Source organism: Typopeltis vanoorti, chromosome 12 (genome assembly GCF_054136105.1).
Source record: "Typopeltis vanoorti isolate ZY-2024b chromosome 12, IOZ_Tvanoo_1.0, whole genome shotgun sequence".
In the NCBI taxonomy this organism is placed as follows: Eukaryota; Metazoa; Arthropoda; class Arachnida; order Uropygi; family Thelyphonidae; genus Typopeltis; species Typopeltis vanoorti.
This window is the reverse complement of record NC_143560.1, coordinates 36,562,139-36,805,931: the sequence shown is the minus strand read 5'-3', so window position 1 is coordinate 36,805,931 and position 243,793 is coordinate 36,562,139. Positions and strand designations below refer to the sequence as shown.

The following is a 243,793-nucleotide window of genomic DNA, read 5'->3' as shown; positions in this document are numbered from 1 at the left end:
CGCTATTTCAGATAACAATATATGGTAGTAGGGTTAAGAACAATGAGATGGAACCACTTGTCTACCTCTCTTCACCGGATGCCGTTTATAATTAGGAATAGCTTTGAGCCAGGTATGTCTGACTGGCTACCAGTGGAGATTTAGACTTCCCCCTCAGTCTCCAAATGCTAGAGCTAATACGACCTCTCCTAGTCCCTATAGGGAAGAAAAGGCGTTAGTGGATACATATTATTTTATTTATCATAATAATAAACACATTTCACAGAAATTAAACAAATAATAATTTTTAAAAAATTAACGAACAACATGAGATGGTTCACGTTTCTCTTGCTCAGGAATCTATTCTCACTATGATTTCTTTTGCTATTATGCCACTTAGATCACACTGCAGCATTTGTTTAAACAGCTATCAATAAGCCAAAAGTGGCTCTTCCTGCTCAATCAGGTCATACCTTCTGATCCCGCTTCAAGTTTATTAGAAACAGTCTTTCTTCCCTTCTATGCTTTCACTTCTCTCTCTCTCTCTCCCTCCTCCTCCAGGCTTGGAGAGACTTGTAACTGGCCTAGTATCAATTAAATAACGGTTTTACCTCCTACATGTGCACAATATTTTGTTCCAAAATTAATACCTATCATATTTTATAACAACCTTTCTATTCATCTGCCATCTACTCAATATCCGCAACTTTATTAGAAGCTTATTAGAAACAGTCTATTAGAAACAGTTTATTAGAAACAGTCTTTCTTCCCTTCTATGCTTTCACTTCTCTCTCTCTCTCTCTCTCTCTCTCTCTCTCTCTCTCTCTCTCTCTCTCTCTCTCTCTCTCTCTCTCTCTCTCTCTCTCCTCCTCCAGACTTGGAGAGACTTGTAACTGGCCTAGTATCAATTAAATAACGGTTTTACCTCCTACATGTGCACAATATTTTGTTCCAAAATTAATACCTATCATATTTTATAACAACCTTTCTATTCATCTGCCATCTACTCAATATCCACAACTTAAATACAAATCAACTCTGTATTCAGCTTGTCTCATAAAAATGAGATAACGTTTACCCATTGGTCTATTGCTGTATTATCCTCACCACAGTTCTGTCGAGAACAGTGGTTAGTTGTTATCTTTGGAACTACAACCAGTGCAACTAAGGCTATGACGCCAGTGTATTAATCTGTAAAAACTGCATGTGTTGTATTGGCTGGTTTGCTGCTTGTTTTGGAGGAATAACATACTTTTTTTCAGGAAGAAAAGCTGTACCATCTGAGTATGTGACTGTCAAACTTACTTAAGAATCCTTAGAATAGTTCTTCCGGTCCTATATGGGATTCAAACCTCTTTTCAATTAAAGGGCATGACAGAAGTATTTTTTTAAAGCGATTTTTATTTTAACCGCTTGGCGGTCCACCAGTTCGTTAATGATCAGATATATGAATTTTAATATTCTTGCTCCATAGTAAATATTCTAACTAATATAAACTTCAAACTTTTCAAACCAACTTCTTATACTTTTCTTTAATTCAAAAATATTTTTTTATAACTTAAGTCTATTCCTGCCGAAAAGCAGCAGTCTTGAGATTTCGTTTATTTAAATAAGTGAAGCGCTCTATCGAATACACAACGGAAGCGGAAAGTTTCATTCCATCCTGGCATTTCATCGATTGAATATAGCAAAACCAATCAATAGGCATGGCGGTGTTTTGACATTTTCGTATGCAATACACCCATTGAATATTTTCAGTTAGTTATATGTAGTGTGTGTGTATATATACTTCGGCGATATTCTCATACCTGTTAATTAACAAAGTGTCATTATTTGCTTGTGTACATTTTAACTCATTCACAATTTGACACTTCAAAAAGAAAAAAAAAAAAAAAAACTTTTTTTTAAATCAGAAGGGTTGAAAGCCAAGGTTAAGTTTGATGCTGTGGGCAGTCCAGTCCTGTGCATATCCGAAGTGGTAACGGTAAATGCTTATTTGCACTTAAATGTGCATATATAAAATTAGAATTGAAATATCTTTCAGTTTTGATTAGCCGTTAATCATAAAAGTTATGAATATAAGGAACCATCAATCAATGGTTGTTAAAAAAAAATAATGACAGGCGAAATATTCTGACGAAATTTTTTTTTAGGAGCTGGTTGAAGTTTATTTTATTTTTAAATTTAGCTACGCAGCCTGTTTAGTTACGATTATTGATGACTACACTGTAGTCATCAATTATTAGTATTAGGATTATTGATGACTACACTGTAGTCATCAATAAACCTAACTAAACAATGTAGTCATCAATACTATTATATTGTGTAGTCTGATATACTGCACATCTATATGTGAAGGAAAGTGGAAAAGATTAACAGAACTGGGCACATTTAGCTTAATTTGAGGGATGGGGAGAAAAAAGGAAGCAATTATAAATGTAAGAAAATCTCATAACCAATTTTTAATTTCAACTTGTATTTTTAAAGATATAAAGTTTACCAATCTGTACAAAATAAATAAACTGTTTGTGTTTGTAAATTGCATGTGTCCTACTGGTCAGTTTGCCTGTTTGGAGGATGAAAAACCTCCATATGGGATCAGCTAACTCACCTTCATTTGAAGAAATCCATATAAAGATTCCACTTTATATGGATCATATGCATATCACTCTGTACTGTTGTATTAGATAATCTCATATGGAAGTGCAATGAGTTTTTCTTCTGGAGACATAAGTTTCATGCAATGAATACAAGCCAGTTGTTGAGCATATATTAAACTTGACAAGAATTTTTATTCTGATTTTAATCCTTAACCCAAATCATAAGCAAACAAAATATATTCACGACTAGTCTGCTTGTATATAGAGGCTGTTGACTTCACATCAATTACTTCAGTATTGCAAAATACCAAGCACACTTTCTTTTGGACTGTGAAAATACTTGATATGCTTTGTTTGTTTTTGCTTGGGTAAAAGATTAAAACAAGAATGTAATTTTCTGTCTAGCTTATTAAACTTTATCACAAAGTGAAAAAATCTTCTACATCCACCTCTTATCCAGAGTATTTAATAATATGGTAATAAACCATTTTGCTAATTGTATATGGAAAATGCTTTTCATATACGAGTGTAGGTGAGTAAGAGATGTATGGGGAGTTGAGTAAACTAGATGTTAATAAGGCTGTGGGACTTGATAACATATCACTGCGTATTCTGAAATAATGTTCCAGGGAGTTGACACCTGCCTTGATATATTTTTTTAATATGAGTCTTGCACTCAGTTCCTAAGGAGTGGAAGGAGGGCAAGATTGTGCCACTTCATAAAGGAGGTGATTGAACTCAAGCATCAAACTATAGGCCTATCTGTGTGTCAGGTGTTGTGGTTAAGTTGTTGGAAAAGCTTGTGAGAACTAGGATTCTGAGTTGGGTTGATAACAATGGTATTATCTTTGATGGACAGCATGGATTTGCTAAAGGGAGGTCATGTTTTAGTAATCTACTTACTTATTACAATAAAGTGACTGCTTTCTTGGATAGAGGAAAAGGATACACAGTAATATACTTGGATTTCACAAAGGCTTTTGATAGAATACCTCATAATAAGTTGACAGTCAAACTAGAGCAGATGGGGTTGGATATTAGATTGGTGCATTGGATTGGAGACTGGCTATTTGATAGGTATCAACAAGTTGTGTATGGGGGAGCGATATCCAGGAAAAGGCAAGTCACTAGTGGAGTACCTCAGGGGTCTGTTTTAGGTCCATTACTGTTTAACTTGTATATTAATGATATAGGTGAAGATTTGGATGGAGATATTCAGTTGTTTGCAGATGATGCAAAGTTGGGACGAACCACGAAGTGTAATGAAGATGTTGTGGCCTTACAGGAAGACTTGAATAGATTGAGTGATTGGGCACGGAAATGGGGATGCGAGTTCAATGTTACAAAATGTAAGGTTTTTAAAATTTGGAAAACAAAGATGGGATGCAGATTTATGCTTGGTGAGAATATATTGTTGGAGGTAGAGGAAATAAGAGATCTGGGGGTGATAGTGGATAAGGATCTAAAATTTAGGGGACACATCGCCAAAATTGTGAAGCCAACACAAAGGCTTCGGGAATGATGCGGAGGACACTGACGTGTAGAAGTAGGGAAATTCTTGTTCCATTGTATAAGGCTTTGATTAGGCCACACATGGACTCTTGTGCCCAGATTTGGTCACCAGGTTTTCAGAAGGATGAAGAGATGTTGGAAAGGGTCCAAAGGAGACTGACTAAGGTAGTTTCTGACCTCTGGAATGTCGAGTATGAGGAAAGATTGAGATGTAATTTGCAGAGTGTGGTGGACAGGAGGAAGAGGGGAGATATGATAGAAACCTACAAGTTGGTAAGTGGTTATTATAGGATCGATGCTGGAGAAGTTTTACAGAGAATAGTGGGAGATCAGGGGAGAACCAGAGGTCATCCCTGGAAACTGTATAAAGAGGATGTGAGTAGGGGGAGTGAGAGGCAGTTTTTTTCGTGCAGATTTGTGAATTATTGGAATGCCTTGCCTGAGAATGTGATGTCTGCAAAGAGTTTAAATGTATTTAAAACATGGTATGATGAGCTGTGTGTGTGATAAAAGGACCTCCCAGATGAGTCTTTGACTCCATGAGGTCTTGGGGTGGTAATAATAATAATAATATACAAGTATGGATATCATACTTTATCCAAGTGGCTAAAGTATGGATATCATACTTTATCCAAGTGTAAGCAAACTTTGTTTCTTACACTTGGATCATGAGGATCATCTTCGATGCTCTCTCTCTCTCTCTTGGTGAAACTGTTTAGCCTGTTCTTTCACGGTGGAATAAGAAGGAGAAACTTCCTCATAAACATCATCCAATTGCTGTTTGATAGCACTTGGAGAAAGCCCTTCTTTGGTGAAATAGTGCAGTAGTCAATTTTTAACATTAGAGCCATTTAATGTGCCACATGTTAGTCAAACGAGTGCCTCCAAATGAATGACACACATAGAGAGTTGAAACTGGTACACCAACCTTCCCCATAGATGGTGCTATCTGTCACGCATGATATTTTAAAATTGGTTCCAAAATTGTATGTCAGGCTGGAAACTTTTGGAACCTATCTTGTAGAACAAAGAAATGTTATTCATTTTTATAGTTCTGGACCATGTTTTGGAGTGCCACCATACAGCTGGTTATAAACTAAGATGAGATTACAAATAAGAGTAAAAGTAAGATAAGGTAACTTGAAATACAATAATATAATAAAATAGATAATTAAATAAATTAAATCGAAGAACATGACAAAATTAAAGAAATAAATATAAAAGGGAACGGCCTATTTCCTGCCATTTATGAGGCTCCCCAAAATCTTGGAAGTGACCTAATGAAAAACTACCACCATGCTTATTGGAGAGATCTGATGCCATGTTTGATCTCAAAAGTAGTGGAGATTTTAGCTTCTGTTTTCCACTCTTCTTTTTTCTCTACTCTGCCAGATTTTGTCTGGATGAAATATGAGTAGCATGGTATGTTGAGGGTATTGTCGAGACACATTATAAGAATAGACTTCAGTCTATCTTACACTTGGATAAAGGATTAAACCAAATATATAATTGGTAGCATAGCCAAGTAAAAAAACTTCCATCAACTTATCTCTAATCCAGAGAAAATTAATAATAAGGTGTGACACCTTTTGGCAACTGGTATATGGAAATATAACTTCTCCATTATTTTCACCTTAGTATCACCACCTCTGGGTTTGGCTCCCACTGATGAGACTTCAATAAAGGTCGAAACTGGTCTGGGTAGTGACCCTTCCCTTAATACATAGCATTATACATGTCCACAAGGAGATGTGCTTTGCATTATGGGATACTAAGGCAAGTGATGAAAAGTTATACCACCTTTGCCACAAGTTACCCCAGTCCTGAAAATACTTCAGACGCAAACTTTGTTTGCTTACACTTGGATAAAGGATTAAACCAAATATATAATTGGTAGCTAGATTTTCATTAATCAGCTAGGTCAATGGAACTGTTCAGTTCCTTAGCACATTCTCTTAAAACAGTGAAATCCCACATAGTCACACTACCTTATTGACATTCAGAGTACTCAGTATTCAAAATACATTCTCCATATTCACTTCTAAATCTTCAGCTTTCCCCACTGCTCAAATAAAATATGCTTTTTGGGGGGATGAAATACCCTAATAAAGCAATCATTAGATGGCTTCACTATGTCATCTCATTTGTCACTTGACCCTCCTCCCTTTCATCCACAATCATTTCTCCTCCTACTGACCACAGAAAAAAATATTTAGGGTTTTCCTTGGCCTGTAGGGCTAGTCTCTTTTCATATTTCATTTTTCCTGGCTTGATTCTTATATTCCTAGTACAACTGCTCTCACTCCTCTCATTATACTTTTTCATAACCTGTTTTTCATCTTCAGTTCCTATTTGATTTCATTAGTCATCCACTTTATGCCAAATCATGCTATCTTTTTTACTTGAGATACGCAATTTGCCATTGCTGCTGACAAATATTTCTTAATCGGCTTTCAGGCATTGCAAATATATCTTCCTTTTATGGAACTACCGATTTACAAGATTATTATAGTCGTATGTTTATAATTTCATGTAAATTCCTTTCTCCTTGATACTTCTGCATGTCTCCTCAGCCTCTAAGAACATGGTCACTCTCACTAACCGGTGCAAAAATGACATCTCGGTTACAATCAGATCCTGATGCTAGGACCAAATCCAAAATACTTGATCCTGGTGTTCTCTCTACTGCATAGTAGCTTTTTATTTTGTATTTTGAATGTTGACTTTATTTAATATACAGTTAAATGTTGTTATTAATATCTGATCTCCATGGAGTCAAAGAACTCATCGTGGGAGATTATACTCTCTCATGCCAAAAGGTCATCGAACCGTACCTTGAACCCTTTCACAGTTTCCGTATTCACTATGCTTTCAGACAGTGCATTCTACTCGCCCACTCTCCATGTAAAGAACCTGCTTCTCAATCCCCTGCTCATACCCTCCTTATACAGCTTCGATAGATGACCTGTGGTTCTACTCTTGCCTCCCTCTACTCTATGAAATAACTTCTCCACATTAATCTGATAAAAACCTCTCACCAACTGATATGTCTGAATCAAATCCTCTCCTCTTCTATTCATGAGGCTCTGTGAGTTGCATTCCCTCAATCACTCCTCATACCTGATATTCCATAGACCTGACACTAACTTCATAAACCTTCTCTGGATCTTCTGGAATACATCCTCATTCCCCTTTGAAAACCAGGCATCCAAATCTGTGCACAAATCTGAGCAGGGGATAGTCAATATGTGGTCTGATCAAAGCCTTATACAGGGGAACCATAACCTCTTTGCTTTTGCATGGCAATATCCTCTTCATTATTCCCATAATCAATTGGGATGTTCTTACAGTTTTAGTAATGTGACCCCTAAAATTCAAGTCTCTGCCCACAATCACTCCCAGATTTCTCATCTCCTTCACCTCCTTCAAATTTTCTCATTAATTGTATACTCTTCATCCCAGCCTTGCCTACCAAATTTCAAGACTTTGCAACATTAAACTGATAGTCCAATCATTTGCTCACACAGCCTATTCAGATCCTCTCACAAGGCCACAGTGTCTTCTCTACTTCTCATAGCCCATACCAACTTTGCATCATCGGTTGCACATCTCCATTATGTGAGTGAGGATCACTGTTGATGAGAGATCAGTAATGGATCTGAGTTAAAGAGCTGACAATCTAAAGCAACAAATAACCACAAACTTGACAGTGGTGTAGTCAATATTTGCATTATTATTATTATATGGGCACCTCTATGGAGTCTTCCGACTCCATGGAGGTGCCTGTATAATAATAATAACCGTATAATAATAATAACCTTAACTGTTACTCTGCCTAATTTCGCATCATCAGCAAACAACTGAATATTTCTTTTCCTTTAGTTTTACACAGTGATCAGCATTCATTTTAGACAGATTATGGTCTCTACAGCCGTGTTATAAATAACTATTTTAATTGATAATGTGGGAGACCTAATCTATCATACCTCTTCTTAAACCCATTAATAGACAAAGCACTCACAACTGACTCTGGCAGCCATTCCACTCATTCACAACTCTCCAAGCAAAAAATCTAATCTTCACATCTGTACTAATCACATCTTTATTCATCTTCCAGGGATGACCTCTTGTTCTGGTCCCTCTAGCCAAGTGCTGAAACATTTCCCCTGCATCTATTCTATAAAACCCTTTAAGCATCTTAAATGTTTCTGTCATATCCCCTCTTTTTCTCTTATCAACTAACTTCTGCAATCTATCCACATACGGAACATTTCGCAGGCCATTCACCATCTTTCTCACTTGCCTCTGAATCCTCTCCACTGCGTCCTCATCCCCAAGAAACCAGGGTGACCAGACTTGAGCAGAGTAATCCTGATGTGGGTGTATCAAGGCCTTGATACACCCACATCTGGATCTTTAATCTATGAGGCCTTATAAAGAAGAATAACAACTTCCTCATCTCTTCCTCATAGATTGAAGATGTGTGTTTTTCTACTTGTCAGTGTGTTCTTCAAAAGACAAGTAATCTTATGGGCTACCTTAGCAATATGTCCTATATATGTCCTATTAATTCTCTATCTACCACCATCACCACCCATAAATCTCTAGCTTCATCTTTTCCTAGAATACAGTGCCATCAATGATACATGGCTTGTAATCTATTTATCCCAAAATGCATAATTTTATATTTCTTGATATTAAACTGACATCCATTAACTATTTGCCAGTACTGACAGACTATTTAAATTATCCTGGAAGCTCTCCACATCACCTTAACTGTTACTCTGCCTAATTTCGCATCATCAGCAAACAACTGAATATTTCTTTTCCTGTGTTATAAATAACTATTTTAATTTCCCGATGTTTCGACCTTCATGTTAAGGTATATACATATATACAGAGACAAGCTGAATTACATTTCACACAGTATGCTAAAGAGACAATGATTTGATCAACAGTTATTCTACTGGCATGACCTATAGTGCAAATAGAACATAGAAAAAAATAAAAATAAATAAAAAATACAAAAATAAATTAATTACTTATATTAAAAAACTACATCAAAGCTATATTCTATTTAAGATAACATCAGAGAAACATTCTTTCATATAGATAGTTTTCTTACAGTAACAATGATGTCCTAATTTAACATGACAATCGTTATATTAGATTTAAGATTCTGGATTACCTATGGTCCTATTCACAGTTAACTCTTAGGGAGAAAGGTTGAGTGGGTAGAATACGTGCCTTCCATTTGCTTGGGATTTTTAGACCATCATTATTGTTAAGATTAGGGTGGTTGAATCTCACGGGCGTCCTTAAATTTACGTTCATACCATGTTTTGGTATGATGTAAACAACTGATGCTTTTCCAGTCAATTCTATGTAAAGTGTTCAGGGCATGATCAGAAAGGCCAGCTTCACCATAGTTATTATATTTAATGTGTTGTTTATGTTCCTTTTGTCTGATAGGAATTGTGCATCTCCTGTTTCCTTATATAGGGTAGATTACAGGTGCAGTAAATACGGTATACTCCAGGGTGGGCCAGCAGAAGGAGTGAATCTTTAGATAAGTTGAGTAAGCTCTTTAATTTTTGCAGGAGGTTTAAAGGTGGCTTTAAGGTTATATTTTTGTAGAATTCTGTTTATTTCATCTGATATCCCTTTAATGTATGGAATGGTTATAGTTTTATTGTAGTCTAGTTTATCTTTGTTTTTTAGTGAGGTCTTGTAGAGAATTTTGTTGATAGTATTTTGGCTGTAACCATATTTTAGGAAAGTATTGCTGATAACTTTAAATTCGTCTTTAAGCGCTTGTTCATTGGAGCAAATCTTCAAAACCCTGTTTTTCAGAGTATTAATGACACCTAGTTTTTGTGTTGGGTGGTGGTAGGAGTTTATGTGTATATATTGGCCATTATGTGTCGGTTTCCACTAAACAGTGAAGAAAAGGCTGCCAGAAGAAAGACACGTGACAAGTGTATCTAGAAACGGAAGTGTGTTCTGCTTTTCAATCTCAATTGTGAACTGTATAAATAAATAAATTCCGTGTGATGATACAGCGTTCCCCCTTTATATGGGAGTTCACGGTACCATCTAGTCCCCCCCCCCCCCAATTTTATCCGGGCTCTGGAACCATCATAGGCTGACGTATCAGGCTTATGGCTGGGTCAGTATTCCTGACTGTAATCCGTGTGTGTCCTCGGACCAGTTTGCCTGCTTGCAGGATGAAAAACACCAGATAAACTGGCGGAAAAAACCCTGCTGTCCATGCCCAAGACCGGCTAACTTGGCTATGGCTGAAGAAGAAGATCCTTGAGCTCCTCACATCATTGACGGGAATCGAACCTAGGACACTCCTTCCCCAGGCAATGGTTGTGAAGCACAAAGCCACTAGGCTAACCGTGTGGACGTGAACTGTATGCATTTGTGTATTTTGTTTAGCTGGCTGAGGAAAGTGTCTAATGTCTAAGGAATTTGAATATTCTATATAAAAGTTGGCAATAGGGGTGGGGGATAATGGCGAGCCTATGGCTGTGCCTTCTTTTTGTAGGTGGAAAGCAGTTTAGGGAAGTTTTAGGTGCACTACCCTCAACATGTGAGCAGTATTCTAAAGATTGATGGATTTCGGATTTGTACTTGGGTGGTCTGAAAAAGTTCTCAGCCTAACAATGAAAAATGAATTTATAATTTCAAAATTATTTTTATTGTTCAACATAATCTCCCTTAAGACTAATACATTTATTCCAGTGATTATCCCGTCCCTGTAGTGGTTCTCAGTAAGATCTGCAAAATACCCCTCTACAGCTGCAATCACCTCTTGATTCAAAGAAAAACACTGACCAGCAAGGAAGAGTTTTAGTTTTGGGAAGAGATAGAAGTCAGAGGAAGCCAAATCTAGGGAATAGGATGGATTTCCAACAATTCATAGTGCAGATCTCTTAATTTTCCCATTGCCAAAACACCTTTGTAGGAAGGTGCATTGTCCTGATGAAAGATGATTTTTTTATTCTGCAAAATGGGTCTTTTCTCACGACGTTTTTTTGTTTAGTCTGGTTAAAAGATCAGAATAATATTCCCTGGTTATTGTTTTACCCTTTTCAAGATAATTAATAAACAGAATGCCTTTAGCATCCCAAAACACCGATGCCCTGACCTTTCCTGCTGATGGAACCGACTTTATCTTCTTTGGTGCCAAACAGCCAGCTTCAGTCCACTGATTTGACTGCTGTTTGGATTCTGGTGTGTAATGGTGAATCCAAGTCTCATCCATAGTAATAAATCGATGCACAAAATCAGTTTTATTCTTGTTAAAACACTCAAAGCACTGTTCAGAGAGTTTCATGCGAGTGCGCTTTTGATCTGCTGTAAGCAAGCACAGCACCCATCTTGCGCAAAGCTTTTTCATTTGCAATTCTTCACGCAAAATATATCCCACACATTCTTTTGAAATGCCTATAGTCTCAACAATTTCACGCACTTTGACTCGTCGGTCATCCAATACCATATCGTGCATTTGATCAATGATTTCTGGTGTTGTTACACTTTTTGGACGTCCTTCACATGGATCATCTTCAAAGCTGGTACAGCCACGTTTAAACTCGGCAGCCCATTTCTTAATTATCGAAAACGAAGGAGAAGAGTTCCCATAAACATTTATGAACTTTGAATGAATTTCTTTTGGGACACCCTGGAGGGGTCGCATAATAAAAATAATAAGTTAATACGGTCTTTAAGCACTTGCACATAGTTTTGTTTTTCTTGAGATTAAATGTAACTGTTTCCTAAGTCTATAAACATATCTATTTGTGGAAAGAATGTGTTTCTGAATCTCAACACTGATGACATTTTTATAATTAGCTTCTGATCCCAGTGTTACGTCGTTTTTTTTATTATAATTCACCTCCAATGTTCTCTTTGTGCCTACTGAGATCTGGCTACTCAACTGACTTTCTGGGGCCGTTTCTCTCTTCGAGCTCTGACGAAATTTATTTGTTTATGCTGCGCCAGTCAGAACTCTAGGATAGAAATTCTTATTCGAAGAAACATTCCCAGAATTCAAGTAATACTTATGTAGATTAAGTGGTTAAATAGATTGAGTTCTCAGTATACAGTCATGGCCTTTACAATCTTAAATCCCCCCTTTTCCCTCTAAACATAGGTTCGATATTTTCGTGAGTGGTAAAATTCAATCTCTTATTCAAACAAACTCAGGTATACATGAGAAAGCATATTTATTAATTATCTAAGAACACTACAATTTAAACAGCACATATAATCAATCAAATCAAGGTCAATACTAAAATACAAATAAAGCAGGGTAATAATAATCAAACAGACAAGCTATTCAAACACACACATATGAATCTTATGTTCATCCATATCTCAAACATGAGTCTCGGTACTAAGCTAGATTACTGCTACTAACGACCCATACACATTAAACTTGGTCTAGACAACTTATGAATGTAGACTACCAGTCCAATTCGATTAACATAACACAGGAAATTTGTTTCTAAAATCTCTCTCTCTTCTTTTCTAAACTGTCCATTTTACACCTTCGTCACTAATAGATAACACATAAAAGGGAAAATTTGTACATTACCACCTTTTAGATGACCTTTCGATCCTTCCGTCTGTTCTTTGTTATAGGTTGTCCCTCTGTACGATGGATTGCCACCACATGGGAGTCACATGCTCGTCCCAAATTAGCTACTTGTTTCTTCTGGGCTTACAAACTTTTCATGTCGCCGCTTCTAACACGATTTACCTTCAAAGGAATCCTTTGCTGCTTTCTCATCAGTTGGATCCACACCGATGATCTAAAACTCGAACACTGCCGTCATCTCGTGCTATATTTTCTTTGATTTGAGTCACTCAGAAATGGGAAAAACGCTGCCGCTTTGCCGTCTTCACACATCTTGTCGCGTGTCAGGCATGCTGATCCGCTTGGGAACTGCGAGCAGGAGACCCACGGGGAGGGTACACATGACCGGGGAACACCACAGGAACCAGGAGAAAAAAATGTAATAAGAAGAGCCTCTCTCAACGACATGAATCCATTTTAAACCACTCTATCGCGCCCTCTTTCCGCACTCCAAACTTGCTACTATGATCTCTCATTTGCTGCCACCGAGTGACGTCGCCTCCTTGCTGTACGTGCATCGCTCTTTTTGGGGAACGCGAATTTCGTGCGCCTTCCACGAATGCCTACTCATCGCACGTTACATCATCTTTGGTGGTCAAACTGCAACCTTTGAACTTTCGTTCGCACGATGATACACGACTTTATACATGACATAGTTTAATGTTGATGTTTTTGACAAATTAAGATTCCATCCATTTTAGACAATAACTTTAAACATAGTACAATTTAATATTTATTTCCTCCTTCTATTTCATTTTAATTCAAGATTCAACTTCTTTTATATTTTAATTCCCTTTTAAACAAAGTTATTATATGCATCTTCACATATTATGTCTGCTTTGCCAAGAGTACAAGTGTGCTTTTGCTTGATATTGTTCTCTTGTTAAATCCTGAATGAAGCGGTTCTATTCTTGATAGAGCCATCATTCAAGATCTAACACCAGGTAAAGACAATGAGTAGAAATAAGGAAGTTATTGTTCATTTATATAAGTGATATGTTGGTCCAACTGTATCTGGACTACTGTACACAGATATAGTCTCTTGGTTTCAGGATGATGTACAAACATTGGAGAGTGCAGAGGTGAATGACTATGAAGACATCAAGGTTCTTCTTTCTCATCAGATGATGGGTTGAGTCCCTTGTGTACAAATCTTTGCTATCTGGTTCTATTTTTGGCCATTTCTGTCATCTCTCTGAGGCTTGATAATTGTGACCTTTCCTTCAAAAACTAGCAAGTTCTGTTTTGTTCTACCTCTTGATCATCTTTCTTCAATGATTCCATTCAAGATAATTGAATGGACATTCTCTGGAGGTGTCTAAACATCTTAATTGCTGTTTAAGAATTATAGTTAAGATATTTTCTCTATAGTTTAATTTGTCTTTGACTTGCACGTTTATTTTGTATTCTGACCAGTGAGTGTTATTTATTTTATTAAGCATTTCATTTCACGGTTATGGAATAGAACTTTCTTAGCGAAGGTCATATAGACGAAGCTCTTTGGTTGGAAAGGCCTGGGTTCGATTCCCATCCAAGACATAGGAATTTTTATCTGGTCTCTTTTGACTAAATGCAAGTTAGCCAGTCTCATATAGAGGTAGGGAGTTTTTTTCACCCAGAAACTAAGGTTTTTCGTCCTCCAGAACAGGCAAACTGGCCCCTTGAACATGCACGCATCTACAATTATAAAAATTGTCCCCCCCCCCCCCAATGCCAGCCACACTCGGTGACAAGCCAGTTGGGGTTTCCCAAAGTTGCATAATCATAGTGGACCCTGCACCAGCAGAATAAAAATGCTACAAAGAGGAAGATTTCAAGGTTATGGAATATTAAATATAAGAATGTGTTGAGTGTAGAATTTTGACCATTAGAAAAGTAAGGATTGATAGAGAAATAAGTTATTGAAAGAATTTTACAGGTGAGATTTTTCAATCTATGATAGGAGGTAAAAGGACAGTGAGCTGTACTTGATAGATGAGCAAATGTGGTTAGCATGGAGTGAAGAGTAGATTTTTCTCATGCAAGTGTAATTTGTTGCATCTTACTTTATGTAAAAGGCTCATTAGGTTTTTTTACTGCTAAGTAATGTGGTTTCTTTAGAACAATTCCATCTCATCTCATCTTTCTTTCTTTATGTTTGATCCAGTGACTTTTAATCAAGTGACTTGGCTATATTTATTATTATATTTTATTTATTTCCATTACCAAAATCTGAACCCTAACTGTCCAAGATATCCTTAGATTTCATAACTATGATTCCAGGATAAGGTGATTAGCCCCTATGCCTATAAGTATATAATTGCATGTAATCTCCTGGCTGATTTGCTTGGTTGCAGGATGAAAAACCCAAGTTTCCAGGAGAGAAAAGCCAGCCAACTTACCTTCACTTGAAAAGCCCTGATAAAGGTTCTTCACATCCTAGATGGGATTTGAACCCAGGTCTTTTCAATTGAAAAGACCTGGGTTCAAATTTGTGTTTTTCATTGTGTGCATATGATGTCCATCCAGTTTTGCCTGTTTTGTAGGAATAAAAAAGACTAGTTAACTCACTTCCTCATGAATATTGTTTGTAAATCTTGGACACGATTTCAATCAGGGAGCATTATCATTAAATTTATGCTGTGGAGACACCAACCATACTGTATACTTCTTAATTTTTTCAAGATTGGTTTCCTTATTTAAAAAAAAAAATTAATTTCCTTCTCTATTTTCTTAGGTAAAACTCTTGTTATTTGTTGCTTAGCTGCTTTAGACATGGCATTGAATGTGACAAATATCTCTAGACTCCAGGAAGAACTGAATAATATACCTCTTGCAGATGAGGATGTACCAGGTGATTTATTTATGATTCTTGCATTCTGTTAATAAGCAAACTTTATGATTTATTTTGGTGATATTAAAGGTTTTTATAGATTATGATATGTTCATGACATATATCATGACATTTCAACAGCAGCCTAATGTTCATGACATATGTCATGACATTAGGCTGCTGTTGAAAATTACCGGTCAATCAGCATAACAGGAATCATTATCAAGGTCTTAGAGAAAATAGTCAAGAGGAAAATACAAGATTGGATAGAAGAAAATGGGATACTGTATCGGGGACAGCATGGTTTTGTGAAGGGTAGGTCATGCCTCAGTAACTTGCTCACGTATTATAACACAGTGACGGCTGAACTGGATAAGGGTAATGGGTTTAGAGTGATTCTACTGGACCTTGCTAAGGCCTTTGACAGGATACCACATGGAATTCTAATCAGTAAATTGCAGCATATGGGAATGGACATAGGGTTGGTGAGATGGATAGGAGGGTGGTTGACGGAGAGATATCAGAGAGTGGTTTACTCAGGAGTAGAGTCCACAAGACGGCCTGTGACTAGTGGTGTGCCACAAGGATCTGTTCTTGGACCACTGCTGTTTAATTTGTTCATAAATGATATAGGAAAGGATCTGAGAGGAACAGTTCATTTGTTTGCGGATGATGTGAAGTTGGGTAGGGCAATAGTGAATGCAGATGACGTCAAAATTTTGCAGGATGATTTGGATAGATTGGAGGTCTGGGCTAAGGAGAATGGATGTCAATTTAATGTGGCAAAATGTAAGGTTATGCATTTTGGGGTGAAAAGATTGGCGGCAGTTTACTGCATTGGTGGAACCGTGCTCCAGGAAATTGATGAGGCACGAGATTTAGGAGTGTTGATGGATAAGGAATTGAAATTTAGGGGACACATTGCAAAAGTGGCCAAATCAGCTCATCAAATCACTTGGTTGCTGAAGAATACGTTGACAAGCAGGTTATTGTTCCTCTGTATCGAGCCTTGATAAGACCCCATCTCGACTACTGTGCTCAGATTTGGTCACCTAGGTTTCTTCTTGATGGGGAGGAGGTGGAGAGGATCCAGAGGCGAGTGACCAAGATGATAGCAGGTCTGTGGAATGAACCATATGAGAACAGGTTGAGGATTTGTGGGTTGCAAAAATTGGTTGATAGGCAGAGGAGGGGAGATATGATTGAGACATTCAAATTACTGAAGGGTTTCTATAAAATTAATTCAGAAGATATTTTTGAGAACAGGGCTGGTTGTGGGAGGACTAGGGGACATCCATGGAAATTGGGCAAAAGTGTGGTTAGTAAAGGTGTTAGAGCTGGGTTCTTTACTTTTAGAGTAGTGAATGAGTGGAATGCGCTCCCTGAGTCTGTTGGTGGATGCTGTGACAGTGAATGAGTTTAAGGCGAGGTATGATAGATACTGTATGAATGTCAAATAGTTGTGATGAATATGATTTGGGGCCTCCCTCGATGAGTCTAATGACTCTCTGGAGTTGCCCGTAATAATAGTAATAGTAATATAAATGTTATTGCAGCATTTTTTTTTTTTTTTTACTGCACATTTAATATTTGCCAAGATTGAGAATTTTTCAAGTTGAAAATAATGTTGGTTATGAAACATGGCAGTTTTAAATTGAAAATTGCTCAATCTTAAATGGAAAATATAAATCTGCAGGAAATATTTAAAATTCTTTTATAATTAAAAAAAATGAGTCTTTAGAAAACTAATTTAAAAATATGAGAGAAATCAGTCAAAACACTAAACTGGCTGTGTACAAGACAGTGTTAAAACAATTTTAACTTATGAATCTGAAAGTGGGCTTAGAAATAAACTAGTTGATCAAAAACTGGAGATCACAGATATGAGAGTTCTGAGAAAAATTAGGTTAGTGAACAGATGGTTCAGTGGCATCATCATATTAAAAATGAGAATATTAGGAAGGAACTTGATATTGTTAGCATTCAGGATTATGTGATCAGTGCTAACCTCAGGTGGTATGGTCATTTAAACATAATGAGAAAGAAAAAGTTAGCAAAACAAGTTTTTTTTTTTTAATTTGAAAAAATGGTAGGAAAAAGACCTAGAGGAAGATCAACATTTAGGTGGAAGATTGATACAGTAAGGAGTGCCTCAAAAGATCAAAACAAGAACTGATGATAATATTGTATTGGAGTCCATACAGATAACAGAATAATTTGGAGGAAAATGATCAATAAGAAGTTAGTAATAATATAAACTCTATATAGTACTATCATGTTGTCATATTAGTATCCTGTATACCCTTGTAGATATATATATATATCAGAAATTTGATGATGATTTTGCTGGCATTTCACAGTTAACAACAGTAGTAAGTTATTATTACTGGTATTATAGTAATTGATAGCCTTGTGTAAGCATTCTAGATCAACCATGTTCTTCCATTTCTAGTGTTTTGAAGTGGTTTTATTCTTACTATTTAATCAGAAAATGTTATTACAGTGTCATTCCACTCAACAAGCTGAAGACATTGACAAACAATATCACATTATTAATGGCCAACAGCAGGTCAAGGTTATGCATGAAGAGTAATAATTGCCTAAATTATCGACCCTGAAGGAAATTACATAATGTAGAAAATGTCTTAGAAATCTGCACTTCACATGTTTTGGCATTTATTAATTCACCTGGCAACATAAATCGAATGCAAAACTTGATGAATAGAAGTGTCTCAATAGAGACACTTTCATTCATTGTTTCACATTGGAAACAATGAAATGCATCAAGTGATAAATGAACAACACAGCCCATTTTTCAAGTAAAACTTGAGGTAAAACTAGACATAGCTAAAAATAACAAGAAATACAGGTTATCCTTCTACTTTAAAAATTCTTTACCTTATCACTCAGAACAGACTAGACATATAAAAGACTGCCTAATTACGCTTGTATCTTAATTTAATTTTCAGCATGCAGAATGAAATCACAGAAAGATAAACTGGCGGAAAAAACCCTACTGCCTGCGTCCAAGACCAGCTAACTTGGCTATGCCTGAGGAAGATCCTCAAGTTCCTCACGTCTTCGCGGTTCGATTCCTGTTGAAGACATGAGGAACTTGAGGATTTTCCTTGGGCATAGCCAAGTTAGCCAGTCTTGGGTGCAGGCAGTAGGGTTTTTTCTGCCAGTTTATCTGGTGTTTTTCATCCTGCAAGCAGGCAAACTGGCCCCGTGAACATACGCTCCTACAGCCAAGAATATATCCCCCCCCAGCGGCAGACTAGCGACAGGTTGGTTGGGAGTGGTACTAACAAGAAGTCTCATCTAAGTAACACGCGGACCCTGCATAGGAAGAGGGAATAATGCGTAGTGAAAGAAGAGAATGAAATCACAGAAAAGTTGTTCTATATAATAATTTAACAATGGAAGAAGTCTTAACAAATGTAAGAGATATTAAAAATATCTCTTACATTTGTTAAGAGATATTTTTATGAAAGTACAAATTGCACTAAAAATTACTTAAAATTTCAGTATGAACTTTTAAATCAATAACAATATAAGATCTTATCATGCCCCTTCTCCAAGCTACACCAGCAGAAAATCTAAAGGAAGCAGTTCTAAAGTTAGGTCTTGCTAAGCCTATGCAACTCAGTGACATCCTTCCACATATAGCCACTTAAAACACCTATAAAAGAAACTGCAGATAATAGCAAGCAAGTTTTAGGTGGGAGATGAATATCATCGCCCAGTGTGAGACCACTGTCCCACTTATTGGAAGCCTGAAAGCTTTGAAAAAGTTCAAGACACAATAGTGCTGATGTTGAAAGTTTTTTCACTTGGTTATAGTATAGATTAAAGATGCCAAGAAATTATATTCTTGGGTTTCATCTTTCATCCAAGTGTAAGCAAACAAACTTTGCACATGAATTAACTTCACGACTGTGCTACTTGTATATAGAAGAGGCTAATGACTTCGCATCAATTGCTTTAGTATCCCATAATGCAAAACTCACTCCTTTCAGACATGTATAATTCTAAGCATTGTGGGAAGGGCCACTACCCAGACTGATTTCGACCTTTATTGAGGTCTGTTAAAGTGCAGGGATACCTCTCCAAAAATTCTGAGTGATCTACAAGATCACTCTAAATCTCACTGAGTGACCTTAAGGGATCACTACTAAACTTATCACTCCAGGACAAGAAACTCATCAGTGGCTCGACTCATTGACAGGCAAACACTAGCCATCTAGCAGAGTCTCTCTTCTCCTCAGACAAACATTATATTTTTGGTTTGATCCTTTATTCAAGTGTAAGCAAACAAAGTTTGCAAGTAACTAACCTCACGACTGGGCTACTTGTATATAGAGGCCAATGACTTCACATCACTTGCCCACTTGTTAAATTAATTCATGCACAGACTTTTTTTGCTTACACTAAAATAAACGATTAACCAATATATTATTTCTTGGCATGTTTAATTTATAATATAACTTTCAACATCTATCTTTGATCCAGAATAATTTAATAATAAGTTGATACACCTTTTCACTACTTGTATATGGGAAATATATGACTTCTGCATTACTTCAAACCTGGTATGCGAAAAGATGGCGGCTCGCATAGTAGTCTCGCATGATGGTTGTTGTTGCGAAGAATGTTTTTTGATTTCAGTGGTGATTAGTGAGTTTTAGATATTGTGAATCTGCTTTGTTTGCGGAATAGAAGGTAAGAATTTAACTTTTGATACAATTTTCTGGCCCTAGCCCATTCTATTCGCCATCATACCTATCCGAAATATATCTTAATATTTCGTACACAAGAATGGAGAATGTAAACGGTATCAAGGACGCCATTCAACAGCTAAACAAAGATATGTCACTTGACATTCTCAAATTCATCCTTAAGAAATTTGATACAGACTATCCTGGTTGCTTGAATCTCTTCACTCAAGTAAATGACACTGAAGATGATGATTTGGACATAGAAGAGGACATTACACCTGTTCTACCTACAAAGATTCCCCGACAGTTCGATTGTTCTCATGAGGAACAATCTAATAAAAGACGCAGAACATCGGGAGGTGAATTGGAAGATAATGTAACAACTCAACAAAATCAGATCTCCCAAGTCAGAAAAGAAAAGGTCCCTCCAGTTATCCTTCGAGATAAAGACAAATGGACCTCAGTCTCAAGATCCCTAGGAGAACAAAATATCAATTTTTCCTGGGCAAGAAATACTGAAGAGGGTGTAAAGATCCACCTACCACTGTCACTGATTATCGCTTGATGACGAAAATGTTTGACAACTCCAAATTGCCCTTCCACACCTTTGCGCTAGCAAGCGAGAAGAACTTAAAGGTAGTTCTAAGAGGAGTGGCTGAAGGCATCACAACTGATGAGATCACAGCTGACCTCATCAATCAAGGACTGACTCCAACCAAAGTCAGTAGAATGTTGAGGTCAGATAAAACACCAATGCCACTGGTGTTGGTCGAAATCTCCAACACACAAAAAAGCATCTATGAAGTAACGGACATCTGTAAGCTTAAAATCACAACCGAACCTCTAAGGAAGAAGGCATCGGCAGGGCAGTGCCACAGATGCCAGAGGTTCGGGCATGCCCAAAAACTGTGCAGAGCTGCATATAGATGCCTAAAATGTGGTGAGGATCATCAAACCAACTCCTGCACCAAACCCAGATCGACACCTGCCTGTTGTGCCAACTGTAGAGGACCACACCCCTCTAATTACAAGGGTTGCCTTTTCCATCCAAAAAACCGTGGATCATTACGAAGTAACCACGCTCCTCCAAGAAATGACACAATGCACATCCAAGCAGTTCACCCTCCAGATCATATTATCTCACATTCGACAACACAGGAAGGCACTTGACCCTCAACCATGTCCAAATCATATGCGGAAGCGGTAAGAACCCAGACTTCTTCATCGCAAGAGCGAACAAGCTCTAATCTTACATCAGCTTTAATCTCGTCACTTGCAACAATGCTGCATGAATTCAGCAAAGCAAGCACCTCACCATCCTCCAGAAAAAGATTCTACCTAGAAACCCAATCCATATTAACAGCTCTCTATAATGTTTAAAAAATTTAAACCAAATTCTCTCATGATAACAGCATGGAATGCCAATGGCTTAACAAACAAAATTCTCGAGCTGCAAGAATTTGCAAAAAGATACAATCCAGACATAATCTTGATCAGTGAATCCCACCTCAGACCATCAAACAATCCAAAACTAAGAGGTTATATTTTATACAGGACAGACAGACTTAACTCTAGTGGAGGCGGAACAGCTATTTTTATCAAAAATTATTTAAGCCACAACTCGCTGACCAACCCCCAAACTCTAAACCTCGAGGTGACGGGTGTGGAGGTGCACACTAATAACGCTGGCAAACTCAAAATCTACGCAGCGTACAATCCTCCCAGTATTCCACTATTGACAGCAGACTTAGACTCCATCCTCGGCTCCACGGATTCCATAATTATAGCTGGAGACCTTAACTCCAAACATACGGCCTGGTTCAGTTCGTCAATCAACACCAAAGGCCGTACCTTATACAACTACACATTACTCAACTCATCAATAGTAGCTGGACCCACTGAGCCCACCCACTACAGCCCATCAGGAAGTTCTGATGTATTAGACATAGTTATCCTCAGAAACATCAAATATCAATACAGCTGGAGACAGTAGAAGAGCTTAACTCAGATCATAATCCCATCCTACTCAGGTTAGGACTTCAAGACCAGCTCTCTCCCCATCATTCTTCCATACCATGGGACAAGCTCTCTAAGGTTCTTCCAATCCACATCGGTCCTCCCCCTGTCATTCGTAAAAAAGAAGAAATAGATCAAGCTGTAAACAATTTAACTAGGCAAATCAACACAGCAATAGCATCAGTCACTCAAACCACTGTCTTCCACGCTCATAACTGGATCCCAGAAGAGATAATGGACCTGATTAGGGCCAAAAACAAGGCTAGAAAGCGATATCACAACACCAGAGCCCCGCAGGACAAAGCAACCTTAAACACTTTGAACAGACAGGTTTGAGAAGCCCTCCAGGTCCACAGGAACTCCAAATGGGAAACCAAACTGAAGGAAATCAACCCAGAAGATAACTCCATGTGGAAGTTTGTAACATCTCTTCGTACCAAAAGACAACCACTTCCCCCTTTAAAGACCAATCTTGGAGTTGCACACACAGATGAAGAAAAAGTAGAAGCCCTAATTGACAATCTGGAAAATCAATGCAGCCCATCTTATGCAAACATAAATATCAATCTTATTTACAAAGTTCATCGTAAAGTTAGAAATGCACTAAGTCGGCCTAAGGATGATTCAGAAACCATCACCCCCACATCTCCAATAGAAATAATAAATATCATTTCCCATCTGAAGAATAAAAAGGCCCCCAGCCCTGATGGCATTACCAATAGAATAATAAAGCTACTCCCACGGAAAGCCATAATTCATCTAGTTAATATTACCAATTCCATTTTAAGATTCCAATACTTTCCCTCTGAATTGGAAAATCGCAGACATTATACCTCTGAAAAAACCTGGTAATAACCCACAACTTCCCCAAAGCTACAGGCCCATCAGTCTTCTTTCCTGTCTTGGCAAAGTAATAGAAAAGGTCATCCTATCAAGACTACAATCAGCAGTGGACCAACAGAAAATAATCCCAAATGAACAATTTGGGTTTCGCAAAGCTCACAACACGGTGCAACAAATTCACCGACTAACAGAACATATCACTCATGGCTTTAACTGGAACCATACTGCTGCTGTATTTTTGGATGTTGCCAAGGCCTTTGATAAGGTCTGGCATCAAGGCCTTATCTTCAAACTAATTGAAAACAATATCCCAATTAAACTAGTGAAACTCATATATTCATATATCAATGAAAGATACATGCAAGTAAAACTCAACGGAATTGTTTCTTCAAGGCGCAAAATCCTGGCGGGAGTGCCTCAAGGTTCTCTTCTGGCCCCAATACTTTTCACAACTTACATGGCAGATATTCCTCTCAACCCAAAAACAACTACTACGGCTCTTTATGCCGACGACACCGCTATTCTAGCTAGATCGCTCAGCCCTCACCTAGCAATCACTAGACTCCAAGGAAGTATCAATGAGCTAGCAAACTGGTTCACCAACTGGAGAATTCAAGTAAACCCCCTCAAAAGCTCAGCCATGATGTTTTCAAGAAGAAAGATCTGCAACAAAGAAGACATCCTGCTCTCTGGTCAAAAGATCCCATGGCAATCAGAGACCAAATATCTTGGGGTATTGATGGATAAGAAACTCCTTTTCAACAAACACATCAATCTCATTTGCTCCAAATCTTCCAAAGTCATAGCTCAGCTCTACCCATTGATCAACCGCAACAGCAAATTGAACCTACATAATAAATTGCTTCTTTACCGGATGGTAATACGTCCAGTCATTACCTACGCCTCACCAGCATGGAGTCACACTTCAAGATCAAACATTTCAAAATTACAGAGAATCCAAAACAAATGCCTTAGGATGATCCTGGATGCACCGTGGTTCATCAGAAATTCACAAATTCACCGAGAAACCGGCACTCCATACATCTCCTCCCTTCTTCGTGAAGTCAAGTTCACATTCAAACCCACTAATCGTGCAAGCTGTCAATTACAATGAGACTGATTACTACAAACACAAAAGACCGAAGGCTATTCTTCTCTCAACCGATCATAGCTAACACTACTGCCCTCAGAGGGCGAGCTTAATTGCTCACAAATCTCCCATTCCCAAATAACTCTCATTACAGATAAAGGGGAATATGAAAAGCACTTGTGCTTCACCCATCCTGTCAGTAATGTCAATGGTCAAACCCTGGTATGCCTTCTGGGTCTGGCTTCTGTTGATGACATTTAATATATGTTTGTAATTGTATTTGCTTACTTCCTGGGGAGCAGAGTGGCTCTAACTTGGCAGAGGTTTTTAACTATCACTGGGTGGAACCACTGCTGAGTTTCCTGTCCTGGAGTGAATTCATGTTAGGAGTAATGAGTTTAGTACTGATCCTTTAGGGTCACTCAGTGAGATTTAGAGTGATCTTGTAGATCACTCAGAGTTTTTGGAGAAGTATTCCTGCACTTAAACATACCTCAGTAAAGATCGAAATTGGTCTGGGTATGACCCTTCCTGTAATGTTTAACATTATACATGTCCAAAGGGGGCTGAAATGTTTTGCATTATGGGATGCTAAGGCAATCGATATGACGTCATTAGCCTCTATATACAAGTCGCCCAGTTGTGGTTACTTCACGTGCAAACTTTGTTTGCTTATGCTTGGATAAAGGATAAAACCAAGAATATAATTTCTTGCCATCTTTAATTTATAGTATAACCAAGAGAAAAAAAATTTTGACATTAATCTAAATGTTCAGAATTGTATATTCATTTCTTTAGGTATGTACCATTTTTTTTCCATTTGTAAGTTGGTATTTTTAAGTTGATATTTGTAATTTCACCAGGAAAATTTAAATTTCTAGGTTAAATTTTTTGGCACTACCTAAGAGGGAATGAGAAAGAAACAGGTGCTTTGGCCATAATGTCTCAGGATGTGAGAATAAATGAAGTATCTATGTTGCATTATTGAAGTATCCATCATGAGGAACTAGGCAGGAAGGAGACTAACAATTTCTGGGAGCTAATTCAACTTTTATTGAGGTCTCATCAGTGGGAGCTAAACCAAGAAGAGATATCAGGGATGAAGTAATGCATAAGTCATATATTTCCCATATACAAGTAGTCAAAAGGTGTCACATATCATTGCTAAAATACTCTGGATTAGAGCCAGGGCAATTGATCTGAAGTCATTAGCTTGTACATAGAGTACAAGCATCTCATTAGCCAACATTGCTAGACTCACCTAAAAAGAGTTTGTAAGAAATTGATAAGTAATGAAGTTAGGCAGGAACCTGAAGAGGAAGATGTGTAGAGGACTATATATAGTAGTGTAAAATCTCTTGTGGTGAAATATAGAAATATTTTTCACCTATATCGATTTTACATAGGCATTATGATAACTATAATTAAAAGTGTATATAACCTACAGTAATGTAATAAATTTTGTAATATAATGTTACAATAACTGAATGTAGACCAACAACAGTCTCAAAGGTGACGGCAATATATGAGTTTGCTGCCAAAACCTAACTTAAGTGTGGGTGACGTAAGGGCACTTTCAGTAAATCAGGGAAGTTTTGGAAGGGCCAAGAGATGGCCAATGATATAAAAGGCAGAGATTGAGGAGTGAAAGCTCTCTCTTATTTCTGATCCACGTGCGTGCTGATTTATCACAGCCGAACCAGTTCCTGACATTGTCGAAGAAATACTTTACTGTTACAAGAAAGGAATTTGCAAGAAGACAACTGTCGGATAGTGCTCGATCACAGCCGTTTGAGAAAGGAACCTGTGGAATTCACCCTTAATCCTTTTGGATCCAGGACTGTACATGATATTGTGAACTTGTAAGTAAATTGCTTTATGTTAATAGCCTAGATTGTGTGTTGAGACAATAGATGTTGATTCTGTTTAATAAATGGCATAATGTGTTGAAGAGGTCAGAAAGCCGAACATGAGTTTGAATGTGCTTAAAAGAATACTAAACTTGAAATACTGTAAAGCTTGTGTTACATAATGCTTAAAACGCGTATAATATAATTTTGTCTAATATTAATAAGATAGAGAGCAGGGATATGTTTGTTAAAAATCCATCCACGTGTCCACTAAGTTAAGTGTAAAAAAGTTTCTTTGTTTAGTACCTTAAGTGAATTGTCTTAATGAATGTGTGGAGAATCAGGCATATGATATGTCCCATTACTTTTGTACATTAATTGTCTTAGTTAAAATTAACATGTTTGGTTTTGTTAATAGCTTGCCTGATCTTTGTTAGCCAGTGCACTGTCTCATAAAAACTAATTGAACCTGTGACCTAAGTAACAGCCACAACTGAGTAATTCTGAGTTGCTTGAGATAAAATTGATTTGAGGATTATTATATGTGCTTAGCTAAATTATTCTCTTGTATGTAAAGAAAAGATAGAAAATTCTTTTACACAATCCTTAATGGTGCAGTCATTAACAAAAATAAATTTTTAAGGATTAATACACTAGAATTACAGCAACCTAGATTAAGGATTTTGCCTCAGCCAGAGGGTTTTTCCTCAGTCTACGTTACTAGCACGTGTAAGAGTATACTTTACGAAATTGAAAGGTGGGGGGAAGCAAGCTTAAGTAGATTACAAACGGACTAAATTAGGATAATAGTATTATAAGTGAGTTTGAGATAAGAGCATAGAGGCATTTTTATATTAGTTCAAGCAGACAAGAAAATAACGAAATAAGAGGGGAAATACATTGGAAGTAAAAAGTAATGTCATAAACAATATTATATAAAATAAAATCATAATTATAATATATAATAAACTATAAATTGCAAACTTTTACAGTAGAATATTCAATAGCTGTAAAAGGAGTATAAAGCAAGTTGTCGAACGTTTTTTCACTTGGTTATACTATAAGTTAACGATGCAAAGAAATTATATTGGTTTCATCCTTTATCCAAGTGGAATCAAAGAAAGTTTGAGCGAGAAATAGCTTCACGACTGGGCTACTTGTATATAGAGGCTAATGACATCACATCAATTGCCTTAGCATCCCATAATACAAGTCACATATCCTTACAGACATGAATAATGCTATACATTATGGGAAGGACCACTACTTAGACCGGTTTCAACCTTTATTGAGGTCTCATCAGTGGGAGCCAGATCAAGAAGAGATACCAAGGTTAAAGTAATGCAGAAGTCATATATTTCCCAATATACCAGTAGTCAAAAGGTGCCGCATCTCATTACTAAAATACTCTGGATTAGAACTAGGGTAATTGATCTAAAATCATTAGCCTCTGTATACAAGTAGCTCAGTCGTGAAGATACTTCACATCAAACTTTGTTTGCTTACACTTGGATAAAAGATGAAACCAAAAATATAATTTCTTGCCATCTTTAACTTATAGTACAAACAAGTGAAAAATCTTTCAACAGCTATCTGAGGGGGGAGGGGGGGATAACAGCAGAAAATTCTGATGCGATGTTACTTCAGAAGGATTGATTAGACTAGTTCAGTGGGTAGACAAGTGGAGATATCAGTGTAATGGTGGCCAAGTTAAAGCTTTGTACTTAGGCCAGAAGAAATGGAGTGTAGCATATAAAGTTTCAAGTTTTGTAATGCAGTGTACTATAAAGTGTAAAGTTTTGGTTAGAGGAAATAGAGTGCAGCACACTGTATTGGTGCACTGTATCCCAGAGGTGGAGGTGAGGGAATCTAGCGATAATAGTAGATAAGGAGCTAAAGTGTAGGCAACACATTGCAACAGCTATGCAAATCATCAAGAAGACTGCTTCTATATTGAGAAATATGGACTAAAATAAATCACATTTAACTTTTATACTTTGTACATACACTTAAATACAGTTTATGTTGAACTATTTAATCCACTTCCCTATTGTAATCTTAGAATACCTATTTTGAGAAGTTTTATGAAAAATAGTTGTAGATGTTTAGAGTGAATTTGCAAATTGATGTTAGTTACAAACATTTATTTATAGATGAAAGTGAATCTGAATCTGTAATACCTTCTGAGAGTAGTCATGGGTTAGGAGGAAACCAAAGTATTGAATCTATTCCATCATCATATTCTAATGGCACTAGCAGTCCTGCACCACCATGTAAGTGATGTATATTTCTTTCTTTTAGGAATGTAATGAAAAAATTCAAGCAATAGGAATTTACTTAAAGACCATGAAATTTCTGTGATATCTTCTCTTATATTGTTTTCTGCATTTGTAGTAACATAATTTATAATGTCTATATTCTTCCCATCTATATGTAATAAATCATTTGGACTTCAGCTTTCTTTTTCTGTTTGGAAGTCAGGAGAGTATAGCTTTAAAATATAGCTAGATTTTATGTAGACTAGTTATACAGTATGGTAGATTTATGCATATTTGAATTAGTGTGATATCAAAAACATTAATAAAGTCTCATTTTAGGCACAAAATAATTCCATTCCCAAAATTCAAAAATTTCTGAAATTTGGCATGTATTTCCAGATGTGAGAAGATCGTGTCACTTTAATATGATCACGTGGTGACCTGCTAAAGTGGCACCACCACTTTAGCAGGTAAACAGAAAGAGCCATCATTCTTTTTCAGTACTGTGTGTAATACATTGTTTACATGCAATGGAAATTCTGCAAGTGATTTTGCTGACTGTGGGGCTATTATTTTAACATTCACTGTTATGATAATTAAAATTTTTTTTATATCCCATAATAATGTTATCAAACTACTCACTAATGGTGTAGTAATGAAAAATGCACATATAAGTAACTTTAGAACACAAATTAGATGTGAAAAAAAACTCTATGAAAAAGGCCAAATAATACATAGGTGTTGTTAATTTAGGAAAGAGCACTTTATGAAATCTTAGAGATAATGTTCAGAAAATAAAAAAGCAACCTTAAAGCAGGTACATCTTTAAGATTGCAAATATCATCTTATAACCAGACATTGATGTTAGAAAAAATGCTGCATGATATGGCTGCAAGATGAACATTGCCGTAATGTGCTAAACGAGTGCCAAAAAAGAAAACTTTGTGAAGGGTACTTAATAAGAAAGGTGAGCAGCAAGCTCATGAGCAGTACAAAGTACAGGCAACCAGTGGCAAGGAAGGCAAAAGCAGATTATGAGATGGAGATAGCAGAGTATGCCGAAGAAAATCCCAGTGAGTTTTTACACTGTGTGCCAAGTCAAAGGAAGAATGACTATAGAAGAATAACTTTAATGAATGCTGATGGTAAGGAGGTGACAGAAGTAGATGAAATAGTTAATGAGGATCACTTTGCAAGGGTGTACCCTTCCAAGTTGAGATACTGCAGTGACAAATGTAATGTTGACTGAGATGAAAAATAGTGGTAGATGAATTGAAGATGCTTAGGATTAGTTTGGATATTAATCCACGTATCAGAAGAATGTTCAAGGGAATCAGCAGCTCCTTATCCAAGTTCTTTGAGTCTCAACTCCAGAAAGGTACCAAGGGAGTGGAAGGAGGGCAAAATAGCTCCATTGCTTAAAAGAAGTTCCAAGACAGAGGTAGCAAATTACAGGCCGGTCAGTATCTTAGGAATGGTAGTTTAGATATCGGAGTTGATATAAGACACAATTTAGGAACATGATATTGTGTGGGCAGCATGACGTTGCAAAGAGTGGATCTTGCCTTAGTAATTTGCTTGCTTTTTTTCTAGTAATGAGAGTTGAGTTGGATAAAGGAAATTGTAACACAGTGATACTGATGGACTTTGTGAAATATTCAACACGATACACGTGGAACTTTATTATATAAATTGGAGCAAATGGTGATCGATGTGAAGCTAGTGATATGGATAAAAGGGCGGCTGATAGACAGATATCAGAGAATATATGAGGGCAGGGAATCCAGAAGACAAGTAGCAGTATACCTTGGGACATCATAGTTGGGCTACTGCTTTTTAATTTATATATCAGTGATATAGCAGGAACTCAAGAACCGAGCCCTTTATCTCATTGCTGATGATGCAAAACTCAAGTAGGGCAATAATTAATGAAAATGATAGATTCTGCCGAATGATTTAAATAGACTGGCAGTAAGGTTTTTCACTTTGAGATGAAGAGATCACAAACTGTATACTACATTGATGGAATTGTACTGCAGGAAATTGATGAGGCCAGGGATTTTGGGGATGATTGTGGACAAGAAGTTGAAGATTTAGACACACATGCGCATGTGCGTAGAGATTGGGAGTTATTGTTTCTATTAATAAGCCTTTAATAAAGCCACTTATAGACCACTGCACACAGATTTGGTTGCTTGGATTCCTTGGTAATAAGGATGTAGTGGAAAGGATCCAGAAGGAAGTGACCAAGATAAGTCTATAGAGTACTTCTTATGAGGATAGATTGAAAGTACGTGAGTTACAAAGGCTTATTGATAAACAGAATAGAAAGGAGAGTATGATAGAGACATTAAAGGAATTTTATAGGATTTGACACAGAATTGATCTAGTGATTTCATGCTTTGTGCATTTGGTAGTAAATGTAAAGTATGAATGTGTTCTTTCTTGAGAAGTATTTGGTAATAGCCATGGTTTAAATCTAGTTTTGAATAGACTCTGGAACATTGTAAAGAGATTATACCAGTTCTTCTATAATATCAAGAAGGAAATCTATACATAAAGTTTTTTTCACTTGGTTATAAATAAAATTAAAAATGCCAAGAAATTATATTCTTGTTTGCTCTTTGTTTTAAGATTACATGGTGATCAGCATTCATATTTACGAATTTAGGGACACAAAACACACGTGTTAAAATTATTATTTTATTTATTATTAATAAAATAACACTTGATGTTTCGACCCCTGTATTGAGGTCGTCATCATCAGAAAAATACATGTGTATATGACAACAAGCTCAACAAAGGTAAATTGAATAAAAAAAAAACTTCAAGTCTTCTTGTATTGATATTTTTCTTTGGCTTGTTCTGGTTGCTATAATGGTTGTAAATGGGTCCTCCACATTCTTGGAATGGTTAGACCATCATTTTTTGTTCAGATTAGGATTGTGTTTGAGCATTTCACATGCTTCTTTAAATTTCCTCTCAAACCAGGTTTTGGTGGTGTGGGGACTTGGTACCTTTCCAATCAATTCTGTGGTATGTCTGGAATGCATGGTTTGAAAAGCCGGTTTTTCTAAAATGGAGGTGTTTGATGTGTCGTTTGTGTTCGTCCTTCCTAATTGGGATGGTTCGCCCTGTTTCTCCTATGTATGGTAAGATACATGTGCGTTGTATTTTGTAAACTCCTGGGTGGGCTAGGTGTAGAAGAGGATCTTTGGAAGAACTGAGTATGTGTCTTAATTTTGTCAGGGGTTTAAAGGTGGTTTTCATGTTGTATTTGTGCAGTGTTCTGTCTATTTTTTCTGAAATGCCTCTGACATAAGGAATGGCAATGGCATTCTTGAAATCTTTTTTGTTTTTAGTGGTGTCTCTGTGGAGGATCTTGTGAATAGTTTTTTTACTGTATTCATTTTTTATAAATGTATGGCTGATGATCTCGTATTCCTGGTTTAGAGCTTGCTCATTTGAACAAATAATTCATTCAAATTTTTTCTATTTCAATGGTGAATTGGATAAAAAAACAACTCTCTTCCTTTCCTAGACACACTTGTCACACTTCTTCCCTCAGACTGTCTCTCCTTCTCAGTCTACCACAAACCCACACACACAGGCCAGTACATACACAAAAACCACCCAATACAAAAAACTAGGTGTCATAAGCACCCTTAAACACAGAGCTCAAACTATTTGTTCAAATGAGCAAGCTCTAAACCAGGAATATGAGATCATCAACCATACATTTATAAAAAATGGATATAGTAAAAAAACTATTCATAAGATCCTCCACAGAGACACTACTAAAAACAAAAATGATTTCAAGAATGCCATTGCCATTCCTAATGTTAGAGGCATTTCAGAAAAAATAGACAGAACTCTACACAAATACAACATGAAAACCACCTTTAAACCCCCGACAAAATTAAGACACCTACTCAGTTCTTCCAAAGATCATCTTCCACACCTAGCTCACCCAGGGGTTAACAAAATACAATGCACATGTATCTTACCATACATAGGGGAAACAGGGTGAACCATCCCAATTAGGAAGGACGAACACAAACGACACATTAAATACCTCCATTTTGGAAAACCCGGCCTTTCAGACCACGCACTCCAGACATACCACAGAATTGATTGGAAAGGTACCAAGTCCCTACACCACACTAAAATCTGCTTCGAGAGGAAATTTAAAGAAGTGCTCAAACGTAATCCTAATCTGAACAAAAATGACGGTCTAACCATTCTTGGCTTTGTGAAGGGTAGATCATGCCTCAGTAACTTGCTCAAGTTTTATAACAAGGTGATGGCTGAACTGGATAAGGGTAATGGGTTTACAGTGATACTGTTGGACCTGGCAAAGGCGTTTGACAGGATACCACATGAAATTCTAATCCGTAAACTACAACATATGGGAATGGATATAGGGTTGGTGAGATGGGTAGGTGGGTGGTTGATGGAGAGATATCAAAGAGTAGTTTATTCAGGAGTAGAGTACAAAAGACGGCCTGTGACTAGTGGTGTGCCGCAGTGTTCTGTTCTTGAATCACTGCTGTTTAATTTGTTCATTAACAATATAGGGAAGGATCTAAGAGGAACAGTTCATTTGTTCGCTGATGATGCAAAGTTGGGTAGGATGATAGTGAATGCAGAAGATGTCAAAATCTTGCAGGACGACGTGGATAGATTGGAGTTCTGGACTAAGGAGAATGGATGTCAATTTAATGTGACAAAATGTAAGGTTATGCATTTTGGGGTGAAAAGATTAGCAGCAGTATACCACATTGGCGGAACTGTACTCCAGTGATTGATGAGGCCAGGGACTTGGGAGTGTTGGTGGATAGGGAGATGAAGTTAAGTGGGCACATTGCAAAAGTAGCTAAATCAGCTCATCAACTCACTTGGTTGTTGAAAAATACTTTGACGAGCAGAGACAAACAAGTTATTGTACCTCTTTACCGAGCCTTGATAAGACCTCATCTCGACTACTGTGCCCAGATTTGGTCACCTAGGTTCCTTCTTGATGGGGAGGGGGTGGAGAGGATTCAGAGGCGAGTGACTAAGATGATAGCAGGTCTATGGAATGAACCATATGAGAACAGGTTGAAGATTTGTGGGTTGCAGAAATTAGTTGATAGGCAGAAAATTGGAGATATGATTGAGACATTCAAATTGCTAAAGGGTTTCTATAGGATTAATTCAGAGGATATTTTTGAGATCAGGACTGGTGGTGGGAGAACTAAGGGACACCTATAGAAGGGGGGTGTTAGAGCTGGGTTCTTTACTTTTAGAGTGGTAAATGAGTGGAATAAGCTGCCAGAGTCTGTTGTGGGTGGTATGACGGTGAGTGAGTTCAAGGCAAGGTATGATAGATACTGTGAGAATGTCGTATAGTTGTGTGGACATGATGTTTAGGGCCTCCCTCGATGAGTCTAAGGACTCCCTGGAGTCGCCCGTAATAATAATAATAATTCCAAGAATGTGGAGGATCCATTTACAACCATTATAGCACCCAGAACAAGCCAAAGAAAAATCTCAATACAAGAAGACTTGGTGAAGTTTTTTTTTAACATTCAGTAGCAACCTGAACGGTACAAGTCCAGAAGAAAATCTTAGTATAGCAACATGAACTGTACATGTCCTGAAGAAAAGCTTAGTACGGGAGGACTTTAGCAGGGTTTACTGTTTCATTTTTTGCTTTTTTTTTACCACTAGGGGTCAGGCTAAGTAAAAGATCAATTAACAGCGTAGATTCAATTTACCTTTGTAGAGTGCAAGAGCATGTAGCTTGTCTTCATATACACGTTTTTTTTTTTGATGATGACCTCAATACAGGGGTCGAAACGTCAAGTGTTATTTTATTAATAATAAGTAAAATAATAATTTCAACATGTGTGTGTGTTTTGTATCCCTAAATTTGTAGATATGAATATATTCTTGTTTAATACTTTATCCAAGTATAAATAAACACAATTTGCACATGAAGTATCTTCATGACTAGGCTACTTTTGTATAAAATTTTTCATTTTATTTTTTATTGAAATCTATAGGATTTGTATATTCATCAGAGACATCATTGCTGAACTCTAATACAAACCTCAGATCACAATTAGATTTCTCTGATAGGAATAATGGAGAATTCCATCTGGATTGGGAATGTTGGATAATCCCAGCATCCAAATACTGTTCTAATGTATTTAGGTGCTGCAGTTATTTGTATACTGTTATAGTGTTCTACAACAGCTTCAGGTTCATCAAATAATTCTTAACTACAACCAGTGGTGCACCCGTGGGGGGGGGGAATCCATGCCCCCCAGAAAAAGGAACAAAAAAAAATACTAGAAATTTAATTAGGAAAAGATTTTCAAAAATCTTTTCCTAATTAAAATTCATTTTTTAATTTATGCTTTATCATGTCTTCCATTCATAAGTAGTATATAAATGGAAGACATGATAATTTAAATTTAAATTTTCATGTTCATCACAACCTTTCACTGCAAAAGCAAACACTCATGTAAACAAGAATATCTGTGAAAGTATAAGAAATCCCCTCTAAGAATCAAATGGAAGTTCTTATAGATCTAGATTGAGATATCAAAAGTTATGAAACACTGCATTGCCCAAATCAGGAATTCGTTTATAATGTTATACTGTCTATAGTAAAATGCTTTTTTATTAAAATCTCTTTCCAGTTTTCTAATATTCATCATGTAAAACACTTCTGGAAGTTGTAAAAAAAAAGACCAGGTGGTCACTGAGATGAAAACTCCAGTGTCAAATAAAACTTTACATGAAATCCTAGTTGTTCTGGTAGATAGGCTTATATGTCAGTTACTCATAACTATTATTTTTCCAGAAATAACATCTACTAAAATATTGATTATAAAAACTTGAATTGATAATTTCCTATATTTTGGCAATGTTACATTTGCCATCATCAGGAATCACAAAAACAATATATGCACACACACACACACCAACATTGGGCAAATGAGGCTGAAGAAAGGTAACCAAAGTCGGGCCTAGAGTCCTAAACAGCACCCCCCCCCCCTACAAAAAAAAATATGCATGCAGGCACATATCTTTTTTTTTTTGTGATCCCTGATGATGGCAAATGTAACATTGCCAAAATATAGGAAACTATTAATTAAAGTTTTTATAATTAATATTTTAGTATACATTGTTATTTCCAAAAAAAAATAAAAATAAAAAATCCTCTAACACCTTTTTATTCCCATATAGGGAATAGGCAAAGCCGTTTGGAGACTGAGTGGGCAGTTCAATCTCCACTGATACCCAATCAGAAATAGCTGGCCCAATGCTATCACTAATTAAGCAGCACATAATGAAGAGAATGGCTCAGCAAGTGCCGCCATCTAATGGTCCCTAACACAATATATTTAATGTCTGAAATAGTGTGGGTTCTACGGTCTATTTTCTTGAGTTTACGGGACGAAAAACCCGAGTTTCTGGGAGAAAAATCCCATTCGCCTGTGCCAGAGATCGACTAACTCGGGAACCGGTTGAAAAAAGGCTTGGAAAAATTTCCTCTAGTCGCCGACTAGACTCAAAACCAAGTCTTCCTTCATGTGGCCAAGGATCGTGGTGTGCAAACACCACATCCACTGAGCTACACAGGCTCTTTAAAATTCCAGAAAAATAATAGTTATGAAATCCTAGCAACTGAAATGGAAGCTAAATTTAAAGATTATGATTTAGTTATATTAAGATGGTTGTGAATTTTGATATAGAGTTGTATCTCTTTACATTGGTATTTGTAAAAATTGAATTATTTTTAACATGTAGAGAAACATGTAGAAAAATTGAATTATTTTTAACATGAAATTTATCTGATGAATGTAATGACTCTTTCTCAAACACTTCTTTGTGTTAGAAAGATTTTTTGTGCACGTGTCAGATTTAGTATAACCTTATTTTTTTATTGAATCTTATTATCAATCAGAATAGTTCTTCTTTTGAAATTATTCAAAAATTAATTTTCCTATTTGAAAACTTGGCATTTTTTTTTTCTAATCTGAGGTCTATAATTATAGACATGAGTTGTTCTTCTAATTTTGCTTAAAAATTAGTAATCGTAATGCATTTTCATTCCTTAAAGAAGTGAAAAAGCTGGCACTTTTTTTAGCTCTGTCTTTTTTTGGAAATCAGTAGGAATGTCTTCAACTTCTTACAAAGTTAATTGCATTCCCATAATTCTAGATAAGAGATGTTTCTGAATCCTGACTAGTATTCATTTATATGCAGTACTTATGGTTGCTGTATGTGAGTTTTGCAGTTGCAGGATTAAAAACTTGAATGGTCTTTCTGGAGAATGAAATCAATCTTACCTGTTCAAAAGATGAACTAACTCTGAATATATATATAAAAAGTTCTTGTCACTGACTAGAATCGAACCCCACAGGTTCGATTCTAGTCAGAAAATCAGAGATGATAAAGGTGACATGAAAACTGAAGAAAAAGACATCCTTGATGTGTGGAGTAATTACTTAGAGAAATTGCTACATGAAACAAGCAGTAACAGGACAGTGTTAAAAAACACTCAACAGGCTTGCAATCAGGAATATATATTCATACTTGAAATAGAAAATGCCTGAAATGTGGGAAGGCAGTGGGAGTAGATGATATTCGACAAGAAATGCTCAAGTATGGAGGTATTAAAGTCTTGCAGTGACTGCACTGCATAGTTCAGAAGGCCTGGCCAGAGGGACAAATTCCAGATGATTGGAATAGAGCTCTCATAGTACTCATATGTAAAAAGGGAAATAAAACTGAATGTGAGAATAACAGAAGTATTTCCCTACTGAGTGTTCCGGTAAGATTTATGCAAGTGTACTTGAGAAACGGTTGAGAAGGATTGTTGAAGGGAAGCTTGGTTATGAACAAGGTTGGTCATAACAATTTGGTTATTACCAACCTTGTTCATAACCAAATAGAGGCTGTCAGGATCAGATTTTCACTTTACGACAAATAGTTAAGAAATCATGGGAATATAACAAATATCTGTATTTAATTTTTTGGACCTGCAAAAGGCATATGACAAGGTGCCAAGAGAAAAGCTATTCAAAACACTACAGTTATATGGTGTCAATGGGGCATTATACAAGCAATACTTAAAACTGAAATAAAGACTAAGTATTGCTTGTCAGACAAGGATGTGCATTATCCCCTCTGTTATTCATTATCTATAAATATCACATTATGAAGGAAAGTGGTATTAAACCTTATATCAAAATTGGAGATGTTAATGTCAGCACTTTATGCGGACGATGTTATATTTCTAAAGAAACTGCTACAAGTCTGCAAGATGATTTCCTGATTAAATTGAATAACTGTTGTAATAGATATGGTATGAAGGTCAGCAATAACGAGACAAAGACAATGAAAATAAGCAGAAACATTGAAAATATCAACTGCATCATGAATGGAGAACCTATAGAACAAGTAAAACGTTTCAGTTACTTAGGCACAATTTTTAGTGAAGATGGTAAATTAAATATGGAAATAGATAACATGATCAACAAAGCCAGTATGGTAGGAAGTCAACTGAATAAATTTATATGGAATAAGAGAAAAATTAGTCAAAACAATAAATTAGCTGCATACAAGGCAGTGTTCAAACCATTTTTAACTTATGGATCTGAGGAGTAGCCATAGTATCCAACACAAAATACGAGGCTCATCTTCTTGAATGGCAGGCAGTGTCAAGTAGAGTGATTTGGGCAAATATCAGAATGGAGAACTGAACAATGAGACTTATTTGTGCCTATGGTCCCACAGAAGGCTCTACTAAGGTAGAAGTGGAGGAATTTTTTGAGGCTCTAGAGAAAACTACTGACACAATGAAAAAGGAAAAGTTGGTCCTTGTTGGGGATCTAAATAGCAGAGTAGGAAGTGATTGTCAGATATACAAAAATGTTTTGGGAAAATTTGTAAAAAAGAGCAAAGCTAATAATGGCAAATACCTGTTGGATTTCTGCTCAGGACATGGACTGGTTATTACTAACGGCATGTTCCAACATAAAAATGTGCACAAATTCACATGGAGAGAAGAGGCAAGGAATAAGAAAAGTCTCATTGACTATGTTATTGTTGATAGTAATGTTTTCTCCCTGGTGCAGGACACCAGAGTGTACAGAGGATTTAAAATTGGAAGTGATCACTATTTAGTCTTGAGCAGGATAAAATTGAATTTCATATTGAAAAGAATGACATGTAAGAAAGTTTTAAAGTGAATAAAAGTTGAGCAGCTCTCAGATGTGAACTGTAGACTAAAATACACAAAGATTATTCAAGGAAAAATGAAAGAGTTTGAGAACAGGAACCAAACCTTGGAGATTCAGTGGCAAGCCTTGAAGAAAACCCTGATTGATTCAGCTAGAGAGGCATGTGGTGAAGTTGTCTGCAAAGATAGAAAAATTAGAACTCCATGGTGGACACAGGAAGTTAAAGAGGCAGTGAAGGAAAGGAAGAAAGCATATCAAAAGTACCTGGCAAATAATTCAGCTTGTGCTCTTAGAGAATACAGAGACAAATGTAAGAAAGCTAAACAGTGTGTAAAACTAGCTAAACAAAATTCATGGGTGGAATTTGGCAAGAACATAGAAAATAAATATCAAGAAGGTGGCAAAATATTCTGGAGGTTGTTGAAGAAGCTTAGTAATGGAGGAAAGAGTGCTGTAAAAGGAGTTAGAGATGATAAAGGTGAAATGAAAATGGGAGAAAAAGATATCCTTGAAGTATAGAGTAATTACTTTGAAAAACTGCTAAATGAAACAAGCAGTGATGACAGTACAGTGATAAAAAAAACACTGACCAGGCATGCAGTCAGGAATACATATCCATACGTGAGGTAGAAAAAGCCATCAAAGGCTTGAAATGTGGAAAGGCAGCAGGAGTAGATGATATTCGACCAGAAATGCTGAAGTATGGTGGTATAAAAGTCTTACAGTGGCTGCACTGCATAGTTCAGAATGCCTGGACAGAGGGACAAATTCCCAGTGATTGGAGTAGAGCTCTCATAGTACCTATATATAAAAAGGGAAATAAAACTGAGTGTGAGAATTACAGAGGTATATCCCTATTGAGTGTTCCTGGTAAGATATATGCAAATATACTTGAGAAATGGTTCAGAAGAATTGTAGAAGAAAAGCTTGGCGAAGAACAAGCTGGATTCAGGTCAAATAGAGGCTGTCAGGATCAGATCTTCACTTTACAACAAATAGTTGAGAAAGCATGGGAATATAACAAAGATCTGTATTCAAGTTTTGTCGATCTGGAAAAGGCATATGACAAGGTGCCAAGAGAGAAATTATTCAATACGCTACAGTTATATAGTGGCAATGGGGCATTATATCAAGCAATACTTAGTCTGTATTTGAGTTGTAAGTCAGCAGTTAGAATTGAAGGAAGTACAGGAAGATGGTTTAATGTTAAATCTGGTATGAGACAAGGATGTACGTTATCCCCTCTGTTATTCATTATCTATATCGATCACATTATGAAGGAAAGTGGTATTAAACATATCAGAATTGGAGATGTTAATGTCAGCACTTTGCTTTATGCAGATGATGTTATACTTCTAAATAAATCTGCTACAAGTCTGCAAGATTCTCTGACTAAATTGAATAACTGTTGTAATAGATATGGTATGAAGGTCAGCAATAAAAAGACAAAGACAATGAAAATAGGCAGAATCATTGAAAATGTCAACTATGTTGTGAATGGAGAACCTGTGGAACAAGTAAAACATTTCAGCTACTTAAGCACGATTTTTAGTGAAGATGATAAATTAAATATCGAAATAGACAACAGAATCAACAAAGCTGGTATGGTAGGAAGTCAATTGAATAAATTCATATGGAATAAGAGAGAAATTAGTCGGAACTCTAAATTAGCTGTATAGAAGACAGTGTTCAAACCAGTTTTAACTTATGGATCTGAGAGCTGGGTTAGAAGTAAAACGCTTGACCAAAGACTAGAGACCGCAGATATGAGAGTCCTGAGAAAGATTAGTGGCGTGAACAGATGTCATCAATGGCAATATCATATTAAAAACGAAAATATTAGGAAAGAACTTGACATTGTCAGCATCCAGGAATGCATTAGCAGAGCTAATCTCAGGTAGTATGGTCACTTAAACAGAATTGGCGATCAAAGATTAGCAAAACAAGTGTTCTCTGCCAAGTTTGCAGGAAAACGACCCAGAGGGAGACCAAGATATAGGTGGATTGATATGGTACAAAGTGCCTTAGACAATAGGAATATAAGATCTGGTAATGTGGGAGTCTTGACAAGTAACAGACTGATTTGGAGGAAAATTGTAGATAGGAAGTTAGTAATGATGCAAATTTTTCATGTAGTACTATCATATCCTGCACCCCTTGAAGGTACATAGCAGGAATTTGATGATGATGGATCTGAGAGCTGGGTTAGAAATAAAACACTTGACTAAAGACTAGAGACCACAGATATTAGAGTCCTAAGAAAGATTAAGGGTGTGAACAGATCGCATCAATGGCATTATCATACGAAAAATGAGGATATTAGGAAAGAACTTGCCATCATTAGCATTCAGGAATGTGCATAAGGCTAATCTCAGGTGGTATAGTCACTTAAACACAATGGGAGAGGAAAGATTAGCAAAACAAGTGTTCTCTCTGCCACATTGGTAGGAAAAAGACCCAGATGAAGACCAAGATATAGGTGGATTGATACAGTAAAATGTGCCTTAGAAGACAGAAATATAAGATCTGATAATGTGGGAGTCTTGACAGATATTAGATTGATTTGGAGGAAAATTGTTGATAGGAAGTTAGTAATGATATAAATTTTCCATGTAGTACTATCATACTATCCTGTACACCCCTTGAGGATACATGCCAGGAATCTGATGATGATGATGAGTGCATAACCTTACATTAATTTGAAAATCATTATCCTTTGCCTACAATGCTAATTTATTTAAATCATTCCGCAGGATAACTGCATCACCTTTATCAACTATTTCTGTCCCCAGTTTTGTATCATCAGCAAACAACTTTTCTTAAATCTTTCCCTATGTCATAGATATATACATTAAAGAGTAGTGGCCCTAGTACAGAACTCTGAGGTACTTCACTAGTCATCCCCATTCTTCTAGATTCCACCTCACCATATATTACTCTCTGGTGTATGTCAACCCCCCCCCCCCCCACCCCATCCATGCTATCAACTGCTTCATTTCCATTCCATTTGCTCCAACTTTTGTAATAGTTTTTCATGTGGTTATTCTGTCAGATGCCTTTGCAAAGTCCAGCAATATCATGGTGTAGCCATTTCCTTTAACTAATTCCACTGTCACTTTATTATAAAATGTGAATAAATTACTAAGACAGGATCTACCCTTTACAAAACCATGCTGCTTACTATAGAGTATTGCATCCCTGTTCACCCATTTTTGGATTTTAGCTTTAACCCACTTTTCCAATACTTGTGGAATATCATCTCCTTAAAGGCAGTTCTCCTAAACCTACAGTGTGGTACAGATTTGTAAACAATAATTTTGCAATATTAAAGGTTCATCATCAGATTCAAAACTCTTTATTTCAAAAATGAATATGATTCATCCAAGAAATCAGTTTACCTTAGAAGAGGAGAAAAATAATCAATTAGCATTTTAAAATATTTTTGGGTGGGGGGGGGTTGGCAGACACCACAGAGTAATATATGATGGGGTGAAATCTAGGAGAATGAGGAAGACTAGTGAAGTACCTCAGAGTTCTGTACTAGAGCCATTACTCTTTAATTTGTATATCAATGATATAGGGAAGAATTTAAGAGCAGTTGTTTGTTGATGATACAAAACTGGGAAGAGCAATAAAGAGGAAGAAACAATCAACTAGCCTTTGTAAATATTTTAATTCTTTGTCAACCAGATGGTGATATACAATTTTCCGTTTTTAGAAAAAAACGCATACTGATAGTTATATCCATTCTATTTCTCATCATCATCATCCTGGTCAAAAGGTTAAAATCATTAAAACTTATCAAATTGTGCTCAAAATATTTGTTCCACTGAAGATCTTTTACAGGAAGAATTGAATTATATCAAATCTGCTTTTATGAAAAATGGCTTTAATGAATCCTTTATGAAGAAAGCCTTTGACAGCTTTAGGCAATCAAGAGAGTGGGGAATTGATTATTGTATTTTTTATTTTATTTATTATTATTATTTTTTCTTTAGGAGGTAATAATTTTTTAGAATTTTCTTGAAAAATTTTAGAATGAGCTTCAGTATGGTACCTTTATTTTTTTTTATTATCGATTGTATATTATTTTTAAATGTTATATTAAAAACCTGATGTCATTTATCACTTATAAAGATCACTACCATAGTTGCAAAAATGCATGATTTTTTAAGATTTTTTACTCTGATTCATGAATGTGAAAGAGAAAAAATTGCAGAAGATAAACTTTTAACTTTTTATTATACATATAAGCAGTGCTTTTTTTCTGGAAAAAAGGTGCTGATACTCACCATGAAGATATTATTACAGCAACTTCCACGCTTTTAACATACCCTCCGATGTATCCTCATCGTCTCTAGATCGCTTCTTGCTTTTGGTATCAACTCCAGAATGACGACCTCAGAGCAGCCGTCCACATATTTGCTAGGATTAAACTGAGTGAGAGGAGTTCCAACTAGCCTGATGAACATCAGTGCAGAAGTTGTCCGTACAAGCAGAGATGACCTAGATGAAGTTACTATAAGATTCATCTGAGAGAAACCCCTTTCACATTCACTGGAAGATATTGCAATTGTGCCCAAAGTGTGCTTTAGAGGAAGTAGTATGTCTGGGACTTTATTTTCTTGAAGATATTCATGGAAACCATGAACTGCTTCTCTTTCATTTAAGCGAAATTTGCTTGCTAACTTTTTAATTTCAGCTTCACCAAATGTAAGATGCTCTCCAGGATTTTCTGGCCAATAGTTGGAATATAAATTCTTAGCACATTCAGGCAAGTCAGCATCATTTCCTCCAAGCAGATGAACTTATTGCTAGTTCTCTGTTTTAGAGGATCACAAGTAGATTCAACAATTTCTGCTTCTTCAGCCTTCCTTTTTTTACCCATTGGCATAAAGTAACTAGTTATTTTATTCATTTTGAACAATGATTGCACTGATTTAACTTAGATTAATTCAAAAGTCACGTGAACACCTGCATGTTGCAGAGTGAATATAGAACTGATAAACTGATATTGGAAGTAATCGGAAGTGAACACAACTTCCTGTTTCTGTTTGCGTACCAACCTATGAAACAGGAAAGAAGGGTACCAACTTATGAGTAATCAAAACTGAAAATTCAATTCGTGAACATAGTACCATCTACCAGAATATTTATAATACATTTTACTGTCAATAAATCACAAATTTTTAAAAACTTAAGAAAAAAGGTGCCAGTACTGCGTACCGTTGCATACCGTCAGGAAAAAAGCACTGCATATAAGGTATTGTTTTGTATGAAAATTATACATTAATATCAGATATTTTACTAAATTTCTAAATGCATTCAGTTTTGGATCCTGATGTTAGGCCTGATGAAGTTGAAGAAAAAGCACGTCTTATAACTCAAGTATTGGAACTTCAGAATACATTAGATGGTAAGTGGGACTATTAAGAGATATTTACTTTATATTTTCAGTTTATAAAAAAAGAAAATGAAGTACTTTACATAAACATTTTAACTTTCTCATTTAATTATTATTATTACAAGGAAATTTTCATAGTAATCCAAAGACTTATAGCAGGAAGCCCACATTAGCCATTATGGCTAATGTGGGCTTCCTGCAAAAACATTTTGACAGGATATTGCATAGAGTTCTATTATGTAAATTGGAGCAAATAGAATTGGACATGAAGTTGATGACATGGATAAGAAGGTTGCTGATGGATAGACATGATGATGATGATGCCAGAATGAAATTAAAATTGTTCAATATACAGTAGAAGATGATAATTTTATACATCTTTGGAGCTAATATTGATACTAAAGATGGAACTGACAAGGATATAACATAAAGATTGCTAAGAGCTAACACACTGCTTTTAGAAGATTGAATATTCTATGGAACTCATTAAGATATCGTAATAATACCAAAATCAAGTTCTTCAATTGCAATATGAAGGCCATAGTATTATATAGAACAGAGACATGGAAATTAACAAAGAAACAGATAGTTATATTAAACAGTTTTCAAACATACTTGTATTAAACTTCTATTTTCATTTCATTAAATATTCAACATAAGTTCTAACCAGTACATAAGTCTAAACAGAGGATTAACACATATCCATATAATCTTTCATGTGGATGCATCGTCATGAAGTAACTGTGTAAGTAGGTTACCTGAGATCTCTCTATTCTTCTCTATTCTTTCTCTCTCTCTCTCTCTTTTATTCTCTCTATTCTTAATATGAAATGCATATGTGTATCTGAAGGGAGATGATTATAATAAACCAAGAAGGCAGATTGACCTTCCTAAAACAAATTTCTTTGTTTTAGGAAGTTTTTATATTAACAGAGGATTCTGAAAAGGGAATCTTAGCAAGGTGAATCCTTAGACTTGAAAAGTGAGACTGTCAACAAGTGTACAATAAATAAAAGGAGAAGGCAAATAGACATTCCATTTCAACTTTCAAAAAATGCAAACTGTAAAGTTTTGTCTACTGTCTCAAGGACGGCAGTGATGTTATTTTATCAGAACAAGTGGCAAAATTAGTAAAATCTGGAACTGTAAAGTGGCTTTAATGAAGAAGATCTACTTTGATAGTGTTTATAAAATAGTAAAACACTTTCTTTTTTTCCTCTCTGGTAATGAATTTGTGATTAATGTGTCCAGTAATTATATTGCCTGAGGTAAGAATATTTATATTGCAATGAAACAGTGAGAATGAATAGAACAATATGTGCTAAAGAAGAAAACATTGCACAGTTTAATGGATGTGTGGAAGTTAAGAAATTTTTAGATTTTAAGGAAGGCCTAATAAAGCACTGACATTGAACATTTATTGTTTGTAGGAAATTGTTGTAAAAAATGTTCAGTCTGGTAGACTGATTAAATAATGTGAAGCAAACCATTAATAGAATGAGTCAGAGAGTGAATGATTTTATCCTCTAAGGCATCGTTTCCCAACTGGTGGCATGCGTACCCATGGGGTACATGCTGGGCCATTCAGGAGTACACAAAAAAGAATTAGTAATGGCAGAAAAACCTCATTTCCACTATTTTGCATTAAGATAGGCACCGAACAAAAGTGTCAGTATTAGCAAGGGGTACAATTTATAGAAATGGTTTAAAAGGGAGTACACAAGTGGAAAAAGGTTGGGAACCACTGCTCTAAGGATAAAGAGATCTCAAAAGTATAGTTTTACATTAGAAGGCAAATAGTTTTATAGTTATTAATTTAATTTTATTTACAATGTACATAGTTTTTAGTTTCATTTAAATATATATATTTTTTTATTTTGTCTTGAGTCAACCATTCCTTGGATTCTAAAAATAATAGTTAAAGTTATTGCTTTGAAAAACATACAGAGATATAACATATGGGTAACCTCCCTACTGTTCAAAATGGATCAGATATACCAAGGACCTTTCAGTAAAAACATAAGCAGTTTCTATCTTTTGTCATGTAATTACCCTACTCTTCCATTAATTCCAAAATGTGATTGTAAAGCCAATAATGGGTGAACTTTAATTGAGCGATAAATTTTGAGTCCACTTGACTTAGAAAATTGTGTAAATTTCACTTTTAACATTTTGTGTGTAGGATTCACATTAAAAAAATAAATAAACTCTATTAGTAAAGTGAGTGGGCTAAGAATTACATAATCTGCAAATCCTGCTCTAGAAACTTAACATGGAACTTTCAAGCTACTTCAGATTTCCATTAAGTAGAATGGTAGTCTAACACCATGCAATGAAATTCATTTGTTACTTAAAAATTGACTTCTTTATTTATCACTTAAAAATAGAAAGAAACATCCAAGGCTGTGGTAGGATTCAAACCCACAGTTAATTGGCTAGAAAGAGGGAATGTGCTAGGTAAAATCAGGCTGAGTGGATGCTGTACTTGTGGATAACATTTCGAAACTCAGACTAAGAATGTTCTAACTCAGATTTGAATGTATAATTGGTTATAAAGTTATGATTATAATGTTAAAAGGTGATACTCATCATATGAATTCATATTTACTATTATAGTAGACCAGAAATTGAAATATCTTGGAAAAATTGAGCAGATAAATTAAATACATGTATATTTTTTGTTTAGATTTGTCCCAGAGAGTTGACAGTGTAAAGGAAGAAAACTTGAAACTAAAATCAGAAAATCAAGTTCTGGGCCAGTATATTGAAAATTTGATGTCTGCATCAAGTGTGTTTCAATCAACTTCTCCAAAAACCAAAGCAAAGTATATTTATTATTTAGTCTCTGTATATCAGTGATTTTCAATTTCAGCTTAATATTTTTATGAATGCTATTAAATTGTTTTTTTCCATTTTATGCCTGTTTGGCAATGGTTTTCAAGTGCCACAGTGATAAACAGCAACCAGAGTTCACCTCGTACCGGACAGGAATATTTTAGCCTTCTTTGAATGAGGCTAAGTCAGCCATTCTTGAATGGAGGTAGCATGGTTATATTTCTTCTTTGAAATCAGCAAAGCAGCTAGGGAAATTAGAAGATTATTGCAGTCTGTTAGGTTTTCCTCACATGTTTGTGCCATTTAGTGTCTCTGTCTTTTTTTTTTTTTCCCTTTAGAGTAGTGTACTAAAAATGTGTATAAGAAGAATAAACAAAATCTCCTCCACAACAACAAATGCCCTGGCCACAACTAGACTACCTGATCCTATTAAATTAGGTTAAGAAAAGCTGTTACTTTGATATTATTTTCCTGTATTAGGCCTTGTACCCTAGGCCTAATATAAGGAAAGTTTTATATGAGAAATATTGTATTATTATTTGAAATACTACCACATAAAAGAGAGTTTGACTTATAAACATGCATCTCATCTGACATTGTCTGAAAGTTATTTTGTAACTGTATTAAAAATGTAATTAGTTAAAGTTATTCTAAACTGATCACTTTACTGCTTTTAAAAAATAACGTTATATTTTAGAGGTCTCACAAGTTAATCATTTGATATTTTTGTCGATTTTATGGCCTTGCTTTCACAATCAAGTAAGAACGTTCTGCAAATAAACCTGCAAGCATTGCTTATATTAGTATTGTCATGTAATCAGTTTCTCTATGCTCTTCCAATCCGATAACTGTCGACAGTCCCTATCAGCTTAAACTTCATAGCATATTACAAAGCAAACATAACATAAAATAAAATAAATGAAAATTCTATATTATATTACTGTTATGAGGATGTGCAAATATTTTGCCATGCTTTTAAAATGTAAGCAATAAGTATAATTTTTTCATCATGCTGTTCTCTGTCAGAGGTTTATTTAATTTTGTAGCATGCACTATCAGCCCAGAATGCACAGCCGATTGTAATACAAGTTATCACATTTAACATTTAAATTTAACTACTGTCTCTGATATACTGATGTTGTGGTTAGACATTTGCTGTGCAACATTACACAAGAGATTCTTAAGAAAAAAGATAATGTGGAAGGAATACTATGGTCATAAGGATGATGTCAGTTATGCAGATTATAAGGTGCAGGCACTGGTGGACTGGCAAACAAAATAGGCCTGGGGAAATTACTAGAGAACAGCCCACAAATCCATTATTTTATATTTATAATTTTTTTAAAAATATGCCTTTTGATTCCACATCCTTATTACTTATTTTATTAATTTTTTTTTTTTTTTTTTGCATTACATTAACATGCCTAACATTATTATTTTATTATTATTATTATTATCTGAGACCTCCAGGGAATCAAGGATTCATCGAGGGAGGCAATAAATCACCCAAACCAGCTATCATACCTTCCCTTAAATTCATTTACACCAGATGCACTCACTACCCCTAAGGGCAAATTATTCCACTCACTCACTACTCTCTGTGAGAAAAGCCTAGTTCTTACCTCCCTTTCTTGACTGGGAACAAACTTAACTTCCATGGATGCCCCCATGTTCTCTCCCCGCTTTCCATATATCGAAAAATTTCATCAGTTGATATCCTGTAACACCCATCCAAAAGTTTATAGACCTACCATATCACCCCTCTTTCTCCTGTTAACCAGAGTCTGCAATCCACATGTTCACAGTCTGTCCTCATAATCTAAATCCCATAATCCAGATATAATCTTTGTAACTCTTCTTTGCGCCATTTCCACAGCTTCCTTATCCCCTTGGAACCTGGGAGACCAAATCTGCACACAATAATCCAGGTGTGGTGTTATCAAAGCCTTATAAAGAGGCAAAATGATTTCCTTATCTTTACATATCAAGGTTCACTTCAACATAGCAATTATCCTCTGAGTTGTGTTTACAACTTTTGCTATGTGACCTTTGAACTTTAAATTTTTATCCACCAATACATTAAGATCCCTTGCCTCTTCAGTTTCTTGTAGCATAACCCCGTTAATATAATATGCTGCTGGAACTCTAATCACACCAAAGTGCATAACTTTACACTTACTAACATTAAACTGATAACCATTTTCGTTTGCCCATATTTCCAGTCTATTCAAATCATTTTGTAATTGCTGAATATCAGTAGCATCCCTGATTGACCTGCCTATTTTCGCATCATCAACAAACAATTGCACATCTGATGATAGCCCCTGCTTGATGTCGTTAATGTATAGATTGAACAATAATGGCCCAAGGACTGAACCCTGAAGCTCTGAACCCCTTCCTTATACAGCTTTCAGGAATGGCATCTTGTTTCTACCCTTGTATTTCTCTACTGTACCTAAAACTCCTCCACATTAATCTGGTAACAATCCCACACCAACTTACATTTCTCAGTCACATCCCCTCTCTTTCTATCAACAAGCCTCTAAGTTGCATTCCTTCAATCTCTCCTCATAGTCCACATTCTATAGAACTAACACCAACTTACTGGACCTTCTCTTAACATTGATCTACATACTGTTCTCCAATGGGGTGAGGACATACTTGTTATGTTCAGTGCCACCAAAACAGTCTTGCCTTTTCTTATGCAAAAGAGATCCCAATTCACCTATCCTTATCCTCAGTAATACAAAAATTACCAGAAAGATTACTCTTTGCATGGACTAATGCTTACCTCCGATCTTTCTTGGTGTAAACACATCACATCAGTAGCCTCCTCAGCAACCAAGAAACTTTGCATTCTCTTTCAAGAGCCTAATTTACACCCAACTAACTCTTCACTATATACGAGGGTGGTCTGAAAAATTCTCTGCCTCGACCATAGATGGCAACACTATCAGCAAGATTTTTTTTTCTAAGTTGGTATATCTATCAAAAGCATCCATGTGAAATTGCAAGTCATTCTATCAAGTAGTTTTTTTTTATACAGCTGTGTGTATCCCTTGAAATGGATAAAATTGAGTAACGTGCAGTTATAAAATTCTTTGTAAAAGAGGGTTTAATGGCAAAAGAAATTCATTCAAAGTTCTTAAAAAGTTTATGGGCACTCTTCTTCTTTTTCGTTTTCGACAATTAAGAAATGGACTGCCGAGTTTAAGCGTGGCCTTACCATCCCTGAAGATGATCCATGTAAAGGATGTCCAAAAAGTGTAACAACACCAGAAATCATTGATCAAATGCACGATATGGTATTGGATGACCGACGAGTCAAAGTGCGTGAAATTGTTGAGACTATAGGCATTTCAAAAGAACATGTAGGATATATTTTGCGTAAAAAATTGCAAATGAAAAAGCTTTGCGCAAGAATGGGTGGCGCGCTTGCTCACAGTAGATCAAAAACGCACTCGCATAAAAATCTCTGAACAGTGGGAGCATTTTAACAAGAATAAAACTGATTTTGTGCATCGATTTATTACTATAGATGAGACTTGGATTCACCATTACACATCAGAATCCAAACAGTAGTCAAAACAGTGGACAGAAGCCGGTTGTTCAGCGACAAAGAAGACTGGCATGGGTGTTTCGGGATTCTCAAGTCATTTTGTTTATTAATTATCTTGAAAAGGGTAAAACAATTACCTGAGAATAACCAGACTAGACAAAAAAAAATTGTGACAAAAGACCCGGTTTGCAGAAGAAAAAATCATCTTTCATCAGGACAATGCACCTTCCCACAAAGGTGTTTTGGCAATGGGAAAATTAAGAGATCTGCACTATGAATTGTTGGAACATCCACCCTATTCCTCATATTTGGCTCCCTCTGACTTCTATCTCTTCCCAAAACTAAAATTCTTATTCGCTGATCAGCATTTTTCTTCAAATCAAGAGGTGATTGCAGCTGTAGAGGGGTATTTTGCAGATCTTACTGAGAACAACTACAGGGACGGGATAATGGTGCTGGAGCATCACTGGAATAAATGTATTAGTCTTAAGGGAGATTATGTTGTACAATAAAAATAATTTTGAAATTATAAATTCATTTTTTATTGTTAGGCTGAGAACTTTTCAGACCACCCTCGTACAAATCCCAAATCCATCCATCTTTATAGAATACTGCTCACATGTTTAGGGTGTGCACCTAAAACTTCCCAATTAGAAGTACCTCATTGATGATCCTTCTCTCACAGATTCGTTTCAGCCTTTATCTCACAGGCACTTCCATGGTCACTGCTTGTGTATCTTCCTTATTCAGTGAATTCGTCACCTTGTGTAAGCATATTACCAAAACATGACCTCTCCATATTAATCATCACAGGGAATACTATGATTATCAACCCAATTCTGAATCCTAATCCTCCTAACCTCTCTAACACCATACCCTAGACAACCCCCTTGTGAAGTGGAACAATTTTTCTCACTTTCCATTTGTTTGCTAATTGTGCTGTTGAAAAACCTCATGTTAAACAATTATGTTAAGGGTAATATTAATTTCTTGGATCATTCCTTCAAGATATGCAGTGATATATTGTCAAGTCCTACTGCCTTATTAAATCAAGTTTACTTCACATACCTCCTACTCACTTGCTATCAGTCCCTCCACATCATACTCCCAACACTCAACTGTATCGTCTGCATCAATTACCAATCTACCATTGTTATCAACTAAATCATATTCTGATAGTCATTTTTTCTACTTGTCACATATTAAAAGAACTCACTAGGATTTTTTTTTCTTGATTGGCTAATTTTTGCTCATACTGCACTTTTGCTGTCTTTACCGACTGGCCACCTTCCTGACTTGACCTTCATACCCCTTATGTAACTAATTATTATCAGTATTCATCTTATGTTGCCTCCATAGTGCTTTCTTCTTCTTCCAGATTTCATACTCAATCCTTTCCTTCATCCATTTTACTCCTGCCTTTTTTTACTCTTGAAATGCACTTGATATTGCTGCTTGAATAGTTCTTGATCAGTGCTCAAGCAGCATCTGTTGCCTTTCCACTCAGCTCTTGTTGAGTGGAAAGGCAACAGAACATGCTATAGCTCCCATTTGTCTCCTAAGCTTTTCATAATCACTGGCCCAGTAGTTCCATATATATCCCTTCTCCACAGAGTTTTCATATGACTATAATCAAGCATCAGCTTGATTATAGTCATATGGTCACTCTTGCGAACTGGAGGAAGATTACATGCCCATTCACAATCACATCCTCTAATGATATGATGTGATCAGATCTAAGACTCTCGTGTGCCTCCTGTTACGTATTGCCTCAAAGAGTTGTCAATTAAGAACTCAAATTCGTTCTCATTATTCCTGATGATGCTGTCTCTTCATTTCAATCAGTATTGCCAAAATTACCCTTCTCTTTCTCATTAAACCAATTTGTCTATACATTTTTGTCTCCATCCTCCACATTCACTAGACTATAGCAACACCCAACTAAATATCTCATCCTATCAACTTCTTCCTCACAAAGCCACTGAAACTATGTTCCCCTTATATAGACATAAGCCCCCACCCACTATCATCAGCACTTCCCCTACCTGCTTGCCCTTTCTATCCTCATTATCATGTACTTCCATTTCTATTCCTGTCAGTTTATCATTCTCATCCAACTATTGTTTTGTTAATAAACTCAATCAACACAATTTCATCTCCCTTATTTCTGATACTCCTGGCATTTGTAAATAAACATCCATAACTAGTCCTACCCATGCTATTCCTTCATCTCTAACTTCTCCACACCTGCTCACCTTTACCCTTTGTTCCATATATCTTAGCTATATGGGACAAGTTTCTCAGATATAAGTTTGAAAAGCCTTTAGTGGTAATGAAAGTCATTCAAGAGCTTTAACTTTAAAATTATAAATTCTTATTTCTCCTGCTTTTTACCTAAAATTCCTAATTTATTTCAAAAATAGAGTACTATCTCTGTGATAGGTACAACTAGTCTTACAAGTTTCCTATTTGTGTTGAAGATTATCCATCCCAAATCTTCATTATTCAGTCTCCAGTTTGCCTCTTATTGTGCACATCATCAGTTTGCAAATAATGATACTTTAGCGACAAAGTGTCGAAACAGCAGAATATTACCTTTTTAAAAAAAAAAAAAAAGACCAGCATTTAGTCTACATACAAGTCAAATGGAAAAATGAACCTCTGTTCTTTATTCAAGACTCAAGTTCTGCCAGTGCAGTTGCCACAGTAGATTTTATGATTTCCTTTAGCAGGGTTTGTCAATAATTTGCTTCCAATGTTTATTCTACTTTATAATCTCCCCCTTACTTTATTATTTTTTCTCTTACAAACTCTTAAAATATATATATATATCTTATTTTTTTTTTTCTAATATCAATCCCATACACAAAAGCCTGTGAAACTTATTACGCTACAGTGCCATTTGTGGATGAGTAATTAAAGTAAAAGAAGAAATTTGTTAATGTGATGCTTGAACAGCTGGAAATAGTAGTCCTTGGAGAAAAGAGTATAAGGAAAACTGCTTCAAAAAATAGGAAGTAAATGGAGGATGAAAAGTTGGTTCAGTTCAAAGCTGAACTATGTCAAAGTGTAGAATAGCTTGCATTTTCTGATGCCAAATAGTAAAAAAGAAGGTGAGAGTCCAATTTATCTGTGAGTAAGCTAATCTAAAGTAAATGTATGATTATAAGAGATATTTTTAGATGGATCATAAGAAGTATAGATAAATTCTAGGATGATGTAACTGCTATCAAGATTGTTTAAAGAGTTGGTGAATTCATCAGGGACATATATGTATAACAAAAAAAAACATTAGTTGCAAGTTAAAAATGGAGCTATGATCTATTGCCCAGCTTGTTAATCTGGCATTTTTTGGGTGTAAACTATGAAGTGATGCTTCTGAACTGTCCTTAAAACAAACAAACAAAAAAAAAAACTTGTACATTACATCAAGAACTACTTCTGTTGCAGTTTAGTGTTATTCCAAAAATTCTGTGGCTAGTAGTAACTGTCTTAAATTTTATGGCTTGGTGTGTTCAGAGCAGAATCTGAAATGTTCATTTGTCCACTTTGTACTATGGATAGGATATATAAATGCTCCTGCTATACATCACTATGGGATAGAGGAGCAGACTCTTAGACAAGAAATTCGGAAGGTTAATTAGTTTGAATCAAAATAATGAAAAAACTCCTAGCAGCTTGTTCTTACAAGCCTTATGATGTGAAAGAGGATACCCTCTGCTCCTCAGATAGACTAAACTAGCAATGATTTTCTTTATATACTGTGAGGGCTATACCTATCAAGTTTTCCATATATTGTTGATAAAATAGTAAGTTTTTTATGTAGGATGGTGAGCTGTGTATTGCTGAATACATAGCAAAGTAAGTTTGCAGAACACCAAAGAATCAGAGAGAGTGCCATAAAGTAATTCTCAACATCTGTTGGCTTTCCTAATTTAAATTTGATTCTAGAATGAAGATTAATTTGCAGCAGTCAGAAGTCAGGTTCATTATCTGTTTGGGATTAAATATGTCACATGAATGACAGAAATGTCATCCATGTGTTGGCCGTAGATGGACAGAAAGAAACATTCTTCACTATATTCCAGGTGATGATTTCCTACATTTTCTTTATAATTTTGCTTTCCCTGAATAGATGACAAATTCAAATAATCTATATATTTTCTTTTGGAGTCTCGAGATAATGTAGTTTATTGGCTAGGCAAATATCTTAACAGAAAGATACTATTAAAATTACCCCCCCCCCTTGAAGGATTTAAATATTTTTCACTGACCTACATTTTTGATATACACTCCCTCACTGGCCTTCTGAGATAATGTGAAAAATGTTTAGCCATTTGATTGAATGGGGTATCCAATATCATTTTCAGTTGAGTGCAATGGATAGTAAAGGTAATTTTATTATTATTATTACATCACCATGGAGTTGACAGACTCATCATGGGAAGTTCATTCAAATGACGACATATTTATCGTATAGAATCTTAAAATCCTTAACACTCCTTGCATTAACAACACATTCTGGTAATGAATTCCATCCTTATATTCTAGGAGTTATGATCTATTTCTCAGCTTGTTAATCTGGCGTTTTTTTGGTTATGAAGTTACATTCTTTACTATCCATAATGACCTTGTCTGTTTTTGTGAGATAATGATGTTCCTGAGAAAGTGAAGAGTCTTTAATTCAGGGATAGAGATGTTGCAAAAAAAAAAAAAGTATCTGTGTTTCTTTTCAGTATGTCCATTCACGTCCTTTTGCAAGTAGTACCATCATTTCAAGTTAGATCTTGTGACGAGTTATTATTTATTTATCACTAAGGAAAACTGCATTTGAACATCTACTCTCTGGCCAAAAATTTGCAATTTAGCTTTTGCTTGGATTTTTCAAATGTCCCTGACGTCATTATTCTTTAGTAATACAGACCACAATTTCAGAACATTGGTATGTTTATATATATATATATATATATATATATATCAGCCCTACATGAGAGGTCTTAAAACATATAACATGACAGTGCCATATGTAGACAAGTGATTAAAGAAAAGAAAGAATCTGTTAATGTGTTTCTTGAAGAGTTGATGGTTGTATTCATTGGAGAAAATAGCATGAGAAAGACTGTAGTAAAGACAGAGATACATGGAATAAAGTAAGAGGATGAGAAGTTTATTCATTGAGTTTGGAGTTGAACCATATGTGGATGTTAACCAGCACCTTCCTTTGTTCATACACAACTGGAGGAATGGTGGTAGCCTTTTCAGTGGAACAGCATCTATAGAAATACCCACAAAAAAAAAATAAATAAAAATAAAACAATGCAGAAACAGAGCATCTGTAGCAAAGTACTTGGAGGGAGAGAGGGGTCATCTATTAAGTGAATAGCTCTCTTCTGGACACCAAATGTCAGAATCTGCATTGTGTAAGTGATTTGTAAAAAATATTAATAACATAAACATAGATTTTATATTTTCCTGAAGTCAGAAAATTTAGGAATTGTAAATTTTTCAGTAAAATAATCCAAGCCATACATATTGGTACTAAATTAGAAACTCTTTTATTTAATACCATGTTGGACATCCTTTAGCCTGAATTACAGCACATATGCAGTTTGCCAGATTCCACAAAGTGTTGGATTGCATCTATGTCTATGACATACCAGGCATTCACCAGACAGTCCTTGAACTGAAATACGGTTACAGAAGAAAAGCAGAAAGAAGAAATACAATACTTAACACAGATCCTACAACTGAATGGTTTCAAAACTAAGACAATTAAGAAAATTCTCAATACAGCACCTACAAGAAACTTAAATAAACAAGACTTCAAGAACGCAGTCACCCTTCCTCATATCAGAAATGTAACAGATAAATTAGCCAAACTTCTCTACAACATAAAAGTGACTTTCCTGCCGCTTGAAAAAATATCAGAATCTCTTCATCCTCTGAAACCTCCCCATCACCCAATGAAAAAATCAGGAGTTTATAATATTCACTGTTCCTGTGGCATCTGCTACATAGGCCAGACGGGGAGATCGGGAGAAATCCACATGAGCGAACATCAAAAGGACGTACAAAAAAAAAAAAAGAGAGAGAAAATAAGTCTGGCTTGGCATTTCACACAGCTTCTACTGGCCATGATGTACTATGGGACAGAACAAACATGTCCTACATTGATAAAAACTGTTTCACAAGAAAATTCAAAGAGGCAGCAAATATGATTAAAATTCCTACGCAATACAACAAAAATTCAGGCTTGATTTTAAAATAAGTTTGGTCAGCGTTTATTAAACATTTACCCAGTTCAGACCTTGGACTGAGTGAAAGTGAACCATAGAACGTGACATAAAATAGCATTGTTTCCAGCCAACACGTAATAACGGTTGTATAGATTCGTTAAAAAACCAAAGTATTCGGTTTTTAATGAACTTTTTTGATGTTCATAATACCAATAAATGAACTTGTTTTTTCGTAATTTCTTATAGTTTTTGCTTTAAATTGTTAGTTATCTTTACCCCTGAAGATGTTAGTCTGACGACTAACGAAATTTGTTGGGTTTGTTTTTTAGTACTTGTTTAGTTTTAAAAAACAGTCTTTTTTAATAAAAATGTGGTCACAAAACCGAAATGATTCGATTGAAGTCCTTTAACTGATTCAGATTTGATGGAAGAGGACTTTGTTTCTGGGTCTGTTTTTCTAACATGTCCTCTCAAACATTCTCAATAGGGTTCAGATCTGGGTTTTGTGGTGGCCATGGAAGATTGTGGAAGTCATGCTCACTGCTGAACAGTTCTTGTGCGATTGACAGTTGTATTGTCATCCACAAAACAACTGTCATCTGCTGGATAAAAAGTCAACATTGCAGGATAAGCTTGATCAGCAATAATGTTCAGATATTCCTTGGAGGACATCTGACCCTCCAGCAATATAAGGGGACCCATTCCATACTAACAGAATATGCACCACACCATGACAGAACCTTGCATTGCATTTACAAGGCAAGCTGGGTTCGTGAGGGCTCCTGCCAAAGTCTCTGCTTACCATTGGTAACAGAATAAGGTGTACTGTGACTCCTCACACCACATGACATTTTTCCAGTCTTGTAGTATCCAGTATCCATTGCAGGATAGACTTGATCTGCAATAATGTTCAGATATTCCTTGGAGGACATCCGACCCTCTAGCAATATATGGGGACTCATTCCATACTAACAGAACATGCACCACACCATGACAAAACCTTGCATTGCATTTACAAGGCAAGCTGGGTTCATGGGGGCTCCTGCCAAACTCTCTGCTTACCATTGGTAACAGAACAAGGTGTACTGTGACTCCTAACACCACATGACATTTTTCCAGTCTTGCAGTATCCAGTCTCAGTGTTCCTGAAGCCAAAGTAGATGAACCATCTGGTTCTTGACAGAAATCAGTGGTTTCTGTATAGGCATGTTATTGCCACCAATCCTCTTCAATTACCTGTGCATAGTTTGGTGAGATATGCTTTGGTCAATTGCTACACAGAGGAAGTTCTATTTGTCCATACAAGTGCTCTCAAATGATAGTGATCTCGTACCTGACAGACTTGTCTTAGGACAACAGTTAATGCTTTTAGACAATCTTAGGTTATTTTTCCACTGATTAAACACCTGCAATATCTTACCTTTTGAGAAACCAGTCAACTCTGCTGTTTTTTCAAAATTGTGGCTCCAACTAGACAGGCACCCACAATAAACCCTTTATTGAACTCAGAAAGATCCTTTGTTTTTCCTATTGTGATCAACACTATTGACAATTACTGACCAGCATCATTCTTAAATAGTTGCTTAGAGCACGTGGCGATGCACCTGACCAAGTATTTCGCACATATGCTGTGTAAGTGATGTTTACATATATCTGCATAAAGGTTTCTAATTCATTGGCTGGCATGCGTATTATGTTACCCTCCTGAAGGTTACAATAAGTGCTTTGTCTTATATGGCTGTTTGGTGAATCATCCTGTTTTACATGAAGGGGAGGACTTAATCTGTTAGTTTCATTCAAAATGACAAACATTCCCATTTGTTTGTAGATACTAGACTATCTCTGTGTATTCTATACTTTTTTTTTTTACACTAGGTAGCTTGCTCATGTACTTTGCCCTATTATGGGAAAATAAACATCAAAACTATAATTGGTTTATTCACATCACTTGATGCCTTATTTGGGATATGTTGATGGAATGGGTATTCCACCATGAACCTTGATGAACTAAGGGATAAAATTACATGATATGTCCAGCAGATGTTCTAACCTTGTTCTCCAAAACTACGAAACCTGTCTTGAAAGACAAGATGTCCATTTTGAGCACTCAATCTACGATCGTTAATGCTTTATTCAATCGAGTTTTACCAATTCCACTAATAGTTGTGGATGTACATATCATCATGTGTAAACATATAATTCTTTGTTAATAAACCTGTTTATTCCATAACATATATTGTTATGGAGTAAACAGGTTATTCAGTACTGTTTTTGAAGTTTGATAATTTGAAGCAATATGTCAATGACTATCAATACCAGTTGATGCAGTGGCTAGATTTTCTTGGGTGTTATCAGGTTATCCCAAAAGTAATGTCATTTTTTTTATACCGTACTTGTTCACATGCCTCAGCTTGTCTAAACATGAATTTTTAAAGCTTTATAAGTAATGCTAAGCTGAGGCAGCCTCATTGTAAGGAATTCCACCTTGCAAGAACATCATACATAAGTTATTGTTTTAATAACCCTTTATTACTATGGAGGTCATTGAAGAGCACATCATGCTTTATGAGTTCAAAAAATGCAACAGTGCTGCTAATACTGTAAAAAAATGTACAAGAAGTGTATGACAATGTTTTGAATGTGCAAAAGTGCCAGCAAGTTCCAAAATTAACTAGGGAACTTTAGCTTAAAGACTCCCCTCTCTCAATAATGATATGCTGGAAGCTGCTATTACAAGAAATGCCAATACAACTGTAGAAGATTTGGCAAAAGGTCTTAATTCATCGTCATTGACCATCCATCGCCATTTGCAAGAACTTGGAATAGTGTCTAAACTTGGCAAGTGGGTTCCTCACGAACTGAAGAACAACAATCAAAGAGAGCATGTCAATATCTGCACTTCATTCTCGAGTGAGTTCATTCAAGGGAACAGGCTAAACAGCCCAAACAAGACCTTCACCCTCAGAAGGTTTTGTTAAGCATTTGGTGGGATATGTCTGGCATTATACACTTTGAATTCTTGCCACAAAACCAAACAATCAGCTGAAGTATGTTGTGAACAACTCGATTGATCGATTGAATGAAAGATTGAAAGAAAAGAGATGTTCTCTGGTCAATCGAAAGGGTGTTGTTTTTCACCACGATGACACGTCCTCATAGTGCAAAAATCACCTGTACCAAGATTGAGGAACTAAGCGGGGGAAAGCTTCCACATCCTCCATATTCTCCTGATCTTGCACCTTCAGATTGCTACTTATTTCGAAGTTTGCAACATTTCATTGACGAAAAACAATACAATATATTAGAGGTGCTGAAACTATGTGACTTCTTTGTCTCCAAACCTTCTGAATTGATTTAAAGGGAGAATATATACTTAATTAAATTAGCAAGTGGTTTATCTTTTATATTCTTTCAAAACTTAATGCTAAAAACATTACTTTGGGGATGACCTGATAAAAATGAACTGAAAAGCATAGTGAAAAGTTTTTAAATATTCCTTGTATTTCTGCATGTCATTTAACAGTTTTTAACATTCTTCTGAATTTTCTTTATAACTTTGCTTTTCATGGCAACTTGAATGGTTTTCTTAAGCTTTATATTCTTTTCCAATAAGCAATTCCTTAGCAAAAACATCTAAAAGATTTGATATTTTAAGGCCTTCAAGACTACTAAACTACTTTATTACTAATTTGGAATAGTTAAAACAAGATCTCAAGAGCTTAAATGTAAATAAGCAAATGCTAAACTTATGCTGTATTGTATTTTGAATATCTGATAAATGAATATTAATAGTTAGTTCTTCCATATTAGTCTGCTCCCCCCACTCCCCCAAACTTGAGGAGTGGGGGAGCAGACTGATGGTATGTGGCCGAAGCACCTAAGACTGTGAGGCCAGTGTGTTATGTCTGTAAATTGCATGTCTTTTTCTGGTTTTTTTCCATTTGTCTGTTTTGGGAGGTGTAAAACCCACTTACATACTTAAACATTAATAAAGTTATTGAAAAAAGAGGAAGTGGTAGACCCTCAGTGAAATGGAGGGATGGTGTGTCTGGAGGAACTAATCTTCAGAGAACTGAGGCTTCTAGAAAAGCATACAACAGGACCACCTGGCAAGAACTGGTGTGGCACATCATTAAAGAAAGGAATGACCACACAGCATCTGATGATATGAATGGATGGATGGGCCTACATATCAGATTGGCTAAATCACGTTCAGTTGTGAAAAGTTCACAAGCTTGAATATTTGGTTATCCTTCAGCATGGATCAGCTGCTGTTGCTGGATGGTTTTCCCAAGTTCATGCCACTATTCTTTCAGCTTTTCTCATCCAGACTTCAGCAAGGAACACATGGAAGAAGCTTTAAATTCATTCAAGAATAACAAGGCACCAGGAGAGGATGGCATCAACATGGAACTCCTTAAATATGCTAGTGAATCATTCAAAACACAATTCCTTAAATTGCTAAATAAACTGTTAATAGTAGAACCCCCCCCCCCTGAAAGCTGGCTTAAAGCAACTGTCATACCCATTTACAAAAAGGGAAATATAAATGACTGCAATAATTATAGAGAAATCAGTCTTCTAAATGCAGATTATAAAATATATAGCAAACTTATAAAAAATAAACTCAGGGAATTTTATGAAGAAAGACTGGGCAAAGAACAAAATGGCTTTAGACATGGATACACATGTGCTGTTTTTTTTTTCCTATTCTATCAGTGGCTTTAACAGGCACTTAAGCACCCACAGCCTTCCAAGTATCTTTGGATTTCCTAACCGTAATACAAGGATAAGGCAGTTACCGCTGTGTCTCTAAGTATTCTTGTCTGTAAATTGTGCATGTTTTACTGGCCAGTTTGCCTGTTCTCAGGGTTGAAAAAACCTATGTTTCCAGGAGAAAAAATCCTCTACTTCCATGGTTAACTCACCTTTAGTCAAAAGAGACTAGATAAAGCCTTCTCACATCACTTGATGGGAATCAAGTTTCATTTCATTTACTTCTCATTGAGAAACATAAAGAATATAACATTGAGACTCATCTGGCTTTTACTGACTACAGTAAAGTATTTGATACAAAACTTCAGAATATTTTAGAAAATGATGGAGTTCCAAACCAACTGATAAAAGGAATCAACAACATATATACAAACAACATGATTTCTGTTTGAACAAATAAACAATCTTCATAATGGAAACCAATAAATAGAGGAGTCAGACACGGCTGCAACCTTTCCCCACTTCTGTTCAATATATATATATATATCAATGCTCTAATAAAAACTTGGAGACAAAAAATACAATGAAAATATCCAAAATCAATTTTAGATACACTACTATATGCAGATGACCAGGTGCTTATAGCTTTAAGAGAAAATGAACTTCAGTAATTTATATATCATTTAGATATAGTTGCAAAAGACTTTGATACGAAAATATTTATTGATAAAACTAGTCATAAAACTAAAGTTTAACAAAGAGAAAGATATTGATCATAAAATAATAAATTTCAACAGAGCACTAGGCATTATAAATCAAGTTTTCAAACCTTCAGTTGTTCAAAAAGCACACCAGAATCAAAGCCTATAAACACCTTGGCAAGACCAGTATTATACTATGGAAGTGAAGCTTGGACTTTAAAGAAGATAGATGAACAGAGAATAACAGCAGCAGAGATGTGCGATTTATGAGAAGAACAGCAGGATATACTTTTTTTGACTATAAAAGAAATAGTGGCATTCTGAAAGAAATCTATGTACAAGCAATACAGGGAAAACTGGAAGAATCGCATGCAGAGAATGAATGTTAACCGAATTCCAAAGAAACTCCTGAACAACAGGCCAAAGGGTAAACGTTCAGTAGGAATACCTAGACCTGGAGTGAGACCGTAACAGGCTACTCGGCCTAATACATAAAAGGAATAATAATAATAATGTTAGTGATAAATCGATATGGAAGTTAAAGTTAGGATATTATGTTTTTTAAAATTCTTATTTTATTCTTTTTTTTTTTTCAGGGGATCTTCTAGAATAAAGAAGTAATCAAGTCTGAAAGAAGTTTCTAAGAAAGATTGGCTTCACTACTTAAAACAGCAATGCGACTGGTTTCAATTAAGATTCCACCATTGCATTAATATTTCTTTAAAATATTTATAGTTGCGCGCACACACACACACACATAATTTATGTACAAAGTTATAAAGACTGGTACTTTTTTAAAAATAATTTATGTATATATTTGTTATTTGTATGATTCTGTACAAGTCAGTATTTTTTTTAAATTTCTTATTCCTGTTTAAAAGTTTGAAGAAATTTCAGCTTACATCTAGTCAGCATAGAATGTTATACTTTTTCAGATATTTTATCACGCTCAATTACTGCTTGTTACTTTACCACCTTGCCTTTAATATGCAATAATGCCTTAGTCATATATTCAATAATCTGAGATTTAAATAGCATATCTAGTAACTATTTTTGGCAAATAATATCAAGCATGTAAATGCACAGTTGCATTTTGAACTGCTGTATAAAATATATTTAAAACATTTCCAACTCCAGTGAAAATATATTTTTCATTCTAGTTTCCTAGTCAGAAATAAATATTAAATTTAAGCTTCGCTTTGTTTCTTTTTTACCTTCATTGTTTATGCCAGTATATAATTCAGAGCTTATTGCATACATTATTTCACAATACTCAGTAGCTGCCCTGAAAACTTGAAGAAAATTCTTACAACAAATGTCTCAAATGAATGCTTATTTCACATATGTGCTACAAGAATGGAATCTTATGAAAAGAAAAATTCAACAAATTAAGCTTCAGACCCTTATGAACATGGAGAAATTGTAATATACAGAGTAAAAAAAGTGATAGAATTTTTTCCCGAATGCATATATACAGAGCAAGCAAAAAAAAAAAAAAAGTTTTGCTCCTTTGCATATAACAACAATAAGTGCATTTTTCCCCCCAACCAAGGAATGTGATATTTGATTTTAAGTTAGCATTAAATGCTTTCAAGTTATTAAAATCACATCCAAGTATTTTGTACAGACAAGCATGAAAAGGCTGTCCTATGCATTGAAGCTACAAATGGCTAATGTTTTCTATTCAAACATTGAATGTTTGCAGAAGGATGTATTTTTAAAAGCTGTTTACTCAAATTTGAAGCTTAACACTAATGCTTAGAAAAAGTGAAGTTTCATATTGGAAGCTTTACAGCTTCCAATATGAAACTTCACTTAAACGATAAAGTAAAAATGGAAAATAATTCAGTCTTAAACAATGTTATATATAAATTTAAAAGAGAGGTTTGTATTATGTATACCACCCCCCCCCCCATGCAGGGAACCTTATATACCATGTTACAACATTAAGATATGTATAAATTAACATGGAATGTGATAAGGAATACATAAGAAACACTTATGCCATTGTTCATAGCAATTTGTTCAGACTCATTCAGAATATGAGTATACAGAGGATATGAAATAATAGTGATCATTATTCAAATTAAGTGGATATTGAATCCAACATTTCAAAGCTGAATAGAGAAACTACAAGTCTCATGCCGAATAAGGTGAATTAAGCTCTGATCACTTTCCTTAGTATTTCCCATAATGTAAAGCACATCTCCTTGCAGACATGTATGATGCTATACATTATGGGGGAGGGGGGGTCACTAATAGCATCATACATGTCTGCAAGATGTGCTTTACATTATGGGAAATACTAAGAAAAGTGATTAGAGCTTACTCCACCTTTACCATGAGTTGCCCTGTCATGAAAGGTTTGCTTGCGCTTGGATCCGTCGAAACTTTTAGTTTCTATATTCAGCTTTGAAATAATGTTGGATTCACTATCCACTTAATTTGAATAATTTTGCATCGCCAAAGTGAAGTCTTTTGGCTCTTTATTTCAGTAATAGTGATCATATTAATTTTTATCCCTGCCAGAACTAGATATCATTATTACAAAGGAATCGTCATGAGTCCTTGCATTAATATTTCTTTAAAATAATATTTTAAAGAAATATTGACTTCCAGGAGTGATCTTTTTTGTTTTCTCCCATCCTATCTTATATTTAAAAAATTTCTTCAGCATCTGGTTAATAACACCCTTTAGTAACATATGTTTTTATCATGTTCCTCTCTTTTCTACCTATCAACTGAGTTTTGTAACCCACAAACCAGCCTGTCTTTGTAGGAAGAACTTCACACACCAGTCACCATTTTGGTCACTTGTCTCTGAATCTTTTCTGCTATTTCCACATGCCCAAAAAAAAACCCTGTGTACTTCAAGTCTTGCTCATTGGATATGATCCTCAAAGTGATGTTGTAGTTTTGGTATAGCTTCCCTATTTGCTACTGAATTCATTGACTATTCCCCAGACATATCGGCCTTATTCACCTTTACTACCATGCACTATTTTACCTGGAAAGGAAAAACCTATAAGCAGATTCAAGGTACAGCTATGTGCTTCCCCCCCCCCTCTCTCTCTCTCCACACTGCATGGAACATTTTGAAAGCATGGCCCTAAACTCTGCCACTTTCAAACCCACAATATGGATACTACACTGACATGTTCTCCATTTGGCCACATAGCAGGATATGTTTTTAGCACACCTCAACAGCCAGTACTGGAGGATCTGTTTCACCACTGAAAAGGAAAACAGGTCTTCCCTTTCTTCACACTGGAATCTGCCACAGCATTCTCCAAACTTAAATTAGACTGCATCACATTACCAAAAATCTGGGAAACCACCATTTTTGAAACCCTCAGCAAGTGTCCATCAAGAGTACTATTTTAGGACTGTAGAAGCCAGTCAGTTTTCATTTGACTGGCATTTATTTCTTTGCGCTCTTTAAGATACCTTGGTGACCATGGCTAAAGAAATATTGTTTTAGTAATTAATTAGCTAAATGAATTGAGTTAATTATTAGCTTTAGATGTCTGTTTTATTCCATTAAATATCAATATGAATAACAAACATCTAAACCAGAAAAGTATAGATTCTCTGTGAATCCATGATGCAAGTTTTTACCATCTTATCTACCACTCGAAAGATACTGATGGCCAATAGTTGAACACATTAGTCTTTGCGCCACATCCTTATGCAATGAGGTTATCATACGTTCTTTCCACTCCTGTGCTGAGAAAAATTATGCAGTCAGGTCAAAGAACAACCAATTCAACTATTGTAGCACCTATGCTGATATCCCATCAGTCCCTATTGTCAAATTCATTTAGTTTATGCAACAGCTCCAGTACCCTCCTCATATACCTGAGTTTCTTCACCTGGTGTAGAGGTAGCACTGAGTTCAATGTTGCATACACCAAGTTGATAACTTTTAGCAAAATAGGCACTCATTAGATGAGCAATCACATCTGCAATAAGAAGAGTTATTCTGTCACATTCATTCTTTCTTTCTTTTACTTGCGACATAACAGAAGTCTTTTGGGTGTTGTCTTTATTTAGCTTGAAAAGCTCATTTTTTTCATATTCACGCTCTCTTACAATAGTTGTAACTCTTCTTGCCTGTGCCTTATAATTTTTATAACTGAGATCCCTATGCCCATGGCATTCCTTCCACAGAATCTCTTGCTTAATGAGATTGTAAATCTATTTCACTCCCACCCTGTTTATTCTATGAATTTTATGGATACATTCAGATATTGCATCAGTGATGTATTTTTTAAATACTTCCCATGCCCTTCCCATCTAGCAACTGATACCATGGGATTGAACCTAGCATTCTCCTCAGTAGGTCATAATTCTCTGCTTTGAAGTTCAGCATGTATATAATAAGGATCTGTATTTAAGTTTTGGCTTTCAAAAAAGGCATATAGTAAGATGCCAAGAGGAAAAGCTCTTAAAATGTTAGAATGATATATGTAAATCATGCATTATACAAAGCAATATAGTTAGCCTATACTTAAGTTGTTAAATCAGCAATTAGAATTGTAGAAGCTACAGGAAGATGATGTAATGTAAACTTTATGAAAGAGAGCAGCATTAAACTTGATCTCAGAACTGGAGATTAACTCACCAACAAGCTCCATCCATGGCCTCATTGCATCAGTGGTACACAACTCAAGGCCAAAAATAAAAAGGTCATTCCCAACTTTTGCACAGAAACTGATGAAGCACTAGAGAATATCAAGTTAGCTGGAAAATGTAATTTTGATCCCAGAAAAATCATCACGTGCCACTGCTTCGGACCCATAAACAAAAGAAAAGATGGAATGAATTTCTCATGCCTGCAGCACACTGATAAGCATATCAGATTTAATAGCAGTGGTGAACAAGTTTGGAAGGTACTGTTTCCCGATCTTGTGTATAGTCAAACTAAAAAGGAACACGTTTCTGTTCTTCCTCCCCTTTCATTCATTCTACTGCTGTTCCAGAAATACAGCAGTAGGACACAGGTTTTCAAATCAAATGTAAACAAGTTTCTCCTTTCTCAGCTCTCTACCCATTCAAGGCACAAATATCCACTATATGTTGACTAACCAAACTCCTGTGTATGGAAACAATGAAACTCTTCCTTACTTAAACAAGCAGATATGAATACAAGCAATTTTTAAAACATTATGAAAATAGGTAGGAACATGGAAAACATCAACTGCATTCCCAGTAGAGAACTACATAACTTTAACAGAGTTAATATCTGAGATGTAATCACTTAAAAACAGAAGGGGAAAGGTCAGCAGAACAGGTATTTGATGCCCAAACAGCAAGAAGAAACTCAGAGGAAGACCAAGAACTTGGATGGATTGATATAGTCTTCTACGGCATTATTAGGTGCCTTAGAAGACTAAAATGTAAGACTTCACAATATTGGAGATCTAACAAATAACATTAATTGTCAGATCTCCAATATTGTCAAGTCTTACATTTTAGTCTGGAAGAAAATCTGATAAGGAAGCAATTAGGTTTATGATTATGATAATTTTGAAGGTATAAATTGGAAAATGTTATTTTTAATGTGAATCCCATTAACATAGTAGTGGGTAGATGATCCAGAAACTCTACGCTAGATATTAAACATGGAACTTTTTTTCAAGCCACAAGCCAAAATTATGAAAATGCAGACGTATGGGTGTCATAGTAACTATTGAGATTCTAGGCTTTGATAAATAAGTAGTAGGCATTCATTAAAGGAATAAAGACAGAAGACTTGATCCATTCCCAGAATTTTTGGACAGGTATCCTGATCATTCAACATTACAAAGGATGAAGACTGTTAAGGTCGGGAAGAAATGAGCATACTCTATATAAGACAAAAGTGATTACTATTAAAAATAACATGTTACTTCCCTCACCCCCTCTTATGATTTCTATGGGATTATGTAAAGAATAAATTCTAAATATTAAAAGTGAATTTCAATATTACATTTAAAGACAAAATTAGAAATGCTGCTATATCTACTGTCACTCTAAAAATGTCAGTGTACACAGTAAGAGTTGAGTTACAGTTTGGGTGTACCTTTTTTTTGTGTGTGTATCTTTCTCTCCTTCCCAATGTTCACACAAAAGGCTGTTAAGGACATTGCACATTAATAACTAATTAAGGGTTAGATAATCTCTAAATCTTGCACCAGAGATGAAACATTTTCAAAGCACTTCAGGCTTCTAACAAGTAGAGTGGTGGTCTCACACCAGGCTATCTAGACATTCACAAAACATCCATGGCAATGTTTGGATTGAAACCTATGGGTTGTTGAAGTTATATGTTCATAACATTTCCTGAGTGCGATTCACATAAATACTAGCATACTTGATTCTTATTTCAGATAGGCTTAACATATATGTTAGAACAGAGAATTTAAAATTAGTCAAGTGGATAGTGCACCTGCTCTCCAACCAGCAGTTCATGGGCTCGAATCCACCATATGTAGGGATGGTTGTAAAAGCCTGCTCTGGACAAGCATATATAGCTCCTCAAGTTTATAAGGCTTGCCGTTTTTTTTTCTTTTTAATGGAATGAAAAGTTCTCTACCTACAAGAAATGGTTTGCTAACAATGTAGTGAATGTAGGTATTATTAAGATCAGAAGATTGAAAATAATATTAAAGGGAAACTTTTAGTTATTATTTTGAAAAACAACAATCTGAGATCCACATGGAATGAAATGATCAAAGCAAATTTTCCCCTTTGTGAAAAGAGGAAAATCTGCAATGAAAAGAGGCTCTTCTTAGGAAGCTATAAATATAGGAATACTGAAAAACTATCGGCGAAGGCAATTCGAAGCAAAGGTGGAGCAAGCTCCCTCACTATTCTTGATATTCTCTCATAATGTAAAACACAGCTCCTAGGAGATGTAATACTGTCATTACATTATGAGGAGAGGTCACTACCCAGACCGGTTTCAACCTTTGAGGTCTCATCAGTGAGTAGGTAGACCTGGAAGATATCGAAGCTTAGTGAAAAGAACTTGCATACCTTCACTATACGAATGCCGATAGTTTTTCGGCATTGAAACTCACAGATCGTAGTTCTCGATCTTGAGTTTCACTTACTGGCTATATAATAACATAGGATTTTTATCCTTTAATACCTATTAAGTTGCCAGAAAACTAGCAGTTTGGCTTTTCATTTTAATTACAAAATATAAGCACACCTTTAGGGCATTCGTATAGTGAAGATATGCAAGTTCTTTTCACTAAGCTTTGATATCTTCCAGGTCTACCTACTCACTGATGAGACCTCAAAAAAGGTTGAAACCGGTCTGGGTAGTGACCTCTCCTCATAATGTAATGACAGTATTACATCTCCTAGGAGCTGTGTTTTACATTATGAGAGAATATCAAGAATAGTGAGGGAGCTTGCTCCACCTTTGCTTCGAATTGCCTTCGCCGATAGTTTTTCGGCATTGAAACTCATAGATCGTAGTTCTCGATCTTGAGTTTCACTTACTGGCTATATAATAACATAGGATTTTTATCCCTTTAATATCTATTAAGTTGCCAGAAAACTAGCCGTTTGGCTTTTCATTTTAATTACAAAAATAAAATTAGTTTCCTAAGAAGAGCCTTATAACCTTTTAATGCTCTTCATATTTTAATATTTTATATTTATAAAAACTGTTGTTGAAAGTTTTTTTTTCCACTTGGTTATAAATTAAATTAAAGATGCCAAGAAATTATATTCTTGTTTAATCCTTTAAATGTAAGTAAGCAAACACATTTTGGTATCAAGTATCTTCATGACTAGGCCACTCGTATATAGAGGCTGATGACTTTTACATTAATTGCCTTAGTATCCCATAATGCAACTCTCACACCCTTTTGGATGTGTATGATGCTATGCGTTATGGGAAGGGCCGCTTATTTGAGCCCTTCTGATGTTATCATCAGCTTAGATAGTGGCATTGTTTAGCTGCATTCCTTTGTCAGATAGCATTAAATTACTCTAGTAAGAATTTTCATCTGATATTGTCAACCTTTTTAACTTTGTAATTCGCTCTGAATATTTCACCTTTCGAAACAAACTATACTAATTGAAGTGAAGTGACAGCAATGTGAAGCCCTCTTTCTCCAACTCTTGCTAAGCATTTTATGGAACAATTTGCATGATGTCTCTTCATACATTGGTAGAGGTATGTCGACATTTTTGCAATTTGAAGGGTTCTTCAGATTTACAACATTTTGTATCCAAAACAAATGCATTTCATCCCTGAATTCAGTTCACTTTAGAAAGAGAAAATCAAATTGTCTTTCTTGGATCCAATTCTCTGTCAACCTGATGATAGCCTACAATACTCAGTATTTTGGAAGGTGATTTGCAAAGGCCACCTTATTTTCATTTAGAATCGCACCATCATCCTAGTAAAAAAATTGAGACTATCATGCCCATTCTTGTTCTACAGAAAGAAATGCAGGCACATTAAGTCAACTTTCTTGTTAAATGGTTTCAGTAAAGTCTTCATCAACGAAGCATTCAGCAGCTATAGAATTCCTGCCTCTTTTGCTCAAAAGGAAATCGCATTCCACTCTCTTATGTGAAATGAATTTCTGAATGTACTATAAAACTTCTCAACACATTTTGTTGGTCTTTTGTCCTGTCAGAAAAAAAATCTTCACCATTCCACCTTTCTCACATGTCCTAAAGACCAGCTTTTGCCACTTGGTTTTATAGGTGTTCACCAAATTTCTGGTTCCTGAGGCTTGTTTTATTATCAACAGTCTGGAAGATATTTTATCTGTCACAAAGAACATAGTCTATATCAAGTAACATGCATCTGAACAATCAAAACTTGCTAAACATGCTATCTCCACTAAGTACAGATTTCATATAGAATTTCTTTATAAGAAAACTTCTGAAATGTTACTCCATTCTTATTAGAGAGAAGCCAGGTAATATTGTTATCTAGGATAAATCTGAACACAAGAGATAACAAAATGTTAATGCTTTTTTTTTTTTTTTTATGTGAATCCTACCCATGAAATTAATTTACCACCTGAATCTATTCACAAAAATCCATGCCTGCAGCAGGATTAAAACTCAGGACTTACTGGTTAGAGAGTGGAAGCAGTAACTACCTAGCCCATCAGGCCGGCAGTATAAAGATTCAAAGAATCGGTTTTAAGAATAACAAGAAAGCCAAGGTTCAAAATATACTGTAGACAGTGAAGTGCGGTATTGCAATAAATGCTATTACCATTGATAAATGGTCCTGTCTATATTCTATACAGTATCATTGTGCTGGAGGGGAGACCACTAGTATGTATGATAAGAATTTCATTTTTAATTTATCTATTCATAAGCAAACACTGTGTTAATTTACTCTATCTTTGGCTGGCTGATTGGGATCTTGTAAGGATTGAAAGTCATCCTGATAGCTGAAACTCTTAAAAATGCTACAATAGGGTGAAATGCTAGAGCAACTCTTGGAATTAATTTGGATAGAAAAAAATAGCTCGCAAAAATAGCTGGGTTTTGTAATGCATGTAATTATAAAAAGGAGTTAATTCTTCATGTCTATAACATATATAATACCAACAAAATTATTTACTATGCATAATGCACTGGTAATTACTCTTGTTAATGTACTTTTTTGAAAAAATCTCACTCTCAATATAATAAAATTTTTATATCACATTTAATGCCAAATAAAACCATAATGAGGGGAGGAGAAGGTAATATGTTTGGTTACTTTAAAATCATATTTCATAAATTGTATGATCCACAGTTCTACAAATGATTCAGCATTACTGTTTCCAGTGTGTTCATAATCTACACTTTTATTTACATTTTATTTTTTTAATCTTCACTCACATCAGTTAATTTTTCAGTACAGGTATCTGAATTTACAATATCTTTGCTCTTAGGTGGATATATCTGAAACTTCAAATTATGACCTTTTAAACTCTTTGGAGAAAACCTTGCCTCCACTGTTTTCAATTCTTTCACAATTTCATTGTAAATCTTTTCCTACAAAAAAAACAAAAAAAAACATACTGTATGTATCATCTTGTGGAGATATCTACTTTCAATTTTGAGCATAAAAATTCCTCTAAGTGAGCAAAGCATCATAAACATTATGCATGAATCATCTCTGCTGCAGCTCTCTATATAGCAATGGCTTGATATACCAATGAGTTGTGTATGTACGAGGTGGTATCAAAAGGTTTCGAGACTAGCCCTGTTTAGGAGAAATTACTTTATTTATCTACGTTTACACAATATCACCTTCATCCTTGCATAGCAATACAGCACTCCCAGCGTTCCTGCCACTTCTGGAATGTGTCCTGGAAGTCTTCTTTTTGAAGCGTGTCAAACACCTTCTGCGAATCGTGCTGGATCTCTGCAATGGTGTCAAAGCGGCGACCTTTGAGTTGGATCTTCGGGAAGAGGGCAAAGTCCGCAGGAGCCAAATCTGGCGAGTAGGGTGGATGTGGAAGTGAGATCATGTGGTTTCTGGCAAGAAACTCACATGTGAGGCGAGCTCGGTGACAGCGTGCATTGTCATCGTGGATCCAGGCACTTTTGCCAAATGTTCTCCCTCAGGCGCCTTAAAACATGGCAGTAGAACTCGCTATTGATGGTCTGGCCCATGGGGATGAATTCTCGATGCACAATGCTGTGAATGTTGAAAAAGACGAGCATGCACTTCGTCGAGCTGCAGACCTGCCTCACCTTTTTCGGTCGGTAATGATCCTCGACATGAAGGATGGGTCATCCACGGCACACTGATGGAGTTCTCAGCAGACTTTGACACATGCCTTCTGCTCCTGAGTCAGTAGCCTGGGGATGAACTTGGCAGCAACACAGTGCATGTTCAAATCACACGTGAGGATTGCCTGGACTGTTCTGTATATGACACACCGACAATGGCAGCAATGTTGTGGAGTGTACTCTGACGATCCTCATGCACAAGTTGCCGAATGGTTTCAACATTTTCGGGGGTTGAGCTCGTTGAAGGTCTTCCTGATCTCTTGTCGTCTTCCAGTGATGTTCTTCCACTCTTGAAGTGCGCATGCCACTCAAAACACCTTGAATGACTCATTGCAGCATCGCCGTAAACTTGCTAAATCATATCAAACGTTTCTGTGGCAGATTTGCCGTTTCACGCAGAATTTCACGTTCGCTCTTTTCCTAACTTGCTGTCCATGATGAAATCGCAGATGTGGTAATGCATGTGGTCAGAATAGGACCAGTTGTACAGCTCCCTGTGGCTGTGCGTGCAGCCTTGTGCTGCCATCTGTCGACATGCTACAAAACTAGTCTCAAAAATTTTTGATACCACCTCGTATCCAAAGGAATGCCATCTCCTTTCACACAAACAAATTCAATTATATCTGTTTTGAATTTAAAACTGATATCAATGAGTTGTGTGTGTGAAAAGAAAAGATTTGAATTCAAATATTTGTTTGCAGTGAAGATGAAGAAAGTTGTCAGGAGCAAATGAGGCAGTGGCTTGCGAATATCTTCAAGAAGAAAATATTTAGCAAATTTTTAGAGCTATGGTTATTCTATTCTCTTTCTACCCATAGCTTTAAAAAGTAATCTATTACCTAGATGTGCAGCTGGACTGACAGCTACTTGTGTTCATTTAGAAACAGCTCAAAAAACATCAAAGAATGGACAAAATGCAATCATGGTTTATAATAACTTCTTTCTATAATATTTAAATAATAATTTTAATATATAAGTATAATAAAGTAATTCTAGCATTAAACATTTGTAACAATGTTTTATTATAAATGTTTAATTGCAAAACCACACAAGAAGTAAACGTTTTTTTTAAACCAATCCAATCCATGAAAGGTTGTAAATAAACCTGTCATACATTTAATTCTGTGGGTTAGCTATGGAGCAGAACCAACAACACACAAAACAACAAAGATAACTCCTGATCAAATAGGTAATCATTTATTGAAAACCTCCAAGATACATCCAAGCTCTATCAGGAAAATTACTGTGCAATCTTCCATCAGACAAATCCTGAAGACAGGCCCCAAGCTTCCTGAACTTGTACACCCAGTATCTCAGGAAGAGGTACAGGTAGCCTTAAAACTCAGCAAGAATGGCAAGGCTGCAGGAGTGGATGGTGGATGGTATCCTCCCTGAGTTTCTAAAACATCTTGGTCAACAAGGCCAAACATGGCTGGCTGCCCTTTTCTCAAAAATTATGACTGGTAAACTACCAAATCTGTGGCGGGAAGCCAAAATAATTGCCATGCCCAAACCAGGGAAAGATCCAAATGATGTGAAAAATCTACAACCTATCTCCTTGCTTTGCTCCACCTTTAAGTTCTTTGAAAGAATTTTCCTTAAAAGAATTTCACCACTTATCAAAAGAGCACTCCCAATTGAACAAGCTGGCTTCAGGCAAGAAGTTGTTGTGACCAGGTCCTGGCCCTGACAACACAGACTGAAGCAGGCATTCAAAAGAAACTTAAATCTGGAGCTACTTTCATGACCTAACATCAGCTTATGACACAGTCTGGATCAGGGGCCTCCTCCTAAAGCTAGGAAATATTATAAGGTGCAAAAAATTTCCAGCTTTTTGAATCCATTCTCTCCAACAGAAAGATCCAGGTCCATATTGGTAGAAAAAAGAGCAGGCCCAGATTCCTTTACAATGGTCTCCCTCAGGGCTCTGTGTTATCCCCTTTATTTTTTAATATCTACGTATACGACTTACCACATACCAGCTCAAGCTAGTATTATGTATGCTGATGACCTTGCAATCACACATCAATCTACCTGCTTTGCCAACCTGGAATCAACCTTGAACACAGACCTGAACATCCTGGAAGAGTACTTCAAGCAGTGGTACTTGAAGTAGATTATTGTTGAATTTGAAGCCAAATCCAACAAAAACTGTGTCCACAGTATTTCACCTGAACAATGTAGAGGCAAATTGACAACTTTTTGTGGAAAAATGGTAGAACACAAGCCTCACCTGAAATACCTTGGAGTGAGCCTGGACAGAAGCCTAACGTATAAAAGGCACATCACCAACCTGTCCAACAAAATTAAAACGAGAAACAATATCATTTCAAAGCTTGCTGGAAAAACCTGGGGTTGTGGTGCAGGTCCTAAGGTAGTCTGCACTAGCCCTTGCATTCTCTGCAGCAGAATATTGTGCCCCTGTCTGGAAAAGAAATGCACACACTAACATTATAGACACCCAGCTAAACTCTACCATGTGCACAATTAGTGGGATAGTGAGAAGCACTCCTCTCTCCTGGCTGCCTGTCCTATCTAACATTGCTCCACCAAACATACGGAGAAGACAAGCCTCAATTAAAGAATTTAACAAAGCAATATGCAACCCACTCCTGCACCAGACTTTCATAAATACACCTAGTCTTCACCTAAAATTCTGCTCCACCTGACATGTGGAGAGGATACTGGTCCAACAATCTCCCAACAAACGGCTTCCTGGTAGAAGATCCCTGTGCTTTGCAGCCCGGTTTTTCTCTTCCTAGGAAAATTTGGTCAACAATCAACAGGACCAGAACTAACCAGGGCAGATGTGGCTACCTAATACATAAATGAGGGCTGTTAGACCACGCTTATTGTGATTGTTCTCCCATGGCTCAGACGATTACTCATACTGTGAACGACTGCCCAAAGCACCAATTTCATGGTGGTGGTCTACATGACATCCACAAGGTGACAGATGAGGCCTTGGATTGGCTTTCCAGACTAGACATTGACCTGTAGCTGTTCTGTATTCCTTTTGCCATAAGAATAAATAAATAAATAAAAGTCTTAGCATAAAGCAAATATTTAAAAATAAACATGTCATAGCAAAAATAAAAATTTTAAAAAAATTAAAATTAAACATTTCATATTTGCAATAATTTATGACAAATTTTATATACCATTTTAAAAAGTATACTTTTAAGTCAAGAAAAGTAGACTTAGAAATTCTGGTTTACTTGTCTCATTTGCTGTGTCTGTGTGCATGAGAGAGAGTGTAAAAAATATTTGTGAAATCTCAACACAATGTAGGATTAATAGGATGAACGCCTAGAATTTTTACAAGAATCTCCCAAAATTCACCCTCCACTTTGGGACAGGAAATTCACTCTCTTTTCTGCCTTTCTCTTAAAGCCATGGTTTCACTAGAGTCTGCCAATTTGTAGGCAATCTGAGAATAGTCCCAAACCCTTAAAACCATTTTTGAGGAAATGACAATGTAAACTAATATTAACTATAATAATTTAATTAACATTCAGCAATCAATTTGCGATCAGGTTACACAGTACAATATGATATGTGCATACGATATTGAGTAATCAGCCTGAAGTCCTAAATTTTTTGTTAATTACAAAATAAAATTAAATGAGTGAAAAGTGGATATATAATATATCCATTAATCCCACTGTGTCACCAAATGATAAAGCTGTCACCTGTTTCTTGATATAAGAATGTGAAGCTCTCAGTTATATACTATGAGTTGTTTAAAGGTAATTATCATAATTATGTCTAATATGTAACCAAAAAAGTGTGTAGGATACTATGAGAGGCCAACAATTAAGTTTTTATTGTTATGAGTTTCCCAAAGGGGGTGCTTAAAGGTCAAGGCTGGACAACTGGGAGGAGACCTCCAAATGGCCTTTGGGAAAGTGGAGAAGCAACCAGAGCTTCTGACCTGATGTCCCATCCTCACCTTCTTGTGATGCATCCTGTTGAGTATCTACCTGGATACTGAGAGAGAATGAGGATGGGCTGGCAATTTGGGATTTAGCCAAAATGATGGTACAACATGATGTAATTTCATGCTGGCTGGGCACTGCCTGGTCCAACAAGGTCCCCACTGTTTTCATCAGGGAACTAGGGTGAACAGCAAAAAAAAAAGTCAGCTACTGGAACAAACTACAACTCAACATCAGCAGAGATCAAAATTGGCCCTATCAACATAAGAAGCATCAATGGAAAAGAAATGGAACTAGCATAAGAGTTGGATAACTACCAGATTGACATAATAGATGTTACCAAAACAAAGAAGAAAAACGGAAAAAAAAAACAGGCAAGATCTTTCTAAGCAACAAATACAAGATGTTATATTCAGGCAATAACAATCAGGGAAAAGGAGGAGTAAGATTAAACACTAAATATGAGGATAATCTTCTTGAATGGCAGGTGATATCAATAGAGGGATATGGGTTAATATAAGAATGGGGAACTGGACAATGAGACTTATTTGTGCTTATAGTCCCACCGAAGGTTCTAAGAAAGAAATGAAGGAATTTTTCGAGGCATTAGAGAAGGCAGCTGACACACAAAAAAAAGTTGGCCCTTGTTGGAGATCTACTAATTGTAATGATGTTTAAAAATGTTCACTAGTCCTTTTGAACACTAATGGTGTGTTTCTCCTTTACATTCAGCTGTAACAGGATATATAAATATAAACAAACGATGTGCTTACAATAGCCAAAAGATATATTAAGAATTGTAGCTATACAATTTTTTGGTATAATCCCTGAGAATATCACTGCAACAAGCAGCTTTAGAATATAAAAGCTAATAAATCCTTTTATATGTATATAACTTTTACATGTGTTTATCATTATTCATATTTTCAGTGCAATGTCTGACGTGTGTGTTTCACTAAGAAGTTTACAACCAGTAATATTTTCTTTTACATACATAATAGTTGAAAGTTTCAGTGATTATACAGAGTACAGAATTTCCATGAACACCATTTTCAATACCAATACAGACTAATATTTAACTGGGTAAATGTCAGTGTATTGGCATACTTGTTCACCTGTAATTAGGGCTTTTAAAGTGCACTCATACATGAAAAGCAAAAATTTTTAGTTGACTAGAAAACAGAATCAGAAGTTTTGGTTTAATCATCAGTTTCATTTATGTAATGCCATCTGTTTTATGTTCTAAATAGTTTTCTTATGGTTATTTTATCTATCACATATATTGGGGAATGCCAGTTATTACAAAATACATTCAATGGACAAAACATCAGAGATAGGATGATGTGAAGTTGACACTGCATCCCCTGTGCAGAGTGACATGTACCTAAACCAAATACAAACAGTAAATAAGCAGACATTGAGGCTTCCCAACAGTGTATCACAATCGACGAACATGTGTAAATGTGGTGATCTCAATGACTTTTATTGTGATGTATTATTAGTGCAAGACAGATGGGTCATTCTATTGGCCAAGTGGTAAGAACCCTAGGGTTCTTGAGGGCAACCATATCAAGATCTACAGAGAGTATACCATCAACGAACGTACCAGCGCCCAGCGAGCAAGTGGTGGCCGACCACAGTGCATTGATGACTGGGGTCGACATAGACCGTTCGGGCTCATGCAGACCAACCACAGGGTAATGACGACACAAATCACAGCAAGCTTCAATGTCAGAGGTCTGATCAACGTCAGTGAGTGAATGGTATGGCATACAATGGGCTATAGGAGCCGATGCCCTAATGGTGTACCATTGCTGACTACTCGTCATTGAGCAATGTGCCTCGCCTGGTGTTGGGACCATCAAAACTGGATCTCTCATATTGGACCAGAATCGTGTGGTCTAATGAATCCCATTATTCGTTGTACCGAGCTGGTGGGAGAGTGAGAGTGTGGCGTCGACAGCATGAGGCCATGGCCTGTTGTGCCAGGTTTGCTCTGTTCAAGGAGATGATGGTTTGGGGAGCCTTCTGATGTGACACATTAGGTCCCTTAGTGTGTCTGGAGTTGTTAAATACTGCAAACTACCAGAATGTGCTGGCTGATCACCTACACACTTTCATGGCTTTCGCACATCCTGCAGCTGATGGTCTGCTTCAGCAAGACAATGCACTGCTCCACCGGGCCGCAACCACCAAGGCATGGCTCAAGGAACACTCAGTTTTGGACCATCCAATGACCCCCCCCCCTCCCAGATCCCCAGATTTAAATCCGATCAAATCTCTCTGGGATGACGTAGAGCGAGACATCAGATCCACGTATCTGTGACCCACATCTAAGGCATGTTGTAACAAGGTCATTCCTTCTGTTGTAAAGTAGCTATATATAGGCACATGATCCTTTAAGATTTTTGTAAAGCTATAGTACATTAGTATTGTAGGTTGGCTAATGATTTTGTTTTTTTATGAATTTAATTTTTTTGTACAGGTAACCCTCATATAATGTGGTACTACTTATACAATGTGGTTCGATATAACGTAGTCTACAAACTGTAGTAACCCTTTATCTTTTCATATATTTTTCAACTCTCGACTTATCAAATCAAATCAAATTTGATCTTTGTTAAATTTGGGTTTGCCCGTATCGCACACGTAGTTATAAGTAGCAAATTTATATTAGAGGAAATACCCTTTAGCACACATGTACGTCAATTGTTTACCATATAAAGTATTTATTGTTGAAAATGGTCTTCGTTTTCTGCCAGGAAAGCGCATTAAAAATCATGAGTGTGTTAATCTCAAGCTGAGCACTTTATTTTTTGGTGAGTTACATACAATATGTAATGCTTTTTTTATGTAAAAAATATATTTTTATAGTAGCCACTCAGAGCACTTTTGCGATATATGCGTTTGTTAATAGGGATAAACCCACCCATTGCCAAGATAACAATTGAATAAGACTGAAGATACATTCGGTTTCGATCAGCACATGAGACTCAACCTTTGCGAACTTCTTCATAAGTGCTCCAATCTCTTCAGTAGTGAATTAATTAATTGGGAAATAGATTTAAATGAGGAGGAACTGGTACAATTAATAGATGATGTCGAACTAAATGGCAGGGAAAGTTCTGCCGAAGATTCTGATTGTGATGAATCCATTAAAGAATTCAGTTTAAAGAAATTAGCAGAAGGAATGGACTTGGCAAGAAAGTTATTTTATGGATAATGATCTCTGAATGGAGCACTCTGAAAAATTCACGAGACAATTGGATATTTATTTAGCTCCGTATTATGCACTTAATAAAAAAATTGCAGCAAAGCGGTAAGCAAGGTCTTATTACTGACTTCTTGATAACTAAACCAGCCGAAGTATGCAATGGGAATTATATTAATGATGTCCAAGAGATTTCAAGTAATGACGACATCAGGCCACTCGTAAATAAAGAACATCTATGAAATGTTAGTTTTGAAGAGAGTGATGAAGATTAAAATATACACTTTATTTTATTTTGCCTAAAACATTTATGTATTATGTGCAATGAAGTTTACGTACACTTTATAATTTTTTATAATTTTATACTATGTATTTGTTTCATAGTTTATATGTTTTTGTAACTTACATGAATTATCTGAATTAAATAAAAATATTTTTTTTGCTGGATATGTCATCGTTTATATAATCTTAAACAAAAAAAAAAAAAAAAGAGAGAGAGAGAGAGAGAGAGAGAGATTTCGGAACCTAACCCACTTTTTCTATGCGATCTGAGTCTCGCATAACACGATTTATATAACGTGGCATTTTTGTGGAACCTAACATTGTGTTATATGAGGGTTACCTGTATTTTTACATTTTTTTTATATAATTCAAAATCATTCAAGAAATATAATTCAAGAAAGCTATTTTAAACCTAAATGAGATATCCAAAGATTATGGTATGATAATATCAACGGAAAAATCAACAACTATGGCCTTTAAAGGACAAGATCCAGCAAGAACTAAAATAGTAATAGATAACAAGATCTTAGAACAGGTGAATTCATTTAACTACCTAGGATGTATGTTCACTTATGAAAATGAAAAAGATATAAACATAAAAATTGCAAAATATTTAAAAATAACAGGAGTAATTAACTCTATATTTAAACCAAACCTAGTTCAAAAACAAACCAGGCTAAAAGTATACAATACATTAGCCCTACCGGTCTTAATGTATGGAAGCGAAATCTGGACAATAAAACAAAAAGACAAACAAAGATTAACAACAGCAGAAATGAAGTTTATGAGAAAAACTGCAAAATATACCCTATTTGATCACAAAAGAAACGAAGATATTATTAAAAAATTAAACCAAGAACCAGTAATTAAAAAAATTAAATAATATAAACATAGATGGATGGAACACGTTCAAAGAATGAAAACAGAAAGATTACCAAAACAAGTCTTAAAGTACAAGCCATTAGGAAAAAGAAAACCAGGACGTCCTCTTAAACGATTCAATGATGACTTCTAAGGCTGGAACAGGCCATACTAGGCCTAAATCCTTGATACGTATGATGATGATGATGATAATTCAAAATCCTTGCTGTAGAGACCCAACATGAAACAACAAGAAACATCTACTTTTGAGAGAAACGTATTTACATTAGTACAAGAAAAGTCTATTTAATATACTGCCAGATATTTCAGTTTGAAAATAACAAATTATCATCAGTGGCTAGACAGAAATCAGTTTTTTACAAGGTAGAATACAAACAATTGATCATTTAAAATTAGAGCAAGCCATGTGATGTTATATCGTTAATCACAATATCATTTCACTGAAGACAGGTAAATATAAGAGTGCAGTATAGTTACATGTATGACTTACAATGTCATACAAAAAACTTAATTTATAAAATCATACTAAAGCTATCATTAGACAGATGTAGTATCTAGAAGGTTTTGGTGGAAGGTGGGAGGCAGACCCTAACTCTGGGTCTGCCTCCCATTGACGAGACCTCAATAAAGGTCAAAACCGGTCTGGGTAATGGCCCTTAATGTATAGCAGTATACATGTCCGCAAGGAGATGTGCTTTGCATTATGGGAGATACTGAGACAAGGAGTGATGAGAGCTTAGTCCACCTTTGCTGTGAGTTGCCAAGGGATGTACCACCTTACCTCAGTCCTGAAGATATTTTCAGGTGCAAACTTTGTTTGCTTACACTTGGATAAAGGATTAAACTAAATTTATTATAGTCTAACCAAGTGCAAAATAAACTTCCAATAACTAACAGTTTAAAGCACAAACTATAAGAAATTATGAAAAAACAAGTTCATTTATTGGTATTATGAATATCAAAAAAGTTTGTTAAAAAACCGAATAATAGATCTATACAACTGTTAATACGTGTTAGCTCTTGAACTTGTTTTTTTGTAATTTCTTAGTTTGTGCTTTAAACTGTTAGTTATCTTTACTCCTAAACATGTTAGTCTGACGACTAACAAAACTTGTCGGGTTTGTTTTTTAGTACTTGTTTAGTTTTAAAAAACAGTCTTTTTTAAAAAACCACAGAAACCTCCGAATGATAATAGTTAGTCTTGATATCACTTATTTACTAATGTACCACTAACAGACACTCTTGATTTAATAAAGTCTAATTCCTTCCTTGATATCTATGAATTATTCAAATATATCATGTTTACAGGTTTACTTTACATGGCAAGGAAAAATTTACGAACAGATTAATGGCACTGCAACGGGTCCCCCCCCCATCCACTTTAGCTAACTTTTACATGTTTACATGGAACACTTTGAGAACAAAGTACTCGCCACAGCTACTTTCAAACCCTTAGTGTGATTAAGCTTCGTTGATGATGAGTTTACCATTGGTTCCACCATTCCTATTCCATATATCTAGGTACATCTAAGAAGATAGCCAAAGTGCTAATAAAACATAACCTTCACACATGTCAAATAAGAAACTCTGATCTGCCCTCCTAAGGATAAACTCAGTCCTCTAGCACATCCTGGAATGTATGAAGGTCCCTGTGACTTAGCCTACTATAGACAGACAGGAAGAGCTGTTAATACCCACCTTGGAGAACATAAGAAATACGTTCACCCATCATGGCAAGTCAGGACTGATAGACCACACTTTGGATTCTCCTTCACACAGGATTAGATGGAAGAAAACCAAAGTGCTATATAGAAGTCACTGCAGGTCAGAAAGTCTATTTTTAGAGTCAGCAATGGTATGAAGCATTTTCCTAATCTTAACAAGTTTGGTTGCATTAATCTGACAAAAATTTGGGAGCTTGTCATTTTAAGATCAACTCCTACTTAACTGCAATACTTCTGTTATTCAACATTAGAGGATACCAAATTAGGACTTTTGTCTTTTATATCTTTTGTCCATTACAATTTGAACTGTTTCACTTGCGCATTGTTGCATGCAAACTGTAACACGTTCTTTTGCTCTGAAGATACTGGTTGAAATTCAGCAAAATATAAGTCACTTAATAAATATCCTTTTATAAATTAATTTTGTGATGTTGTAATACTGTTAAAAAAAAGTTATGAATAACATCCGACACCTAAACTTGTCAATTAGATTATGTTCTGTATTTTTTAAGCCAAAATGCTAATAATCTATAAAAATGCTATAAAACTCTGTGCACAAAGACTTATGCATATGCTTACCATCCTATTCTAATCAGCATGTGACAAAGTAGAAACAATTCAATAAAAAAAGGATGTATTTTATGGTTTGTGAAATTTGAGTCAGTGATTTGTATGCATTGAGAATTTAGACTGATTCTGTTAAGCTAATATACCTGACTGGCACTATAAGTGACAGATTATTCAAGTATATCAATGAAACTAATATATGAGGCTGTTTTGAATTCACTATGATTGTATGCAAAACATGGAACAAGATGACAATTTCCTCAATAGAATCATATTTTCAGACAAAGCAAATGTTTCATATTTTAGAGTTCCAATTTATGCACTGAATATCTGGACTCTGAGAGAGATTCTCCAAAGTTGTGTTATGTGCACTTACAAATAAGTGTTCTTTTCTCTGCAAAGAAAAATTAGCTTTAAACAGTACTGTTGTTTTAGATATGTCAAAAAATTATATGCTCTTCCACAGCTTGAGAGAAAACATCCTATTATCATTTTCTAAATGGGCATATATATATATATGCTTTTGGAAACATTTTGTAACAAAATTTGGATGCCGTTTTGGACTCCTTACAAGCATGATCTGGCGATGTAAGTAACTACAGGCTTATTCACTTGCTTGTCAAGAAGCCTTCTGATTCATTACAATTATGTTCACTCCTATGTACTATCTAGCGATCAATCCACAGAAATGCTGTGCCTATACCCTCAAATTTGGATCTGACCAATCTAATCTTTGTATTAATGTTTTTTTTTATTCTTCCAGATCTTCCCATTGTAATTCATCTTCTTACTTCATTCACATGACTCTGGTTGGAAGAGAGCAATAAGCCCAAATAAGTAAACTGATCAGCTTTACCTCTGTTATGAACAGTCTTGAAGTATTTCCATTATGATTCTGTCTAGGATCATCAGCTTTGATTTATTCATGTTAATTTTGAGTCTAGATGTCAAGCTATGCCATTCTATTCTTCTAAGAAATTAATGCAATCATTTTCACTTTGTTAATTAGTACTGTCTTCCATATATCTTAAGTTATTGATTCTTGAGCCAGCTATCAAGTATATCTCATTCCTGACATTCAAAGGTTTCTTGATGATCTCCTCACCATAAAGAATGAAAAGTCCAGGAGATGTTTAGGCAGTTGAGCTTGGCAAGTGCAAGAAGAATGATTGTTATGGGATATTTTAACTACAGCAGTATAAGCTGGGAAGAGGAAAATGAATGTAGTAATAAGGGAATGAAATTTCTAGAATTCTTGAGGGACAAATGTCTTAGGCAACATGTAATAGAGGGAACAAGAGATTCGAGAATTTTAGATTTGGTCACAGCATCAGAAGAGCTGATAATAACTGAGATGACATCTCTCCTCCCCCAGTTGGAAAGAGTGACCATGTGGTTTTCACATGGAAGATGAAAAACATGCAGGAGTATCAAAGAAAAGGGAACATATGTGGAATTATAAGGCGGGTGATTATCTTAGATATCAACTTGGGGCAGTTCCATGGATGGCAGAATTGGAGGCCAGGATATCACTAGTGCTTGGAAAATTGTGAAGGAATATTTGTTAGCAGCAACAGTAAGCTGTATTCCATGAGTGAAGAAGCAGACATAATTTGGCATAAAGTGGATGACAAATAATATCAAATAGGAACTGCAGGTAAAAAAAGAGATTTTGGAAGAGATATAAGGAGAGGGATGGGGAGTAGATGCATGAAGAATATAAGACTCAGGCCATGAGAGTGACTAGTACGGTGAGGAAGACAAAACTGGAATATGAGAAGAGATTGGCAGTAAGATCCAAAGAAAATCCTAGGGAATTTTTTAGCTAGGCCAGTAAGAGGAGAAATTATTGTGGAAGAATGACACTGTGGAATAAAAATGGGAATAGAGTGACTGATGCAGAGGACATAGTGGAGTTGTTCAATGAGCACTTTATTGGAGTATTTCATCCTGGAGAAGAAGGTTTTAATACTAGAGGGGTAGGGTAGATTCGAGGTTTAGAGGTGCAAGAGGAGAGTGCATTCCAAATACTGAGTACTCCGGATGTCAGTAAAGCAGTGGGACTGGATGGTATTTCACCACGGGTTTGAGAGAATGTGCTAAAGAACTGACAGCTCCTTTGACCTGGCTTTTCACAAGGAATGGAAGGAAGGTAAGATAGTGCCATTGCATAAGGGCGGTAGCAGATTGAAAGCGTCTAATTATAGGCCAGTTTGTGTGTCATCAGTAGTTGTTAAGGTCTTAGAGAAATTAGTGAGGGACTATATACAGTGTTAGGCAGATGAGGGTAATGCTATCTGTGAAAATCAACATGGATTTGTTAAGGGGCACTCTTGTTTAAGTAATATGATTGCCTTTTATATAAAGTGACAAGGGCAGTTGAGGGAAAGGCATATACTGCCATTTTTTTGGATTTTGCAAAGGCATCTGACAGGGTGCCACATGATAAGCTGATATTTAAGTTACAGCACAAGGGCTTAGATGTCGGATTAGTCAATTGGATTCCGTATTGGCTGTCTGATAGGTATCAGAGAGTTCTGTATGGTGGGACAATATCAAGGAAGCAGAAAGTTACAAGTAGGGTTCCACAGGGCTCAGTACTGGGACCTGTATTGTTTAACCTTTATATCAATGACATTGTCACTAAATTGCAAGGGGATATTCAATTGTTTGCAGATGATGTGAAGCTGGGAAGGGTTATTAGTAATAGTACAGATGTGGTGGCCCTGCAAGAGGATTTGAATAAACTAGACAGATGGGCAAATGAATGGGGTGTATCAGTTTAATGCAGCAAAATGTAAAGTCTTGAAGTTTGGGATACATTGATGGGAGCCTGCATACTCGATTGGAGGAGCCGTACTGGGGGTGATGATCGATAGAAAACTGAAATTCAGGGGGCATATTGTAAAGGTAGTGAAGGTAACCCAGAGGACTGCTGCAATACTGAGAATGACGCTGACCTGCAGAGATAGAAGAATTATTATTCCGTTGTATAAGACCCTGATCAGACCACACTTAGACTATTGTTCTCAAATTTGATCCCCAGGATTTGAAGGGGAATAAATTAACTGTGAAAAGGGTGCAGAGGCAGATAACAAAGATAGTTTCAGGACTGTACAATGTTAATTATGAAGACTGGCTGAGGGAAGAATGTGGACTGCAGAGTTTGGTAGATAGAAGAAGGAGAAGTGATATGTGGGAGAAAGTCGAAGGCTTTGGTCTAGTAAATAAAGCATAAGTAAGCAGGGTCATTGAATTCTCTTGACTTCTCGGTAAGGTGTCTGAGATTTGATATCTGGTGCCTCTTCTCTTCATGAATTCAGCCTGTTCTAAAGTGATAATGGGCCTTCAAGTAATTATTCTTTCTTTGATAATTTAGAATATGATTTTACTTGTATTTGAGATTAATGCTGTTGCTCAATAGTTTTATATTTCTTGGTACTTCCACTTTTATGGATTGGGATAAAAGCTGTTCTTCATCCAGTCTGTTGGCCAGATGCTCAGTAGTCCAAATTTGATTGCACAATATCAGTTTTTCCAGTCTCCATATTTTTGATAGCTAGTTCTACCTCCTCTCTAATGATAGGAGGTTCATTTTCCCCATGTTTGTGGCAAACATTCATTATATAATTTTTTTTTTAATCTAACAATTATTTTTTTATTCACCTACTGTTAGGTATGGCTAAGTTTGAATTATGACAAAAGTAACTAAAGCTATAAGTCAGCATATTAAGTCTTTTAATTGCACGAGTTCTCAGGCTGCTTTTGTAGGATATAAAACCCAAAATTTCTGGAAGGAAAAGCCTTGCCACCTTCCAATGATACTGGTTAACTCACCTTCAGCTGAAAAGACATTATAATGATTGTTCACATCCCAGATGAAATTCAAGCCTGGGTCTTTTCAACTGATGTGTATGGACAATACACATCTCCTCACATCACATCACATCTACAGAAGCACAATAATGAATTCTAATCTAATATAAACTGTGTACTTGTGTGATATTAGATGTATTGTACTTCTACAATTTTAATTAAAGTCACTAATTTATTTCATGCTTCATAAAAAGGGCATAACTTCCATGTAGCAGAGCTTAGAGGTACAGTTTAAGAATACCTGAAACTGCAAATAAAATAAATAAAATAATAAACTAAATGCTTAATATTTTTTTATAAAGTTAAAGTTTATTCATACCATAACTTGTTTCTGATCTCCTGTAATCATAATATTAACTTCTAAATTCTTCTTGATCCACTTCTTCAGTAAGTTCATTTTGACACTCAAATCATGCTCTCCAATTTGCTGAGAAAGTATGAGTCTCTTTTGTTCTCTTTTATTACTGACATCACTTTTTTCATTTCCTCTTGTTTCACTCTTGCTTAGTTGAAAACTAGTCATTAGCTTATATACAGGATACTTTTTTACTGAGCTAGTGTCTACTTTTACTAATCTATCGGATAAACAAAAATTTAATTTACAGTTTTATTATTTCACATTAATAACATGTAAATATGATATTATTACTTAAATCAAATAGGACTACATTAATAATATATTCATAACATATCTGTATACCCAAAATCAGGAGGGTAAACTGGGTAGGAGGTAGATGGATGAACAGTATCATTAAGCATGAGCTGCTAACAAAAAAAAATGTTGTGGAGGGGTATACACTGCTTGGAAAGAAGTTAACAGACATCCCCATGAGCATGTCCGTTAACTTGGGAGAATATGATGCTCCAAGTAAATGCAAGTGTGTCCAGGTGAAATGGTGACGAGAAGGGAACTGATAGAGATTGAAACAGAAGTTGTGATAGGATGACATGTTACAGGCCTATCTGTTCAGCAAATTGATGGGAAGTTGGGCCATTCCAGGTAACAAATAGTGATACCATGCTGATATGGAAGATGCTACTGTAACTGCATAGTTTGTGAGCACAAACATCACCACACTTGACTGGCCTCCATCGAACCCTGATCTCAACTCTATTGAACATCTGTGGGATGAACTGGAGTGTTGGTTGAGATCAAGGGATGTCCATCCCACAACAGTCCAGGACATCATTACATATCTACAAGAAGAATGGTCCAAAATTCCCATTGATCACTATCATGCATTTGTGAAAAGTATGCTCCACAGGATTCCTGCAGTCATTGCAGTGAAAGGAGGTCCTACATCTTATTAAGGTTTATTCCTCACCCTATGGTATCTGTTGACTTCTTTCCAAGCGGTGTATAAGGAGAAGGATGACCAGCTAACTCATAAACAGTACAAGGATCAAGGAAGAAAGTTGATCATCGTAGTAAGGAAGGCAAAATCAAATTATGAAAAGAGATTAGCTGAACAGGCAAAAGGAAATTCCAGAGTTTTTTCATTATGTGGCAAGTAGGAGGAAAAATGACTATGGAAGGATAACTTTAATGAATACAGATGGCAGAGAGGTAATGGAGATAGGTGAAATTGTTGAGCTACTCAGTGATCATTTTGCAAGGGGATATCATTTACGTGAAGATATTGCTGTGGCAGAGACTGATGTGAGAAAACTGAGGTTGAAGAATTGGAGGTACTTAGTATATTGCAGAATCTGAATGCAAATACAACTGTGGGATTAGATGGGATATTGGCTCACATTTTATGAGAGTATGCAGGGGAACTGGCAATGCCTTTGCCTAGGCTGTTTAATTTAAGTCTCAGCTATGGCAAAGTCCCAAGAGAGTGGAAGGAGGGCAAAATAATTCCTTTGCATAAAGGAGGACCTATGCCTGTAGTAGCAAATTATAGACCAATCAATATCTCAGGAATGATGACCAACTTTTTCAGTTGGTCAAAAATAGAATTCAGGAATGAGGGAATAAGAATATGATACTCTGAGGGGCAGCATGGCATTGTGGATGGTCAGTTATGCCTTAGTAATCTACTAACTTTTTTATAATAGAGTGACAACTCAGCTGTTACTTTTTATACCAGAGTAACAGAGTTCGATAAAGGGAATGGCTATAAGATGATACTGCTAGATTTTGCAAAGGCAGTTGACAGAACACCACATGGAACTCTTACGTAAATTAAAATAAATGGAGATGGATAAGACACAGTGTTATGTGGATAAGAGGATGGCTGCTGGACAGATATAAAAAAGTGGTATATGGAGGAGCAAAATCCAGGTGAACACAGGTGACTAGTGATGTGCAAGGACCATTACTGTTTATTTTGTACATAAATGATACAGACCTGAAAAGAAATATTCAGTTGGTTGCTGATGACACAAAATTAGGTAAAGTAATAGTTAATCAAGATGATGTGGAAAGCTTGCAGGACAATTTAAATAGGCTGCAGTATGAGTAAATAATAGTGGGTGTCAGTTTAATGTGGAGAAATATAAAATTATGCATTTTGGATAAATAGATTACTTTAGGAATGTACTGATGAAACAAATAAAAATGAAGCAACAATCTTGATGGGAGATTTCAACGCTAGAGTGGGAGGTAACCCAATAACAGAATGCATTGGATCAGAGAGAGAATCAGTAATCAATAACAATGGAATTTTATTAAGGGACTTTTGCATATTTAACAATCTAAAAATCAGCAATACTTTCTTCAGGCATAAAAATATACATACATACACATGGGAAGCAAAAGGAACTAAATCAATAATAGATTACATTATTATTAACAACAAACTAAATATCAAGGATACAAAGGCTTTTAGATGGAGTGAAATTGATGGTGATCACATGTTAGTTGAAAGAGCAGATTTGAATTCACAAAGAGAACCACATACTCCAAAAGAAAAAAAAGATAGAGAATCAACAGCTAATAAACAGTTTAAAATTCACCTCCTAGAACAGGAGGGTGTTAGAAACTTATATAAAAGTAGAATAAGAGATAAAACAAACCAACCACAAACAATATTGAAACTGATTGGAAAAATATAAAGGAAACCATACTAAAAGAAGCAGAAAAAAACTTAGGATGCAAATCACAGAAAAAAAATGGCTCAGAACTTGGAATAATGACTTAAAGGAGTTAATCGAAAGGAAAAAACAGGCTTTTAAAATCTATCTGCAGAGCAAAAACACTGCTGACTATATACAATATAAGAAATTACGGGCTGAAGTCAAAAAGCTTTCCAGAAATATATGCAGAGAAGCTTGGAGAAATATGTTAAATCATTAGAACATGATATCACCGGACCACAAAAAAAACAGGTTTTAAAATTTTCAGGCAACTACAAACAAGAGAAATTGACAATTAAGAAATAATTTAATTTCCAAAGAGGATTGGACAGAACACTACAAAATATTGTAGAATGAAAAACAAGAAATAGAAAACATGACAAAACTCACAAAACTGAAGATATGAATATACAGTTACACCCCGAGTTACATAAGTAATGCGTTCTGTAAACCTTAACATAACTCGAATTTTACGTAAGTCAAATTTGTAAATTACATACATACAATAAAATGTTCAATGGCTACTCATACTGCTGTTTTACATTCATTTTTTTGCTATTAATCAGATATTTTCCATTTTTAATTTTTTTTTATTTTTGGGGTGATTAAAAAAAATTAAATTATAAAAAGAGTGTGGTGTGCAGAGACAGTGAATATATTTAAGGCACAGTATGATAAACTGTGTGTATAACAGTGGACCTCCCACAATGAGTCTTTGACTCCGTGGAGGTTTTTTATAATAATATTAATAATAATAATAATAATATAAAAGAATATAAAAACAAACTGAAATATTCACTTTTCAAATAAAAAAATGTCTTGTGATGGCTAAGTTGGCTATTATAAGGAATGTTGTTCTGTGGGAAGTTTTATCCCCTTTTGATTTGAAGGCTGAGGGTAGTCGGGGTTGTCTGAGTTGTCATCTTGACTTTGTTGTGAACAGCATCTCATAAACATGTCTAGAGTAGATTGTGTAGTCACATGCTTCTTGTCCTCGTAGATGACCTTCTAGCTAGACATATTGGAATAGATATGTCTAGATATATTGGAACTTTTCTTTTAAAGTAATTGCAGACCTTTGTTTTTTAGATTTATTACCAGTGCATTTGATTTTGCATTTGCATTCCATTTTAAGGGTAAAAAAAACAATGAGACTAGCAGTGATAACAAGTGACTGAGCTAACCATGCGAGGCATCTACTACTGTACCGCAATAAGGCTGTCAAAGATGCACCTGCGCAAAGCCGCAAACGTGTTCATATGCGCTAGTATATTTATTACGTAACTGTGAATTTACGTAAGTCACATGTTACGTAACTTGGGGTGTAACTGTATAGGAAAGTAAAGAGGAAATAGTAATGGAAGAATTAGAAAAAGAATAATTAAGAAATCAAGAAATAAAAAAAAGCCGGGCCTAGATGGAATATGCATTGAGCTCTTTAAATATACAATAGCTTAAAAGAAAACCTACTTAAATTCTTCAATAATATCTGGAAATATCAAAAGATCCCAAAAGAATGGGAAACTGGAGTAGTAATAAATATTCACAAGAGGTCCCAAGGACAAATGTGGAAATTATAGAGGCACAGCATCTAAACTATATGCAAATATCTTAAAGAACAGACTAATTAAATACTCAGAAAATTATTTAGAAGAAGAACAGTGTAGTTTTAGAAGAGGATGCACAGATGCTTCTTTCACAATGTAACAGATCATAGAAAAAAAGAAAATAATTTAACCTACCTACTTTCCTTCTATTTATTGACTATGAAAAAGCAGCATATGATAAGATGAACAGAAACCTACTCTGGAAAATATTACAAGGCGATAAAATACCTCCTCAGCAAATTAAAGCAATAAAAAATCTATACAGAGAAACAAAAATCTGCATCGAATTTGCAGATGGAACATTATCAGAACCTTTGTTTTTTTTAGATTTAACCATATATAAAGGAGTGAAACAAGGTTGTGGCTTATCCCAAATTCTATTCAACATTTATATAAACAGAATCTTAAAAGAATGGAAAACAACTGTCAAAGATGGAATTAAACTAACAAATAATATACAGCTAAATACAATACTTTATGCAAATAATCAAGTACTAATTTCAAATTCAGAAGATAAACTCCAAACTGCAACTAACCATCTAAATGAAATAACAAAAAGATTTAAAATGAAATCTCTGAAACAAAAACTATAACAATGTGTGGAAAGAAACACCATTCGAAAAGTCAAAATTATGCTTTCAAATATTTAGGAAATATAATCTCACAATTCAATACTGATTCACAATTGGAAAAAATACTACAAATTTACAACAGAATGAATGGCATATTTAAAAGAAATTTTGGAAAACAAATGACTAAAGAAACTCAATTAAGATTACATATTTGTTCTCAGATCTAGTCCCCAGGATTTGAAGGGGATAAATTAACTGTGGAAAGAGTACAGAGGCAGATAACAAAGATGGTTTCAGGACTGTACAATTAGTTATGAGGATCGGTTGAGGGAGTGTGGACTGCAGAGTTTGGTGGATAGAAGAAGGATATGATTGAGACTTTTAAACTGTTGAGAGGTGGTTACAGGGTTGATACTGGGGAGTTCTTTCGCTTGGTTGAACAGCGAGAAGGAGTCATGACAAGGGGCCATCCCTGGAAGTTACGAAAGGAAACTGTTCAAATGAGGGTGAGGAGTGGTTTCTTTGCATGGAGAGTGGTTGAACCATGGAATGCATTGCCTGATGGAGTGGTGGGAGCGAGAACAGTCAATGCGTTAAGTAGTAGTATGATAGACTTTGTGTTTCCTAGGAGGGGCCTCCCACGATGAGTCTTTTGACTCCATGGAGGCCTGAATAATAATAATAATATGACCTCTAAAACATCTCTTAAATTTTGAAGTGAAACTTGGATTCTAAAACAAAAAAACAGACAAAGAATGGAAGTAGCACAGATGAAGTTTCTAAGACCTCTCCTGGGAACTCACTAGATTAGATAAAAAAGAAAAACACAGAAATAAGAGAATGATTATATACAAAAAACATCATACAAGAAATAGAAGAATACCAGCAAGATTGGCTACACCACATAGAAAGAATGAATAACAATAGGATTCCTAAACTAGCACTAGAATACAAACCTACGGGAAGAAGAGACCTTGGATGTCCAAGGCGAAGATGGAAAGATCAACCTCATCTACAGAGCAGGAACGGGATATAAAAAGCCCTATACCTAAATTGTTCAGACTAGGAGGAGGAGATTACAAGCTGTGTACACCATTGATGGAACTGTACCACAGGAACAGATGAAACTAAGGATTTAGGTGTGGTGGTAGAGAGAGTTGAAGTTTATAGGGCATGTTGCTAAGGTGGCTCATAAGATTAGTTGGCTATTGAAGAACACATTAACAAGTACAGCTAAAAGAAGTCACCATTCCTCTTTATAAAGCCTTGATATGACCACATTTGGATTACTGTGCTCAGGTCTGGTCACCTGGGTTTCTTGAGAATAAGCAAGTGGTGGAGAGTATCCAGAGGCAAGTGACCAAGATTTGCGAGTGGTCTGCGGAATGCTCACTATGAGGATAGATTGAGGGTTTGTGGATTGCAAAAGTTGGTTAATAAGTGAAGGGGGGAATATGCCAGACACGTTTAATTACTTAAGAGCTTTTATAGGATTGATGCAGGGTAAATGTTTCAGCACTTGGCTAGAGGAAGCAGAACAAGAGGTCATCTCTGAAAGTTGGTAAGAATGTGGTTAGCAAGGTTGTGAAGCCTAGATTTTTTGCTTGGTGAATGAATGGAATAGGTTGCCTCAGTCACTTGTGAGTACTTTATCTGCTAAGGTTTCAAGGAGAGGTATAACAGATATTGTGTTGATAGTCTGGGTCTTAGGACTCCATAGAGGTGGGTGCCTGTGCCTCAGAGCAGCCTATGTATCTTCTCTGAAAACTATGAATGCATGTTTCAGAAAACATATCCACAATTTGAAGAACAAGTTCTTAAACCATAAATTAACAAAAAAAATGTGAATCCACTAAGGGATTTCATTTTGAATACATCTATATTATAAGCTTTACATAGAATAGATATTAGGAAATATTCCCCACAGAAATCTTTCACTCAGTTCTTGATTGACACTTTGCTTTCAGCCTTTTAAGTGAAGCACACCTGTTAAATTTTTTATATTGTCTATCAGTTTATTCTAAGTCTGCCTCTTTTTCAAGTTCCTGAGTAAGAATGTGGTTAAGAATAAGTCCTTCAAGAACTTGCATTGGTAGGCCATTTGATCTGCTGATATGACCAAGCCACAAGTTATTTCCTTTGAATCTTGGGTATAATGTCATCTCTAGAACCAGCAAAAGAACTGATTCTTTATCTTACTTCAAAATTTGTGATGTGATCAGTGTATGGTATTTTTAGGAGTTGTCTATAACACCTTATTTCAAATGTCAGCAACCTCTTTTCATCTTCTTTTAGGAGGGTCCCGGGTTCACTTTTATTGACCTATTTTCTGTAGGTCAATAAAAGTATGACATATTAGTTTATTATGTTCTATGTATTTTTCTCCAACAACATGGAAAAAAATATGTAGAACATACTAAAATGGCAATATTCCATCAGATCTACTTAAAGAAGGGAAGAGAACCTACTGTTAGTGCACTTGACAAAATTTTCCAGCAGGTGTACAATACTGAGATCTGGCCTGAGAAATATTTTTGAACATCTTACTCTTATGTATTGAAACAAAAATGGAATTCAATTATACTCCTCTTCTTTTTAAATCCAGCCTGGAAGAATGAAATTTGAATCCTATTTTTGCCTCAATATGTGAGAGTAAGATGTCCAGAAATATTTTGCTTGGGTGGATGATGAGGCTCTAATTGTCCTAAAATTATTGTGCTTTTTTTTACTGTTTTTTGGAATGGGAATAAGGATAACTGCGTCCCAGTCATTTGGCCAAATCTCAGCATTCAGCATCTGCTGGAAAATTTTGTGGAGTGCACTAACAATAGGTTCTCCTTCCTTTAAATTATATATTTAGTTTAATCCTTTATCCAAGTGTAAGCAAACAAAGTTTGCACCTGAGGTATCCTCAGGACTGGGCAACTCGTGGCAAAGGTGGACGAACTTCATATCACTTGCCTTAGTATCCCATAATGCAAAGCACATCTCCTTGCAGACATGTATAATGCTATGCATTATGGGAAGGGTCACTACCCAGACTGGTTTTGACCTTTATTGAGGTCTCTTCAGTGGGAGCCAGACCCAGAGGTGATACCAAGGTTGAAGCAATGCAGAAGTGATACTTCAGGAGCAAACTTTGTTTGCTTACACTTGGATAAAGGATTAAACTAAATATATAATATAGTCTAACCAAGTGAAAAAACTTCCAACATCGTTCTCTAATCCTGAGTAATTTATTAATAAGGTGTGACACCTTTTGGCAACTCGTATAGGTAAATATGACTTCTGCATTGCTTCAACCTTGGTATATCACCTCTGGGTCTGGTTCCCACTGAAGAGACCTCAATAAAGGTCCAAACCAGTCTGGGTAGTGACCCTTCCCATAATGCATAGCATTATACATGTCCACAAGGAGATGTGCTTTGCATTATGAGATACTAAGGCAAGTGATGTGAAGTTTGTCCACCTTTGCCACGAGTTGCCCCAGTCTTGAAGATACATCAGGTGCAAACTTTGTTTGCTTACACTTGGATAAAGGATTAAACTAAATATATAATATAGTCTAACCAAGTGAAAAAACTTCCAACATCGTTCTCTAATCCAGAGTAATTTATTAATAAGGTGTGACACCTTTTGGCAACTCGTATAGGTAAACATGACCACTGCATTATATATGTCCACAAGGAGATGTGCTTTGCATTATGAGATACTAAGGCAAGTGATGTGAAGTTTGTCCACCTTTGCCACGAGTTGCCCCAGTCTTGAAGATACTTCAGGTGCAAACTTTGTTTGTTTACACTTGGATAAAGGATTAAACTAAATATATAATTTATAGTCTAACCAAGTGAAAAAAACTTCCAACATCGTTCTACTCCCTTCTTTAAGTAGTTCTGATGGAGTATTGTCAATGCCTGCTGTTTTTCCTGATTTTGATCTTAAGATAGTTCCTTCTACTTCTCTAAGTATAGGGCAATCACTATTCTCTGCTATCACTGGGACAATTCCCCCCACCTCTAAATTTTGTTGGTCCAAGCCGTCATCACACTTGAATAGTTTACTTGAATAATCATACCGTCTTTTCAATATTTTTTTAAGGTAATATTTGTTCTATCCTCATCCTCAATTATCCAGCTCTTACAAACAAAAGGCTTTATTAATTTCTTAATGATTTAGTATTCCTGTTATAATTATTCTTATGAAGATTTCCTCGATTTCTTTGAATTCTTTAGATAACCATTTATTTTTTTGCAAACTTTACCTCCTTTTTAATCTGTCTGTTCAGATAATTATACTGTTCATTGTTGTTCCCAGTATGCTGAATTGGTCATAATCCACTGAGCACAAAGATGTAATATTTCTTGGGTAATCCAAGGTTTATTAATACTGAAATTTTCTTCCTAGGATATTTTCAATTGCTTAAATGAATGTCCTTGAAAACTGTTGATAAGAGGTATTAGGATCAAGAGTTCTTGCTGAGTTTATACAGGTTTTGTATTTCATTTTTATAAATACATAATCAGTTAGGTTCCCAGTTCTTCCATCCAGAAAGACCCAGGTCTATTTTTGTGACCTTTTATGTTGGAAAAGTGTGTTAATTATGGTGAGATCAATCTGAAAAACAAATTCTATCAGTTTCATACTCCTGTCATTTGTTTCTCCTAATCAAAAAGGGCCGACAAAGGAGAGAAAATTCCTTCCTATATCTATTCCGATTTTTGCATTCTAACCCCCCCCCCCCCCCATTGTACTACTAGAAAGTCTTTCTTGGGTGGTTCACAGATCAGGTTACTGATTTTGTCATAAAAGATGTTAGCACCTATGCACTAAAGCATGTCACCATACACTTTACTTAAACATATTAAAAGAAAGGCTAAGCTCCACTGAAAAAAAAAAAAAAAATTATGAGCAAGGAGGAGCAGAACGGCTTCAGGAAAGGAAGAGCATGTGCAGATCCAACACTCACTTTAAAATAAATAATGCAAAAAGAATTGAATTCAATATCATATTAATAACATTTATAGACTAAGAAAATAGACTATGCTTTTTCATAAAGGGAGAGAAAGAGAGGAAGACAAAAACTGTCTATTGGAATTCAAAATACAAATCATAAAAACAGTCAAAAATATTCTGGATGAAATTTATATAAAAACAAAAACAGATAAGATAACATAACATTGAAATCAATGTAAACTGATATGATTAATGGAGAGTAGTAAGTATTACTTATTAATGTTTGATTTTTTTTTTTTTTTTAGAATAAAATATGCAAGAATGGAAAAACAAGAGTTAAAAGAAATTTAGAATAAGGGGAAAAAGTGTCACACCTGTTACATGTAGATGATCAAATTATTTTGGTGAATCAGAAGATGATACAAAAAATATTTATGCACTTATTACTACATCAGAATAATTCAATAAAATTTCACAAGGAAAAAAAAAAAAGGAAATGATCACAAAATGGTGTAATTCATACTTTAATTTTAGTGGATCCTAAATAATAAATTTCAATGAATACAATAAAAACAGGCCAATTATTATATATAATAAGAGAAGCTATCACTGCCAAGTCTTAAATCTAAAACTGAAAATGCTTACACTGCTAGAAAATGTTCAGAGCTGAATTTTCATTTCCTGACATTTCTGTAGAATAATCATGATGTCAGCAACAAATTTATGGCATTTAAACAAATTTATGGTATTTAAAGAGCTCTATACTCTTTACTTTTATCTGACTCCAAACCATCCTTTTGTACTGTGGATAGTCTAAGAGTTTATTATTTTTTTTGCAAAAAAAAAAAAAAACAGAAATTCTTCTCTAGAGACCCAACATGGAACTCCTTCATAACAGTGCATTATAAACGACAACAACAAAAAAATTAACTTGCTAATATTTTCCTCCTTTTGTTATAGTATTACAACATACATACACAAAGCAATAAATGATAGCTTATATTTTGGTGGATTTCAAACTAGCACAGTTACTTCTTACAGCCCATAAGTATAATGAGTACATGAAACAATTCAAACTGTGATGGACAAAAGACCTAAAGTCCTAATTTGGCACCCTCTTATAGAAGTTTTCATAGTTCTTGTGTTGAAGATTCTAAAAATAGTCTCTTCGACCTGTAATGACTTCAATATAGCAAATTGGTTTATTTCCATGTATTCCTGTACGAGAAAAGCATCCTGACTTGTCGAAATGATAGTAGTGAAAGTGCTTCTTATGTGCTCTGAGACAGATGTTAATGAATCTTTGTCTGTTCATAGTACACTATTACTATTACAGGGCACTTCATACACTCTAGGATGTGATAGAGGATGGAGTTTGTGTTTAGGAGAGTGAATCAGAGTTGATAATTTGATATGTGGTTTGAATGTGATGTGAAGGTAATATTTCATTACTATCTTTTCAGATGTATCTCAGATATATAGAAGAGGAATAGTGGTACTTGGCTCTTGTGTATCTGTGGAAAGGAAGGGGAGGGACATGTAGTATTTTTTTCTATTTTATAAGAGTTATTACTGGCCAAAAAAGTGCAGCAAAGATAGCTGAGTTCTGAGGTGAGTTACTGTTTTAATTAGCTCTGCTGAGTGCTTTGTTCTCAAAATGCTCCATGTAAAAATTGGCTGGGTGAAGGCAACCCATTGCAGTACCAATTAATTAGTTTGCAGATTTTTCCTTGCCAATGAAAGTAACTTGCATATATAGTAAATATGAATAATTCAAAAACATTGGGGGGAGTGGAACACTTCATGAAATCAAGAGTGTCTGTTAGTGGTACATTAGTAAATAGCGATGTCATATCAAAGCTAACAATTATGTCTGAATTTTTAAGGATGCGAGTTTTTTTTTTTACTATGATTTGAGTATTGAACAGGTTTTTTTTTTTTTTTCTGAAAGTGGAGAAGTTACCTGTAAGGGGAGCAAGAATGACTTAACTAGTTAATTGCTAATTAATTAATTGGGTAAGTTTATAAAGTTGGATTTATGGATTTTAGATACCCCCAGATCCTTGATAAATAACATGAAGGATCTTAATTTGTGGTTTCTTTGGGTGAAGAAATAACTTTTTTTTTTCAATAATTTATGAATTTTACTTTCATGACATAGCGGGGGGGGGTCTCGATATATGAATTTGAACCGTCTTTGTGCACATTAAGAAAAAAAAATCAGAGTATATTGCTCTGTGGGTTTTAAAGAGCTGCTGGCAGATGGAAGATGAAGTGTTTTCCTTAGGCCATGCACAGAAAAAAAAAAAACGAATGGCAGAATGTAGGCATGACAAGATGGAAATTTTGTGGCTTGTGTATGCAGTGTTGTCTAGACAACCCAATCTACAGCTTGTAGTAATTCTTTAATATACAAATCAAAGGATTATATAGCATACTGATATGTAATATAAAGGTTTTCTCAACATGGTAAAAAATAACTTGACCAATGTGGTGAGGAATTTATTCTAATGTTAATCTTTGATGCTAGCAGCTCTAGGCATCAAACCAATAGCTCATTTGTTTTAACGTAAAGCTCAGGCAGGTAATTTGGAATACATTAGACACAGTTCTGATTTTCTGATAGTGGACAGACTACAACTATCAAAGAGCACTGTTTCTAGCAGAAGCATAGACCTGTCATACTTAATGTAGTTGTGAATGGATAAAAGTGCAGTAATATGGTCAAGATGAAACAAAGAACATTGAACTGTGCCAAAAGAGGTGGAAGACAGAGTGAATGATGTTTAATGAGTTTCAACTCCTATTCCTAATCTGGTGTACGTTTTGGTATAAATCTTAACTTTTCATCAAATATTATTATTATTACGTGACACTTCTAGGGAGTCCAAAGACTCATCGAGGGAGGGAAACCTACTCTTCAACTCTCTCTTTCTCCACCAACTACAATGAACTGCAGCTGCACCAACACCATCTACCACCACTACTATTTTCACAGACAATCACAAACGTCCATACCCACAGCAGGATTCGAACCCGCAGCCTTTTGGCTGGAGAGCAGATACACTAACCACTCGGCCAGCCAGGCTGGCATTAATCCCAAGAATTTTGTACCTGTTACAACTAGGAATGAAATAAGAATATGTTTGTGGTAAAATGCCCATAAATGATCTTCTATGACACCCTAGTCATTTTTCCAGCTGGGGACATGCAAACAGGTTTAGGATTTCTGTTATGAAGTTAATTTTGATGGTAAACATCATGACACTTAACTTACCTCTTTGTAGGATTCTTTCCATATGGTGAGAGGAGTGGGAAAGAGCAGATCTCACTCAAGCTTGGAAGGGTTTATAAATAAAAAGAAGAAGGTTCTCTCTAAAAATCAAAGTTCTGTAGGTCTTTTAATATTATTATTCGAGACCTCTTGGGAGTCAAGGACTCATCGAGGGAGGCTGTAAATTACCCAACCCAGCTATCATACCTACCCTTGAATTCATTTACACTAGATGCACTCACTACCTGTAAGGGCAAATTATTCCACTCACTCACTGCTCTCTGGGAGAAAAACCTAGCTCTTACCCCTTTCTTGAATGAGAACAACCTTAACTTCCATGGATGCCCCGTGTTCTCTCCCTGCCTTCCATATAACGAAAAATTTCACCATTTGAAATGCTATAACACCCATTCAAAGGTTATAGACCTTTATGATATCACCCCTCTTTCTCCTGTTAACCAGAGTCTGTAATCCACATACTCGCAATCTGTCCTCATAATCTAAATCCCATAATCCGGCTTCTTTATCCCCTTGGAACCCGGAAGATCAAATCTGCGCACAGTAATCCAAGTGTGGTCTTATCAAAGCTTTATAAAGAGGCAAATAACTTCTTTATCCTTACATGTCAAGGTTCGCTTCAGCATAGAAATTATCCTCTGAGTTGTATTTGCAACTTTTGCTATGTGACCTGTGAACCTTAAATCTTATCCACCAATACACCAAGATCGATTGCCTCTTCAATTTCTGATATAATATGCCGCTGGATTTCTAATCACGCCAAAGTGCATATCTTTACACTTACTAACATTAAACTGACAGCCATTTTCGTTTGCCCAGATTTCCAGTCTATTCAAATCATTTTGTAATTGCTGAATATCAGTAGCATCCCTGATTGCCCTGCCTATCTTTGCATCATCAGCAAACAATTGCAAATCTGATGATAGACCCTGCTTGAAGTCATTAATGTACAGATTGAACAATAATGGCCCAAGAACTGAACCCTGAGGTACACCACTGGTTACATTCACACCCACTATATACCACTTTTTGATATCTGTCTGTTAACCTTCCCCTGATCCAAGTCAACAGATTATGTTCCAATCCCATATTCTCCAGTTTACGCAACAGCCTATCGTGTGGTATCCTATCAAATGCCTTAGAAAAATCAAACATTATCATTGTGTATCCATTTCCTTTATCCAACTCGGCCGTAACATTGTTATAAAATATGAGCAAATTGCTAAAACATGCCATTCCTTTAGTAAACCCATGCTGTTCCCTGCAGAGTATAGAATGATTGTCTACCCATTTCTGTATGCGAGTTCTTACTAACTTCTCTAAAATCTTCACTACCACACCAGAAATACTAACTGGTCGGTAGTTAGACACATCAGTTTTGCACCACCCTTGTGCAATGGAACTATATTACATTCCTTCCATTCCTGTGGTATCATTCCTGAGCTGAGACTCAAGTTATACAAATTCAGTTGAACATTCCTTTAACAAACGGGCAGATATTTCATCTGTCCCTATTGACAAATTCTTATCCAGGTTATGCAAAAGCTCTTCAACCTCATTTTCATGAACCTCTAACTCTTCATTAAACGTAGCAATAGCACTGTGCACCATACTACATACGCCTGGTTGAGAAGGACACTGACCTGCAGAGATAAAACAGTTATCATTCCATTGTATAAGACCCTGATCAGACCACATTTGGACTATTGTTCTCAGATTTGGTCCCCAGATTTTGAAGGGGATAAATTAACTGTGGAAAGGGTTCAAAGGCGGATAACAAAGATGGTTTCAGGACTGTACAATGATAGTTATGAGGATTGGCTGAGGGAATGTGGACTGCAGAGTTTGGTGGATAGAAGGAGAGGTGATATGATTGAGACTTTTAAACTGTTGAGAGGTGGTTACAGGGTTGACACTGGAAAGTTCTTTCGCTTAGTTGAACAGCGGGAAGGAGTGATGACAAGAGGCCATCCCTGGAAGTTACGAAAGGAAACTGTGAGCAAGAGGGTGAGAAGTGGTTTCTTTGCATGGAGGGTGGTTGAACCATGGAATGCATTGCCTGATGAAGTGGTGAGAGCGAGAACGGTCGATGAGTTCAAGGAGTGGTATGATAGACTTTGTGTTTCTAAGGAGGGGATCTCCCCTCGATGAATCTTGATAGACTTTGTGTTTCTTAGGAAGGACCTCCCACGATGAGTCTTTTGACTCCATGGAAGCCTGAATAATAATAATAATAATAATATATTTTAGCAAAGTGAGCACTCATTAACTGAACAATCTCCTTAGCTTCCGACACTCGTGTACCATCTGCATTCAATAAAGTTATTTATTGAATATGGCATGTATATTATATGCCACATGTTTTTTTAAGTCAAAGAAACTGATACTACATATCTTTTTTTAGGAAAGACATCCTAATGGACTTTTTCAATACCATACATAAGAGGTCACTAAAACGACAGCACCATATGTTGGGATCATATGATCAGAGAGAAAGCTCTTGATGAGCGTTTCTTGAAGAGTTAGAGGTTGTATGTGTTGGGAAAATGTGGAAAAAATTGTTCCAAAGAACAGAGGTATGAATAGAATGAAGGAAGAGGATGGGAGATTGGTTGCTGAGTCTGCAGCTGAATGGTATATGGATGTTGACCAGTAGCTGCCTGCGTTTGTACACAGAGGGAAGTGGAAGAATAGGGGTGACCAGTTCAGTGTCCATTGAAATACATTAGTTGAAACTCATCAACAATGCAGAAACAGAGCATCTATGGGAAAGCAAATGGAAGAAGTTAGTGAGGAAAGAGTCATCTATTAAGCAAATTTCTCTCTCTCTCTCTCTCTCTCTATTCTGGATACAATCTAACATTCCGAGGGAAGTTTGTGGGAAACAACCCTAGATATGAAAACAATAAGTCTGGACAGATTTGAGATTTATAAAATGTTAGGAATTGAGCAGAAAAGATGTAATGTTTAGAACAAAAAAGAATACCAAGTTTTTTTTTAGACTGAAGAGGCTGGATGTGAACATCAATCATCAATACAAGAACAGAAAACCGATCTTGGTTGGCGAGTGGAGTTACTAAAAGTGAGGGAGAGTGAAGCATAATCTTTCTTCCAAGAAATAAGGCAAGACTGCATTTTTTAGCATTTTGGTAGCATTAAAATTTATTAAATTTTCTTCAACCCACTTGAGAATGGCTAGAAGATATGTATTTAATGTACTGGCCACTAAATCTTGAAGCTTGAGTCACCTGAGTACTATGAAGTTCTGTGAATAATGAAGAGGAATGGAGTGTACTATCATCAGCAAAGCTATGAATAGGATTGAACATTGACAGTAGGTGAAAGCATAGAGTCTTGGGGAACTCCAGCATTAATGAACAAATTATTTGATTTGTTCAAAGCTGGAGACCAGAGAATAACCAGAAAGGAAGCTGGCAATCCATTCTTTAAAGGAGAGGAGGGAAACTATAAGATAGTAGATTGGAAAGAAAGCCACAATGCCAGACTCCATCAAATGCCTCGGAAATATTGAGAGAGTGTACAAGTTTCTTTCAATTTTATCATGTCCTGTGTCCAAAAGTAAACCAGGTTAGTGAGGAGGTCTGAGGTAGAATTAGAATGGTGGATTCCATCTTGGTGATCCTCAATTAACCAATGGATCTTTAGGTAGTGAAGAAATTGGCTGTTGATTACCTTCTCCATCATTTTTGAGAATATTGAAATGAGGACAGCTATCTTCTGAAGACAATCAAGCATTCTGGAGGAGATTTTAGGTGCACCATCCCAAATATGAGAATATTCTACGAGTTTGCAGATTTTAGATTTATAATATGTCAGGAGTTGAGAAGAGAAATACTGTTTAGAACAAAAAAGGAATACCAAGCTTACCTGGCTTTTGAAAAGGGAATTATGATTGCCCTTTGCCAAGGATCTGGAAATTCATCCTAACAAATGATTCTATTGTAGAGGCAGAGCAGCTGTTCTATGGAAGATCGTGTCAGATGTTTGAACATCTCATAATCAATGTCATGTAGTCCTACAGTGCTTGCTCAGTTTTGGCAAACTCTCTCCAAGTGTATCCAAAATTACTTTTGGGTAAGTAATTGTACATCCATTTTGAGTTTCAGAATTGGCAGACTAGGTGGCTTGCACTTTCTAGATTTTGTCTGGAAGAAAAGCTATACTGGCATATTCTTCTGCAAGAGGAATCATACAGAAGCATATGCCTGCAGTGTTTTACCTGGCTTCTGACTGTGATAGCTCTTTTCTTTTTCTTTTTTTTTTTTTTTATCAAGTGTTGAATTTTTCTTTTTGGGAAATTCTGAATGGCCAGTATCCAAGTCTTCCTTTTCAGGAAAAATATCAAAGACATAATCAACCTGCATTCCATCCAGGATATTCAGAATTTTAATAATTTTGGATGCAACATTCTTTACAGTTTTTCTGCTGAGATGTATGGAGACTTTTTCTTGTGAGATGGTTCTTAAACTTTTTTTTTTTTTTTTTTGCTAAAGGAATTTTCATTTAAAGAGATCATTCCTGGGATGATTTTTTTTTTTTGTTTGTTTGAAGGGAAGCTCATTAGAAGATTTAATGTATTTGATGAGTAGATTAGATTATAGCAGCATTCTAGGTTGATATAAATGTGAGAAACCGGGCAGTCATGTTGTGAGTTAATGTCCTTTTTTTTTTTTTTACATGCTTAGGAATGAGCTGGATGTTCTCCTTTGCAACTGAGCCACAACAAACAATTTTAGTATGTCATGGCACTTGAAGCATTTCAAAGATTTGGGGTGTAAAGCCTTAACCTTTTCAAGTGGCCTGCTTTTACACTAGTTTAGGTGATTGAGGGTGCTAAATGTAAGGTTGATATTCCTTGTCGGAGCAAAATTAACATTTCTACATATAAGAATTCTTCTTAAGATTGTTGCTCCTTTACCTTTCACTTCAGAGCAAATCCCTCCTCGCCCAGAACATCAAGAAAGTCCAATTCTTTCGTCACTTCCTTTCATTTTTTTTTTCTTTTAAAAATATGAACTTTATAAACTTAAAGGGCTATACAAGCTTGGCCAGAGTATGCTTTTAAAATCATCCATGCCCATAGCAGGATTCAAATCCACAGCCTAGTGGTTGGAGACAGAACATTACCTACTGGATGTGTTATAAGGAAAAACAGTGTATTAGTGAGTGTTGTTTCAGTATTTCTTCAATTAACACGAAAAAACACACGAGATAATACTCTTTATTTAAGGTCAAATATTTCAGCCTGAATATTACAGGCCATCATCAGTGGCAATAATAGTTAATTACAAAATAGAATGCGAATAATAGATGATTTGAAAAAGTAAAAGCCTTGTAATGCTGTACATTAAACAACGCAATGGCATAACTGAGGAAACCATTGTAAGAGCCTCATCATGTATAACATCATGAGGCTCTTACTTTTTCAAAATATTCCATTGTACGCATTCTACTATTGTTGCCCCTGATGATGGCCTGTAATATTCAGGCTGAAATATATGCCTTAAATAAATAGTGTTACTCATCCATTGTGTTTTTTCATGTTAATTGAAGAAACCTCTCATGGCACAAGTATCTCTTAAACAACAATTAACAGTCCTATCAGTATTTTCAATAGTTTCTGAACACAGCTGGCACCCAGTAAAAGTCCCTGATATTCGAGAATGGAGAATTCATACTTCCCATGTTTTTGTATTATGGGATACTGAGGCAACTAGTATGATGAAGTCAATAGCCTCTCTATATAGAGAAGTAGCCCAGTCATGAGGATACTTCACATGCAAACTCCATTTGCTTACACTTGAGTAAAGGATTAAACAAAAATATAATTTGTCAAATATAATTTACTTTGAAAAAAATCTAGTCCTGTTGCCCTTACTAACCAAAATCTTACTCAATTTCTAGAGATTATTATTATTATTCTAAGATCCCATGGAGTTACAGATGCATCTAGAAGGTCCCTTCTGTCATACACACAGCTCAACATACCATGCCATAAACACATTCAAATTCTCTGCAGACATCAATGTTCTCTAGCAATGCATTCCAATCATTCACAACTTTCCATGCAAAAAACCTGTTTCGCACCCTCCTTATACAGCTTCCAGAGATGACCTCTTGTTCTCCTCTGTTCTCCTACCATTTTATGAAACCTCTTCAACATTGATCCTATAACAATCCCTTACTAACTTGTATGTCTCTACCATATCACCCCTCTTCCTCCTATTGACTAGATTCTGTAGATTGCATCTTCTCAACCTTTCCTCATATTCAACGTTCCAGAGATCAGAAACTATTTTGGCCAATCACCTCTGGATCCTCTCCAACATCTCTTCATCCTTTTGAAATCCAGGTAACCAAATCTGTGAACAGTAGTCCATATGGAGCCTAATCAGAGCCTTATATAATGGAACCAGAATCTCCTTACTTCTACATGTCAGTGTCCTCTGATCATTATCACAATTCGTTGTGTTGTCATCACAATTAACAATATGTCCTCTAAATTTTAGTTTCTTATCCACCATCATCTCAAGATCTCTTATTTCCTCCAACAATATATCCTCACCAAGAGTAAATTCTACATTCCATCTTTGTTTTCGAAATTTTAAAACTTTACATTTTGCAACATCGAATTGGTATCCCCACTTCTGTGCCCATTCTCTTGGTCTATTCAATCTTCTTGTTCTACTACTCATAGTTTGTCCCAACTAATAGTTTTGTCCCAACAATTGGGGAAGATTTGAATCCCCATTCAAATCTTCCCCAATATCATTAGCATACAGGTTAAACAGCAATGGCCCTAAAACAGACCCTGGAGGCACATCACTAGTGCCTTTCCTCTTCTGGGATATTGCTTCCCTCATACACAACTTGTTGATACCTATTAATATTAAGACAAGCCCCCAGGGAGTAAGGGACTCATCGAAGGAGGCCACATACTACATGCAGCAGCTATCATGCTTATTCCTGAATTCATTCACACTGCTTGCATATCACATCCAATGGCAATTGGATGTGGTATATGCAAGCATCTTTAGTCTGATCAGTTTCTTCTAGCATAATCCCACCAATACAATACAATACACCATTGAATATATCTAATCACGCAAAAGTGCGTGACTTTACATTCAGTGAAATTGAACTGACATCCATTTTCCCATGCTCACAATTCCAGCCTATTCAATCATTCTGCAAGTACTGCTCATCAACAGCATTCCTGATTAGACAGCCAATCTCAAATCCAATGCACTAGTCTAATATCCAACCCCATCTGCTCTAGTTTGACTATCAATTTATCATGTGGTAATCTATCAAAAGCCTTTGCAAAGTCTTAGTATACTACTGTGTATATCCATCAAAGATAATACCGTTGCTGTCAACCCAATTCTGGATCTTGATTCATGGTCTTTCCAACACCTTAACCGCAACACCTGACACACACATTGATCTATAATTTGATGCTTGAATTCTGTTACCTCCTTTATGAAGTGGTACAATCTTGCCTTCCTTCCACTCCTTTGGAACTTGACCCAATGTAAAACTCATTAAACAAATATGTCAAGGCAGATACCAACTCCCTGGCACATTCCTTCAAAATACACAGTGATATATCAAGTCCCACAGCCTTATTAATATCAAGTTTGCTTAATTCCCCATATACCTCTTTCTCACTCATGGTCAGTCTTTCATCCTCCTCATCGTCCACTGCTCTCAAATTCTCCATGATGTCATATTCACAAGGATGAAGACCTTTATGAATGGCTCATTAAATATCTCAACTATATCCTCTGCAGCAGTTGCTCTTATGCCATTTTCTCCAATCAATGACATCCTACCATAATCATTTTTCTTCTTCTTCTTCTTCTTTTTTTTTTTTTTTGGCTGGCTAGATATTGAGAGAACTCCCTAGGATTTTTTTTGTGGCTTCATTAGCTAACTGCTGCTCACATTGAACTTTTGCTACCTTTACCAACCAAGCCATCCTTCTTGCCTATTCTTTGTATTCCTCATGGAACTGATTATCACTCCTCTTACATTGCCTCCACAATGCTTTTTTTCTCTGTACTGCATGCTTAATCACTTCATTCATTCATTTCACACCTACCTTTAACCTTCTGACCCTTGGAATACATTTAGATGTTGCTTCTATTACAGTTCTTAAATAGCCATCAAGCAGCATTCATTTCCTTTCTACCCAACTCCTCATTCATTCTACAGCTGAAAGCAGTCTCCTGAGCTTCTCATAATCACCAGCCTTTATTCCCTTTCCTCACAAACATCTTCAAATGGTTGGCAACCACCCAGGTAATCACTTCATGGTCACTGTCACCAACTAAAGGGAGAATTGACACCTCATTTATAATAACATCCTCTAATGAGATGATCAAATCCAAGGCACTCAATCCTCATGTGCTCTCTGTTACATACTGCCTGAGGTAGTCGTCCCCTCAAAAACTCATTTTCTTTACTTCTGGTTGCTATCTTGTTGTGCCAATCTATATTGCTGTAATTAAAATCACCCATAATGATCACCATTTTCCTATTTGTTTATACATTTCACTACCCTCCACATTACCAGGTCTATAGCAGCATCCAACGAAGTATTTCATTCTATTCACCTCTAATTTACACCATACTGCCTCAAAACCACTTCTACTATTCCCCCCCCCTGCATCTCTACCTTATATGAACATAACACTTTTTCTATCATCAATAGCACTCCACCTCCCTTTTTACCCTTTCTATCTTTGCCGGCCTGGTTGGCCGAGTGGTTAGCGTACCTGCTCCCCAGCCAAAAGGCTGCGGGTTCGAATCCCGCCGTGAGCATCGATGTTTGTGATTGTCAGTGAAAATAGTGGTGGTGATCGGCAGTAGATGGCGTTGGTGTAGTTGAAGGTAGTTGCGATCGGTGGAGATGGAGAGTTGTAGAGTAGGTGCCCTCCCTTGATGAGTCTTTGGACTCCCTGGAGGTGTTACATAATAATAATCTTCACAAAATAACTCATACCCTTCCATCTCTATTCCTTCAGAATGTCATCCTCATTCAACCTTGTCTCACTTATTCCAACAATTTTTGGTGAACAAACTCAATCCATGCAACCTGCATCCATACCTGAGCAACACACTGACTACCTTTCCTACCATCTTATTATCTTTTATCCTTCTCAACATCCTCCTGATATCCAATCTTATGTTTTCTTTGTTCCCAGTCAAGTTATTTGTCCCTACTACCACTGCCGACTCCTTTGCTCGCTTATTCCTCATAAAAGCCTTACTCTATTCATTTTACCTCCCAGAAAACAAACCTTGTGCATCTTCTCGTTTACCTCACTTCTAATAATTGAATCGCCCCATACAACACCACTCGTGTGCCTTTATTACCTTTTTCATACCAACATAATTTTTCTCACCTTCTTCACTCTTCCATACATATCTCTAATTTTCTTCATTTCACTCTGCATCTGCCCCATCTTCACCAACTCAGCTTTCAAATCTTGTATCCTTTTTTTTTTTACCATCATTCACTCTCACTATTTTATCGCCAGTCACACACATTTGTTCGCCGTCAACCTTGCATGCCAGCTTACCGTTAATAGCAATCTGTTTTTCAATGTCATTATTGCCTGTTTTATCGTCATTCAAACTTTCTTCTCAGTATCACTTCCACACACATACTCTAAACATTTGCACAATCTTCAACTGCCATGTCGATTATGATGCCATGTTCCCTACTCATATTTAAGCAAGCATCATGGTCAATCAGAATATTGCATTTCCTACATACCCACACTCATTCAGCCACTCTACATAAATGTCACATGATGTCCTTATTTTGCTCGATTTATTTATGTAGTGAAAAATTTCACTCGGTATTAATCACAGAAATATACAAGTCGCTAAAAATTTTATATCTATCGCATCCTCTCTTTTCTGACTATCGACTAACTGATGTAACCTATGTGAAGGAGTATTCAGATCACGGTCTGTCAATCTGTCCTCATAAGAATTCCACAGACCACTTACCACCTTGGTCACTTGCTTCTGGATCTCTCTACCACTTCCTCATTCCCAAGAAACCCAGGTGAATTTAAGTACAATAATTAATAACAGGAGAACATACAAAAGATTATTTCCACAAAATTTTCATCCTAGTATCGAGGGCATTGTGAATATCAGATTCAGCAATGAGACTGTGTGGGCTACATGTAAATTAAAGAGAGGAATGGTCTAAAGTACTTTTAGAGTGTCCTGATGATATTTTTAAACTTTTTTTTGGGGGGGGGGGGTTAAAATTTGATAGGCTGATAGTGCAACTAAAGGCCCAAACCTAAGACTATGTAATAAACTGAGAGAATATGAATCATAATGCAGAAAATAAGGAAGGTGTTTACTGAAGCAATCTGAAACAAACAAACAAAAAACAGAGAAAAGAGAAGAGACAAAAGGAATTAAAGGACTTTTTTTGACAAAAAAGATTTTTCATTGTTCTAAAGATAGTTATTTCATCATATAAATGGTGGAGATGGAGAGTTGAAAAGTAGAGTGCCCTCCCTCAATGAGTCCTTGGAGGTGTCACATAATAATAATAATATCTCTGTTGACAACATCTGAGCCACTAAGCATAATTCTGGTAGCCTGAAAAGCCATTCCAGAGCATTCAGAGTTAAGAAACAAAAGTAATATCTGGGATGATAACTATGAAAACAGACTAAGGAAATGAATCTAGCAGAGTGTAGAAAATCAGAGGTGAAGAAGCAATATAACAGATATAAAGCTGTTGAGGGGCTTATTCACAGAACAGATACCAGATGAATGTTTTTTTTTGTTGTTTTTTCTGAAAATTGTACAAATATGAAACAGTTGAAAGCAAAGGAGTTGCTTGCGTGGGTGGTAAGTGAACAGAAGACAAGATTAAATAAGGATGACAAGTGGATGGCATGAAGATTCATTTGATTCATTGTTCATGAAGGTCTGGTGATAATGCATGCTTCTCTTTATTAATTTTCACACATCGTGTAGGTTTTAAATGAGGTAATAAATTATATTTATTTTCATTTATTAAATAATTTCTTCTATTTCTCCACATTAAACAACTACTTTTATTTTTACTTACTGAAAATCTTTTTTCTTAGCAAGTAATTCTGCTTCAACTTTACTTTTAACTCCCATTATTTCATTTTCAGGTCCCATTAGCATAATAAGCTTTTTTTCATCATCTGTCTTTTTTCCTTCACTTTTCTGTTTGTCCACACTGGCTGATTTTGAACATAATCTGATTTGTATATGATTATTCATTCCAGAATGTGACAAAGTTGGAAAACGACATGTGTTATGGCATGTTAAAAGTAACCTGAAAGTAAATATTGAAGTAGCTTTCATAGGTATATAAACTTTGTTCCGATACTGACAAAGTCCACTCGCATTGGTATCACACTTGGAGGTCCTGAAATGTGGAAAGGTTTGAGAATTCACACGGTTTATATTAACGTTCTCGGGGGCCCAAAAAAAATTCTTAAGTGATCCAGTAAAAACTTGTGGAAGGATAACCCAAAAATTGTAATAACGCCACCGACAAGAATCGAGCTTACTGAAAGTCACTGTCGCTACACTAAAAAAATTACGAAGATTGTTAGGAACATGACGCTGGACCTTCCATGACAGCATCCTAAATATCATTGCCATTTTTCGTTGACTTTCAACACTCATGCAACGAAAATGGTCATAGTACCAAAAAAGCTTTTAAAGATAGTTTTCAGTTTAACTGAAAATATTCAATTTTAGGTATGTCATCCGTTTTACCACTACCTATCTCAGTGTTCAATAAAAATACTACTCCATCCATTATTTATATTATTAAAAAATAACTATTTAATTTGTAACTCTCATTCACGTTCAGAATTTGTACTTGAATGCTATATTTATACCAATATAGATGGCGTTTCTTATTCAGGGAGGGAATTTAGTGTACTGTTATGATAGAGTTCGAGTGTCTCTTTTTTTTTTTTTTGTTATTTTATATCACATTTTCCCTTGATAAAGTAGTGGTTGAGGTGAGATTGGTAGAAATATAGGGGAAAAACCATTTCTTCTGCTTTATAAATTTCATGTAAATATGGATTATCGTATTGCTGCCGCATTACCGTAAGTCTTAATTTTGTAGATTTTAAATAATACTACATCAAAATTTACTCTTTTCTCTCCACTGTGATGACGAATTCGATGGGACACTGCCAAGTTATGGGGACACGTTTAAAAAAAATGTATAAAAAAGGATTTTTCAGATAATATTCTTCAAAATGAGCTTTTATACTTTTAATTTGAACATGGATGTTACAGTGAAGCTTCTTTCGGCTTTGGCATTTCTTTCATCCCCCCCCCTTCCATAAGACAGAATTTTACGTTATTTATTTTCAGCTGTTTTCAAGGGACACCTTTCTTTCTTATTCTTGCACAACTGTTTCGCACGTGGAGATCGGAAGCAAGCTAATCGTAAACATTTTTTCGTCCCCCTTCTACGTCTTACTTATACATTCAAGAGAATAATATGGAATGATTAATTTGGCCAGCATGAAATTTTCCTGTTTCGTTGTGTGAAATGAATAGCATGGTCATTAACACTGTGGCAAAATATATGAAATACACAAAAGTTCAAAAAAAAAAAAAGCTTACTTCTAATTACAAATTTCACTACTTTGTAATATTCAGGCCCAGAGAAAACTAATAGCGGAAGAAATCTTTTGGCACTGATGCATGCTTTCCCCCCCTCTTTGTTTAATGCGGCGGGGGGAATGTATGCATAATAAATATAACATATAATAAATTTATTCTCATTGATATATAAACATGATTAATACACAGTATGCTCAAACCAAAAATGTATTATTCTTGAATGTGAACAAATATTTTGTTATTGTCCCAAGTAGATGAATTTTGCACAATTTATACATCTTACTCTGCTTTTCATTGCCCATTTTCTAAGATTGAAAGGTCACTTTCCTTTCAAAGAAATATTCCTTTATCTATGGATTATCACTTCTTATCAAGTGTTCTGCAGACCAGTTGCTAGTCTCTCACCCAAACTTGATATCTTAGACATTATAAACATTCCACCATTTTATTAGCAATGATATTGCTCTCAAGGATTAATAAACAAATACTTAAGTAATGCTATGTAGTTCACACACATGCTTTCTGAAAAATAGAAACAACATTGCCACCTAACTGTTTGGAAGCCTGAAGTGGCTAATGGCTCAGTCTTCAAATATGCAGTGTGAGTGATGATACTTCAAGGATATACCCAGTAAAGATTCAGAGCTTCCTCCATCCGATGCTATAGCAGTTAAGTGGTTCCATAGGCTTGGCACCAGATGGTGCATAGGACCAACTGGTGAACAATCTTGCTGCGATCTACACTGCCAGTTCATGGCTGGAGAGAGAGAGAGGGAAGCTAGGTGGTGGTATTGGGGGGGGGGGGGAGAACAATGCCAAGGCCATATCATATTAGCTGGATGCTCTCTGTATGGGTGACATGTATAAGAGTGTCGCTGCCTCACTCTGCTCTTTACTTAACATCTGAAACATCATTACAGTAAATTCAAATAGATATAGTGTCTTTCTGGTTAAATAAAAAATAAACCACTCTTAGAAAATCTCCAACATTTTTTTTAAAAACAAAAAAAAAGAAAAACCTTACCAGAAAATCTCTTCTACATCCATTTCACCAGCATTCATCGCATAAACACCAACTGAAATATTTTGCCAAATTGCATGCTCTATGATTCTTCCACCAAAAGGATAACATACATGCTTTCATACATTTCTCTCATCATCATATGTATCAAGGATTTAAGCCTAGCATGGCCTGTTCCGGCCTTAGAAGTCATCGTTGAATTGTTTAAGAGGACGTCCTGGTTTTCTTTTTCCTAATGGCTTGTACTTTAAGGCTTGTTTTGGTAATCTTTCTGTTTTCATTCTTTAAACGTGTTCCATCCATTTATGTTTATATTTTTTAATTTTTTTTTATTACTGGTTCTTGGTTTAATTCTTTCATAATATCTTCATTTCTTTTGTACTTATTATTATTAGTAGTAGTAGTACATCACACTTCCAGGGAATCCAAGGACTCATCTAGGGAGGGCACCTACTCTACAACTCTTCGTCTCACTACCCCACCAACCTTCATCATCTACCACCAACGCCATTTATCACCGACTACCACTACTAGTACTTTCACAGACATCCATGCTCAAAGCGAGATTCAAACTCGCAGCCTTTTGGCTGGAGAGCAGATACACTAACCACTCAGCCAACCAGGCCAATATCTTGCCAGAGGAACAATGAATAAGGGACGACCAAGACGGAGAAGATGGACTTGAGTCCGGAACAGGCCACGTGGCCTGGATAGGAAGACAATGACGACAAGTATTTCATCTCAGTTACAAGAACATTTCCAGGGAGTACAAAATGAGATGTAACACACACAAAGGCAGCGCAAAACTGAAACATGTGGATGAAAGACTATAGTCATAACTAGATGGGGTGCCCTCTATGGACACCCGTTGGTGGCCTAGAATGTAAACTGAGATCTCGAAGTATTAAGTGTTTCCAATATTTTGGGAAGATTAATGCAGCCATATTTATTCAAATTAGGCTGATTTTTAAGAGCTGCAGCAGATTCTAAAAACAATCTTTCTCTTCTAAATTTACTGTGATGGAGCATAATGGTCTTTTTCCAAATGATTCTGTGAGCTGTATCCAAAGCATGGTTTGCAAGGCCAGATTGACCATAGTCATGACTGCAGATGTATTTTTTTTATATTCTTCCATTCAGATAGTAACTGATCTTCCTAATCTGCCAACTATCTGACAACCTAGCTAGCTAGATTGATATTGTGAGTTTATTAACAAATGTTCCTAAAGATCGATTTTTTTAAATTTTATTTATTTATTATTTTTTTTTTGTGTTTAAACTTGTTGATAGCCAACTAAATAATACAATGAGACTGATTTCTGGCACAATTAAATCAATGCTCACACACTGGCTTCCAGCTCTTAGTAACATTGTTCCACCGAATCTGCGCAGGACTAAGGCTCTCTTACATGAGTATAAGAAAATCTTGGAGAACACAGCCCTACCAATACATTTAGATCTCCCAGACTTAAGTGTACGACGATTGAGATCAAGACATCCACCACTACAATTAGCCCAACTACTACTACATTCTAACTTTGACTTGAAGCAAAAGTGGCAAGAACAGTGGGAGAGCCATACAGATGACATCACAGAATTTTCTCTCAATGAATTACAAGAAAGTTTTTATGCTTGCTCACACCTCCCACGAAAATCCTGGACTCAGCTTAATAGAATACGAACTGGTCATGGTGTATGTGCGGACATGCTTTTTAAATGGGGTAAACAACCATCCCCGCATTATGATTGTGGAGCTCAGAGACAAACTGTGAACCATATTGTGACTCAGTGTTATCTCAGAGCATATTCAGGAGACAAATTGGACTTTTTAAGTGCTACACCCGAAGCTATGAACTATCTGACCAATATGGATGTAACCTTTTAATTTTATTGGTTTTTAAAATGACTTTTGACTTTTAATTTTATATGTTATTAAAGTGTATTGTACTGCATGTTTTGATATTCATGCCATATGAATAAATAAATAAATAAATAAATTTTTGTGTGTGTGTGTGTGTGTGAGTGAGTGAGATAAACACTACAAACAGGAAGAAGATTAAGCCATGGGATCTTACTCCAAGTAATAAAAAAAATCGAATGCTTATTTTGCATTATATCTTGTATTTTCTCTCATCAAACATCTAAACTGCACAGACCTGGGATATGATGGGCATTATGCTTTTTACCACAACAGTACTACATGCATATGATATTATTGTGTGCATATAATTGTTGAAATAATTAGCCATTTATTCTTTCACCTTTGTTTGGATACAGTATTTTTTTTTTTTTTTTATGTTGACTCCTACATGCAAAAATTTTAAACCTATATTAAACTAATATTGTGGTTAGGCTAAGAATTTTTTGTTTCTATTTTTAATTAACTTTTTACATAATCTGGAACCCTGTGCTAGAAACCAAACATAGAGCTTTCTCATACCACTAAAGGTCTCCAATAAGTGGGGTGGTGGTCTCACACCAAGCAATGCAATTCATCTCCAACCTAAAGACAATCGCAAGCATCCATGTGGTTGAAGGGCAGATACATAATTAGCCATCCAGGCTGGTGTTTGTCTCTGATTTGTGACATCTTCGTCATTTTTTTTTTTTTTTTAAATTTCTCCTGAAGAAGCATATTACATGGTTTATTGTTTTCTTATGGCTAATACCATGTTCCTGTGATTCTGTGACAAGAATCACTTGTTACTTTCCTTTTGAAGGAAGGATGTCTTTCCAAAAAGGAAGCAGCATTGCTTATGAAATACAATTGAAATGCTTATCAAATACAATTTATAATTTTATTTCCATAAAATTATAAAAAAAATCCAGTTTAATATGACTTTTTTCTTTTCAGATGACTTTTTCTTTTCAGATGTGGAGTTTCTTGGTTATTCATTTTATTTGACAACATGCAGGCTAATTGAAAAGATTGATCAGAATGACACATGCCAGCAAGCTTGATGCTGTTTACCGTAGTATCTTACATACCAAATTTTTTACTAAAGGATGGGGTAAACCTGAAAATATAAAACGGTAAGTTCTTTGCCGTGTATTTTTTTCATATGAAAATAAAGATGTAAATAATAGAAATAAATGCTATTATTCCTAACTTCTTTTTGAATGCATTGCTCACCCAATATCCACACTAAACTCCTGTCACCTGTAAGTTAGTTTTTAAAATCTGTTGATCATCATCCATAGACTTCTTCCATATCTGTGATTAGCATATGCTAATATTTTCCTTTTGCAAAGTTGAAACAGTTAGTGAAATCTCTTGTCCCGCTTACTGGTCATACCACATCATACATAAAAACTTCTCATTTTAAAAGTTCTATTGAAAATCTAATTGTTATTGATACTGATATCCTAGTGAACTTTGGCATCACCTCACTGTTCACTAACATTTCCTTAAATGACACCTTATTGCTTTAAAAAAAAAACGTTTTTTCTCTTGATATCATTGACTTCTTTTTCCTGTGCTATCCATTTCACTTATTTCTCTTGGAAGAACAAAAATGATAGATAGATACCTCTATGGGATCTCTTCTCTCACCCCCCTTGTCAATTTTTTATGGAAGATTGAAAAACAAGCTCTTGACTGAGCCCCTCTCAAACCTTCTATCTGGTTAAGATATGTAGATGATGTCTTTTCTATTTGGTCTCATGGCCTAGACACATTACACACTTTTCTCTGTCACCTCAACAGTCTTCACCCTAGAATCCAATTTACAATGGATAAAGGAAACTAACAATAATTCAACCTTTTTAGACACCTTGGTGGCCTGTCTACCTAATGGTAATGTATCCTTTTCAGTATGTAGGAAATCCACTCACATCAGCAGATGCATTCACAAACATTCCCATTACCCCCTCCTCAACAATATGGTGACATAAAAATTCATGGTGCCATAGAGCCTATAACCTATGTTCCAATGAAACCTCTCTTGTTTAAAGAGAGGTTTCATTGGAACATAGTCCGTGCAGTTAGCCTAGTGACTTTGCGCTTCGCAACCATATGTCTGGGAAAGGAATGTCCTGGGTTCGATTCCCGTCGCCGACGTGAGGAGCTTAAGAATCTTCCTCAGCCATAGCCAAGTTAGCTGGTCTTGGGCGTGGACAGCAGGGTTTTTCATTCCGCAAGCAGGCAAACCGGCCCTGTGAACACACACGGATCTACAGCCATAAAATACTTAACCCCCCATGAGGGGGCTCAACTCGCCCCAATGACAAGGACAGGGGAGAAAAGGGAGGAAACTCCATATGAATAAATAAAATTGGAACATAGGTTATAGGTATATTGAGTTCTACAGAGGAGGCCATCTGTAGAGCTCTATATACATCACACTTTTTTATCGCGTGTCTACAGTTCCCACAGTATCAAACAAATAATCAATGCTTCCCAATCCACAACTTTCTCTTCAGAAAGATTTTAGTAATGCTATCACCATCCCTTTTGTCCAAGGCACATCAGAAAAAATATCCAGAATTTTAAAGAAATATAATCTTTGCACCACTTTCGAGCCCCATTTAAGACCATCTATCTGTATCTGCTCCACTCAGTACTGTCAACAGGGTGTAGCATAGAGGCAGCCGCCTCACGGCATGCCGTAAAAAGGGCACTCATTCAGCCATATTGCAGTAGGCACCGTTATTGTAGCAAGTGCTGAAAGAAGTTTTTCCAAGCTTAACTGATTAAAAATTATTTGTGAATAGCAATGACCCAAGAAAGATTGGATGGTCTAGCAACTATATCGATAGAGACGGACATAGATTATGATTTAAACTTAGAAGAGCTTATCAACAGTTTTATTGTGTGGTATCCCCATAGAGAAAACAATTAATATTATTATGTAATCATTTTGCATTAATGTTTCTCTTGTAATAAAAACAAAATAGCAATTGGAGATTTTCTTATATTTTTGTCTTATAATCCATCAGGGGCAATATATAATTTTTTGCCTCAGGGCACAATCTAATCTGGCGATGGCCCTGGCTCCAGAAATGACAAATTCTCTCCTTTCTCAGTTCCAGGTGTGTATATAGAGTTCCTTGTTCTTACAAGTTGGCCTACTATAACAGACAGAAGATCAGCTACCATCTGAATGGAAGAACACAAAAAAATACATATGCAGTCATGACTATAGTCAATCTGGCCTTGCGGACATTCTTTGGATATAGCTCACAGAATCAATTCGAAAAAAGGTCATCATGCTCTATCACAGTAAATTTAGAAGAGAAAGACTGCTTTCAGAATCTGCTACTCCTCTTAAAAACAGCCTAATTTGAATAAATATGACGGCATTAATCTTCCCAAAATATTGGAAACGCTTAATACTTCGAGATCTTAGTTTACATCCTGGGCCACCAACTAGCACATGCTCTCAAAACCGTGGTAAAATACCATCCAGTCCCACAGCTTTACTGACATCCAGGGTACTCAGTATTTGGAACACTCCACTCTCCTCTTGCACCTCTAAAACTCGAACCCACCCTATCCCTCTAGAATTAAAACCTACTTCTCCAGAATGAAATACTCCAATAAAGTGTTTATTTAACAACTCTACTATGTCCTCTGCATCAGTCACTCTATTCCCATTTTTATCCCACAATGTCATTCTTCAACAATCATTTCTCCCTACTGGCCACATAGCTAAAAAATTCCCTAGGATTATCTTTGGATCTTAGTGCCAGCCTCTTCTCATATTCCAGTTTTGCCTTCCTTACCATATTAGCACTCTCTTGGCCTGACTTTTATATTCTTACATATGCAGTCATGACTATAGTCAATCTGACCTTGCAGACATTCTTTGGATATAGCTCACAGAATCAATTGGAAAAAAGGCCATCATGCTCTATCATTTAGAAGAGAAAGACTGTTTTCAGAATCTGCTACTGCTCTTAAAAATCGGCCTGATTTGAATAAATATGGCTACATTAATTTTCCCAAAATATTGGAAACACTTAATACTTCGAGATCTTAGTTTACATCCTAGGCCACCATCAGGTGTCCATAGAGGGCACCCCACCTAGTTAGGACTCTAGTCGTTTGTCCATGTGTTTCAGTTAGTTTTGTGTTGCCTTTGTGTGTGTATTACAAGTCTCATTTTGTACTACCTGACAATGTCTCTATAACTGAGATGAAATATTGAAAGCATTAAATACTACTTTTAATCTTTTCCTAGTGCTGTTTTACTCCATTAAACCTTTAACATGAATGGATTAGGCTAGTTATGATTGAACGAACAAGGAAAAAGCATATATATATATATATATATATATATATATATAAATTTGATGGAATATAACACCGAAGGAAGGAAGACCTACTATCCTGGTAGTGGGAGACCAAGAACCTATTATATGAGTTATGTCAAAGATGGATGAAGTTACCAAACAGGCTACATAACTCCACAAAACAGAAGAATACTATTGACATTCCGTGTTACCTACCAACCCATGGGATGAGGAGAGAAGAAGAAGATATAGTGCCATGTTAGATTTTGGAGGACTGGGACCATTGTTATTGAAGAGGATCCAGACTCTTCACTGAAGAGTATGAAAATATGCTATACTAATAAATTATATGATTATTGTGTGTATGTGTGTGATCTCCCTTTAAAGGTATTAAAGGGAGATCACACACACACACACACACACACACTCACTCACTCACTCACTTTGGGCCCTGTATATTCTTATGAAATGATTATCCTAACCATATGTTGATGCCATCCCATCATATAGAAAGTAGTTTATGTTAATTATGTTTGCTCACTTGCCTGTGGTGAGTAGCAGTAACCTGAGAAAAATAAATTTTTTTTTTTATCTAGTAAGAAAAATGAATATAACAAATTATATTTTCCAAAAAAAATCAATGTTCTTATGATTTATTAACTTTTTCTTGGAAGAGTTCTCACACAAAAGAAATGTCCTCCAAATAGCGATGCAGTAATCACTCCTAGTAATAACTTTAAAGAACTCCTATTGACTTATTTGGAAGAAAACATTAAAAAAATCATAGGGGTGGGGGGTCCTTGCCCAAATATATATATATTTTTTTTTCATGACAAGTATGATTTTGCATAAGTTGAGCCCTGTTAATAGGAACGAAGCACATCATAGATATAACATTCACAAGTCTGGTCACCTAGATTCCTCGAGGATTGAGGAAATAGTGGAGAGGATCCAGAGGTGAGTGACCAAAAGAGGAAGAGGTCTATCAAATGTTTTCCTAAGAATAGAACAATTTGGGGGTTGCAAAGTTTAATTGATAGGTGGAAAAGAGGAGATATAATAGAAATATATGTTACTAAAGGAGTTTTATCAGTGGTGTTCATAGTTATGCTATCTGAAAATGGGCAAGTCATACCCATTTTCAGTTTTTTTTTTAAATCATGGTGATCTTAAATCATGATGTTTATGATTCCGAAATGATAAAAGGACAAGCAGTAATGAAACTGTGTTTCCTTATTGCTTATCTTCTTGGTGCTCTTGTACAAAAGATTAAGGTCTTATTATTATTATTATTATTGCTCTTCCAGGGAGTGTTCAAGGGCTCATCAGTGTGGGCCCTTTTTAGTTAATCATACCCAAGTAACTATCATATCTTCATCTTTGAATACATTAACCAAAGACCATTCAATACATCTAATGGTAGCCTCTTTCACATACACTAACTATGTGCTTAGTGTTTTCAGGAATGACCGCAAGCTCCACCCCACTTGCCATAAGCTGCAACATCTCATTCATATTTATGCTCTATTATCACCCATGATAGTAGCTTATATGTTTCTGTCACACTCCTCCATCTCTTCCTCAAACTTTGAAGACCAGATTCCCTAAATCTGACTTCAAACATACAATTCCATAAGCTGGTTATTATATTGGTTACCTGCTGCTGGATTTTTTCACTCATCTTCCCATCGTCTTAGAACCTAGGTGACCATATTTGCACACAGTGGTTGAGATGTGATCTTATCGCAGGTTTGTAAAGTGGGAGAATAACTTTCTTTTTCTTACAAGTTGGTATTCTCTTCAGCATTGCAGCTATTCACTATGATGCCTAACCCTTAGTAGTGTGGCCCCTTTTAATTCTCTGTCCACTATTAACTACCAAGTCTTCATTGCTAGTAACAGCAAATTCCCATTAATATAATACTCTGCTTGAAGTGCAGAGTATTATATTAATTGAGATTAATTATTAATCTAAAATTCACATCCTTACACATCGAATTGTCTCTGATTAACATTTGCTCACAGAATTAGTCCGTTCAAGTCCACCTATAGAGATTCTGTATTAAATATGTTATTATTATTATTATCATTACCCAAGATCCCATGGAGTCAGACTCATCTGGGAGGTCCTTTTATCATACACACAGCTCATCATACCGTGCTTTAAACACACTTAAATTCTCTGCAGACAACACACTCTCATGCAAGGCATTCCAATCATTCATAACTCTGCATGAAAAAAACCTGCTTCTCACTCCCCTACTCATACCCCCCCTTTATACAGTTTCCATGGATGACCTCTGATTCTCCCCTGATCTCTCACTATTTTTCTGTAGAACCTCTCCCACATTGATCCTATAACAACTCCTTACTAACTTGTAGGGCTCTATCATATCTCCCCCTGTCCACCAGACTCTGCAAATTGTATCTTCTCAATCTTTCCTCATATTTAACATTCCAGAGGTTAGAAACTACCTTAGTCAGCTGCCTCTGGTTATCTAGTTATCATCTTGGTTACCTGCTGCTGCTGGATTTTTTCATTCATCTTCTCGTCGTCTTAGAACCTAGGGTGACCATATTTGCACACAGTGGTTGAGATGGGATCTTATCACAGGCTCTTAGTTCTTCATCCTTCTGAAATCCAGGTGACCAAATCTGGGCACAATAGTCCATGTGTGTGGCCTAATCAAAGCCTTATACAATGGAACAAGAATCTCCCTACTTCTACAAGTCGGTGTCCCCTGAATTTCAGATCTTATCCACCATCGTCCCCCCAGATCTCTTATTTTCTCCACATCCAACAATATATCTTCACCAAGCATAAATTCTGCATCCCATCTTTGTTTTCAAAATTTCAGAACCGTACATTTTGCAACATTAAACTCACATTCCCATGCCCAATCACTCAATTTATTCAAGTCTTCTTCTTGTAAGGCCACAACATCTTCTCTACTCTTCATGGTTTGTCCCAACTTTGCATCATCTGCAAACAACTGAATATCTCCATCCAAATCTTCACCAATATCATTAATATATAAGTTAAACAGTAATGGCCCTAAAACAGACCTCTGAAGCACACCACTAGTGACTTTCCTTTTCCTGGATATTGCACCCCCAGACACAACTTGTTGATACCTATCAGATACCCAGTCTCCAATCCAATGCATTAATCTAATATCCAACCCCATCTGCTCCAGTTTGACTATCAACTTATCATGCAGTAATCTATCAAAAGCCTTTTCGAAATCTAAGTATATTACTGTGTATCCTTCTCCTCTGTCCAAGGAAGCAGTCACCTTACTGTAATAAGTAAGTAGATTATTAAAACATGACCTCCCTTTAGCAAATTCATGCTGTCCATCAAAGATAATATCATTGTTGTCAACCCAATTCTTGATCCTAGTTCTCACAAGCTTCTCCAACAACTTAACCACAACACCTGGCACACAGATAGGTCTATAGTTTGATGCTTGAGTTCTATCACCTCCTTTATGAAGTAGCACAATCTTGCCCTCCTTCCACTCTTAGGAACTTGACCCAGTGCAAGACTCGTATTAAAAAAAGAATCTACCTAGGCAGATGTCAACTCCCTGGCACATTCCTTCAGAATATGTGATGATATATTATCGAGTCCCACAGCCTTATTAACATCTAGTTTGCTCAACTCCCCATACACCTCTTTCTCACTTACAGTCAGTCTCTCTCCTCCCCATCATCAACTGCTCTCACTCTCTCCATGAAGTCACATTCAGTGACTTCATGGAGAGATTGAGAGACTTGATGATGATTTGATTTGAAAGACCTTTATGAACTACTCATTAAGTATCTCCACCACATCTTTTGCAACAGCTGTCTTTATACCATTTTCCCCAATCACTCTCATCCTTCCATAATCATTCTTTCTTTTGCTGGCTACATATCGAAAGAACTCCTTAGGATTATTTTTGGCTTCATTAGCTAACTGTTGTTCATGTCTCACTTTTGCTACCCTTACCAACCAAGTCACCTGCCTTGCCTGGTCTTTGTAATCCCCATGAAATTGGTTATTTCCACTTCTCTTATGCTGCCTCCATAATGCCTTTTTTCTCTGTATCATATGCTTAATCTTTTTATTTATCTATTTCACACCTACCTTATTTAACCTTCTCACAATTTGAATAATACATTTAACACATACACTAGATAGTTCTTGAAAATCTCCCAATCTGCATTGATCTCTTTTCCAGCTAACTCCTCATTCCATGCTACACCTGTAAGCTGTCTCCTGAGCTCTTCATAAACACTCCCTCCCTTTGTAGTTCTGCATGTTCCTTGTCACTAGTCCCGAACTTAGTATCATCATCATCATCAGAAGATAACTGGATCATCCATAATACCATTAACACACAAGTTAAACAATGGCTTAAGTACAAAATTCTGTGGTTTGCCAGTGACTGTCCACCTCTACTTGGCACCTCCATATATCATTTTCTGATACCTGTCAGTCAATTGATGATAATTTATGATAATTTTATTTGCAAAAAGGTGATAGTGATTTATGATCATTTTACATATAGAAGGTTGGAAACCTTCTATATGTAAAATAAAACATTAGTACCATGTGTGAGATAAGGAGTAGCTAATAATTTTTAGTCGAGGTTCTTGAAAGTCTTTTGTATCTCATCCATTTATCTAGATTTTTATTCACAATATTTTTAGGGTGCATATATATGTGTGTGTATATATCAGGAGCATATATTCAGGGTGTGCTAGTTGTGTGGTGCACGCCCATGGAATAGCAATATCACAAATATATTTTTGCATTTGTTCCTGTTAAAGACTCCCCTAATTGTTTCCTGGTGTCACGTGATTCCTAAAATTAAACAGAATATGCTAATGCTTCAACAAGAGAACACTTTTCAATGCGTAAACATTGCATCACATTCACATTAATAGCCCAGGTGTGCAATCACCTGGGCTGTTTGACACCTTTGAACAGATGGTGCAGTAGGTCAAATTCTTAGTATTCCAGTAGTTTTAAACCACCCAAAAGGCAAAGTAGGGTGTGTGCTGAGACATTGGCACCCACAAATCAGTGGTTGTGATTGGTTATTGTGTCAATCAATCCAATTTAACATTGTTATTTGTCATGAGTTGCTGTTTCCTGAGTTTCATCTGTTTTGCATGCATGAAGTGTGAACTGATGTGTTTAATACACTGATATAGACAACTAATTTTCTATAAATAGTTTATAACTTTTTTGCCCATATTTACAATGGGAAACAGTGTTGATGATCTACTGAATGTCCCGTTTTCTCCAGAGCTTTTGCAAATTGTATGATTATAGTCGAAGGAGGTTGGAACTTGCATATAAATAAGTAAGTAAAACGAGTTATTAAAGCCTTACTTTGGTTCAATCTGGAAAAATAATAATTTCCCAAGTGATTACTTTTTTCTGATTTTGCATATTACAGACTGTATTTAAAAATTGTATCAAAATTCAGATTATTCGTGTCTCATTCTAGTATTTGCCAATGATAATCTAATTTCATTACAAAGGGTAAACCCTTTGTGCTTCTCACATAAACAACATGCATGTGCTGCGCACTCTTAAAACTTTCATAGATCAATAAAAATGCAATCATACAGTCAAATTGATGTGAATTTTGTAGGGTGGTTTGCATAAGCCAAATGACAGCATACCCAACCTAAATGGGCACACAACACTACTGTTATATATATATATATATATATGTATATATATATATATATATATATATATATATATATATATATATATGTGTGTGTGTGTGTGTGTGTGTGGAGTCAGCATTAAAACTTATAAGAAGGGACATTGATTGTCAAAAAGTATAATTGTCAACAGTTTGAGAAAGGGAATATAGGCTTACTTAACCAAGCCAGTAAAAGGAGATATGATAATCTATTATATTATTGTAATTAGCTCTCCATGAAGTTGTATCATTCCATGTGTTACGTCCTCATAATTTCCTTATTCACTGTATTCTTGTTGATGCATTACACTCATCAGTCTCCAAGAAAAAGATCTATTCAGTATGGTTTCATATTACTAATTTTCATAATTTTAAAAAATTTTTAATTTACTTATTTTTAGTATATAAAGTTAACATTAATCATTTTGTTTTCAGGTTGTTTGAATTTCGTAAAGTGATTTCAAACAGGAATGAGTGTCAAAGTTTTGTACCCAGCAATTATCCAGTACATATTGATAAAGTAAGAATTTATTGAAGATAGTATGTGATAGTTAAGTGTTTATTATTATTATTACCAGAGACTTTCAGGGAGTCAGAGGGAAGAATACAGGGAGGCCACGTATTACCTACACACCAGCTCTCATACCTTTTCTTGAATTAATTCACGCTACCTGCAGTTACCATCTTCCAAGGTAAGCCATTCCAGTTATGTGTGGCTTTATGAGAGAAAAATCTATCTCTCACCTCTTTCTTAACTGCCTTCATTCTCATCTTCCATGGATGCCCTGTTGTCCTCTCCCACCCTCCATGTAATGAAAAATTCCATCTACCAGTATTTTGTATGATCCTTTCAGAAATCGTTAGGTTTCTATCACATTGCCCCTCTTTCTCCTGTTTGCTAATGCCCGCAATTCACACATTCTCAATATGTCCTCATAATCTACATTTCACAATCCCAATATTGTCTTTAACACTCTCCTTTTCACTCTCTCCACCGTATCTTTGGAAACTAGGAAACCAAATCTATGTACAGTAGTCCTCGTGATGACATATCATATCAATGACTTGTAAAGAGGCAAAATAACTTTTTTATCCTTACATGTTGATGTTTGTTTCAGCATTGTAATTATCATCTGAGTTGTATTTCTCAGAGGATACTTAGAACTTCAACTTCCTATCTACTAAAATTCCAAAATTCCTAACTTGATCAGTTTTTTCATTGTGTATCTTATCACACAAAGATCTATAATTTTACATTACTAACAGTGACCTGATAATCATTTTCATTTGCCCACAATTCCAGCATGTTGAAATTTCTGCAAGTATTACATGTCAGTCAAATTGCTGATATTTATTTTGTAGCTCTCACTCACCAAAGCTGTTCATAAACCTATAGTGTATTTGTATAGTGGGTGGGATAAGATTTTTTTTTCTCTATTTATGTTAATTTTATATATTTTTATTTATATTTTAATGTAGTCCAGACCAAACAGTGAGCTTTTTCAAGTCATTTTAGGCCTCAAAATTATCAGGGCAGTGGTCTCGCACCAGGTAGTGAAATTTCTCTCCCACCTAAAGACAGTCACAAATATCCGTACCCATGGCAGGATTCAATCTCACAGCCTGCTGGTTGGACAGCAGATATTCTAATCACTCAGCAAGCCAATTACCCTGCCTAGCTTTGCATCTTCATCAACAATCTGTATGCATCTTGTATGTCAAACCCTCCTAATGTCATTAACATAAAGACTGAATAATAATGGACCAAAAACTGATCCCTGAGTCACACCACTGATCCTTAAATTTTACAGACTTGCTTCCTCCAATACATACACCACTTTTTGATATCTTTCGGTCAGCCACCTCCTTATCCAAGCTAATAGTTTACAATCCATTTTCATATCTTCCATCTTATACAAAAGTATTCTATGCTGTAGCTTGTCAGAAGCCTTAGCAGAGTCCAAAAGTATCATGGTGTATTCATTCCCCTTGTCTGCCTCAACCGTGACTTGATTAAAATGTCAGCAAGTTACTCAAATGTGATTTTTCTTTAGTAAACCCATTCTGTTTATGACAAATTATAGATTCTCTGTCAACCTGTTTCTGTATGCAGGCTCTTGCCAACTTTTCCATAATCTTTACCATCGCTCTGGAGATACCAATAAGTAAATAGTTAGTCACATCAGTCTTTGCACCACCTTTGTGTGATGGGATTATCAGAATGATTTGGAAAGAATCATGTAATCCCATCATTTGAGCAATTTCAAGGACTGATCCTCCTTTTAAATTAAGCAAAGGAATCAAGACTATATTTTTTGCTTGGAGAGTAGTGAATGAGTGAAATGGGTTGACAGAGTCTGTTGTGCATGCTTTGCTAGTGAATAGGTTCACTAGTTCACAAGGAGAGGTATCATATGTATTTTGGGTATAGCATGGTCCTCCCGCAATGAGTCTTTGGAGTTCATGGAGATACATGGATGGGATAACCCCATCATTCTTTCCACTCCTGTGGAATCTTCCCTGTGCTGAGATTCAAATGATACCTTTGACACTTTTAGCATCCATAATGCTATTCTCATTAATCCCAATGCCAAATTCTTATTCAATTCTTGCAATAGTTCTAGTACCTCTTTTTTTTTTCTTCACATTTGACATCCATAGATGCTGTCTGGTCATGCCATCCTGCCATGGACATGGATGTTTGTGATTTTCCTACAAACTGTGTGTGTGGAAAGGGAATCTGCAACCCTACCACTTATTCTAGCAGAAGACTTCACTCCCAAAACCCGATGGGGTATGGGAGTGACCAGACGGCATCTGTGGACATCGAATATGAAAAAAAAAAAAAAAAGGTATTAGAACTTTTGCATGAATTGAATAAGAATTTGGCAATGGGATTAATGAGAATATCATCATCATGGATGCTAAAACTGTCACATATATACTGAGTTTCTTCATCCATTGAGAGGCAGTATCGAGCTTCATGTTGTATGTATCAGGTTGATAGCTCTTCTGCATCTGTCACCCACATACCATTCTTATTCTATAGTCATTTTTTCACCTTTTCATTCTTTCTTTTACTTGCAGCATAATGCTAGAATTCTTTTGCATTGTCTTTAGCTTGAAGAGCAAGTTTCTTTTCATACAGTATTTGTAACTTCTCTGACTTGTGCATTGTGATTTTCACAACTGATGTCATCTTTATGTACATGGTATTCCTTCCACATAATCTCTTTTCTTGAGAATCTTGTGTTCAGTAAGATTGCACATCTGTTTCACTCCTACGCTATTAATTCTTAAACTCTAGAAATGAAGCATTCCAGTATTGCATCATTTAAGTATTTTTTTAAAATTCTTTGCACATATATGGCTGATATCTTTCCCATCCAGCAACTGATGCCATGAGACTGAACCTAGTATTCTCCTCAGTTGGTCATAATTTCCTGCTTTCAACTTTGAAATATTCATATACTTAGATGCTCCCCACATCAGTATAGCGTGTGATCACTGTACTGATCACACCAGCTGCAGGCAAAATGGTTGCATCTTTAACTGAAACTATAATCAGGTCTAAAACTCTTTGACCTCAAGTTCCTTCTGCAACAGCTGCTTGAGGAAGGTATCTTCTTAACAGTTCAATAAATTTCATTCTTTTCATGAGATTTCACTGTTCTGATAATTAAAGTCATCCACGATGATTACTCATTTAGCACCTGTCTTGTTGATTTGAAAATGCATTTCATTACCTAACAACTGATCTGTTAGGTCTCTGACAATCACCTGAATAAATTTTATCTTATTAGACTCCATGTTAGCACCAGCTAGCTTCAAACTCTACGCTACTTGGAAAATTGTTACTAATGTTGCGATCATAGCAATTCTACCCTAAATAGACTTGAAACATCCAATATCATTAGTAGCTATCTCTTCCCCCCCTGCCCTTTCCTCTCCTGTCTTCTCTGCTCTTCCTAAAAAATACTGTATCCTTTACACTTGATTCGATAGTATATCTGCTTCTGAGAACCAGGTCTCACTCTAATGCCTATAGTCTGAGGTAATAACTCTACTCCTTTGTTCTTGATACTTCTCATATTTGTGTACAGACATAAGTTACATCTGGGCTTTTTTTTTGTATACTCACTTCTGGAGTCTGCATGACTCAGTTGGATGACTTTCAGATCCCTGATCATATCTAATTCTAATACAGACATTCTTGCATATATACTGAATAAGCCCAAACTAGACAAGCACACCATCATCCTTTTATTATAATCACCACTGTGATTAAGCCTATTCATATCATTAACCTAGCTGCATAATTTAGTTGCTCCTATATATAGATTCTCACCATTCCTTCCATCACTTTAACACTCTCTGTATTAAGTCTCATACCAATAAATAATTTCTTAAAATTCCTGATGCCAAATCCATTCAAGTGCAGGCCATTTCTCTTATATAAATTTGTTCTTACCTCAAACTCACTCTTCATGGTCTCACAGCCACAAATTTTGTGTAATTGTTAAACATGTGCATTAGTTAGTGCCAGATCATTTGTTACTTCCCTTTTAGTTCTCATTTCTGTAGCATTTAGTCTTCTTATGTTTGTAAGCAAAAACTTTATTAATAATTAAAAATTAATATGAAATCAGACAAATCTAAAACTATAAATATCAAATATTCATCTTCACTGTTTATTGTGAATTGGTATCATCTGTGGAATCTCATTTTAAAAAAATCTGTAAAGTACCCTAAAGATTTCATTTCTATGTGTATTTTATGTAACACAGTACTAGTAAGTATTTTAATAAAACCTTTTAATGAACCTCCCAATTTTCTTTTTTTTACTATATTTGTGTATTTTATTGCCATTTTCTTTTGATACAGTCTTTTGCTCCTGTTCTCAAATTTTGAATATGGATGACATGACTTTTCTCAATTTTTGCTTGCATTCTGGCCCTGTACCTGAAAAGAACTAGCCAAAAATTTTCTTGACAAATGTTTCTGAAAGTCTTTCATATCTCATTCATTTATCTAAATTTTTTGCGTAAAATATTTCATGGGTATATGTGAAGTCAGTATTAAATCATGGAAGGAAGGATGGAGGATTTAATAATTTCTGAGATTTCTTTTTCTAATCAGTACAAAGCAATTGCCTGATTTATATTAGCTAATCAGAGAATTCATCAAGCGATCTTTTCTCTGCTGACCTGATGACAGACCAACACATCCCGAGACATATTAGGTGGGGAATGGGCACAAAGCATCAGTCTGGTGTATAATAACTAATCAAAGAGTTCAGTATCAAGCGATCTTTTCCCTGCCAATATTCATCATATTGGCAGGGAAAAGAGTCTGATGAATGTTTTCCCCATTTTTGAGTATTACTGAAATTAAACTTTCCAGTCCAATATATGAGATTAATGTTGGAAAACCAGCACCAAATTTTACCATTAGAAGGTAGGCATTTCTAATGGTACATTAGTAAAATGTTGAGAGGATGACGGTAATCACCTGCTCTGGAGACCAGTTATATAACAGCCACTTCAGGTACCCACTAAACAAATGACGTCTTTCATCTAATAATGATAATCATCTGCTACTTAATTTGCAGATGCACCTAAAAACTGCAGTTTGCAAATTTTAATTTATTTATATATTATTTTATTTTTTATAATCTGTCTAATTTCTAAGGAATGCTTTTGATATTAGTATCTCTGTGTCACAGTTAGTGGGGCATTGAACCCTTTGAATAGAAAAGAAGTTAGTTCAATTCTCATAATGATGAGAGGAATCTTTTTTGTGGACTTTTTCTGTTGAAGATGAATTAGTTGATCTCATATGGAGGTAGCAGAATTTCTTTTTCCCAGAATCTCAGTTTTTTGTTGTTGTTTTTATCCTGCACACATGCAAATTGCTGAGAGAGAGAGAGAATACATGCAATTAAGACAGAAATACTGTTGGCAGTAAGTGACATAGTGTGCAGATAGATGCAAATACAGATAGTATATGGATGGAGGATTAAGTATTGTAGACAATGGGATGTGTGGTATGGAGCACCCTCCCACAATTAATCCTTGGACTACTTGAAAGTGTCACATAAAAGTAATAATAATAATTACAGTTTTGTGTTGTACTGTAAAATACTTTCATATCATTATAAATATATTCTCTAACAAACAAACCAGCTAGTTATTTTGTTTAGTCCTCATTTGGTAATTCAATTATGCTAAGCAAATGACAGCTATTTTTCTCTCTCAGCTTATGTTTGTCAATTTTTTTGTGAATTTTTTTCTCTTTCAAAAGTGACATCTATTATTCTCTGTCGGTTCCAAGGCTTCTAGGTCTTGCATTTCTGGACAAAGAAATGCAAGGTTTATAGGTTGCTTGTTATTGCCATTTATGTTGCAATAAGCAAAACAAATAGATGCAACTTGATGAATCATAAGATTTTAAACAACCAGAATTACATATAAGGTGTGTCTGGAGTTGTATTAATTTTAATGGATTTATCCTTAGCTAGTAACAGTTGCTATTTTTTTTTCTAGTGTCTTTTTAAAGTCATATGTCATGTTTTGCAATGGAGAGTGAGTTCATGTTTACTGAATTGGCTGATGTGCAATGATGTACACAAGCAATTCAGGACAACACTTTGTCATTGAAAATGCTCTTGAACATTTGCTCATCATCATCAGCATCACCACTCTTGTGAGTGTAGCATTGCTGCACCACAAAATGGAGGCAGTGATGAACTTTGAACATACTGGAAACTGATACTATACCTAGTGCCAAGGAATCCATGCACAAGCACACTGAGGATTGCAGTAGGAGAGGGTGTCTTCCAAGTGGTTGTATGGAGGGTCAAGCATGAAAATTGGGTTTATCTATACCCTTTCCAGCAGTTTCAAACACTTATCATATGATCACCATTGTCAATTGGTATTTTTAAGTGGGTTCTACAATGGCATACGTTTGAACCAACAATTTCTGTTTTGTGGGTTTGCTCTTCACAGATGCGATACTCACCAAAAATGGCATTTTCAGTTATGATGACAGTCAAATGTTGGCCAATCAAAATCCACATTAAAGCCATCAGCAGTGATTCTCCATCAGTGTATCAGCTAGTATCTTTGGAGACAGATTAATAGGACCATATGTATCGCCAAACAAACATCTTTTGTGATGTGCACGATTACATTTCCTTGGTTTGCAGCAGAAACAAATGAGTTTCTGCTGCAAATGCAGATGGAGTTCCACCACACTTCAGCCATGTGGCTCAAAGGTATCTTGATGAAGGGTTTCCTGAAAGATGTGATTGAGATTGACTAATTACATGGCCTCCTCAGTCACCTGATCTAAATTTTCTCTGGATTTTTATTTCTGCTCAGTAGTGTGCAGGCATTACACTCTCCACCAGTTTATGACCATATGAGTCAGGTACAGTAGGTGTACACTGTAGTGAACACCATTATAATGAAATGATGCACTATATCAAACTATGGAAAAGTCCTGGCCTAAGGTCCACAGAACCAGTGATATTTTAAGTTCACTGTTACCAACAGTGAAAGCACAAAGCCTTTACGATAATGAATTGAATTTCCTAGCAAATGACATCACAGTCAGAAAAAAGGAAATGGTGGTGACAACAGAACGATGTGTGATAGGAACCATACATGAACAAAGAAAATTGTGAAAAAATGCAAGGACTCATACACTGATGACAGAACATTAAGGATTGATAGGCCAAGCAATATTCATAAAAACACACAACAGCATGAAAAGGTACACATTCAAACAATAATGTAGATATATAAGAAAGAAGAGTATGAAATTATAAAAATGGAAATACAGGATTGATATTTAAATTTCAAAATGTTATGAATTAATAAATTAATTAATTCATAGGTTAGCATAAATTAATGTCACTTACCTGAAATATTCATAATGAATTAAATATTTTCTGTGAAATATTCATAATGAACTAAACATTGATAAAGAATCTTTCAGAAACAAAACAAACTGTTATCCATGTCAGGTTTTTTTCTCCTGAGTGTGAAGGGATAAAAACCCTGCTAGCTACATACGAGATTGGCTAACTCACCTTCAGTTGAAAAAAAAAAAAAACTATATAAGATTCCTTGAGTCATGAAAAGAATTGAACCTATTGAAACATCTGCAGAAGAGATACTAAACTGCACCTAAACTGCGCTTTATACCGTTCATGTGCCTGCCGGTCACCTTTCTCCTTAAATTCCCTCCATAGTTGTTTCTTTTTTTGCAGCTCAAGCTTAATGGTGTTATTCATCCATTTAACCCCTACTTGATTTATTATTCGGACTCTAGGTATACAGTCAGCCATTGCTTCATGCAAGCACTTCTTAACTACCTCCCATGCACTATCAACTTCTAGTCCTTGCAGTTGTACATGCCATGGCACTGAACCAATCAAACTCCTGAGCTTGTCATACTTTCCAGCCCGATAATTCCACATGTACCCTGTCTTAATTGAAAATTCTACACCTTTAGCCACCTCCCAAGTCAAGACCCTATGATCACTCTCACCAGTTGGTGGCAATATGGTCATATTTGTTACAGCCAAATTCTCAGACATAATTACTAGGTCAAGCACTCTCCGACCCCTAGTATTTTCCATTACATGCTGTCGCAGATAGTTATCCCTTAATAACCGCATAAAATCCAATTCCTTCCTCCCGTGTGTCCTCTCCTCACTCCAATCAATGCAACCATAGTTGAAATCTCCCATAATAATCACCCTCCTTCCACTCATTTCTTCTATTTGCTTGTACATACTGTCACCACCATCTTTTCCATCACCTGGTCTATAGCAGCACCCAATTGTATATTTAGTTCTGCTAGCCACAATCTCACACCAAATGGCCTCAAACGTGCTCTTTACTCTATCCTGCAATTCAACTTCTATTCTCCTTGGCTGTAGCTCATCAGCTATCATCAACAATACTCCTCCCCCCATTTTATTCTCTCTGTCATTCCTGAACACACTATATCCATCACATTCAATCCCACTGGCTATATCATCTACAGTCAGCCATGTCTCACTAATACCAATAACCTGTGGTCTGGAAGTGCCAACCATGGCCAAAAACTCTTCCTTCTTGTTCCTAATACTCCTAGTATTAGTGTACATGAATTTAAGACCCCCATTAGCCCCAACCCTACCTTGATGCCTTATATTAACTATCCCACTCTGATTTGTTGTCCTTATTTGCTCTGGCATATTATATTCATTCTTACATTCAACTGCCTCCCTAAGGACTGTATATCTACTCCCCCCCCTTAACAAATCTAGTTTCCCTGAATTGGCACATCCACTACATTCAGCAACACTTTCTCAAGTCTTCTTACACCATAACCATTCAAATGCAAGCCATCCATCTTATACAGATCCTTTCGCCCATCAAACTCACTCCACACGTCCACAAATTCCACACCACTCGTCATATATAACCCACGCATAAAGTCATTCCCAATTATGGCCCTCCTTTTAAACATTTCACTGTCATACTGTGGCAAAAGACCAATCATTCTAACTCTCTCACTCTTTTCTTTTGCTACCTCAAACAATTCATTCAGGTCTTCTATCATTTCCATTTTATCTCCTTTCAAATCATTCGTACCTGCCACAACAATCATTTCTTTCACCCTTTCCTTTTGCTCTCTAATAGACTCAATTACATCCTTTATGGTCGCACCAGGTTGGTACAATTTTGTCAAATCCTCTACTAACACACCTCGTACTAACGAGTCTCCATACAGCACTCTATCCTTCATTTTGTTCATGTTCACATTCATACGTCTATTTTTCCTGACATACCTTTTATTATTGGTTGGTTCATTCAGTCGACTTTTGTTCATGCACTCTAGCTGCTGTTTTGCCCTTTCTATCGCACCATTCAACAACGTGATCTCACTCAATGCGTCTATCTCATCTTTTTTATTCTCTGAGAAATCATTAATACTATCATTCACACTTTCTATATTCACACTCTCACAATTCTCATGTACAACCTTGCCGTTTCTTGTCATATCCCTATTTTCTTCATTCTGAAGTTTGACAAAAATATCACACTCACAATCCGAAATACATTTCAATTCCTCATTCTCCCTACATTTTCTACACACATTCAATCCTTTATTATCTTCTAACCACACTCCGACTGCACTCTGCAAAGCGTACATTTCACAGTGAGTACACTGACTCATTTCTTTTATACTACCGTTCTTTGATAAAGATGGCGAACCATCATTACTGGCCGCCATTTTCCTTTGTACAGGTGCCATACTTATTTGCAACGTGTTTTATCAAATTATAGGTTATAACACACCAAAAACACACAAACATACGCACTAAAATATGCAAGGCAAACAAAACTATGCAATATTAAGTAATTTTATTAACGATAACTGAAAATAATACTTATCTTATCAGGAGCTTGCACGAACACTACTCACTATGATACTGTTGTTCTTTTTTTTGAAGATTTAACTATGGTTTAAAACTTATACATCATCTTATTAAATTTTTTCACTTGATTATAACATTATACCATATACATTACATATACTTTAATATCATGATTGCAAATGAGGAAATAACTGCATATTATGTTGACCTTGTTGATATCATTTAATAGCTTTGTTTTAATTACAGATTTATTTTGAAAATTATGTTTGCCATTGCAATAACTTATATCTTTTGCATATTATCTAATTGACTGTAGGTTGAGAATCACCAGCATTATCAAATCTTAGATGGCCATTTCTTAAGCCCCTTTGTGCAATATTTACCAGATGTGGTACCTAAGGAGTCACATATTGCAAGGTAATGATCCTAAAAGCATTTTAAAGGAAAATTTTTCATTTAAGAAAAAAAACATTTACAGCCTTTTAAAAATTATTCTTTACATTTCTTTTGTTTCATTACTTTAACTGTAAGGGTTTCTTATGGGTCAAAAACATAACTGAGAGGATACCTCCACACAGCCTTTTAAAGGAATCTGGAGACCAGGTCTTCTGATGTAATATTTAATCCACACCTTCTCTTGGTGCACCTCCATCAGTAGGCATCTGCCTGGATATTGAACAAAGGAGGTTAGGATCACAATTTGGGTTTTAACTAACCAAATTGTAGTCTGTTTTGGCTTAAACCAAAAGACAGTGATGATATAACAAGAAAATATCATGCTAGCTGGGGTTATCATCTAGTTAAATAGAGCAATCGCCATTTTCACCAGGAATCAGAGGCGATTTGTGAAAAGTCAGCTACTGGAACAAACCTGAATCTCAACATCAGCAGAATTCAAAATAGGTGCTGTCAATGTGAGAAGTATCAGTGAAAAAGAAAAGGAGCTGACAGAAGAATTAGAGAAATACTCTATCAATATAATTGGTGTTACAGATGAACAAAAACAGGTGCGAATCCTCTAAATAATAAATACAAGACTTCAGGAAATAATGATCAATAAAAGGAAGACTATCTAGAAAATTCAACACTAAACACAAACTTCTTGCTTGGCAGACAGTATCAAGAAGAGTGATGTGAGCAAATATCAAAATGGGGATTAGGATAATGAGAGTTATGTGTCTATGATCCCACAGAAGATTCTACTAAGGAAGAATTGGAGGAATTTTTCGATTCATTAGAAAAGGCATCTAACATGAAGAAAAATTGGACCTTGTTCGAGATCTAAACATCAAGGTAGAAAATTAATACTAGGCATATAGAAGTGTTTGAGAGGAAATTTGGACAAAATAGGACAAAGCTAATAATAATAATGGTATGCTATATTTCTGTTCAGGACATGAACTAGCCATCACTAACAAAAATTGCACATAGATTCATATGGAAGGAGGATACAAGTTTAGACTTAGATATCATTATCAACAATAACACAGTCAACCTCTTGTTGACCATGTTATTGTTGATGGTGATATGATATCTTCATTTATAGCGCTTTAGTTTAAAATAGGAAGTGATTACCATTTAGTTTTGAGCGGGATGAAATTGATATCATATTGAAAAGAAAAATGTATAAAAACGTTCCAAAAAGAATCAAAATCAAACAGCAAGAGGTGAGCTGTAGACTCAAATATATGAACATTATTCAAGAAAAGATGAAAGAGTTTGAAAGTGAAAACCATACTTTGGAGACTAGTGGCAAACTCTGGAGAAACATTGGAATTTTTATTTATTTATTTATTTTTATTGATCCTACACATGAGAGGTCACAAGACCCCATAATGCAACAGTGCCATGTATAGGCAGGTGGTTAATAAGAAAGAAGAAATCTATTTACATGTTTTTGAAAAGCTGGGGGTTATATTCATCATGAAAAAGAGTATGGAGAAAGGTGCACAATGAGAGGTTGGTTTGATATTTTTCAAGTTGGGCTGTATGGATATTGACCAGTGGCTGCTCATGTTCTTATATGATTAGAAGAAAGTGAGAGAGTGGTAATGGCCTGTTCAATGAAGCAATAATGCAGAGACACAGCTACTGAGAATGTGATGGCAGGAAGTCTGTGTTTGCAGAGAGAGAGAGAAGTGAGGGGGGGGGGTATATCCTTTTAGGCAGATTTACCAATTCTGTATGCAATTAAGAATTATTAGGGAGGTTTCAAGTACACCCCGAATGTGAGAATGGTATTCTAAGCTTGTCTTATTTGGGATTTATAAAGTGCTAAGAGTTGAGAAGGACCAATAATAATAAGAGAAATTGAGGTAAATCTTTTGTCTGGGTAACAATACAAGAGTGTATTTTGATGGTATTGCAGTTCGCTTTGTTATCTTCACCCCACTTGAGAATGGTGAGGAGATCAATGTTGAACATGGGCTGTGCAGGATTTAGAAGTTTGAATCATTTGAGTACTGCAGAGTTTCTTGAATGAAGAACAAGAAAATTGATTTATCGAGAGAGGCACATGCTAAAGATGTCTGCTGGGATAGAAAAATCAAAACTTCATAGTTGACTCGGGAAGTTAAAGAGGAGGTCATGAAAAAAGTTGTATCAAACGTTTTTGACAAGTAAGTCATATGTGCACTGAAAGAATACATGTAAAAAACCTAAGCAATGCACAAAAAAAAAAGCTAAATCAAACTCTTGGAAACCAAGAGGTATCAGAGATGATAAACATCACCTTAAAAGTGAAAGTAATGATATGTTTAATGCCTGGAGTAATTACCTTGAAACGTGTGGATAGACTTATGTGTTCGTCGAACATATTGTTTATTTTTTAACGGTATATATTAGAACACAGAAACTAAGTAAATAATTAATTTATTAATTTATTGTTGATATTTCGCTGGTGTTATAACCAGCATCTTCAGAGCACAAAAACACAGTTTGTCACAATATGTGAGACTATAACAACATGGTGTAATCAACGGACTAGTTAAACAAAATTGTAGCAGCAGCACAAAGACTAGAGTCCTGATTTTGGCACCCTCTATATGAAAAAAAAAATTGCAGCTATCACATGAGACTAGAGTCCTAAACAGAAAAAAATAGGTACAAGTTTTTTCTTAAGATGACTGTCTCCCAGATTTTAGGCAAATTTATACAGCCATGTTTGTTGAGATTTGGAGTGTGTTTCAGGGCTTTTTTTGCCTCTAAGAACAATCTCTCTGACTTGTAAGAGCTTCCGTGCAGTACTTTTGTGTTCTTCTAGTTGATCCTGTGTGCAGGGGTATCCAGAGCATGGTCTGCTAGGCCCGATTTGCCATAGTGTTAATATGCTGGATGTATCTTTTGTGTTTGCTGATGCAGATGTTCACAGGTCTTCCTGTTTGACCATAGTAGGCTTGATTACATGAGCAGGGTACTTCGTAGACTCCTGGATGTGATAAAGGGGGAATGCTGTCCTTGGGTGAGTGGATAAGAGTTGCTAATTTGCCACACGGTCTGAATGTGGTGCGTAGTTCATGTTTATTAAGAATTCTTGAAATATTTTCGGATGTGCCTTTAATGTATGGGATGGTGACTATTTTGTTGTAGTTCTCTGTGGATAGTGGGAGGGGTTTCTTAGGAGCGTTTAGTATTTTGTTATCTTATGGGGATTATAGCCATTGGCCAAGAAGGTGTGGCGTAAGTGAGCCAGTTCAGCAGCAAGAACATTGTCATTGGAACAGATTGCTCTCACTCTGTAGGTTAGTGTTTTTAAAATGCCATATTGTTGAGAAGGGTGATTGTGATTGTTTGTGTAAATATCTCCCTGTATGTGTGGGTTTTCTAAAAACTGAAAATGATAAGGAACCATCTGGAAGACGTGTGATGTGTATCCAGGAAGGGCAGACAGTTATTAGCTTCCAGTTCCATTGTAAAGTGGATTTTTGGATATTGGCTATTTAAATGTGCTAAGAATGTTTCCAATGTCTCTGGGCCATGTGGCCAAATAGCAAGCACATCGTCAACATAGCATAGCCAAAGCTGTATAACTGAGAGGAGACCTCCACATAGCCTTTAAAGGAATGCGGAGAACTGACCAGGGCTTCTGATCTAATGTCCAATACTCACCTTCTCGTGGTGAACCCTGTTGGGTATCTACTTGGATACTGAACGAACGAGGATGGGCTGGCAATTTCTGATTTAGCCGACCAAATTGTATTCTTATTGGTTAAACCAAAATAAAAAAAATGATGGTACAACACGACAAAATTTCATGCCAGCTGGGGGCGTCGCCCGGTTAAACAAGACCCCCATTGTTTTCGCCAGGGAACCAGGGCGAACAGCGAAAAGTCAGCTACTGGAACAAATCTGAAAACACACCCCAACTCAACATCACCAGAGTTAAAGATTGGTACTATCAACATAAGAAGCCTGAATGGCAAAGAAATGGAGCTAGCTGAGGAATTAGATAAGTACCAGATCGACATAATAGGGGTGACTGAAACAAAAAAGACCAAAACTGGTGAGATCTTTCTGAGCAATAAATACAAAATGTTATATTCAGGCAATGACAATCAAGGAAAAGAAGGAGTAGCCATAATATTCAACACAAAATACGAGGCTAATCTTCTTGAATGGCAGTCAGTCTCAAGTAGATTAATGTGGGCATATATGAGAATGGGGAACTGGACAATGAGACTTATTTGTGCCTATGGTCCCATAGAAGGTTCTACTAAGGTAGAAGTGGAGTAATTTTTTGAGGGTTTAGAAAAAGCAACTGACACAATGAAAAAGGAAAAGTTGGTCCTTGTTGGGGATCTAAATAGCAGAGTAGGAAATGATTGTGGATTGTGAGACACAGAAATATTTTGGGAAAATTTGGAGAAAAGAGCAAAGCTAATAATAATGGCAAATATCTGTTGGATTTCTGCTCAGGACATGGACTGGTTATTACTAACAGCATGTTCCAACATAAAAATGTGCACAAATTCACATGGAGAGAAGAGGCAAGGAATAAGAAAAGTCTCATTGACTATGTTATTGTCGATAGTGATGTTTTCTCCCTGGTGCAGGACAGAGTGTACAGAGAATTTGAAATTGGAAGTGATCACTATTTAGTCTTGAGCAGGATAAAATTGAATTTCATATTGAAAAGAATAACATGTAAGAAAGTTTTTAAGCGAATAAAAGTTGAGCAGCTCTCAGATGTGAACTGTAGACTAAAATACACAAATATTATTAAAGAAAAAATGAAAGATTTTGAGAACAGGAATCAAACCTTGGAGATTCAGTGGCAAGCCTTGAAGAAAAATCTGATTGATTCAGCCAGAGAGGCATGTGGTGAGGTTGTCTGCAAGGATGGAAAAATCAGAATTCCATAGTGGACACAGGAAGAAGTTAAAGAGGCAGTGAAGGAAAAGAAGAAAGCATATCAAAAGTTCCTGGCAAATAAGTCAGCTTTTGCTCTTAGAGAATACAGAGATGAATGTAAGAAAGCAAAACACTGTAAAACTAGCTAAACAAAAGTCATGGGAGAACTTTGGCAAGAACATAGAAAATATATATCAAGAAGGTGGTAAGATGTTCTGGAGGTTGTTGAAGAAACTTAGAAATGGAGGAAAGAGTGCTGTAAAAGGAATTAGAGATGATAAAGGTGACATGAAAACAGGAGAAAAAGATATCCTTGAAGTATGGAGTAATTACTTTGAAAAATTGCTAAATGAAACAAGTAGTGATAACAGCACAGTGGTAAAAAAATACTGACCAGGCATGCAGTCAGGAATACATATCCATACTTGAAGTAGAAAAAGCCATCAAAGGCTTGAAATGCAGAAAGGCAGCAGGAGTAGATGATATTCGACCAGAAATGCTGAAGTATGGTGGTATAAGAGTCTTACAGTGGCTGCACTGCATAGTTCAGAAAGCCTGGACAGAGGGACGAATTCCTGATGATTGGAGTAGAGCTCTCATAGTACCCATATATAAAAAGGGAAATAAAACTGAATGTGAGAATTACAGAGGTATTCCCCTATTGAGTGTTCCTGGCAAGATCTATGTATACTTGAGAACGGTTGAGAAGAATTGTGGAAGAAAAGCTTGGTGAAGAATAAGCTGGATTCAGGCCAAATAGAGGCTGTCAGGATCAGATCTTCACCTTACGACAAATAGTGGAGAAATCATTGGAATATAACAAAGATCTGTATTTAAGTTTTGTCGATTTGGAAAAGGCATATGACAAGGTGCCAAGAGCGAAGCTATTCAATACGCTGCAGTTATATGGTGTTAATGGGGCATTATATCAGGCAATACTTAGTCTTTATTTGAGTTGTAAGTCAGCAGTTAGAATTGAAGGAAGTACAGGAAGATGTTTTAATGTTAAATCTGGTGTGAGACAAGGATGTACATTATCCCCTCTGTTATTCATTATCTATATGGATCACATTATGAATGAAAGTGGTATTAAACATGATATCAAAATTTGAAATGTTAATGTCAGCTCTTTGCTTTATGCAGATGATGTTATACTTCTAAATAAATCCACTACAAGTCTGCAAGATTCTCTGACTAAATTGAATAGCTGCTGTAATAGATATGGTATGAAGGTCAGCAATAAAAAGACAAAGACAATGAAAATAGGCAGAATCATTGAAAATGTCAACTGTGTTGTGAATGGAGAACCTGTGGAACAAGTAAAATATTTCAGCTACTTAGGCACGATTTTTACTGAAGATGGTAAATTAAACATAGAAATAGACAACAGAATCAGCAAAGCTGGTATGGTGGGAAGTCAATTGAATAAATTCATATGGAATAAGAGAGAAATTAGTCGGAACACTAAATTAGCTGTATAGAAGACAGTGTTCAAACCAGTTTTAACTTATGGATCTGAGAGCTGGGTCAGAAGTAAAACACTTGACCAAAGACTAGAGACCACAGATATGAGAGTCCTGAGAAAGATTATAGGCATGAACAGATGGCATCAATGGCAATATCATATTAAAAACGAGGATATTAGGAAAGAACTTGACATTGTCAGCATCCAGGAATGTGTTAGCAGAGCTAATCTCAGGTGGTATGGTCACTTAAACAGAATGGGCGAAGAAAGATTAGCAAAACAAGTGTTCTCTGCCAGGTTGGCAGCAAAACGATCCAGAGGAAGACCAAGATATAGGTGGCTTGATACGGTACAAAGTGCCTTAGACGATAGAAATATAAGATCTGATAATGTTGAAGTCTTGACAAGTAACAGACTGATTTGGAGGAAAATTGTAGATAGGAAGTTAGTAATGATGCAATTTTTTTCATGTAGTACTATCATACCCTTTGAGGGTGCATGGCAGGAATTTGATGATGATGATGATAACATTGCTCATTTTAACTTATACCTGTGATTCTGACACTGTTTCCTCTAAATACGTTAAGACTCAAACAACAGTTGCTCACCATTCATTCTCAGTGCAGCTTTACACTAGTTCTCATTTGTTCCTTCATCTATATTTCCCAGTAACCCTAATCTGTTGGTCATGCAAAATAAATATCAACAACTTTCTGAAAATCTGTTTAAAAAAATCTATTGAAAGCTTTATTTTTTCCTTCCATACACTAACATGAATTAATCTCAGATTTCAGGTTTTACTGCCTAAAGAATGGCACTCAGATCATGTTCGACCAATTTGCCTTCACTTAGCTGGTACAGGTGATCATGTGAGTTTTTTTTTTTTTTTTTTTTAAATTGTATTTTTATATTGCTAAAATAATTAGTAATGGTAAAATTTTAAATAATTTCTTATTTGCCCTTTTCAAGCTGTTCTAACTCTTAAGGAATGTAGTAATAGAAATACCCTGAGTTAGCTTAGCATTAGGAATACCACCTCCCATTTACACATTCAGCATGATAATGAAGTACCATGTGATATCATCACATGTGGCTATATAAATGGGCACATCCATCCTTTGTACATAATCAGTAAATGTTTGCCAGTAATGGGAAAATGTGACAATGACAATTTGACTGCAGGCAGATAGTTTGGGCCCCATAGGGATGGTACAATATTTTGGAAACAGCAACACTTGTTGTTTGTTCCTGTACTACTGTATCAAGAGTGTACCAGGACTGAATTAACCATGAACAGACATCCAGCAGAAGGGCTCATATTGGTCGGCCATGTGTGGTTGATCCTAGAGATGAGTGTTGAGTGTCATGACTGGTATCTCGGCAACGACGTGTAACACTCTCACAACTCACTCACCAGTACAACAGTATGGCAGCTTGATCCGTGTCCACATGCACCATGCACTGTAACTTGCTTCACCTGGAGTTCCACAGCTAGAGACCAACAAGGGAACCCTGTGATGATGGCCAGGCATCACAAACAACACCTTACATGAGCAAGGAACATACACCCTTGACAGATGGAAGATGGTCGTCTGGAGTGATGAGTTCAGTTTCTTGCTGCACCATGCTGATGGCTAGGTTTGCATTTGCCATAAAGAGCATGAAGCCCTATCCCCTGGTTGCACAGTTGGGATTCAACAGGGCAGTGGAAGTGGTCTGGGGAGCTTTTTCCTAGCACACCTTAGGTTTGTTGGTTATCATTTCACAAAAACTACAAGGACTTGTTAGCTGACCATCTCCATCCATATTTGTAGGTCTACCAGGACAATGCACCTTGTGATCGGGCTCGTACAACTACTGAGTGGTTGGAAGAGCATTACAATGAATTCACCACATTGCCTTGGTCCCCAAACTCCCGTGACTTAACCCAACTGAACATGTACGGGATATGTCAGAATGGAATGAGTTGCTGCAGCTGCCGTGGGTTGAGTTATGTATGGATGATGTTCGACATCTTGTGGAATCTATTCCTAGGCATCTGCAAGCCATGATTGCAAAGAGAGGTGGACAATTCGTTATTAGGTGGGTATTCCTAATGCAAAGCAAACTCAGTGTAGTTAGTAATAGTTTCACTAGGGGACATGACTTGAAATACATTTGAACACTTCTGTACCAAGGAATACTGTAACACAATCTGTTATTACAGTTCGTATTGTACTCACTTGTGCTTAGATATGATGGCTTTGAATCTCTAATTTCTTTAATTTATTACTTTGTTACTTAAATATAAAGAGCCAGTAGGCTTCATTTCGGCGATATAAACATCATTTAAATTAAGGGGATATTAAATCTCACATTGTTTTAAAACCGAATACCAAGCTCAAAGATTGGAATCAGAGAGTTTCATGCCGAATATAGTAAACTATAAAAATATTGGTGATTACTAGCGCAAGCTAATACAAGTAGTCCTAGTTTGTTGTATTAAAAGTTAGAGACTGTAAAACAAGCACAAACTGCTGATTTACAGAAGTTGAGCAGTGATATTATTTGTATGCTTTGATTACGTTGGATATGAAATAGAGAATCAAATGAACTCATTAGACAGGAGCTCATTTGATTGTTATGTCCCTTCCATATTTGGCCAGGCACATTCTTAGAAATTCATCAATTATGGAATGCCAGTTTCAGTTTTTTTCTGTAGTATTTTTGTGCGAAAGAATTTTGCAAGAGTAATATATCTTATTTCAAGTTATAAAAAAAAAGAAATAAATAAAAATTTGGTTTTTTAAAGCATTACACGTTGCAGAAAATAGGAAACATAATAAAAAGTTGCTTTTAGTAAGGGTTGGGTGATGCACTACTCCTTGGAAAGAAAAATATGCATATATGCTCAAGTTACAATCTGTTGATTCAACTTGCAGTTATTTCATATGCTGGAATTTCTATCACAGCAACAGGTTTCAGAATGGCAGATTTTGCATAAAGCTTTTACAGTATCTGTTTCTAACCTTTTGACTGTAGGTGATTTTCATAAAATAAAATGAGATTAAAGGATGGATTAGCAAGGCTTTTGTTAAATTTCTTGAAAATAAACTTAGAAAACTAAAAGAAGTTCTTGCTTCCTTCAGGAAAAAGAATAGAAGAATAGGATGCGAGATTGTTAAAAATTCTTAGAATAATTTTTCTTTATCAGTTATTTTGAAATAAGTTGCTAGGGAAAAAAAAACTGTACAGTATTTATTGCTATATAATAAAATGTCTATGTTACTTTTTTTATGTCTGTATAGTATTAGGGATGGGAAGAGATGATATTTATCATACAGAGTCAATTTCATTCCATCAGTCTTCTGAAAGTGTAGACTAAGTGAATAAAAATCCTGTTGTTTATTTTAAGAATGCATAAAAATGAATCCTTCTACATTTTCTCCCAAAAAAAATGTTCTTTATTATTATATATTCTGAATTTTACAATCAAGCAGTAGCTTGATTGTAAAACCATGTTACACAACAGTAACTTTATTGAAAATTAGCATATTTTCTACAACCTGATTGGTCTTGTTGGGGGAGGGGGGGAAGAATGAATGAACATCTGTACACTGCTTAACTTACACCTCATAAGTTGAGTTTCATGCATCATGATGCATGAAATGGAATACCTTATCAGCTGGAATGATGCTTACCTAATTCATAGAAGAGCAGTTTTAAATATGAACATCTTATCATCGAAATTTTAAATATGAACATCTTGTCATATTTAAATATATTTATAAAAATATGAACATCTTGTCATCGAAAGTTTAGTCATCCTCATACACCATTTGAATTTAAATTTGAATGATTTTTTCTCAATTCCAACAGTTTGAAACATGATTATCCTCAGTAAATATTAAAAATGATTGTTATCTATCTGACACAATCCTTCTAGCTTGCAGTGATTAAGATAGATACAAATGATCATATAATAAACTGTTAAATTAATACATCTAGATTTTCTGTTTGGGGGAAAAAATTAATATTATATCCAAACTCAAAATCTGTCATAAGACTAGTTCCTCACTCTTGATATTTTCAACATCACCATCACCACATATAGTGCAGCTCTGATAAATGGTAAATTTTCTGTTTCATGTGTAAATAGGAATGCTTTATAAATGTTTCCTCTGATGAATAATTTTCATCAGATAAAAGCATCTCAGATGTATTTGAGAAATATGAAATTAGTACTGTTAAACTATTTAAGAATCTTTCATAAAAATTTAACTTTGCATACTGTTTTACTGTTTATTTAATACTTCCATAGTATTTTTGGAGAAGAAGAATGTTAATGGCAAGACCCCTATTAAAAGAAGCTGGTATTGCATCTATCCTTTTAGAAAATCCTTTTTATATCCTTTTACATTTTATATTTAAATAGTCTCAGGAAATTGAGGAAAGTTTCCTTAAAATATGCTTTTTTTTTTTTTTGTTGAAAATATTGCATTTCTGAAATGTTTAAATTGGTTGTGAACTTCTCTTAACTTGATTACATGGTGTTAGAAAACCCAAGAACCAAGTGTAAGTAAATTCATTTTTATATTTGCATACCTTATATTTCTTTTTATACCATAAAAGTTTTGCTTTTGTTGTTGTTGTTTATTTTTATGCATTATGTTTCTTGCTTCTTTATTTTTCTAAAATAAAAAAATAATAAGAAGAATCACTATTATGCATTTGATGAACTATCTATTTTAAAAAGTTTGTTATCAAATTTTTATCACCAAAATGATTTTTAATTTATCTTAATAGTCGCTCTAGCCTCCATAATGTGTCAGACATTTTTGTTATGGGAGGCTGTTTGGCACTAGAATCTCTTGCTCTCTTCCGCTGGTGTGAACAACAAGGATTTGGTCCACTTGGAATAACAGGAATATCAATGGGAGGGCATGTAAGTTAACAGTGATTAATTAATTTAATTTATAAATGAAAACCATGTAGGAGTCAGTAAAATGCAGAATATATTTAGCAATATGAAAGACCAAGCAAAATTCTATAATTTGGTTTTCCAAAGGTTTCTAGGTTTAATATTATTTTTGAAATTATAAATAATTGAACCAGTGAAAAGCAAAATTATTTTGCATAACTTTTTTTTAATTGATTGTATTATAATATTCACCTGTAATTTTCTTGAGTAAAGTTTTGATAGTGATATATTTATTTTATAATCTACATCTTTCATAGAGAGAGAGAGAGAGAGAGAGATGCAATAAAATAAGTAACTTTAATTGATTAATTAATTTATAACTATGTTAGCAATTAAATAATGGTATTATCAAGGAAACAAAAAATCATGATCAACAAGGAACAATGAGCTGTTCTAATAATTGTGAACTCGTGTCCTGCATGCTTTTTTAAATATATGTGTGTATGTATCATTCCCCATATACAAGTATGTCACAAAAGAGGATACCTGTTATTTGATCTCTCTCATGTATTCTCATAAAGCAGAGGTCACATAGCACAACAGTGTGGACAAGAGAATTATGGAGAAAGAAGGCATCTGTTGATATGTTGCTTGAGCAGCTGAGTGAGGTTATACTTCTTCAAGAAAATGATATGAAGAAGTCCTTATTTTAATTTTGCCCCCAAAGCATAGAAGTAAAGGGATCTTATTAAGACATTTAATAACAGAACTAAAGGACTCAATACCTCCAAATCAGTTATGAGAAGAAACCATTAAACTTAAATTATTGAGTATATGCAGATTAAATTTCTGCTTCTTGAAAGACTGCTTTCTATTTCTGAACATTCTATTAATGTAAACAAAGATGCTAGGATGAAATTATGAAGATAGCAATCGATACTGCATCTGAATGGATTTGGTGCTCTAAATCTCCATCCAGTCACCACCTCAAAAAAAGTCAATCATAGAATAACACAATAGTTTCATTCATCCTCATAAAAATCTAGCAAACCTTTGAGTTCTGTATAGTCTGATTTAATTAGTTATTCAGTTAATTTTATATATGTGCTTTGTTTCTAAACATGAATATGCTAAGAACATACCAGTTCAGTTGGCTGAATGTCTTTAGGTGGGAGGTGCATTTCATACCTAGCATCAGACCCCCCCCCCCAGCTTATTAGAGGCCTGAAGTGGCCTTAAAAAAGTTTCATGCTTAGTTTCTAAAGTAGAGTTTCTGGAGTAGAGTTAAGAGTTACTTCAATCTCAATATCTCTCCTAGGTCTGTCTCCCACTGATGAGACCTCAATAAAGGTCGAAACTGATCTGGGTAGTGGCACTTCCCATTATGCATAGCATTTACACATCTGAAAGGGAGTTTGTTTTGCATTATGGGATACATACTAAGGCAAGTGATATGAAGTCATTAGCCTCCGTATACAAGTAGCTCGTGTGAATATATTACATGCGCAAAACATTATTTTGCTTCCTTGGGAAAAGGAATAAAACCAAGTGTATAATTTCTTGGTATCTTTAACATCATTGATGTGGATATGACACTGGTTATGTGGATAAGAGGGTTGTTGCTGGAGAGATATCAAAAAGTGGAATATGGAAGAGCAGAATCCAGGCAAAAGCAGGTGGCTAGTGGTGTGCCACAAGATTCATTGCTAGGACCACTACTGTTTAATTTGTACATAAATGATATAGGAAATATTCAGTTGTTTGCTGATGATGCAAAATTATGTAGAGTAATAGTTAATCAAGATGATGTGGAAAGCTTGCAGGATGATTTAAATAGGCTGTCAGTATAGGCAAAAGATAATGGGTTTCGGTTTAATGGGAGAAATGCATTTTTGGATAAAAAGATTACAAGCTGTGTACCACATTGATGGAACTGTACTCCAGGAAATAGATGAAGCTAGAGATTTAGGGTGGTTGTGGTAAGCAGAGAGTTAAAATTTTAGAGAACATATTTTTAAGGTTACTAAAGTAGCTCATAAGATTACTTGGCTGTTGAAGAACAGACTAACAAGTAGAGATAAGGAAGTTGTTATTTCTCTTGATGTAAGGCCTTGATATGCCACATCTGGATTACTGTGCTTGATCTGGTCTTATCTCCTGGGTTTCTTGGGGATGAGGAAGTGGTGGAGCAGGTTTTATAAGATTGCAGAGGTTGGTTGATAGGAGAAAAAGAGGGGATATGATAGAAACATTTACCGTATTTTTCACCTTATAAGACACACCGTTGTATTGGACACATCACATTTTTCATGTGAAATTTTTTTCCAAAAATTTCACATGAAAAAAAAAACGGATTAATACATGTATTATCCGTTTATTAGATAAAAACACAATTATTTTTAAAATTCATCAAATCATTAAAAAACTAACATATAATAATATATATAATAATATAAACCAAATAATTTTTATAAATTTCATTAATCTTCTTTTCAAATCTTTATTCATCTTCATCTTGACTCTCAAAATTTTCTAGTTTATATTATTATATGTTATTAGTAATTCTCTTGATGGTATGGGGGATGACTTATTATTTCTAGAAATCGAGTCAACGCTCTCTAGAAATAAGTCATCCTCCATACCATCAAGAGAATTACTAATGCCACACTTTTGAAAAGATTTTATAATAATGTCAGGTTTCACTTCATTCCATGAATACTTTACCCATTCGCACACCTGTGAACTTGTGGCCTTCTTTCTCCTACCTGTAGATGTTTCCTCAAAACTTGGAAATTGCATCCCTTAAATGGTTTGTTAATCGATACATTTAAAGGTTGAAACACGGAGGTGAGTTCTCCTGGGATTACAGCTATTTTTGTGTTCATTTTGCAAAGTTCATTCTTAACAGCTTTGGTTTTATGGCATCTAAACTGATGACTAACAAAGCAGGTTTCTGACGTAAACTGCCAGGGCTTCCGGACCACATCTTCTTTATTCACAACTTCATCCCTTCCTCATCCATCCATCCTTTTGGATGAATATGAATGTAAACTCCTTTGGGAATTTTTTTTTTTTTTTTAATTAAAAAGGTGGCAATTTTGTTCCATATGCATGGCACGTCAAAACAACAGTATAGTGGGTTTTTTCATGATCAGAAGTTTTAACAATAATAGTTTTTTACCTTTGGAGTCAACAGTCTTGTTTGAGGGCACATCAAAAGCCAGAGGCACTTCATCCGTATTAGTAGTCTGTGAAAGTTTAAAATTGTTTTGTTTTCTAGCATTTATAATGAACCGGTGAAACCCAATAATTTCATTTTAGAAATTCATCTTTCATTTTTTGTGATATTTTTGTTTTTGCAGGCATGTAGTTCATTTCTCTTCATAAATTGTAAGCACCATAATGGAAACCCCGTAAAATTGATGATATTTCTTTCTGCTGCCAATAATTTTGCTCATTGAATAATCATTTTTGTAGATACACAGCAACCCAATCTTCTTTGACCCATTATCCAAGTTTTTAATTCATTTTCAGTTTCTGGCCATTTGGTTGGGTTTTCTGCAGAGATTGTCTGTTTTAGAATGTACTTCTATTAATTGCTGCTCTTGTTTCCTCCAATTTCATACCATTTTTTCTGTAGGCAGAGGCCTAAAGTGCTGCTCTGCTGCCCTATTGCCATTCTTTCTTGTGTACTCAATCCCACTATGCTTAAATGCAATCGTATAGCTATGTCTGTGCTTCGTAGAATCCATGGGTTATAAAAAAAAATTAATATAATAATCTATTGATTACCAGTTTAAATGCATGACTGTTAACAACGATCATACATTTAAACTGATCGACTATTCACATTCTTCAACTGTTCAAACTGATCACGCATTACTGACAAGTGATAATGCACCGGTTTATAAGAAACATTCGGCTTATAGGACACATCCTAATTTTCAGATAAATTTTAGGTACAAAAATGTGTGTCTTATAAGGTGAAAAATACGGTAGGTTACTTAAAAGATTTTATAGGAATGTTTCAACACTTGGCTAGAGGAGTCACAACAGGAGGTCATCCCTGGAAGTTGAATAAAGGTGTGATTAGTAGGAGTGTGAGGACTAGATTTTTTACTTGGATTTGTGAATGAGTGGAATGGGTTGCCAGAATCAGTTGTGAGTACTTTATCTGTTAATGGGTTCATTCGATAGATTGTGTGGATAATTTGGGTCTCCGTCATGAGTTTTCGGACTCCATGGAGGTGCCAGTACAATAATAATAATAAAATGTTAATTAGTAACCAAACTGCTTTAACTTTATAAATGAAGTGTTTTTCCTTTTTTTAAGGAATGTTCTCTTCTTCAGTATTATGCTTCTATATATATCAAGGATCATAGTTTAAGCATTGCTCAAAAATGTAAATATAATGGAAAATTTTTGCTTTTATGTTTAAAGTTTAAAGTAATCTAATTTAGAAACCTGTTTTATTAGTTTAATTTATACTAATCTGAATAAAATTTAATAATTCAAATTACTTTTTGGTTAATGATTGATTGAGGTTTATTATTTAATTGCATAAGTGTTCAATAAATTCGTCTCTCTCTGTGTGTGTGTGTGCGTGCGTGTGTGTGTGTGTGTGTGTGAAAATAACTCTAATAGTAATAAATGTTCTCATGTTTTAGATGGCTTCTATAGCAGGATCTAACTGGTCTAAGCCTCTAGCAATTATTCCTTGTCTTTCTTGGACAACAGCTTCATGTGTATTCACTCAGGTTTGCAAAAAAAATTTTTTCTCCATATATTTATAAGAAACAAAGTGTTTTTGGTATGAGTAATAAAAATTTTACTTCTTATCACTTTATATCTTTTATATCACATGAAAAAGTATCTAAAGTATTTTCACCTTTAAGAAGTACATCAAAAATGTAAATACACCCTCTGTCCAAAAAGAAACCAAGCTTTTCGAAAATAGAAGAAACTAGTGGCGCCACCTGTTGTATCTTTTTGTTGTTGAATGCGGCAACCTTTATTAGTGTTGTGTCAACTGTTTATGACATTTGTTTCATTAGAAGCCAAGTTATAGTGCCAAGAGTGACAGTGTGTTTTGATGAACTGTCGGAAAATGAGAGCTACGATTGACTTTTGTGTTAAACTTGGTAAACGCTTTACCGAAATGCATCAAATGCTTCAAAAAGCATACGGTGATGAATGCTTATCCCGTACTCAAGTTTACGAGTGGTTTAAGTGATTTCAAAGTGGTCGTGAGATGCTTGATGGCGAAAAGCCAAGCCATCCAAAAACTAGACTGAATGAAGTTAACATCCAAAAAAAAAAAGTGCGTGATTTCATCAAAGAAAACCTGAAATCGTCCATGAGATTGATTGAAGATGAATTGGGGGATTCCAAAATCAACTGTGCACAACATTTTGACCAAGAGTTTGGGCCTTCGTAAATTGAAAATTGGTGATTTGTTCCCCACAAGTTGACCAACGACCAAAAAATGTATCGAATTGAACACTGCAAGGACCTCATTAAAACCGCTTGTAAGGACTCAAACCCTCTTGAAACGATCATTACTGGTGACGAAACATGGTGTTTTGAGTATGAGCCCGAAACAAAGCGCAAGAGTGCTGAGTGTAGACCACCAGAAGAGGGGCATCCGAAAAAAAGTTGCTTGGAGAAGTCAAAAGTAAAACAATGATGATTTGTTTCTATGATTCCAAGGTATTATCCACAAAGAATTCGTTCCACCTGGCACAGTCAATGGCGAGTTTTATCTCGAACTTTTGAAGCGATTGATAGAGAGAAATCGTTGCATATGGCATGATTATTGTGATACAGGCAGCTGGTCACTTTTGCACGATAATGCACGATCTCATCGTTCGAACATTGTGAGACAGTTTTTGAGCAAAAACCAAGTTTGTGTGTTGGATCACTCACCTTATTCACCTGATTTAGCACCCTGTGACTTCTTTCTCTTACCCCAACTTCATTTGCTGATGAAAGGAAAGCAATACGTCACCATTGAAAACGTTCAAGTGGCAGTAACCACAACCCTCAACAGTATCCCAAAAATCGATATAAAAAATCATTTAACGAATTAATTGACCGTGCCAAATGCTGTATCGAAGATGAGGGAGAGTATATTGATTGAAATAAATGATTTGAATAATTATAATTGGCCTGTGTTTTATTTTCTATCAAAAGTTCGGTTTCTTTTTGGACAGAGGTGTAAAACTCAGTGTTATGCATAATTTCAAATATAGAGCCAAATACTTTATTATATTTAAAATTATGTAATGTTAAATTGTGTATTATTTCAGGGTGTAATGAGTGGTGCTATTCCTTGGCATGTTCTAGAAACTCAGTATTTTTCAGATCATGTTTACAAAGATGAAATTAGAAAAATGGTCCATTCTCCTGATGAGGTAAGTCAGTCATATGATATGATAGAGAAGCTGTTTAGTTTGAGTGATCATTAGAATTTAGAGGAAATAAAATCTTCTGATGCCTTTTATTCCCAAAAGGGAGTAGGCTAAACCCTAACTAACTTTTGAAAATCAGAGTGGCAACCTGTCTCCACTCTTATCTGTCTATCATATTTGAGCTTATAGCCTCCAATTTTGAAGACATTAGAGCCAGAATACAGCAAATAGCTGCCACCATCTCGTGATCCTGAGCCCAAACTCATGTTGGAAAGAGTGTGTTCTATATATTTTTTTTCAAGTCCTAGAGTTAAAAATCTAAGTTTCTAGGAGAAAAAATACTACTTGCCTATGCCACAGAGCTCCCAACTTGGTAATCAGCCAACCAGACTCATTACCAAATCCCACTGTGGATATGGATGCTTGTGATTGTCTTTAGGTGGAAGGTGTATTTCATCACCTGGTATGAGAACTTCTACCAACTTTTTGAAGGCCTGAAGTGGCTAGAGAAATTCCATGCTTGGTCCTTAGAGCAGAGTTTATGGATTATCTAAAAAATAAAAATATGAAAATTTAATAATTACAGACTATCCTGCCAACAGTACTGATCTGCAGTAGGTTTACATCTTTTCATGGATATAGATGTAGAAGGATTTTTCACTAGGTTACAAATTAAACTTGACAAGAAATTATATTTAATACTTTATCCAGATGTAAGCAAACAAAGTTTGTGTGTGAAGTATCTTCACTACTAGGCTGCCTGTATATAGAACCTGATGACTTTACATTAATTGCCTTACTATTCCAAAAGGCAAAGCACACTTTTTTCCCTTCTTCTTCTCTTCTCTTCACTTCACGGATTAGGCATTTGCCTGTTCTGGCTTCACTGGTCTTTCCATAATTGCAACTGGTCTTCATCTCTCTCTCTCTCTCTCTCATATCTATATCTATCCACCTCTTTTAGTAGCGCTGGTATCTTTCTATCCTAAATAGATTCCGCACAGATTTTTTGGATGTGTATAATGCTATGCATTATGGGAAGAGCCACAGAAAAGACAAGTTTTGACCATTATCAAGGTCTTGCAAGTGGGAGCCAGACCCACAAGAGATACCAAGGTTGAATTAATGCAGAAGTCATATGTTTCCCCATATACAAGTAGTGAAAAGGTGTATCACTTTATTATTAAAATACTCTGTAAAAGAGATAGAGGTAGAAAGTTTTTTTGTATTGCTTTTTCCACTTGATTGCAAATTAAACTTCCAAGAAATTATATTCTTCCTTAATCCAAGCTCAAGCTCACAAAATTTGCATGTGAAGTATCTTCAGGGCTAGGCTGCTTGTATATAGAGGCTCATGGCTTCACATCAGTTGTCTCAATAAATATAAATTAAAAAAAAAATTAAAACTCTCTAATGTCCATTAGGCTTATAAGCTTTTATTTGTAGGCATCATATAATTTTTTTTTTTTTTTTTTAATTTCTAGAATTAATACCTAGAAAAAGTTCCTTATTTCGCATCTAGACTCAAACATATAATGGTCTTTCTTCTGGTAATCTATTGTAGAAATGTTGCCACACCTTTTTCATGCCAAATGAATTACTGAAATGACCATATGATTTGATATAATGAAGGAAAGAGGAGAACGATATTAAACTCTTAACCTCCGTACCAGCCAAAGGGAGTGAAATACACAAAACAACTGAAGATTTTTCAAGAATCAAAATATGACCGAGTTTTTTGCTTATTATTATGCAGTTACCCTATTCTGTCATTAATCCCTCAATAGTGATTGATGAAGTGAAGTCATTAATGGATTAACTGTACCAGAGAAATTTGTCTATTTGACTTAAAGTATACTGTTTTATTTAGAATTTCAGTTTATCAATTTATGATCGATTTGTCATTTTTTTTTTCCATATCAATTACTTTTTTGCTATTTCAAATTCTTGCATCGAAAATTATTATGTCAAAATTATAGATAACATGTTTTCAAATAACATTTATTGAAATGAATATGATTTAATTTTTTTTTTCTTTCCTTGCAAACAATTCCATTATATAGATTGTCCTCATGCTTACAGTTTTAGATAAGAGTTACATTTATAGGAACAACAATGGATGCTAAATTTCATTACTCACTTTCCAATTGTGAGACTTTTTTTTTTTAATTATATCAAGTAATATACAATATAATCTCAGTCTCTTTCATCGTTAGCTTAAAATTGCATCATATATGTTTTTGCAGGATGCTCAATTCAGTAATAACATCCAATGCTTAACTGCTGCAGATAGATGTACGAAAATGTATTATATCCTATACAAACTGATTCAAAATTTATGCTCATTTTTAAAAATTCCAGTTGCATATCCCTTCCTCTCTCACTCCAGGAATAGAAATATAAATAACTAATTTGTCTAATTTTCTACTAGTTTGAACATTTTCACAGGAAAACCATTACCCGGGACTATTCTAAATTGTATTTCTTTGTTTTACCATTTAAAGAAAAAAAATAAAATAATGATGTGTTTGCTGAACAGGTGCTTTAAAAACATGCTATTCCACTACCTGTTTGCTACATTTATTCTAAGGTTTATAAATATATTTCATTATCTTTTCATGACATAAAAAATCGTTTATATTTACCATAAAAATGGAAAGTTTAGTTTTGAGTGTTACTGGTTTTTTTTTCCCTCTCTTAAAATAAATGCCCGAATATTACTGTGTCTACTGCTGCATTGCAGTGAATTCCTCCTGTGATAGATTACTTTTCAGGGTTTTTTTTTTCCCTTGCAGTTTATCCCATGTGGAACTTGCCACAATTATAAAGCTATTCCAAACCAGAATATCGTCATCTCTAAAACAGATAAGGTTGATACTACAGTAGTACTTGATTGCTCTGAATATGATTGAAAAATATCTGTCTCACTCAGAGATTGATCTACTTACTGCTTAATTGATGCTCACGATTTTCCCTTTAAATTTTGCTTTTCAGACTTGATCCTTAAAGATACTGACATTTTGGTCAGTTTTAATAAAAGAAACCTCAGAACTCATTCATACTCTTTCCCCTGACATAGCAGCCTTATGGGGAAAAACTTAAAAGCAGATTGAAGGCATAGCTGTGGGCTCCCTTCTCTCTCTCTCTCTCTCTCTCTCTCTCTCTCTTTTCCTCTTACCAATCTCTTCATGGAACATTTGAAAGTACAACCTTAAATTCTACTGCCCCCCCCCCCTCTCAAACCCACAGTATGGCTATGTTATGTGGATGGCATATTCTCCATTTGTACACATCGCTGGGAAACATTTTGAGCACATCTCAACAGCCATAAACCTTTTTTCAGTGTGTCCACACTAGTCTCTCCACAGAAATCAATCACATGCAGGACATTCTTTTAGCTAATGGTCCCCCCCCCCCCTTTCACAAAATCAACAGAATTCTCTGTCCATCCCCCAAACCTTATTATAAAAAAAAAAATGCAAAAAATTCATTGCTATTCTCTATATCGGGGCACCTCAGAAAATTTTTCATATGTTCTAAAAAAAAGGTATATGATAGACACACCTTTTCCAAGCCATCCATATCAAAAGTTTGCATCCTTATCTGCTCACAAAAGATCCTCTCTGTCATCTAGATCTACAGTATCCCTTGCTCATGTTATGTTGGACAAACAGGAAGAATAAGTGATATCCATCTGGAGGGACACAGAAACTATGTCCATCACTATAAATCCTGTCATGTACACTACATCAGTTTTAAAGTAATATACCATGGATCACCAGATCCACTAGAACAAAACCTCCCATTTTTATAGAAGCAGATATAAATCTGTGAGATTATTTTTAGAATATGTCATAGCATTACAACATTGGTGGTGATCTATAGCGTACTCATCAGTGCATTACTAAAATTACGTTAGCAACTTATATTCATAGTGAAGAATTTATGGAGACACAAACACACATGTTAGAGTAATTACTTTACTTATAATTAAGAAAATAACCTTCAATGTTTTGACTTCTATATTGAGGTCGTCATCAGAAAATGATGTATGTTTTCTGACGTTTCGACCTCTTTATCGAGATCATCATCAGGAAATGATTTATGTATGTATATAGATACATAAATCATCAGTATTATGTTTTCCTGATGATTACCTTGATATAGAGGTGGTTGAAACATTGAGGGTTATTTTCTTAATTATAAGTAAAGTAATTAGTCCAACACGTGTGTGTGTCTCCATAAATTCTTCACTATAAATGCTGACCACCATGTAACCTTAAAAGAAAGGATTAGTAACTTATGTTTCTGTCATATTCCTTCTTGTCTAGAAAGCAACTGAAGAAGATTTAAAAACTTTTTATTATTTGTAAAAAGTTTGTTATTTATTTATTTAATCCTGTCATGAATTGCATAATTGTGAATAAGTTTTAAACTATTAAGCTTTGTCTATTGCTCCTATTGTAAAAATAGTTTGCAAGTGGTATCAGATTTCTATACTGAAATCTAAACAGAAGTAAGATCCTAGATATATGTAATTTTACTATGATAATTCTCTGTTATTCCCAAAATTCTATCTTAACTTGAACTATAATCAAATAAACTGAGTCTTCACACTTCAATATGCAAAAACATAAAAGAGTTTGATGATACTAAAATACGTTAAAAGAAATTTACAATATTCTGAACTTAAACCGCAACTTACAAAATCTGAAAAGATAATTAACTAATTATCATATTTTATCTGGTTTTTGGGCCCAGAAATGTTCCAGTTAAAAACAGCATGTCTTTTAACTGCATCTGGACCTCTCTTGAAAGAAATGGTTTCTTTATTTTTTTCAGCAGAAACAGTTCTTCTCTTGAAAACCACTTTATCTTGGAACTACAGATTTCCAATTCTCAGTTAAAGATGCAAAAAGTTTAGATGATAATAAAATTTGTCATCTAAAAAAAAGTTCTTCAAATTTGAACACTGTCTAGCATTCCTCCTTTGATGCCTTCTTGAACAATCTGACAAAAATGTTTCTTTTTCATCTTCAAGAATCACAATCCTTTTCCTCTTCCTGTATGAAGGATTCCTAAGAAAAATGATCAAACACTTAAAAATCAACTCACTGTCTTCTGAAACAGCTGTTAAAAATTACTTCTCTAATGGAACCTTTAATATCTGATAAATATTTCTCTTCCTATATAAGAAACTTCATTCATCCAGTTCCAAAATTCCTATAAATTTCTTCCACAACTGTTATTCCAGTTACTTTTGTAACACAACAGCTAAATAACTTTCAAAACATCTTTCTTTCTTTCTGAAAGGCTGCTACTAACAGAATTTTTTTCTCACCAGTTCCAAAAACTCTTCCATATCACTACTATCTCTCTCTCTCTCTCTCTCTCCAGCTGTTTACTTAGTTACTGTGTTCTTTTCACTTGTGCATGCTCCAACATGCATCTGCTTGAGTCATGAAGTAAGGGGAAAAGTACTGCCATTACACATTACATTATCTTCACAGTGCTTGCTCAAAAGCAGTAAAAACTCACATTTTGAGTCAACTAAGTAAGTCTTTTCAACTTATGTATTTTAAACATACACAAATATTAAACTGTAACACTAATTTTAGGTCAGACTAACAAGCGAATCTGCTACATTCACTTTGTTAAAAATTAGTACTACACATAAATATGATATAATAACTGTGCACGACTACTTATATATAAATATAAAAACAAACAATTAATCATGCAATTCTCACAATATAAACGCACTAACAACCGAAAATGGTAACTTGAAATGGAAAATCTAAGTTTACACTAATTTACACAAACAGAATTCTGTAGAACATCTATATGGATATACTGATGGTTTACAACCATTTTCAACCTATAAGCCTGTTCCCATCTTGGTTATCCAGTGGCGTAGCTGGGGGGGGGGGGTTCCACCCCAGGCGGCACTTTTTTGGAGGTTTTCACATGAGCCACATGACAATTCTTTTATGTTAACTTAATTTTTATTACTTAATTAATAATTAGTTTTTAACAACTATATGTACAACTAAAATAAATAAAATATAACAAAACCGTTACATTTCCCTGTCATACTATAATTCAAATTCTAAATTTTTAATGCAGCCCGCACTATCTGAAAGATTGGAGACCCCTGATATACATATTAAACAGTAGTGGTTTAAGCAAAGAGCCTTGCAACTCACTGCTAGTCACCTGATTTCTCCTGGATTTGTGCTCTTCCACATACTATTCTTTAGTATCTGTCCATCGGCCACCTGTATCCATATTACCAGTTTTGTAACATCCCAATTTTTACAATTTGCATAACTGAGATTTATGTGGTACCTGTCCAGGAAAATCCAGCAGTGGCATCATTTATCCAACTCAGCCATCACTCTGTTATAAAAAGTTAATAACTTACTTAGGCATGACCTACTCTTCCCAAATTCACACTGTCCTCACAGAGTATAATATTCTTATCTATTCATTCCCGAATTCTGTCTCTGACCAACTTTTCCAATACTTTTACTACCTCTTCAAAGATAATGATTGGTCTGTAATTTTCTACAGCAGTTTTCAAACCTCTTATATGCAATAGAACCATTTTGTCTTCCTCCCACTCCCTTGGATCTTGACTAGAGATGAGACTTAAGCTAAAGCCTAGTCAGAGGTAATGCCAATTCTTTTGCCTATTCTTTTAATATGTGTACCAATTTCCTGCCTAATTCCACAGCACTCTTTTCATGGAGATTCTGCAATATCCGAAGTACTTCCAATTCATCAGTCTGTATTCTCATATCAGTTCCTGTCACAGCAATATCCTCACTTGGATATAGACTCTTGCAAATTGATTACTCAGTAACTCAACTACGTTGTCTGCTTCTGTCGCCTTCCTACCATCAGTACTCATTAAGGTTATCTGTCCATAGTCATTCTTTCTTTTACTTACCACATAGCAAAGAACCCTTTAGGATTTCCTTTTGCCTGCTTGGCTAACTTCTCTTAATCTGATTTTGTCTTCTTTACCATGTTGGTCACCTCTCTTGGTTGAGCCATGTACTGCTCATGAGCTTGCTGATCGCCTTTGTCCTTTCATATGCTCCACAACACTTTCTTTTTTTGCAGTTCCTGCTTAATAATACTACTCATCCATCTAACTCCTCCTTGATTTATCCTCCTTACCTTGGATATACATTCTGGTATTTGTTTTCTTCAGATATCCCTTGAGCACAGTGGTGGCTTGTGCATAGGCACTGCAGAACTGCAGCACCCCCAATTTTTCTCGATATATAAATATATTTATTAATTTATTTATATTTGCTTGTAATATTTAATTTTGTCATCAACAATCCTATACAATTCTCTTATTTTGTATAAAAAATAATAAAAATCCATCTTGTAGTACTTAGGAGGGTGAAGGACGCTAGCATCACTGTTTACCACAGTGTCATATTGCTAGTATTTGCTATGTGCGCAAGCATATACACATTGTAGTGAGATGCGAGCTATTAGCGTAATGCGGCACTGTCCATCGTGCAGTTTCACTGTTGTTTATATGCAGTTTGCACCAGGAGTGGAGTGTTCGTAGTGCTTATCGTGTTTACTCCGTCTCTTTAAATAGTTGGACGTTACAATTAAAGACATAACATTTGTTAGAGTTTTTATTTTAGAACATTATTGGGGTTATGATAATAGATTTTATTTTTAAGTAATTTTGAATTATACTAAACTGTATAATTTTATTGGTAATAAACAATATTTTTTCATGAAACAAAACAAGAAGAATATATTTTATTTTTAAGTAATTTTGAATTATACCAAACTGTATAATTTTATCGATAATAAACAATATTTTTTCATGTTTTTTTTTTAAATTTTTACCAATGTTTTTGATATTTTATCCAAACATGTATTTATACACTGTACTTACAGTGTGTATGTATATTTCGAAAGTTGCATCCCCTCCCCACGATTTCAAGCCACGAGTCGCCATTGCTTGAGCATCTCCTGTGCTTACATCTTTCCTTTGTAGATTCTTATGTCATGGCACTGTTTTTAGTTGCCTCCTAAGCTTGTCATAATCACCTGTCCTGTTGTTCTACATACATGCTTTCTTAACTGAAAATTCCACATGTTTTGCTGCCTCTAAAATCACTACTGCATGATCACTCTCCTAATCAAAAGCAATGTGGCCACCTTGGTTATGAACAGTTCTTCTGATTTACCAGCTCCAACACTCAAATCCTAAATCCCTTCCATTGCATACTGTTTCAAGTAATTATCTCATAGCAAGTGAATAAATCTCATTTCCTTCCCTCCACAATCTTTCTGCTTTCTAATCTTTTCTCTATAGTTGAAGCCCTTCATAATTGTTATGGGATGCAACTTACTTAACATGCACTCATTGTGCTAATTGCATATAACAATGAAAAATTAGCATAATAGCAGCAACCAACTATATATTTTGTCCTTTTTGTCTCTGTCTGACATCAGATTGCTTCAAATGAACTGCCATCCATGTGTCTGTCTTCTTGTACTGCTTCTTGTACTGTCTTCTTGTACTGCCTTCTTGGCTGCAGTTCATCTGTTATTTTCTATCCCTGAAAATAAAATACTGTACTCTTACATTCTATCCCTATAACTACATCATCTACTGTCAACCAAGTCTCAATAATGCCTATAACTTTTGCTGAGGTTGCATCAACCAATACCAAAAGCTCCTCTCTTATTCCTGATACTTCTAGCACCAGTATACATAAATAATAGCATCATCTTGGGTCCCCAACCACCTTTATTCCTTGTATTGACTATCTGATTCACTTTTGTTCACTTAAAAGACCAGAAGACCGATTCTGCATTTTTAGGTCAATCTCACACTCACTTGCCTCATTGGAGCCTGCACATGCACCCACATATACAACAAAATGAATTTGGTTTATTCACACACAGAGAGACTACATTGTTATAATTAACAAAAGTGCAGTTGAAATGTTCTCACAATAATTTATTTAAATCAAAAGAAAAATCAAGGCACTGCTGAAATCACACTCTACATTAAAACTTAATTTACTGGTTGCAGCTTGAAAGGCTTTTGTTTGATTGATTTGGATTTTGACCTCCAATTTCATACAGTTAGCCACTTCAGATAACGAAGAGAGAATGGCAGTTCTGATATTAGGATGCTAGTAGCATTATTTGGAATGGAGGAATGAAATAATTGGAATTGGACTAACCACTTGCAAATTATTTATTACTTTTTAGTTAATTGAGATAACAAATAAAGGACAATAATTTTTGAATAGTAGGCCAGTTGCCATTATTCCATTTTCTTAGCTCCATTTGGAAGCTGTGTTACAGTAATTTTTCCACCAGAAGGAACCATAGCAAAGAAAGAAAAAAAAAAACTGTATATTATGAAAGAAAACTGACATTATTTTTGAAATTGGCATGCCAAATCAATTTGAAAACTATCATATATACAGGTATTATCTGTCTTTTCAGTTATCTGACTTACCTAATGTCACAAGTAGGTCTATGTGATAATCAATTACTGTATTATTTACATATTCCTAAACTGAATGAATTATATCATACTAATTTGTATTGCCTCTGCAGTTTTTTTTAACCAAAGTGGAAGTAAACTGAACATCACCATATTGGTTTTATTGAACTAGTGAATGGATAACATAAGTAAAGATAGTAAATGGATAACATAAGTAAAGATCTTTGAGTGTGTTTATGTTTCTTTAGGTGTTGCACAAATCTAGAATCATGCTGTTTACCTAATTGTCACTTCTCTCTTTCTTTCTGTGTGTGTGTGTGTGTGTGGAGATTGAGAACACTATTAATAGTACAATTTTGTATAGTTATATTAATTTGTTCATAATTGTATACAATGTTTTTTAAAATTATTTTACAGTTTTTCTTGTGTAGAAACAATGCATTATCGTTTAGTTTTATAATATTGTGAGAATCTTATACTAAAGTCTTATTTTCAAAATATCTTTAGAATGAAGCTTTCTTAGCTGGCTGCCATTTTGTGAGAACATATCCAGAAAGTATGGAGCATGTTAAGAAGCTTGATAATAGCAACAAGGATAACTTTCAAAAGGAACAACTGAATTCTGGGTTAAATGGAAATCATTCATTTTCTACATCGTTTCCTAATGTTCAGAATGTCACAACTACATTAAACACGGCGCAGAAAAAAGAAGTTGAAATAGATGCCAGTTGTAGTGTTAGTAACTCTCAAAGAACAGTTTCATTTCGCAAGCTAAGGCTCGGTCAATTTGGTGTAAGATCTGTAGATCCTAAAAGGACTCATAATTGGGACTCTTTTTCCAAAAGAGAAGCTTTGAATTTCATGAGAGGCATAATGGATGAATGTACACATTTAGGAAATTTCTCATGTCCGGTGGATCCTTCTTTATCCATTATTGTAGCAGCAAAGCATGATGCATATGTACCAAGGGAAGGGATCAAATCACTTCCAGATTTGTGGCCCGGATGTGAAGTTAGATATGTTGATTGTGGTCATATTGCAGCTTTCTTATTTAATCAAGGAGTTTTCAGGTATGTTACAATTGTAACAGTGTAATTATTTAAATACTTTAACAATATCTAAGAACTTTTGGTTTATTAAAAAAAGCTTTAAGTGTTGATTTAAAAAAAAAAAATACAATTCATATACTTAAATATTTTAAAATAGTTATTTATTAGTAATTATTAAAGGAAGAGCCATACAACTTAATTTCAGTGATGTAAAATAAATAGAAATAGGAGATATTAAAGTATTTCAAAATTGAATATATGTCGAGAAAGTTGTTTATAAGTTGCTTATTAGATTTTGGGTGTGTTTCACAAAGTACATACACCTTTTTAGATTCCTCTTTCTGTCTGATCATCTCTGTATACACAGATAGTACACAGATGATCTTGGAATCCTTACCAAAAAGTCAAGCTATCTCTATTTCTGTTTTGGTTGGTATTAGTTTCGACCTTTATTGAGGTCTCTTCAGTGGGAACCAGGCCCAAGTGCTTCTGCCTGGTATCTCCACTTGGGTCTGGCTCTCACCGAAGAGACCTCAATAAAGGTAAAACTAGTCTGGGCCCTTCCCTTAATGCATAACATTATACATATCTGCAAGGAGATGTGTTTTGCATTATGGGAGATACTGAGATAGGAGTGATGTTAGCTTGCTCCACCTTTGCAACGAGTTGCCCAGTGTTGTGCCACCTCACCCCAGTCCTGAAGATACTTTCAGGCACAAACTTTGTTTGCTCACACTTGGATAAAGGATTAAACTAAATTTATTATAGATATTTCCATCAGTTGTAGTATTTAGCTGTAATAGCTAAATACTACAACCATGAAAGAAAAATCATTGCACGTGCAATTAATTAACCAAAATAGAGCATCGATAAATGTTTCACAGAGAAAATGAAACCTAAACAAGTAAATTTGTTACCTAGTGTAAGAAAATTTCCAAACTAAGAACAGTATTTATTCTTACATCCTTATGCATGCAAGTCTTTTTCCATATTCAGAATTGATTAATTTGATGATCTGACATCAAAATCATGATAGTCCATAAATATTATGTTAATCTTAGAAAATTGCAAAATCCTAAGTTGAATAGATGTCATCCAGACACATCAGTATAGTTGCAAAATACAATAAAGGTAGAATCTTTATTAATTAAAATTAAGAGAAATAAGAAATGTGATAAAGCTAGATAAGTATTATCCAGAGGTGAAGCCAGCAGAGGAACTACAAAAAGATCTGGACTTGATTGATGTCACAGAGAAAAAAAGTCCAAAATAGATCAAATCCTGTAAATAATAACTGTCATTATTTTAATAATGATTATAATTATACAGGTAATAAGGATGAGAAAAAGGAAGAAAATTATGTACTGTAATTTATAGATGAACCTTTGATTGACATGATAATCATCTTACTGGTGTGTTATTTCATTTGTCAAAATGAGTATTAGTATAATGCCCAGCTGCAGAGTAATTATAATAATTATTGCTTTTTTTTTAATTGCATTTAGAGATTCTCTTTCTTTTCAAAAAAAAATTAATTAATTAAAATATAAGCAGATGCAGTTGTCATTTCAAACATCCAAAACATCGAACAAAATGTGTAATTAAATTATGCATAGTTCATAACCTCCATCTAGGGCACATATGCATTGTTTTTGATGTTCACAAGTATAATGTAAATATTTTTTTTTTCTATATCAATGTTTATTGTTCCAAAGTCATTTATTTTAATTGAATTTAAAATGTTTTAGTATTTGTTTGCAATTTGTATTATGTAAATTTTTTGCATGTGATTAATTTTATTGTGCTTCAGGCTGCTAGTATCATAAAATAGGCCATTAAATGTAATCTTCAAAATGCTGGGTATGAGAATGGAGATGGGAGAATTGGGCAGAGGATATATCATATCTGATATATCCTCTGCTATATATCTGAGCACACAAGTTGAGCACTGTAGTGTTGATAAAATTCTTAGGTAATGTTATTCATAAGCATTTTCTGTTAGTTCCTCATTATGACTGAAACAAATTGTTTTTTAGCAGAGGACTTGATTAGTTTTTGTTTTTGATAGTGGCATTCAGGTTGGTTCAAGGATTAATCAGATTTATGTGTATGGATTATAAACATGCTGACATGCATGAACATGTGAAATTGATGTCTTTGATTCCTTCCCTAATGGAGATAAAGGTTCATCTCCACTAAAACCCATTAAGCTTTAGTGGAGATGTCTGCTTCTTTTGTTCCAGCTTGTAATTTGAACTCTAATTCAGTAACTGTTGTAGTCCTGGAAATTGCTGCTAGTCAAAGCCAACATTGTCATCTCTGATTACTCTCCCTGCTGTTTTAAGGATAAGCAAGAAATATCATTGCTATCTTTACTCCATGATCATTGTTTTCTTACCAACTTCTGCTATGTTTCATTTTCTGATGCATAATTAGAACAGTGTGCTGCATGTAGTAAATTGAATAAGTATTTACAGTGGCATTAAGTCATATCAGTATTCATATTATATTTCATTTTTATCTCTTTAAACAGCGACTTGAATTAATTTTGACATTATAATCCCAGTATCCTCGGGTTTTTGGTATTTGTTTCTGTATTGTGTTTCTTTTATTCTTTAATAAATTTTTAATAATTCTGTGATGTCCTTTAGTAAATGATTGTTTATTGGAGGCTTGAAATTTCGGCAATGTAACATTGTCGAAATATAGGAAGTATTGATTAAAGTTTTCTTTTAATTGATATTTAGTATACTTTGTAATTTCCTGAAATAATTTAATAGTCATTGATAGCCTTTCATGGATGGGATTGACATAAAAAAGAAACATTGTAATCTACCATTATCCAACAATCAGGAAAGCAGTGTGCCATTTTGATGATTGAAAGGTCAGGTAATTAAAGTACAATTACATAGCAGTGACTTCTGATACAGTGCAATTACATAACACTGTATACCAGAAGTCATTTGCAATGGTTGGTTAGGTGAGGGGTCATTGTTTTGAAGGTTGGATAATTGGTAGATGATTGTAAATAAATAAAAAGTAAAGTTATGTTGTTGTATTTAATACTGGATTTGGGCAAATTAATATCTAATGAGTGTTGCTACACATTAGGGAATGTTTTTGCAGATAAAAGAAGTAAGTGACAAGGAGGTTGACAAGCTTATGGAAGCATTGAATGATTGATTGATTGATTGGAAACAGGAAAACACATAGGTGATAAGAAGAAGGAATTTCTCAAGCTGCTTAGTGATAATTTTCTTATGCAATATGTGGTGAAAGCTGTTGTTGTTCTTGTTTGAGATTATGGCCAAATCAACTAAGGTTATGAAGTCCAGCATATTATGTCTGTTAATTGTATATTTTAATCTGGCTGGTTTGCGTGTATTGCTGGATACAAAACCTGAATTGTTTCCCGGAGGAAAGCCCTGCTATCTCTGTATGACATCAGTTAAGTGTCTTTATAAAAGAGCTTTAAAACTGAAGTCTGAGATGAAGAACTGTATAAAGTTCTTTGCATTCTAGACAGGATTCAAAGCCATGTCTCTTTTGAAACCAAAGGTATGAACGATACCAGTTGAAAAACACAAGCTACTTAAATTATTAATATTGAATCTATTATTATTATTATATTGCAGCTAATTCCTTTTGGTGATATTTATTAAAATGCCATAATATTGTGTTTCGCTTCAGTACAGCATCAAAGTATAAAACTTGTTGATATTGCCAAGCAGTACATAAACATGTTATAACAGCCTTTTCAGATACATGAATAATATTAATAATAACATTGCACCAGGCTGGGCAGCTTTCACATGAAAAATGATCTTTTGTAAGTACTTCAAAAATAATTTTACTTAAAGAATATTTAAAATCTGATATTTAAATGATGGATTTTATGAGTTATCACTTCCTGCATTTTCCATGCATTTTTTTTAATGTTTTGATAATTTAAATTGGGTATATTTACCAGTATATTCTATAAACATTCATTCCTCTTACTCATATATGTTTTTTTTTATCTTCTTATCAACTACTTTAAGTCATGGAATTACATGAAACACATGAAATTACAACCTCATAAAGTATCCAGGAAACATAAGTAGTCTAAGAAAATAAATGAAAATAAAGGAGGGAGAAAATTCAAAAGCATTACCATTTGTTATTGAATTGAGAATGAAATAAAGCAGTAAAAAAATACTTAATTTTTAGTTGAACTAAATAAAAAATATTTACATCCGATTTCTAATGTTCATTGATGACTAACATGCTTAAAGAGACTTTTTTTCAAAGGCATAAGTTACACAAAGAAAAAAAAATTTCAAGATTTCTCCCACAGCCTTAAATTCAGTCAGTAAACAAAGAATATTCAAATTCCTTAGCTATTATGGCCTACCCTCTCAAATTAACGCAATAGCAGAACCATTGACTATTTTCAACTCACAGAAAATGGATGCAGTATTACTCTAGAGATTTGACAAGCCATGCCTTCATAAAAAGTCTCAGTTTCATAGTTGTTAGTATGTTAAATCATTTCTGATATTCAGACATTCCTAAACCACCCAGATAATCTTTGTAAAAACATAGTATTAATTTTGTTAATGGTCAATAGCAATAAAACCAGAATTCTAAAAATAAAATAAAATAGAAAGAAATGTTAAGTGACATTCTAGAAGAGAAAGGCTTTCGGTATTTTGATTTCTATATTGATATCTGTAATATAGATATCAATATATAGTGAAAAGAAAGCACTAAATTTCTTTTTCTCTAATTAATATCTGGAAATCCAAACTCATCACCACAAAAATAAACACTAAAATTCATTTCATTAGCATACTGATGTTCCCATATATATATATATATATATATGTGTGTATTTTTGGAATAACCTCCTTTCAATCAACATTAGGATATACATGACTAGACCTATCCCATATCTCATTCTTTGAAGAAAGTCAGCAAAAGAGCTCAAAATATCAGCTGTTGTTTGAATCAGGTGATTGAAACCAGCCAACATAAGTTAATATTACTAATTAAATTACTGAATCCTTGATATCATAAAGTAGCTATTAAATGTTACTTACATAGTAGTTATTTTCTGTAATACTATATATAATTATGCTTATGAGCAAAAATGTAAAAAAAATTAGTTTACAGTTAGTCCTCGACATATGACTTATGTGATTTACTACCACTTGTATGTACGAGGGGCCATCCCATTACCACGTTCACTGAATGCTACCTCACTCCTGCATCCCTTAGACCAGTGGTGGTGAACCTTTTTATGTGCGCTGCCAAAAAATCAAGTTGCTGACATGCTGGGCAGTTTTTAATAGGGGAAAATTAATAGAAAATTAATTAATTAATTTAACAAATATAAAATTATGATTAAATTAGTGATCAATCACTGAACTAATGAAATCTTATAGCATATTGTAGTTTCCTCAGGCCAACATCATTAAATTCATTTGTGCTAATTTTCATTAACATATCCCATTCTGATCACCAAAAATTTATAATATTATTCAGTGTAAAATTAATTATTTATTATTAAATTGATTTTAATGATGGTTTGAAAAAAAAACGGTAGTGAGAAAAATATTTATGCATTGTAATTCACCATAGAAGTCATCTGAGCAGGGGAAACAGCAGAAGGATGTCAACTTATCACGAAACACTTACCATATTTACTTGAATATAACTTGCCCTCACATACAACTCGCACCCCTGATTTTACTTTACGCAAAAATATATTAAAAAGTTTTGCATATACCTCACACACAAAAAATGTTTAAACGTGTTCACATCGAGGCAATGTAATAACTTACTCCCCGCGGGTAACAGCATGTCCTCCCCAACAGTCGTTATACTGCAGATGCAAGAAAAACAAGTAGTTTTATTGTATCCCTGAATAAGGTACAGAGGCTTTTGCAGTCTGTGTAATATATTTCTCAACAAATAGTGCAATTAGAGACAGCTGGAATAACAATGGCACTAACTAATGAATGACATGTCCCCTCTCACAGAAACTATCCTGTATAGACTCAATCAAAACCATATGTTGCACAGGAAACACAGTACTTACATAAAAACTATTGTCCAATTTTTCAGTTACATGAAATAAGTGTTTATTTTATTGCATTTGAAATTCTCGATGTCATAATGACAGATCACAAAGGCTAACTTCAAATAAAATTCTACCACAAATTGAAACGTCATATAATGGGTGTGAGTTGGCCCCAGCTCAAATGCAAACAAGCAGCAATAAAATTCAACCAAGGGTTGAAACTTTGTGTGGATTGAGCTCACTGGTAATGAGAAGTTCCATCAGAAAGATAAACGACATCCCATTGTGAATTTGTTAAAACGAAGAAATATATAGTGAATGTTGTTATGACAATTTCAGATGTTATGGAATTCCGTTGAAGAGAATTAGCATTTCAACTTAACAATTATCGGTTGCCTTTGTCTTTGGGTCGCTCGATCGTTTGTTAATATTGCACCAATCATATGCATCTTCATAGCTGCTCTCTCATGTAAAACAAAATTTAATTTGTACGTATTGTAACAATTAAAAAAAAAAAAAGGTTGCATAATTTATAAATATATAAAAGGATATCACCTGTAAATCACTGATGTGACAACAAAATTCCTGGATGTGCCATCTAGCACATGTGCTATAGGTTCGCCATCTAGGCCTTAGACCAAGGTGTTATTGCTACCTTCAAGGCATATTATTTAAGAAATTCTTTTGCTCACATGCCACTGAGGATGAGAAAATCCTCAGAAACTTTTGGAAGGTGTATAATATCTTGCATTGCACAAAGAATGTAGGTGCAGCATGAAGTAAAGTAAAAATTGGGGGTGCTGGAACTGCAGCACCCCCAATTTTTCCCGATACATAAATATATTTATTAATTTCTTTATATTTGCTTGTAATATTTAGTTTTATCATCAACAATCCTATACAATTCTCTTATTTTGTATAAAAAATAATAAAAATCCATCTTGTAGCACTTAGGAGGGCGAAGGATGGTAGCAGGACCGTGTTTACCACAGTGTCATATTGCTAGTATTTGCTACACACGCAAGCATATGCACGTCATAGTGAGATGCGAGCTATTAACATAATGTGGCACTGTCCATCGCGCAGTTCCACTGTTGTTTATATGCTGTTTGTGCCAGTAGTATAGTGTTCGTATGCTTATCGTGTTTACTCCGTCTCTTTAAATATTTGGACATTACAATTAAAGACATAACATTTGTTATAGTTTTTATTTTAGAACATAATTGGGGTTATGATAATGGATTTTATTTTTAAGTAATTTTGAATTATACTAAACTGTATAATTTTATTGATAATAAACAATATTTTTTCATGTTTAATTTTTTTTTAAATTTTTACCAATGTTTTTGATATTTTATCCAAACACGTATACGTGTATATGTGTTTGGATAAAATACAGTGTGTATGTATATTTCGAAAGTTGCAGCACCCCCACGATTTCAAGCCACGAGCCAACACTGAAGTAAAGTGAGAAGAAAATGTATGAAATTGTGTTTTGAAGAAGCTGCTGAAAATATATATTCATGCATTGACATAATTCAATAAAAACAAAGCCTTTGAAAATGTTGGTAACAAGATAACACTGCTGGCTAGAGTTGGACTTGGAGATTGACAATGAATATAGAGTATTTGGTGGAAGCTGTGAAATGAGTTTTCAAATGAAGACCTTTTAGATCTAGAAGTACAAAAAAAAGTTGAAAAAGAGAAAGAGAAAAACACACTAGAACAAGAAGCAAAAGCTAAGTCTCCCAAAAAAATTTACAGTGTAAAAACTTGCAGAAACAATTGCACCTGTTAATATGGCAATTCTGTTGTTTGAGGAAATGAACTCCAGCATAAAAAGACAGAATGATGCAAGCTGCAGTTCCTTGCTATGGAAAAATTTATACAGAGATGAAAAGGAAAAACTGTGCAGACAAAGTTGCATTACATGCAACTTTGTCTGCACATTTTTTAAAGAAGTTCTCCCCCCCCACACACACACACTCACTTCAGCTGTTACCTAGCCCTCCTGAAGATGAGTTTGAGCCTTTCACAAGTTATGCATCTGGTCAGTGGCGAATTCTCCATGCTTGCTGTGCAAGCTCATTAATTGAGAAAGTAGTAATATTTATTTATTAATAAATGCATGCATTTATAAGCATTCCATTTAGGCTTTTAATTTTGTAGACAGAAGACGTTTTAGGCTTGTGTGGCATTAATTGAGCTTCGTATTGTGTATCGAAGTCCAACACTAGTCAAGCTACCTTGGCTTGCTCGGCTGTGGGAGCATCCATGTCCTTGCTTCAGCACTGTGATTTCATGCATGCGCATAGCCATTTCCGCTCCCTCCACGTCATCTCACCCTGTTGCTTAAACATGGGCCATACGCCGTAGTCAAAGTAGCTCTAGCCAGCGAGCTTCAGCCAGCCTTTACAAGTGTGCATGTTGCTTGGTAAAATTAAGTTACAACCAACTTTTTATGACGATGTTATTGACCAGTTCATAAAGAAGAACTGTAGGGTAGAATTTGTGTTCAAGTAGTTAAATTGAAAAAGATAGAATATCATTTGTAAAATAAATATTATATTTGTATGATTAAATGTACATAAATTTCTAAATACAGGTAACCCTCGTATAATGCAGTACTTATACAACGCAGTCTAAAATTGTAGTAAACCCCTTGTCAAATGCGGAACTTATACAACACAGGTCCGCTAAAAACGCGGTCTACAAATTGTAGTAACCCTTTATCTTTTCGTATGTTTTTCACTGCGCGACTTAAAAATCAAATTTTATCTTCATGAAATTTGTGTCTGCCTGTATCCCACATGTAATTATAAGTAGCGAATTTATATTAGGGGAAATACCCTTTAGCACGCATGTACCTCAATTGTTTACCGAATAAAACGTTTATTGTTGAAAATTGTCCTCGTTTCTGCCAGGAAAGTGCATTAAAAATCATAAGTGTATTCATCTCAAGCTGAGCACTTTATTTTCTTGTGAGTTACATACAATATGTAATGCTTGCTTTTTTTGTGTAAAGAATTATTTTTATAGTAATGGCCACAAACTGCAATGAAAGGGAAAAACCAACATTGAAAACAAAATTAATTTCTCTCGAAGAAAAATATTCAAAATCATGGATCGGTTGAAAAATGGAGAAAAACCAGGAGTTTTTGCATGGACTTTGAATTTAAATGAATCAACAATTCGATCAATCAAACAAAATGAACATAAAATCCGAGAAAGTGTTTATTGCTGGGTCAATGATAAGTGCAAAGCGCGTTGCTCGTGTACGCGATATTCTAATTGAAAAATGGAGAAATCTCTGATGATTTCAATAGAAGATTGCACCTAAACTTACACGAATTACCTGAATTAAATAAAAATATATTTTTTGTTGGATATGTCATTGTTGTTTATATAATTTAAAAAAAAAAAAAACATTTTGGAACATAACCCTACTTTTTCTGTGATCTGAGACTTGCATAACGCAATTTATATAACGCATCATTTCCGCGGAACCTAACATCCGTGTTATACGAGGGTTACCTATACATAGTTTTAAATGGTCAGTAATTCATTATTCTGCTGATCAGACTTCAATCACACCTCTCATTTCCTGAATGATAACAAGAGCAAGCTTGAATTTCAAGACCAGCATTCGCCCCTGCATCTGGTGAACAATCCTCAGAATGCTTTGTTTCATTCAATAAATTTGAAGAATCTGCTGACCTCCACTCCCTCCTCTGATGAATCATTCAGTTAAGAAAGCAATAGCTTCAAAGAATTACTCTTGCCCCATGTTTCCAACTAATTTTTTTTTTTACTGATATGTGCAGAAGCATTGTACATTCATGTTTCATTATTTATTACAATACAATACAGTAATTTTATGTTATAATTTACACATTGTATTATTTCATCATAAACAAAGATTAAAATTTGTTTTCAAATATAACAAAACAGACCTACACCATTTAGCATTCAGGTATGTTCATTGCTAACTTATGGTTTTGGTTCCTATAGTGATCTCTGACTTACAACCTTTTTGACTTGCAACAGGATCATCAGAATAACTCCCTCCCCTTTCATAAGTCGACTATGCTTTGAAAATTATACCTGAACATTTTATATTATTGATAATTTCATAGTGAATCTAGAAGTAAATTTTTTTAAAACAATAGTGATGAACTTTTTTTTTCATGCTTAGCTAGGCTGTCAGTGGCATTTTGTGTGTGTGTGTGTGTGTGTGTATTCTCAAACCAGTTTGCCTCTTTAGGAAGAAAAAACTTGATTTTCAAGAGGAGGGGAGGGGAGGAAAACTACTAACTTGGCTCTATATGAAAGAAAAATCTAAATAATATCCCTCCTATCGTACATTAAATTTGAACTTGACATTTTTTGCAGTCAGATGACATGTGATAAAGTCACTTAAACACTGAAGGTCACGAAACAGAAAAGTTACATGTAAGATTATGTTGAAAGTTTATAATACTTCTACTCAGGATATAGACTAATCATTAATAACACCATATGCCAGCATAAAGATGTGCACAAGTTCACATGGAGAGAAGATGCAAGAAATAATGTAAGCCTCATTGACTACATTACACCATTGTTGATAGTGATATCTTCATGCTCGTTCAGGATACAAGAGTGTAGAGAGGATTTAAAATTGGAAATGATCATCATGTAATGCTAAGTAATATAAAAATGAAGATCATGTTGAAAAAATAGTATGTAAGAAAGTTTCAAAAATAAATAAAGTTGAGCAGCTTTGACAGATAGACTGTAGACAACTGTACAAACATCAAAGAAAAAATTAAGCAGTCTGAAAACAAGAACCAAGCCTCAGAGTCTCGGTGGCAAACTCTGAAGAAAACATTGATTGATACAGCTAGGGAGGTATATGGTGAAATTGTCTGTAAGGATAGAATAACGGCAGGGTGGAAAAGGAATCAGAGATAATAAAGGTAATGTGAAAACTGAAGATAACGATATCCTAGATGTCTGAAGTAATTACTTTGAAAAACTGTTAAACAAAACAAGCAGTGACAGAACAGTAGTAGAAAATTTTCAAGACGAATGCAAACAGAAGTACTTATCACTACTTGAAGTAGAAAAAAAGCCATCAAAAACTTGTAATGTGAAAAGGCAGCTGTAATAAATAGATACTATTCAATCAGAAATGCTTAAATGGAGGTATAAAAGTTTTGCAGTGATAATTCAGAGGGCCTGGTCAAATGGTCAAATTCCAGTTCATTGGGGTAGAGCTCTGAAAGTTTCCATCCATAAAAAATAAGGGGAATAAAGCTAAATATGAGAATTACATAGGAATTTCACTACCACACCAGAAATACCGATATTGGTAGTTAGACACATCAGTTTTTGCACCATCCTTGTACAATGGAACTGTCATGCATTCCTTCCATTCCTGACCTGACTCCAGTTGCACAAACATGTGAAAGGCCTAGTCAATTCGGTTGAACAATCCTTAAGCAAACGTACTGATATTCCACATTCTATTGACAAATTCTTATCCAGGTTATGCAATAGCTCTTCAGCCTCATTTTTATGCACCTCTAACTCTTCATCCACTGTAGCAGTAGTATGTGCACCATGTTACATACATCTGGTTGATATATCTTAGCAAAGTGAGCACTAATTAATTGAAACAATAGATCATTTACAATACATCTCATTGGAGAAAAATGCAGTATTGAACATAATAAAATACTATGTCAAAATTTTACGGAAGCCTTCAATTAAGTGTGACAGCAGGCTCTATTCCATACAGAACTAGCATGGAATAGATAATAAAATAGTACACCTAATAAAAACACTTTAACATTCCTCAGAAATATTAATAGAAATCAGTGTAAACTGTAGCAAGCTTTTCAAAATGGAAAGAGGTGTGTGTCAAGGTTGCAAACTTTTGCTGATGTTTTTTAACTTATATTTGGAATATATAATAAACTTAGCTTTGGAAAATGGTGGTATTAGAATTACAGTTGGGGGCCAAAAAATCAATAATCTTTAATTTGCTGATGACATTGAACATAATAGAATGAACATCAGGTACAAGAATTAAACAATAAGTCAGAAAACACACAAAATTACCAGATAGAATATATTTACCTCATAGCTTTAGTTTCTTCAGTGTGATCCTAAATCAAACATCATCAAAAATGTTCAAACATTTATAATTAATTTAGGAAATATGGTAGTTTTTTCATTTGTAATTAATGTATTTAATATTTGTCTTTTTCAGGAAGGCAATCATTGATTCATTTGAACGGACTACTCAGAAATACTACAAAAGCAGCTTATTTACATGTGACACAAAATTTGAAGAAAACTACAGCAGATGATTAAGTTCTTTTAATCATCAAATCAAATTGTGGCACAGTAGTTAGAATCCTTAATGAAACATAAAATATCTGACTGTAAATGGTTTCATAAGTATTCTTCCTTTCTTTCTTTTCTTTTTTTTTAATCTACAGAAATTTTAAAACAAATATAGCTAGAAAGTATTTGTTTTGCTTCTGAATATATTGTGTCAGATTTCAAACAATGTCTCTTAAGGTATCTTTAGATATCTTTTTTTTAGCATATGTTTATACACTTTTTTATGAAAATATGATCCTTTATAGAAATGTTAAACATATTTCTCTTTGCATATGTTTATTGAATATACAGGAATGCTGTTTTAAAAACAGTGTATAGATTGATCATTTTTGTGTGTGTTTTGCAGTATACATTGTTATCTGGGATGATTATTAAAGTTTGAAGTACTGAGCTTTAAATGTATCCAACAAAAATTAAGTGTTTTGCTGGGTTACATCATTACTCAAAGAGTGAGCATAAAGCTTCTCTCTAAAATTTAAAAACGTTTGTCATATAAAAATCTCATGGTATTATAATGTTACTGTTAGCTGAAATGAAAGTTAAGGACATTTGTCTATAACAATAACTCTCTGTACTAAACCATCAGTTAACTTGCATTAAAATGACTATAAGTAATTTTTTACCAGCATCACTGGCCATGTTATTTGTCTATAAAATTTTCTATAAGCTTTCATCATGTAAATTATTGCTTATATTTAAAAGTACCCATTCTTTGATTTAAAAAAAAAAAAATGCACTTACCTCCAGAAAATTATAGAAAAAAAAAAAATTAGGAACAAATAAACTGCACAACTTGAAAAAAAGTTTTGTTCCATAAGAAAATTTAAATAATCAATAAACACAAGAGAATTACAAATTATTCAAGAATTTCACTAAAACTCCTTTATATCTAATTGAATGCCTTACTCAAGCAAGTTCTAGATTTGATCAGCAAAATCATAATTCATGAAATATGAAATCCTTGATGGATTAAATTGTTTATTCATTTTCTGTGAAAGAAATTACCAAAAAAAAAAAAAAAAGTAGAACAGGCTAATCTTAAAATTTCAAAAATAATGATATGAAATTTGAAAAAAAGCAGACTTATATTAGAATGTTGTATATATATATATATATATATATATATATATATATATATATTGAGGTCACATTGCAGTCACTTTCAAAGTAATAGTAATTCCCTCATTACATGAATGAAACACTGGTTCCAGTGTTCCTTTCATGCAGTATAGCAGGATTGGAAATCCTCTTCTCTTAGCTCATTAATGGTCCCTGTCACAGCTTATGGATGGTTTCTACAGTCTCAAAATGGGTACCTGCATGTTGCTCATCTTCCATGTTTTTTCTAACCCCCCCCCCACCCCAAAAAAGCCATCTTGTGCCATTTGAACAGCATGTGATAAAGAATCATTACCATACACCCACTTAATTTTATCGAATGTTTTGGTAGCACTGTCATTCAGTTTAACTAAATTTAATCACACAACGTTGTTCAAGATTTCACTTTTCTATTTGTATGATGAACACACCATACATATGCTTACTAAAAACACAATAACTCAACAGGTGTTTAGTCTGCTGATGAGAAACTGGTAATGAGAGAAATAGTGGGAATCACTAACATACTATATCATTGTCAGTTCGACAGTGCTGCCAACTGGCACAATAAAAAAAACTCATTACTTTTTTGCTAGGCCTTGTGTATGTGTGTGTGTATATACACACACACACACACACACACACACACACACACATATATATATATAGACATGTAGAAAGTATTTTACCTTGGGTATAATAAATGTTAAGAATACCAAGCAATTTTTAAACCTGGTTTTACTCCATTTCCCAAGTAAGCAAACAGACAAATAAGTCAAGTTTGCACCTGCAAGTGATGCAAGTCTAGCTGATCCTACAGTTAGTGCAAGACCAGGGCAACTCGTGGTAAAGGTGGCATGAGCTCCGATCACTAATCTTTATATTTACCCTTAATGCCAAAACACATCTCCAAGAAGGAGATGTATGATGTTTTGTATTAAAGGCAAGAGGCCACTACCCAGACCGGTTTCGACCTTTATTGAGGTCTCATCAGTGGGAGCTAGGCTAGAAATACAAAGATTTAGTAATACAGAGTTCATAAGTATTTTACCAGAACAAGTTGCCATAATGTGTTTTAACCTTATTAAATAAAAATCTCTGGAGGAGATATAAATGTAGAAAGTATTTTACCTTGGGTATAATAAATGTTAAGAATACCAAGCAGTTTTTAAACCTGGTTTTACTCCATTTCCCAAGTAAGCAAACAGACAAATAAGTCAAGTTTGCGCCTGCAAGTGATGCAAGTCTAGCTGATCCTACAGTTAGTGCAAGACCAGGGCAACTCGTGGTAAAGGTGGCATGGGAAATGCCACCTTTACTTTTGCTTACTTGGGAAATGGAGTAAAACCAGGTTTAAAAATTGCTTGGTATTCTTAACATTTATTATACCCAAGGTAAAATACTTTCTACATTTATATCTCCTCCAGAGATTTTTATTTAATAAGGTTAAAACACCTTATGGCAACTTGTTTTGGTAAAATACTTATGAGCTCTGTATTACTAAATCTTTGTATTTCTAGCCTAGCTCCCACTGATGAGACCTCAATAAAGGTCGAAACCGGTCTGGGTAGTGGCCTCTTGCCTTTAATACAAAACATCATACATCTCCTTCTTGGAGATGTGTTTTGGCATTAAGGGTAAATATAAAGATTAGTGATCGGAGCTCATGCCACCTTTACCACGAGTTGCCCTGGTCTTGCACTAACTGTAGGATCAGCTAGACTTGCATCACTTGCAGGCGCAAACTTGACTTATTTGTCTGTTTGCTTACTTGGGAAATGGAGTAAAACCAGGTTTAAAAATTGCTTGGTATTCTTAACATATATAGACATGTATATACATGTATATGTATATACTGCACACATTACTTGTGAGATGGGTAATTTTTAGTTTCAAAATGTACCAGTAATACATAACTACAGATAAATATTATTACATGGTTTCATATATTTTTTTAATTTAAAAAATTCTAAAAAAATAGTGTAATATACCCTACGTATATAAAAGCGGTTGGTGAAAAAATTAATTTTGACACCAATAAAAATTATCTATATTAGGTACAGAGAGTTAATGTTATTAATCAACTCTTTTAGAGACCTGAATTGTTGTAAATTTGCATTCTGTGAACTGTATAAGAATATTCATTTTGATTGTAAGAATACCACCTTAGTTTAATACTAAGAATTTGCCTGACTTTTTTTTATATTGCTAATTAAAAAAGTGAATTGGGTGAATTTATTGAAAAATAAGAATTATTCATAAAATGTGAAATGCTTTTAAGTTAAACTTGACTGTCATAATTGACAGTCAAAATTGACTGATACCATCTGTGCTGCTGTTTATGTGCAGTTTTTTTTTTTTTTTGTATGTGTGAAATTATTGCATGTTTCATGAGTGAATTATTTTAAAATCCAAGTATAAAAATTTCTTTATGATTACTAATAGGCATGATGTATACATCTATTATACCTCCATGTGTCTTGGAAATGTTTTTGCTTAAGCTATTAATGCAAATAAATATAAGAAAATTAGTTTACATATATATCCAAATGGGAACATCAACTGCAATGTCACAAATTTGAAATGTAGAAGTTAGTGTGGATGTTGTGTAGAATTGAATGTTGAAATGTAGGTTTTTGGTTTTTAAATGTTTAGCATTTTATGCTAAACATCTAAGTCAACTGAGATGCCATAAAATGAAATGAATATACAAATAACTTACTTTGGAGATAGAGAAATAGTATTTTTCACTGAATAAATTACTCCTTTTCTCTTTGTTAAAAATTTTATTTTATACTCAATTGGATTAAAAGTAATGAATAACTACACTCTTGTCAAATACAAGCATACTTAGCAACCATAAATATTAACGAGTATGCAAATTTAAAAAAAATAAGTAGAAAGTCTATGATTCATTATCTGCACATCTGTAAAACAGAATGAATTCTAACTGGGAGGATGTTTTTACAATAGTGTACAGTATACTATGCTACACATCTATTTGAATGCTGTGAAAGGATGAGGATGGGCTGGTGATATGAAGCTTAACTGACCAAACTGTATTCTGTATGGACTGAAACTACATCTTCCCCTTAATGTGTTAAGTAACTTTGTAAGAATCTAATTAATGTTATGATAGGGCAGTTAATCCCAGATACTATGTTGAGAGATATTATATTCTCTAGTTTAGCTACTTGAAGGGATGATTCAAGTTTCTGGAAGGGAAATGATATCTCTGTATGAGGCCAGGTAACTTAAATTCATTTGAAAAGTCCTCTCTGAATAAATCATAGAGATTCTTTTTTGTCCCAGACAGGATAGAATCATGGATCTTTCCATCTTTACCATTATCAGCTAAGCTATGGATGGTGTTTTGGAAACTAAATATGTGTTATGATTATATAGTATAATAAAATGCTGTGTTGATTGAAGGTTTTTCTGCTATACAAGGCCAGCCCATCACTGTTTGCATCAGAGAACTTGGGCAACAAAATGTAAATACTAGAACATCTTCAGCAGAATTGAAAATAATCATCATTCACATAAGAAACATTAAATGGATAAGAAATGAAGAATTATCAAGAGGAATTGGAGAAATAGAGAAATGCCTAGAACCCAGTTCTAATTAATAAGTATAAAATTATTTATTCAGGCAGTAGAAAGTAGGGAATAGAGTAAGTTGCTGTTATGGTATTCTGTAGAAAATAAACTTGAATTGAAGCAGATTTGAATAAGGTGATATAGGCAGTTTCAAAATGGAAAGTTGGGCAATGAGACTTATTTGTGCCTGTGGTCCCATGGTAGGTTCTGACAGAGCAGAAGTAGAAATGGTTTTCAAGTCATTAATTGACTTCATTCTTGTAAGAGATTTAAATGTCTGAGTAAGAAAGAAATTCCAGATGTATGAAGTGTTTCAGAAAAATATGGAGAAAGGAGCAGGTTTAAATAATAATAGCATGTACCTGCTAGGATAAGAAGTCACTGTCATCACCATGCTGGTGTTGAGTGTAATAGATATCCCATTAAGAAAATGTGTAGTAAAGAAGGAGAATGTTGATAACAATCAGAATCAGAGAGCTCTCAGATGTTATTATTGGTGAAAAGAAGTTCTCTAGGAAAGGCTGATGGTAATTGTCAGCCCAAGAAAAGAGAGAGAGATTTGCTCTTTTCTAGGTAAGTTTATTCTTATTGAAGATAAGAGAAATAAGCCTGTTTTTTTTTTTATTATTATTTTATTTAAGAAAAAAAAAGTCTGTGTTTTGGTAGCATTAAAGGTAACAGGTTGTCTCATCCCATTGAAGAATGGATGGAGATTGGTGTTTAAGATGTGGTGTTGTAGATCTCAAAGCTTTGGATGTCTGAACACTGCATACTTTGTTAAATGAATACAATGAAGGGAGTGTGCTGTCAACTGCAAAACTATAGTGTTTTAGATTAGTGAGAGATCATTTTCCCATCCACAAAAGATTATTTGCCAACCTATACTTGAAAAATTAAGAAAAATGTGTAGTAAAGAAGGAGAATGTTGATAACAATCCGAATCAAACAGCTCTCAGATGTTATTATGGGTGAAAAAAAAGGAGGAGGTGGGCAGGCTAATGATTTTTTCTATTTTTTATCAACTTTATACATTTTTTATATTTTTTTACATAGTTTCGAAATCCTGCTCTAGAGACCAAACATGGAACTTTTTGAAGCCACTTCAGGTCTCCAGTGATCTCTCACCATGTGTGAGATCACTGCCCGGATTGAACATCATTTGCCCAACCTCACTGACTAAATGTAAAGAAGAAAGAAGGGCAGGAGATAAAACAGCCCTGGGATACTCCTGCATTAGGAAAAATCTGTGAATAAGCATAGAGAAAACTAGCTACCCAATTACGATGGGCAAAAGGCATGCTATAGAACGACAATTTCCTGCGCAGATTTGCCCTCTCTGCTTGATCCTATCAAATGCTTTGGAAATGTTAAGTGTCATGGCACAGGTTTCTGTAAATCCTTCCTTACCACCTTGTCTGGGGTGGGTGATGTAAACAAGGTGGTAAGGAAGGATTTACAAAAACCTGTGCCATGACACTTAACATTTCCAAAGCATTTGATAGGATCAAGTAGAGAGGGCAAATCTGCACAGGAAATTGATTGTCGTTCTATAGCATGCATGCCTTTTGCCCATTGTAACTGGGCAAAAGAAGACTTACCATCAGTATTCAACTCATTGTGGAAATAGAATCATTTCTGCCACTACCCTTAATGCAGGACTGCGTGATATTTTATGAATCTCAAAAATCTTCAACATGTCCTTTGGAGAAGAATAAATACTAACTTAATCAGAACATTTGTGCTTTATGTTCTTAGAAACCTTTGTCTTGTAGTCTTACTGACACCTGGGAGTGAATATTTCTAGATGCCATTAACTTTTGTGAAGAATTGGTTTCTCAGTAAGGAATATCACTTATCTTTAACACATTCCATACCTTAATTTCATTTACAATATTGAATGCAGCCCTTCTGGTACCCCAAATTATGATGCCAACGAGCTGTACTTAAGTGACTTGTGTTTTAAGGTTAGGTTTCCTCCACCTCACTTGTCTTCATCAGAATTTCATGCTCTCTGCTCACTTAAATGCTACATCCACCTGATTATTTCAAAAGAGGATAAAGGAAAAACTGATAGTTATGGACATAGCTGATTATAAAAAAATCTTTTTAGGATAGATTCCCCCTTTCAAGAAGTCAATTGGAATATATTCCACTAAAAGCTAGATCAAGCACATGAGTTATTAGATGAAGGCATCAGCTACAACAGTGATACTCTTAAGAATCTACATACTTTGGGACTTAAAATGGGGACTGTCCTTTTTACACCTATTGTTAACTGTATACAATATATATATATACTACTTGGAAAGAAGACAACAGACACCATAGTGTGAGGAACAAACGGCTTTGGTTGGTGCCCACCTTAATAAGATGTATGACCTTTCACTGTGATGACTGCAGCAGTCCTACGGGGCATATTTTACACAAGTGTATGATAACAATCAATGGGAATTTTGGACCATTCTTTCTGTAGGCATGTAAGGAGATCCTGGACTGCTGTGGGGCAGACGTCCCTTGGCCTCACCTGATGCTTCAGTTCATCCCATAGATGTTCAATAGGGTTGAGATCAGGACTCTGTGGAGGACAAAAGTATGGTGACGTTCATGTCCTCAAACCACACAGTTACAGCAGCAGCCTTATGACATGGTGCATTGGCTTGCTGAAAGAGAATGGTCAGTTCCATTGAAATGCCACAAAGTAGAAAGCATTGCGTTGTCCTGAATGTTCAGATACCTCTTGCAGTTCAATGTTCATGGCACCACAGAGATCCAAGGCCAAACCAGGAAAAACGATCATACTGCCACCTCCGAATTTCATAGTTGGAGAGTGCACACTCGGGTAAGAGATGTTCACCAGGTATCAGCTACACACACACACGCGCGCGCGCGTCCATCTGCTGGGTAGAGGGCATGATTTGTCACTCCATAACAGCTTTCCAAGCTTCCATGTCCCAATGTATGTGCTCTTTGTACCACTGAAGAACGATGCTGCATGTTGGTTTGGCTAATGTGGGGGCTTGCATATCGCAGTCCTACCATTGAAACTCATGTTGTGAGCCTCGGTTCTGAACGTTTTTGTCCAACCTCTTGTTCCAGTCGATACCCGGAACTCCGCATTCAATGTGTCGGCCAACGAATGACAGTTTTTACATATTATCCTTTGTAGCACCCTACGGACATGTTGGTGAGTGTGGTGAGTAGGACTTGCAGTTGACTCCCTGTACGTTCATCTCAGTATGGTATCACTAATTATCGGATGGCCCAATTTGTCAATAATTTGCCGAACAGATAGGTCTGCAATATGACATCCTATCATGATTCCGCTTTCAAACTATGTCAGGTCCGTTCTCGCAGCCATTGCACTGATTTGGGAGCATCGTATGCTGGCTGCAAACATGTGACTCATTACATCGCATGATGCACCTTGCCCATGGGAGCTGTCCATTGACTTCTTTCCAAGCAGTATAGTTCACAACTTTATACTTATAGAGATCTTTATCTGTATTGAGTACATAGCAGAAAGTCTAGGCCTTTTGTTCAGTAATTCAGCACACTTCTTCACAAAGAATAAGAACATTTCTCTACAACTTACCAATCCAGTGGTCAGTTTGATATTATCTCTTTGTTTGCATTCATTTTCGCCAGGACACTGTCATTAGTGTCTCTGAATTTCCTAATATAGTGAATTTTGACTTCATCCTGTACTCGGGTCATTTTAGCTGAAAGAATAATATGTACAAGCAGATTAAAGATGTAAATATATATGAAGTCCCCTATTCCTTCCTTGGGCCAACTAATTCGCATCTTGATACTTGCTTTCCACCCTCAATCTTCATTTCTGGATCTGCTATGTTGATGATATTTTTGCTGTATTGCGATTCCTGGAAAATGATAATCCCTTTCTTTCAACAAATTAACAACCTCCATCTGCTGATTAAGTTCACCACGGGAAAGAAAGTGCTGGTATTTTGCCTTTCCTAGACATTCATGCTCATCCCACTTTGTCCAGCTGTGTTTACCAAGAACGTTTCTTTCCTGGTAATTGTTCATCAGTCTTCTGGAAAGAATGATGAGCTAAATGTTACAATGTGAGCTCTTTTAAGTAAAGACAATGACACATCTGCGAAGAATGTCGAGTCAAATTGTGTTGCATATACTTGCCTGTAAAGGTAGATTTTGATTCATAGATTATTTTAAGCAAAATGACTGTTTACAGAGTGCTCAGAAGCCTTGTTACATGATATTCATTTAAACTGGGTATGATCGCATATTTATGCCTCAAGTTTGGCGGATTCATTCTAATCCCAAGCAACTGTATTCAGTATTTGAAAATATTATTATTATTAATAATACGTAACACCTCCAGGGAGTCCAAAGACTCATCGAGGGAAGGCATCTACTCTACAACTCTCCATCTCCACCAACTACTTTCGCATCTACACCAACGCCATCTAATGCAAACCACTACCACTAGTATATTCACAGACAATCACAAACATCCATGCCCACAGCGGGATTCGAACCAGCATTTTTTTGGCTGGAGAGCGGATATGCTAACCACTCGGCCAACCAGGCCCGGTTGGAAGGAAGTAGACAGAGCTTGTGTAACTCTAGCTTTTTAACTTTAATGCGGACTTAAACATCCAGGTTTCGGAAGGAACCTACTTTCCTATGCTAAGGATCAACTAACTCAAGAACTGGCGATTATTAGACCAACCTAGAGGAAGCAAGTATCATTTACACAGAGGCACCTTGTATTCTGTATTTAATGGTTTATTTATTTTTATATATATTTCATCCATAATACAGACATTTTGGTTAAATTTTGTGTGGTGTCACCCTTCTAGCATGCAGCAATTTGAGTGGTTAACTGATTGTTGTACATTGTATTGTGCCTTGTTTAAATACTTGTGATACTTATGATTGATCATTGTTTTCAATCTGTTCTTTGTCACAAGCAAGTTTTGTTCCTAGGAAAATAATTGTTAAACCTCTTCTTTCACGAATCTTGGCCAAGTGGCCTGTTTCAGTCTGTACCCAGTGTTTCATCGGCTTGCCTCTGTTTCTTCTATCCTTTGGTTTGTAGTTCACCTTCCTGGGTATTCTATCATATGCCATTTGTTCCAGATGCTCTTTCCATTTGGAAAGGATGAGTAAAGTATACTTCTATTGTATTCTTTGAAAGAGTACTGGTTAAGAAAAGAATAATGGTATTTGGTGAAAGAGATGATTTTATAGTCTTGGTAGGTAGGTCTTCGTAATAATCATAACACCATATTTAGGAATGTTGCCATTGTTGAAACCATACTCATGCAACTCTCCAAAACATGAACCTTGGTGGAGTTGTTATAAAGTTAGTCATATTCTGTTCGTGGGTTACACATCTCCAAGTGCGAACAAAATGATCCTAAAAAAAGGTAAAGATTTCAGTTTTGTTTTCTAGTAGGGTTTTTTTTTACAATTTTTTTTCATATTAAAACTGGGTTTCTTTAGAAATACAGTATTTGTAAATTTAAAAGACAAGTTCCTACGAACAAATGAAATAAAATTCAGAGGGAAATGAATACCTGAAAGAGAGAAAGTCATCGGTAAATCCAAACATGGGATTTCATAGAATTGAAATTACCTCCCAATTATTGGTTAACCTATGCGGATGCAAGTAAACATGTTTCCCGTAGTTTGGAGATAAAGAGGAAAGAACTTTATAAGAAATTTTGAGAATAACTCGAAACTGATGAGTAATTCCAGCTCATTCTCAATGATTCAGCAAAAAAAAAAAAAAAAATTCTAGGAGAATATTACTCACTTGTTATTAAAGGTGAAACAAAACCTGTTCGTTGAGAAATTATAATTCTTGAGAAACTCCTTACAGAAGTATAGATGGAATATTTTAAAAAAATACTTATTTTAATAAGATTCTAAACATTCATAACACTCGATCGGCAAAAGGAAGACCTTATATGTTCAATTCTCAGTCAGTTTTCCAAGTTACCCGCTCTCTACGGAGGTTTAAATTCAGTGGATTTTGTGTATTACCACCTAAAGACATCATCAATCGAGTGAAGTCATGATGTCTTTAGGTGGCAAAATCGTCGCTTTGTGGTAGCTTGAAAAAATTCTTTCGTCTCTATAGCAGCAGCAGCATTTCCAGATTAGCTATAAATTTACCTTTCGTTGGGAGGATTCACAGAAGAAAAAAAAAAAAAGATTGTAACTGAAATATTAGTTATGATTTAATAAACTGGTTTTTAATTAATTGACGTAATTTCGTTTTTATATCAGTCTTTTATTTGTTGGAGACATTTTAAGTCTAAAAGTTTGTTCTCCTTCCTATATCATCTATTTCTTATCACACAGACTCCGCTGCATATTTCACACTCATGTCTACGATTATTGGTCATGCTAACATAAATTTCTTTCCAATTCTAATTGCTTCTGCATTTAAAAAAACTTATCTTGGTTATTTAAAATAACCTTCCTTATTCAGAAGGCTCATAAAACTTACCATTTACAGATACTGGAATCCGATGTTCATATGTTTATTCTATCAAACCACTTTCCATTCACAGTACTTGTGAACAGTGATTCGATCAACAGTTTGAATTTTCGTATGGGATCGCCATAAAGTTTAACATATTCTTTGTCATTGTTGTTCAATTACTAGATTTCACACATCCTGTATTTTTTGTGTTGTTGTCTGAAAGTAAACGACGTTAAAGAAGATGCATACATACTCCTCAACTGAATTTGATAATGGATCTATTACAAAAGTGGCAAAAGAACAAACCAAAAAAAAAAGCTATTTTATTTTTTACAATCCGTGTATTGGTTCTTGGAGCGCAATCTTGTCGATGAAAATACACTAATTAAAATATAGGGTCAGCTAATTTGTAACAAAGCAATTTTGTAGACGTGTTATGGTTAAAGTGATAAATCCGGTTATTGTTAATAATACCGGTTAAAGTGAATAATTTACGAGAATTAATCACTTTAACCGGTTAAAGTGAATAATTCCTAGAGGAGTCTAGTAAATGTAATAAAAACATGCTTATAGGTTTTGTATATAGGTTTTCATTCTCAATAGAAATTTATAACAGCTTAGGTAAGGTTAGTTTATAAAGAAAAAATTAAGGAAAGTACTTCTTTTGCACTCAATGAAATCAGAAATCATTATTAACTAACCTAACCTAAACTAACCTGGATGTCACATGTCGAACCAGAGTGTAGTCGTAGTTTGTCGTGGGCAGATTAATGGGGATGAAATATAAACGTTGTTGTGGGCCGAGCGTAATGATGGCGGGTAGATAAATGGGGATAACAAATAAAAGTTGTTGTGGGCAGATGAATGGGGATTATAGATAAATCAGACAGGAACTGATCAGTGTTTTTCTCCATTGATGAGGAAAGAGGTACAGCAACGACGTTTATCTAAATCCCCATTCATATGCCCACAACAACTTTTATTTGTTATCCCTATTTATCTGCCCGCAATCATTAAGCTCGGCCCACAACAACGTTTATATTTCATCCCCATTAATCTGCCCACGACAAACTACGACTACACTCTGGTTCGACATGCCACATCCAGGTTAGTTTAGGTTAGGTTAGTTTATAATGATTTCTGATTTCATTGAATGCAAAAGAAGTATTTTCCTTACTTTTTTCATTATAAACTAACCTTACCTAAGCTGTTATAAATTTCTATTGAGAATGAAAACCTATATACAAAACCTATAAACATGTTTTTATTACATTTACTAGACTCCTCTAGGAATTATTCACTTTAACCGGTTAAAGTGATTAATTCTCGTAAATTATTAATTATTATTTTAAAATTACATTAAGTATTTACTTAATAATTAATTATATTAATTATTAAGTAAATTATATTAAGTATTATTAATAATAACCGGACATCACTTTAACCGTAACATACGGATCGCGATCACACTACGAGGTTCAAGTGTTAAAAGTTAAACACAAAAATGAAATTTTTTTCGTTTAATAATAAATTAATAAGACTCAAGTGGATAATAGCAGAGTGCTCTCCAGCAATGAGTCGGTGGACTTCTTGGAGGAGTCACGTAATAATAATAATAACTGCTTTAGTTTAAGGCAGCAGATATACTATAGTTTGCTTTCAGATCCTTAAAAAAAATAAATAAAAAAAAAGTGCGTGGTGGCAATCCTTAAACGTGATTTGCAATCACAGATTGTCTTGATATATACAGTCCTAAACGGGAAGGGGGGGGGGAAGAAAAAGAAATGTACGTGCTACGCGAACACTGCAGTGACTTTCATGATATTAAGATTTTTCCTGACCACTCTACTTAATAACCAAACAGCCAACATAAAAGATTGCTACAAGATTAAGTTCACTGAAAATGATTAATATCCCAAGGAAAAGAGACTGAAATCACTGACGCCCAAGGATTCACTGCGCCAGTGATTTTAGCACGATGAAAAATGCATTTTCTCTTACAAAGTGGTTGTTATATTATTATTATTATTATTATTATTATTATTATTATTATTATTATTATTATTATTATTATTATTCCTGATACCTCCAAGGAGTCCGAAGTTATTGTTATCTGAGTTTAAAAAAATTAAAAGTGCTCGATAATTTTAATTCATAGGCTTAAATATTAATTTGTTCATCCATTCTCGAGTTGTTGCATACGAGAACAAAGACATAACAAACCTGGAATCTTCAAAATATAACATCACGATCATACTCCCTTGAAGTTGCAGTTTACTACTTTCTATCGCGAACACCAAATTGGTGGATATTAAAACAGTGAGATTTTTCAGGGCTTGCTACCGAACTATCTTTTTTTATTTATTTTCAATCACTATCTTTTTCAACCGGAATTGTTCTGATTACATAATTGCACTAATAGCAACCAAAATAAGTCCTGGCGAGTGTATGCATTAAGACACCAACGATTTCGGCTTTTCTTTTTCAAGCATTCATATGCTAATGAAGTCGTACATTAATATGCTAATATTATCAGTATATCATTCAGCTATGAATAGTGTACATTGGTGCACACATTCTATTCATATTCATATTCATATTCATATTATGAATATGAATATGAATATGAATATGAATAGGACCTGTATTCCTTCAGGTTCCTCCCATGATGAGTCTTAGGTACGGTGACCATACGTCCTTTATTTAAGCGGACAGTCCTTTATTTCACTGCTCTGTTCTTTAGATTTTTTTTTTTTTTCTAAAATAGCCATTTTGTCCTTTATTTTGTGAACTGAAATAGTAAATTGAATACTGGGGCACAGCACACGGCCCACAGGAACATGAAACTGTCATTTCACAGGCACTCGCTAGCGGCGCGGCATATATGGTTGCGTCGTTTATGTGCGTGTGTACATATGTACACACGCACATTGTACTTGACTGTGTGAGTAGTGTAGAAGCTGTGGTAGGAGTGAATGGATGTGAACATCTTTTGAAAACATTTTAAATATTGTTGAATTTTGCTTATGTCTCCCTAGATCTAATGCCCCAATGAACGAGTATTTTCATTAGTGAACAATATGTGGATCAGTGAAAAAAATAAAAATAAAAATCGAAACATTGAAAACATGCATTTATACCACATGCAACTTTGACAGAAGTTATATACAGTTTTATGAATTTTTAAAACAGAAACCTGATTATTAAAAAAAATTCATTCTTGTGAAAAGTATCAAAATTAATTAAATTTTTTAAAGTAATAATATGATTTTAAAATGCTTATGTATATGCTTATATTTTATAATACATGTTATAAAGCGTTTTAGTTTTTAGTGAAACAAATAAACGCAACCTGCTAGGACTCCATGGAGTGTATGTAGTAGTAATAATGAGCGTCACGATTAAATACGAAGATCACGCATACCACACCATTATTATTATTATTATTATTATTATTATTCCTGATACCTCCAAGGAGTCCGAAGACTCATCGCGGGAGGACATCTTCAACTGTCTCTACATCTTACCTCTACTACGAATCAACGCCATCTACCGCCCACCTCCAACACCACCACAACTAGTAATTTTTGTCTGTAAATTGCGTGTGTTCTGAAGGGCCGATTTGTATGTATGCGGGATGAAAAACCCGAGCTTCCGGGAGAAAAAACCCTGCTACCTCCGTATGAGATCGGCTAACTCACCATCGATTGAAATCGACCAGATAAAGATCCCTCCCGTCGCGACGAGAATCGAACTTAGGCCTATTCCAATCGAAGGGCGCAATGTACCGTCGTTCTTCCAATTGCGCTACGGAGGCGCTTGCCAAGCCTCAGAACTTCACTGGCTACAGCATTGCCATCCATTACCCTCCAAGGGTAAAAATAATCACCGCATCTAACGGTCGATTTGTCTCTCTCCACATTATCAAAGTAGAAAGGAAATAAAAAGCCAAACCTTTGAAAGGAAACGCTACTTAAGTATTTATAGATGTTGAACAAATATTTAAAAGGTTAAGAAAATGAACATGGAAAATAATTAACTCTCAATATCATTAAAATGTCACGAAATACGAAATGTTATTAAAAATGTGACTAACACTTAAAATACAAACACATCTATAAAGAAGTAAAACCAGAAACGGAAACATTAAGAAACGAACTATGAATGGCCGGAAGATTACGCCTGGTGTTAGAAGTGTGATGGAAAGAAAGGACCATTTTATAATTGTATCTGAGCTTGCAGAGAGGACAATGAAGTGAAACATAAAAATGCAGTGCTGTCTCATACGTCAGCCCGATGACTCACTGTAAGTGTCATTGTGCAATATTCCCTATTATTTAATTCAGAAAGCTATAAACCGTAACGACATCCTCTAAATGTTAATTAATCTCTAGCAATGATGTCTTACACTTTGTCATATTAATCAGATCTTTCCTGCCATTGAATCATACATTTCGTAATAGATTTTTTTTTTCGTTCTTCTTCCGTCTTTTGTAATACTCTCTGAAAGTAATCTGGCCTAGCTGACCGAGTGGACAGTTATTATTATTATTATTATTCCTGATACCTCCAAGGAGTCCGAAGACTCATCGCGGGAGGACACCTACAACTGTCTCTACACCTAACCTCTACTACGAATCATCTCCATCAACGCCAGTTCTTTCTTTCTCACTTGCTAACCAGTTGGACTTAAATATATCAAATTTCATCACACGCATGGAGATTCGTGAATGTGCCCACATTACTCTCTCTCTCTCTCTCTCTCTCTCTCTCTCTCTCTCTCTCTCTCTCTCTCTCTCTCTCTCCCAATAGAAAGCTTCTGTTTTATTCCTCTTCTATTCTTCTATGTATTTCTTACACATTTTCGGAGTTAGTACTTCCTATTTCTATGACTTGACTTATAAATTGTATTATTCCATTTGTTTTACAATTTTGCAGTCGTTCTTTTTATGAATTTCAATTCATATAACAGTTTTAAAAAATACTCCTTTTGTTCCCCAAAGGGAGTAGACGAGATTGTTTAATCCTACCTTTTTAAAGACATAGGGATGCCAATCTCCTTCCCTTTAGCCGACACAGATAGCGGGTCCAAAGCTATCACTGATTTTATAGGCATCCGGGAGAGGAGAGTATTGTAGACAACTCCTGCCATTTCGTGGGTTCAAAACACTATATATTATTGTCAGAAACAGAGTGAGTTCCGTTGTCGATTTTCTTAAATTGAGGGCTTAAAAACTTTAACTTGAGGGGCTCAAGTTTCTGTGAGGAAACCCTACTGGTCTTACAAACATCGACTAACTCGCAAATCAGCTGGAAAAGGCCTAAAAAGTTCCTCTAGTCCCGTCTAAAATTCGAACTTATAATGACCTTTCTTTTGACAGGCTAGAGCTATGGAGTTAAATGCAATTTCCAATTAAATATCAAATATCTAAAGTTGTTTATATATAGCTCTGTTGATAGTTGATAAATGGCCGACCGACAAATATTTCAAAGAAACCATTGTCAGCTTCAAAATTAAAGAGTTCTCATTTCTTACGTTTTTGCAGTTCAGCCTTAAGGAGAGTCTCTCCTCAACAAGCATCTTAATTACATTCGAATTAACTGCAATCGAATCACAGAGTTGGATCTAAAAAACTAAATTTTTGAGATGGAAAAGCCACATTTGCTGATGGGAAAAACCACCACAGTGAAAAAACAAATTCTTCTATGATGAAATATGAGCAACACCTTTCCGCTCAACAAGTGAATTCAATACCATTTAAGTTACGGAGGCCCTAGTATATTTGAAGGTCACTGAAAGCATTATTTTTTACCGAGGAAAAACAAACTGCAGTTTAAAGGCCTCAACTGCATTTTTGGCTTGATAATGTAGGTAGAAGAAGACAATGGGCGTTTACTCAACTCAAGTAGCAATAATTAGAGCACCTGATAAACAATGTTGATAAAAGAAGTGCAATAGTACATTGAAAAGGAAATTGATACACTGGAATTACATAAATGTTTTAGAGATTTATAGAATGGATTTTTGTGTATACAGTTCATAACTTTGACAAATAGAGAAAACTGTATTATGTAAAAATATCAGCGGATACACCGCCCTCGGCAATGATAGGACGCCCTTCCGTTGCTTCTGTTTACGCCCCAAAAAAATCATTAAAGCCCACCTCATTTTTTTTTTTCAGTCTAAAGTTTATAATAGAAAATGCTTATAAACAGATAGTGCTGAGATGACGTTTACCCGCTACTTTTATTCGATAGCAATAGGGATCTAAATGGAAAGACTGACAAAAGCTAATACTTTCAGAAAATTAAATAATACATGGAAATCTTCAAAATACCATAACGAAATCAAAATAAAAATCTATAGCAGCAATGTTAAGGCCATATTATTATATGAATCAGAGACATGAAAAGTGCCAAAAAAACGATAAATTAAATAGTTTCAAACACAATGTTGCATAAAATATTAAAAATGTTTTGATATTTTACGAAAAATATCTCAGAAGCAATGTTTTATATTATTTTTCTTTCTTCCTTCTTTCTCCTCTAAGATCTGTAAAGGGCAAATCGTCCAAAATGATTTTGACAAATTTGGAATCCATTTGCTTCTAGTTGCTTAAGGTCTTTTGAGAATTTCACTGTAATGGAATGAAGAAGTATGTTTTAGAATATACTGGTTTCTTATCTTATTAGATATCAGAGAAGAATTTCGGTCCAATGGAACCAAAATGAAGTAAAGAAGTTTGCTTCCTTCGCAGAAATCTGCAGAGATCTCAAAATGTTTCAGCCAATTTAGATTCAATTTGGAATATTTTTTCATTTCTTAGACTGAAGCTCGGCTGAAAAGTTTGTTCAATTTGAAGATTGCAGCAAAATTCTCAGTGATGAGCCACGTAGAAAGTGATATACTTAATGGTATCTCTACAGGTGGCATCATTTAATTGATTTTCTCCAACCCATTTCTTCGAAAAATAAGTGATTTCACATTCAGAAAACATTTCATATGTAAAAAAAATAGGATCCAAGTACTTAGAAGGCAGAAGTTTGTCTGCAATTTATATCACTATATCCGCTAACCTTTTTTATTTCCCTGTAGAGAAAAGGTAAAGCCGTTTCAGCCCTATCTAACTTTTGGAGACTAAGTGCACAATTCAGTCTCCATTAGTAGCTAATTAGAGATAGCTGGCCTAAGACTATCACTAATTATAAACTGCATCCCATGAAGAGACAGCTGTCAAGTGTCGCCATCTCGTGGTCTGTAATCCTAATACTATATTTTTATTGTCGATTTTCTTAAGTTTACGGGAAGAAAAAGTCGAGTTTCCTGAGAAAAACCACAGCAACTAGAAATGAACTTAGGTCCTTTTTTAGGCGACCTAGTACTGTGGGCACAAACGCCACTTCCAGTGAGCTACACAGACAACTGCAATACTATCTCAGTAGCAATAATACCACTAATAAAAAAAATAATGTCAGCAAATTACCCACTTTTAAATTGCAGTGAGCTTTCTTCTTTCTCGATATTCTTTTTTTTTATATATATATACATGAGATATTTTTTAAAATAGTTATTTTCAGTGCGTTTTCTCTCTCCAAACCAAGAAACATCGTTATCCCGAGTTCTTTCCTATTTTAGGTCCTTATCATCTCATGGGAATACAGTAAAATAACATATACTTGACTTCGATGTATAACAAAATTAAATTCTTCGATCTATATACTCCAAAAGAGTAGAGAAAAAGACCGAAAACAAAGATAGAAGAAGAACCTGTTTATCGATCCATAAAGTATTATATATAAAATATATTTATTTGTGTAAATTTTATGCAAACGTCCCACAGACACGATTGTATAAAATAGCAACACTAACATATGCATGAAAGTCCAACATTCTTAATTAAAATTTGTTTGCATTCGTTTAAATAAAACGATATTTTATTTCCCTTGCCTTTCTTCAGCTTTTTCCTTTCTAAGTTAAAATACGATGCTTAATTTGAATATTTAGTTATTCGAGACTTGATTCTACAACGAAATTCCATTAACTTCAGCAAATAATAATTTGCTTAAATTATATTCGAATTTTATTTTATTATTTCGCTCAAAATAGTTTTGCGAGATTCTCTAGTAACGATATAACAATATCCAACCGATAGAGTGCGCTGAATTAGCGTTTAAATGTCATTCAAATCAATCGACGATAGTTCTTCCAAATTTTAGCTAGTTCAACTTAAGCGAGGAAATGACGCCGATTCAAAGATGAATGTGCTGTGAAGTGTTCCTTTGGGAAGCCTTCACCGAGTCGGTGCCAAAGGCATGTGTGAAAACGAATCGAAAATCAATAAGGGGGTAACAATAGATTTGTGGCTTTGTATGCGCGAATAGAGGGAGAAAAAAAAAGTTGCACCAACAGAAATATTCCGACTGGAACAAATAAAGGTGTTGCATTCGCAAGTTTTGTGCCCTTTCGATACCCAGATGTGTCGTTCTGTTTTAACGGGTAGTCACGGAAATTACCAATAAAACTCAAAGCAATAACGAACGAGTTCAATTCTTCGGAGACAATCGCTACTTTATCCATTGGAATGCGCCCACGTCAAATGGATTCGGTTTTGGTGTGTATACTTATTAAGACTCGTAAAAGACTAAATAACTAAAAGTATAAAATTAAAATAGAATACGTGTAAAGGGGAATAAGAATGGTATGACTTAAAGCAAATAGACCAAGAAAAAATAAACGGCAGGAGGGAAAAAAAAAAAAAAGCAAAGAAAAATAAGTTAACCTGAAGACAACATAGAAATAACACCCACATGATAAAACACCAGGACATTTTTTTTACAGATTAGTTTAAATAGAGTTTTCTCTCACCTTCAGCTGATTCTTTCTCCATACTGAGGTTTCTCCTTGTCTTAAGTTTGTTTATTTCTTCATTTTAAAAAAAATATTTAAGAACAGTTAAATTTTGGCCTAAGACGAAGGAAGAAAGGTTTTCTATGGATAATTTTAGCTTTTCTTTCATACGAAAAAACAAACAAGTCCAAAACAAATGTATCCCGTTGCCTATTGTTGGAATATCCACTATTCATAACTCACAGGTTCAAATCCCGCTATGGCATGCATATTTTGTGATTGTCTTTCGATTAGACAAAATTCTCACATCGCCTGATGTCAGATTATCATCCTGTTTACTGGAGCTATCTAAAAATAAGTGAATGTTTGGCCTTTAGAACTGGTTTTTGAGATATTGTGATCACAAAATGGCAGCAATTGTCTGCCACATTCCCACCTTCATGTATTATAGGTTTACAATGAACAATAAAGTTTATTTTATTCTTCCATTAAGTATGTTCTTTAATTCAATGAATGGGATCCTCTCCATCTTCCTTAAGATAATTCTTCTCTCTCTCTTGGACGTTTATCGAATTAGCAAAAAAAAAAAAAAAAAGACAGATCCTTATTCTCTGCAAAACATATGTGGTTTCAATAGAGGCTTTAGAAACTGTATATCGGAGTTTTGAAACACCTAAATGCAGATACTAAAGAAAACATAAAAATAAACACTGAATTCAAATTAGAAGAATTTCTAAATTACTACACAGAATTGTGGACAGATAAATATTTTAAAAAACGGTAACTGGATGAGCATATATAGACCCAGCCTTTTACCTAAAATTAACAATAGTGAAAAGAAGAGAATACAATTTAGAAACACATATTGCATTTTTTGACTTTGAAAAAGCATTTGACAAAGTTAAAGGAAACATATTATTTAACATATTAAAAAAAAGACAAATACCAAATAATATTTTAAAAGCTATCATAAGTATATAAGAAAACAATCAAATACAAATAAGATTCAATCATGAGCTATCATATACGAGAGAGATGAACCAAGGGATCCGACAGGGATGCCCCCTCTCAGCAACTCTCTTTAATATTTATCTAAATGAAAAAATATTAAAATGGAATAAAATTTTCCATCAAGGAATTAAACTTTCTCCTACAGTGAACTTAAACACTCTCCTCTTTGCCGATGAACAAATAATAATTACAAATTCTGAAGATAACTTACAGAGAGCTATTTTTGATCTAATTGAGATATCCAAAGATTATGGTATGATGATATCAACGGAAAAATCAAAAACTATGGCCTTTAAAGGACAAGATCCAGCAAGAACTAAAATAGTAATAGATAACAAGATCTTAGAACAGGTGAATTCATTTAACTGCCTAGGATGTATGATTACTTATGAAAATGAAAAAGATATAAACCTAAAAACTGCAAAATATTTAAAAATAACGGATGCAATTAACCCTATATTTAAACCAAACCTAGTTCAAAAACAAACCAGACTAAAAGTATACAATAGATTAGTTCTACCAGTCTTATTGTATTGAAGTGAAATCTGGACAATAAAACAAAAAGACAAACAAAGATTAACATAAAGTTGATGAGAAAAACTGCAAAGTATACCCCATTTGATCACAAAAGAAACGAAGAAATTATGAAAGAATTAAACCAAGAATCAGTAATAGAAAAAATTAAAAATATAAACAGAAATGGATGGAACATGCTGAAAGAACGAAAATAGAAAGATTACCAAAACCTAAGCCTTAAAATACAAGCTATTAGGAAAAAGAAAACCAGGACGTCCTCTTAAAAGATTCAACGATGACTTCTAGGGCCGGAACAGGCCATGCTAGGCCTAAATCCTTGATATGCATGATGATGATGATGATGATAATGATGATGATCCTTCAATATATATGTCAATAAGCAAAATCAATAAGCCATGATTGGCCAAATTAACCATCTGTAGTTGGCTATGCATCTGTCAACCATGGGATTGTATAATATTGTAAATCTTTTTTTCCTTAGAAGCAGTTGACATGAAGACATCCCAGATATCCATCATTTCTAGAATCATGGCATGTTGCATCATGCCATGGTTTTAATTAATTTCATTATTGAAAAGAAGGAAGAATATTTTATTATTTCTCCTTTTAACGATAGCTGTACAAGAAGTGTTTATTCTGCCTGTTTACGTTTGTAGTATCGGATGGTCTTATCCTTACAATTTAATTCATCACTGACTGTGGCATCCCATTCTCTGAAAAGTGCACTCATCTACGCATCTTTTGATCTACGAAAAAAAAAAAAAAAAGATTTAGAGACAGCAATTTTGTTTCAAGTAGTTTCATCAAAGTGATATGAAAGAATAATACGACTTCAGGTTTTCCCCAGTTAGTCTTACGACTCCTTCAGCATAAAGTATTTATTACCCTTATTATGTTATTACGAAATTTCACAATTAAAAGGATGAAATATATCTTAAGAAATAGCTGGAAAGAAACGCCTGCATGAGAGAGAGAGAGAGAGAGAGAGAGAGAATGAATAAGTGAGGTATTGTTAATTATCCTGAATAATAATTACTTATTCTAGATTTATGAACTCACAGTTGAGTCCTTAAAATAAAACACTGTTGCAGGGTTGCAGAGTTTAAACGTGGCCGTACCAGTCTTGAAGGACATCCAAATGAAGTGTAACATCACCAGAAATCATTGATTAAGTGCACGATATGGTATTGGATGACCGGCGAGTCAAAGTGCGTGAAATTGCTGAGACTATAGGCATTTCAAAAGAACGTGTAGGATATATTTTGCATGAAGAATTGCAAATGAAAAAGCTTTGCCTATGATGGGTGCAGAGCTTGCTCACTGCAGATCAAAAACACATTCACATGAAAATCTTTGAACAGTGCTTGGAGCATTTTAACAAGAATAAAACTGATTTTGTGCATTGATTTATTACTATGGATGAGACTTGAATTCACCATTGCACATCAGAATCCAAACAGCAGTCAAAACAGTGGACAGAAGCCGGTTATTCAGCGCCAAAGAAGACAAAGTCGGTTCCATCAGCAGAAAAGGTCATGGTATCGGTGTTTTAGGATGCTAAAGGCATTTTGTTTATTAATTATCTTGAAAAGGGTAAACCAATAACTGGGAAATAAAAAATTTGTGAGAAAAGACCCAGTTTGCAGAAGAAAAAAATCATCTATCATCAGGACAATGCACTTGCCAACAAAGGTGTTTTGGCAATGGGAAAATTAAGGGATCTGCACTATGAATTGATGGAACATCCACCCTATTCCCCTGATTTGGCTCCCTCTGACTTCTATCTCTTCCCAAAACTAAAACTCTCTTTTTCGCTGGTCAGCGTTTTTCTTCGAATCAAGAGGTGATTGCAGCTGTAGAGGGATATTTTGCAGATCTTACTGAGAACCACTACAGGAAAGGGATAATGGCGCTGAAGCATCGCTGGAATAAAAGTATTAGTCTTAAGGGAGATTATGTTGGAAAAATAAAAATAATTTTGAAATTATAAATTCGTTTTTTCATTGCAAGGCCGAGAACTTTTCGACCACCCACGTATATATTTCTGAAAATGACCTTCATGTAAAAGGCGAAACGTAGAATTTTTATGTTAATAAATGTTTTTTTTTTTTTTTTAATATCCTTTTTAAATTTCAAGCAGTATTTGAGCACATAAATGCAGTATATATATCCGTGTTGTTCATCGTTTAATTTCACTAAAGTTTCAGAACCCTAAATAATAATTTTTAATTTCATGAAGGATATAATCCCCGCATTCCTTCGTTAATTAAACTTTATTTTCCTATTGCTTTGTAAAGGTTACAATGCTGGTAATTCAAAGAAAATCCTATCATACATTTGCTCTTCATGGCTGACTTCAAATAAAGCAACAATCCGATCTGTTCTGTGATTTTCTTTTTTAAAAATAAGAACACATTACGTCAGACAACAAATACCAAATAAATAAATCAGGTCAACTTAATGAAGAAATAAATGGCTTTCCTAAATTGAATACAACTCGAACTGATACAATCGCATTGATTTACTGATACATCATTTTTTGAAACATTCTTTCCAGGAAAAAAAAAAAAAAGAAAAGAAATCTGAGTACGTTAACTCAAAGGTAAACTAACTTGCAATATTTTTTAAATGTAATAGGATAAAGCAGAAAAATAACTGCACCTGTCATTTTTGAATTATAGGATGGAATGTCTTATGGGAAATTCATAGAAAAATGACAAACTTTGCTTCTCGAAATATCTTCAATTTCGTAGCGATGTCGATAGAAATATGAGCCGGTTGTATTAGAGTACTCTCTTGGTCCATTTAATATTAATATTTCAATTGTTTTTTGGCTCAATGTTTATATCTTTTGAATTTAAGTCAACATCATTTGTAAACATGCATAAGAATGTTTTCTTTGTTAACAATACGAAAAACTAAAGCTAAAAAAAATTGATTTTTTAACGCATTATAAACGCTGTTTGTATTTTTGCTAAACAAAAATTAGTTTTTAAGCATTAGTAACATTGTGTCTTCCTTAAAGAATATAAAAAAAATTTTACTACTCAGAAATTTGAGAGTGCTATTTCTTTTTGGTTTAAAAGGTATCCATTTTTTTTCGTGTTAGAACATTCTAGACTTAACGAGAAGTGAACGTGATAGGTGGCGCTAGTATATAGTGGTTAAAATATCGCAAGTGTCAATCTGAGTATAATTTATTTTGTGTGCGTAAATGTGTGTGATGTGAAATTTTTTTTATCATCATGTGCTTGTGTAAATAATCCAAATGCATTTTGTTACATCTGCGGATGCTTTCTTAGGGGTGAAGAGGCTGCCAAACGTTATAAAATTTGCTAAAAATTCGTATTATGCATAGGAATTTATGAAAAATACTGGTATATATAAATCGAAATTAGCGTAAAGCTTTCTACGTCATTGAGTGCATAGCAATAGTCTAGTTCCTCCACAGATAGTGGCGCTGCGATCGATCACAAGAGCATACAAAATGGCGGCTGTTATAAATGTAAGTATGAAGCAGAATGACGATTGAATTCTATCTACCTTAAAAATACGCATGGAACAGAAATTGATTTGAGCTTATTTGGACACTGGATCAGCTATAAAAGTGGTGAAACCCGAGATTTAGAAACAAGCCTCGAAGCGGCCAGCGAGCGAAGCAGTGATGCCGGCAATAAGAGTCGTATTAATGACTGATCAAAGATGATCGTCGTCTCAGAGCGTACGAATTTTGCAAAGTACTCGGTATCGGAAAATCAGCGGCAATAACCATCATTAACGACCACGGCTACAACAAGGTTTTGTATATCGTGGGTCGTGAAAATTCTGAACGACGAATACAAAGAAGCCTAGAACGTCTTCTGTATGGAACTTCTTCAGACTTTTCAAGAATGGTGAAATGAATCTATGTTTGTTTACCTGTGACTGTGTGTGACAAGAAAAAAGTGAAGGTTTTTCGGTCACACACAGTCACAGGTAATGAAGCATGGAAACATGGCAAAATTGTGGCAACGATGTTCTGGGACAAAGATGGTCTTGTTTATGGACTTTTTAGAGAATGACACCATGGCCATTCAGAAACAATACGTGGAGACATTGCAGGAAATACGGTCCACCAGAAACACAAATAAGGTCTTCCATTGTCAATCTTACACCAGTTTATGCACAAGGGATGCAATGCAACCATTTTGGAAAGATGACAAAAAGCTGAATCAGCTGTGTTCACAAAGAGCTTCGACATCTGAACAGAGTTTGACGGAAGTCAGCATACAGTATCTCACTCAGATTTTGGTCGATCTTTAGCGCAGGTAAATGCTTTATTTATTTATTTTTTTCCCTCGCAGAAATTCAGGTTTTTAACCTGGCAACCCAGAAAAATCTACTTTACAACCGACTGTTTAAGACAATACTAGCTAAGATTTAGAACCTAAAATGGTGGTAGTTGTGTGTTCTGTTCTCTCACCTGAAGTTTCCAAAATCATAATTAGCCATAAACTCAGCTATCGGTGATGTCTGAGTGATAAGTATATCTACTTATTATCCAAAGTCAGTTAGGTTTAAAAGAATTCCGTCCACTCCCTTTGGGGGTGTAGGATGTTTTTAAGATTCTTAGTTGTTGTTTTTTTTTGTTGTTGTTGTTGTTGTTGTTTTCGTTCTAAGTTTCGATTCGAACGCCTACGTTATTAGATACATACATGTAATATGTCATTTTACTAAAGAGCTCTTTGAAACATTTTTCAAATTCATTGTTCAGATTCGACGCTATGTTAACGAATGTTGCTAATTCTAGCAGTCCTGTATTGCAAGCATCATTAGCTGAAAATATGCTTCATGACCAATGTTGCCTCTAAGCTGTGCGCAACGCGCGCCCACATCGGTCAAAAAGAGAATGCACATACCTAGTACAAAATTTAAGTTATTGTCAAGTAAGCATTTAGGTTGTTTTTATCCGTCATATTCTCTTTCTCTCTCTCTCTCTCTCTGTATCTCTCTAGAACAAAGTTCCCTGATTAGCTTACCTCCTAACCTCGACGTGCTAAGAGGTTTGCAGCTTGATAGGATCCTCGTAAATAAATTGAGAAATATGCTGGATGAAGCAATTCTTGGAAGCGATATTTTTATCGCCTTTATTCGACGTCTTTTTTTTAATTTTTGTTTTAACTTTCAATGACGTAAGGCACTACCGAATACGTAGCATACAACGTTTCTTCTACCATTATCGCTCAAAAGCGCATTACTGAATTACAATACTCGCAAATGTGAGACTGCAATTCTTTGGTAATAATTCGTTTCGCCAAAGAGAAAAACGTGACCTTTGGATTTCGAGCATAGTCAATGTTTATTCCAAGAAAGTGGAGAGTTTCTCATTATTTCAAAATATAGAAATCTGATTTGGTTTCGAGATCTGGGTGTGATCAAAGGAAAGCAAAGCAGTAAATTGTTTTCACCGCAAATAAGTGGATTGGAAATAACTAGATTACCAGAGACTAAAGTGAAGATACAAGAACTAACACCTAGCAATTTTCTGTGCTATAAGGATCCAAAGGTTAGTGGTGTCATATTAAAAAAATTCAATATCCCAAAGATTAATTTTATTTTTTTTAATATCAATTGTTTCGATGTCACCATTAAATGTGGATTTACCCTTTGGTATAAAGTTCAACTATATGTTTCTGTTTTACAGCCTCAATATCCAGTTGTATACTATTAATTATCGATTCACTGCTTTCCTCGCAGTCCTTGTGATGTATAAGGTTGTCCATTAACGGGAAACTTATACACCACGTAGAATCCTCTTGCAATATCATCGATCGCAAGTATGCACCACTGCCATCATAGTAATCTTTTGGCTGTGTAATGGTTTGGAGAAATTCAGGTTGTTTCTTTTGTCATTTTCAAACCATTTGATCGAATGCAGCATAAAACCGACTGAAAGATTTCGATCCTATGTATTTGAGCAGGTCGCTCAATACGTCTGAGGATCAACAACTTTTTATCTTCAAACCTACTTTAATGTCATAACAGTAAAAGAGTTTCTGTTCTTTCGTTTACTTCCTTCTGTGTTTCAATAATTTTCTCTCCGTATCTGCAGTTTTTTATTTGTTATTATTTAGAATAACTTGCAATCAATACTATAAACACATATGATCTTAAACGAATTTAATTACCTCAACTCGAACTCTGCCGTCTCATTTTTTGTTAATTTTTAATTCTTTCAATGGCAATCAGATCCTAAAACAAAGCGTTTCTTTTTTTGAAATAACTCTAAATTTTCTTGCATGCATTTATACTTGTTTCGCAACATCCTGAACTCTTTATTTTATTCAATGAATTATTTCTCCCGTCAAAACTTATTTACTTTTTTAAAAAATCCCGGATTCTTCAACAATAGTAGATAACATTATTCCCACATATGGCTCAATTTCTCTGAAAATCTTAAACTCGTGGCATCATTGTTCGATAAAAAATAACTGCAATTCCACCCCCCCCCCCTCAAAACGGGTTAATTCTCAAAAGACAATCAGTAATTAATCCTATTTCACGTTCGATTCAGTCTCTTACTAACAAGTCTTCCTCATCATTATTCACACCTACTGCTTCTATCCTCTTCACAAAACTAGTAAAGACAACTCAAAAAGATTGTTTTCCTTAATCTGTATTTTCTGGAAACCTATGCAATTTCTTCAAATCAAATTCATTCCCCCATCCCCACCCTCAGTCTGTCTAGTGTGTAGCACCAAATTTGCTCCACGGAGCTCCAGAATTAATATTTCTCCCAGTCTCCATATGTTAACCAATAAGAATCTCGCTATACTACTACGAGTACTTTAAAACGAATATTGCTTAAGGAATACCATTAAAGAATATCCAGATCCCGGATTACATTTACTTTTCGCTTATCCAACTTTGAAATACATTAAAAGCTTCTGTCAGTGAAAATTTAAAATTAATTAAGCTGGTATATACATTATATAATAGTAAAAGTAATATCCATGGTATTAGATCAGCTGAAGAATTAATACTGATTTAATAGGGTTTTATTTATTTATTTATTCTTCCAGAATAAACTCTGGTTTCTAATCTTACAACTCAAAAATCATGTATGATATTCAGCATGTATGATATTCAACATCTATTAGGATTAGGAACACAAGATGGTGGCAGTTGTTTGTCCGTGTTGCATTCGCCTTTTGTTTAGTACGCTGGGAAAAAATACCGCGATGGAAACGAAAAAAGTGTAACATTTACCTTTAAAATTTTGAAAGAAGCAAAAGTTTAATTTCTTTGAAGAACGAAAGCGTTTAAAAAGTTTATTTACTAGTTTACAAAGTTTTTTTTTTTCTGTATTATTATTATTATTATTATTATTATTCCTGATACCTCCAAGGAGTCCGAAGACTCATCGTGGGAGGACATCTACAATTCTCTCTACACCTAACCTCTACTACGAATCATCTCCATCAACGCCATCTACCGCCCACTTCCAACACCACCACAACTAGTAATTTTTGTCTGTAAATTGCGTGTGTTCTGAAGGGCCAATTTGTCTGTATGCGGGATGAAAAACCCGAGTTTCCGGGAGAAAAAACCCTGCTACCTCCATATGAGATCGGCTAACTCACCTTCGATTGAAATCGACCAGATAAAGATTCCTCCCGTCGCGACGAGAATCGAACTTAGGCCTATTCCAATCGAAGGGCGCAATGTACCGTCGTTCTTCCAATTGCGCTACGGAGGCGCAATTGGAAGAATATAATCGGATGTTTCGAAATTCGATGTATGACTTTTGAATAAATGCAGGGGTATAGTGTAATTCATAATTGCCATTAAAACGATTGATTTCGGCGATAATACGGATTTAAAAAAAAAAAAAATTATCGTAGGCGTAGGTTTCTGTGGTTTAGCAATTCAAAAGAAAGATTTCGATATTGCGATCACATGTTTATTAAGACATAGCTTCCCAAACTGGGGGCCGTGAAATAATGAAAATAAATTGAAAATGTTTTAAGATTAAGTAGTTCTTTTTATCTTAAAAGAAACGTATTTAATTTTCATTATTTATTATTTCTTTTTTGTTATTTTTTATATTTTAATGAAAAAAAAAATCACACATTGGTGTTGGTTCGCAAATTTTGCTTCCTGCGTATTTCGGCGCTTAATGAATATTAGTAAATATTACTTATTCATATAAGTTTCATTTCAAAGCAGAAATCTAAGAATTGCAGTTTCAAATATTTCACCTGATATTGACTTTTGGTGTAGCAGTATTGAAACACATCCATCGCATTAAATTATTATTAAACTTCTTTTACGTTTTTAATTTTTTCTTTATTACTAATCGTTTTACGTTTCGTGTGCTTGACTGCAAATGTACAATAATAAGATATCTATCTATATCAAAATATGAGATAATGTGCCATGTCAAATGTGTATGTAAGATGCTGAAAATGTAATATTTGCATTTGATTTTTGCAATATGCGCTGTGTATGTTTTGTATTGAATATAAATGCAATAAATATGATAATAATATATGTCTATATTACGATTTTTTTGGAGGGGGGGCGTAAAATATTTTAATGTTTCCAAAGGGGGGGATGACATCCAGAAGTTTGGGAAGCATTGTATTAAGATAAATAAAGATAAATAAAGCCGACAAGTTTCGTATGTCGTTTGGTACTTACATCTTCAGGGGTTAAAGGTAACTAAAAGTTTAAACACAAGAAATGAGAAATTACTCAAAATAGTCCATTAGATATTATTATGGTAGTTGAACTGTTTATCAATACATACCTAAGTCAAACCTTGGACAGAGTGAACGTGAACAACAGAACATGATAACATCCATCATTGTTCAAACATAGCATGCATTATTATTTTTTTCTGTTTTTTTATATATTCTACCCACCCAGCCGCATTACTACCACCACCCAATGACATTGAAACGAAAATTGCTTTGTGACCCTAAAACTCGTATTATTGTCTGCAGCACTCTCTCCCCTGAAAAGTCTGGATTCATTGATAGTTTTTAGCTCGCTATCAGTGAAGATTGAAGAATGGAGGCTGAATGTGCCTCAGAAAGTTAGCGAGGATTAAATGATCTCCGCCTACTCTATTTGGGAAACCAAAGGAGTTAGAGGACTGTTATTTGTTTTCCAACGTAGGCGTAAAAATTTTACATAAAGCTTTGCATAACTTTTTTCTGATTTCATAAAATTGTTTCCATAGCAACAAAACTAGGGAGAAATAAAGAATCGAAATGCAATCGTATGGTGCTTCTACCTGCCGACTTTATGAAGGAAATGCAAGTGTAGTAGCCGTATGTAGCACGAAATAGAAAAAAATAAATAAAATATTGTTTTATTCTAACTTCTAACATCTTATTCGTATTTTAACTTACGGTAATCAAAACGGAAGAGCTCTAAGTTATTCACAATGCGACATGTCATTTCCTATTCACTCATGAAAACAATTACTCCAAGCACAGTTATATTAGATTCTCCATGCTAACGTTTAAATTTATGTATAGCTAGCATAGGTGATTTGCATAAACTATTTGCTATAATCTTTCGTATCCTCGAAAATTAAACTGAAACAAATGATATACAGAAGTCTTTAAGAAGACTTCCATCCATCACTGGAACAAATACAGCAACGTGAGACGAAATTTAATAGCCCTGAATAATTGGCTATTACAGAGTAGTACACTAATTGTGCATTCATTGACTGTGCAATCAATTTAGTGGTTTAGGGTTAACTGTCTTCCCTACGCTGTACCATTAGCTAGCAAGAGAACAATCAGTTAACCAACAGAATGTTGTTAAGCCTAATTTCTTAAATGTTCTTTTTAGTTAGCATATCGGCTAACGAGCTGCTGCATGAAGAAGCACCAACATTAACCACCAGTGAAATCCGTGAGATATTCATGTATACAGATAAATCTGCCTGGTACGCTATCACCTCAGGCACCTTAAATAAATGATAAGCTTAGAAATGTAGGGTTATACATTAATCCCATACACCCTCTGTCTAAAAAGAAATCGAAAACTTTTGATAGAAAATAAAACGCAGGCCAATTATAATTATTCAAATCATTTATTTCAATCAATATACTCTCCCTCAGCTTCGATACAGCGTTTGTCAATTAATTTGTTAATTGAGTTTTTTATATCGGTTTTTGGGATACTGTTGAGGGTCGTGGTTACTGCCGCTTGAACGTTTTCAATGGTGTCGTATCGCTTTCCTTTCATCGGCAAATGAAGTCCGGGGAAGAGAAAGAAGTCACAGGGTGCTAAATCAGGTGAATACGGCGAGTGATCCAACACACATACTTTGTTTTTGCTCAAACTGTCTCGCAATGTTCGAACGATGAGATGGTGCAAATTGCGAATTCAATTTACGAAGGCCCAAACTCTCGGTCAAAATGTTATACACAGTTGATTTTTGGAATCCCCAATTCATCTTCAATCAATCTCAAGGACGATTTCGGGTTTTCTTTGATGAAATCACGCACTTTTTTGGATGTTAACTTCGCTCAGTCCAGTTTTTGGACGGCTCGGTTTTTCGTTGTCCTCAAACGTCTCACGACCACTTTGAAATCGCTTAAACTACTCGTAAACTTGAGTACTGGATAAGCATTCATCACCATATACATTTTTTGAAGCATTTGATGCGTTTCGGTAAAACTTTTACCAAGTTTAACACAAAAGTCAATCGCAGCTCTCTGTTTGAAACTCGTTCTCCAACCGTTCGTCAAAACACGCTGTCACTCTTGGCACTATAACTCAGCTTCTAATGAAAAAAACAAATGTCATAAACAGTTGACACAACACTAATGAAGGTTGCCGCTTTCGACAACCAAAAGATACAACAGGTAGCGCCAATAGTTTCTTCTATTTTCGAAAAGTTCGGTTTCTTTTTGGACATAGGACGTATAAATGATTGCACAAAAATAGATAATATTAGTGGTCGTACTACAAAGGTAATTGGTGGTTGTAAAGCTGGTGATATATTGCTGTCTCCAATATTCTATAAAAAGGGGTTCGAGCTGTCACTATTCATATAGGACGAATGTTTGATAACATGAATGCAAATGTACAAGATATTCAACATTTTAAGAAGCTGTTGATCACTATGTTTGCCGTCCAAGCCTCTTTGCTTAGTATGTAAATCAGGAGAGACTGGAATATGAAACTTGGTTTATTTATTTATTTATTTCTACGCGTATGCGCAGTTCTCTCTTCGTCTCTTTAAGTTTATGGATGAAAAAATTTGCGCATCAAGCGATCTAGAAATCTTTTCATTAAAAATGCCGTCCGCTATATGTCAATGACACCGGAGACGTTATTTTAGGAATTGCAGAACCAATGCAATCACTGGTTTACCCATGGGAGTGACTCCGCAGAATAGCTTTGCCGGCACAAAATGATTATGTATAAGACGAGACACATTCTGATTGATTTTTGTCTCGTTAGCTTCCTCAGTGATTGAATGTGATGCTACTGTAATGATTATCTTATGAAAAACATCTTGTAAGTAATAAAAAAAAAACGGCTGAACTAAGTAAAGTACTGCAGGAGGTTAGTTGCAGTTTAGAAGCAACTACTATGATGACATTATTTTTATTACTATTGTGACATCAATTACTTTTTCAGATTAAGTTTTAACAGTCGAAGAATAACTTGTGCCGGTCAGTTGAAAGTACAACTAGCCGGCACTTTGGGGGCCAGTTTTCTTTTCTTTTTTTTTTGCAAAGTATTTCATTCTTTCATTGTTAGTTAGATGAATCGAAGCTTGAAAGGTTCAAATTTAGTGGACTTATTCGCTTGAACACTTCTGTCGAACAAAAGTGTTGTATCGATATATTCAACATTTTTCTTATTTCTGCATCTCGAAACCATACTTTTATGATGGATTGTATTAAGAATATCTTTTGTCACAATTTAATTTTCCAATCTCTTTTTCACTATGATCCACAAATTTTTTATTTGGTTAATGTAAGGAGAGTTATTTAATGAAGCAATCGGATGCTGTGATTTTTGAGGAACTCTTTCCCTTTTTTTTATTTGAAGTGTGGCATGGAACGAGATCCTGTTGGAAGATGAGTTCTTTGTCTTTCTGGATTTGTGGGACCACTCTTTTCTCTAACATTTTTATGCATTGGTCTCTTTTCATCAGACCGTCAATAGGCACAAGTGATTCTGGATCGTCGTGTGTAAAACAACCCCAGAACATCTTCTTAGCCGGATGTTTAGGAGATTGAAGGTTGGCGAGAGAAGTCTTCTCAACCGCTGATTTGTGAACATAGGATACTCGGTCTCCTCGGACAAAGAAATGGCTCTCATCTAAGAATATGCCACTCTTTCACTTCTAAACAGTCCAATCTTTGTACACTTTTTCCCACTGGAGCTTCTTTTGCTGCATAGCCTTCGTCAACAGTTGTTTCTGTTTAGGACTGTGTGCAACCATCCGTGCTTCCAAAAATCTTCGATGGACTGTCATGTCAGAAACATTAATTTCTAGTCTTTATTTAGAACCAAAACCAACATTATTGTGAACTGAAACAAAAACCAAACCCAAACCAAAAGACGAAATTTCGGCTTGTTCGCATTCATTTGTTCGCTACTGTATTTACTTAAGGAATACGATACTCTCTAATAGTTGCAGTAAAATGATGAAATATCTCATTTAGCTGCTGCCAGTCAAATGTAATTGCAGTACGTAATGCAACGAACATAAAGTGTAGCAGCGATGTTCAAATATAAGAATTACCCTTAGTTTGAATAGCCCATGGAATGTACTGTTTTGGCCTACCACGTTATACACCGGGATTAGTAAAACACGCAGTTTACTCTTATGATCAGAATTTAATTATGGTAAAGCGCCCATGGGAACAACGTTCCATCAATCATATTTTGCATTCTTTGCATGAGCACACGGTTCCCGTTTCTGAGCCTACAAGTTAAGTAATTAAAAGAAATACATATGAGGCACTTATTCATCTTTGTTTATCGGAGTAATGCCCCGTGCAACTGCAGTTCGAGGCAAGTTAACCTTGCTTTTCGAAACATCTACAAACAGGTTCAACTCAAAGTCATCTGGCTAGCAAGACGTTGTCTAGAGCACCAAAACTGAGGAAATTGTCTTAACTTTTTTTTTATAGGCTGAACATGATGCTATGGTCCAGTGAGGTGTAAGAAACAATTATTTCTTTCAGCAGAGTCTGTAAACAATCATTGACGAAGTCGCTAGAAATGATTTTGTACCGTGTATTTCATGTATATGTAAAATGTAAGATGTTTTCAATTCGAATACTAATTTCACTCAACAGACCAATGTGTTTGTGCAGATGAGAAAGGCGAACTTGCTTGCGAAAATAGATCGTGGGTGCTTTCTTCCTTTTGGATTAAATTGTAAATGTTTTAGTGAAATTTGGTGAAGATTTCCATCAAACTTTTATTTTTTGCGCAAACATTAACACTACTATTATTCAACATGAGATTAAGGTAGGGTTACTTCCTTTTAACTATGGAAGAGTATAATGACCAAGCCTTCTCGGAACGATACATGAAAGCGTGAGTGAGCTATTAAAAATGTTTCTGAACTTCAGCAAACGGCGAATTTGAGGTCTTCGTATTGCTGCATGGTATCGTCGCCACACGTGACAGAGGAACGGTTAAGATTACAAATCGTTACACGATAGAGCCAACCCATTAAATAATAATTTATAACACTTCATTAAACGGTCTTTTGTTGTTTTTTTTTCATGGAAAACTCGGATTTTTCACCCAGCATACAGGCAAATCGGTCCTAGTACACATGCATACAGACAAAGAATACTATTGGTGGCGATAAATGGCGTTACGTTCAGCTCATGGATTGTGGCGTTGTGTGTAGATGAAAGGCTTAAGAAGTGTATAGTGCAGTTGCTTAAAGTGGAGTCCAATTATTCATAGATTCACTGGACATCATCAAATGCCGTATCACTCTATTCCTCGATGATGTGCAACACTAATCCTTGCCAGGTGGTCTTTATCCAGGAATTATATCTTTTATAGAAGATATAGTTCCTGGATAAAGAGGAAGTGTTAGACCCTCAATGAGATGGATGGATGATATGTCTGGAGTGACTGGTCTTCAGAGAGTTGAAGCCTCCAGAAAAGCAGAAATGACCATACGGCATCTGATGATGTTCCAATTAATCTATGAATAGATGGACTCCACTTTAAGCAACCGCACTATACACTTCTCAAATCTTTAATCTACACACAACGTTACAATCCATGAGCTATACGTAACGCCATCTACTACCACCAATAGTATTCTTGGTCTGTATGCATGTGTATCAGGGCCGATTTTCCTGTATGCTGGATGAAAAATCCCAGTTTTGAGAAGCTATTACTGCTTTGAGAAACTCTCCTTCCATTCTTCCAATATGTCCAAAGTATTTCAACTTTCTTCTGTCGATAACCTCAAGGAGTCTTAAAGTCGATCCTTTCTGGCATCAGTTCATGTCCTTCTTATGTATGCTCAATAGTCTCCTGTAACGCAAGATCTCAAAAGCGTTTATTTTTTCCGTCAGACTTCTTTAGGTTCCAAGTTCTTCATCCATAATTCGCTATTGAAAAAACAGAATTGAATTCTTTGAAGGTGTTATGTAATAATGATAATACCAATTGTAAAATGCATAAAATTATTGACGGCTTTATTGTATACAATTATGCAAAACAAAAGAAGCGAAGTTCAAAGTTGGTCTTAGTTACAGAACCAAATAAACATACAGTAGCTGAAGAACCGTGTCTAACCGCCTAGTTCTCCACCAGTGGCTTGAAAAAGTTTCATTTTTGGTCCCTAGAGCAAGATTTAGGATTTTCTAACCATTATTCCATGCACGATAATAATACTAATGTACTCTTATGTTTACATCTTTCATGCATACGATTCATATTACAGTTTACACAGAAGAATACCATAGGCTGTATCTTGAAGAATTCATCCAATCCTAATGATTCTTAATAAATTCATTTATACAATGATCCTAAATAAAATTTCCTAATATCTGTAGATATTCAAATACTATTTGATTCAGTTCTTCTCTCTCTGTTAGCCGTGCTCATACCTACATCAGTAAACCACCCAGAAAAACAACTGCGATCAAAAAGTAAAGGGGTGCTCATCATAGGCCTAGAGTAGTTAGTATAGGGGGTGCAAGAGAGCCTGATAGTATTAGGAGAAAGAAAAGACATTAATTATAAAATTCAAAAGTCTCTTCCCATTGCTGACAGGTGGTGGGTATTGTAAAAAAAATAACCTGTTCTGTTGTAAATAGTGGCATGCCCAACACATTACATAATCTGTTCCAAATATGCAGAGCAAGAGGGCAGCTGTAAAATGCACGTTACTGTTTCCAATCGGTTACAGATGTCACACATTGGATCGCCGATGTTAAATTACCCCCATTTGATGGTATTGACTGGAAGGCAGCCATATGCAATTCTCCAAGCAAATCCCTCCTGTTAGGATACCCTTGGAACTTCATCAAGTTATGAAACAAAGCATTGTCGTCAGTACCCAACTGTGGAAGTTCGCAGCGAAAGAGATTAAAGATTTCTTTATACCAAATTTTATTTTATTTTTTTTTAATGGAAAAAATGTCAATTTCGGAGTTAGCAGTCTTGGAGTTAAGCATGTATTCAAGAACCATCTCAGCTTTTTGACCTTTATAATCATTTACTTCATACAGGAGATGAAAACCTAGGTAGTACAGGAGAAGGTGGTCTTGCACATCTGTGATTAGTTTGCAATATTTTATGGATTTTAGAAGCTGTATTACTTAAGTAGCAGAACTTTAAGACTGGAAGCCCAAATCCTTCATGCTTCTTTGATAGTTGAAGAAATTCCTTTTTAACTTCTTGGTATCGGCTGTACCAAAAAAATTGCACAGGGTTACTATATAATTGCTTTTCTTCAGCTTCTGTGATGTCTGTAATATTTATTAGGTACAACTGAATAAGGAAGATTTTATGGTTTTGAGTATATGGCTTTAGAAGAAAAAGAGAGTGGTTCTATTTTCCAGTCTTCTAAGGTATCAAAGTCTTGTATATAAGTTCTTGAACTGGTAATATTGGGTAAGTGGAGAAGGGAATTCTAAGTATAATAAAGGGCTCTCTCTCTCTCTTAGGGATTGGTCCAAAAGGAACGCCTCCAAGATCCCATTTTCGAAAAAGTTTTCATTTTGTCTTGTCTGCATTAGTAGTTAATCCACTGATCTTGCTGAATTTTTCCAATATACCAAAAAGATGTATATGGAATCATTATCTTTCAAAGTGCCCTCTACATCATCGGCATATACGGTACTTTATTTCCCTCAGAAAAACAATTGAACATGATAAACCTTTCACTTCATTCCAATATTGAGAGCTAAACCCAGAACGTAAACCGCTTTCTCTGATTAATTGCTTATATCCTTATAAGGACTGGCTTAAAGGGGCGAAGCAAGATTGCTTTTCATCTTCCCCGTTATCTGTAGAGGACAGTGTAGGGATAAGGTGTTATTGAGCTATAAAGCTCTGATCATGGCAAGAGGGTAACAGCAATAGCCGAGCCTCAGTTAGAACTTCATTGGCTACAGCATTGCTATCCATTACCCTCCCTGAGTGTCAATTTTAGTCGCCTCGTACGACATGCATTAGCTACATTGGTGCTTTTTTTTTTTTTTTTTAAGTAAAGCAAAGTCTAAAAATTAGGACGATCTCTAGACCACTCCATAGTGGCCGAAAGACCGTCCAACTCAGCGTTGGCTCCACTCGGTGATGGGACACCCCCCCCCCCCACCACCACCGAGCAGAACCGCTCATATTCCAGAGAAAAGCATTCACTGACAAAGCCCCTCAACGGGCCGTGCCGGAGGATACCCTCCCCAAAGACTCAAAATATGCGCTCCCAGGCAAACCTTCCGAAATCTAAGCCCCCCCCCTCTCACCGAGAGCGAAATTCCGGAAGAAACCTAAGAGAATAAAACTCTCCGTCCATTTAGTCGCCTCTTACGACACGCATGGATTTGCGGTGGAGCTATTCTTATCCCGGCAACCACACGGGGAAGAGATTAATTTCCTTATCCTTATAAGGACTGGCTTAAAGGGGCGAAGCAAGAATGCTTTTCATCTTCCCCGTTATCTGTAGAGGACAGTTTAGGGATAAGGTGTTATTGAGCTATTAAAGCTCTGATCATGGCAGGAGGGTAACAGCAATAGCCGAGCCTCAGTTAGAACTTAATTGGCTACAGCATTGCCATCCGTTACCCTCCAAGGGTATTAATCACCGCATCTCACGGTCGATTCTCAATCTATTCTCTCAGATTTCCCTTATAGTCCTTATAAGGACTGGCTTAAAGGGGCGAAGCAAGAATGCTTTTCATCTTCCCCGTTATCTGTAGAGGACAGTGTAGGAATAAGGTGTTATTGAGCAATTAAAGCTCTGATCATGGCAGGAGGGTAACAGCAATAGCGGAGCCTCAGTTAGAACTTCATTCATTGGCTACAGCATTGCCATCCGTTACCCTCCAAGGGTATCTTTCTTCCCTCTCAGATTGCCTTATAGTCCTTATAAGGACTGGCTTAAAGGGGCGAAGCAAGAATGCTTTTCATATTCCCCGTTATCTGTAGAGGACAGTGTAGGGATAAGGTGTTATTAAGCTATTAAAGCTCTGATCATGGCAGGAGGGTAACAGCAATAGCCGAGCCTCAGTTAGAACTTCATTGGCTACAGCATTGCCATCCATTACCCTCCAAGGGTATTGGATTGAATGAATCAATCACCGCATCTCACGGTCGATTGATTCCTTCAATCACCCTCTCAGATTGCGTTTCTTTTAAGTGTTTATTAAAGGTTTTTGATATTAAATAAAAATAGGTGTATTTGCATTATTTCTTTATTTATTTGAAGAATTAAATTTTTTTAAGTCTAATTTTCTAATTAAAATGTGTTTTTTGTTACTCATATATTGGTTATTAATATTTTTTATTCAAAGCAGTAATTTTATGCATTACAACTATGTTTATTGGTATTTACATTCTAATCTAATTTATTTTGAGCCTATTATAGAGCTGTATTAAGTAAATTACAGTATTTTTCATAGTCCGAGTACTCTGTACGTGATTCGTTCATAATTTCTCTGGACCGCTATTCACTAGATTCGCACATAAACTGAAACATCTTGTTGCTAAGTTACTGGTAGTCAGGAGTTCACGATAACTGGATAATGTATTATGTAAGGATTGTACCGAGTAGTTTAGAAAGATAACAAGATGTGTTTGCATCCCCTTGAAGAGATATTAAAGAGTTCTTATTTGAATTGACTGGACGTTGTTTCTATTCTACATGTCTTCCAACTAAGACATCAGTAGATTTTTCTTGGTGCTCGTCTGTACTCTTCTTACTGTTTCTTAAGTATCTATACAATTTCTTTTGCATCACTTACGCGATTGAAGAGAATAATAGGAATAAATTATGTAAGAAAACTCAATTCTGTCCGTTATTGAATAAACAACATGCGTTTTACGTTTTTTTTTTTTTTTTTTACACTCTTCAAAACGGACGCATGGTTGCTATGGCAACGTTACTAGAAGTGCATTTGCTGCTTACATTTCGCGCTGCTAGAAGTGGGGGGAAAACGTACTTATGACATTTAGCATTTAGATTTAGGGTTAACAGAATTTTTTTTTTGATTATGGAATGAGGAAGGAATAAATAAAAACTGAATCAGAACTTCAGCATCGTGAAAAATCAAATTTATATTTATATATTTATTTAAAGTTGTTACATTCAGTAATTCAGTAAACGCTCTTGAAAATAATAATTCCGACTACGCCACAGAGACACCCGTTTTTGAAGGTTTAATGCTTACAGATTAAAACGGAAAAGTAGCAAATTTAATCTTAAAAAACACGCAAATAGTCATTAATATTTACAAGCTCTGTACACTAGGTGTCATGTGAAAACCAGCGGGTGTTACGCGTTAGTGTTTTCCAATCAATTATTCTATTTTAAGACTTCAGTAGATTCCTTAAAGAGCGCGATTTAAATTTACCAATAAAAAAATGCAGGATTTAACCGCTAGAGGGCGATTTCTTTCATGTAACGACTATCGGTGACCGGAGACGATCGTTACGCGACCAACGAGATGGCCTTGACCATTGCAGTTGGTCACATTAGTGCAGACTGTTTGAGATAGTTCTGCGTGCATTCACGGTGAATTATCATGAACAAAAAGCTTGTCTGAAAATCGGAACTCCGACCTTGGCAGCTCAGTTGGTGCTTGTTTACCACAAAGACTGCGGGTTCGAATCTCGATTAAGACATTTGTTTGTTAAAACTTCCTCTGGAAGCTTGCATGACTCCTTGAATTAATTATCATTATTATCCAATATCTTTTGGAGTTTGGAGTTTAGAGATCGATAGATTTGTCTATCCAAATCTGATGCATTTCTGATCATTCATAAACCCATTAGTTGCAGTAGTTCCAGGATAGAAAGAATCTTGCGCGATTCCACTGGTAACCCTCTGTTTCTGAGACACGGCTCCTCTTGTCCCCAACCCTTTGATATCTATTCTGGCGTCAGCCTCCTATCCTATCAATTAACGATTATACTAATTTATTGGCTTAACTTATACATCAATTCTGTCATGTGTTAATATGTCAAATGTCTTTGCAAAATCCAGAAATATGCTCTTTATTAGAATAATCCTTTCCCACCAATGGGGTCACTTGATCATAACCTTTGCCAACTTGAAAGATCAACATTTAACAAACCATGTTAACCTGTACATAGAATATTTTTCTTATTTTCTCAATCCTACATCCCAATTCTAACCAATCTCACTGAAATTTTAATAGACATTCCAGAAACACACACCAGTCTGTAATTTGATACATCTGTCTTGTACTGCATTGTGATAGTTCTATTGCCCCACTTGTATCCTCTTATATCAGATATCTCCACGTGCCTGCTTACATCCCGAGTGAATATATTATATTTTATTTTATCGTGGGGAGGGAGGTATATTATATATATTATATTATATATCTCTTATTTTATCTCGGGGAGGGAAGGAATAGGAAACTGGACCGTGAGATGCGGTGATTAATAATACCCTTGGAGGGTAATGGATGGCAATGCTGTAGCCAATGAAATTCTAACTGAGGCTCGGCTATTGCTGTTGCCCTCTTGCCATGATCAGAGCTTTAATAGCTCAATAACACCTTATCCCTACACCGTCCTCTACAGATAACGGGGAAGATGAAAAGCATTCTTGCTTCGCTCCTTTAAGCCAGTCCTTATAAGGACTGAATATCGTATTCATCTTCTAATTTTATCAATAAGAGATAAAATGAAAAAGATCATGGAATCGCAATATGTTACAAACACATCAATTGAAAAGATAAATCCAGTCGAGAATCTTATCAGAAAGATAAGAGTGAAGTTCCAGAAAGAGACATAAGAAACGTTAAGGCGAAATGTTTGTCCTTCTATGTTGAATTCTGTAGCCAAGTGTTCAAACGAACAATTTCAAAGATCCTGTATTAAAATGTTTAGCGATGCTGAATCTTGAAATGTGCAAATCAGCCTGTTTTTACAGTGTAATACCATTTGTTGTAAATATTCTTAATGTTATTGAAGAAAATAGTTGTGAAGAACTTGATAGAGAATGGCAACGATTGAAGACCAGAAATATCGGAAAAAAAAAAGATCAAGAATTCATGGTTTTTTGGAATAAAGTTCATTAAATAAAAAATGCTGTAGGATAGGAGAACAGTATTTCTAAATTTAACAACATTAGCTGTATACTGTGCCTCCCTTAATCATCATCAGTTTTACTATTGTGGTCTGAAAAGTTCTCGGGTTGGACCATAGATGGCAAACACTATCGGCAAGATTTTTTTCTCTAAGTTAGTACATCTATAAGCATCTATGTTCAATTGCAAGTCATTCAATCAAGAAGTAGTTTGTGTTATACAGCTGTCTGAGGCAAAAGTGTCTGCATCCCTTGAAATGAATAAAATTGAGTATCGTGTGTTTAAAAAATTCTTTATAAAAGAAGGTTTAACGTCATTCGAAGTTCATAAAAGTTTATGGACACTCTTTTCCTTCGTTTTCTCCAATTAATAAATGGACTGCCGAGTTTAAACGTTGCTGTACCCGCCTTGAAGATGATCCACGTGAAGGACGTCCAAAAAGTGTAACATCACTAGAAATCATTGATCAAGTGCACAATATGGTATTGGATGATTGACGAGTCAAAGTGCGTGAAATTGCCGAGACTATACGCATTTCAAAAGAATGTGTAAGATATATTTTGCATGAAGAATTGCAAATGAAAAAGCTTTGAGCAAGATGGGTGTCGTGCTTGCTCACAGTAGATCAAAAACGCGCTCGCATGAAAATCTGAACAGTGCTTTGAGCGTTTTAACAAGAATAAAACTGATTCAGTGCGTCGATTTATTACAATGGATGAGGCTTGGATTCATCATTACACACCAGAATCCAAACAGCAGTCAAAACAGTGGACAGAAGCCGGTTGTTCAGCGCCAAAGAAGACAAAGTCAGTTCCATCAGCAGGATGGCATTGGTGTTTTGGGATGCTAAAGGCATTTTGTTTATTAATTATCTTGAAAAGGCTAAAACAATAACCTGGGAATATTATTCCGATATTTTAACCAGACTAGACGAAAAAATTCGTGAGAAAAGACCCGGTTTGCAAAAGCAAAAAATCATCTTCCATCAGAACAATGCACCTGCCCACAAAGGTGTTTTGGCAATGGGAAAATTAAGGGATCTGCACTATCAATTGTTGGAACATCCACCCTATTCCCCTGATTTGGCTCCCTCTGACTTCTATCTTTTCCCAAAACTAAAACTCTCTTCTTCGCTAGTCAGCGTTTTTCTTCGAATCAAGAGGTGATTGCAGCTGTAGAGGGGTATTTCTCAGATCTTACTGAGAACCATTACAGGGATGGGATAATGGCGCTGGAATAAATGTATTAGTCTTAAGGGAGATCATGTTGAAAAATAAAAATAATTTGGAATTATAAATTCGTTTTTTCATTGTTATACCGAGAACTTTACAGACCATCCTCGTACGAAGTTTGTGTAACTTGTCTTGCTATGGAAACGAAAGCAAATAAAAATTTAGTACTTTTTTTTTTTTCAGATCTAATACCTTTTTCCTGAATAAGTTGGTACTAAATATTTTTGCTGGGTGGCCACCCTGGATATATATAAGAGTTAGCAGTTATAATAATAGTTTTTGTACGACAAAATTGTGAATCGCATTATAAGTGCAGCTACGATAAACGTAGGTAAGGAAAACTTTTTAATCTTAACAAATAGCAACATCTGATTGGTATATAGACATGAAAAAAAAAACTAATAGATGAAACGAAATTCGCAGATATATATCGGGAGTTCATCAGATTATTGGAAGTACTTAATAATAACTGGCCAGGAAAAATAAAGCTCTTCGAGACATTTTCCTTCACAATCGTCACAAAAAAAACAGTCTGGAATATCCGAACTCACGACCACTAACAGCATTAAACAACAGACAACAGGGCTCAGACCAGTCACCAAATCCTAAGAATGAGGCAAAATTCCAAACCAATGCCAACCTTATATCGGACACAGCTGGCACACAGGAGAAATTCCAAATGGTTAAAAAATAAATAAATAAAATAAAATAAAGGAAAAATCTCCGGTACTAGAGACACGCCCAAACCATTGGAAATGGAGACTGATAATAATACAAATTCAAAAGAAAGAATACCCCCAGTCATCCTAAGAGATAAAAATCACTGAACATCCACTCCGAACATTAGAAATAAGATTTACGAACGCCACCAACAGGGAAGAAGGAATTCGCATCCAGTCAAAAACTTCCATCGATTACAGAAAACTAACCTAATTACTGGATAATAGCAACCTACCCTACCACATATTTGCACTCAGTAGTGAGAAGAACCTTAAAGTTGTGCTCAGAGGGATAACATAATCAATTACAATAGATGAAATCGCATCAAACCTCCAAAACAGAGGGTTCAGATCTGTTTTGTTCAGAAAAGTCAGAAGAGTTCAGAAATTGTTCAGAAAAGTCAGCCGTATGCACAGAGCCGACAAAACACCATATCCCCCCAAGTACAGGTAGAAATCAGCAAAGACCAGAAACACATCTACGATCTCCAAACTATCTGTGACTTAGTCATAAAGACCGAATCATTAAAACACAAATCAATAACGACGCCATATCAACGCTGTCAAAAGTTTGGCCATGCACAACGCTGTTGCAAAGCAGATTACCGATGCGTTAAATGTAGTACCAAACATGCAACGACTGAATGCCAAAAACCACGCACACAACCAGCAAAGTGTGCAAACTGCCGAGGCCCACATCCTGCAAACTACAGAGGCTGTATGGCATTTCCACAGAACCAAAAGACTCAACCCCAAATCAGTAAACCTCCACAAAAAAGCAGAAAATCTTATGCAGAGGCCACCTCACCCCCAATACCCCATACCATGATCAAACCACCCCCCAAAATTCCAATAAATCTGACCTGTCAAATTAGCAAGCTGCATCGAAACGATGCTATCAGAACTTCGACAAACCAACCTCCCCTCAAGAAGCCAAGGACTCCTTAGGCAATACTCATTATTCTCAGCAATCCTCAGTGGATAAAAACAATAGAAAACAAACCTATCTCGCGATAGATTGTCAGCTGGAACGCAGCAGAAACCCAAGCTGATATTATCCTCATCAACGAAACATATCTGCGACAAACCAAAAAGCAACAACTATGTCACCTACCGCACGGACAGATCCTATGCAAGAGGAGGAGGAGGAGATACAGCTATCTTCATCAAAAGAGGAATAAAACACAATGAATTCGATAAGCCCCAAATTGAACACATTGAAACAACAGGAATCGAAGTCCACATGGAAAACAAAGTCTCAAGATATTTGCAGCCTACAATCTCCCAACTAAAATACTCCTAGAATCAGACCAGGAAAAACTACTAAACGCAGGTATGGATTAATTTTCAAGCTATACCAAGTAGGAATCTCATTATCACCTATAGTGTTACTAATCAAGTCATATCTGAAAACAACAGAAAATTTAGAATAAAAATAAATGGAATTAGATCCACTGAAAGAAAAATCACGACTGGAGTCCCTCAAGGCTCTCTACTGGCTCCCTTACTCTTCTCCATATACATGGCAGATCTCCCCAAGTTGTCCCCATCCATCACCATCCTCTATGCCGATGACACGATCATCATAGCAAGGTTCCTCCGACCACAAGTGGCCATAAACAAACTGCAGATAGAAATCAACGAACAAAAGAATTGGTACAGTAAATGGCGCATCTCAATCAACCCAGAAAAAGCGCCGCCACCAGACGGAAGGAGGCAGAACCAAATACAATTATACAAATGTTTGGAAAAATCATCCCTTGACACAAATCAGTCAAATACCTAGGAGTTCTGCTTGATAAAAGCCTAAACTTCAAAACATGCACAAATAATATCTCCACCAAAGCCAACCAGACCAAGACCATAGCCCAGCTATATCCACTCCCGAATAGGAACAGCCTCCTATTCTCCTCTATGATCAATGATAAGACCTCAACTAACCCATGCCTCACCAGCCTGGGGACACACGACTAATAAAAACACCCAAAGACTACAAACAATCCAGAACAAACGCCTAAGAATGACGCTAAATACCCACACTAAACCCCTCACCCACAATCAAGAACTCAGATAAAGGGATGAAGAGTCAAGGACTCAGTCCATCACCCAAAGTTTACAGTTCACAGCTGTCCGACCTAAAAGTCATAACATCAGAGTTGCCTAAACGGCCACCCTAACCACACGAAGTCTCCTTTAATTGTTAAAAGACAGATAATAAATTTATAAGATTACAATTAAAAAAAATTAGATAATCCTAAATTAAAAGTTAGCCCATTTGGGTAAGACTCAAAAGTAAGGCCATTTGGATTAGCGATGATTTTTCACCTAAAGAAAATCAGCAGCAAGAGTGCTTGGCGAATAAATTGCACGAGATTAACGTACTTAAGACTGCTCTGAAATGAGTGCCACAACATAATGCAAACCATCAAGGCATCGCTTATATTCTACACATCTAATCATCTACTGTGATGTAGAACACGGTTGGTTTGTGAGTGACAAATGCAGTGCTCGAGAAACCGTTACAAGCCAACATATTAACAAAACTAAACCTGACAGACTACCAGCAATAAACCAAGGACAATAAACCAAGGAACATTTGGATAGGCGTTGGCCTTGTAATTTGCATCGGTATGGATGCTGTCAAACAAGTTCCATTGACATAGTTGATGCTTTTCCAAACTGGTAACACGTTCTGGTCGTCAACTTCTTAAAAATATGGTAAGATCGGCGTGTATGTGTGTGTGTTGGATTTCTCTTCTAACTGGTTTACCGTTGGGTCACACTACTGCAAGGTACGTGTTATTCTTGAATGTTAACGGTCTTAGTTCACTCCAGGGAGGAAGGACTTGGGGGTTATTATCGCAAAGGAATGGATGCAATGCTCCACCGAAATGTTCATTGGATGCGTCGTCGGAACATCAAAAACAAACATTTTTCGCTTTCTTTACGGTGATGAGAATAAGATCGAGTTAAGGATTTGCCAAGAAATAGCGATGAGTTTTAAGTGTTTATGTTGTTGATATTGTTAACCGCGTGTGTGTGTGTGCGTGCAGTTAAGTGGAGGTGAGAAAAGCCCCAGAGTGGCTTTTTTTATCTTTGTGCCTAATCCGTACACACGTGCACTTTCGTTTCTCAAGACCCGGAAATATCGAACTCGTTACCCTTTACCCACTTAGCGTGCAGTTCTCTTCCAGTAGCAACCCGAGGAAAAGGAACGCAACGCTAACATTTTCGTTACGTTTCCGTATCACCATTTTCCACGAGCTTCTGGTGCTTACACTAAGAACTCGTTCACTCGTGCAGAGTGCGTGTCTGCCTCACTACTGTGATGCCAGTGCGAAAGGTAAGTGTGTGTCGATTCTTTAGCGTTCTTTGCAGTAAAGATTGAAAAGGTGGGGGGAGGAATATCACGGTGAATTATGCGCGAGCAAGTCGGACACGACAAACACTTCAATGCGAAATCGCATCGTTGTTTCGAGACGATGGTAATACGAGGCAATTAAGAAGTCCACTTTTTTTCCCAGATAGCCCCCGTGAGTTAATTACAAAACAAGACGAACTGCTTTCGTTTCCATGCCGTCAGATACCTCATTTTTCGTAGCGCGTTCTCTTGTTTACTGCCCGCTCTTGAGAGATACGGTATATCCGAAAACCCGCGTCGAAATGCGAACATCAGCCGGAAGTATCTAAGAATGGTCTTCGTTCTACGAATGGGTGACACCAGAGGGAGAATGGACGCTCACTTTTGCTTCTTACAAAGCAATGTCCATACACACACCATACCACCTAGTTTCCATGACTACGGAAGAGTCGATCTGCATGTTGGGTAGAAATGTGTACATTATTTGTAGGGTAATGTTGACACGAATCACGATGCGTGAATAGTTGCCCTTTAGATTACATAATGGACAATGATTTGCAATTTAAATATCAGTTTGGAAAAAGGCAACAAGTCAGAATTTGGCGCATCTGCAAGTCTCAAATGATTCCAGCATGTACGGGAAAAATTTAGATATTAAGAAGAAAACCGGTTTTTTTTTTTTTTTTTTTAAATACCGTGAAACAGTCCATTGATAGATTTAAACAGTGAATGAGATTCTCAGGTTAATATCAGTAGTATCCTGATGAAGACATTTAATCATAGTTGCTTTTAATTTAAGCAAGATGTTAGCAATGGTCTCCATCGAATTCTTTCTATGAATGTGTAGTCATGAGTATCGATGAATTCTAAATGCTTGATAAAGAAATGAAATAAATGATTGAGACCCAATCGTATGAAGTTTGTTTGCGTCCTGTAATTACAAAATATTCAACCTTGTTTACTACTGGGAATATAAACCAAGTATTAATACGAAATTATGGTTGTTTTTGATATTCCATGACGTCATCTAGCGTGGAGAGGTATACACAAGCCATCTACTTACACCACTACCACCACTTATTTCCATGATGCCATGAGCCATCAAAAGATGGCTCATGGCATCATGGAAATTTTTTTTGGAACAACTATTAAGATTTCCATCCATCCATCAGTGGTCCTAACAAGCATTTAAGCACCCACGACCTTCCAACTATTCTTGGACTTCGCAACCGTAATTCGAGGATAAGGTGATTATCCCTATGCCTCCTTTCATAAGTTTTAGTGGCTTAGAATTATCATTTTCACGTGTTTCTGTGGATAAAAATGAAACTGAGTTTTTTCCCCCAATTTTTTCTCTCAAGTTGAGTTCTGAACAACAGGGAAGTCTATCAAACTACATTTTTATTTATTTGTTAGCATCTCTGCGAAGTTATTCGGAAGATGATAAATTGATTATGATTAATCAGGTCAACTGTCAAATTAACATAACCACGAAGCGCTGCTAGAAGAAACGCTAACTTGCCCCGACAAGGTCATACGGAGGAGAAGTTACAGAAGTCTGTTTTATGACATCAGGAATTCGTCGTTCCATGACGGTGATCTTAAAATAAGTCAAAGAAATGTTAGAAAAGTACTGAAGAGTATTCGCAAAAAAAAACTCCCTACTGATTCTAAACGATTGTTAGCATCTAACTTTTACATGTAGTTAAAGTATTGGAAACTGTGTGGAATATTTTCTAGAGTTATTCAAGCTGCATCTTCAGCATTCTTTAGAACTGGGTTAGTCAACTGGTTTTCCACTACGGCATCAAAGAAAATTGCCAGAGGAAAAGACGGGAATTAAATAGCAGTACTGTTGTTGGCTGCTGACAAATGCAGTAGGCTAGCTCGGTTCTCATTCCAGTGGCAGAGTGTATGATCGATCTGTATAAGCACACGCACACACACACACACACACACACACACACACACACACACACACATGCTACAGTGAAGAAATTCAAGACAGTCAAAGATGCAGTGCAAACACTGACGCAGTTCCTGTTCAATGAGCATACTATAGATTATCCTCCAGTACTTTGCTTATGATGTAGCTTCAACCGCGAATTATAGGTGGCGCTAATATTATGCACCAGTGATCAATATTATGAAATGATGGAATGTTAATCCTATTCGGCTCGCTATGAAACATAGTGAAGATTTAATCGGTTACAAAGAGAGAGAGAGAGAGAGAGAGAGAGAGAGAGAGAGAGAGAGAGAGAGACTCCCTTGACAGTTTTATATCCGTGATCTTCTATCATTTGGCTGATTACTGGGTATGCGAGAGCGAATGTTTCACAATTATATCGGAGCTGAAAGGTCAGAATTGCTAATAAAAAGAACTAGTGTACGTCCTATGGTAAATTACATAGTCAAAAATAGCCAACGGAGGAAGATAAAAATTATCAAATTAAATACTAAATCAATGAGCCTTATATAAGTAATCAATGTTCACAATACATCTATTCGAACAATAAACAGAAGTAACTAAGTCAAGAAGATGATCATACTGTGTACGTGTGTTCTCCGGCTGGTTTGTCTGTCTTTCCGGAGGGAGGGAAAAACTCTGGTAACTCCTAACGAGACCGGCTAACTCACCTTCAGATGAAAAGTTTTCATACTCGTTCCTAGACGAGATTTAAATTCTCGTCCAGGGCAAGTATTTAAATCTCGTGTTGCTAATTTAAATTCTAAATTAAATGACAATTTAAATTCTGATCTTGCTAATTGAAGGGAGAATGTAGGGCTTGATTTCATGTTATTGGGGGGGGGGGCTCCTAAGCTATAATTAAACTATAACTTTTAAGCGACCCCTTAAGCTTTTAAAAGCCTTCGCTACGAAGCTGTTGTCATGTGAGGCTCTATGGTATTGTCTTATGTGTAAATCTGGTCCTGGATGAATGTGACGTCTACTTTTTGCGCTACGGAGACGCAAACATGGGGAACGTGTATGTGTGTGTGTGTGTGTGCGCGCGCGCATGCGTGATCATATATATTTAACCTTTTTTTTTTATGTTTTGATATTTAATATCGTCTAGAAAAGTTTGGATATTTCTGAATTTTAAGATATTCCAGTGGTTGGTACTAATATTGTAGTTATGTTATTATATTTATATCATATTTTATTAATTTAATAAAATAAGCTTTGTAATTTCTGCTTTTTTTTTCACTCTATTTTATGGTCTGAATAAAGTTACTACTCTTATAGTTCTTTGCTTAAAATCGAACAGCAAGCTAACTGCTTCCTATCCTTTTCCGACATGCGTGTGACTTTATCTCGTCAATTGACCCTTTAATATATAAGAAAATTTCATAATAAAAGGTGTCTTTCCTGTTCCAACATTTTACCTGCATGATGACCTTATTCGTAGGTGGAAGGCACGACCGAACCCAGATGACGTCACCCACCATTGGAAGTTTGTCGGACAAACAACAGTAGAGTTTGTGTAGAGCTCGGCGACTGTGTTAGCCCACCTCGATTGTTCCTTATCTACGACTACTCACGACTTAATCTTAAATTACTCCAAATATCAGACTTAACCTCATTTTTCACGGTGGATTTGCAAATAATGCTATTTAGACGACTGTGGGACAGTGAAGGCTGAAATGAATCCGCATTAAAGTCTTTCAAGTATAATGCCTTACCAGAATATTAGATCACTATGCTGATATCTTTGATACGCACTCGTTGAGTTAATTACCCAGTGTAATTTCATTACACTGGGTAATTATAGAGTATAAAAGGGCTAGAATTATTGGAGGTCGAATAAGAATTGAAGATACGCGCAATATATAAATGAATAAACAAAAAAAAGTAAATCAAGTCTTCCTGCAAGTATTTGCACATCGATCATACTTCATAAAATAATAATAAAAACAACAACAAAGCATTCTTGAGTTTACGACTCCTCCGAATCATTTATATCCATAATTCAAAGTTTATGTAATTGGAAGCTCGTTTTAATACTCCAGGGCCGTTATTCATCGACGTCTGTCAATGCAAGGTAATTAGATAAACTATCCACGACCGACAAATAACAAAAATGTCCTGAATATAATTAGCATTTACATCAGTTGACCTAAATCTCAAACCCGAGCTTCAACTTCACAGCCTTATGAATGATTAGAGGGAAGACTAGTTATGTAATGTAGATAAATGAAGGAAGATACTAAGGTTCGTGATTTTTTTTTTTTTTTTTTTTTTTTTAAGCTCCACGACAGCAAAAGTTTTAGCTTTTTTTTTCTATTGATCAATGTGTTGCCATCTGGAAAAAAAAATTAAAGAGAAAACAGAAGCGTTTTTTTATTTTTATTTTTTTATTTTAAGAAAAGTCGTTTTGGCATCCTCCGTAAAACACAATAACTCCGCGATCTTCTTCCAACAGTCATCTATCTTTGTATATTCAATACTCTAATCTTCAGGTCCATAGAGAGGGGAAATCTATATTTAGAAGTTGCTTAGATTGGCGCTATTCCGGTGACCTGGCACACTTTAAAGGTCACGATAGGGATACTTATATACTCGTATCGAGCCGAGCCTCCATGTGCGTCTTTTCCCAAGGAGTGGAGTGCAGCATCCAAAGATACTGGCTAAACGCTTAGAGAAAGAAAGAAAGACGGAATAAAGCCGTACCCTCGAAAGGAACACACATACACACACACACACACACACACACACACGAAGAGGCTATTATGTTTATCTTTGTTGGAGTATACTCATCCCAGGTACGTCCAATAGTTACGGAAGCGTTCTCTTCCGCTGACCCTTTGTGTGTATTGATTCCCATGTGGCCCCCACGAGATAGAACGAGCACAGTTAACTCTTTCCACGCTGACTTGCCCCACGTATCCAGCACAAGTCTGTTCTGCGTGTTCTGCCATATTGTAAGATCACATCAAACGCTAACTGGTTGGTGTTTTCCAGTGCATTATTATTATTTGATTACACGGGCTTCAACCCATTCGGCGTCAGACTGTGTTTGGGAAAAGATGCGTTGCCTAACATTGATAGTTATGTTTAATGCTGAACATAGAAAGCTTTTATAGAAAGGTGACATTGAGCATGATCTTCTAGAGGGTGGACACGAACTACCCAAGAAAATAAACGCGAAAGTAGAAATAATTTCAGGCATTTTTTATTTTATTTTAATTATAGAGGATTTTTTTTTTTTTTTTGGATAGTATGGGTTAATCACTTGGTTAATCAAAAGAAAAGTTGTTGATCGGAAACAGTCTGAAGTATTAAGCGTACTGTACAAAGACATCTATTGAAAGTATGCGAGAAATTGATGAAGATCTTACAGTCAATATAACGTGCATAAGTACCCAATTCATTTCTGCATGATGCACTGACAGAGATACCTGTTTCGCGTCCAATTTTCACGTGTAACGAATAAAAATGTTCTTTTATTCAGCTACCATGTGTTTATTCAGTTTCCCGAAAAATCCATTAGGGATATTAAACTCGGTTTTCTATCATATGAAATTGATATTTTAATTTAATAACGTTCATGTTTTATCTGTTTACCCATTCTAAATAGTTGATTAAACTGACAGTGAACACACGAACAGCATTCGGTATGTGATATTTAGTTTTGTGAGTAAAAACTCCTGTTTGAAAAAGAAGAAAGATTATCGGAGAAAATATGGATGGAGAGGTAGTCAAGACCTTTGTTATGTTACCAAAACATCAAAAAAAAAAAATCAGCTAACGCCTTTTTATTCCCGTATACGGGGAGTAGGCGAGGCTATTTAGCCCTATCTAACTTTTGGAGACTGAGTGGGCAGTTCAATCTCCACTGGTACCAATCAGAGATAGATGGCCCAAGGCTATCACTAATTAAGCGGTACACAGTGAAGAGAGACGGCTCAAATGTGCCGCCATCTCGTGGTCCCTAACCCTAACACAATATATTTAATGTCTGAAATAATGTGGGTTCTACGGTCGATTTTCTTGAGTTTAAGGGACGAAAAACCCGAGTTTCAGGGAGGAAAAACCCGCTTGCTCGTGCCAGAGATCTACTAACTCGGGAACCGGTCGAAAAAAGGCTTAGAAAAATTTCATCTAGTCGCCGACTAGACTCGAAACCAAGTCTTCCTTCATGCGGCCAAGCGCCGTGGTGTGCAAACGCCACATCCACTGAGCTACACAGGCTCTACCAAAACATCAAGCGATGTTAAAGAATACCGTTTATTATTTTTTTTTTAATTTCGATGATTTTTAATTCAAAGGAGGTTTCTATAAAAATGCTAGGATTTGCTACCATGAAATCGAACGCATACTTTATTTCAAATCAAGCCCCCCCCCCCCCACACACACCCAAAGAGAGAAAAGAATTCTGGTTACTCAAGTTGTCAAATTTGTGAAGGCTCATAACAACATCTTCAAATTCTATCCGTGTTGGCTTCTAACCAAAATGAGAAGTTGCTTTTTCTGAGAAGACTTCATCGAATCAATTGTTATTTTTATGCAAATGGCGCACACCCGTTTTGTTTATTCGTATAGGTGTGCCATCTTGTAGTTGATGGGATGCTACACATTGAAGGGGGGAAATCCGGTAATTAAAAAAAAATCGTGGAATAATGACTGTGCAATGATGCGAATTATATCATTGCACAATAAATTTTGATTATAACAGACTATCTGGGGGTTTCCAGTAAAAAATATAAAAAAAAAACTGTGATCTCATCAGATTATGTGCATTGTGTGAATATCATGTGTGGTACATTATTCACTGTGGAACCATACTCAGAAAAAGTTAATATATATATATATATATATATATATATATATATATAAAACATATCTATTATAGCTGAGAGCCTGACTAAGATGGTATGTATTTTACTTATTTTTTTTATTTTAAATTTTAAAGATGATATACATCAGCTTGGGATCACGCAATATTCAATAGCGCATAATTTGAAAAAGTAATTTCAAAAATTACAAATTCGAATCCCATCTAGAATGCAAGAAGCATTTATATGATCTTGACTACTGAAAGTGAATCCTAATAAAACATTTTTCACGTATGTTCGCAAGCCTTAAAAGTTAAAATCCTTAAATCTCCTCCTGCAACTGTGTTAATAAAATTACCCTTCTCCATTTATTTCACATCAATAAACTACGAGATTTAAAAACATAATAACTGATTTTTTTAATTAAATCAAACATTAACGATAACATTAACATTAACATTTCTGGCTAGATGGGTGAAGCAAAATTGCTTTTCATATTCCCCTTTGTCTTGTAATGGTAGGACTTTAAATGGAGTGTTTGTGAGCTTTATGCTCGCCCATTGAGGGCAGTGAAGTTAGTTGTGTTCAGCTGAACTTAAGATAGACTTTGGTCTTTTATATTTGTTGATTTCTTCTTCATTATATTCCGAGGCTTCCTTGATTAACGGGTTTGGGTGGTTACTTGTCTTGGTAAAGAACTTCTCAGCTAGATTTTTGAGAAGGGAAGAGAAGATATAAGGGATATTAACTTCTCTATGGATCTGGGTGTTTCTTATGTACCAGGGGGCATCCAGAATCATCCTCAGGCTCTTATTCTGTAATCTTTGAAGTTTTAGAATGTTTGAATTTGCGGTGTGGCTCCAAGCTGGGGATGCGTAAGTGATAACCGGTCTAATTACCATCTTGTAGATTGTTAATTTTGTTTGGATATCCAGTTTACTTTTTCTGTTGATCATAGGGAAGAGCTGTGCTAAGACGTTGGATGTCTTAGAGGTAATGTAACTAATATGTTTGCTGAATAGGAGTTTACTATCAAGAATCACTCCAAGATATTTAACTTCATGGAATCTTTACTCCCAATAAATAAATATCCTCCATGGTGTGAATTTTCTTTCTAGTGAATAGTATGGCTGAGCTTTTCTGGGAGTTAACTTGGATCCTCCAGTCTGCCATCCACTTTTCTAAGGTGTGTATGCTATTTTGTAATCTTTTAGTTGCCAGTTTTGGGCTCAGTGATCTTGCCATCAGTGCAGTATCATCTGCATATAATGCAGTGAATGTTGTTCTTGGGTTCAGAGGGATGTCTGCTACATATATTGAAAACAGTAGAGGTGCCAGAAGAGATCCTTGAGGTACGCCTGCCGAGATCCTGCGTCTGGTCGAAACCGTTTCGCCTACCCTGACCTGCATGTATCTGTCTTTCAGGTAAGAATGTATTACCTTTATTAGTCTGACTGGAAAATTAAATTTTATCAGTTTGTAGAGAAGACCTTGATGCCATACTTTATCAAACGCCTTCTCTGCGTCGATGAAGATGGCAACTGTATTGAGTTTCCAGTTGAAACCTTTGGTAATGATTTCTACCAGCCGGTGCACTTGTTGGGATGTACTATGAGCCCTACGGAAGCCAAACTGTTCATTAGGCAAAATTCCTAACTTATCTGTTTCTGCTTGGAATCTTGAGAGGATCACTTTCTCTGTTATCTTTCCGAGGCAGGATAATAGGCTTATGGGTCTGTAGCTTTCAGGTAGGTGAGCATTTTTTCCTGGCTTCTTCAGTGGCATGATTGTGGCTGTTTTCCATGTAGAAGGGAAATGCTGGAATCTAAAGATGGCATTTGTAATGTTGACGAGATGGACTATGGCCTTTCTTGGAAGTAGTTTTATTATTCTATTAGTTATACCATCCGGTCCTGTGGCTTTTTTATTGTTTAGATGGGAGATGATATTTATCATTTCTGTTGGATTAGTAGGAGTGATAAGTTCTGAGTTGACATTGTTCTGTCTTAAGGTTGACCTAACATGACGATGAATCTTGTATATAAGGTTGATATTTAAATTAGTATACGATGGGTTGCACTGAGATTCTAGATTATCTACTATTGCCTCGGCTTTCTCTTCATCTTTGTGAACTGTTCCTTTCTTGGTTTGGATAGGGGGTATGAGTTGTTTTTTGGTGCGGATTGCTCTTAAGAATTTCCATACAGAATGATCATCAATGTTAATGTTGGTCAATTTGGTTTCCCATTGTTGGTTTCTGTGTTTTGAAGAGCTTCTCGGACCTGCCTGTTTAGATTGTTCAATACTTTTTTATCTTGTGGGGCTCTGGTATTGTGGTATCTCTTCCTGGCTCTATATTTTGCTCTGATTAGGTCCATGATTTCTTCAGGGATTCGGTTAGTTGGGTTGAAGGCAGTGGATTGTCTGACTGATTCAATTGCTTTCTGAATTTGTATAGTTAAGTTATTTATTGCTGTGTCAATCTCTTCCTTTTTACTGATATTGGGTACCAGACCAATATGATCAGGAAGAACCTTGGCTAACTTGTCCCATGGTATGAATGTGTGCAGAGGAGAGAATTGATCTGATGAACCTAGATTAAGCACTATTGGACTGTGGTCAGAAGATAATTCGTTGACTGATTCCAATTTGTATTGGTATCTTAAATTTTTAAAGATGACAATGTCCAGCACATCCGAGCCACCCGAAGGGCTGAAATGGGTGGGCTCAGTAGGGCCGGTCACTACAATAGAGTTGAGCATTGCATAGTTGAAAAGTGTGTGACCTTTGGTATTAGTAGATGAGCTGTACCAAGATGTGTGTTTTGAGTTGAAATCTCCTGCTATTATTATGGAGTCATTTGGACTAAGTATGGAGTCCAGATCTGTTGTCAGCAGAGGAATGCTTGGAGGGTTATATGCAGCATAGATCTTGAGACTCTCAGCATTGAAGGTATGCACCTCCACACCAGTCACCTCCAGGTTTACTGTTTTGGGCTTGTCTATTGTGTTATGATTTAAATAACTCTTAATATATATGGCTGTGCCTCCGCCTCTTGTGCCAATTCTGTCGTTTCTGTACATAGTGTATCCACGGATTTTTGGGTTATTAGCTGGTCTTAGGTGTGTTTCACCAATCAAGATGATATCTGCACTGAGACGAGTTGAAAATTCTTTTAGTGCCAATATCTTGTTCATTAGTCCATTAGCGTTCCATGCTATTATCTTAAGAGCTTTTGGTTTGAATTTATTATTCATGACAGATGGCTGTTATAATGTTTTGAGTGCTTTGCAGGAATCTTTTTCTGGAAGATGTTGAGGGGCATGTCTTGCTGAATTCTTGCAGCATAGTGGCAAGTGAGGCTGTTAAGACATGTTATGTTGGAGCATTCTAGCTCGGGAGATGTAGGAGGCTTAGTTCTTGCAGCTTCAGCATATGTTTTGTCCCTGGTTGTTCCTTCTTGTGAGGTAGAAGGCAAGGTGTTTCGGACTGGAAAACAATTTGTTTGGATGCTTGAAACATTGTTACGTGGCGGAGAAAGATTGACTTTTATTGTTCCTCGGTTTTTTGGATTGGAAAGGCATCCCTTATAGTTGGCGGGGTGAGGTCCTCTGCAGTTTGCACAGCATGCTGGAGTTGTGCGAGGTTTGGTGCAAGAGATGGTCTGGTGTCCCTCGCCGCACTTCAAGCACCTGTAGGCTGCCTTACATAATTTTTGAGCATGTCCAAATCTTTGGCATCTATGACACTGACCTGCAGATGCTCTTTTCCTTAGAGGCTCAGTTGTAATTTTGAGACCGCATACTACAGTCAGTTCATAGATCTGCTTTTGTATGTTGTTTATTTCTACCAGCACCAAAGGCATTGGTCTTTTGTCTGCTCTGAGCATTCTGCTTACTTTAACTGGGGACAGGCCCTGTCTGGAGAGATCAGTGGACACTTCTTCAGGAGTGATACCTTCAGCTATCCCACGTAGAACAACTTTCAGGTTCTTTTCGCTAGGTAAAGTGAAGGTGTGGTATGGGACGCTAGCATTGTCCATAAATCTGGTCATCTGTCTGTAATCCGAGACAGTAGAGGGTTGTATTTTAACTCCTTCATCTGTATTTTTAGCCCATGAGAATGAGATATTTTGTTCTCTTAGGGCTGATGTGAAAGGGATCCATTTTTCTTTATCCCTTAATATGACTGGTGGTATCTTTTCTTTAGGACCATTGAGTACTTCTATCCCTGTTGTTTTGGGTTCTTCCACATTGGTAGAGATTTTCCTCTTCTTTTTCACCAATTGGAACTCTGTGTCAGTTTCCAAGGTATGATAATTACTGTCTTGGGATGTAGCATCTTCCATACTTGGGGAGTGTGCTAAATCTGATTGCGTCTGAGTTGTGGGCTCTTCAATCATGTCAACCATATTATCCTCTGTGACAGCTGTGTGGGGGAATGTGTCAAAGAGCTTGACTTTTCCTGGCCAATTTTCACTCAGCAGCTTTCCCAGTCTGAGGAATTCAAAATAAACTTCTTCGAATTTGGCCTCATTCAGAAGTTTTACCATGACAATATTTGGAAATGTGTTAAGTCAAGGATGGAGAAAGAGTAGAGATTGCTCTGGTGTTCCGAGCAGGTAAAGGTAATCCTGTGGACTTTTGAGGGTCCACTAGCAAATCCCGTAGACACCCTAAGGTGTCTACCAGCAATAAGATGTCGCGATATAAAATACAGCAATGGCGATACTAACGGCAGTAGGCCTAGCGTATCGCCCTTATAACTTCAATTGACTTACCTGGATGGAAAATAAATAAAGTGCCTGTTTATGGCAGTAAGCAATTAACTGATCTTACTGATGAATACGGATAAATCACTAAATCATAACCGTCAAATTCACAATTCACCATCAATAATACACGACACTAAACACTACCACGCGAGCCGCCATCTTGAAACCAATTCTTCTCTCATCCATTAACGATATTTTAATAGAATCATTATTAATGCACGTACATGCTATATAATATAAGGTGTACGAAGAAAATACACGAATATTTTTGATTTATTCCCAAATATTTATTTTTAATAAAACATTTTAAGAGTATTATTTCAATACTAAAATAATACTTAAAGAAATTTATAAGTACTTCACTATTTGGTAAATTCTTGGCTTTTCCTGTATTTTACTGTTACAGTGAAACTAACCACAAACATTTTGCTTAGTAGTGTCTACAAAAGAGAAAAAAATTTCTTTGTAATGACTACGTCATCTGCTCGATTAAATAATTCCACCTGTAAATAAAACAGTATCTAACTAAGCTTAGCGTCTTCAAACACGTGATGTTGCTTTAGGTAGTGCGGATTCGTTCCCAAATGCAATTTTACCGGTAATTCTTCTTTCAAATCTTTATTTTTTATTTTATTAAAATCTATATATATATTTTTAAATTTCTTAAAATTTTTTTATTATTATTATTATTTTTTTTTTGAGATTTCATTTCGTGAATCTACACCCAAAGCATTTTTATATAAGATAGTTACATTTAGTGCGTCCACACTGTATTTGCTTAGCAATTTCGCTATCAGGAGCAATTGTTTTCAATGTTTTCAATAGAGTTGGAAGAGTTATCCATAAGCCACAAAAGCAGATTGTGTTCGGCATCCAGGGGCCGTTCCGTGGGTTCGCGCCTGAGTGCAAAATTTTTTTTGCGGGGGAGGACAAAAATTTTTGTCCCCCCCTTCCATTAAAAATTAAAGGATCCCGAAGTACAATAACACGTTACGAATCATTTTATTATACTGCACATTAAGAGGAATGTATATTAAAATAAAGAAAAAACACAAATAATAAAAAACCTTGTTTTTATATAATAAACAAACATACTTTTATAATGTTACATGGAACACGACAAGAAAAGAAGAATAACTCAGCGTGCAATAGAACGTAGGATTTGTAACATCAGCAAAATGGAACATGTTAGAAACACGGAACTAAGAAAGAGATCAGGCATAAAAGATATGGTAACTGCAGTATATGAAAGTAGGATGAGATAGGCAGGTCACATAGCCAAACTCAGGAATAACAGGTGGACAGAATATTCAGCTGGCAACAAGAATAAAGAGAAAATCAGGAAGACCACCTACAAGATAAGAAGATCCACTAGTGAAATCTATGGGTATACCATGGAAGAGAGAATCTCAAGATCGAGATCATTGGAGGCATCTTTGTGACCTGCACTCATGGAGAAATCCTGAGTGAAACACAAGTCCATCAAGAAGAAAACTCAAGAAACTCCTTAGAATGTTTGTTCAGTGTGCTGAGAGCTGTGATTAAAATAAGTTGTGTTGAAGCTCGTACCATTTATTTAACTACCCAGCGACTCAGCCCCCTCACTGAAATCTCCCACATTCGAAGGTGACAAATATGCACAAACAGGTCACTGTATTATTTAGTCCCTATTTTTTACGAACGTGTTCGATTATACCGCCCCTAAATTGTGCTGCCCCGATTCATTGCACCCCGGTAAGGAAGGGGCCTGTCTTCATCTCCCACTGAGATTTAAAATCCAATTTAAATTTAGAAAGTTTTTCTTGCCACTTGTCCATGTTTAAAAGGAAAATCTAAATAATAATATTTTCGATGAAGGATTAAACAAGTTTTTGTTAATAAAATGAATAAAAACACTGGACTTCTTATAACGTGCGAGAAGTGTTTGAACAGAGAAGAATATATTTTCATTGGCTAATGCTAGTCGGATTGCGTGAGTATGGGATCGGGGGAGAAGACTAGCGAACAGTGAGAGGGGTAGGGGAAAAAAAGAGAAATCATCTTCTTGTTTCAATTTATCAAAATTCTTATTTTATTCCCTGGTTTCTATTGAAGTTATTTCCTGTTCGTATTGCGGCTTCTTTAAAGGTTCTACATTTAAAATCCTCTTCGATATATGGCATGAAACTGTTATCCCAATCTATTGAATGGTTTGAAGTTGAGAAATGTACTAACATCTCCGACATGTTCCTTCTTTCGAATTTCTAGGCTTCTTGAAGTTTGGCCTATGTAGGTAAGTCCACACGTACATGGAATGCTATAAACACCTGCATATTTGTAGAAAGCGACGCTATCTTTAGGGGATCTTAAACTGTCTTGTAGTTGTGGTAGGTTTAAAAACAACTCTGATGTTAAAAGGTCTCATGATTCTTGCTATTTTGGTGGAGACTGCTGGATCAGTCTCCACCAAATGATGGATGATACGTAGTGAGCCTTCCGAGGTTGTTGCTGGAGGTTGTTTCTATAGAGAATTTTGTTGATTATATTTTGAGGATAACCATGGTATAAGGGAAAGCTCAGCAAGTACGTCTTTTTTCCTCTGTGATGATATTTTTCGCTCTGTTTTTTAGCATATGTATAATGCTCTATGCATTATACATATGCTAAAAATGATTTATTTCTATGCATAGTGATGATTGGATGTATAATGGAGATCACGTCCAGTATCTGTTGGTTTACGATATATTGTAAGTTTGATATTTCCATTATCTTGTTTTTTAACTAGTACATCTAAAAAGGGTAATTACCTACCTACGTGTGGACTTACCTACATAGAACAAACTTCAAGAAACCTAGAAATTCGAAAGAAGGAACATGTCGGAGATGTCAATCATAATAGAACAAACACCTCGGAGTTTGTTCTATTATGATTTCTAATCTATTTAGCACATCATTTCTCAACTTCAAACCATTCAATAAATTGGGATAGCAGTTCCATGCCATATATCGAAGAAGATTTTAGATGTAGAACCTTTAAAGAATTTGCAATAGCCCTACGAACAGGAAATAACCTCAATAGAAACAAGGGAATAATATTTAAATTTACAGACATGTGGGAAAATATGTTAAATTCATTAAGTTTAACAGAACTAAGTTATGCGAAAAATTCTTATTTATCAATATGAATATGATCGACTAAAAGGTGTATAAACTTTTATCCGGAATATATATTTTTACATCAGTTTTACATGATAAGTTAGACTATTTTAATTAAGTTGAAATTTAAAAAAATAGTGTTATATACGTAAAACTTTTTTAAATAATAATCATGTTGTATTACATTATATTTTCATATATTGCATAGTAATATTTATTACACTGTTACATTATATTTTTATAATGTTACATCGTAATGTTAGATCAGCATCGTGTCTTTTGCTTGAAAGAGTTTTGCAAACAATAGCGCATGGTTTGTTAATCAAGGTCCATGGTTAATGCAATGGTATGTGGGACTGTATGTTGTCAATGGTATAGGGGACACGATACTTGGATTCTTTATAATTAGTATTTGCGTTTGAGTGTTGTTTACTTTAATTGAGTTGTGGCAAAAGCAAGTGGTTATTTGGTTTAAGTCGTCTTGTGTTTTGGAGAGAGTGGTAATGTCTGTGTGGACTGTTAGTAGCGCTGTATCATCTGCGTATTGATATATTTGACTTTGTATGGCTAAGTTTTGAATGTCATTTATGTATACGTTGAACAGCGAAAACAGTAATAATATTGTTTGTCTTACGAAATTCCATGTTCTTGTAAGATGTCGTTCTACGAACAAACAGGAAGATCTATAAGGAAACGCATCTCTGAACATCAAGACCACATCCGTCTGATCAAACCGTACAAATCTGGCCTCGCTCAACATGGAGGTGAAAACCCTAACCATAGGATCCAATGCCAAAACGCCAAGCTACTACATAGATCCTTATATAAACATGAGTATTTACATAAAGAAAGTGTTGAAGCCTTACGTCACAGACCCAATCTCAACCGTAAGGACTCTCACTGTCCCAAAGGTCTGGGAACTTATTATCCTCAATTGTATAAAATAAATTCATCAGATATATGTTCATTTAATTTTAATTTACAGCCGAATATTTATAGTCCTCAAAAACGCTACTGTGCGCATAGAGGGATTCCAATGTAAGTTTGCCTCTGACTTTGTCAATTCCTGGACTCGTCTTTTGCTTTAGTTGTATTGAGTCACTTTTCCATTCTCTTCCATAGTGTGTCTTTTATTGAAATCCTTTAAGGATGCCCTCATTTATCCATGAATTATTTGGTCTTGTCTCCTGTTTTTTTTGGGGGTGTTTTGTAAACAGGAATCGGAGGCTACTGTAGAAAGTTATTGAATCATTTATATTAAGTAGTCTGTTCCAGTTTGTGTTTTTTATAAGTTTATCAGCGATGCTTTTTACTATGATAGTAGAGTGCTGTTTATCTTGTGATAAAGTAGTGGTCAGCGATTTTAGTGGTGATTACTGATGACGTGTATGTGTTAATAGGAGCCCGTATGTTGATGTGCTCTATGCATGATTGTGTGAGTCCCTTAGTATTTCTTTCCCTGTTGGGGAGAACAGGTTACTATTATGCCGCCTCCTCCTTTTTGTAGTCTTCATAAGGTAATTGTTAATGCTATAGGCAAATGCTTCTGTATCAGATATACAAACTTCGGTCAGGATTATAACGTCGATATGTGTCAGGAGGTTGTTGAGCGAGGGTTGACAGTATAATGCTTCTTATGTTTGCGTATAGTATGATGAGAAGAAAATGTATAGATGGGGTGTTATTGAGCTATAAGCTCTGGTCTTGGCAGGGTAACAGCAATAGCCAAGTCTCGATTAAAACTTCATTGGCTACAGCATTGCCATTACGTTACCCTCGTACCTGTATATTCTTTTAATGTCATTTCCCTTCTGAATATGTTTGGCTAGATTTATTGTAGTAGTATAGAGCCACTACATGTAAGAAAAAGTAATATGCGCGAATATAAAAAGAGTTTGAAGATTGAAAAACGAAAGGAATCAAAAAATCCTTCAACACATCATTAGTGTTGATGGTCTGTGTGGATAATTGGGTCAGTATCGAAATCTTAAGTTCTGTATAGAGAGTCGGACTAATTATAAAGCAATTGCTTTTGGGTTTGGATATAAAAACGCAGACACCAGTGCAAGGTTACTTATAATGCAATGAAGTTTCTTTGATAGAATAGTTTATTTTTTGCGTCATCTACAAAACAACAGAGTTATATAGAAAAGTGGGGTAGAATATCTGTGTTTGTCGTTGTAGCCCCAAAACGTTTGTGGACCAGATAAAGCGAAAGAATAATGATTTAATAAACAGGTTATGTGGAGTTGTAAGTGGATGCCGAGGCCATTTACTAACCTATTTATTAATGGTTAGCAGCGTTACTTCTAGACTATTGTCATACAGAGATATTTCTGCAGGCGTAAAAGACACAGTGAGAGGAAAAAAAAAACATAATAATAATAATAATTACATGATCACAACCCTCATTATCCTTTAACATCCAGAGAATGAATCCGGCAGTGTAGCTGAGTGAGATTTCGACGAAACCACTCACATTTCCATGTTAATTGTTACATCAGTAACGAAGGGGGGTCTAAAACTTTTTCAGTCAGCTATACATTAATATGATTCTCCTCCTAGAAACCAATGCTCTCCCTCCTTCTCCCTGTAAAATAGATACATCGGCGCGAGTACATAGAATAACTACAAAGATAGGAATAACCACTTGGTCATTACCACAATTAAGTTTTTAAAAAGCCAAGATAATTGGCTGTTAAGAGGCCATAGGTCCAATACATAAAAGGAAGCTAGGATGAGACATTCAGCGTTTTGAATTTTTTTTATATTTTAGTATATTCTTTTATCGTCATATCCTTTTCAGCTTCCTGTACTTAATGCTAGTGACTAAGGCATTGTGCGTACTGGAGACACAATAATGAAACGTGGAATTATTGTATCATAATTCCACGTTTCAAAATCATATAGTAATATCAAAATACGTAAACTTACAAGCTGTCTTTATGTAATTAATAGTTAATCAGTAACAAAGGAGTATGAGGTATCGAAGATCGGTCTTCACAAAATTATAAAAGGTTATTTATAAGTATTTAGTGTGATTAACTCCCGAAAAATGCTCACAACCCCCATCCCCACTTCCTCAACATGAAGGAAAATGCCAAAATGGCTGACCGAAACTTTTTGGAAGACTAATGTTGAATTAGGAAGCTCCTAAAACCTAAAACTCAAGAATGAAAGACTTATTTTTCGTATTTTAATAGGAATGCGATACGTCCTCGAGATCAATAAGATGTTATCCATTTGCTACCCGCAGATTTGAATAGCGAAAAGCACAACTGGATTTTTTTTTAATTTTTTTCCGATATTAACTGATTTCGTTTTTCGTTGACGAGCGAAAAAACAATGATAGTTTTTTTCCCTCCAGATTCCACGCTTCGTAAAAAAACAGATCAGACAGTCTTAATCAAGTTTGGCCATCACCATTACTCAGATAAA

General features: G+C 35.5%; 3 protein-coding genes across 7 annotated transcripts; 2 read left to right on the top strand and 1 right to left on the bottom strand.

Annotated features, from left to right (window-relative positions):
- Positions 1–1,417: 1,417 nt before the first annotated feature.
- Positions 1,418–63,213, top strand: LOC150100700 (short coiled-coil protein homolog). 2 transcript variants are annotated; one of them, XM_090401389.1, is made up of 6 exons: positions 1,418–1,957; positions 15,455–15,571; positions 28,221–28,340; positions 43,896–43,982; positions 46,657–46,795; positions 62,614–63,213. In XM_090401389.1, exons 2-6 carry the CDS (start codon positions 15,493–15,495, stop codon positions 62,636–62,638), a joined length of 450 nt encoding a protein of 149 aa, XP_090257515.1. In that variant the 5' UTR covers positions 1,418–1,957; positions 15,455–15,492; the 3' UTR covers positions 62,639–63,213. The 2 variants fall into 2 exon arrangements, with proteins under 2 accessions (XP_090257515.1, XP_090257514.1); XM_090401388.1 differs by having other exon boundaries at positions 1,419–1,963.
- Positions 63,214–71,679: 8,466 nt separating this feature from the next.
- Positions 71,680–112,484, bottom strand: mIF3 (mitochondrial translation initiation factor 3). The gene is made up of 3 exons (XM_090401537.1): positions 111,892–112,484; positions 87,572–87,827; positions 71,680–72,028 (listed from the first exon to the last, which is right to left on the bottom strand). Exons 1-3 carry the CDS (start codon positions 112,482–112,484, stop codon positions 71,858–71,860), a joined length of 1,020 nt encoding a protein of 339 aa, XP_090257663.1. The 3' UTR covers positions 71,680–71,857.
- A 4-nt stretch (positions 112,485–112,488) lies between these two features.
- On the top strand, positions 112,489–179,867 carry LOC150100698 (cardiolipin-specific deacylase, mitochondrial). Of its 4 annotated transcripts, none has more exons than XM_090402216.1 (12): positions 112,489–112,559; positions 117,323–117,501; positions 126,849–126,933; positions 137,171–137,271; positions 144,456–144,537; positions 147,969–148,055; positions 148,197–148,222; positions 148,454–148,592; positions 153,237–153,326; positions 154,878–154,982; positions 164,992–165,554; positions 177,854–179,867. In XM_090402216.1, exons 2-12 carry the CDS (start codon positions 117,407–117,409, stop codon positions 177,951–177,953), a joined length of 1,473 nt encoding a protein of 490 aa, XP_090258342.1. In that variant the 5' UTR covers positions 112,489–112,559; positions 117,323–117,406; the 3' UTR covers positions 177,954–179,867. The 4 variants fall into 4 exon arrangements, with proteins under 4 accessions (XP_090258342.1, XP_090258343.1, XP_090258341.1 ...); XM_090402217.1 differs by having other exon boundaries at positions 112,491–112,559; positions 117,341–117,501; XM_090402215.1 differs by lacking the exon at positions 112,489–112,559 and adding an exon at positions 112,784–112,919.
- Positions 179,868–243,793: the final 63,926 nt, after the last annotated feature.

Excerpts from the sequence above, each read along its gene's own strand:
- LOC150100700 (XM_090401389.1), top strand. The coding sequence starts at position 15,493 with ATGGCATTGAATGTGACAAATATCTCTAGACTCCAGGAAGAACTGAAT. Across the intron at positions 28,341-43,895 it reads TAGCAGTCCTGCACCACCAT|TTTTGGATCCTGATGTTAGG; the intron begins GTAAGTGATGTA and ends AAATGCATTCAG. Across the intron at positions 46,796-62,613 it reads TCTCCAAAAACCAAAGCAAA|GGGATCTTCTAGAATAAAGA; the intron begins GTATATTTATTA and ends TTTTTTTTTCAG.
- mIF3 (XM_090401537.1), bottom strand. The coding sequence starts at position 112,484 with ATGAGTGTTGAAAGTCAACGAAAAATGGCAATGATATTTAGGATGCTG. Across the intron at positions 87,828-111,891 it reads GCTAAGAAAAAAGATTTTCA|ATTAGTAAAAGTAGACACTA; the intron begins GTAAGTAAAAAT and ends TTTATCCGATAG. Across the intron at positions 72,029-87,571 it reads GAGATCAGAAACAAGTTATG|GAAAAGATTTACAATGAAAT; the intron begins GTATGAATAAAC and ends TTTTTTTTGTAG.
- LOC150100698 (XM_090402216.1), top strand. The coding sequence starts at position 117,407 with ATGACACATGCCAGCAAGCTTGATGCTGTTTACCGTAGTATCTTACAT. Across the intron at positions 144,538-147,968 it reads TAGCTGGTACAGGTGATCAT|TATTTTTGGAGAAGAAGAAT; the intron begins GTGAGTTTTTTT and ends ATACTTCCATAG. Across the intron at positions 148,593-153,236 it reads GAATATCAATGGGAGGGCAT|ATGGCTTCTATAGCAGGATC; the intron begins GTAAGTTAACAG and ends CTCATGTTTTAG.